At 39.9% G+C, this 288358-nt stretch overlaps 5 protein-coding genes and 3 long non-coding RNA genes across 20 annotated transcripts; 1 reads left to right on the top strand and 7 right to left on the bottom strand.

Annotated features, from left to right (window-relative positions):
• Positions 1-2247: 2247 nt before the first annotated feature.
• On the bottom strand, positions 2248-7994 carry INHBB (inhibin subunit beta B). Its single transcript, XM_066190247.1, has 2 exons — positions 7592-7994; positions 2248-4956 (listed from the first exon to the last, which is right to left on the bottom strand). Exons 1-2 carry the CDS (start codon positions 7992-7994, stop codon positions 4181-4183), a joined length of 1179 nt encoding a protein of 392 aa, XP_066046344.1. The 3' UTR covers positions 2248-4180.
• Positions 7995-9318: 1324 nt separating this feature from the next.
• On the bottom strand, positions 9319-11530 carry LOC136293450 (uncharacterized). The gene is made up of 3 exons (XR_010722155.1): positions 11338-11530; positions 10875-11200; positions 9319-9404 (listed from the first exon to the last, which is right to left on the bottom strand). It is a non-coding gene; the product is annotated as an uncharacterized lncRNA (long non-coding RNA).
• A 5981-nt stretch (positions 11531-17511) lies between these two features.
• Positions 17512-24273, bottom strand: LOC136293002 (uncharacterized). Its single transcript, XR_010722042.1, has 5 exons — positions 24237-24273; positions 22265-22455; positions 21392-21473; positions 18908-19110; positions 17512-17697 (listed from the first exon to the last, which is right to left on the bottom strand). It is a non-coding gene; the product is annotated as an uncharacterized lncRNA (long non-coding RNA).
• Positions 24274-27722: 3449 nt separating this feature from the next.
• Positions 27723-52569, bottom strand: RALB (RAS like proto-oncogene B). The gene is made up of 5 exons (XM_066190246.1): positions 52400-52569; positions 35888-36044; positions 34570-34778; positions 31703-31880; positions 27723-29608 (listed from the first exon to the last, which is right to left on the bottom strand). Exons 2-5 carry the CDS (start codon positions 35999-36001, stop codon positions 29489-29491), a joined length of 621 nt encoding a protein of 206 aa, XP_066046343.1. The 5' UTR covers positions 36002-36044; positions 52400-52569; the 3' UTR covers positions 27723-29488.
• Positions 52570-95454: 42885 nt separating this feature from the next.
• LOC136293447 (leucine-zipper-like transcriptional regulator 1) lies at positions 95455-103234 on the top strand. 3 transcript variants are annotated; one of them, XM_066190244.1, is made up of 8 exons: positions 95534-95623; positions 96134-96200; positions 96429-96508; positions 97287-97365; positions 98879-98925; positions 99693-99813; positions 100718-100904; positions 101243-103234. In XM_066190244.1, exons 2-8 carry the CDS (start codon positions 96170-96172, stop codon positions 101907-101909), a joined length of 1212 nt encoding a protein of 403 aa, XP_066046341.1. In that variant the 5' UTR covers positions 95534-95623; positions 96134-96169; the 3' UTR covers positions 101910-103234. The 3 variants fall into 3 exon arrangements, with proteins under 3 accessions (XP_066046340.1, XP_066046341.1, XP_066046342.1); XM_066190243.1 differs by lacking the exon at positions 96134-96200 and having other exon boundaries at positions 95455-95623; XM_066190245.1 differs by lacking the exon at positions 96429-96508 and having other exon boundaries at positions 95610-95623.
• Positions 103235-105312: 2078 nt separating this feature from the next.
• Positions 105313-159663, bottom strand: EPB41L5 (erythrocyte membrane protein band 4.1 like 5). Of its 8 annotated transcripts, none has more exons than XM_066190238.1 (26): positions 159513-159663; positions 158415-158599; positions 147975-148079; positions 143506-143548; positions 142316-142394; positions 139826-139870; positions 139462-139514; positions 136812-136932; positions 136314-136401; positions 135609-135697; positions 135363-135432; positions 134541-134710; positions 133954-134060; positions 133229-133256; positions 130918-130960; positions 130516-130631; positions 120900-121066; positions 120319-120413; positions 115207-115335; positions 114567-114628; positions 113781-113891; positions 113130-113223; positions 112124-112201; positions 111281-111322; positions 110760-110893; positions 105313-110108 (listed from the first exon to the last, which is right to left on the bottom strand). In XM_066190238.1, the coding sequence occupies exons 2-26, from the start codon at positions 158592-158594 to the stop codon at positions 110051-110053; spliced, it is 2307 nt and encodes a 768-aa protein (XP_066046335.1). In that variant the 5' UTR covers positions 158595-158599; positions 159513-159663; the 3' UTR covers positions 105313-110050. The 8 variants fall into 8 exon arrangements, with proteins under 8 accessions (XP_066046335.1, XP_066046331.1, XP_066046333.1 ...); XM_066190234.1 differs by lacking the exon at positions 159513-159663 and adding an exon at positions 159341-159425; XM_066190236.1 differs by lacking the exon at positions 159513-159663 and adding an exon at positions 159328-159407.
• Positions 159664-162098: 2435 nt separating this feature from the next.
• On the bottom strand, positions 162099-273585 carry PTPN4 (protein tyrosine phosphatase non-receptor type 4). 4 transcript variants are annotated; one of them, XM_066190229.1, is made up of 28 exons: positions 273493-273585; positions 232118-232272; positions 225610-225717; positions 222744-222786; positions 222569-222647; positions 219919-219963; positions 219620-219672; positions 217504-217624; positions 216343-216430; positions 215766-215807; positions 215325-215413; positions 210064-210127; positions 203690-203862; positions 199867-199935; positions 193089-193223; positions 191710-191868; positions 187084-187243; positions 184114-184197; positions 183972-184028; positions 182509-182665; positions 180850-181016; positions 179315-179405; positions 179168-179229; positions 178286-178432; positions 175861-175989; positions 174279-174427; positions 171070-171205; positions 162099-168664 (listed from the first exon to the last, which is right to left on the bottom strand). In XM_066190229.1, the coding sequence occupies exons 1-28, from the start codon at positions 273503-273505 to the stop codon at positions 168578-168580; spliced, it is 2862 nt and encodes a 953-aa protein (XP_066046326.1). In that variant the 5' UTR covers positions 273506-273585; the 3' UTR covers positions 162099-168577. The 4 variants fall into 4 exon arrangements, with proteins under 4 accessions (XP_066046326.1, XP_066046327.1, XP_066046328.1 ...); XM_066190230.1 differs by lacking the exon at positions 215766-215807; XM_066190233.1 differs by lacking the exons at positions 162099-168664; positions 171070-171205; positions 174279-174427; positions 175861-175989 and adding an exon at positions 176618-176716.
• A 1864-nt stretch (positions 273586-275449) lies between these two features.
• Positions 275450-278598, bottom strand: LOC136293444 (uncharacterized). The gene is made up of 3 exons (XR_010722154.1): positions 278093-278598; positions 277578-277760; positions 275450-275922 (listed from the first exon to the last, which is right to left on the bottom strand). It is a non-coding gene; the product is annotated as an uncharacterized lncRNA (long non-coding RNA).
• Between the last annotated feature and the right edge of the window lie 9760 nt (positions 278599-288358).

Genomic DNA, 288358 nt, shown 5'->3' with positions numbered 1-288358 from the left:
CACCAAGTCACCTTTGGGTGGGTGGGTATGGATGTGACCCAGCTGTCTTTTGAGGTAGAGTACCTAACCTGGCATAAAGCAATTAAATTGGATGCTCAGTTTTAAAAGGATGGGAATGAAAGATGGGAAAACCCCAAAATTTTTGAAAAGCAGCCATCACACTTGGGCATCTCATTTTTCATTTTGTCTGATTTTAAAAATGCAGGAGGTGGAAGCTGCGCAAAGCGGAATTCCTGCACTCCCCTGTAAAAAGCTGGCAAGAGCAGTAGCTTTGTCACATCTCTGAAAAATCAAGCTCAAACTGTCTCAGATTGGCCCTACAAAATTAAAGATGATTTTATTTCATTCTAGCCTTAGAAATCTGTGTGACAGGGTTGCTGTCAGCACCAGGATACAAGAACACCTCACTATGTGTAGAATGCCCAGAGCAGCAAGTGACTACATGCTGCAGAAAGCTCCAAGCATGTTCAGTTCACATTGATTTCTAGAGTGTCTTTCACAAAATAGAAGGACCTGGGAGCCTGGACTATGATCCAGCTCTTCCCACTCTCATATGATGCCCCTCACACTGTCCTGATATTCGTGCTCTTAAATTTCTGTTTCTGTCCCATAAACACCATGACTCTAAGCTACAAATCAGGGAGCAGAGAAGGCAGGGACAGGAGAAGAAAGCTGGGAAAGACTTTTACCAAGAAAAGGGGTGCTTTCTGATGGCCTCTGTCAAAGAGTTCAGGATCCTGAGCTTGTTTGTGGGTTTGCAGTGGGATGCAGAGCATTGCCTTCCTGCCCCTCACTCCTGGCCAGTCCAAGCTCAAAGCATCCTGCCTGCCAGCAATTCCCTGTTCCCTCAGCCTGCAGGTCCAAATCCCTCACCGAGACACCCTGGTCTTCTCCTGAGCACAGGAGTCCCAGTGTCCAGTGCAGGGTTTGGCTTTGACCCCAGGAACCAAACACTTTCAATTAAGAACGAAACCTAACTGGAGCCAGCCTCCAGGGCTTTGCATTTCAATGGGCAAGATTTCTTAATATATCCCATTTTTTAAAGGGCTGCGCAGGCTTATTTATAATTATGGTGTCATATTAGGGCAAATATGCCTTGAGAGTGAAGGGATGGGTATTGGCCACTGATTTCAAGGGGAATTTATTGAACTCATCAGTAGCACAGTTGACCCACAGAATGAAAATCAGAGAGAAGGCTGCTGAGAGGTGGAGCAGCAAGAGTGAGTGGTTAGTGGCTTTGACAATCAATGTGCAGCTCGAGGTGGTGAGAAAGCTGTGAGATATTAAAAAAATTTGATCTGGAGGACAAAGTTCTGAGAAGCAGACTGTTGACACAGTCACAGCAAATTACTCTTACAGGTCTCCCGTGTAACCCCAGTGCCTGGCTGTGAGGAGAGCTGGGCAGAGCTACACCTGAATGTGAATTGTAACTAGAACCCATCATTAGTTGCATGATCCTGCTTCTTGAACACTTTTCAGGTTTCAGGGTCAGATCTAACATTTGCTAAGTCAACAGAGGTCCTTCTGTCAGCTTCAGCTGGCATTTGCTCAGATCTCCAGGAGGAAGAATTTATCTGTGAAGATCAATTAAATCAATACCTGGATATATGTGCAGCTGAGTACCTGCTAGTTCTCAACATTTTTGAGAGCTTGTTAGTAAAAGGGAGATATTTTACTAAAAAGAAAATACAAAAGAAACCCTTTTCTTAGTGTCAGCTAGTTTTGGAGAAAAAAAAAATTAATCGAACTTGCTATTAGTCTTTTATTCCTGGAAGTGCTTTTCACATTTTTTTTTTTTTTTTTTTACTTTTTCTAAGCAGTCAGGGAGTGACCCAGAGAAGAAGTTACATTCTTACACAGCAGGTGAACCAGGAACTTGCTGTAAATGACCTGCAGGTATGCGGAACAGCGCTGTTCCTGCACCCAGAGCCCCTGCACTGCTGCAGAGAGAAAGCAGCAGATGCTTACATGTATAGACAGCAATAAAACTGGAGTGTAACATTTTTAGGATCGCAGCTGAGCTCTCAGACAAGGCTTTCTGCAATGACTAATACGACTACGGTCTAATGCGACAGTTCACCGTCTGCAGCCTATTGAGTCCTGAAAGTAAGCGAGTTCCTCCAGATGTTACACACTGAAAAAAAAAAAAAAAAAAAGAGAACATCCAGTTTTCAATCTTTTTTATTTATTTAAACTGTACACAAATGTAAAATACTTCAACAGCAAATCTAAGTGAAAATTGTTTGGTTTTAAATTATTATGGAACAGAACCTAAAAGGAACTTTATTAAATAAACATAAAAATTGGATTTAAAGGATGCACATATTGTAATGTATTCTACAATAGTCACTTTTTTTTTTCACTCTACATTCCATGTGCGTATGGTATAGAAAAGACACTGAATAGAACAAACAGAATCCATTTTGTACCCTGAAACAATTGGTAGGCCTCGTGAGGGATTGCTCAGTATGACTACATGATATATGATGGCTTTGCCATCTCATAAAAATTATAACTAATATGTTGGCCTCTTTGGTTCCAAAATTTATGTATAATACATTTAACTGTATTCATTTTTTGCTGCTATAAAAATAACATTTTTTTTCAAATGGCAGTTTTTTGACTAATCATGCAACTAAATCAGTGCAAACATTAAAAGCAATCATTCGCTTTAAAAAAGAAGCAAAAGATTTAATTTCAAGTATAAAAAAATATAAAAAAGTCATATCATAAGTCCAGTTTTGTCTAGTATGGGTCAACACTTTAAATTGCATAGCTCATGCGGCACCTGTTTACCTAGATAGTGAGCAAAGATAAGTGCACTATCAAGTACCACTTTTCAAGGCATTGAAATTTGCAAGTGCTATTATACGTGCATTCAAGCAGTTTGCAAGTGCTATGCTGTATCATTATTTTCTGATCTTTATGGCCATCCTTGACACCTCCTGGTAAGGAAATTGAAAGCACTCTCCTCTCTCCTCCTTTCCAAGACTTGTAAAAATGTTCCTCGCCTGTTATTAAACGCACTGCATTTCCCAGAACGTCTCCACTCTGTCGCTGTCACTCCTCTCTAGGGTTCATTGATTTAGCCGTGGTGGCCATTGCTTGTTTGCTCATCCCCCACGTGACGCAGCCTTGCTGAGTCCCCCATTGAAGAACACAGATTGCAACTTTTGACTTTTTGTTCCTTCGAACAGTGAGAGATGCCAACAGTCAACACAGTCCAGATATGGTATCGATTCCCTTTTCCAAGACACGGCGGGTGTTGCCAACCATGGGTTGCTAGTAGGCAGTGAAAGCATCGGATCACGCCAGCCCAGCTTGTGACTCCGCAAAGGCCAGGTGTTAGAAATACAGCAGCTTCTTACGTGTCTGTCCCCTTTTCTCTCTCTCTCCCTGATGGAACCACACGATTCCTTGTTGGAAGTGCTGTAGGAAGAAGCGGGTATCTGTGATGTTTATGTTTAGATAAATTTAAATTAAGAGGAAGTGATCGCCTCCCAAGGCAGGTGTCCTGCAGCTTCCTGTTAGACCTAAGAGGTGACAGTCAACTTTTTTTTTTCTTTTTTTTTTTTTTTTTAAATTTTCTAAGTTTGGTCATTTTGACACCTGCGTGCAAGAATACGTTGTGTTCTCACAGTCTGTGCTTTTGCCTGAGCAAAGGGAGCTCATTTCGGTCTGGCTTCGCCGGCAGGCGGGGAAACAGCTGCTCAGCCGTTCACTCGTACTGGCAGGCATTTAGGTCCGTCGTCACTGGTCACTGACTTTCTGTGCTCATGTCCCTTTTCCGAGCTGCCTCGTGTGTGTGTGTGTCTGTGTCTGTGTGTATGAGCGCGTGTTTGTGTGCGTGCCCACATTTTGTGTGTGTGTGACTCTGTGTGTGTGTGTGTGTGTGTGTCTTTAAGATATTTCATAGCATTAACTTATAAGTGATAGAATATATAAGTGTCCATGATCCACAAACTGCCACTGTCCTGACACCAAAGTGAAATGATTATTTTTTTCTTTTTTTTTTTTTTTTTTCTTTTTTTTTTCTTTTTTTTGTCAAACTTTTCCACAGTGACTTTCCAACACTGATGCCTGGATACACAGTGAAACTTCCTCCAACACCATCTTGTACGGGAATGTTTCTCTCTCTCTCTCCCTCTCTCTCTCTCCCCCCCCCCAAACACACCTTAAATCAAGCACAACCACATTCTTCCACAATCATATTGGGAACGTCCCTTTTCACAATGTTGTATTCATCATCAAAGTACAGCATTGACATTGTGCTAAGTTTGGTTGGAATGCAACAGGAGTTCACGGTGCCCGGGTTCAGCCCCCGCATTCGGTACTGATTCACGACAGCGGTGTGAAAGGAGGAAGCCGACCCCGGGACACCGGCCAAGTAGGCCGGGCAGCTCCCTTCACAGTAATTCCCATAGTAACCTGATGGTGCTATGATCCAGTCATTCCACCCAATGAGTCTAAAGTCAATGTAAAACTGTTGCCTGCAACATAGATTGGTCCTGCCATCGCACTCCAGGCCTCTTTTCCGGATCCTGTGTTTGTTATCGGCGAGGCGGGCTTGCACCACTAAAAAAGGCCGGTGGGATTCCTCCCCGGGGTCCACATAAATTGGCAGCACTGAATACTCTTCACAGCCCTCACATTGAACATCCAAGTTCAGTCTCCTTTCTCCTCTCTCAAACAGAGCCTGGATCGCCTCTGTCATGGGAAAAGTGTGCCAACCACTTCTTTTGAGATCAACTTTCTTTTCAACCACATTCCACTTGTTGCTAGTGTCCGGGTCTTGGAAATAGACTTTGACTCTTACTTTTCGCCTGCTGCCTTTCTCTAAGACATATGGAAGCAGCTTCAAGTAAAGCCACAGGCTGGCTTGAACGACAAACAAGTTCTGGTTCCCTTCATTCGAGATGAAGAAATAGAGGCGGACTCTAGATGAGGCCAGATCGTCTGCAAGATAAGGAGAGATCAGCAAGATTAAGTCAAAAAGGAAATGTTAGCTTGTGTGCCTTTCTGGATTCAGGGACAACGCTAGAGCACGGCAGATCGAGTGAACGGCGACGGGGCTGTGCCAGTCAGAAGGCATGCACTGCATCAGATAGCCCCAGTCTGCAATCAGAATTAATTGAAAAGGGGACTTCCCACAGCAACCTTCAACATGGGGCTGTAGTCGGATGTGTCAGATCTGCAGACATCAGCAAGAGCTTTCCAGAATATATGTTTTTTCCAGAAAGCCGAATTTAAAGATGTTACAGCAGCACCTTGAAAAAGACCGGCACTAGGACTAGGACTCTGCTATCTCATCAGTTAAAGAACAGTTTTAACTTTCAGGTACCTGCCAGTTCTCATGGGGAGAGCTCTCTCAATAACCACTAGAACGCCAATGCCAAACCAGGGATTTTGTTTCGATTTGCACATATTCTCGTCGCGGTTTAAAGGAGAGGATTCACGAGACAGAACGGAAAATATTTCAGTAATGTGCCTGCTTGTCCAACAGATCAAGCTAACCCCCACTTAGTCTGGTAGAATATCTGCTATTATTAATCATTTCAATCTCTGCCTTTTCTCCCTGAAATGATGAACTCCCATACGAGGCAAGGCAATGAAGCGGTTGTTCCCGCTGTAATGCCGTTATTGGCTGTTCTCAATACGCTTTTCAGCAACACCAGAATTAAAGGAGAGAAATTGTCACAGAAAACCAAATGTCACCAAATGTCTGACATAACCCCTTATTTGTAAACAGAAGAGGCTGCTGCATGAAATATTTCAGAAATATCAGCGGCCTTCCTGCAATTTTGTACTGTAAGTCCTAACTAAATTTGGCGTAGGTGATAAATGTGCCGGCCTTTATGGCGGAGATCGTAATTCTGGTCCCTGAATCAAAGCATCCCAATCGCTATTTAAAATTATTGCTGGAAAGGCATTTTATCATCTGCCCTTATCGGTTTCGCTTCCGTCTGTACAGAGCTAAATGTAGATATTTTCTGCCTTTTCCTTCCCTAGGAATCTTTAGCATTTTTGTCAGTGTCTGAATGGGATTTTTTGCGTAGTCGGTGTCTTCATTTGTTACCCTAGATGCCTTTCAAATGTGCCTCCAGAGCCCATTCAGTACCTTGTAATAGTTCAGTGACAAAAATTTTCACTGTTTGTCTACGTTTTACATAAAGTCAATTTTGGAAGTGTTACAAAAGACAGCGATTGACTGAATACCAAATGGAAGTACAAGCCCACCCCCAATCTCCCAACAACATCCTATTAAAAAATAATAACCCCCAAAATGTACACTAAGAAAGCCTTTTGCATGTTAGTAAATACACAACTTTTTTGTAAACTGTGGTGACAGTGACAGAAAAAGAACAGTATGGTGCTGCTGCACCGATCCACATCACTTGTGTTGTGTGAGATTGTGTGCACTCATAAATTTTGTATGTGAATATAACAAGCATATGTATAATGCAACAGATCCCATAGATACTGTAAATGTATATGCCTTCGGTAAGTGGGAGGGTAGATAAAGAAGATGAGTGGGCAGCATACAGGCTAGAAAGAGATTTATTTTGTGGACAAATGATATACAGATGCCACAAGAAGATAGAGAGAGAAAAATGAACCAAGCGATAGAGCGATGAAGGAAAGGAGAGATGGGCAGATAGACAGGAGAGAGGTAATTTGCGGAGTGATGGTGTTCCAGGCAGATGTGCAAAGTTCACAGGGACAGTGGTTAAACTACTGGAAAGCTGTGCTGAAGGGATTCGGTGACACATAACTGCAATGGCTGGACAGAACTGAGATGGCTGGTACCGTGGGGATGGAGGGCAGTTAGGAAACGGACTGACGGACAGAGAGGAGGCAGACACACTTGCTAGGACACTGCAAGCAGGCCAATACTGCAAATGAAAGCTAAATAAATGGGAAACAAACGGAAAGAGAGGATGGGCAAATGCAAGCCTCAACAGACAGATGCAGGCAGTGAACCAGACGAATGTGCAGGGCAGAAAGACAAGGCAAGGAACGCAAGAGATGGAGCGGGACAGGCAGAGGAGGGACGGTGGGACACGCAGGGACAGAGACAAGCCCCGGCGCAGCTGGAAGGACCGCCGGAGGGGAGCCAGGGGCACAGAGGCTGCGGAGGGACGGAGGGACAAGAGGGGAGTTGCAGGGCACAACCCGGGGAGAATCCCGGGCACAGGGGCACAAGCAAGGAGGACGGGAGGGCGCGAGCAGGGCCAGGGCGAGACGGTGCGGGGCAGACGGGAGAGCGAATGAGACGGGGGGCAAGAAGGTGAGCTGGGCGGCCAGGTGCCTGTACCAAGGCACAAGGACAGGCGGGGTGCGCACGGGGCCAGGCAAGGGCAGCCGGGGAACTGCCAGGGATCAGGCAGGCGGAAAGAGAAGGTGGGCAGGAGGACAGGCAAGGCGAGAGGGAAGACTGACAGAGGTCAAGCAGGGGGACTGACAGGGGTCGAGCAGGGGTGATGACAGACGGGGCGAGGCAGGACAGGCGGGGAGCGCGGCAGGGCAGGGGCCGCGGGGGGTCGGGCAGGGGGGCGCGGGCGGCGGGGGCGCGCGGCCGGGCGGCGCCCACCTGTCTCGGCGAAGCTGATGATCTCGGAGACCGGGTCGTGGGCCGGGGGCCCGGCGCTCGCCTGCCCGTCCAGGCTGGGGATCTCCACGCGGCCGTCCTCCCGCACCTTGCCGGCGTGCAGCTTGCGCAGCGCCGTGACCATGGCCGCCTTGGGCACGGCGTGCGTGATGTTGGGCCGGTCCCGCATCTGCAGCCGGCTCAGGATGTGCCTCTTCACCGCCTCCAGGAAATCCCCGTCCACCTTGCCCGGTTCCTCGGGCCGCCGGAAGCCGCAGGAGGTGCATGTGTCCTGCGGGGAGCCGCCGGCGGGGGCCGGCGGGGTCGGGGTGGCCGCGGCGCCCAGCAGGAGCAGCCCGCAGACCAGCAGCGCGGCCAGCACCCCCCGGCGAGCCGCCCCGTCCATGGCGGAGGAGCGGGGGGCCGAGCTGGGGGCCGCCCCGGAGCGCCGCAGGGAGCCCGTCTGCAGGCAGCGCCGCTCCGAGCGCTCCGCGGCGCGGAGGGGGCGGTGGCAGCCAAGCTGGGGGGCCGCAACCGCTCCGCGCAGGGGGGGAGCCGCGGCGGAGGGAGGGGGCGCCCGGGGAAGCGGCGTGTGCCGCCGGGGAGGCGGAGGGGGGAGGCTGCACGCGCAGGCACCGAGGGCGAAGTTGGCGGCGGGGGGGGAACAGGCTTGGCGTGCACGGAGAGAGCCCGGCTCCACGGGGGAGGGGGACGGCAGCAGGTGAGGGGGTGGCTGCGGAGCCCGGGGAGGAGGGAGGGGGAGCGGGGAGCGAGCCGGAGGTGCGAGGGGATCCGGGGAGCAGGGGAGAGGCGGCGCCGCTCTGCCCCGGTGCCCCGCGTCGCTTCAGAGGGGCATCCCCGGGCGCAGTCGCTCGTGGTCCATCGCTCGCTTCGGCAGGTCCGGGCGGGCCGCGGAGAGGAGCTCTCTAGTCCAGCGTCATTGAGGGGGGCCAGGGAGATAAACGAAGCAGATTTATATACAATCCAATTTATAGCCTGGAAGGAGGGGGGGGGTGGGGGGGAGAAATGCCACTTGTACCCCCCCGCCCACTCCGCCCCCGCAAGACAATCCGTGGGTGCAGGTCTCTGAGCAGGTCGGCTCCGCGCCGCTCGGTTGTCCCCCTTCAGCGCCCGCTGCTTCTCAGCGTGCCATCAAAGTTGACCCGGAGCATAGCTGGGGAGGGAGCCGGGGGCGGCGGGCAGGGGGTGCGCGGCTGGCAGCTCCACTGTTGCGAGTCTTCTCCCCCCACCGTCCCGCTTATTATTAGCGAGATGCTTTTATTTTCAAAGCAGCGCGGAGGGTCCGGAGTCCTGCGCGGATGCGGTGGCGGCGGCCGGGGACCCCCGCCGCGGGCAGGGCACCGCACGCGGCGCGGCGCGGAGCGGGGAAGCGGCGCGATCCCGGCGATCCCAGGAGAAGCTGCACGGATCCACTCGGTCAGACCAGCTCTTCGGCTCGCTCCCTCGGTTGCTCTTTTAAACAATATCTCCCTTGTTGGTGGTTTGGGTTTTATTATTATTATTGTTATTATTATTTTAAGTGTGATTTTTGTTGTTGCTGCTGCTGCCGCTGCTCCAGTTAATCTGTCTCTCTCTCTGCGTCTTTTTGATCTTTCGCTCGCCTTGTGCTGGCTTGAACGCTGTGTTTTGTTTGGGGTTTTTTGTTTTGTTTGGCTTTTTGGTTTTTGTTTTTGTTTTTTGTTTTTCTTTTTTTTACGCGTCTGATGTTCCCTCTCGGATCCGCAGTGAAAGGTCTCGGGGAAGCTGCTTGCTCCTCGCTTATCTTCTCTGATCTTCTCCTGTTAATTTTCCCCCCCTGCAAAATCACGACATTGTGGCACTTTCTACTGAAACTTTTATACAGGAGTTAAAACCACGTGGGAACTCCAACCTATAACAGAGACGCCATGGGTTCCTCACTATTTAGGAGATTAAGTTAAGTCTTTTGCCCCCTGGGCTATTACAGTAACTTCCTGATGTGGAAATATTAACTATGCTGTTTCTTTAACTCCCCCCGTCCCCTCCCTCCCTCTCGGTTCCTGCAAACACACCCACTGCACACCGGCTCGCGTCCCTGTCCCGTCGTCCGGCAGGACGGACAGACGGACGGACGGACTCCGAGCGCCTGCAGCTCTGGCCCCTCTCCCGCCCCGGCCGGGAGATGGATGCCCCCTTCTTCCCCTCCCCCGGTGCTCCTTGCCTTTTAAGCACTTGAAAGAAGAAGTCATTAGAAACTTCACCGTCGGTTGGCTTTGCGACGGGGCGGGTTTCTGTTTGTTTGTTTGAATGGGCCGGGTAGTCGGGGCGGGTGCCGGGGACGGTGTGTGTTTTCCGTGGGGCAGGAGGGACGCGGAGCCTGTCGGAGGCAGCGGGGGGAGGGGTACTGGGGCGGCGGCCGAGCGGAGCCGGGAGGGGAAATAACGGGACGGCCGCGCTCCTGCAGCCGTGGCGGGGAACCGGCAGCAGCGCCGGCCCTGCCCGCGCCCGGGGAACGGGTTTTCCTTCGCGGGGCAGCGCCGGGCTTCGGCGGGGGGGGGACGACACCGGGCAGCGAGGCAAAGGGGACGGCTGTGACACCCCTCGCAGGGGTCAGAAGGGATTCCCGCCCGGCTCCCACCAGAAGCCCTGCCCGGGGGCGAGCAACCAGGGACGGGGGGCGAGGAGGCGGGGGAGAGAAGCCGGGCGCACATCGGCGGCCGCGGCAGCGCCGAGGCGTCACCGCCGAGGCGTCACCGCGGCCGCTCCGCGTCCCCGCCGGGCCGGGCCGAGCCCCCCGCGGGGCCGCGCTCACCTGCGCGGGGCCCGTGCGCGCCGCCGCCACAGGGGAAGCCTGGGCCGAGGGCGCCCCCTCTGGGCCGCGCGGGGAAGCGGCGGCGGGGCCGGGCGGGGTCACCGGGGCAGCGACGCCGGGCAGCGGGACGGGGACAGCGGGACGGGGACAGCGGGACGGGGACAGCGGGACGGGGACTGCCGGCAGCCCGCGCGAACCCGCCGACGCACGGGAGGACCCGGCCGTGGGGGGCGCTGGGGAAGTTTCCGCGGGCCAGGCTGGGGTGCCAGGTCCCGCAGAGGCGAGGGGCTGGGGCTGGGCAAGCGGGCGGTGCGCTCTGCAGCCGGAGCTCTGCGCTGGGTGAAGGAGCACCTTGGGCTGAGGGCACCGGGGGGCTACCGGCCCTTCTAATCGCATCTACTTTTTTCTTTTTTTTTTTTTTTTTTTCTTTAAAAAAAACAAAAAAAAACAAAAAAAAAAAAAAAAAAAAAAAAACCCAAAAAGAGAAAAGTCTACCTTCAGGAATGAAGGCAACTCTCAAGACCTTCATCTTTTTCACCAAGCCGGATGGTACTTTTCAAGGGGCAGATGCAGGACACACAGATTTCGAGCATGACAGCAAAGAAGTCCCTTCTGCTTGCTTCATTTTGTAGAAGAAGAAAAGAATAAAACTTCTCGTAGGTTGCTGGACTGCACTCGTGCAAGCGCTGTTAGCTGTCACTAATGCAAGCAACTCAGGAGTGTGAAGACGGTCAAGTGGAGGATCAGCTCATTACTGTGATTTAAGAATGGAGGGGGATGAATGCTACTCTCGTCATAAATATTTTCTTTCTTGTTCTATACTGCAAAAGGAAAGACATTTAATGCTGTGCATCAAAGTCACATTGCAAACCCAACCTAATTTTTCATGTTGGGTTTAATGTAAACAAAGTCTAATTGCATATACAGCTTTGTAAATCCTCAGCATCACTGGACCTACCCTGATGAGAGATCAGAATTAGGTACAGTATTTCCTCCCTGCCAGTAACAGGTTTTGAATGGAAAGCCTGGAATGTAAAAAAAGAAATAATGCTAAAAATCCAATCACTCTGACATCCTGTGAGCTAATAAGAGCACGTGAATGCAACAAGCTTAGTACTTCACAGTAATTAATTTGACAGCAAAGAGCTAACAAGAAAACAACAGGCAGAGCAGTGATGACTGGTTCATAGAGGTCACTGTCAAACAAGAAATAGGTGCAAACACAGTCCATCTCCCTCTGGAAAAAAACATTTCATTGCCCCAGTGAAAATGAAATGCCAAAGAGGGAAAATATCATGGACTTGATGGAGATAACAAATCTAGGAAAGTATTTGTAGCAGTAAAACAAGGTAGAGGGTTTGTGTTTTTTTTTTTACGTATGGGGATTTTTAATCATCCCTGTTACTCACTGAAGTGGCATGTTTTGGCTTTTGCTTCCCACCCCACCCCCCCCCACCCCCCCACCCCTTCTCAGTTAGCCAAAGCAATTTTGCATATTCAAATATTGGGAAGACTTATCTTCTCTCACAATTACTAACAAACTAATACGCTAATAATCTCTATTGTTATTTAAAGTGTGTCCAACACAGCATTCTGGAGGCAGTGCTCACACAATAGACTTTCTGGCTTCCTCCTAGAGAAGAACTTAATCAAACCTCAGATGCTTTCAGGCAGAAGAGCCTTCAGGGAGAGCAAACAGGGTTAACAGAAAGAAATGTGCCATCTGATTTCTAATCTTGCTCAGGGAGCATGGCCTATTGATTGAGCCGTAAAACTCTGTTAATTTTGAGATTTCCTCAGCTTTCAGTTCTTTCCCTTGGGCATAAACTTGTTGCTTACACACAGTGGCTGAACCATCAGGGAAAGGGTAGCTTCACATTTCCCCCACTCGGCTCTCTTCCCCTCCTCCCCTCTATTCTATTTGTTCTGAGCTCATCTGCGTGAGGATACATTTTCACACACACCTTCTCAAACCGGCTGCTATTCATCTGATTCAGGGTCATGCTTTTCCATACATTAAATGCAGGGGAAAACTGGGAAGGAAATGGCTGGGATTTGTGCTTGACGGGCAAGCACACGGTTAGCCAGGGAGCCCTGCTGTGAGAAAGTACAGCGTCGGAGGGTATTTTCTGTGGAATCATCAAGTCTCATGACTGGAATCTGATGCCTATAAAAAGCTAGTAGTATAATGAAAACAGTATAAACTGAGATGCTCAGGCAGTGTAAATCGACATGTTCCCGAGACATCCAATTGCTACAGAATCATGGGAACAGGTCAGGTTGGAAGGGACCACCCATGGGGTCAATCTGATCCAACCTCCCTGCTCAAACAGGGTCTTCCTAGATACAACTCTTTCTCCCTTTATAACCTAGATATTTGCTTATGCACATTTTTCTCACGGGTAAGGATGCAGAAGTCGCTCTTGGAGAGGCCTGTCAGTGCAGCCCTGAGCTAGAAACTGAGCAGGCAGCAATGGCACAAGGGTGCTCCCTTAGTGCTCAGTGTTTCCACCATGCCCTCAGTGGGACCATGAACAATTTACAGTAGCAAAGGATCTAGCTCTTCTCCTTTAGCTGAAGTACCTTTTATGCTCTTAAACCATTAATAATATCTATTAGGTAACCTTAGCAATCCATTTGAGGTAGGATTTTCTCTACTGTACTGATGACTGAACTGAATAAAAGCTTCACATATGAGAGGCCTGGTTTGCACTAGAAATGCTTCTCTTTGATAACCAGAAAATACAAGTTTTACTAGCACAAGCATTTTTTTCTGCAAGCGTTTCCCAAATAAAATAGGCTATACTGGCAAAAGCACTTTTTTTTTGCTCATATAGCTGCATCTATATGGGGGATTTTTGCACGTAGTGAAACGCAATCTGTTTTAAATGGCACTTCAGAAGAGCATTGCTATCCCACAGAAGTTTCAAGGCTAGACCTTGAAGTATATACTTCTGCCTCATATCTGAAAGAGCTTTTTACAAGGTAGCCATTGTCATCTTGCAGGAAATACAGAGAAACTGAGACACACGGATACAGGGACAGGCTGGGAGTGCTGTGCCCTGACTGGAATTTGTATTCATTACATTCTTTAGCTTCAGATGAAATTATGTATCCGTAATCAGACTCATTCCCCACTACACAAAATTACTTCTTGAACAACTGTGACAAAGACAGTGGATGTTTCAAAAGCAGCATAATTCTGTATGAAAGATAAGTCCTATTGAAAATCAGGTAGGTAAATGCCATTCTGAAATGACCTAGACATTTTCTGAACTGTCAAAGATAGACCTAACTCATGAAAAAATAAAAACACTAAGAGGTTAATCTGGCTTCTTTGCTCCTGCCCATGCTTCTTTAATTGAAAACTGCTTGTTAACAGAGATTTGCTCTCCAGAAGAAAGGATCCTACTCTGAACAGCACTTGGAGAAAGAGGGATTTAGCACACAGAAACAATAGACCTGACCAAACTGGGAACTCTTCGTCTAAAAGCAGGTACAATGAGAATCTGAAAGATGAGTCACAGAGAAATACAGTAGAGCCCTCAACAGGTTCTGAAGAGCACCTATTGAATGCCAGCTTTCAGCACAGGTGTCAGGCAGGATGGGGGACATGAGGGAGACAGCAGGACAGGGTGGCAGGGATATACTCACAACCTCAGCCTCCTGCTCCCACTGCACCTGCTTCAGCGCGGTTGGAGTCCTGCTCCCCTCGCCTCAGCTACCTTGCTGTGCTTCATGGGCAATGTGTTGACTGATTGATCCTCTTCAGTGACCGCTCCATGCCCTGGGAAGGTTTGCAGCCGAGCCCCAGGTTCGCTGTGGGGAATGAAGTGTGGCTGAACCTTGTGCCCGTGGTGCAGTGCAAGTCAGGTCCCTGCCTCAGGCAGGTCTCTGCACACAGCAGTGTCCCCTTGCCAAAAGGGCTGACTTCAGGGATCTGCTCCAGTCTCCAGAGTAAAGGGACCAAACACCATTGGGTGGATATCCCATGTGATATTCAAGAGCTATCTGCTGCTCGTTGACGGCTTAGAGTGTTCTTGTTTTCCTCGCACAGTCTGTCCTCTGCAGTCCAAAGCTGTAGTCTCATAACCAGGCAGTGACTTCCTCTGAAGTTGCTTATATTGACCTAAATAGGTTGGGGCGGGTGAGGACACACAGAGAACATGAAAAAGCTGTGCTGGTTGCCCAACAAAGAAGTGTCTGCTTTGTGGTGAGCACTTTTAACATATAAGCACTTTTAACATACTGTAAAGAACATGATTTTCATGTTTGTTTAAGTTCACACCAAAAGGCTTGCAAAGTAGCAAAGTGGGTAAAAATAAAATATGCATTTAAGTGGTAAACAAAATAGTTAAAACTTGACCTTTTGTAATTTGAATGCTACTTACTGAGGCAGTGCATTTAAAAGTCCACGGGTGCTTTTCTTCTGTACATCCACACATAATTGATGTATCTGAGAGATTTAGAAAAGGAACCTTAGGATAGAGCAATGTTAAAATCAGCTGTCCTGAGAAAAGCAGTGATTATCGGGGAGTGCTGACAAGATGGAGATGTTTCCCTCCAATTTTAAATGAAGCTCGGAAGGAAAACATGGCTAGTAGCTTTACAATGTCGTAAGAGAAATGGAGTACTCGAGTCATGTCACAATGGACAATCAGTAGCACTCCATGAGTACCTGAATATAAGCTACTTCTTTTTTTTTTCACAAGCAAGTAGCACAGTATAGAGGAAATGTCTATGCCTGCTTCCTGTGGACAGGCTGCAGCCAGAAGTCCTGGGCTTAGGCCTGAATTTCTCTCTCTTTACCCCATTTTTACTAGCTGTACGTTAGGATGACACCATTCAGTCCTCTGTAAGTTGCTTCGAAATGAAGAAAAGAGGCATACAAGAATTCATCTTTTCCATGGAGCTTGACACAAACAGCATGGCCTTGGTGCTGTTTGTCAAAAGTAGTTTTCGATCTGTTCATAGTTAAATTGCACAGTTTTGTTTCCATGAATCTTATTATATTAAACCAAAACTGTTGTGCAGTTCAGCTGTTTGCTAAAGAATGTCAAAGTGAGATTTGAAAGATGATTATGATATGATTGACTCTGCTGGAGCCAGGATCAAGGCACCCCTATAAGAGCAAAAAAGTGCCCCAGTGCAAGCAAAGAGGCTCTTCCATTGGGGCAGAGCAGTAGCACTGTCACAGTTAGTGGAGCTCTATAGATTTATCCCAGCTGAGAGCTGCCCCACACGACTCACGCTCATCTGCCCAGTGCTATTTAGCCACTGCAGGCGTCTAGGCAGAATGTTCAGACTGCCTCAACCCACCACGTTTGCTGCATGGACATTGGCTCCAAGCAAGGTCCTGTGCTACCACGCAAATTCACAGGAGAAGGTTCTTAACAAAAATTTCTGAATCACCTTCTTCCCTGCTCAGTATCTATCAGTCATAAGTCAGTGCTTGAGTATGCTGTGGGATTAAAACAAAATGGGTTGTGAACGCTGTACAACTTGGGTGCTAACCTCTGCCATTTCTTCCAAAACACGTGAAAAAGCACTTACACTGCGACAGCTTTCTCACTCTCCAGGCTACAAGCAGGTCTTCTTGTTCTGTTATTTCCCTGCCATGGTCTTCTTAGAAGCGGGGGAGCTTATTAACAAAGAAAAACCCTAAAACTTCTCCACAGCCGTTTGCCATTTCTCAGTAATAATCTTGCCCCCTCAGTGTTTACAGCTGTGGTTGAGATACTTACCAAGAACATGATTAAGAATAAATTATAATATGTGGAAATATTACTGTGAAATATACTGATACTATTATACCAGGATAAGAAAACAAACCACCACTTCAGAGATGGCAAAAGCAGGAGCACACGGATCATGTTAAGCAGACATTGGGTCTAACAAACCTACACAGGTACTGAAGTGATAGCAGGGTGCAGAGCTGCAAGAGGAAAGTGTGTTGTTCTAGGGTTTTTTGCTTAAAAGATGATAGAGAGGGCCTAGGGGAGGGGAATGCATGGAAAAGAAAAGGATGAACTTTTTTTTTTTGGCTACTCCACATGGGGTTTTCCTCTGTTTAAATGCTGAAGGACAGAAAGATTTTAAATTAAAATCTTAATAAATATAGCCCTGAGGCTAGTAACATTATTACATCCAAGATGATTACAGCAACCAAGCCACAAAATACATATATATATTTATTTGAAGCATAATAAGCCTCAGTATTTAGTTAGAAGAAGGCTAGGCACCTAACTGACTACCAAACTACTGAATTTTCCATTCCACTCTACTAAAAGTATAAACCAACACGGCATCTGGTTTGCAGAGTTTGTTTCATTTCTGTACAAGATAACATTATTACTACTTATATTTTAGATATACATATATATTTTCCAGATCATATGCACGAGAGTTGGGATGAAGAAACCCAAGTTTGCTATAGGAGATATAGATAATAATTCAGCTTCACTCTGAAAGAGGGATCTAGGTCCCCCAGATTGCTTGAGTGAGGCATGTTTTCCTTGAGACATTTGCCTTTTTCAGTCGATCCTAGTCTCAATGTAAGATTCTGCACTCAACGTGTTTATGTAGAGCGTTGGGGGTTTTTTAATTATGGAAATTTTTTAATAAAGGATACAGGGAAAATATGGGATACAAAGAAAAGGATACAAGCTGATAAAGATGATTAAATCATAGAGCGACTGCGGAGTGGGTCATGAAGTGTTATAATCCCCAACTCCCCTCTGCTTTCTGCCTCAATGTGTTAATGCATCACACTTTAGTACAGTGACACTTTCAGCCCTAGGTGGAAATTCACACATGATGAAGAGGTGGAGGAGGATTTCCAGATGGTCAGACCTCAGGGAGTGCGAAAAGGTGGGGGGAGGAAGGGAGAAACTGCTGAAAGGAATCGGACTTTGGTCACATCAGTAATTTCCAGCTGAAAATGGAATATTAAAAAAACCACCCAAACCCCAAAAAACAATCACCAAGGATCCCATACCGCGGCCAGGTGCATTCAGGTTTGGACATTATGTGTGATAAATCCTCACCAATACTGGTTGTGAAAGATCCCTAGGAAATACTGGTTTATTTGTGTGCAGCAGAAAGGTGCGAGCTTCATTTCTTTGGCCAAATTTTATTGTTGGTACTAAAGCACCCTGACACAGACCCAATTAGTTTTATTCTCCACAATTCCACTTTTCTAGAGGTTATTGTAAACTGGTACTTGCTCTGAACTGTGCACAAATTTTCACTCCATGCGATGCTGCATCCTTTGGGACCCTCTTCTGCAGGGCCGCCTCTACAAGAACAGTGAAGGGCACTGAAAGAAAATGCAAGACCTGCATCCAGTTGGTCCCATCACACCCCAAAACAGGCCCCACTTTCCCTTTAGGGGAGCATAATGCAGCAGCTGCTATCACACAGCTGGACTTCTCTAAGACGACCTCATTTACTGTGGTCTTTCGGGGAGAATGGGAAGGTAGTCACGGGCCAGAGTTCAAGGGGTCTGGTCCTTCAGGGTGAGAGGTGCTAGAACTGTATAAAGAATTAGCAATAGATGGTATTTTGTAGAGCCACAGCTTTTTCTAGATGTCAGGGTTAGAGAAAATTCAAGATAACCAGTTATTTAGGCATCACTGTACCCCTATATTTTGCATATGCGTGTTAAAAGTAGTCTCTATAATGACATAAAAACTGAGCATTAGCTATGATGGCTCGGACTGCATTTCTAAGGGCTCTTGCTTCATTCAGCTTCAGGTGTTCCTCGGGTCATAGGCATTTCCCCTGCCACAAAATGTGCACTCAAGCTGCCAATGGTGTGCAGTCACACTGGAAAGGTGCTTTTATTTAATATCATCAGTATGATTGCATGCTATTTACCTATATTTCCTGGACAGCAACTAAGTAAATTGACCACAGCCTGGTGAACTGTTGGAACAAATATCATGAGAAATAAGGCTGTTGCACAGATTTCACTTTGGGGAAACGTTTGTTGGATGTCCAATCCCTGTCACTCCCAGTACAAATCATGTTGTGTGTGCAGGTCAGGACAAAGTTCAAGGAGACAGAAGACACTTATTCAACTTCTGCTGGAGCAACTTCAAATTTGTGAAATGTGTGGTTTTAACTGATGCTGAATTCCTACCCCCATTAATTGACTTTCTATGTTAAAATCGCTTGTGTCATAGCAAAATACAAAGAAACCTTGAGCATCTGATGTGGTAGTGGCTTCCATGATGATATATTTAAGACGCCCAGGTGCCTGTCGCTTGCTTTAGTGGCAAACCAAATGCCTCCAAGCCTTGTAAAGCCTGCAGCATCCATCTCGGACTACAGTCCCTTGCAATGACTGGATGAACATCTCCGACTTTCTTCCCTAAGGACTCAATGCAGCAGGTGTTTTCAGTCTGCCCACCTTCCAGATCAGGTGTCCAAAAATGCAGCAATAAATATATTTTTTTTTTCTTCCCTGTTTCTAAAAGAGCTCAAGGTGGGTGGAGGATATGGGTGTAGGCTATTTTTATTCATACCTTAATTTAGTCAGTAGTCCAATGGTTCATGAAGAAGAGCTGGGCTCAGTCTTTTTTTCTGCCTGACAGGAGTCCCAGGGAGCATGAGAGGCAGCTCAGGTCTTCTCAGAAGGAGCAGGCCATGGGGTGGTGCAGGGACAGGAGCACTCCCCAAGCCTCCAGTTGAGTCAGTACGTGACCAAAGGGAGCAGGAACCCACAACTCTGTAAATAGACAGTTCAGAGAGCCACAAGCCCAGGCCTCCCTTCTTCTCACCCTGCTAGCCAAAACATTTGGAATTAGCTAATTCACATGAGGCCAGCTTTAAGAGGATGGAGGCAGTCCCCTCCCTGGCACCAGGCATACCCTGGTAAGCGCACTGTGCTGGGAGAGGAGACATATACATTCCCCGGGGCAGAAGGGAATTGAGCCATGTGAAATTCCCCATGTTCGGCACTAGCCTTTTGAGCGCCGAGCACAGTGTATACAAAACACTGCTGTGCTGCCAACTACCCTGCCTTTCCCTTGCATGAACGGACCCACGCTGTGTTCCTGGAAAAAAGCCAAGAGAGAGCCTAAATTGTGAAGCCCAAGGGATTCTCAGCCCCCAAGCAAGGTTGATTTAAGAGGCTGTGTTGCCCATGGCTTGCTCAGGCAGAGGAGCAGCCTCTTGGTTTTGGTGGCTGCCATTTTGAGGTAAAGCATGGAAACATCACTTCAAAAGGCAAAGATTTGTGGTGGCTGCCAAGAACTGGGATTGCAACACTCCCCAGTGATGCCCAAGACCTTTTTCCAAGCCTGCTTCCCCCAAACTAAAACATCACTGTCATTGCCATGCTATCACTCAACAAAACAAATGCAGAGGCAGTTCCCCCAGAGTCCAAACCACTGCACAATAAATTCTATACAGACCCAGGTCTGCCCACAAAACAGGCACTACAGGAGAGCAGAGAGATTGTGAGGTAAATGGGCCAAGTGACTTTCTTCCCTCTCAAAGTGACAAGGCACAAACTTGCAGGATTAAGCCTGTAGGAAAATTAGTCCTGCTGGAATTTATTTTCTGTCTAGGTAGCAAGGCTGAGTTTTGTTAACAGTGATGGTTAAAGGACAATAAAAGAATGCAGGGGTAAGTTAAGGATGGATTTAGACAAGGCAAACCATTAACTGTCTGTATTAAGAAGTGAAAGTAACCAAGTGGTTGGTAGCTGTCAAGGAAGACAGTACTTCGAGCAGAAGAGCTGGATGAACGGAACAATAAATTGATAGAGTATTTGCCCATAACCTGGGACTCCTGATGTGAACAATTACAGGCATGAAACCAGGCAGGAGTAAACAGCTCCCCAGCCCCACGATTGGGATGTTTTGTTATTTAGCAGAGACCACCTGGTGCACATCAGAAAAAAACTTCATCTTCTCACTATGGACTTCCAGCCTTTAGAGGTTATACTCTGTTTTTGGGCTTCTGACACAAATACATGCAAAAGGCCTTCCCAGCAGGAAGTGCCCAACTCTTTTAACTGGGAAGCCAAATTTAACAGTCTTGCTAAGACACCTTTCCTACCCTCACCCCTTGGTTATTTCCCAAAACAAGAGGAACCGCAAAGGAGCCTGTGATGACTGAAAGGAAGACTCTGCCAGCAGCAGAGTTTCCTCTGTGCATGCGTCACTTGCTGCAGCCTGTCTGGGGTGATGGTGCTGTCAGCAGGAAGGGGTTACCAGGAGAGGTGGGGCTGCAGAGCTTTTCACCTTTCACTTCCCTAGCATTTCTGCAGCTAGAAACAGGCTACAAGTCCATTTCAATTTCTGCATTTAGGATATGTGTTCATCAATTTTTTAAAATTTGAAGTCCTGGGAAAGGATTTTAGGAAAAAAGAAAGAAAACAAAGTAAAGCACACATCCCTTTGTCATAGACCTGCACTTCAAAAACTCCAAACCTATTTAATACTTTTGACTTTACTCAATTTGTGTCTCACAGGGAAGACTATTTCCCTGGAATCTATATCCCCATTTCTTTCCAAAAAAGAAGAACAAAAGATAAGTTTTAACTTGGTGTTGATGCAATATTCACCCCACCCAGAACCAACTTTGAAAGCTCATGTAAAAAACATGAAGAGTAATTTTTACTTAGCTCTTGTTATGAACAATTCAGAGATAAGAAACAAGGCAAGACACGTCTCAGCTGCAAGTGTGAACATGATCTCAACACTGCAACATTTTCCTTGCCTGGCTAGAGATGGGTTGGCAGCATGAGGTATATGAAGGTAGGTTACAGGTGACAAGAATGTAAAAAGCCTGTTATTAAACTAGGTGTAAGCAGTCTTGGAACTTCATTAGGGCCAGGGAATTCAGCCCTGGACATTGCACCTGCTTGATTATTCACTATTAAACAAATGCTGTAAACTTAAGTTTCAAGTTGGAGAGGATTCAGACACAGCTCTTCTTGCCCTCTGACTGGGCAGCGGATGGAAAGCAGTTTGTGTCATGGACAAACTCCATGTGCTCACCTCTTTCAGAGAGAAGCAAAGTCTTCATCACAAGTTTTCACCAGGTGCAGAGTACAAGTCATTTGCTGTCCTCCAACTGCAACTATAGAAGGAGAGCAAACTGCAGTGTGTTAAAGGTACATTTGGGCACTGACCTATTTTTGTTCATCTGCCATGGGAGAGACATGTGGAAACATTGTGGTTTGATGGATTTGATTAAAAATATGCTAATGAATAAAGAAAATTAAGTGCATCCCTTGGGCTCCTGGCAAGCTGCCAAGACAGATACTGGGACCACCAACAGGGGATCCTTATGTTCCGGCTTTTGCAATCCTTCAGATTCCTACTGTAAAGGATGGTGACCCAGCAGAAATGGGGCTTAAAGTTGAGTGGTTTGCATGTTCTGCCTCCTCTTCTCTCCAAACACCACAATATTTTAAAATTTATGCCCCAGGTCCTGGAATCAGCAAGCATAAGAACATCTTAGCTTTCATTGAAAAAAGTACTTTTGCCATCATTGTTGAAGCAAGAAAGCTTGCAAACATGAAGCAAGGGTACTCAAAATGCTTGGAAACAAAAAGACTGTGAAAGAGAACTCCAAGTTCATTTTCTAAAGCATCTCATTATTTCTAAACCAAATGCAGTTTTGGAGGCCTGACTTATGGTTTTTCAAGCTCCTGAGGCAAAGCTGCAAATGTGGCCTTTATTCCCACGCAGGAGAAGCTCTGCCTGCCCTCCTCCCTCTGTACTGTTCAGGGAGGGAAAGGGGGGAAAAAAGGCAAACCAAAACAACTCAAGCAGGCACAGTGTTACCTTCTGCTCCACAAGTGTTTAGTGCACTACTGTCACCATTCAAGCAGATTTACTCAAGGTACCATATTAGAAAGCTCTAACCTGGCTGCAGAAGTAGGTGAATCATATTCTGCTGCTGTTCTTCAGGTAGGAAGCAGCTTTCATGAGCAAAATCTGAAGTGTCCAGCTCTCCTAGTGCTCATAATCCTTCTGTAAGTAGCTGTTCTTCCCATAGCATGATTCATTCTATTGTCCTGCAGTCTTCAGGGCTGGAATGAGGCAGCCAACCTAAGCTGGGGATGCAAGTACCTGTCACACAGTGGCACTGCTCAGCGCCTAATTGGGGCGCAGTCACCAGGAGGGAAAGGAAAAGAAGGGCTCATGTTTTATTAAGCTGCCTGAACCCAAGCAGACCTAGGAACTCCTAGAATGCTCAGTGAACTCCTCAAGCAGTCTATAGAGAAATGAAAACAGAGACCCCTCAGTGAAAGTAGTTCTTCCACACCCATGACCGGGGCACAAACTAGAAAATTAAAACCAAACATCTAGTCCATCCTGCAGGCATTTTTTCAGCAACTTAATAGGTTTGGGTTTTCATAGCACCAGCTTCCAAGCAAGAAACAGTTTTAGATCCTGATTTCTGAAGCCTGTCATCCTGAGAAAGGACACTTATGTCAGGGAGGTCTGTGTCTGACCAGGACCATCTCTCTCTGGTTCTCAGTAGCCTTTTTAAAACTGAAGAACCAAATTTCTAGGGGTAAAACTGCAGGGTATCATGGGCAATGTTGGTTTTCATTTAGAAGCAAAGAAGAATTTGGCTATTTTTTCAGATAATTACTCCTTCCCACAGTCCACAGTTGTTTTCCTTGTTTACTGGTATAGAATTGTAATGCCATCATTTTGTGGGGAGAGTAATCATGTTACAGAGCACTCTTATAGACCACAGGTTGAAACACTCATCCAAACAGCAGGTTCAGTTTGTTGTATGTGTTTTCCTTTTTAAAAATAAAAACAGAGCACTATTAAACTGTAGGGAGTAACTTTCCTTGACTTTCAATGCTACATGTGTGCACAAGTTTGTCCTTGAATTCTGTATTTGGTATTTGGCCTATGAAACCAACATGCATAAAGCCTCCGATACCCCAAACGCTAGGCTTTAAAAACAAACTCTATAAACTCTGATTATATCAAAAACATGATTCTGCCTCAAAGCCAAGTAACAAAGCTCATTGAAGAGAACTTACTGTAAACTCTGGAGATTAATCAGATCTATCAGGAAGGCAAGTGCAAAGCATGTGATCCCAGTCTCACTTCAGCTTTTCAGTTCCAACACCCTTTGGAGTTACAATGCTTAAGGGGCCATTTGCTGCTATATCCCTAATAGATCCTATTCCCATAACAGACCTTGAGTCGTTTGGGGGAGGAAAGACCAAGGGCCAGAAAAAAAAATTAAATCAGGATATTCTCTGCCCCACCCCCAAATTAAGGCTTTATATTTCAAAGAAAGCCCAGCATCTTTAGTTACCCTTAGAAACAAAACGTTTAGTGAAGTAGCGTACTCTCTCAGGGAACAATAAGTATTCTTTCAGGCATGCAAATCAGTGCTCAGCAAGCAGAACAAACTTACACTTGCAAGGCAAACTGGTTTAATGCCAGAGAAAACGTAAATCCACCATCCCCATGAGAAATTGGGTGTTCTGCTGCACAGAAGAATGTTTAGGCAAGATTTCACATTAGCATTTGCATGCAAAAGGAAAATTTAATTTTAGAACAAAGTCTCATACCACATGAGAGAATAATACAGCCAAACAACAAAACCAGAAGAATCTAACTAGTGTGGATTTCTACATGTAATTCAGGTGGCAGATTCGTCTGAGCATGCTGAACAGCCCCTCTCCAAGGCAGAGCTTCTAACTCCTAAATCCACAAGATGGAGCCAGCAGTTCTCAGGAAGAGGTGCCTGTACCATCCCAGGAATTGTCAGCACGTAGCTCACAGCACCACACTAAAATGTTCTGGTTGGGGCAGAATACAGGCAAACACAAAGGCAGAAGCCAAGCTATGTACGACTCACCAGCCTCCCGTTTCATCCTGCTGCAACCAAAGGCAAGCCTGTTCCTCACAAGCACCTGCAGACTATCTGAAGAAAAATGTGCCATTCTGAGCTTTGGGTACAGCTGTGTAACACAACTGCGCTCAGAACCCATTCCTGCCTCCTACATGACACTTTCCATGCTACCCTTTCTCTGCCACAGAAGATTTTAAAAGTTACTTCACTGGGAAGGAGAGCAACATAAACCACTGTGGCAATCAGAAACACAGGGCAAACACCAGGCAAGCACAATGTAAACAAGATTATGTAAATTGCTGTAGTCTTTAGCCAGAAAGTCATCAGCTAGAGAATGTTCCACTTCCAACTTGTACAGCAGCGGTAGCAGAAATTGCTTGAAAGTTTACTGTGAATCCCATTGCTCTGCCACTCCAAATTAAGTGGTATTAGAGAGCAGTGAGCCTGTCCTGAGCCATCCTGCCTCAGAAGCATCTCAGCTTCTCTCCTGCAGTTCATTCACCACAAACCTACAGAGAGAATGGAGTCTGGCACACTCAAAACACTAAGGACTAGTTTTTCCACAGTGTTGCTTATTCTGTTATTCAAAGGCACAAGACTGTCTGAAGAAAAGACAAACTCTGTACAACTCTGTCATTTATGTAGTTGATACAAGCTGTCTGATCCAATTAAGGTCTGGAAAATTAATTGTGAATGAACCAAACTACTATGTCAATTCAGTCCTGAAAAACATGCCCACCATTTCCAGAAAGCCAATGATGAGTGTCTCAGTCTCCTCTTCCTCCCCCCCCCCCCCGCCCCGAAGTGTGCAATATAATCTTGTTACATATTTGATAGAAAGGTTAATTACAGACACTTAAAATTAGTGGCTGGCTCATTTAAGAATTTGGGGATTAGGCATGCTTTTAGAATGCTGTAAAAATCAATAACAAACAAATATGAAGCTCATTTTTTCTTTTTATTATCAATAGTAATACAAATCAGTTGTATTAGCATGATAATGAAAAGTGACCAGTTTTACAGACATTAAAAATGTTTGTGCAAGTTAGAGACAAAGCTCTGAAGCTATGTAAGGAAAAAAATAAGAATTTACATTATATAGTATAGCATACATAGTTTAGAGGCAGTTTCATTAAGTCTTGCAATCACAATCACTTCCTCTACACTAAACCTCTCACTTGGTGTTAGAGATAACACCTTCCCCTCCCAAGAGGAACACCTGCCATTTCCATGAAGTGTGGAGATTACGGTGAAAATCATAGCTTTTTTTTTTTTTTTTGTTCCTCTTCCCTCCTTCTCCTAACTATAAAGTCAACAGGAGGTGAACACTGCAACATATGCTTATAGCAATTAAGGAAAGCTTCTGTCTACATAAGCTCTGAGCTGAACTGATAACAGTATTCTCTTTTTGAACAAGAATTGATAGACCTGTCAGGCCTAAGAACTGGGTTAATGCTTTGGAAAGCTTTAAAAAAAGATCTGGGTGAGCATTTAGTTAGATGCATTTCTCCCCTACATACCTCTCACTACATTCCAGATTGTAGTTTTGTACCTTAGACCTGAAGTATTCTTGAGCATTATACTTAAGCCAGACAGGACTCAACTGAATTTCAGATGGTTAACATCTTACTGAAGTTTAATGCCCAGTAAATGCATGCGTACATCTTCTCCACATCAAGCCAAGTGTTCCCCTAGAAATTGCAGTAGAGGTGTATCAGTCTGTATAAGAACACATATGGCACAAGTCATTGAAAACACACTTCATGCTGCATCTGTACTCCCACCTGGAGAGATGCTCCTCTACAAGAGTCAAGTCTGCCTTTGCAGTCATGGAGTTTAACCTGCTTTTCTTCATACAATGACTTAGCCCTTGTTACAACAGGGGCTTGTTTGCTCTGCTCAAACCAGAAGGAAAACTGGAGCACTTGAAGCTAAGCCACATATGGAAGATTGCACATAGCAGTAAACAGTTCCCTGACTTCATGTTAAGCCATTGCGCAAGAATAATACTTGAATGCTTAAGTGCAAGTGCATAGTCAAGTCTTGCATGACCTCCAGCTGCAAATACCCAGTTACCTGCCTACAGTCATGCTCCAGAATGATTTAAGAGCACATTATACCAACAAAGAAAAGTCTTGGTTTTTAATTATCCAACATGCAAAGGCTGATAGAATACGTCAGCTTCAATTCAGCCTTCAGTTTCCTCAGCTACACAGCAGGGCCAGCAGGCAGCCACACACCCCCTGCTGCCAAAGTCATCCCTTATCTGATGTACCTGATCCCCAGTTACTCAAAGCTCCATTCACACTGCTCACAGGATGCTGTGCCATGTTATATTCACTCCATTCAACCCACCTGATGCTGATGTCCATTGATATCCAGTGAAGTACACCTGGAAGCCATTCAAGAATCCCCAAATCATACTGCCCCTATTCAGAAGGGCATACATTCAGGCACGTCCACCATGAGGTGGAGGCAACAGGATTCCATTCCAGGAAACCAGTTTTATTGCCTTCCTGGTACAAGTCAAAAAGCTTGCTGCCCACTTTTCCAAAGTAGGCAAGGTAGCTGCTTTGTTGTGTTTCCAGCTGTAACTGGCAAGTTAGACTGAGTTTGTCTCAAGTACAGGAGAGGAACACTGAAAAGCTGCTTTATTTAGTCTCCAGGCCTAGTCTTTCTGGAGCAGGTGACAAGAACAGAACACTGAAGAGATGCAGCATCAAGCCATGAAGCAGCAAGCACCTTCCAAGTAGGTCCACCTCAGTGGCATAGCTTTATCAGTTGGAGAAAAAAAATAACCTGAGTGAAAACAGCACATGGACTGTAAGAACACCAGTGAGAGACTCGCAGTTCTGAGAAGAAATTCATCTGTCCTATCAAATACTGTCAGATACTTTAAGACTAGAGATCAAAGGTCAAGGCATGCAGGGCTCTTGAGCCAATATAGCTGAGCTGCTCATTGTGAGCTTTGCTGAATTCATTATTCATACAGCAAGAACAGTTTGTTCAGTTTTGTTAGACACATTTTACAACCCACCTTGGAGGGGCTTGACCTAGATAAGCTTGCAATGTGAACTCAACTGTTGTTTATACTTTAGGTTAATTAAGGATTTAACCTTTAAATCTCAAGTAAAACCAAACCTAACTGAGTTGCCTTCCTCCTGAAGAGGAAAATTCATTTGCTGTATGCACAATATACAGTCAGAAATGAACTTTATCCATGGAAGTTCAAGAGGAAACTTTGTTAGATCTATTATAGCTTCCAGTGTCCTATTAGGTGCTTAGGCTTTAGACACAGGTGACACAGATCAAGTGACAAGTTCTGTAAGCCAGCAGGCTTCCAGCTTCTGCTTCAAAACACTATTGGGTATAACAAAGCCAACTTCACAATTAATTACACTGTTCACAGAGAAGCAGTTCCAGAGCTGGTTAACTATTCTTTCTGCCCATACAAGATAATAGTAACAAAGAAGGACTTTAATTTGACAAGAATGAAGATTACAGCACCTTTTATTTAGTACAGTTTCCCCAGTCCAATGAGTTGCCTGACAAGATGAACTAGTTATGGAAGACAATGAGTTTGAGATAAGTCCCGGTGAAACCTCAGGTCAACAGAGGTTCTGATATAGATCACATCTTACTTTTTTCAATGTTCAGAGATGGAATGCACAAAAGCAATCTAGTACATGTGAAAAAAAATTTTTCAACCTCAAATTACAACACTAAGTACTGAACAGTATTCACTACTCCCATCTCAGGAAGACACACCATTAGTTAATTTAGTGCTGCAGTGAGCTTCATCGAACAACCATTTAGATTATGTCTACCAAGCAACTGTGTTTTAAGCATCCAGTTACCCTTCAAGTTTCTCTGCTCCTTGGAGGCAGAAGATAGCCATAATTCATTGACAAACTCCACAACCAGAAGACAGTTCTTTTCCACAGTGACAGAAGTGATTTTTGGCAACTGCACTTAATTTGAACTGCATCAGAAAGTTCATTTCATTTAGCTGACAACAGAATCTGCTAAATACTGGCTTTTCCATTTCTAGACTGTTTTTTTGAACAGACATGACCACCAATGCATAACTGACAGCAAAACTCATCATGTGCTAGGTTGCTGTGCATCAGAAATGGTACATATAAAATCATCAGTGAGTAAGAGATGTGGCAACTGCTTAACTTCATTTGCTTTTTGACACCATACAGCTCACTAGCCAGCTAATCACTGAGAGGTAGCATGTATGCCTCACCAATTCAGGTCATGATTGTGTGATGGGACCCATCCTTATTGAACATTTTCATCTTCAGCAAGACAGGAGACAGATGCAGATGTTCTCACTTTCCAACATTATCATCACAAGTGTTCCAATATAAACATAACTGATTAAATCAACACCTATTTCCACTATTCCAGTACAAGGGAAGAGAAGGATGATAGATGTAGAGTGTATTTGAGTTGAGACACAATACATGGAAGAAACCTGGGACAGCATTTCAGGGAGATGGTGATAATACTATTCCTTTTGAAGAAAGGCTTACAGTCATTTTCTCACCCCATACCACTAATTTAAGGATGAGAAGACAGACCCCAGCAGGGAATGCATCTATCCTGTACTTAAATATCAATTTTTGCATTTCCTAAATAAGTCTGAATTGAGTCCATAGGCTTGATTCATGAATGCTGTATTGACTAAACAGAACACAGAAGTTTGTTTTGACTTGACTCTCAACTGTCAGTTGCTATTTCTTACATGGAGTGTGATGAGGAAGTCAGCAGATTTCAGTGTAAGAAATATCAGTGACAACTAAGAGAAGATGGAGACTCAAACCCTTTACTAGGTGTCATCTAGCCTTTCTGCAGTTTGCACCATCAAGGAGGGCAGCAACAGCAGGAAAAAGTGTTTGAACCTGAACAGCTGTGCTTGTTAAGGCCAATAGAGGTTCAAGAGAAACATAGAGAAACATTAGAAGGAAGTTAATACAAAAGTACATTGTGTAACCAAGTAGAAGGATTGTAGTTCTGAAATTATTTCTAGTTTTGAAAGTCGGAAGATGGAGCCCATTTCAGTTTAAGGAGGCAAAGGTTTTGTTGGATACCAGAAATGGTTGCAAAGTTGTTTTCACATTTTGAAGGTGTGATATGCAAAGCAAAAGATAAGGGAGTCAATACAGACTTCCTTTCATGAATCCAGCCCTATATCCTTAGTGGTATTTTATCCATGCCACCTGTAGATAGATATTTACAGTTCCAAAGCATCACAGTAAGCAACATCTTTCTTTAAAGCTTTTCTTGTTCTTGCCGCTTTTCTTGCCATTCTTGTCTTTGTTTTCTGACATTTTCTTTGCTCTTATTTCTCTCATTAAATCAAAGAATACCTAGGAGGGAAAAATAAAGAAAGATTAAACAAGATCAGCCACCAGAAAGCAGATAAAAACTACTGTATTCAGCAGCCAATAAAGACATAGAACCACACTGTACTCAACACAGCAGAAGTCTAGACAAAGATTCCTGTGACAAATTCAAGACCAGAATTATGTTAGTGTCAAGCAGTGACAAAAAACTGCACAATCTTACCTATCAAAAAATTCAACAGCCCTGTTTTAAGAACTTTTTATTGAATACCATAAGTAGCACAAAAGTAGCATTCAGAGCTCATGAGAACATTTGTCTGTATGCAGCAAACACTTCCACTGCTGTTAACAATGGAAAGAAGCTGGTCCAGACCTTTCCATGTAGTTACTACTCTGCTTGGTCTATAATTAAAAAAGTGCAGCATTCAAGTGACAGGGCAGAAAAAATTCTCAAAACTATGTTACAAGAAAAATTCAGAGGAAGTCATGCTGCCGTTTTTTCATCTAAAATTTAGGCAATTTCACCCCTGTATTTCTGATATCAAGGTACATACCACTTCAGATGCAAAAGCTGTTTTGCTGTACAGTCATTGGGTACTTATTTTTAAATAATTTTATTACTTAAAATTATTCTTAGGATTACAGAACAAGAGTTTAGCATCACTCTATAGAACTAGACTGTGTTTTTTTCCAAATGGGGAACTCTCAAGCTTTTGATTCTTGGAAACAAGACCATGCTACTGATCAAAAGTAGATTAGTTTATAATTCAAAACCCTCTTTTTTTTAAATTCTGCCACAGTATTAACACACAGTCACCACAAAGAGAAATATCGTGTCGTACAATGCACCAAACAGTGCTTATACAGAGGATAAGCAGTATGCCACATAAGCTAGCCAGTGAAGACCTGTAACAGCAATTTTAGATCACCATGCTAGTACACTTGACACACAGCTCCACTGCTGTTAATCCCAACTGATCAGAAAATGAGTCCAAATATAGAACAGGCTAGCCATTCATTAGTAATATGAGATACTTACAGATTAAAGCAAGTCTAAATATTTATGTTACACTGTATCACCCAGTTTATACAACTGAGGGTGACTTTCTGGTAACATTCTGCACATCAGAATGGTTCTTCACCAAACTGAAATTATGCCACATCCTTTAAACCAAAAGGTGTCAGTTCAGGAGTTCCATATACTGCAATTTTAATGAGAAAAGGAGTTCTGCCAGCAACTTGTGCACCAACAGCATTTCCACTAGTGAACTAATACAGAAGAACAGGAAGCTGTCTAGAAGAACTTAAAGAGTACAGCTAGCTGCAAGTGCTCTTTATCCAAAGAGAAAGCTGCTTAAAATTTGTTATCTTTAAACAGATGTATATTAGCAAGACACATTTGGAGGCCTTAGGGTGCAAACAGTAATTTAAGATCATCTTCTGTGAACTGCTGAAGTAAAAAGGCACCCTTTACTTCAAGAAATCCTCAGTTCAAACAAAATAAAGGGGATGACTGAAATTGATTTTTCCTCTATACAGGACAAACACTCCAAAGTCCTAAATCATTTCTCTTCTAGAATATCCTACCACCACTGTTTATGCAAGAAAGCAGCAGCAGAATAACATGAAAATAACCGTCCTATACCACCAAGGACAAGTCAAAACAGGACAGGAACACAGCAAAAATTCTTCTCACAATTCAAAGTAGTCTTGGCAGAAAACAAGAATAAAAATTTTAAGATTAACCACACTATGTAGCTTTATAGGGAAGGGGGAACAATTTCTAAGTGTCCATAGCTTGTTACTTATTTGTGTTATAAGGACACACCCTACAAACAAATTAACATATTAGGGAATCCTTAGAACCATTTACCCAAAGTACTATTGAAAAACTATTGGTTCAGGTACAAACAGTTAAAACAAGACAATAGCATTAACTTGTTCCAGATCTCAGGTTCCCCAAGCTAGATAAGTGCTTAAGTGTACACGTTCCAGTAAGTTCATTGGGTTTTGGATTTTTTTTTTTTTTAAAAAACACTGGACTTGTTTTTGTCCCAGCAAGAGTCAGCTACTGAACAAGTAGTGATGATCTAATTGAGCAGCTATCATTTATCTTACCTTATCTACATTGGCTCTAGTTTTGGCAGAGGTTTCTACATACTGCACCCCCCATTCTTCTGCCTTACTTCGAGCCTCTTCTACAGGCACTTGTCTGCGCTCCTCCAGGTCAGATTTGTTTCCCACTACCAGTAAAGGGATTTTATCCTCTTCAGCCTTCACACGCAGGATCTGTTCCCTAATACATTAGGTATTCAAAATAAAAATATCTGTGTTAGTAGTAGCAACAAAACTCCCACACTTATGTGGAGTGGATCAAGTGGTCTGCACATTATTAGTGTTTACAGCTGGGTATTTCCCAACAGTTGGACACACACTTTAAAATTATTATTCCAAGATTAGCATAGTAGTGCTAAGGCTTTACACTACTGGAAGCCTCACACTTCCACGAAGGCAGTTTTACCATTTAGTTAGTGAGTAATCAGGCTCTAGGAAAGAAGAAGAGTAAGGCAGAAGAGTAACTGGCAGCAGGAGTTCACATTTGAATGAGGAAGAGTACAAGTGACATGTTTGCCAAGTTCCACCCTGGCATTCAGTCACCATCTTTAATTCACAGTCTGCATCACATCTCAATACAGGTCTGGGCAACATCAAGTCTTTGCCAAGGCAGTAGGTTGCAAACAGCCTGATTAGCTGGCAGAGATCATTCCTAATGGCAACCTAAACTTTACCCAAAGGAGAGTTACTACACAATTCTTAACTAAAATGCCAGCAACCTTCCTCCTTCAAAGACTCCAGGAAAATATTTCAACTGTCAGCATTAACCTGTCATGCTAAGAGGATGCACTAGCATCCAGGAAAGGAGATGGAGTGATGTTGCATGCTCTCAGTCTCTGCTGTCACTGGGGTAAAACACAAGTTTAAACAGTTTAAACCAGACTGACACATGCTGCTGTCCATCTAGGATGCTGGAAGAACTCTACCAGTCTAAACTATTTTCAGATTGCTTCATTTTTTTATGAAGAAGAACTAAATGAGGCATGAGCACAGTGCTACACCCTCTCATCTCACTAAATTACCACACTACTTCAGATGCCTGCATTTTCCATCTACAAAATAACAATGTATGGAGACTACATGAGACTCTAAAATAGCATTAACACTGAAGCAGACAATCTGCTGTTGCATTTAACTGCACCTTCACACATTTTCAGATTACAGAGGCACTGAAAGCAAACACTGAATGCATAGAATCAGCGGGATAGTTAGGGTTTAAAGACAAGCCTATAGTTTCTTCAGTATTCAACTTTTTCATAGCATTAGAATTCTGACACCTAAAGGATCAATAATACCAATCTGCAGTTTGGCCTGGGATGTCCGTGATTCATCCTACCCATTCCACACTCTTTCCTGGATCAAGGAGCTGGTTCTTGCACGTCAGTCTAAATATTCCATTTAACTAATTTCACTATTTGTTTTACTTCTGAACCATTGAAAAGTAGGAGATTCTGCATCACAAAACTCTTAGGCCTTTCTTGCCCATCTTCAGGGCTAGCATTGCTTTTTCATTGTTCTGCTGTGCTGGAATCTTGAACCAACACACCATTAACCTAGTTACGGAAGTCTGACAAAAAGACAAACTGCCAAGATAAATACTCCTACTCTTTTTCATTCAGAGCCTTGGGTTTAACATTATATTTCACTTAGGCACATAAGCCAAAACCAGGTGCTTCCACTTGTCATTTTCTTTGTGTTGAATGTTACCTGACCTTTTCCTCCATCTTACATTAAGAAAAGTCCTAGTACTCAGTTTTGCAGTCCTGTAACAGTTGAACTGTTGGTTCCTTTCAGAGCTCCACTTAGAGCAAACTGAGGCCTGCTTCTGTGTCCCATGACTGCCAGCCTTCTGAAGCAGAACACAGTCATATAAGTATTATGTGACGAAGGAACGGTATTTTTATTGTAAAAGATTTTGTGGTCTTCCACTACTGTTGAAACAGTATGGTATGTTAAGAACCTGGACCAAAGTTTTGGAGTGCAAGCTTTAAGAAAGACCTAGAAATAAGTGTCCCCACTACAGAACTTCCATTATCAGTTAGTATCTGTTAACCTTGTACCACTGAAGCAAAGGGAACATAAGGCAGACTGATAAACTTCCCCTACGCTTTGGGAAGTTTTCCTTCAAGTTATACAGCTATTCCAGGCAATCTCCAGTTTACCTTTTACTGAGGCAACAGGTATTCTCAAAAAGAGTTAGAACACTTGCCCTGAACAACGTGGCTACGTGGATCCTAAAACCAGAACAGTGGCTTAAATCCTTTTCTATTTACCCCCCCCCACACTACACAAGCAGTTTCTATGGTCAATCTGGTGCCAATTTTTACATCAGAACTGCTAATCCCAAGAAGAAAAATGGAAGTGCTTACTACTACTGTGTGTCTTTCTAGGAATACAATAGCAACGCTTGGCTGCCAACCCTTGTTTGGCACCAATCCATACCTGAGAGTGGAGGCTAATCCTTCCCTTCCTTAGAGCACCTGCTTCTAGCAGTAAGCAATACTGTGTCTGAAACCTGGCCAAAAGACAGACTTAATTCCAGAAGTACTGTTCTAAGATAATTAAACTTCACATCCATTAAGACTGAAAATTGGCTGGAATATGCCTGTTTTAAGAGTCCAAGAATCTGTTACTTGCCTGAAGTTGCTGCTGGCGTAATGCACTCATAAGTTGCAGGCATGAAGACAACTAAAGCCAGAGGCTGAATACTGTAGTTTAGGTTATCAGTTACTGAGAGCAAAATGGTCAGGCGTCACTTTTATTGACCAAATGGTAACAGACAAAGAATAAAGAGCTGCAGCTTTTAGGCAGAGTTGTCAGAGCAACACAGAACTGGATAACTTCCCCTGCCTAGGAGAGAAACTACTCACCGAAACTCTGCTGTTGCTGTGAAGGATTCATGCTCTGTTATGGAAAAGACCAGAAGAAACCCTTCCCCACTGCGGAAATAGTTATCTCTGATAGCAGCATAATCCTCCTGTCCTGCTGTGTCCAGAATGTCTATCTGAACCTCTTCACCATCCAGAACTACTTTCTTTCTGTAGCTGTCAGCCTTGGTAGGTTCATAGTCTTCTACAAACTGACAAGAAAGGGATTAGTGTTTAGAATTACTGTCAAACAGTCTCAGTATTTGTCCATCTTCCTTCTTTCACTTCAGTGACATTTAAATTCCCCCAAACCTTCTCATAATTCAATCAGCCACTAAGTTACACCACTTCTTCTTTTTTTTAGTTTTACTATTAAAAGCAAATTATTTAAGACCTTAATACATCAAAGAGCCAATTTGCCTAGTCAAGTTTTGCTACACAAAACACTGTTCAGCAACTTCAGTACAATTTCAGAGTTTCAGTATAAGTTACCAGCAATCTGCTGGCATTATCTAGATCTCTCACTTTCAGAAAATGCATTTGAATATACTTCAGGTATAGGTATCTGAACTATTAACAGGTGTAGATGAGAGCATGCAGCTGCTGAACAAGGAAACCTGCTCCATAGTTACACAGGTACATACTTTAGTTCATTCAGTATTGATCAGATCCACAAAGCCACTGCCAGTTCAACTTAGTTCAACAGCACACACCCGGAGAGAGGCGGAGGTAAAGAGCCTCCCAGCCTCAGAACACAACAATTACGGCCAGTTAAGCTGGCTGACTTTCATTAATGACTACATCACCTGTTCAGATACTTACACTACTATAGTATGTGTGGACACCCTATAGATAAACGCGAACTTTTGAACTACAGAATCGTGTATTCTTTCACATACTAGCGTGGGCTGCCTAATCTAGCTTCCTGTACACCAGTATGGAAGAGTTCATGCTATGAACATGCCCACTTCATCACCTGGCTCAGAACGAGCTAGAATGTTTACTTCTGACTTCAGCCTTATCTGACCTAAATGACAAAATTAAAGTTCAACTCCAAGTAGTAACAGCTTCTGTACACAACACCCATACATTATGAATGACTTCTGAAGACTGTTCTTTGCCAAATAAGCATTAATTTTGTTACCTTTAGCCAGAGATATTCCCAGAGGGCACATCTCCCAGCTTTCTACGTCCTGCTCCAGGCAGTTGGGTCATCAGGTCTTTTGCTCATCACATTTAGTTCCCATCCCACAAAAAAAAAAAAAAGCTTAGCAAGCCATATGAATTTGTGCTTTAGAGAAGCTGAACTGAAGTTACTTACCTCATCATACATAAACTGAAGTGTGAGTGCAGATTTGCCCACACCTCCACTGCCAACCATAATTACTTTATGGAGAGCCAAGGAACTCTGGTTCTTGCTTTTGCTGGCAGCCATTGTCCTGCTTGCCACACACCAAGTGCAAGGCAACCAATCAGATCTGCAGAGAGAAGCAGCACAGTCACCCATCCATGACATTTGTGACACGGTAGCATGCAGGTAAACTGTCTCACAAGTGCCAAAAGACCAGATTAAAATCCTGCCCCACAAGCCTAAAGAATGGGCCACTCCAATGCACTGGCATGCAAACCATGCCTAAAGTATGAGTAGGATAAGGTATTAAAACAAACACCTTCTATTTGTGACAACAGTACGATTAATAAAAGTGCCAAAGGTTTCTAACAAGCTACTCTTATTTGTAAACCCAGCCTACAAGACTACTGTCTAGAGCAGTTTCTAAAGAAAAACCCACTCTTTCTCAAATGACATGAAATTAAGTGGCTTTTATTGTTCTTGTTATAAAGCATTGCACCTTTCTAAAATATTTCTTTTATGTTGATACTAAGCTATACCTTAGATCTGCTCATAGGCAGAAATCTGGCTTTTGATCTTCTCTCCATGTAGGCTAAGAAAACAGCAGAGATACACAGTAAATTGGCAGGAACAAGTTGCAAAAGCTTCTAGCAGAAAGTCTTATGACATGGCATTAGCATTTATTTTACACTCTTCCTGCCTTTTGATGCTGTAAATCTAATTTGCTTAGAAAAAAAAATCCTGCTTTACTGCAAAAAAAATCTCAGTTCCTATTCTTCTCCTGATGTTGCTAAGCTATAAAGGAGTAAGCTTCAATAAACAAGCCCTAGCTAACAAGCCGCTGTTTGTGTGTTATGCAAGCCTAGTAATTAAATGCTGGAGGCTTCTTAAAAATAATACGGCTTCTTTTTTTGGTTGGTTGGGATTTTTTAAGAGTAGCTGGACACAGTAGTTGTACCAGAAGCACAAGCAGCAGCTGCCACACTGATGAGCACAGAGCAGCATCTCTAAGGACAGCACACTGAAGATAAAAGCAGAAATAAGTGAAACAAAGATTTGTCACCAGTCAGGATTCCCACACAGAAAAAACCCAAATATGAATATTTCAGACACATGATGTGTATATGAGAGATGGCAGGATAGAGACTCTTGTGCCCTCAGAGCACCACAAAGGACCCCAGCTGCCCATATCCTGGCAGAGAGCTGTAAGGAGACCAGCAGACCATTCAGGAAGTGGCTACAGGAAGTGGCTGCACCAGCCTTGATTTATAGCAGCACACTTTATTCTAGAAGCACAGAAGCAATGGACCCTTCCAGGAGCCTCAAATTTACCTGGACACAATTACTCTAGAAAAACACTGCGACTGCCACATCATCAAGTGCTACTGTATGGAAACACAAGGCCAACAGTAGAAGTTACTGAGTTGTATATTGGAAAAAGCTTCAGGACAACCAGCCGCCCTAAACAAAATTAACAAGAGACTAAGGGATCATCAGCCTACAAACACACCACAGGATTATTTATTGGAAAGAGACCTTTGGATACTGTCCAGTCCAAACCTTCCCCTGAAAGCTGTTTGTTCCAAGCAATACACTTTATGTGCCCTGGGTTCTGAGACTGACAATTCCATGACTAGTCTGGCCAACTGCCCTTGGAGTACACTGATAGTGACGATTTTTTTCCCCTTGTCATGACTTGATGTTCTGAAAAGCAACAAATCAAACTAAGTACTCATTGACTCATGCGTACAAGAACAAACATGCCAACAATCAAGAAGTGCCCTCAGGACAGCATTTTCAAACATCTGAGCAGCAGTATTTTTCCATGCAGAGTTTTTTTACTCACACCTGTTTGCTACATACATTTAGCACAGCAATGCAAATTAATCATCTTTAGTGCTCATTCTGGGATAAACATTAGTAAGTGAAGACAGATATTTTCCTCTGGTAATCTTCTCTATTATGTTATACATCAGCTCCCTCATCCTGGACACTCCTTAGTACAGAAACAGGGTGTGACAATTCCTACTTCTCCATAGGTTCTCCCTGTACAGCACAAACACACATTTGTTGGGGACAGTGAATTCAGTCATTGCCACAGACATTGATTTTTAACTCTTAGTCACCAGAGAGGCAAGAGAGGAAGAGAACATTTCCCTGCCAAGGAAATGTGAAGAAAAACACAACAGGTACCATCTGAACTCCAGAAGTTGTTGCTTTGCCTATTGTCCACATGGTAGACAGATGGTAAGCTAGAATTCAGCTTGCTTGGACGTAAACACCCAAGAAACAAGAGCTACAGACTGGCCACACAATGAGATAGTTCAGGGACTTCAAGTATTCTAGAAATAACACAGCTTGCTCTTAAATTGTAGAGAATGCTGTTTTGTCCTAGTTCAAGAGTAGTCTGGATTTCACAGTAGTGGATAAGCTGCTTTCTGGAGTGTGACCGTTAGCTACTTTTCAGTATAATTGTGACTGGTTTTAACCTGTGAGTATTCTTTTATCAGATATCCTACACAAAGTTTTCAAATTAGACATTTTTCTGCCACCACAAACATAGGAATACGTAATAGGCGGCAGCACTAAGTCCTATGTGCTGTGCTATGAACAGCAAAAAAGGCATAATTTACTAATAGCCAAGAGAAAAGACCTCTCTGCCCTGTCAATACAAACACCACATTTTTACATGGTCATGGTAAATGAATTGCTGTCTGTTAGGAAAAATACCAACAAGCTTGATTCAGTTCATCACAGAGGTAAGTGGAGAGAGCATTTAAATACTTCCTTCTCTATTCCACCCCAACAATGGCCTGTAGAAACTGCAAGGTCAGCCCAACACTATTACCTGATTGATAATCAAAGTATATTATTAAACAAAACCCACCCAATAGTATAAAAATTTACAATTTGATTGCATCTAAAGCTCTTCATGGCCAAGGTATTTGATCTTCTCTGCAGAGCTGCTCCAAGTGCCACTTGAATATTTCAGAGGATCAGGACTACATGAACCTTGTGAATGCAGCAGTATGCTCACAACACAGACCCTGTGCAGTGTGCACTCACTGAGGTCCCAGAAGCTTCACACAAAGCAGCTCTTCTTTGGTGGCACCAGAGGGAGCGTGGCCCCCTCCAGCCCAGAACAGCCAAGCAGTGCAGAGGCAAGAACAGAGGACAAGGCAAGGCTGAAGCAGCGTGACACAGGATTAACACTGTCAGTATCAGTGCAGAACTACCAGTGCTAACAGAACAACAGCTAACAGCACATCACTGGTCCAGAAAGGGGCACGGTGAGATTATAATAGTAATATTCTAATGAAACAACAAGAGAAGGCATTGGAGCCAACTGTTTGTTTATTTTTACCTCCACCTGTGCAGCCCAAGTAACAGTTTAAGCAACAAGGTTCAAAGCTCACATCTAACAGTTCCTTGAGGTTAAAAAAAAAAAAAATAATTATTAACACAAGTGGAAGCTCTCGCCTCTGTTTTCTCCGAGTAGGCAAGGATGAATCTTCCTCCTATTCTGTACATTAAGCATCCTTGTGGCAGTCAAGACACTGACATTAACGCATCTGTTCACAGAAAAACATGTCTTGGGAAATCCAACCACTTCTCAAAAAAAGAGCAGTGTCTAGAAGAACCTGTGACAGCTGCAGTTGCTTTAAAACATTACTCAAGCCCCTTCAGTTTATGGGGCATAGATTTAAGGCAAAGGGTCTTACTGCATCTGCTGAAGAGCTCACTGAGTAGGTGTTCAGAGAAGACACCTAATGCTGTGTACGATGCCTCCTCTCCCCTATTGTTCTTTACTTCTTGTTTGGGCACAGTTTACTTTCCAGCAAGATTCACCCTCCTCTGACAGGACAAGAAGCAATCCATTAAGCAGTCAGTCAATCCATTTAATTTCCATCTGTCATTTTGCCCTCAGGTTTAATGACACCATGTTGAACTTCATATGCTAAGTGTCATAAGATGTAAAAAACAAACAAACTAACAAAAACCCCAACAACAAACAAAAACCACACCCCAAACCTTCTGAAAGTTTATTTTGGAGAGTGAGGTAGGGCAGGTTGTTTCTTCTGGTTACCATTCATCCTGCTTTGAAATAAACTGCTAGATAGACCCCATGTCAGAGAATAAACTTTTTCTAGCAGTCTTTCTTCTTTAAGAAAATAGAATTACCTGTTTCATCTGTTTTAAAAGATAAGGATTAAGCCACTGACCTGATAATGCTGCATTTATCCTACAACAGGTAACACACAGCCTATGCACAACAGGAGCTTTGTGATGCTGGTGAAAGATGCTCTTCAGATCAAGAAAGAAAGGTTACACCAGCCACAGGCTGCCCACATGAAGCACAGAATCTACAATTCAAACTACAGGAGTTACTAATCAGCTGTTTTGATATAGACTTCTGAAGATCTCCTCTTGGCCACAGGACTACTCAAACCATATCACATTCAGTGTAAGACATCTAACCCTAAACTCACCAGCTATTTCAGCCTTCCCTTGTCTTGTCTGTATAGATTACAATTTCTGCATGTTAATAAAGCCCCCTGAACATTGTTGGGTCATCCTTGGCTGATCCCTTGAAACTGAGCACTTCAAGGCAATTGTTTATAAACAGCTTGGTAAACTGCTTTTTCTCCACCCTCTCCTCAACCTAAACAGCAAAACTGCTCAGAAGGCAGTTTACAAAGAGGACTGGTTTACCTAACACCAAGATTCAAAGACTGTGACTGAACAACTACACGGATTTCAAACCAGACCACACTTCAACATCCCTGGGTTTTTTTCACATGCATTAAGACACCACAGCTGCAGAACACTTAAAGGAAAAAGCTCTTGTCACTTCACAAGAAAGAAACTTTGCTACAGTCCATCCAAGTACATAGGGAGAAAAAAAAGAAAAAAAAAAAAGAAAAAAAGAAAGAAGCTTCACTAAGTCTACCTGTTTTCCAATAAATATTCTGCTGTTGTAATAAAAGAATCTGAGACCCTCCAAAGGCTTTAATTGGAATTGCTGCTAGTTCTTCCATTCAGTGTGAGATTTAAAACTGAAATAAAGCTCTAAGCTCAAAATTGCTGAGATCAGCCCTTGTTCTCTTGCTGTGCAGCTGATATCTTTGGACATTTCTTTTCATTGCTATCCTGCCACTGAAAGCAGCCATTCTTTGGATTTTAAAACAGGATTCTAGAAACCCTTAGCCCAATAGCTTGACAGAGGAGCTTTGTTAAACCCTTCAGATATCTACTTTTAAAGGAAAATCTGGGTATTCAACCTATTATAAAGACTTAAATATGATGTCATCAAAAACAAGCACAGAAAGAACAAAGTTTTGCAACAGTATTTTAGTGATCCTCATTTATCAGAATATGAATTAGAGGCTTTGAAGTGTTTGGTTCTGTGATATGCCCACAAGAATGCAGTCATAGAAATTCCCTGGATCACAAAACTAATTAACAATCTCACTGAGCTATGAACCGTAAGAGCTCCTCAGCCATTCTGAGGTTACTCAGAAAATATTGAAGTACTGAAATTCCATTAGCTTCCAATGGACTGTAAATGCTCCAACTGGTAATTCAACTAAAAAAACCCCACTGGAGACTAAGTGGCATATTTAATGCCACTGAAAATTTTAGGATATGCAGGCTGAAAAATTACAAATGCTACTCTGTCCTCTTTTGTTGTGCTAATATCTTACCTCTTGGCATATATCCAACTAATGGTTTTCAAGCTAAACAGAGATCATGATGGATTTGGTAAAAATTCCTGCTTGGGATATCCTCATATCCTTCCCCATGTAATGCTGGACATTTTCTACCTTCTCAGTTGTGCTTATAGATTTTTCTGGGCCATGTTTAATTGGATCAAGGAATTCATTCAGCCTGAGGTGTCTCACAGAGCACATTGGGGCAGCTTCACAGTCCCTATTTCTATCACTCAATGATGCCATCACCATCCCCTGTCCCCCAGTCCCCTCTTCTTGTCCCTGCCTGTTCCAGCCCATCTCCTCCTGCAGCAGAGCCATTCAGCACAGTCCACCGGGCCTGCCAGTCACATCTGCCAGGCCACACAGACCTCAGTGCTGATGTGAAGGGCGAAAAACAGTTTGTACAACTAAGGCCAAAGAAGGTGAAACTACAGCAGCCAAGCAGTCACATATATTGCTGCAGAAACAGGGCAATTTCCTGACCCTGCTCACAATTCACTCCTTAGATAAGGAGCAGCCACCACCCTGCTGCAGTGGCCAGGCTGAGCACTGGAGTGAAACTCAAGCCTCAGATTTGCTTTTGGTAATCAGGCATTTTCTCTCCATAGGAGCTACTAGTAGACTTGCAGTTGCCACGATAAGGGCACTGAACAGGGAACTCAAAAGAGATTTTGAAAACTTTAAGACTTTATAATATCGGGATGAAGAATAAAAATTTAAGGCAAGGAACTACTTTATTCTCTGCACATGAAGTGATCTAACCTCTTTATACAGGCTAGATTCTTGTTCAAAGTGGCACCAACCATATCCCTAAATGTTACAGGAAAAAACACAGTAAATACATTTACTTGATACACTGAAAGTTACATTACACCTGTTTCAGTCAATTATTATTAGTTACTAATCCTGCCTAAACCCCCCAGAATTGTGTGTACACTTACAGACATTGGCTGTTACAAATACGCTCTGGCAGGAGCCACATACACCCTGCTAACTAACAGACACATGAAGCAAGACCAGGACTAGCAAGTTCACTGTGCTACAGCAGCTAAAGGTTAAACCAGAACCTGAAGCCAGGTCATTATTCTTCTCCTACAAGGCTGGGAAAATGATAGGCACAGATTGAAGAACCATTTCAATTCAGAATTGTTTTTCATCAAATGAATTAGATTGGAGTATTAGCTTCCATAATAAGACAGACTGCAGATTGTGAGATGAACCTGTACCGCAGGAGAGTCACTAAGAATTGCTCATCTGGAAAATATCACAGGGAGTATAAAAACAGTATTTTTAATATAGTTGTGATCAGGAGTCCTCTCTGCATGCATGAAGAGGGCACAGATATCACACTAAAATATTCTAACCGTATCAATAGTATCAGACATCCAACCACTGGATACTAGCCAATTAGGATTAAGAATCCCTACTAGTGACCCTGGTCTCCATACCGTATCTTTTCACTATTCCACACATTTGCATGCAAAGCCATCTCCACCTCTTCACTTAGACTAAAAAAGTTTAATAAGATCAAGTGATTTAGAGTGGACTTAGTATAAAAATATTTTTGGCACCTACAGTTATGTAGAACAGGAAGAACGAGAGACTCCCATGTGCATTGTTCCTTTAACTGATCATTGTCCTACAAAGTCTAGCATGCTGCTCTTTACAACAAGTTACAGCTAGACTTGGATAATTCCATCTTTTAAGGCTCTGTTCAAATCTGGACTACCACAACAGTGATCTGTTTTAAGTACAAAATACTTGTACATACTCACAGTCTCCACAGTCCCCTCCATCCTTGCCAAGCACAGCCCCATTCTCCTTACAAGTTTTCAGAGATGCATCAGTGCAGCTTGGAAAGCAAATCTGATGACATTTAATTTACATTTACTTACTAGATGAAACTCTTAAATATATGCCCTCTCACATCATTCAGTGTAGGACCATTCTAGATTAGTCATTACAAATAGACAGACATTACCTTACACATCACCAGTAATCTCAAGCCAATAACCTTGCTAAGAATTATCTTGATGTCTAAGGAAAACTGGAACTAAATCTGGTCCAAGTCTGTAGCAAGGTTGCAACCTTCAAATTTAGTCACAGGAAAGAATCAGTCTGATCAGTTGCTCAGAAGTGCAACACTTTAAAGCAATCCTTTAAACCTCAGATTTTATGCTGTAGTGAAATATAAGCAAATATATATCCCTGTTCCTAGGGAACTCAAATATCTGAATTTGTTTGTTCGGGGATTTTTCGGGGATTTTTCGGGGATTTTTGTTGTTGCTGCTGTTTGCTTGGTTTCGGTTGGTTGTTTATTTTTACAATTACATCAGAGTGAAAGAAAAATAGCAAAGTAACTTGTTTCTGAGCAGTAGCTCAGAGAAGAAAAAGGACTTCCCTCAAAGAGTGCTTTCAAGGCACTGGAGCAAACTCTCCCCCTGCCCCCCTGAAAAAATCACATACATCTATATTTAAGTAAATAAGGTTTCAATGTCATGCTATGAAGCTAATGCTCCTAATAGCCAGGTATCTGCAGTATCAAGAGTTTGCCATTGCATGTTAGCAGTACAGTTATAAAATTGCCTCACTGTTGCACAGATAGCACTGCAAGCATCATAGTAACAGAGTTTTATGGGGGAAAAAGAAGCCACTCTCCACATTATTTTCCGTATTACTCAGTACAGAGCAACTAGTAGAGCCTATACAGCACCAGATAGAATATGCTCTTTATTTCACAAGATGGTGTTACCAAGAGTGAAAGTCAGAGGACAGTAGTGCCATTACAGCTAAAACCACTTCTTCTGTAGGGACATATCTAGCCAGACCTCTCCAAGTAGTTTCAGAAAGCCTCCAAGTCAAATATTAACACCCAGAAGGCATATTGCAGACAGACTACAGCAGAGAGGGATCTACCACATCGCTCTTACCCTGCAAGATCTTGCTAGAAAACCTGACAGAAATCTTCTACAAGCACAAAGACTGAGTTAATACCATTAATCAGTATTACTATGCTAAGAGTTTGTCGTTTTGGTGATAACAGTCTAGTTGTCTAATTACTTCGGGTGAATTATGACACCACAGTTCACACTAGTTAATCTGGCTCATACCAGAAAAGTGACACTCAGGCAACAGACTTGTTCAACAGCCTCACTCCCACACTGACTTGCAAAGTGTATTTCAACTATACTTCCTTTGAAAGCTCACCCAGGCAGAAGCATGTCCATCTTTGATACACAGCATACATGAAGTCCATCAAACCACTAAGAAACAGTGGTGACATGCTTCAGATAGTTAATCTCATACCAATTTTTAACTGGATCTCCATGAGCCTAACAAATACAACAGCCATGTCAAACATCTCAGATCACACAATCAGTGTCTTAAGTGGCACATTAGAGCTCAAAATTACCAAAATCTTACCCCACTACCAGGTTACAACATGGTTTCAGTGAAAAAGCTGCAACTACATAATCCATAAGAAAGTTAACAGTACCACTGATTTCACGAACTTCAACAAATGCCAATTCAACCAAGAAGTGTGCTACAGAGTTGCAGGAGCTCCACTGCTATTACCCTGTCCTGGGGCTGTCAGACCAAGCCCATTGGTCTCACAACCATGGCACCAAACACTGCAGACAGGCCACAAGCTGCTACTGTTGCTCCCCCAAAGCATGTATCTCACTAGATCATGCTACCCTAGTAAACTGGATGTCTGGGATAAATCACAAGTCAAAACATTAGGTAATACCAGCAGAAGCAACTGTCTCTGCCCATTAGAGACAATTGCATTCCTTGCTTGCAAACTGAAGTTCAGGTCTCATGCTCACTGTTCTAGGTTACAATGTAAGATGTGACCAAAGTATGTATTCCATCACCATCTTCATGAGCTGCTGAAGGCAGGTGGGGCAGTGTTTCCCTTGCCCTCTCCCTCCGGACTATCTTCTGTTAATGGCCCATCAATGCCCTGACACATGACTCCCAGGAAACTCCCTCCGAGAGCTCGGGAGCTTGCTCTGTTTAATGGGCCACCAAGGACCCACTGCATGACTCACAGAATGAGATCAGTCCATAGTGAGATGCTCTGCCCAGGGGGAGGAGCCAAGCACTCCCACCTGGATATAATCTGGGGTTTGGGACAGCACAGAGAGCCCTTATTCACTGGATTCCCAGAGGACAAGAGCTACCAGAACTTTCTATGGGATCACTGGTTCAACAAGACTACTTCATCTGGACTGCTACCACCATCCTAACTAACAGTGTGTCAGGCTGTATTCTGACTCTGTCAAGGGTCTTTTGTACTATTGTTTTTTATTAATTTTATTTTACTTCCCCCCCCCCCCCCCCTTCCTATTAAATTGTATTTCTGACTTGGAGTCTCTCACTGGTTTTGCTTTCAAACCAGTACACTCACATCTCCATTTGGGGAAATATAAGCCACTGTGGAGACCATATTTGATGCAGATAGGCAAGTAATAATTCCCCCATCCTGAGCTCACTCTTAACCAAAGAATCCCAGCTCCCTAGGAGCACTCAGGGATCATCTTCCTAGAGCCCATGAAAGTACTTCCACTATTATAAGCACTTCACTGAAGGGTTTACAGATGTGTACTATGAGTCACTAAGCTCCCTCAATCAGGCAACATCACACAAGTGCCAAGCACTGAACCTTTCCCTCCATCTTTCAATCAATGCATTTACATCACACAAAGCAACAATAGCCACATTTAGTACCCATAATTCATCTGTTGTGTTAAATCACCTTTAAATAGATTTCTTTTCTCCAGTTTCCCCAATCAGGTAGAATGAATACCATACCAAGGTATTCTGCACATGCAAGAAGCTGCCTTTCTATTGGACTAGGAACAGATGTTTTCAGTAACAGAGAGTCTTCCAGACTACTGTATTAATATACTTTACACCAAAACCAAAAGCAGTATTTCTATCTTCAAATGGGAACTGGATTATTACACCAGTACAGGGGTCTTACGCAATTTCGGCATCCCTGTAGTTAAGAAGACTAAAAGGCTGTGGAGAGCTTTACTTATGGGAGAAGTGCTATCCTTGGTCTCCCTCACAGAGTGCTGTGCCTACCACTATAAAAGCATTTACAGCCAAATGCGTGCTCTCCAACACAGCCTCCAGAGTGCTGTAGAATGAAGAGTGGCACAATGTAATGTGCTTGGTGGGTTTGGGTGGCAGACTATTAATTCAGAACCACTTGACTTCAACACAGAGAACTAGGACACATTTAGTTCAGGACACTTCCCTTTATGACCTAGCAAATGACAGGTCACATGAACATACAGAACTAGTGTAGAATATAAACTGTGCATTTATTCTTGTGTGCTCCTGGAGACATTTCCTATCTCTGCAGAGCACTTTACCAGAATAAAAAAACTACTATTCTGATACACAGCCAGCTCATCTCACAGCTTGTGCCTTTCCTGGGAAATCAGCACAACAGGGTGTTTCCATACAGTAATGAATGCAGTACAGGGAATGAGCTGGAGACACTGGGGGTCTGTGTGTAGCTGCAGGGGTTAGAACCTCACTGGGATCACAGAGAGGAGCTGGAATAACTCTCATGGTTACAGTGCTGCTGAGTGGATGGCCACAGGCTCTTTAGGACAGACCGGCAAGGCAGGAGAGTTGTCTATCTCATGAGAAAAGCTGGAGTGCACAAAGCTCTGCCTATAGATGATAACAAGGCAGTTTATGGGTCAGGAGTAGCACAGTCAGCAGGAGGACTGGACTAGGCAGTCTCCACCAATGTCTTCCAGCTTCAGCAACTTTAGGTCTGTGCCCAGCAATGCAGTTGCTACAAATCTTATCTGTGGGAAGGCCCATTTTTCAACTTGCACAAGTAGTACAGCAGAGCTAGAAAACTTAAAGCCAATCCATCATGACTAATACTTAATTAGAAGCCTTATCTAATACTTATTTACAAGAGTATAACAGGTTCATGCTCTGCTATGGCCCCTGTTATACTATTACACTAGATGATATTAAAAGATAGTTTTGAATACTTAAGGAAAGGAGTTGGACAAGAACACTGCTTAATCCTGTTTTACAAGCTAAATGAAGATAAAGATGCACAGTATCACCACCAATTGGTCTGCCTAATAATTTTTAATTAGTTTCCTTACATTAAAACTTCAGAACAGATTCAACAAATAAAGCCTACTTTGAATTTAGTTTGCCTTATAAGACTAACTTAAAAGTAAATTTCCAACACCTGCAGAATTGTTTAAAAAATTAAATTGATTCCTAAACTACGTTTTGAAACATGATAAAGTGCAAAGAGAGATAGGAACGTGTGATTGAAACTGGCGCTGTCTTTTGAAACACCATTTCCTTAAATTTCCTGGCTAGTCTATTTTATGACATGGCAGATAAAAGCAGAAAGCTGCCATAAAAGTCAGTCAGTGAGACTTCTTGGTGAGTACACTAATGAGAATTCCTTACCTACCCAAAATGAGATCTCACAGTAAGCCAAGAACACTAAATAGCAAAAGAGTAACATCATGGAGAGGAGTCACTAAACTGCAGCAGCAGTTTAGTGGAAAGGCTGTATCACAGATCATGACATACCTTACAATTAATTCATTTTAATCAGAGAACAGCTTCCCCAATTAGCAAAACCACCTCTTTTCTGGAAAGCTGAGGCAACTTGATCTAAAACTACTTTACTTGTTAAATGTCTGCTTTAGACTGGTGCCCAAGATAGCGTCCTTTGGAGCAGGGTAGCACTAACCTTATAAAACACCTACTTAAAAAAAAAGAAAAAAGCCACTTCAGTGTGTGTTCTGCAGGATGAAGTCCAGGGTTCAGGTACTTCCTACAAATAATCTTTTAAAGTGCTTAGTCACGTTAAGTATAATACTGTAATGCAGTACTCTATAACAATCTCGCCTGTGAAGTGGGATTCTTTTCTCTGTTAAACCTGTGATTCAAACCACCAGCTTGGAAAAAAAATAAAAAGTCATCAATATTAAATCCAAGTTAAAAACATTCTTTAATACGTCCATCTACCATGCCCAAAATAGGGGCTAAGTCTAGGTCGCCAGCATTCTTCTGAAAAATAATGTTTCACTACAGGTAAAAATATATACAGAAAGAGCTAGAAACCAGAGAAATCACAGCATCTGCTTAGCTCAGCATGTTCTCAGCTTCCCAGTTCTATGCTTTGACTTCAGATTAGTTTTGACACATTCCAAATTTAAGAAGAACATATTAATAACTCCAGCTTCGCTGCATTATTAGTGGCCTAAAACATTTCACACTAATCACTTCAACTGACAGCATCACTAATTCACAAAGTAACAGCTGACAGGATTAAGACTTTAACAAATGCTTATAATCCCAGAACTGATTTTTTCAGTCTTTGACTTGTGATCCAGCAAAGATTCCTAGTCAGGACTGCATTTCCTTTAAGTCTCATATTCATGTAATCAACCATTATTCCTTTGTCAACAGCTTCAGCAAGGAAGGCCATGGGCTCAAGGTTCCACAGAAAAGAGTTGAAGTTCTAAGCAAGCACTTTGTTACCATGAAGAATCAAGTAGCTACTTACACATCAGCCTAAATAACATTCTCACATTACACGACTCCATGACTTTCATTTTGACAGGTCTTGAAAAACACATTTGCACATCTCAAGCACAAGAGACAAAACAGATTCTCTAATATTAGTATTAAAGCAGTATTTGGAAGAACATGAAGAGATAAAGCATGAGTTATACAGACTTATCTTGCTTAAATGACAAGGCAACTTGATATTTCTGGGGCAGGCAAGGAGGAAAGTTGGTTAGTTCTGTCTAATGGGCTAAAAGAACTACCAACAAAATGATTGCTCCTTAGCAGCTATTAAGGACTTTTTAAATACATGTTCTTTAGCCTCTCACCAAGAGTCAACCTCCTCATACAACAAAAGCCACAAAACTGACTACTACCACTAGGAAAGTGAAAGAGTGCTGCCCTTGCTGCTCCAAGCAACAGCAGGAAACAAGCAATGGAACCTTATCACCACTCCTTGACAGTGATGCAGAACAGTTAGCAGAGATATGGGGCTCAAAGGTGGATGAAGAGAGAAAACCTAGAAACTGCAGGTTTTTATCAGCAGGATAGTATTTCCAGTTCAAGACAGAATGAGTTTGAGAATATAAATTGCTATATAACCTGGCTGATAAATAGGATCAGCCCCTCTCCTAAGTCTGTCATCCGAAGTTACTTGAAATCAGCCACACAGGAAGCGAAAAGCAGCAACCACCTACATTTATCTACTTCTGTGGCCTCCCCAGCCACTGCCCTTCACTCAAACCCTCAGACACCACTACTGCCATCCCGAGTTGCTTGCTACAGCAACAGGCACAAGACACCAACTGACCCCAGGCACTGTTTGTCTTGATAGCACTGTGCACTTGCACTCCCATGGGTGCCCAGTGCCTGCACAGCTGTCATGAGAAACAGGCTCCCACAGTGCTCCTGCTAAGAGAGGCTATTAATTCACATGAATTGGTTGTGTAATAGAAAGCAACTCATTTAATCAGTCACACGGAGCTTGAATCCAGTTAGTAAGAAATGACTGAGTTAACACACAATTATCCACTGCATGGAAAGTGAACAGGTTTACAGGGCAAGAACAAACTATGAACCAGATTCTGAAATCATGATGCCAGAGGTTGTTCTGCTGTTTCATGCAGCCACTTCTGCTCTGTTCACAGGACAATTTTGTTCCATGTGAAGCTTGGACCCCAACACTTCCTAGAGAAGCAAGTAATTTTATCCAGCATTTGGACAAATAACAGTAGGTGCAAAATCAATTAAGCAGCTGAAAAACCTTGAAGCTCAAATGAGGCATTAGAACACAGAAACTCTAAACCATCCAGGATTTCAGTGTACACATCCAAGTTGTCCAGGCAGTGTCCCATCACTACTGACTTGATTTGATCAAAATGCCTCAACTGCTCTTCTACCCAGATTTCCAGTACCACTGCACTGACAATTAGAGACAAGTTTGAGAGTTTTAAAGGGTGGCCAAGAAAGGATATTGTCTGGTCAAATTAAGCTTTCAGTTAAGAGCTTTTGTAAAGCAGTCCAGCTAAATCTTTAGACTAGAAATTCCTCTGCAGTATATACATAACACTAGCAAAAATAGGTCAGCTTCACTTTCTTCCAGGCATGCAAAACAGAATCAAGTTAGCTTACTCCAAAAGAAGTGAAAATAAACAATTTACTACTAAAAGTCTAACACAGAAAACTTGTTTACAGGACTAGTCTGAAAGCTATTCTGTTCCTAAATGAAGTATTTAATAGAGGAAATAAATGCAAAATATTCCACCATTTTAAGTTGGTATCATCTGATCATAAGCAAAAATCCATAGTTAAAATTATTCTAGCAAGTCCGCTACACGTGAGTACAAAGATGCATGTCAAGTAAGACTGAGCTGTTGCTACGATTCTCTATAATAAATTAATTTTCAGCCTTCATGCTAATCACTTCCAAGAACCACAAGTCTGGTTCCCAGTTGATAGTTCCTACTCTCACTCTGACAACTTTAATGGGGGGAAAAGGTGGAAGGGAGGGCAGGCAGGGAGTGTTTAAGACATTAAAAAAAAAAAAAAAAAAAAAAAAAACAAAAAAAAAAACACAGCTTTTCCTGAAAATCATGTACCTCTGAGGATGAGGACAGGCACCTCCCTGTCCCTCAGAAGAGAGACAAGGATCTTGGAACCAAGGAAGTAACATTAGAACAGTTTAAAAAAAAAAAAAAAAAGAAGGCAAACCCCCAAACTACTCAGACTGCACACATCAGCATCGAAAATGGCAAGACTGCTCCTTGTGCAGGTGCAGCCTCCTTGTTCCCTTCCACCATGAAAATACCCAGCCATAGCCAAGGGTAAGTCTCCTCAGAACAGAATCGATTCAACAGGGCTCCAGCAGAATGACCAAGTTAGGCCTCCACCAGGTGTTCAGGAAACCTGACTGGGCTGCTTTGTCTCACCTCACTCCCTGCCTTTCTCCAGGTAAGGTCACGCTCAGGCACCACCCTTCTCTTCCTACAAGATCTACACCGGCAAGGCTGGAGGGAGGATAAAGACGGGCACAGAGAGAATCTACCCAGATAAAACACGATCCCCCAGGAACTCCTGGCTCAGCTGAGACTGACAGCATCCCAAACCCTCTGTTTATCTCCCACAGACGGAACGTTATCACTTATCCGAGGGCACCAAGGGAAGGCAGGGCAGCCTGCACTAACGCTCAAGGCCAGCTCCTCCTCGCCCTTTCCCTCCCCCACGTCCCACTTGTAGACAGGAGCCACAGCGGTCCCCGGCTCCACCTCACCCAGCGCCGCCGGGAGCCGCAGGAGCGGCCGAATCCACGAGCGGGGCCTCTCGCCTCCCGCTGCGGCTCCCGCGCAGGCCCGACGGTCACCGGCTGCCCCCGCTCTCCCTTCGCCCACGCCCGGTGCACTCCCACGGCCGAGGAACCCCCTGGTAGAAGCCGTGGGGCTCTCCTCGCCCCACGCACCCGGGAGAGAGGGGCTGCCCCGCACCGCCGGTGACCATCGGGCACCCCCCACCTGTCTTCCGTCCCTCTCCGCAGGGCGCAGAGACCGGGGGCGGCTCAGCCACATCCCCGGGCTACGGCCAGCACCCGGCGACTCCCGCCCGCCTTCACCGAGGGCGCGGGCCCGGGACGCCTGAGGCCCCCACAAGCCCGGCGTTGGGGTGGGGGGATCCCGAGGTCGCTGCTCGCTCTCACCTGGGGGCTAAGGCCCGGCTCTGCGCGGCGGCTCCAGCCCGGCTCCAGCCCGGCTCCCGCCTCGGCTGCGCCCCGGCCCCGCTGCTCCCGCTGCCGCCGCGCCCCGGCTCTCATTGAGGGGACAGCGCCGCCGCCCGCGCGCCCCCGCCGCGCACTTCCGCCCTCGTCGGCGCCGCTCCCGCCGGGCCCGGCTCCCCGCGAGCGCGCGCCCGGCCCGCCCGCCGGTCACGAGGCGCTCGCGAACCAATCAGCTTTGGGGGCGGGCGAGAGGGCCGTGAGGGGCCGGGCCGGCGGGGTGCGGGGCGGGCGAGAGGGCCGTGAGGGGCCGGGCCGGCGGGGTGCGGGGCGGGCGAGAGGGCCGTGAGGGGCCGGGCCCGCGGGGTGAGGGGCGGGCGAGGGGGCCGTGAGGGGCCGGGCCCGCGGGGTGCGGGGCGGGCGAGGGGGCCGTGAGGGGCCGGGCCGGCGGGGTGCGGGGTGGGCGAGGGGGCCGTGAGGGGCCGGGCCCGCGCCCGCGGGGTGAGGGGCCGGTCCCGCCAACGCGGCAGCCCGGAGCTGCTGCAAAGGTGTGCGGGCTTCACGGCCGCCTTCGTCTGTGCCCCTGAGCTTTGTGTAGAGCCCCACCGGGAGGCTGAGCCTGTAAGCTCCGCAGGCTCGGTTTGACCCAAAAGAATCACTGAATCGTTTAGGTTAGAAAAGACCTCTGGGATTATCGAGCCCAATGTATGAATAAACACCACCATGTCAATTAGACCGTGGCACTGAGTATCACGTTCAGTTTTTTCCTTAAACACCTCCAGAGACGGTGAGTTCACCACCTCCCTGGGCAGCCCATTCCAATGTCTAATCACCCTTTCTGTGAAGAAATTCTTCCTGATATTTAACCTAAACCTCCCCTGGCGCGGGTTGAGGCTGTGTCTTCTCATCCTGTCCCTGACTGCCTGGGAGAAGAGCCCGAGCCCCACCTGGCTACAGCCTCCTGTCAGGGAGTTTTAGAGAGCAAGGTTCCCTCTGAGCCTCCTTTTCTCCAGGCTAAAAATCCCCAGCTCCCTTAGCCGCTCCTCATAGTACTTGTGCTCCAGACCCTTCACCAGCTTTGTAGCCCTTCTCTGGATTCACTCCAGCACCTCAATGTCCTCCCTGAACTGAGGGACACAACGGGACACAGGATTTGAGGTGTGGCCTCACCAGTGCTGAGTGCAGGGGGAAGGGAAGAAGTTCGGAAGGGCTCTGTCTTAAATACATCACATATTTTAGCGCAAATTCTACCACTGGTTGCAGAAATTAAGTCTAAAGTCAGAATGCAAAGGGATGAAAATGTCCCTCATTTGACTCATAAGGGCTGGGAGTGCTGAGTGCTTTATTAAGTCATTGAGCTTCAATACTGTCACGTGTGTGCAGCACGGAGCAGTTTTCACTGCTCAGGAAAAGAAAATAATGGCTGTTGCTGTATTTACTGTGATTATTTCTTCAAGTCTTGATCCGTTTCCAAATCCAAATTCTGTCAGGTTCTCTCTAATATTATTAATCACACGGTCAGGCACAGCTGTCTTGCCAGTTAGAAAAGAAAACATATCTTTTCTCTTTGCTTTAATTTGCTTAATTTTTCTAGGCTTGAATGTTGACCTATTTGAATGCCACTCACTAAATTTAAGAGTGAATATGTTGGGTAAAATTATTCCTTCTGGAAAAACATGCTTTGCATGATAACACCCACTTTGGGAAATGATGGAAATTATGATTACCAGTAATCTCCGAGGGTGCAGCTCCTCTGGGACAGAAGTAATATGTTAAGAAACTGTGTTAAGTTCTGCTTTCACACTGGACTTCTATGTGGCCTCCTGCAGAAAAGAAAGGGAAAGAATTAATTATGTTCTAGCTCTATCCACTGATGGCTAGGTGAAATTGCATTTTCAAGTTGGAGAGTATAAAAAAGGCCTGTCACTTAAAAGAAATGCAAAAAGAATTTCATTCTTAAAAAAGTGATAGGTGAAACAGTGGCCTATTGCCAAAGCTATATAACATGGAGGAGGAATTTGAAAGAGATTTACTAAAATCTGTAATTTCAGGGTTGGGAAAAAATGCCAGGAATTGGAAAAAAAAGTTGCAGAGGCAGAAAAAAAAAGTAGTTGCGTGGCTCTGAGAAACAGCTGAGTACTTCAGGACTGCATAAAAAGGAAGTGCCTTCTGAATTTTTCTTCTTTTCAAGGAAACACCATTTTCTATGCTGTTTGTAAGTAAACAGGATTTACATCATCCTTACATCATCATCAGTTTGTCTTCCTAACTCAAACTGGAAACCACCAGATTTTCATTAACTCCTTGTGTGGAAAAGTAAAATTATGAAATTAAGGTATTATGAAAGGTCCTGATAACTGCAATTCTTTCCCTCTGCCTTATAGATTTTATCAGAGCTGCATCAATATTCATCCTGCACTAGAAGCTGGCAGACTGAGAGCTATTTGCTATTTGATGCCATCCACTCAAAGAAAGAATAAGCAGAGAAAAAAATATTGCCAAATGTGAAGGAATTCTGTTTTACAGCTAACACTTAAATTAGCCAATCCGTGGTATTTCTAGGATTAAACAGAAATGGTTTTTAATATAGATTTTGTACACTTTTACGTGGTCCTAAAAACAAATGAACAAGAAGACCGAAGCAAAAATTAATTAGCCCTGTTTACTATTTATGCTGTAACTGTCTCCATGGCCATCTTTCATGCCATGTGGGCATTGTGGTGGATTTCAGCAAATTGTATCTATGATTAAAAACTGCCAAGAACCTGGGAAGCTGAGTCTTTTCAAACTGAATGCAATACAACTCTCCTGTACATACCACAGTGATGACACTTCCCCTTTCCCCTTAAAAAGAGGGTCAAGAAATGAACCACATCTACCCTGCTTCTGAAAATTGTTTAGGGGAGACCTACTTCTTTGTAGTAATCCACTCATGACAAAGAACATTTGTGTGATGCTACATTTCGAATTATTATGCATGTTGCCTGGTATAATCTCCATGGTTACAGATATATTTTTTGCTTCAGTACTTTAGGAAGAAAAATTCTATAGAACTATTTAGGGGAGAAAATTCCTTTTCATTGTCATTTATATTTCATTTATTTTATTCTATGTGCTTTCACTTTCTAAACAAGTAACATTTCAGTAGAGATGGAAAAATTTGTCTCTGGCTGTTACTTTATCCTGCTATAACATCTTTTAAACTGCAAATTCCTGGAGATGGGGACAGTATTTTTTATGCATATATTTAGTTTCTAACCCACTAAGAATGTAACAGGGCACTGTGTGTCACTGCCAGAGTCATAAACAACAGTAAGTGTGGTGGGATGACTGAACAGTAAATATTTTTTCTTTGCAAAGATTAGGATTCTTGCTTCCCTTCTGAGCAGTTCTAAATAGAAATTAGCTGAAGTTAGTTCCAGAAACTGGTGACAGGAAAAATGTAAATCCCAGATATTTAGCTCTTTTCCTACACAATTTGCACACCTGGTTATTCTTTGATAGTATTCATAGGGGAAACAGAGGAATGCCTGGGGAACAGAAACACCACCACCCCCCACCCCTACTGTATTATCTAGAATGCTGTGATGTCCCGTTTGTTCCCAAAATACACAGGTTTTTGTAGCAGAGTTGAGCTGCCAGAGTCAGTCTAGGCTCAGATAAGTTGTAAGAAGAGGTACATGTACATAGTGTACCCTCAAACAGAGTTTGTTCTAAATTAAAAATAATGTAGTCAAAAATAATTTTCTATTTGGGCACGGATAGCCTAACAAGAAGTACATTTTACAGATAATTTGTATACTTAAGAGAATGCAGCTGACCTCACCGTGATTTATGAACTTCAGCTTTCAAAAACCATAAAGCAATAAACTAAAATATATCTGAAACAAGCAATAGTAAATGAAATATGACTCTGGTTTTGGTCTTGTAGGAGATTATGGTGTTTTGACTGTACCATTCACTTTATTTTTGTTACAAACAGCCGGAAGTCACCACACTAAAATAAAGTTCACTGTCAAATAACCTTTCCATTTCAGATACAGCTGGGATTTGTCAGGATCATATCACAAGGTCATTTTTAAGGAGATTCTCACTGACATTTTGTGAGGTAAGGGATTTCACATTCCAGTTTTACAAGTGTTACACTTCTGATCGTCATGATTATCAACACCATGACAGATTTAGGGCCTGATCTTGGAACTTCTACAGAAGGAGCTAAGTTTATTTTAAATAACTTGATAGCCAAGAATCAAAAGAAAATAAAGGGTCTACAAAGAGCTAGAAGAGGTCATTCCATGGCCCAAAGCCAAGATCAGTTACACATATATAATTTTTGGCATGCAATTTTTTTAAAATGCAGATAAGATTATGGTATTATCATAGCAGTTTGTTTAAAGTACAGGACTACTTTATCATAAGAAAAAAAAAACCCAACAACATTTACCTTAACTGTAACTTTCTGCAGATTAAGCATATTAATTTGTTGCATACTGGACATAGCCGTGAGATTTTTTTCCCCTTTTTTTTGCAGGCGTATGATAAATATTCAAAAATCATTACTTTTTTTTCATACTTTATAGTTCTTCTCCTCTTGCAAACAACACCTGATTTTGCAGTTGTTTTTTGTAGGTCATGTTTCCTAATTGCCAGTCACTCTCCTTCCCCTTTGGACTCCCTCCAGCTGCCCCATGTTTCCTGAAATGTACTGCTGAAGCAGATACATTAAGTAAAGCTTTACCTGTGAAATGTAGAGTAGAAAGTGTGCCTTAGTGTCTTATAGATCACACTGAAGCCAGTTTGCTAAAAATATGAATTATTACAAAAACAGATAAGGCAGAAGAATTTTTTCAGATTAATAAGCAGCTAACATAGTTGAGGATTTACGTCCCTGAGTTGAATAGTGCTACCTTGTTGAACAGCTGCTGTTGGAAGGTGATGTGAGCATACTTGAAAAAAATTCACGCTAACAGATCTTGTCCCGCTTAATTTTTGAATCAAAATTTTCAGATTAAATTATTGACAAATATATTACATTAATAATGAAAATTACTGACTTTTATAGCAGCCAGCATTCTAGCAGTGTGGGAGCAATACTTCAGGAAGAAAAGGATGTTTCAATTAAAATTATATTATTTTTAAGTATTTACTTCTATCTACAATCTTTAATTAAGGTGATGTAGCTTAGAATGAGGTTAAAATATCCTTCTGAAAATTAAACCAGATAATTTTTTTTATGTAAACATATTCTGATCATGAAAGCCTTTAAATTTTAGTCTACTATCTTCATTATTATAAGTGCAGCTTTCCCTTTTCCATGTTTAATCACAACATCTTTTGCAAATGTTTGGAAGCTTTGATGCCCCTTCACTGTTCAAGTGGCAATAGATTTTTTTTTTCCTAAAGCACCTCACAACTTAGCAGAGAGATCTGGGCAACTGAATTTTGTAACAGTTTTTGTTATGACAGTATTTTACCTATTCAAGAATGGCACTCCTTCTAGAATAAAGTCTGACACAACTCGGGTAAAAAATATCAGACTTTTCTTGCACCTATAACATAACTTTGCACTATTGTGCTGGGGAATGTCTAATTAAAGAAGATCTAAATGGGAACTTGAATGGAAAATCTCTTCTGGAAGTTCTGTATGAAATGGTTTGGATGGTGAAACAAGTGGCTACAAATTTTGTCCACAAAAATTCCTCTTCAGCTGCACTTTGCTACAGATACTACTCCTTAAATTTACACCATATAACACTTCACTGTTTGTTAGTTCCTGTATTTAAATACAGAGTTGAAAACCTTAAAAAGGTGGGTAAACTGGGTAGTAAACCTGAACTTATTCCACCAGTGAAGTTTATGAGGAAGTATGTGTGCCTATGAATACATTAATGTAAGTATCATATTGTTCTGGCATGACATTGTTCTCAACTAGAGAACTTATTAAGCACATAATACAGTTATATGATAATATTGCTGCATATGAGAAATTTTCACTACTGAGCTGAGTATTCATGTGTTATACAGCATTCTTTTCTAGAAAAGACACGTTATATGTGGTTGATAAGTCTACAGTCTACAAAGAGCCTCTCCTTTTTTTCAGTGTTAAATTGATAAGGGTACAATATATGCTTTACATTAGAGGATTAAGGAAAGCAATTTCAAAATAAGCATGCATTGTAACCTGTAACATTTGGGCTTTTGAATTGTTTTTTATCGTTTCAGTGAACAGTTACACACACTTAGAATCTGTCAGAAGAGTCAGAGATTAACTTTTTTAGAAAAACTATTTGCTAGAAGATAATTATGTCACTAGTTGCAAATTGTGATTCAATATATTAATAGGTTTAATCAATATTCAATCTGCTAACTCATTTAAAAAAAACACATTGTAATTAAAAAAAGCCATTGTAACTAAAAAAAACCCCACTCCATTCTGTCTTCTGATGCCACTTACAGTAAATCTCCTAGTCCTTTGGAAAAGCTTGGGAGGAGCTGTGCTGGTTTGTGGGGTCCTCAGTCTAGAAAAGTAATGTACCTTGGCCAAAACATAAGTACGGGACTCTCTCAGTTCACATCCATGGCATAAACTTCTCTTCAATCCTCAAGTTTTGTTATTTCATTATGATGTATTTCTGGAATACTATAAAAAATAAAACAGGAGCACTGCAGTAAAATGAAGACTAAAAAATTTGCCAAGAGCCAGGAAGTTCTGAGTTGAGACTTCTGATACTGCGGGTAATGTGAGCAAGCAAAGGGGAAATATAAGGAGAAAGGAACCTGTGAGGGGAGAGGTGCATATCTATGTGGGTATATATAAATTTCTAATTTAAAAGTTGAAACTGTTGTGATTTTGCATAACTAAAATAGTGTTTAAGTGAGAAATACTGCTTGTGCCCAAAATTCATTGACGCTACACTGGATTTGTAGCACAAGAGAACTGTATTATGTAGTTACAAGCAAATCCACCCACTCTTCTACCTAGGCTACTCTCCTCAAAATAAATAACTGAAATCCCAAATTCATCTCACATTTGCAGCCTAAAAGAAGCTGTTCCCTGGGAAAGAATGAATATTTCCTTTAATTTACTCTGTCTTTTTCCTTCCCTTGCAGGCCCATGTTTTAAGATCTCACAAGTTGTATTGGAGATTTGCCTAGAGCAGAATGGACAAAGATTGGCTTCTTTGGACATTCTTTTGATAAACAACAGTTTATTGAATAGTATAATCTCTTGGCTTTCTCAAATCTTGTTTTCTTGTTTTGACATTTTAATAGATGAGAGCAGAATCTGAGTGTATCATTTACTGCAAATCTGCACCTGTACTACTGCTGAATCAGTGTGTCTGTAATGCAAATGCTGAACAAATTAATGCAAGAAGTTCCATCTATTCAGAATGAAAACATAAAATTTACAGTAAAAAATAAACCTATGTTTGCATCTTCTAAAAGTCCTTGAGAACTATGATTGCCTTTAATCATACAAACCACCTTTGTGCAACTCTGAGATCTTTAGTAAGAAGCTTTACACAACCTTTCAGAGAACAATAAATCAAACTTTGACTTTTCAAAATTGCTTTGCTGCACTCAGGCATGAATTTCATCTTAAAGCTGGATTTCTGAAGGGCAACAACAGACCTTTAGCCTATTTTTCCTGATCAGATTTTCAGTAGCAGAAAATGAATTGATCTGGCTCACATAACTACAGCTATTCCCTTTATAACTCTTGCCATTTTTTTAGGCTTTCCATTTTCTGTGCAATAGTTCACTAACATTTTAAATGGAATTATAATCAGGTCATAAGACATAAAAGCCCTGCTTTTCCCCAGCCTTTTTTCTCCTATACCAATTCCTGTCCGTGAAAACATCTGCAAAATCCTAAATGTCATTTGATACAGATTTAATCATTAGAAAAATGGTCACAATGTGGAGAGGTGGTCCATAATCACCATAAGCAGTGCACAATGCATCAAAATTAATGTGGAATCTTCCTTCAGTCCTTTCCAAAAAAAAGCAGTCCTTCATGCAGTTTGGAAAGCAAGAGTGCTGTGGATTTGGCCATTGTGGCTGCATATATCCATCATGTCAGATGCAAAATGCAACAGTCATGTCACGTCCATGCTAGATTCAGCTTGATGTAGTTCTGCCTTTTCAGTTTCCTTTCACAGAGCCTAAGCAATGTGACCACCTGCTGAATCTCTCTCTTTAGCATGTAAAGAATCCTTTGTTTGGATCAGCTGGGCTTCTTTGACTTCTTAGCTCAGAAACGGTTTCCTTGTGGCTTTTCTTATACCTCTCCAAGGGTTTTCTTGGGGTAACTTGGGAAACTTTCAATTCAGGAAAGGATGGTAAAACTCAATTCCTTTTTCACTGAATTGGGTATTTTTATGAATTATTTGGTCTGCTTCTCAGAAATGGGTATAAATCAAAAATAATCTTTCCTGTCAGTTCCCAAAAGCCATAGGTGTAAAAAAAAAGGTGTGATTGCCATGATTTGTCCTTGGTTGCCGCATCTACAGCATCAATTTCACCAGCAACTTTCACCTCCCTTCTAAAAGCTTTTCATAAAAAGGCTGCCCTCTTACCATGTTGGTTGTAACAAATGCAGCTGTCATAAAGGAGGATACTGCCTGATTTTACAGATCTCAAGGTCACAAATCAACAATGAAAAAGGCTGTAAAATTTATTTCTCTAAAAAGATGGTTTCCATCTCCCTCAAGCTAAATATAAGTTTCTTTTGGCTACAGAAGAAAAAAGAAATAAGAAATAAGACTTTTTGTGCTTTTCCAGACAGCTAATGGAGGACCATGCTCACCTATCCCTGTAGAGACTTCTTTCAGTATATAGCCATAATTAACAGCCTTTAAAGCTGACCAATAAAACATTTATAATCTCTTTAAGATGCACACTCCTTCTCCATCTAGCAAATTTCAAAAATGTGTTACAGGTTTCAGTCATGGAGAGATTCTAAAGTTGCCGCCAGAAGAGGTATGAAAACATGCTAGTCCAGATTAGAAAGTGCTGAACAGCAGACAGAGCTATGATACATTAGAAGGCACCACACTTGTGGCTACTCCTGATCTTATTTTAGATCCACACCACAGAGCTATTTCTTATTTGTATTTTGGTCCATGTGCACTTTTAGCTCTCTGAGAAGCATACTTTGTGTTCCAGCAGATTTTGAGTCAGTTTTTATTCTTATTGACCAATATTAATTCTAACTCTGTTTTTGTTAATTCCAAACTATTGACTATTCATTTTTCGGGAGAGTGTCAATGGCTCCTTGCTCCAGGACATAACTCATTTGTATTCTCAACTCACTAAAGTAGACTTTTCCAGCCTGCCAGAGATACAGCTCTAGTCATTTAGGCAGCCAGAGCTCTCATTCAAACCCTAGGTTTTGAGCTGAACCTTTTTCTCATATGCTCCTGATGTTTTCCAAATCTACCAAACCAGTCTGCTGGCAGCCTTGTTTCAGTTATATAAAAAATGTTTTAGTTCCAGCTCTTACTCTGTTCCATGTACAACTATTTCATTATAATTCTGCCAAAACTTTGCCACTCTTGTTCTAATTCCTGTTAATAAAATGCAGTGTTTCCTGGTCTGCATCCTGTTAGTGCTGACACAGTCTTCTCATATCCAGTGTGGGTTCGTCCCACCAAGGACAGGAAATGTGCTGCTTTGCTGATTCAAATCCTACCAGAAATTATGTGGACAAAGAAACTTTTAAGAGGGATAGTTTAGGTGAGAACACAACAGTTGAGAATGTAACAGTCAAAGTTACAAACACAAAGGGACAAAATATCAGAGCTGGCTTGAAAGTCCTTGATAAATGGTAACAGTAATAGTAATGAAACAGTCTGAGAATTTAGCCTAATATCACCTTTCTTCTTTGAGTGTTTTTCCTAAGGTTTTTGTTGTGGCTTTTTTTTTGTTGTTGTTTGTTTTGGTTTTATGTTAGTTTTTTTTAAAATGTATTCTTGTCTGTATAACTTGTTATTTACATGGTTTGAGCACATACCAATTTAAATTTATATTTTTTAACAAATGTTTTATGAGGATTTTTGGAATTTATTATTGCCAATTCTAACTTTGTGTCGAATCACCTCATGAGCTTTAAATCTGCCATTTAAGCTGCCATTTGTGACCAATTGCCTAAAAAGACAACCAAATCCACTTCTAAACAGTTACAGCAATAAACTGTGATTAACTGTGGTGGGTTCTTGAAACATTGATATTACAAAAACTGTCTGTGGAACTGGCAATTACTAGACAAGAAGTGAAGGACTATTAGGGCACAAGAGGCTGAACTTTGAGGACTCACCTTGGCTTAGGGGATATGGAAGTTCTGTGCATAAAGACAAAACATTGTTACTCAAACTCTGCTACTTAGTCACACTAAATATATTTGATAAATTATCAAATGGTGTGCAGTAGTTGTGCTGCTGAAAGAATGGAAGTTCTCAGATGAGAATTTAAATGGGATGTGGCATAAATATTTAAGCCATGGCATAGCACAAAAAGGTGAAAACTGACCAAGTGTGCTTGATAAAGGGAGACAAAACAAAGGCAGGTAAGACCTCAGGTTCTTCATTTCACAGCTTCCTTGAGCAAATTAGAAAGTCACATTGTAGGAGAGTAAAATTTAATGGGTACTTTGCACAGTCAAATCCAAAATCATGGCTTCTTTTTCCTAGCCAAATCTGAATATCTTTCTGCTTCAACAAGGATGGGTAAGGGATTTACTGTGTTAGTAGAGACCCTTTAGCTGATTTAGCATGACTAGGCAGGATGCTCTCCTTCCTCTGAGATTGCTAACGAGTGTCAGGAAGTATTGCCTTCCTTCCTGGCTCCAAGCTTGCTACCTCTACAACATCCTATGCCTCTTCTGGCAGGGCTTCCTTGCCAGAATACAGAGCAGACAGATGCACAGTTTAAAAATAGAGGGTCCAGACTTCTCTGGTGGATGCAGTAATCTTATTTCTTTCTTCTCCTCTGTTGTATAAATAACCATCATGTTTTATCTAGTAGTGAGTATTTTGGTTGTAAAGGACCAATCTGTAATTAACTTTGTTATGATAATTATTATAGCAATGTAAAATTTTGGACATGTAGATTAATTACAATTTTGTAAAGCAATAGTTTTGACACCTTTGGATTTCAAATATGCTGTATCAACAGATTTGGGTGTGTTCAATATACCCACAAAAATTTGAGTATGTTCAAAATACCTACAGTTGTAGTTATTTTCTTTCAATTCTAACTGTCACAATTACATGTTCCACCTCTGTAATAATAGATTTTTCCCAGTAATGACTCAGAGGAAATAGTCTCTCCATGCAATTTTTCACAGAGTAAATCACAGAAATTTCCCAAAGTTTTCACTGAAAAAAAAAATGGTGCTGTAGAGCAAGAATTTAATGCAACCCCAAATAAATACTAGCCTAAATTTATGACCAAATGTAACTTCCTGAAGTTGTGACCTCACTAGAATAGTGCCTGGTTTGGGAACCTTTTTCCACTGTTACATAGCAGATGTGCACTTCTGAGCTATATTAGCAGCCTATAACACAAGGCAGCACAGAGTCAGCTTTGTCTTGCAGACTAAGCCTTATTTAATGTTTGCATAGTCTAAGATACTGGGAATGAATTCTATTAGCTGCAGTATTCCTGGCCTCCTCTCCCCTTCAGTCCTGTCTGTTTCAAGAGCTATGACCATATTCCATTCCAGTGACTTTAGCACCAAATCTGTATATCCATTGAGATGGCAGAGTAGAATTTGACAGCTATTTGAGATGGAGCTAATTTGTCCTGTAAAATTACTTCTTGTTTCCTTCTTGATCTTCGCTATTATCTCAGCTGGTCTGAGTATGGGGCTAATAACAAGGTCGTTGTTTGATTCCCATATGGGCCATTCACTTAACAGTTGGACTCAGTGACCCTTATGGGTCCCTTCTAACTCAGAATATTCTGTGATTCTGTGGTTCAGAAAGTTACAGACATAAATGATGCCTTAAAAGGCATAAATGATGCTTAAAGACAAATGCCCCTTCCTTGTGAAGATTATAACCAACAATAAATAATAAAACGACAATATAAAGAACTACTGCCAGGAGGCAATAGATTCTTTCCAGAGACTATGCTTTCCTATGGGACATGCATGCACTTAGTCATTCTTAATCTACAATCAGTCCAGATAAAGTACTCTGTTTCTTTTAAAGATGTAAATAGCAACGCCTAGTGGATTAGCATAGAAACACCTTATGGAAGAAGTGCATCTTAGGAAGGATTTGAATGAAGATAGTTTTGGATGTGAGTTCGTCCAGAAATCTTATCAGAAAAGATTTTACATTCAGAGAAGAATAGTTGCTGCCTTTTCATCGCAGTTATTTTCTGAAAAACAAGCACTGAAGAGAGATAAGGAAACTTTCTTGTAGACTATTCGTATTATCAAACAGCAACTTCACCCTTCCCTTGTATTTGGCTTCTCACAGAGTGCCTGGAGCTGCCATTTTGTTCCAAAATTACCTTCAGAAAAATCCCCTGCCACTATCAGACTTGCTAACAAAAGAAAGAAGTGTATAGTACTTCCAAAGAGGAAAAATGTAATTGACTGCCACTGGTCAAAATCTGGAGAGATCACCCCCCCCCCCCCCCCCACTATCCCACTAGCTTCACTGAGATGACAATCAATAGCAGTTCAGGACTGTGACTTCATACCTCCTCCCATTCACACTGTCATACTTGGGCAGAGAATCAAGCTTGAGGGGAAGGCTGGGTGGAGCAACAAGGCTGCAGGGGAAAATTACTGTCCCTTGCTCCCTACTCTGTGTCCTATTCCTTGTCCCCGCCCTTCAAATGAGAACAGCAGTGGTAGAGAGGTGCTGCTATTCTTACCTGCTCAGCAAAGAGATGAGGCAGCAGGCTGTCTAGGAGTGTTTCTTTTGCATGGGCAAGCACTCAAAATCATTCAGACAGAAGCACAGCAACAACTTCTCTGTATCAGGGTCCTATCCTTGCCCATTTCCTTCTCTTTGGGATGAGGCAGCAGCTCATCCAGAGAATAACCATCAATCCTTTCCTTCTCTTTGGGAGGAGGCAGCAGCTTGCTAGTTGGGATTTCCATAGAAGAGGTGTTTCAGACAAGACGGAAGATCCTGCACACCAGATTGGGCCAGAGAGCTGCATTTTGAACCATGCTGGTCTAGAATCTCCAAAATTCATCTGTGTCAGTCTGACTGCATCCACTGACTGAGTTAAGGCAGTGTTAAGAGCTTTTGGTTATCACTGTTTATATCTGGACATAAACACTCGTATTCCATCCTCAGTCTTTGTGCAAACCTCTTTGCAATAGGACACTGCTCACAGCAGGGCTACACAACCCTATCAGGATAGTCTTAGACACTGGGCAACATTACAAAGGAAATTGTCATCATCCAAGAACTTCACAAACAGTTTGTGGCTTTTGGAGTCATCAGTCCTTACTAGAAACAAACAGAGACCAGTATGAACAGGCTGAAGAATTATATTGAACTCATAATCCTGACAGTTGTAGCCAGTTTGATTTTTCCTTGGTTACCCCATTTGTTGTCACAACACTTCATTCTGGAACAGAAACCCAGTGGACAAATTATGGGATTAGTAAATTAGTAATTTAACTGCACCCTTAGCACTAGTCCTTATGTACTGTGACAATGGAGATTTTTGCACAGTATTATGAGGGAAAGAGTTGTGTCACAGTGCTGAGGTGGGAAAAGTATTGTTTATGATTGTGATTCATACTGTGTTGCTGCAGCATAGTTTTAGTAAGAATAATGCTGCAACATAAATGTTTCTTTCAGATGGGAATATATTTTGTTTGTTAGACTACAGGAGTAGAAGGAATTTCCAACATTCAAGCTCATAAGATGCCTTCTAAGTGAAAACAGAGACTTGTCTGACTAAGACGACCCAGACTGAAGAAGTTTGGCGTTTAGACCACTAGTAGTAGCAAAACCAGATGACAAAGCAGAGCTTTAAAAAGCCTCTCAGATGGAAAGGTTTGGGATGGAAAGGAAGTGAGAGGAATGGAGGGTGTAGCTTGTTAAGGGGAGGAGATAGGAAACAATGATGCTATTGTGGCAGCAGAGCTGAGGAAGGTCAGAGATAAGCTCTGATTTGCATTATTTCAAAACACTCATACAAAGTTGGTGATTTTTTAGTGAAAGATTAGGGACACTGTGGCCAGGGAGTTTGCTGTGCTTGTATGATTGTAATCTACAGTGCTTTAGTTTTTCAAACAAAAAACAGTGTCTTCAGCAATTTCGTGCAAAGGACACCTGCTTTGCATTAGACTTCCCATAACCTTCTGAAGAATTAGCTATAAACCTTACGATCTGCACTTTACAGGAAGCTCTGGGAAGGGTCAGTCCAAGCTCTGGTGTCTGGAGAAGTCACTGGAGGACATGGAACAAGCAATGAGGCTGTCAGGTCTAACTCCATCCAAGAGATACTAAGCAGAATATTTCCACTTTAAATACATGCTTTTGTGACAACCTATTGAAGAACTGTGCCAGACACAAGAGACAAGTATCCCAAGGGCATGGGACCATAGCTGGATCTGTGAAATTAAGGGGTAGTGATGAGGTAGTCATGAGGGGTAGTCCTACAGGGGTATACATGTTAAATTTCTTTTACAGAAATTGCTTATATGTATCTATCTCCTAGGCAACAGTATTTATCTACATTAACATTCTTTATCTAGTACTAGATATATAGAATATGCCTAAATTCAGTGCAATTTAGATTTCCCTTCTTTAGATTTCCTACAGCTTGCCAGAATGTCTGCTTCTGCAGAAACAAAGGTTAATTAAACACATCCGCCCATTAGATCAAGGAGTGAACATTATTACAATCTGGCCCCAAGCTACCTTCTTCATCTGTCAGCACTGAAAGACACTTGGAACTACAAATTAGTCCTCAAGCAAAACTAGTTTCAGCAGAAACCACTTGTTTTATTGAACAGAGGTCTTCCCCATATTTACAGTTTTGGCTTGTACTTGTCTCACTGTACCTAGTTCCAGCAAGAAACATTCTAGGGGTATTTTGCAAGTTGTGTGATCCAAGGTTCTTGGACCTTTATGGTGCCATGTTAACACATAATAGGGAATGTTAGAAAAAAAAATCTATCTTGTCTGCGTTGCTAACGCCATATTTTATGATTAACAGAGTTTAAGGTAACTCGTATTGGATTTTTTTTACTTGTATTGTTTAGCTTTGCCCCTTTCACTGTGCTTGGGCCAGTGCAAGAGCTTGGGAAATAAACTGGCCAACTCACTTTTTATGCATTTCTTTTCCCTTTCATTTTCTGGGTCTTATGTATAAGCACTATATTACCACAAATGCTTTCTCAATTCTATGAATCAAATCTAAAGAATAACACATTAACTATATGAACTCTTCAGAGTAGCACTGTGGCTGTACCTCAGTTTCCCTCCTGCCGTCACAGGGAATAAAGTCTGGCAGCATATACCTTTCATCCACATGTACTGTTACCATGCCTATAATGCCCACTACTTGAAGAACTGACATTCTTAAAATGTTTTCTTTCTGTGCTGAATCAACAGAAAAAGGCTGCAATAGACCTGCCAGAGAGCAGTGACCAATAATCCGATTCCTAGAGGTAGGCAGAACACATTGAGGTCTTCTCTGAAAGTAGGATCTTAAATAATGTTAATTATGTAAAAAAAGTACAACATCTACTTAATCGTGGTAGCTGGCTTGTATCTACTCTGTTCAATGATAAATGAAGCAAGTATAACTCTTTACATCCAAAATTCAAGGCCCCTATTTTGTCAGAACTCTTCTCATATGTGATAGTGTATTATGCATCCCCCATTCTCATTCAGATTATCCACAAGTGATTTCTGCTTGTCTCAGGCTGACTCATTCTTCATACTTATTAGCTGAATTGTTAATGAAAAGGAATCTCTACCCATGAACTGAATGTTCATGTATGTGATTTCTACTAGTTTGGCTAGTTTTGATCAGACACACTGACCACCAGATTTTTTTTCCTATTCCCAATCTGGAATAGAATGCATGGGCATCTTATTTTGAAGCCTGTTTTTCACAAATATTATCTAATGTTTGGTTAAAATTTTCAGCTTCTCAGACACTATTACCATTACACTTAACGGGTTAATAGTAGGAACTACAGATAAAAGGAGACATAAATGAAGAGCTACAAAAAAAAATCAGTTACATCAATACAATCAGATAGCGATACGCAGAGACACTGCTGTCTTGCAAACTGCTCATCACTCTGCATCAGGATATTTTCTGATGTCTCTAATAAAAACCTCTTACTCTCTAGCAAAAACAGAAAGCAAAGTTGGAGTGGCACTCTGATCGGTCTTGGACAGCTGATCACTGATGGCATAGCCCAAGTGGCAAAGTGCAAAATATGCTCACATAGCTAATATTTTACTAAGAAGATAAACCCCAAAGGAAAACTACATGGTAGACTAGAAGTATTGACCCCAAAGAGGAAGCAAAATGTCCTTTTTGGAACATCTCTTCTTGGCATCTTACCTGAAACATTCTGTCTAGCCTATAATTCAGTAGGCAAGATGTGACAATCTTCTTTACAAGTACAACATGTTAAATTACTTTAGAGTTGTTTCTATAAATGTAGCATGCCAATGCTTACTGACTGATTGTGCCACCTAAGAGCTTTATTTGCAGTCAGCAATGAAGCAGTTGAATTTTTAAGGTATTCTGTTGCTGAATTTCAATTAAATTGTAAGGCTGCCTACACCACAATGTCCTATTCATTACATGTGGCAAAAGTCTTTATAAAAATCTTGAAGCCAACCACAGCCTTTGCTACTTGTCTCACCCACACTAAAAATACTGTATGATACAAAGTATTGTATAAGGCTGTGTAACAGACAACTGTGTCTGTACTCAGGTTTAATAGGGAGTGAGCCATGGTGATGTTATTTCTTCATTCCTCTTTCCTGAGCCTCTTTTAGTCTTATGCAACGCACGTATTTTCTGGGCCTTTTTTTTCTATCCTATGCTAAAAACCAGGTAACATGGCAAGGATTGGAAAAATCTATATATGTCCTATCAGCATAAACAAATCTGTGGACTGTGCTCAGGAAAGCTCTAAAGCTGCTGGAGCATTTCATTAGCCTGAACACGGGTATTGTTCATTTAAACAGGTCTTCCAGGATCACATCTCTTCCTCTACCAGTTTATTCAGAGATGACCAAGCATGTAGTTCAGTACTGCACTTCTAAGCACATATTTCTTAACACGCTCTTGCTCTTTTGTGCTTCAGGATACATTTTCATTTAATCATGACAGCATAACCAACAGTCTATCTTTTGCTTTCTATGGGCCGATAACTTTAGTGTACTTCATTAATTAAAGCTATGGGTATTATTAAGTGGAACAGCCCTATACTCATGAGAGTAGGAAGAAAAGTTGCATTGACTGAAGGAGATGCTGTGAGTTTTAAGGGCATTTTTAAAGTGCACTCTTTTTTTTTCTTTTTTTTTTTTTTTGGTGGAGATCTGCTGGATTATATTTTTCAAGTTCAGGATCACTGTAAACAAAACATATTGAGCTGATAACCTGACACAATATCTGAACAAGAAAGACAAAACGGTCCTAAGCAAGGAAAACTTTTGTAAATATTTCAGTATTGTTTAGGTGATTAAACATAATATTCCAACATGAAATTGAGAACAATTATTTTAATAGATTAAGGAATCCATTCAACTTTAGAGTTAATTCTACTTTGATGATTAAAATACAGGGAAAAGAACCAGAAGACATAAAGTCTATTTTCAGCATTAGCACTGACTCACCGTGTGATATTAAGCAAGTCACTTAATTTACTGCCTCACGCTCTGTCTCACCTGTAAAATGAGGGAGCCTGCCTCACAAGTGCTGTGTGGGATTACTTAATTAAGCATTTGCTGTGCATGTAATATTTCTTGAATGCAAGGTGCTAGAAAATTTATTTTTCAAGACATATATAAAAAGGATACAAGAGCAGAATCAGGTAGTTTCTATAAAGGAAAATACACATCTTTTTCATTTGACTCATTCTTTTCTTTGGATTTTCTAAAGCATGACAACAAAATAATTAACTACAGGAACTGCTGGTCAGCAACATAAGTGAGCTAATTGTTGACATCAATATTGGCAGCAGCCTGGGCTGCTGTGATCACACACTGGTGGAGTTTGCAGTCCTCAGAGACATGGGTTAGGTGAAGAGTAAAGTCAGGCCCCTGAATTCTAGTAAAGCAAAATTCCAGCTCTCCAAGGAGTTATCAAAAGGAGCCCCCAGTAAACTGCCCTCAGAGGAAAAGGAGCAGAACGGAGCTGGCAGACCTGGACATTTTCCACAGACTGCAAGAACTCTCAATACCCAGGTGTGAGAAATGAGGAAAGAACATGTGGGACAGGGAGATTTGAGATATTCAGCGTGGCTTCATGAAGGGCAAGTGGCCAACCTAGTGGCCTGACTACATCGCATATTCTAAAATTTTAAAACTCTGACTGAACCCCTTGAAATAAGTTTATAAGTTGAAAAAAACAATGCCACAAACTAGACAGACCAAACAATAAGTAGGAATAAAAATATATCATTATTCTTCCGTAGATCACACAATTTAAATACTCAGATGAATTTTTCCATGATGTATAAGTAAGTTTACATCTAATGGAAGAGAATAGCAGCAATTTAAATCCAGAGAAAGGAAATAATACTTTTTTAACCACAATTTTTACTGAACTCATGGCCACACAACTTTGTTGGAACCAAGGTCTCAGTGAATTCAAGAAACCAACATTTCTATGGAAACGTGAACATCTGCTGTGATATTCTATGAAATGAAAGAGTTACAAATCCCTCATGTTGCACAGTACAAGCCAATTATTAACTGGAAGACATGTAAAAGTGCTAATTGGTAGGTATGTAAAAATATCACCTGTGAAGCCTATTTGACATCTGATCTCTCTGGACTGCAGCTGGGTCAGAAGCACCTGGTACAGGTCACTGTGGAAGGCAGAACCCTGGAGGTGTTCTCATGGTCACCTCTGGTACAGCAATCTCCATGCTACTGAGGCTGGGCAGCACACAGCACATCTTTAGCATCCTGTTACTCTTATCGTAGCCATGTTATAGAAAATGTCAGGTTTGTTCTGTCATAAAACTAACTACATCAGCAATTTTTTAACCAAAGAGGAGTTTTTACCTCACAGTACAGTTTAGCAGACAACAAAAAGCAATGCTTTTTACTAACACTGTGCTGTGACCCCATGAAGGAGCTGATCAAAACCACAGTGTACAAATTAAAAACACCAAGTTTTGTGATCAATGACATATGCAAAGGTTATGCATTTCCTGTATAGTTGCTCACATCACCAAGGACTTTTTTGAAGACAGTTATTGTTATTTTAAGTATTCACAAAAATATCACAGCTGCTTTCTGTTGGTTCCATCTAATCCTAGATTGAGGCCTTTATGTAAAGCATGGTCATTAGTCCTTTACAGCCTTGGAATGAAATTAGTGTTTGGTATTCTATGAGGAAAACAGACACAGGAAAATTCAGGTGCTCTATCCTTTTAAAAGTAACTTTCTAGGTTAAATAAGTTCTACAAGTTTATTTGGTAGGTATAAATGCATGTCATTTATTTACTTTCATTATAACTTTTTTATGCTGTGAAACATGGATCATACTACCTTACTCATACATATATTAAATATAATCGTAAATCATATTCATAACTATATTATTGATATATTTACCTAGTTTCTACTAAATTAGCATGTCAGAGACATCTAGACAAAACCTTAGGCCCTCCACCAATGGTAGCAGAGCCTTTAGCTCTGCATTTCAGAGCTACAGACCAAGATGGAAAAATGCAGCAGTAACGCCACCACAGGTTATAGTTATACTGAAAAGAGTCAATGACTCACTGTGAATGTTTACTTGGCCTGCTTGCTTTAGGGACGACTGAAGATTATTGAAGACAATTATTTCTTTTATTCTCCTTTTATTTTGCTTATTACTAGCTAGTACTACTACATTCCTTACAAGAAACCAGATTAAGAATAAACAAGAGGTGCTTGTCATCCAGCATTAATCTAATACCATGTGCTTGGGCACAGCTGCTTGTATACACATTTTAGCAGCTGTTTTTTTCCTGTCTGTCCATCCACAGCAAATAGGTATGTTGCCTGGCACAATACAAGTACCTTTTCTACACCTAGCCCACACCTTTAATCCGATCTCTGCACCCTGAGAGCCTCTCATGTCGCTGCTGTTTCTTTTCTCATCCCAGCTGGGCCAGGGAACTGCCTTCTCTACTTCATTTCAGTGTCAAATACCAACAGCAAATTCTCCTTTTACTTTTGTGTCCCAAATTGCACATAAATGTAAATACTGGGAGCAGTGATCATTCTCTGATACAACTTTACAAGCTGGATAATTGGTTGCTTTTTCAGCTGATACTCACTGTGCTTAAAGGGTCGTTTGTCGTAGAGCACCAGTTTCTTAGGGAGTATGAATTAGGCAGGCAGGAGGTGGCAGAAGGAGCTCCACTACAGTTTCACAGGCCAATCCACATGATGACTGTAGCTGGACTCCTCCTAGCGCCTCAGAAAGTTACAAGAAAAGGGAAGGGCTCAGGATATGATATCATGCACTCATTCTAAAACAAGGAAACTGTTGTAGATAATTTTAAAAGTAACAACTTAAAAATCCTGAATGGGCAGAAGGAGAAAATTACTTTTCTAATTCATCTTTCCTACCCTTTCTAGTGAAACATGTCAATAAATAAAAATTACGAACTTAGAAAACTATGTTTGCATCGTTAGTAGGACTAGCCTAAGAGACCGGTTACAACTGAGCCACCTCAGAGCAATGCTTGCTGCTGCCTGTGTCAGAGCTCAACTTCAAGCTTGTTACCAGTTCTTTTGAGGCAAATGTACCCAGCCCCAACACAGATGGCTCTGCAGCCACAGCTGGAGCTGTGTAAGCAACAGGGACCCACGTGTATCCACTCCTTGGCAGTATCCTGACTTGTGTATTGCGTTTCTCAGCAAATGTAAAATCTTCTAAAGCATCTAAGTGATTCAGGAATCCAATTAATATTTTCTAAAGCAATATAAGCAAACAGGTTTTTAAATCTCATGGAAAGTCGATGTGATTGTGTGCAGATTTGCAGGGTTAAGTTTTACTCCTTAGATCCTTTTCTAATTTGCTTCAGAAATAATAATCCATTTGCATGGATATATTACTATAAATTTATTTTCCAAGTCATTGTCTACAGCTTTTAAAAAAGAAATTAATAAACATTTGAAGCAAAGCAGATACCCTAACTTAGCGCAATTGTTCTTTACCTGGATTTAGCTTTGAAGTTTTCTGTTTTTATTTCAGATCTGAAGGAGCATTTGCACACCTGGAAGCTTCTCTGTTCTTTCCAGCTTTATCAATTCGTCTACTAAGCAACTCATTTTTCTTTCAAGTTGCCAGAATCATTTTGTTTCTGAAATAGTCCCATAAAACACATTCGTAGGAAAATTATTTAGCCCAGATTTCAAGCAAGCAACATTTTAATGCTGTGTTAGGAATTGCTACATTCTCTGTTATGGTGGTCATCGTGCTTACCTTTCAAATTTCATCTTTTTGTATTAAAAATTTCCAGTGATTTTGTTCTCATCCAGAACTCAAGTTCCCAGACTCAACATTAAGGCCACCCATGAGTGATAGATTATTGTTTATCATAATTTTCAACCTCCTGTATTGGCTTTTAGTTTAATGGCTGGGATTTGGAGGACCCTTATCATATTAAATCAGTTTAGAGATCAGACATATTATGCTACAGTATTTGTCACTACCCTTCTACTGAGCTGCACAACAGGGTGTTGCTCTTGCAGCTCTATTGTTAAAGAAGAAATATTTTGCTGCCAGATTTCTTGTTCTATTTGTGCCTCCTGTTAATGGACTTTCAATTTCAGAAACTTGTTCTATGTAAGAGGATAGGGGAAGAACAATACTTTATAATTTATTATTTATTAAGCAGAAGCTGGTATTATCAATGCTTGTTTATCTGGTGGTGATGCATCTCCCAAATAAACCAGCAGCAGTAGTAAAATAAACCAGAGCACAGAATCATTTTCGTCATAAAGATTCTGGGGACTTTTTAACTACTTGTACTCTGGAATGAAGGATGTGGGGGCAATGATTTCTCAAATAGTTTATGAGTTGGAGGAGTGTGATTTAAGATCATTATTACATTAATTTCTGTAGAATTTGGGAAGTCCTTCTAAAAAAACTGTGATAAGAGTTTACATGTATATTTTTGTTTCTCTGCTCTCACCTTGATTTTCAGTAGTACTATAAAACTTGTATAGATGATCACCTGGATTTGAGAAGATTTCCTAAATGACTTTCCTAAAATACTTGTCACAGCTCTGGATTTGATTATGACATTTCATGTATTCACACACTGGACTGCAAACGATACTTTTTAAGTGTTCATAAAATGAGGGTGCTGGAACTGCCCCCATGAAGGGGGCAGGGGCACCTCTGGTGTTCTCCTACTCCTCTGTGGCCTCAAGAGGGTTAATCTCCAGTGAACATCTGGCTGCAGCTCCTGGGTCATTGCTCAGCCCAAGCTCTGAGCAGGTGGGTACTGCCTGCATCATGTTCCTAATCTGAATCTGCAGCAACTAAAACAGATGGTGCCTTGGAATATTCCAGAGAATATTCCGAAGACAACACACACATTTCTAACCAAGCTTTGAGGTCAAACAGATGAAATAAGCCTTGGTTAACCACAGACACTTTGGTGTTCATTCTCTTCTTGGTTCTCTGCAGACTTTAACATCTCTCTGCATCCTGCGTTATTTCAGTGTGAGCATGAAAAGCAGAATAACTGTGCACAGCTCTGTTTTGTTTCGTTGTATTCTATTTGCTTCTTGCCAGAAAATCATATTTTTCTTGAATTCTTGTGTGTTCTCCCTCTTCCTCTTTTTCTTCAAGATTTAATTAGAATGATGAAATAATTTTGATTAAAAGGAATCACTGGAGATAACCTCATCCTTTACCCACTCAAAACAGAGCTTCAAAGTCAGGTCAGGTTGCTCAGCACTTTGCCTGGTCCAGGTGTGAATATCTCCAAGGGTGGACATTCCAGTCTCCCTGGGCATCCTGTTTAAGTACCCTCACTGTGAAGTCCACATGAAGTGTAACTCATGTTCCTATCTACATATATAGGGCTGGAAGGTTTCCTTACACTAACATACAGCATCTGGTAGAAAACCTGGATAGGGAAGTAGTTTTGAGCTTGGGAATGAGGTGGAAGGGATTTATAGCATGGGGAAATGAGAAAAATCCAAGATTTTACATTTACAGTAGGAGAGACAGTGATGAGCAGGAGTAAAAGGAATCATGGCAGTGAGGGAGAAAAGCAAGGACTGCTTCACAGGTCAGGCAAGGTCATGTGTGGGAGGAGAACTTGGATGATGACAAGGCAGGACCATAACTGAAGTGGTCACCACCCCCAGATTTGGGTACCTTTTGCAACCCTAAATAAATCTTCAAGAGTGTGTCATAGCTAAAAATATCTTGCCAGTTCTGGCATGAAGTGGATTGCAGAAGCTTCCAGAGTATTTTGCTCTCTTGGCTCCCTGTGCAATTCCAGTTGGATAGTACACTTCACATTTAAAGCAGTGCTGATCTTTTGGTCTGTTGCTGTTCTGTTCCAGAGAAAGTTGCCTTTTTGAAGAAAGAGCTACAGGTCCTGCAGCATACAAACATAGGCAACACATAATATTTATACAGGGCACTGTTTATAGATAACTCCAGTTTCAATCACAGTTAATTCTCTAGAAGACTGCTAGACTAAAAATGCTTTATAAATATATGCAGATATTCTTCTTCATAACAATACCAAGAAGTTGGAGCAGTGATGAGAAATTTTAGTAGTCAGCAATATGAGGTAGAAAACATTTTCCAATACTGATAAAAAGGAGAACAGAAATTGAAAAATTATTTTCTTTTGTTGATAATTTAGTTGTTCAGGAAAATACAGTGTGATTGTTAAAACTGCTCTCAGGTGTATAAAAGCAATGCTAGCAGCAATTGCACTTTGCAATAGCAGAATGCAAAGAAGAATATAGATATGTGAAAAGAGGGAGAAGATCTCTGAGAAGGGTGAGATGAGTTTGTGTTCGGAAGAACCGAAGCCTAGGTGATTTATAATAGGAAATCACTTTTAGTGATGTAAACATGTTAACTGATGATTCCTCCCAAGACTGTTGTGAGGCAGGGAAGGATTATGCCTTGTTTTGACAGATGGAGAAAAGGCTAAGTTCTTACCAGGAACTTTGCCAGCTCCTTTCAAAGTAGTTTCCAAGGAAGATCTTTCCCTTCAGAAATCTTGAAACTACAGTCATCTCTCAAAGCTTCCCTCCAGTTACCGTGGGAGAGCAGAGATGGTCATAGGTGTTGACTGGATTCAATCTGAACAAAGAACAAGCAGAAACAACCTTTCCCATATGATGACTCACCCTGCCAGAGGAAGATTAGTCAATGGAAATTTGTGTGTGCGTGTGTTAGTCAGTAAATATGTACCCATCCCTGCACAGGCCCAGGGGCAAAGCACCAGGGCTGCAGGAGTGGAAGCCTGAGTGAAGGAGTCACAGCTTTTTTGCTGTTGGCACTCCAGCATCAACAGAAGTAAGAGCAGAGGAGTCCTAGGCTGATTTCCAGCATTGTAACAGATCTAACATGTGAAGGATGTCAGGTGCTGAGTCTCAGCTCTCCCATTTACCCTTTCTGCTCACAATCTGTCCAAGGCATAGTCCCACCTTTGCCCGACACATGCTCTTTTCACCTCATCTGAGGTCAGTACAGGACTGTTAATTTTCCTAGCTCTTTTCACAAGGAAAATTATTCACTCTACAACTCATGCAACTCTAGGTTCATTTTGTACTGCCCTAATAATCAGTAAAATGGTAATGTGGTAACCAGAATCTCACAGTGGTAAAGGTAAGTAGGGATTTAAGAAGTTCTCATTTAATAAATACTCGTTTAAAAGCCAGTCTGCTTCTTTTTCTTTCTGGTCATTGACCACACTTGCATCAGGATAGTTCATATGTATGGTCAGGTGTACCTTGGTGTTGCTATTCTTTCCCAGAAGTTTCTGAAATAGAAAGAATTATTTGCCAGCCAAACCAACTTCAGCACACTTTTTCCTAATACTAGTTGAAATGTTGCCAGTGACATGGTATATCCATGTTCACATCCTAAATGTAGCCTTCACTAGAGATCCAAACAGAAACCTTTCAAAGCTCTCTTCATGGCAACTTGTCTCTAAAATGAACTATTGTTAAAACAAATCTGGAGATCAATGGGACCTCAACATTACTTTGTGCCTTTTGGTTCACCTAAAACTTCAGGAGTTTAAAACCTGCAGATTCAATCACATAAATAAAGGCTGCTAATACCTTACTGTAAAATATTTTCATTAATCTTAATGATTATAAGATCATTCTGCTGCCATTTTCTCTCCACTACTCATGAATTGTAGGACACTAATAAAGTTCCTGCTTTCACTGTCTCTTGATGAAACAATAACCCCCAACAACACCAGCCCGAACCACTGGACCCAATTTCCAAGCTCATAACGCGATCTGAGAAACTTTAAAATAACTGTTCCTGTATTGGCACACACATAGACTGAGGATCCCTTCCTGACCCCTAGCAGAGGGTCTTCAGAGGGGCTCCACATGGAGCTGGGCTGGGAGAGCCCTTTGCTTACTTATTCATGACTTCCTTAGCCTAACTACTAATGCCTACAAGCTTCTAGTTTAGTCTGTTTAGAGGGGAAAGGGAAGACAAAATCCTCTTGGTTAGCAAAGGATTTTTTTTATCATCAGTCCTTACTCTTAAAAAAAAGTTCCCAAGTTACACATCTTTGCAAAATGACAAGTCATTTGTCTTTTCTCAGTCTACTCTCACTCCCATGGCTTCCAGGTTTTATCAGCATTTCAGGTGAGACAGAATGCCTCCTGTTGCTCTCTGCAGATTATCTGTCTTAATATTTGGCAACAATTTCCTCTCGTTTGCAGAGAAGCCTCCTTCTTTATATGTAGGCTGCCTTCCTTAGTTATATGCCCCAGCCAAAATACTCCAGCTCTGTCTGCATCAATGGAATTTGGGGTTTTTTTGTGGGGTTAGGATGGGAACAAGACACATTCAGAGATTACACTCCTGACTGCCTGACATTGATCTCTCAGTTTTAGTTATTGCAGGTTGAGAGGTCAAACACTGCCCTGGTCTGAGCATCACGATGGACTTCATCCAGATTTTTAGTACAGACTAGAAAAAGACAGAATGGCAAACCTAGCACAAATGGGCTCACAATACAAAACCACTGTATAATTCAATGCAGATATTTTTGCTTCTCTTAAGTGCCCTCCATGTCTGATAATAAAAGCTATTGGGATGACATGCAGTTACTGGTTAGGATAAGAACAAAAGGGAAAGAGGAAAACATGACTCAGAGTGGGTTACTTGTTAAAGAAACTCATTATTTCAATATTAAAATAGGAAACACATTGTAGAGAAAGAACAGGTTCCATTTAACTGCTCTTCATGTTTATTTCTTGTAACTGAAAGCTATCAGGTATCACCTAATCTAATTAATCACATCCTGAATTGCCATGCATAAAATAAATTTGTTCATTTGGGGGATCAAAAAAATATATAAGGGTGTGTTATATGATTTCCTTCTCCTTCTTATCCACATATCCTGTATCTCAGCTTCTCCTAATGCAAAAGGATGTTCTGTCCTCCTGAAAATAGGTACCAAACACATTTAACCTGTGTAAGTTTCAAAGCCAGCCCACCTTTTCAAAGAAAATAGAAACACAAAAGTAAAATTCATCACAGATAATTTGACTCTTAGCTAAAGCAAATACATGTATTAAAATTAAAATTTCAACCACTGAGACAGTCTTTAGCTTAATTTTCACTGAACTGTCTACTTTGCACAACAATGAACCTTTTGGGGCAGAAGATCTTCCTTGGCTATGTTCTGTTGAACCACTAGATGTCCCTCGTTCCTACGTAAAGCTCCAGGTAGGAGACAATCCATGAGGAAAAGCGGGACTCGGGTGGAACTCAAGCAGTGCAGAAGCACGTTTGTGCTCACATCATGCAGGAGTTTTCTGTAACAGGTGCTGGTCATTTGAATCACGCCACTGAGTATGATTCTGTAAGTCCCAGCAGTTCCAGATATTGGCGTTCCAAACAGACAATAGCAGGAACTGTGTTCAGACAAATTACAAAATCAAGAATCATCAAGGTTTGGAAAAGGCCTCCAAGATCATCAACTGCAGCCTTCCAACAAGGATGACCATGCCCACTAAACCACATCAAAAAGTGCCATGCCTACTTGTTTTTCAAACACTCCCAAGGATGGTGACTCCACCACTTCCCCGGAAAGACTGCTCCAACTTAAAAACTCACTCAGCAAAGAAATTCCTAATATTCAATCTGAACCTCCGTTGCACAAGGAAGTGCATACATGGCAAATGCAAAAATCAAATGAGACTGAAGAAAGCAGATGAAGATAGCATTGAGGAAAATAGACTAGAAACCCAGACATCACAGTCAGTAAAATGCATCATTCCATTCCAAACTATACATTGACAACAGCATTTTCCGTATACAATTTTTTTTTTTCCATTCATGAAGTAAAATGGCATAGTCTCTCTTGGCAGTCAGACTAGATCTTATTTAATGAAAGCATACATTTGTCTGTAGTCTAGCTGGGGTTTGGAGGGTTCATATCACCATGTAGATTTAGATAACTCCAGTCTAGCCAGGGAATGGTCACGTCAGTATCAGACTATGAATGCTGGGCAATGTAAGCCAGACATGGCAGAGATAACAGCATTTGACTTACACTGGCAATAATGAAAGCAGAGTCAAACACTGCTCTGGAGGAAACAAAATGTTTCACCAAGTAAATAGCATCAGGAAGCTGCTTGCAACTGCCCATGAGTTGTACAACTCCCTTTTCCCTTCCTGCACCCTATCTGCCTTTTGCAAGTTTCCTGACCCCCATCAGTCAATTTATACCATCAGCACTTTGCAAGACCCTGCCACAGAAAGTGCTGCATCTCCAATTCTGTTTTGGAAACTCTTCCTCAGATTAGGACTCACTTCCTCAGTATTTTAAATTCACAAAGTGGAAGGGAAAGGTCACATCTAAGGAAATAAAAAAAAGAAATCCTTTCTCTGGATTAGTTTTGCTTTTTAAGTCATGTGAGTGATGCCAAAGTATATCCATATAAGAAACAGGACTCCAATGGCCTGTTGGCTTTTTTATGTCACCAAAATGTTCATGACAGAAGGTCACAACGTGTCCTTTTCCAGTCGTTTTCAAAACAGAGGTGCTGTCATTTTTCAGTAAGGATACATACAGAGGGTTCTGCCAACTCGGTGTACTTGTTACCTAATTTTAATGCCACTGACTCCATGATACAGATTTTCATTGCTAATTAAATATCAGATCATGGTGCACGATCTCAATGTTATTCATACTTTTAACACCTGATTATTTCAGGGGAAGCATAAGCAGCTAAATGCCTTTATGAGTTGATCCTATTCTTAAAAGATGAAGGGGAAGAAATACGCAGTTCTCAACAACGTACTTGTTTGTCCAAGGCATTGTCAAAGTACGGAGAGCTGAGAATGTAAGAACTTAAACCTACACAATACACTTCTGGTCTTCTCTACAGGAGGCCTTTGAAATCTTCTTCTGATTCTCCCTCTCAGCTCTTCTCAGACTGACTCCACTGGAGTGAGTGATGGTTGAAAAGATGGTTATATACAACCATTGCTGGCCCTCTGATTGCTGCATCCACTCTGGAGCTGTTCAGATCAGAGTTATTAACAGTTGCAACCAATACATTGTGTACTGGTGATCAGTTTCCACCAGGCCATCTATCAGCAATACCAGAGAGGGTCAAATCCAGAACCCAGTGGCCATCAATGTGAAATGTTGTTTTGTTTTCAGTGGGATTTGTATCAGATTGTTATTTCCACTGATGAAAGATAAGCTATTTGGAGGCTAATAAATCTTACAGGACCACATAACCCCTGGTGTTCTTTCCAATGCTTAATAGCTCTGCTTTCACCAGTTATCTAACTCAGTCTGAAGCTAAAAAAGGATTTTTTTCACAGGCCAATCCACACATTACACAGAATCTCCTTTCCCATCCTGCTTACTCATGTTGTAGGCCATCTTTTTAATAGGAAACTGAGAACTAAGAAATTGAGAGAACAGAATGACCTGTTGAACCAATTTTGCTCCACAGCAGAGCTGACAGGAAAACGGCTGCCTCAGCTCAGAGTTCCAGGAATGGAAAAACAGATGTTTCTTAACTGCATTTAACAGATGCTATTCCAGCCTGAAACAACATTTTAAAATGCAGATCTCAAGAGTTTATGTGTTTCCAAAGTATTCAAAGAATGGGAAAGTAGAAATTTCTTGCAAAGTCTTCAAGTAGTGCCAAGCATGCCTTTTATTCTTTTTTTCTTCCCCTTTATTTTCCCAAACTAACTTCTCCAGTTTAGCATTCCTGTGGCTGATACATTCACCTAAATATGCATTGGTGCCTACATGCCTTAGATAATCAGATCCAGGTAGATTAACACTGCCACAAAACTTGCATGTGACCTTGGGCAAATCACTTGATTTCCCTGGATCTCAGTACTGGACTTGTACTACCTAGAGCTTGTAACTTTTCCTTGAGAGCATCTCTCTCAACTACCAATATCTACAATAGCTAGTACATACAAACCACAAACAAGAACATAGCCCTGGGGAAATGCCATAAAATAGATTTTAAAAATTAAATTAACTATCAGCTATTCAGTGAATGGCAAGGGTACATAAATCAAAGTGGGTGAGACACAGGTTCTTAATAGGGGAACCTGTCAACTAGGAATGCTCTAAGTCCCAGCATCAAATGTAAAGATGGAAGGGCAGAAATGTAAGAAGACAATAGTTTCCAGCCTATTCTCTGAATAGATTCAAGTTGTTGTGTTATTCAGCCATTACAGTCAATTCTTAATTCAGAATTAAAAACCAGGGAGGGAAGGAAAGGCCACCTGAAACATTCTTACCCTGAGCCCATCAGGTTTGCCTTGGAGCACGTTTACCCCATGGAAAGAACTCTTCTGTCAAGCATCACAGAATTTGTGGGTTATTATTCTCATATGACAAATAGAGAACAGAAATGATAGCAAGGAATAACCAAAAATATACATTAAAGATCCCAAGTCCATGGAACTGTGCATTTCCCAAGAACGAGCTTTAGCCCATATTTACATAGTTTCCTTCTTCCAGTTATGCCAAGTAAATCACAAGAGCTGGCTGTGATAAAACACTCTTGAGCATTTCCTTCTCTGGCTGAAACCAGAGATATGCTACCAGCCCTGAAATGTTTTGGCTTTTGTGATAAAACACTCTCGAGCACTTCCTTCTCTGGCTGAAACCAGAGATATGCTACTAAGCCCTGAAATAGAAAACACCTCAGCTTAAATTGGTTAAAATTGGTTACCAGCTCTCATGATAGTTTTGGTGAAAGTGAAGGTAGAGGAGATGACTTTACTGAAGGAGTTCTTGAACTTGTCAGATATTCCTAATGTTTAGAGTACTGTGCAGTCTGGGTTGGGGAACTGAAGCTCTTAATGGGAGAGAGGTGTCACCATCTGTACTGACAGAAAAGGATCAGAAGCATAAATTTAAGGAAGATATTTCCCTGACATTCAAATTGCAGAAATTTCCCGGTGTTCTCCCATACACCCCATTGATACACAACAAGTATAGAGAACATTAAACTAAATGGGCTATCTTTGCTAAAGAGTTACTGTGAACAGGATTCTATTCCACTAGAGAGCTGAAAAAATCGCCACTTTTTAACAATGCAGATTTAGTCCAAAACTGATTCCTTTTCAAAAAACCTGAATACTTTCTGTAAAAAATGTTGACTTTTAAAGAATGATTATTCTGTGTGAAAAAAATGAGCCATTTTTCAAATATTTCAAAATAAAAGCATAATATTTGGGATTAGAAATAACTGAAACACTCTCTAAACATTTTAAATACATAGACTGGAAACCTTAAAACAAAGACTTCAAATGTTGACTTTCAGAACTAAGATAACTTGTTTTAAGCCAGCCATAGTAGAACTTTTTTGTACCTTTAAAGAATACTGTGTATAATACAGCAGTCTTAAGGGTAAAGCCACTGGTTTGTAACAAGGCATTAACTGTCAGTGATTAGAATTTAGAGTAGATTGTAACAACACAGAAGAACTGATGCTGGATGCTCTTGGTCTTTCATGGCCAGAGCCTTTATTCTTGCTTCTTGTATTTATGTCTCATAAATTGTTCAAAACTTTATCGATAGAATTAACAGTCGAAATACCACTTCTCAACATCATCTGGTTCATGTTCTTGTCCCAGCTATGCTGGTGCAACTCTAAACTAAGTGAAATACCTTACATGGAGTAATTCTAAATTTATGATGGTATTTGGAAGAAATGGACTTGGTTCCTAGTCTTTAAAAAAAGTCTATGTTTGCAGCCAAATAAAATCACACGTGGTTACAGCCTCTATGGCACAAGATTGCCATCCAGTGGTAATTCCCAAACCTGTATTCGCTGAAGGCATTCGTGGAGAGTTGACCAGCAGCCAGTGCTGCTTATACCTACCAACCTGCTAGTTGCAAATTCAAACTCCTGAGTAGCTGTTGCTAGGCTGAGAGGAACATTGCTGTTAAATATTGATAACTTATCTCTTTTTAAAAAAAATAGCTTTCCATATTGAAATAGTTTAGACAATAAACGTAGATTTTTGCTTTCTTAAGAGCAGGATCATGCTGAAGGGGGAGGCCCCTGGTATAGTTGTGTTCAGAGGTACTACCACCATCCTAATGCTGCATCTCAGCTACTTTTCAGTCCCCTCGTTGGCATGGCATTAGTCAGATTTGAGAGGAACACATCAGTGCTCATTTAAACATCCTTGTACAGAGCTTCACCACCTGCTCTGGAGTGCCCCATGCAGGGGATGGAGTTGAGACTGTGAGTGATCAAGCTTTGAGGCTGGTTTCATGTCAATACTTATGCACCTAGACATCAATATGGCTTCTGGTATGTCTGATCTGCAAAGAACAGGCCCTGAACTCAGACCTTCCACTTCCTAGATAAATGCTTTACCTGCTCTAGAAGATCACAGAAATGTCTTTTAAAGGGAACAGGTACAGCTGCAGTTGTGAAGACTCGGCCTGACAGGCATCTGTTAGAAGGGTTTGAGGACTACCTCTTGAACTGAGCCTCTCTGGGGAACTGAATAAAGCAACACAAAGCTTTTAGTTCCTGATTGAGCTGAGATATGAAAGAGTGCCAAGCTGCTTAGCCCTGTTGAACTGGTGCAGATCTAGGTACACAGAGAGGCCCTAAACAGCAGAATATAACTTCTGTATAAACAGGAAATGTGGTTTGGGAATCTAGGCATGATGCAGGGTCAGACACAGCTCACTGGGGTTTTTCCACCATCTCTGTTTTAGACTTAGGAGCTCAAATTCTGCTCCAAACACTTATTTTTTGGACTTGGCCTCTAGCCAATAGAATAAATTCTGGTTAAAACCCCCATGTATTTCATGCCAATTGTACTGATCTACCTTATTCTGTTTCACCCTTCCCCCACTTGCAATGTTTTCCTTTGTACTTAACTATCTCTTGCAATGCAGATGTGTAGAAATGATTATGAATGATTCATGGATCTGTTTGGCCTGATTGCCCACAGATTAAATAATTTCATACAATGTTCCCATTAGCATTACAGGCATCTTACTTCTAAACAGGAATTAAGTTATCTGGGGTTGTGGAGGCACCATTGCTGTTAATACTTGTATGGCAGAGCTCATCCCAATGAGCAGCTCTTTCTGCTAGGTCTCATTAGGAGATGCAGAAACAGGAAATACTTTTCTTTCTAGGTAAAATTCTATTTTGATACATCTTTTGTAGTAGCATGTGAAATTAGATGCTGAAGGTTCAGGCTGCTCCTAAGAGCAAAAGAACAGTGGAGTTTCTCCCTCTAAGTTCTGAAAGAGAACATTGGGGCGCACATAAAACGGAGAATTTCACATTGTTTTTATGATCATTTACTTCTACTTCGCATTTCACTCTGTAAAAGAATGACAAAGTATACACTAAGTTGGTATAAATACACTATTTTACCTAGAATTCGTCTAGTTGAAGCAGTCATATTGAAAATTATATGAAATATTAACAAGTGTGGAAAATATGCACATTTTGCATTGAAGAATAAAGACTCAAATGCTGAAAATGAGACTCATTCTCCAGGACTAAAATTAATGTGATTTGACTTAAGAATTTAGTGTGGTACAACTACTTTGAGATGAGGAAAGTGAGAGGCTGGTAAATAAGCTCTTTGTGTGCTTTGTAGCAATCATCATATAGATTTGTGGTGGAATGAAACAAAGAGTAACTTATGTATCTTAATTCCACAGCAGATAAGTCAGGAACAACAAGAAAAAGTACCCTCAAGCATTTTCAAAGCAGTTTGATTTATTTTCTACTTATGAAACCCATGCTGCAATCCACAATTCATTCAAATTTTTTTTTTTAAAAATCAGAAAAAAGTAAGAAAAAAAATCAGAAAAAATAAGACCTCCCTTCAAAACAAAGCAGAACCCAAATGCTTATTATCAGAAACATAGATATTACTTTGTGTCTATGGGATTGATACAGTCTCCTCACATTTGTCCAACAAAATGGCACAAATATTTTGCCAGTCTTTTCTTAGGTAAGCTGTTTTCTCCTAGATAAAATTTTGCTGCTGGCTACTGTACACAGGGAAAAGAAATTATCTTCTTGGAAAGCAAGTGCTCTGTCAGTGCAAAAGGCTGCAGTGGGCAGTTGCAGCAACAGGATTAATGACTTGCTGGCAAGAGCAGCTTTTGAGCAAAGGTGGGATACAGACACAATCACAATTTACATTTTCTGACACCTTTTCTTGGGTTTTCTACTCAGGAAAAAAAAATTGATTGGGGGGTGTCTAAATTTAGTGAAACCTTCATACTGTTCTCATTTGATCAGACTACAAATCAAAAGACAACTGGCAAAATCTCACCCTTCCAGGGTGCAGACCTCAAAAGAAGAGCCAAAGACAAGTGCAGATCTGCCACCTCCTGTTTCTAGTGTGGACAATACAACGACGGAAATAATTAGCTAATCTTTCATTTAAATAAAGCATTTTGGGGGAAAGGCTAAAAATAAACACTGATTCATTCCTTGTCAGGGAAGTTTCTTCTGTCAATTATCACATTGTTACTGCTGTTTTTAATCTAGTCAGATGGTGAGATTGGCAATCCTTTCTGCAGGGGCTTCTGGGTGTTATTTTGTGGAGAATCTTACTTGAAGGACTGATTACTGCTTTTATGGGAGCCAGTGGGAGTTTGGCCACAGTCCTTCACGCATGTTAATTTGAGGGACTTCCAAATGTTAGCTAATGATCTCAGAGTTCTTTTTATGAAGTATGTGTGGGTTTGTTTTGGGGTTTGGGTTTTGTTGTTGGGTTGTTGGTGTTTTTTTTTTTTTAAATTCCTAGGAGAACACAATTAAGGCTGGAGAAAGTGCTGTACTGTAGCTCTGGACTGGCTTCTCAATAACAACTGAGTTCTAGAATAAAAAAATTCAGAAGCACACATCACTACCACAGTCTGATATATTACACACAATATATTAAAATCAAATGTATTCGTATATTTATAAAGCCCAGACCATATGCTTTGCATTGCTATGGACTGGGTCTATCTGTTGGCCTTCACTCGCAGCTACCTAAAAAGTAATTACGCTCTTTCTCTTTTTTTACGAACAATACTAAGGGGAAAGCAGTAGCCTCCGCCTCAAAGCAGGGAAATATGTCAGCATGGAAAATAGATGCACGTGTGGGTGGGGGAGTTTCATTCCTGTTTTCTGAAGCCTTATGTAGCTGTAAACGAGAAACAGGCGAAAAAGAGAGCCGGTGGCAGCTGAACAGAAAGCCAAGGACACAAGTCCAAGCAAGCGCTGGGGCTGCGGCTCAGTGAAAAGCGTGCAAAGCGATCTTAGGGCGAAACGCCGACTTGAAAGGGCTTGGAACGGAGCACAGCAACAAACACCGCTCTTCGTTCTCCCCCTTCCCTCCGCCGCTACCACAGAAAAAAGCCCCAAAAGTTATAGAGATGTTTGTTTCTGGCTGCGTTCAGGCCAGAAACGAGATTTTGCACTTTCCCCGTGACTAACAGGGCAGTTAATGACTACGAGACGTTCCTCCCTCAAGGAACACAGCCCGCAGCACTCCGCGCATCCTCGGCTCAGCCCCCGCGCCGGTCCGGCCGTGCCCCGGGCGCAGGGACACGGACACGCCGCGGAGCCCGCCCGCCCGGCCCCGAGCGCGTCCCCACCCGCGGGGCGACGGCCCCGGCGGCGCCGCGCAGGCTCCGGGCGGCGGCCGCGCCTCCGCCCGCGGCAGGGGACGGGAGGGTAAGGCCGGGGGAGGGCGGGGGAGCCCGGCCGATGCCTCAGGGAGGGGGGATCGCTGCCGCCGGCTCCCGGGACGGGGCTGCGGTCGGGGATCTCCCTCCCGCCCCGCTGGGCTGAGTGCCTGGGGCGGGGGTGCCGAGGGGCGGCAGCGGGCGCGGCCGGGCTGGGCGCGCCCCTGGCACATGCCGGATCGCCACACCGTCTTTCCTGCTTTTCCTTGCCCCCGTCCCTGTGGGGACGAGCCGGGCCGTGGTGGGGCTCGGAGGGCGCTGAGGCCTGCCCGCGAGCGGGGGCACCTGCGGCAGGCAGAGGCAGCCCGGGGCCCGCCGAGGAGCAGCGCCCGAGCCCGAGCCCGGGCGGAGAAGGGGCGCGGAGGGAGGGCGGTGAGGGCGCTGAGCAGCGCCCATGCACACCCGGCAGCCCGGGCAGCACCGGCACAGCCGGGCCCTGCGCGCCGCGCTGCTGCCGGACAGCGGGGATGTGGAGCAGCTGTGTGCAGCTGTGCACGAAGTAGCTTTCACTCAAAGGCACGAAAAGAAACAAAGCGCGTGAAAGGAAGGAAGCGCCGTCAGCGCTCAGCAGCCAGGAGACCGCTGGGGACAGGGACCTGCCGCTTCCGCGATGCTGCGCAGGAGGTCCGTGGTAGGAATTGCCAGAGCTCTTGCTGCCTGCTTCCAGTTTGGGAGATTCACGACCCTCCTTTTGCTCATTCCCTTTTCCACAGTCAAAGAGCATAAAGCACAAAATGCCTTCTATCGAGCAAAAGACAAACAAAGAAATGCAACCATCCAAAACCCAAGCCAAAGTGCATCTGGCTTGGGATGAATACTGGACCATGTCAGCTGGGAGTGAGAATTTTTCAGAAGGCTGGACTCCACTCCAAAACGGACCCTGTTATTTGGAGTCTGAATATGAAAACAGCTTGCAAAACATTTTTTCAGGCTTCTGACAAAAGAGTTGGTCCTTCTTTTGCTCTGGTATCTAGGCTACATTGTGCAGGCTCATGCATATCACCGGTTTTATTCACATGAGTAATTCCATTTGAATTTGGAGCAACAATGCGTATGTGTAAAGTTACTCATATGCTTTCTGTCTCTTTTATATATTGAAATGATGTGGGTTTGGTTTTTTCCATTTGATGGTGCAGCCCAGTAACTATTGGCATCAAGGTTACAGTGAACCATCACAGTTATTATTACTGTTTGTCAGCTGACACCTTTGTTTTCCTTGCCAGGCTAAAATGGAGCTATTCCTCTCTATGCAGTCTATTCCAGCTATGCAATTATATCATGTTTTTACGCAAACATCTTTCACCTGATGGTGTAAATTCATCTATGAAAGATCTTTTTGTACTCAGCTCTTCCTCCAGTCATGAGTGACATTCATTCCAGTTGTGCCATCTGAGTCTTTTTCACACAAGTCTCTCATGACTTCTCCCATACAGAATAATCTAAATTCATACTGATTCTAACAGGATATCTGGATGTTTTAGTATCTGCCAGCTGGAACTTTTTATTATTCTCATTGCCAAATGCCCTCTCTTTCCTCCTTGATACTTCTTCAAGCTACAGTTTCTGCTATTCTCATAACCCTGTATGTCTTCTCTATCTCATTGCTGCATGTTTGTCTAAGGGCAAAATGTCATGGGGACAAGAAAAACACAATGTCTATCTTCCATGAAGTGTGGCATTAAGTTTTAAGTGTGAGTGAGTGTTTTATTAGGTGTTTCTTTTCCTCAGTCAGGGGATATAAAGAACAACCAAGTAAAATTCAATGCAGGCTTTTTGTTTTTAATGGAAGATAATAGCTTTTCACTGATATACTCTCAGCTGTCAGGTATATACTCTAGTACCTTAATTTGTGCCTGAGGAGAGCAGTCAGGCTGAGCAGTCACTGACTCCTTTGTCAGCCAGAGTCTTTCTTCCTAACCTAGAAAATTTTGTGAATTCGTGTGAGTAGAGTCTCCCTTAGGAAATAAAGTATTTTGAAGTTACTTCAGCAGCAGGTCACAAGCTGTCAAGAAGATGCATTCAGTCACACCTAAGGACAGATTTATTACATTCAATCTCCAGGGCACCTGCCTACTCTATCTTGAAAGAATCCAGCTAGTTAGTTTTTGTGAAATCCCCAAATGATGCCTTCTAGGAACACTGAGAACTGCTATTTCTGGGGGAAGGGTGATGACCCATGCATCAAAATGACCTGCTCCAGCTGTGACAGTACAAATTACTTCCAAGGAAAGGGTAAAAGGCCAAATACATCTTAAGATTGCCCTGCAAACATAGTGGGAATTTCTCATTTCTTTTATCATAAAGTCTGAGGACCAGGAACTGTATTTCCTCCCTCTGTCATATCTAGAAGATGCAAAATCACCTGTTTGTCTCTAGTAATTTCTGACGAGCTGCCTTGCTGCAGCAACACTTCACAGTCACAGGGTGTCCATTCCATTCAGGTGCTGAGCCCGCAACAAAGACTGCGTTCTCCCTATGGGTGAAGTCACCAACAGCACCCTAAATAAGATTTGAAAAGCAGGTTAGGTTCCTGAAGTAAATATCCTGTTAAGGACCATAAATAAATAAAACCCATACACACATTGATTTTGAGCATAAACTTTTGATCAGACATGGCTGCTGCTGCCCTGAATTTATATATCCATAACGGGCTATATTTGTGCCACCCATGGATGTGCATTTATGGAAGATCTTTCTCAGAAACTTCATTCAAAATTGACATGCAGTTAAATGATTAATTGCAAATGTAGATTGTAATTAACAGATTACTTCGGGAGATCTACTAATCAGAAGTATATATGCTAATTTTTAGTTTATAAAAAAGCCCCATTCTTTAAAAAAAAAACCTTATCAAACAACTAACAAACAAAAACCAAACAAAAAAATCCCCAGCAAATTAAATTTTAATTTACTAAGGAAAACTAAGGTGGCAAAATTGTACTAACTTTCATCTGTACCATAAAACACACTTAAATACAGTGGAAAAGGCAATTTCCTGATGCATATGCTAGAAGTGTATATAAAAATATAACAACCCCAGAAATATTTTAAATACTGAATTTCTTTTTTCCAGATACTTCCCCCTCCACCATATTTGGGAAATAGATGAAATATTTACTGTATTATTCTAAACCAAGTAATTTTGTATTTTTTTTACTTAAAAAAAGAAATATACCTAGCATATAGAAAATAAAGCTGCATATATTTATATTTATTTCATAAGTTAATTTATTACTACTTAAGGCTTCACTTTGTAACAGATGAAATAGTGCTACAAAACACTAATGACTAAAGGATTTTCATTTCTGGGTGAAAGCTTCTAGAAAAAGCAAAAGACAATACATTAATAATGTCAATCTGCAAATTTTAATTTTGGAATGATACGCAAACATAAATTTATTATGAACTTCTAAAATTAAAGCTTTAATATTAATGTGATCTGAATTAAAGAAAAGCAATATCTTGCCTGCAGAGCTCCAGAAACAGGCAGTGAGCTTTTCTCTGGGAGAGAACAGTGAGGTTCTCGTCTGCTGTGCAGTGAAGGTGCCAATGCCCCCGCTGCTGTGGCACTGCTCTCTCCGGAAGGAGCAGTTAACATTCAGAGCCTTACAGAGTATAGAAACTGTAACTATATGTGGCTGTTTCAGAAGAGTTGCCCCCTTTAAAATACCTGTTTGTGTCAAAAAGCAATTTGAAGCACTGAGATATAGCAGTGATAATATTTACAAATACTGCTCTAAACTTGTTAAAATTCAGCTAAGAGTTCCTCAAATAAAAACCTCTCAGTTTTTCTGTCAGTTTTTAGTATGTCTGCTCTAAGCTTTATTTAGAAAACAGGGTTCTTATTGTTTTACTTCAAAGTACCTGTCTTTCTTCTGAACCCTGAAATCAGGATGGAGCCATGTCTTCTGCTATGATTTGTCATTTTACAAACCCCCTTTCTGTCCTTCAGCTTCTCCCTGTAAGAAGCAATACCTCTTTCTGTTCCCTTCCTTTTGTCTTGACTCCTGCACTTGTAAACTCAGTCATGTGGTAATTGCATGTTTTACAACACGTGGCAAAGCCAGGCCCTTATTTCAGTTCAGAATGCTAATAATACAGAACTGTCACAGACACCCTATGGTCCTAGAGCCATTCACACTTTCCGGTTGAAACTCTGAAGCTGAGCATCTCTGAAAATTACTTCCTGTATTTTGGAAAAAAAAAAAAAAAGGCAAACCAAAAAACCCCACAAAGCACCAAAAAAAAACCAAAAAAAAAAAACCAAAAAAAAAAAAACCACCAAAAAACCCACCACAGAAATAGTTCAGGTTATCTTGAGTACAGGAAAAAAAATAAAATCACAAACCAGAGGATACTAAATTTATCGTGCACAGTGAAGCATTGCAAGTAAACATGATATACTGAAAAAAGTGCCTTTTTCTCTATTCTAAATAAGTTGGGTTTGTTTCTAAAACTTTGTAAGGGCCTTGCAAGTCTCCAGAGTTTCCTCATTCATGCAGGCAGTCCCATTAAAACAAGACTTACAATAAAACCACCTCTAGAGCCAAGGTTTCTAGGATAAGTACAAATGGGAAGATCTGTTATTATTTTTGAAAAGCAGTAAAACATCAAGTTGCCTAGTGAGAAAATGCAGTGTTCTGCCTGGAAAGGTTCAAGGCTTGAGTTCAGAAAACTGGGTCATTAACAAAAAGCCTCAAAACAGAACATGATTTCCTACTTGGGCCCCTCCCCATAGGAGTGGTTTCATATCTCATTATATTCCAAAAAGCTTGATCATTTTAAAAATGAAACTTTTCCGAATTTATTGAAAACAGATGGAAATGAATCAGGGGGCTGAGATAGAAAAAAAAAAAGCTTTAATGAAGATCTATTTAAGCAATACTTTAAATAAATAAATCATTTGTCTGAGAAACCACATCTATCAGAAATATAAATAATTATATAATGAACATATAAGCTACATTTCCTGAAGTAATTCCTGTCTTGCTACATTTCCTGAATTATTTGTATTATGAAACAGTAGTGGGGCGCCATTAATTGATATACACTCAGTGCTATAGTTACTGCAATAATTGCAGCTCTCCAGGCCCTCGACTCAGCTCCTCCAGCCCTTAAACAATTGGGATTGATTGCACAGGAGCTATTTTTAGAATGGAAGAAGACTTTGGAGAGCAGCAGACATTTTTGTGTGTGCTACAGCTGTTTTGGGGGGGAAAAAAAAAAAGAAAAAAAAAGTTGAATAAAAGTGTTCAGAGTTGTCTTTGGATTTTTTTTCTGAAGGCAGAGCTTCCTATTGGATAACTGATATTGTATCAAGTTGAAACTGAGGTCAGTGGTGCAGACACAGAGGACAAGGCTCGGTGACATTGTTCTCAGAAGAGGAGCAGCTTTTCTTTGGAAATGGGATTGCTAAGGTTGATAGTAGATGAACTCTGGTGGGTTGGGTTCTATAGACAGGCAATCCGGGAGTCAAGTTTACAGTTTAAAATACAATTATGAACGGCAAGATTCCTGATTAATTTGGTGGGGTTATTTCCCCAGCTCTGGAGTGGAGCAGTTAACTGATTGTTAGGGAATGTAGGTCTCATGCTTTAGCTGAGAGCAAATGGCCGAGATTCACAAGGGTCAGCCGATGCTCAAAAGGTGTGACTGGGAGGAGACACCCTTTCAAGCTTGGCCTCCTGTTATCCCATCCCGCTCGCCTGCCTTGCAAGAGTTCAGTTGGGCTGGATAAACATCGTCATCGCCTCTGAATGTTTGTACAACAGGAGGTAAGGCTTGGAGGAAGAAAAACAGGCAGAAATATGTAGGAGGAAGGATAACCAGCTTTATAACTGAGGAACAAAAAACCCCAAACCGCAAGGGGACAAGCCTGTTTTACCTTTGTAAAGTATTAGTAACCTATCAGCCTTTTCAGAGTAAATGATACCAATAGCAGTAATACCTTGGCACTGTCACACTGCACTGCATCAGCAAATTTGAAGTGTTGTACTAAGGAAGAGACTGTCCCCATTTAGCTGTGGAAGTGAATGATTTGGCTGTGGTTGCTCAGAAGCTTGGCAGAGTTAGGGAGATAATCCCTGTTTCATGCCTTCAGCTGCTTTTCCCTTTTCAATGGGATGCCAGAAAGCATTATGGACTTACACACCTATAATGTATCATTACTTCATATCTGTTAATTCCCCTGGACGTGAGAAATGTACCCTTAGTAAGTGCCACCCACCTTTGTATTCCTTCAGAGAAAACATACAAAGAATATACTTCAGTTTCTACAGTAATAGCTTACAATACTGGTTTGCATTAAAAAAAAAAAATAAGTAATTAATCTTGCCTGAATATGCTGCAAGAGATTCTCTAGCATCTTTTTGTCACTGAATATATTCCAGTCTTAAAAGGTAAATTTTAGAGATTATTGGATGATAAATTAAGTTAGGTACAATGATTTCATATTAATATGAAATATAACTACTTTTTGTATCTAGCTTGCTTTACTGTAATCTTTGTTCTTCCTCAAGGTAAGTTTCACTTGCCCTGTACTTACACATTACCATTAGGTAAATGACTCTTCCCTATTTATTTCCATCCTGGCTTCTCAATGCAGCTGGAATCTGGCTTCTACTGAAAAGTCTTGGAATTGGGAGATTTTGTCACCTCATTTGGTGATGTGCCACCTCAGACACATCAACACAAATTCCAAAATTTGGTCTAATGCTTGGGGTGGGGTTGGGGTGTGCTTTGTAAAATAATTTATGTTAAAAGAAGCCACTGTTTTGAAGAGGATTAATAGAAGAATGTTTTCCTGGTGCTTATGTCTTCACAGAACACAGTGACATCTTGTGGCATGGAAAGGGCCAGTGTAATTTTTTTCCAGATGCATCCTCATTTCAGCAGGTTTATGGATAAAAGTCTAAACAAATTCTGAACAACTGCTAATGCATTACTTCCATCTGTAATATTCACTTTTTGCAATTTTTTTTTTTTAAGTACAGGTTTGTCTAAAGTACTCTTTTAGTTGTGAAAAAACACCAAGCCCTGGTATTGTGTAAATATAGTGTGTTGGAGCTTCATTTCAGTTCGCTGATATTCCTTGGAAAACTTTCAGCTCCAGGAATGTTCCTGTCCCAACCACACTGATACAAGAATCTGAGTCAGAATTTCGGGTGCTTTACTCAAGTTAGTGTATTATCTCAGATGGACAAAGTTGTCCAATGCTGCTTTTGATGGGATTGAAAAGAAAACACAGCAACATTTTATCATAAGCTGGAGACTTTTCTTTTTTCCTTTTTTGTCTTTTTGCACCCCAAACAGGGTTTAGGCCTTGTCCCTGATATTTTGGGACCCTCCTGTGACATGGCTGCCCTTTGCACGTTGATCCTTGGATAAGAGCCTGGTTATCAGCATGAAAGGAAGAGCTGCCCGAGGTGCGTGGGGAGCGGCGGGCGCGCAGCAGCCGTGCCCGTGTGACCGCTACAAACACGCCTGTGCTGTCTGCAGAGGCTTTGTTTATCTCTACGGAGGGCGCGGCAGCACCACGCTGGGGGACTTCTGGAGGTACCACACAGGTGAGCTGGCCCCTTCTCATGTACGTCAGGGTTAAAGCCATTCTGCATCCAGCCATCATTATATTGAGGATGCTCTGTACTTAGCAGATTAGCCTCTTAAAGTCTTTCAGTCACAGGGATGGATAAACTGCTTTTTGTTCATTGGGCAGATGGGGGGTATTTGCTCCTCTTGCAGTGTCCCACAAAGTTTTGATTTCAGTTCAGTTCCTTTGTGGTTTGTTTGTGGTTTTTTTGTTTTGGGTTTTTTTGGGGTTTTTTTCTGTTGTTGTTTTTTTTCGTTTGGTTTTTTTTTTTCTCTCCACCAGAAATACTGAGTCATTTAAAATATCCTGGTTCTAGCAAGGGATATCAGTGAGCTTTCCTGACTCTCCAACACAGCAATAGTTACGCATAAAAAAGTGCACAAAGGGAACATCTGAATATAAATACCTTGTAGGTTTGTTGTGTCAATGCACTATAAGATACAAGCCTTTGTATTTCTTGACTTGATGTATAATTTTCCCTGTTCAGTTGTTGCAGGAATAAACCAGAATTGTGCTGGGGTTCATGCTCATGGAATTGTCGAGTTTTGACCTAGGTAACAATTAAAATACAAGCAGTGACAATTATTATAATTAAATGTAACTATTACTGTTTAAATTTGCTAAATAGAAAAATATATATAGTTAATTTTTGGGAGAGCAGAGGAAAGATGACAAAACACTTCATTTTAAGCAACACAGCCACATTCAAAGCCCACCTTTTCACCTTTTCCCTACTGTTTACGTGTTGAGTGCACCGTGTTAACTTCAGCTTTGGTTTATAGTGAAAAATGAGTGGGAAATGTTGGACTGCTCAAGAGATGGTCCAGAAGAACTGGAAGAACATTCAATGGTGGCTTATAAGGTAGTAGACCAAGATTATATTGTCCATATCCTGACATTTTATTTCCCACTTTACAGTGCAATAAAATGCCATAGGTTATTATGTAGCGAAATACTATGCCCAGAAAGCGTTTTTGTGTTGGTGAAGTTCTGGATGTAGCTGTTCCAATGTTTGGGAATCTTTCTGAACAGAGTGACAGTAATTCAGCTCTGCAGCAGCCCCCTGGTTTCCTCAGTAAGCAGCAGTAATACCAGATAAAGACCCTGGCAGCACATTCCCTGACTTATCTGTGCAGTTGTAACAGTTGCTCTGAATTCATTTGCATGATCAGCTACGGCATAAAAACATTCACTACAGAACTGGCGTAGAAGAGGGACGGGGGAGTGAAGGAAAGTAAGAATTCCAGCCCTGCCTGTGAGGGGAAGGCAGAATTTAGGATATCAGGAGCTACGTCACAATGAAATATTTCTATAAACATGCATAATCCAATATTACCTGAGCAATGCCTCAAGAGAGCTCCAGATTCCCAGCCCTGAAGCCGCCCCAGGCTGACAAGGAATGAGCGGCTCTGAAATGCCGTCCCTGTTAAACAGCAGAATGTTCTTCAGGGATTCCCACTGGGAGAGAATAAAGAGAGAATAATTAAAAGTTGGTGGCTTTTTTGGATTAGTTGTTAAAAGATCATCATATTGTTAACTATATTTTGCTGATAGCAACCTTTGTTTTTAAGAATTGTTTTTAAAATTATTTTCATGCTATGTGCTTTCCTGTAAGTGACAAATATTTGTGCATTTTGCAGGGCAGCCTGTATATTTTTGGTGGGATGGTGGATTCTGCTTTCACGCAAGCAAAAACTCCTCTCTGGATATATGACATCGGTATGATACACATTAGCCAGTCTTTTCCATGGGACATTCCAAGTCCCTAGGCAGTAATAAATAGTAAGAACCAAACTGTTTTCTGCTGCTTGTAATAGAGCCTTCCCTAAGCTTTACAACAAGTAATGTGTGTTAAACTGTGCGCATATTTTCTCCCTCAAAATTAGGCTGTTAAGCTATCAGAGACACAGGTCTCACTTCAATTAGAGAATATTTTATGGGAAAATTTTATGTATTTTAAGGTCTCAGAATTTCCATTCCTCCCTCTCTCCGTCTGAAGTTTACTATTTGATCATAAGTCCTGATAATTCATATATTATTTAATTTTTATTTTTTATGCTACATATATTTTAAAAACCAAGCTCTTATGGAAGAAATTAGATCAGTAAAGTATATCTAATTTTGTACTTTTACTGAAGAAACATAAGCTAGAGCAAGAGAAATCAAATATAATTAAATCATAAGGTGGGAAATTAACATCAACAATTTATAACACTTTTTTTTTTTTCTCCTAAGAACAAATATTTGGGATCTCATGAGTGTGTATTCTAATAAAAACAGTGCAGCATTTGAATTTAATAGCAATGTCATACACCATGGATTCTCCCTTTGGAAATCCTGTGTACAGTAATGGCTGTTATTTTGATGTCAGGTTGGGAGGGGAGAGAGAGAGGCTCAGTTCTTTTTGAGCCAGTAAATCTTGTGTCCAGACCAAGATTTAAGTTTCCTGGCTTCTTTTGCTACTTCACTCTGTAACTTTAAGTCAATGGGGTTTTTTCAGTCCTTCCTTTGTGTTTTCCACCAGTTGTCTGAGATAACCTGCTGGAAGAAAGAAAACCCTCAGAACATATTTTAAAGGAGAAAGCATCTTACTACTCACAGAACCTTCCAGCAGAAATTGGAAACGAGTTATTCAGCATTGGTTTTGTGTCTAGCTGCTTCATAGTTATTATTTAAAATCTTTTGGCAAGAATAGCTTTAAGTAATGGAAGCCTGCATTGATTTCTCCTTGTACCTCTGGTGCTGGGTTATCTGCTATTTCCTCTCCTTCACGGTGATCCCAGATCTGTGATTGCTGGCTGTTATTTGAGGGCTATTTAACGGACCTATGAAAAGGAACAAGAAAGAATAAGTCTGCCATAAAAAGGTGTATGTGGTAAGCAGAAGGAAGGAGTCATACATCCATAGGGAAATCTGGAATTCCTGCAAGTTCAGAGAATAATGAAAATCACAGGTTACTTCTGCATTATGAAATTCAGCTTTAGGAAACAGGAACACAGGGTGGTACCTGTCTGATTCTGCATCAGATAAGGATAGAGGAAAACTGTTCAAACCGTCTCCTGCAAGTCTCTCAGTGCTGCTGTCTTAGCGGGATTTCTTCAGCCTTGTCAGTAGAAAACACCAGGACGAGACTTCCTTGAAAATGAGCTGTGCAATTTGAACAATTGCTGTGGGAGGAGTGTCCTCTTGTGGTGCGGGATCTAAACTGCGCTTTGTTAACTCAATCCCCCAGATTCCGCAAGATGGACAGAGAGCTGCAACGAACCAGCAGAGACGGAGGTAAGGAGCCAGGAAGTGGGGAATGTGTGAATCAAATGCCTGTTGCTTTGTTGATTAAACAGATTGCTTTGAAATATGTTCCCCCAAACAGTTCCAATCTCATCTCTTCAGAGACATGTGGCTATACTTTATTTCTTTGCACTTTCAATAACTTAAGGCTTTTTCCTTCTTCAAAACAGTGTTTAAAAATACTGCTCTTAAATTTTAAGTCCTATATAAGAAGTTAAGTCCTCTCCTCTGCTGCTGCTTCTGTTTTTCTGAAATCCTTATCAAGAAAACTAATTTTAAATGGAATATTGCAACCATACGTGAAGCCTGTGCTTTTAAAAGTAGGGTTGTGAAAACAGATTGGCAGCCACGCTAATACGTTTTGGAACGTGAAGTGCTGCAGCATTTTTCATTTCTTCAGTGTGAACACGTGGACTCACCAAGTTACTGCCACTTCTAATTGAAACCTGAGTGGAAGCATTTATGGCTTGGTCTTTCGAGATTGGTTTTGTATCACTACACATTAAGAATCACTCATTTTTTGCTATTGAAACTTCACCATCAGAATGCTTCTATACCTTGAAATTACACCCAAAATTTTTTTTAAGATGTGACACAGTTACCACTTTGCTTACCTGTGCCTGATGGAGGAGTCAAGAGAAAGTTTGGGACTGCAGGATCATTTGGGGGGGGGGGGGGGGGGGGAAGTGTATTTCCAAGACAGACATTGCTGCTGATATGACTTTATAGGTTTTTGTCTCATTTTTGAACTATTCTAGAGCTCTGCACCAGCTAACAGAAAAGGTCACAGTGCAGTCGTGTACCATTCCAGCATGTACGTCTATGGGGGATACTTTGGCATCAAAGGCATTTCTCAGGAGTTTTGGGAATTCCATTTTGGTATGTTAAAAAAACCAGATAAGGTTTTGATCCAGTGTAAAACAATGACTGCAGCAGGAGAGCATGGCTTGCTCTGCTAAGAAAATTCCTACCAGTAGAAATGCTCTAAGTTAGTTTTGGCTTCTCTTCTACAACATTTAGTAATGAATTTTGTCAATTTGATTAATTGCTGGCTGAAATTAATTAGACTATTACACTGAAGTAAGTTTTGCAATATTTGCCAGTTTTACAGCTGAAAATCAAGGAGACTGTTTACTGTTTACTAAAATTCTTCAAGGATTACTAAAAACTTTCAGATACAGCAGAGGCCCTGATTTCAGCCTGTTAATGCCATCTTTTGATCCCAAATCTCCAGCTGACCACGGGGAGCCAAACCTGACAGGAGATACTTTATTAGCATGTTCATTACCAGTCTGATTATTGCAGACCAGATGATTCCCAGAGATTTCCTAAATGCGTAACTTGTTATCTGATGGCCATTCTGTCACTATTTTGAAACGAATGATGGGTTTATCTCATCCTTCCTTCCCTCACGGGGAGAATAAGCGTAAACATTAATGAATTAATGTTTTTGTTGACTGATTTTTCCCCTCTAACAGGCAGGAAAGAATCTTTCTGTGTCAGAGTCAATGAACTGACAAAGCTGTAGGAAAAACTGCTCTGTAAATAAAATTTCCATGGCATCTGTCACACAGCATCTGACATTTTCATTAAAAGTTTATTTCAAAACTGATTTTCTTAAATGCACTTGTTCAGTGTCAGAATTTAAGCTGTTAACTCATAATAAGCTTAAAGCAGAAACCCTTATTCTCCAACTGAATAGTTACCTCCTCCAGGAAGTAAATCCTTTCTCAAAAAGTCAGGATAAATTTGATCCATCTATAAATCAGTATTTTTGTTTCAGATACAAGGAAGTGGTTGTGTGTCTCCAGCCCCTGTGACAGCAGCGGCCCCGGAGCTCGGCACGGCCACTCGGCAGCGGTTTATCACACAGCCATGTACCTCTTTGGGGGGCTGATGGGGCTCACAGAACAGAGGGACTTGTGGAGGTGGGACTTTGGAAGCAGCAGCTGGTCCAGCATCAGAACAAGGTAAACTGTTCTATTTGCTACACTAAAAGAGCAGAGAAAGAGAATTGATCTTACTCTTTGATACTGTGTGTAGGTGGAGAGGGAGACGATGCCCTCTTGGTAATTGTAGGGATTGTTCAGATCAGGATGCAGTGCTGCTGCCATCCCTGGGGCTCCAGTTGGCTTTGCTCAGGAGAGCTGTTGGCAAGGCGTTGATGCAGCTGTCAGCAGTGTAATTTTGATGTCCCAATGCAGCTGTTCAGCAGTCATCCTTCTGAGTCAAAAGGAAAACAGAAGCTAAAATCAGCACTAAGTTTCTTGTTGGTCTCCCCTTAACTGCTGGTTTCTCTTACCTTCAGCCAAGGACCTCCTCCGGTCGTAGGTCATGCTTCAATAGTCTGCAAAGACTCTATGCTGATTTTTGGTGGAGGGATTTCAAATTCCAGCCCTAATGATGACCTCTGGAAGTATCATTTCCATACGCAGACATGGAAGAAGCTTACTAGTACTACAAAGGGAAACTTTTCTCCTAAAATGTATCACTGCATCTTGGGAATTGGTGTGGATTTCCAAACTACCTCAGATTTCACTGATACGTTCCCCAGCCACTGCAGGAGTGAGCAGAAGGACCATCCCAGGCTGGTGCCCATCCTGAGGCACTCTGGCTTTTGCAGCTACTTTTGCCCACAGCCCACGGAGCGGAGCAACACCATAGAAATGAAAACCTTCAGCCTGCCCCTGGAGCCAGCAGAATTCCCTGCCTTCCAGACCGCTTCAGAGACAGGACTAGGCCCAAACAGAGACAGGAGGTGTTTGCCCCAGGATAAGTCTCTCCATCTGTTGGCCTGTTCGGGAGAGGCTTTTGCTGCTGCTCAGGCTGTGGGTGAAGAGGAGAGAACCGACTGTGGGTGTGCAGCCACGGGGGGTGAGATCAGCAGTACCAACACACTGCTGCTTATCGGGGGCAAACCTTTGTCCAGCTTCTCTGAGATCTCCCTCAGGCAAATGGAGTTTGACTGCTTGTGATTGCTTTGCTTGCAAAGTGAAGGAATAAATTTCCACCACCGTGGCAGTAGGTGGAAAACCAACTGCTTGCAACTGTCTTCAGCTTCCTATCAGCACGCTGGGGAAAAAAATAATTAAACCTTCTCATGCTTGCTGCGAACAGATTTTTTACAATGTTAACAAAACCCAACATATATTTAAGTCACAACTTGCATGTAAGTTGTGATTTCTGAGAGGAGCTTGTTGGAATGCTGCTCTTTTTGTTACTTTTCTCCTGGTCACTTCATACTCTTTCAAATTGCAATGGCCGATGCTGCCTTGAAAATTAGAACTGCAGTAACCCATAGTGGCTCCACAAGATGCCATTTCAGGGGCAAAGCTTGCTCATTTGGCACTGGCATAAGAAAGAAATACAGTCACATTGGAGGGACTCAATTAGTCTTAATGGGAATGTCTCTCTAAGATTTAAAAGATTTTATATTCTTGAGTGTTCTTTGCACAATATATTTGCAACATGAGATGGCCTGTGACAAAGGACCCCAACAGACAAATCAGCAACTGAATTCTAGAAGATCCTCAAGGATTGCATGTAACCTTGAGGAAGTGAAAAAATGACTGCCTCCTGAAAATCATCAGCAAGGACCAGAGAAAGGGCATTGTATCTGTAAGAACAAAGGATGTGCCGAGTGAGTGTTGGCTTTAATGACTGAACACGGAATCGAAAGGGTTTGATTTTCTACAGCAGGGTGGGGAGAGAACAGAAAGAGGAGGGCCTGACACAGTGGCACAAAGCATGGGCTGTTTTGACTGGTAACTCATGTTTTAGCCACCAAGGGACTTCTGCTTTTCCAACTCCATCTCTCTTTTATCACCCTACATAGTATTTGTTACACATCTCCCCTCTGTATTTGTAAGTTCTGAGTTCATATTTGGTTTTTCTTTGCTGAAAAGAAAAAGTGCTTGTTTTGCAAGGTAGTATTGTCCAGCGTTCAAAGCATTTATTTCCATAGAAGTTACTAAATACTGGCCTTCTGACAGAACATCAGCTGTCTGTAAGAGCTGCTGGTATCTGAAATTCCCTGAAAGTGTAAGTTGATACTTACATATATTTGAGAAGTTCACTTTTGAAAAGTTTCATAGGAATAATGACTTTCAAGTCATTTATGGATTTCAAGAATGTTTACAGGTACTTTCATCATCTCCTCACAAGTAACTGTCACATGAATTGAACAGGAAAATTAAAGATGGATTTGCAAAAAGCAACTTAAGAATTATTTGGGCCATCCATGACCCTTACCTGGAAACAGAGAGGATTGTACGCTGTCATGTGAATAAAGCCTGCTCCATTTCCTATCACTGTGTGTTCATTTTCACCTTTATGAGTCTAAAATACGTGTATTTTCAAACTGAACAAAGAACTTACCTTTCTGACCAAGGAACACGATTCTGCAAGCCCCAGTCATTTCCTTGCACTTCAGCCAGCTTTGAGGACTGCCCAGGCTTTGAATTTCTACTCCAAGAACAAGAATTTCCCAGTTTCAGGAGGTTTGTTTGGAAGGGACATGAGTACAGCAACTGAGCTGAGCATGTTCTCAGCACTGCAATCTTAAATCAGCGGCTTGTTTTCCTTGTGCTGACTGACATGTCTGTTTTGGCATTATCCTGAGAGCTGCTGAAGCATACAGCCTTTTATCTAGGATTGACAAGGGAAGGAAATTTAACTGGAAAGGGCAACAATAAACCAGTGATTTTTCCAAGTCACGCGAAGCCCTCCTGGCAGGTAGCGGTATCCTGGGGATGTGCAAGAGCCCCAGGAAAATGCCATCCAGCCTCTGCCATTCCTTTCTTCCTGCCCCCTCAAACTCTCTTCCCTTTGGCAGCCCCACGAAGGGTTTAACATTTACTCGGAGCCAACGCAGACGGGACAGGAGCCAGCCCAAAGGCAATGGCTTGGCACGGGCAGGAAAAAGCAGCTTGGAGTGTGCCCATCTCCCCTGTTCCCTCCCCTGGGCTCTGCCCGTGTGCCAGGTCAGGTGGGGGCAGCAGCATGGTCAGCACCACACCCACTCCCTCACCTAAAAGATGCCAAACCCCTCGGGCTAGCCCTAAGGGCCCCGCAGTTCCCTGCCCCTGTCCAGGACACAGGAGAGCAGGGGCTCGGGAAAGGCCTGGCTGGAGCTACACCTAAAGGGTTCTCAGAGCACCTCGTTCCTCTTTTCCTACTGCAGTCACCTTTTCAGAGAGGGAGAAAAGAGCCTTTGTGGATGTGCTTATGATATTTCTCTGTAACTGTAGCAGTTAATGAGAATTCATCCCAGGCCCAGGCGAGTGACTAAAAGCTGCTGCCATCTGAAAGCTCGGCAGTGGCCTGCATGAAATAATGAATGGAATTACTCCAGCTAGTGGCAAATATTTAGAAACAGAACAAAACACACCATTTTTGGCTGGGACTGAAGGGGCTGCCACTGAAGTTGGCTGTTTGGAATGCCTCTGAAAAGCAGGGAACCTTGCATGTATCTGATATGCTCAGAGGAATTCAATCCATAGAACAAAAGGCAAAGGATGCAGCATTCTTGGCAATCTCATCTGAGACACAAGATGTGCTGGTGTATCATAAATTGTATATAAGGGAACAAACTGATCAGTGTTAAACATCTTAACAAACTCATTGTCTTTAACTGACATTTGGTTTCTGAACATAGTATGAAATGTATGAATGGCAGAAATATTTTCTTCTAAAATGCAGATATTCAAAGAAGGGTTTTTTTCAGTTAATAACAGAAAAACCTAGAAGTTTCATTGTTTTGAGTTGTAAGTGGATTTGAAGAACAATTCAGGGATGTATCAGTGGGATCACAGTTTGACCTACACAACAAGTTAAGCCGCAAGAGAAATTATTTCCTATGAGCTTAGTCATTAGGATGGAATAATTTCTCTTCCTTTTGATACATTCCAAATAGTTTTTGAGAAGCAAAGACGATCAAAGGGTTTAGTTACCCTTTGCTGCCTTCTTAAGCATTTAGCCGAGGTCAGGGCTTGGGAGTAAAGTTTCCTTTAAACAATCATTAGTGCTGCTGTACTTGAAAACACAGCCCAGTCCCTTGCTGGAGACAGGAGTGAGGGTGCTCAGTTAACTGGCCTGCACTGGAACCACACTGGGCAGCTCGGGCTCCCTGCACATGCTCGAAACTGGTTTTCAAAGGCACTGGACAGCTGACAGTCCTCCTGGCCAATCTCAGTTCTGTTGGAGAAAAGGCATTTCATTCTTTAGCATCTCCCTGCAAGCTTAGGTGCTGTCCTGAGTTATGCTTTAACTGACAACAGGCTAAGTTTAGAGCAGCAACCCGGTGTCCCAAGCCCCAGCTGACCCACCCCTTTATGCTGTGCCGGTGTAACACGGGGCTTAAAGATGACTCTGCAAGACTTTTGCACTGACATGGTGTATTTAAGACAAAACTATAGCATAAACATTCCAAGACTGGGTTGAGTGGACTACAGATCTACTTGTTCCCATGTACAGTTTCAATACAGATCTCAGTGCAGTGCCTAACACAGTTCATATGTCACCAGTGTTGTGAAACAGAAGCAAGAGGGTGCACTTTGTTTTATAAAAAACCCAACAAATAAATTATACATTGAGAGCTATTGCCAAGCTTTACATATAAAATGTAAAAATACAGTAGTTAGTGCAGCTTTAACAAAACAAATCTAGCTAAAAAAATATTCTTATATACTTTAAAAATAAGTTTGTCCAGTTACATAGGTAGGGGGTGTGTGTGTGTGTATGGAGCAGAGTGCTCAAGCCAAGCAGTCAAAAGGTGGTGAATTCTGCAGAAGGATCCTGTGGCTCCCAGCTCTGTGGGTGTGGCAGCGCAGCTGGCAGTGCTGCTCCTCAGGCCAGCACCAACACGGGGCCGGGCCCTGGCTGAGCACCTGCATCTCCCCAGAGCACTGCCGGGAGGAGCCACTGCAGCTCCGCCTCTGCCCCGGCACGGTGAGGAGGGAGGGCGCTGCACGCCTGTCTGTGCTGCCAACACCTGGGGGAAACACACCCAGATCACACCTGTGTCACTGAAAGGCCATCAGCATATATTGGTCTATTTTTTGGTTGAAAAGTTATGATTGTCCAGCTGCATTTGAAAGCTGTGACATTACAGTGAGTAACAGCTACATATATATATATAGGTATGTAGATACTAAAACTTCCTAAACTCAGAAACACTATGTGCCCAGACAGAGCTTTAAATGCTAGCTGGCTGTGGAACAGAGCTGCTATCACTTCACCAGTAGATTTGGATTGTACTAGAATATGTTCACAATGTGAAAAATATATCCAGTGCTGTTTGTGAAGGACACGCTCATCCCAACAGTACGTCTGTGCTTCATGAAACGAGAAGGAAGGAGCAGGGTGCAGACAAAGGGAGAGCAGGCAAGGACTGCAAGCAGTTTGTACAGAGATCCGCATGTAGCAGCGCTGTTCACCTGAGCTGCTCCAACAGGGCTGCAAATTTTCTTGCTGAAGTTGTATCCAAAAAATTGTCCAAAATTGTCTTAAATAGCTGTCTTCAACAAAGTAGGAGTAAAATTTAAGTTTAAAATCAAATACATTCAAGCGAATGCATTAACCATGACTGATTAACAGGTAAGTAGGTAATTTATGTCATATAACTTATATGAAACTCTATTACCACTGAACTAAAGAAGAGATTCCCTTAATTCTGGTGCAAGAAAGCCTCAACTCCCGTATTTTAATGCCCATTTCCTAAGCCTGTAAATGCACCCAGCACACGCAGACTCTGATGATCTTAAATGGGTGAGACTGAAATGCATCTCTCTCAGGTTAATCAGTTTGAGATAAGGGCTGGGATGTGGTTATTACAAACACCAAGATTTCTATAAAACCTTTTACTCCACAGAATGTGACTGGAGTAAAATCACTTTTAGATCAAACCACTTAGTATTCATTCATTTATTCCTGTCAACTCTTACCGCTTTTAAGTGGGGGGCAGACCTGCCAACATCCTGACACCAGATTTACACAAAAATTTTATTTATAAATCTCTTTAAACAAATAACGAAAAATAGACTTTAAGAAAATATTTGGACCCTACAGCCAATCAATCAATAGTATAGCAGTGGCAGGAAAATCCTTTTCTACTCAGTAGCACACAGGCATTAACTGATATTTTATAACACTAACTGTAGGAACTATTATCCCAATTGGTGCCTGATAAAATGCAGGTGATGAGTAATGCTATGTTACCAGTTAGTCAGTCATGTTGTAACACAGTACCTCTAGCTGCAAAGCAGAACAGTGATGCCAAACTGCAGGATGTTCAGATCACAAACCTCTGTCACCTCGGTCTCACCAGGCTCCCTATATAAGCAATGATTTGGTTAGCTAAGCAAGCTACAACAAGATAAATTGAGTGAATATTTGCTCCAAGTATCAGATATTGCTGGGAAGAGTTGGGTTTGTAGCCCCAAATCTATTAGATATTGCAGGTTCCAAATTTACTAGTTGAAATGTTTGCATTTCTTGGTGAAATTTCAAATATTAGTCCTCTGAAAATTGAGGAAAGCCTCACCCCTTTGAAGTTTCTCTGTGTGTACATGTGTGTAATTACAACATTCCCCTCCAACCACTGCTATCTTGACCATGGTGAAATAACAGTTGGTTATTTGGAACCATTTAGATTTTAGGGGACACACTCACCACATGCTATTTACTTGTTATTTGCTGGCTTGGGAAGAATCTAAGGATGGTATTCAACACGCAGTGCTGGGAAACTGTAAACTTGTGTTATTCTAGTTTTGGGAGGGATTCAAGCTGACAGTTCACAGAGCTCCTGAACCCAATGGGAAGAGCCAAATATCAAACATGCCTAAGAAAATGCTACTGCATTCTGTCTATTTACAAACCCAACACATGTAGCTGGCGAATGCCAGCTCAGCTGCTGAGCAAACAGATGAATAGCAAGTGCCAAGTTTCCACACACAGTCCTGGCTTTGTGCAGGAAGCAGACTGTTGCAGCCATTGCTTCCCTTTTCCTGCAGGAACTTTGCTGGCAACTGCATTATTAATCCAGACTAAGACATTTAATATTCAAATCAGGAATCATCTACATTTTAATAAGCAGTAAGGCTCAGATTTAAAAGTATAAAAGAAGCCAATACTCAACTGGAAGTAGCAATGAGAGAGCTGAAGGGCTGGGAGCAGGAGCCCTGCGCCTGGTCCGGGGCAGCGGCTCTGCTCTTCCGGCAGTACGGGACGGGCCCATGTCCTGGCTGGAGGGGCACCTGCAGAGCCTGCCACCAATCCTGAAATCCTGGTTCTTGAGGCAGTGTCTGCAAATCTCTGCCTGCAGTCACTCTGGAATGTCAGTCCTAGGAGCTTTCTCTGGTCCCTACATTCCTCTATTAAGGCCTCAGGGGTTTTGAGAAGTGGCAGCAGGCCATCTAAAATCCCTTAACTCGCATTCAGCATCTTACAAAGAGCAGGAGAGCAGCAGCAGCATGTACACCTTGGTCTGAATGCAGCAGCCTTGCTGGGCCCAGCTTACTTGCATAACCCACAGTGGTTTGGTCCAAACCTTTGTTTACACTGAGACACGTGCATGCAGCCAATGGGCAGCAATGAAGTTGTGCATAGAGGTTCCAGAACCAATTTTCACATTTAAGTTTGTTTCTAAGAACCACATGCATGTAAGTATCTACAAACAGCAGCACTATGCAGAGAACACTCTCCAACCTCAGCCATATGTACAAACCTCTCCCTCAGAAAGAAAGACCACAGTTTCATCTGTGCTTCCCCTGTTAGATGTGGGATTCACCATCTTTGTTTCTCCTCCCTCTGACTCTGCATTACTTTTTTCACAGGCTATATCCCCAGGGTCCATGTGATGATACTGCTGCCCAGAGCTCAAATGATCTCTGAACTGTACACACTGTATCCCGAACTTCACCTGGGCACCCAAAGACCTTCACCTGCTCTGTGGAGTGTGTGTTCTTACATTCCTTCTACAGAGAAGTGAATTGCTTACAGGAATTTTTCACCTTTTTCTTCCATCTTTCACCCTAGTCTTTCTATTGTTTGTTCCACATACAACTATTAGGTAACACTTGGAACAGGATCCAAAGTGGTGTTAAGAACTGATTTAGTTGTATGCTCATGCTGTAAAAATACCTGGTAAGTATTCCCAAAGCACAGCAAATGGAAAAAACACCCAGAAACAGCATGAAGAGAAACAAGAAAATTCTTTTCCTTTCTAGTCCTAGAAGACAACAATACTAATCAATAAGCAGTTCCTGAAGTAAGCTGCACTCACACCTTCACTGCTTTGGCTTTTAAAACATACAAATCTCTAGTCTAAAATGCATGTATTTGAATCATGCAGGAAATGAAACGATCAGTGTCAAATGTGGAACCTCTGCTGTATTCTGCTAGTGCTACAAGCTGTTTGGCAGGTGATTTGCATTTTCCTGGTTGCAATGAGCAGCAGCTCAAATCCAGTCTACATAGGTGGTCACTGATGGACTAGATTCTCATGCTTTCCAGGTACTGTAATAGGGTGTGCAAAGATTATTTAGGGGGTTAAGGCCAAAAAGGAGAGTATGTGTTGGTAAAATGAAGGAAAACCAGAGGGAATAATCACACAGAAGAAAATGTCCTTGGCTGTACGGGACAGTGACCACCACGGAGAGTCCTGTGCAGGGCACGGCCACGAGGTGGCCCTGCGAGTTCTCCTCATGCCTGCGATGTTCATTATTCCGCAGCCATCAGGGCCCCGTGCTCACACCCCACAGCTCTGCCACACCTTCCAGCAGCACCGGAGCCAGCTCAGGGTAAGGAACAATTAACCCAGCAGGAGCAGAACACAACTGTTTTCTTTTCCTCAGCTCAGAACTAGCTCCAGTGTGACATTTCGCTTCTCCCAAGGGAGATCAAATGTGCATGTGATTATACATCCCAGTTCAGGCTGCAATTCCAGTTAGATTGTGATAAAAGTAGAAGTCTCTTCCTGGATCCTGGCAAACCAGCCAGCTGGCTGACTCCTGTTCAGCACAAGTTTGATCCCAATCAAGTTTTTTGGAAGGATCCCTTGGAGATATGTTAGAAGATCTGAGTTTTTACAAGGTGAGAGTTTCAGAGACTCCTTCTTCTAGAGCTCAGTGGTGAGTAAACATTTCGTTCTTACTGTAGCATCCTCAGTAACTGGGCTAAAAGGGAGGGAAAAAATAAGGCTCTGTAAATACACTCCTCCATAAAGGTCTGCCATGATGGATTACAAGACAGTATTGCTTCAAAGCGCATTCAAGGCTGCTCCCCTTGTATCACAATGAGACCAAGGGACAAACCTTTCTAATGGACAACTGCACAAGAGCAAACGAAATGAAATTTAAACAAAGTAGCACCACTGCCATTCTTTAAAGCGGGTCACTGCAAGGCCGGATCATCACTGCCATCATTCTGCCTCACCAGCATGGCAGAATGGAACAGCAGGGGAAAAGGCTTCTACCAATTTGTTTTTTTGACACCCTTATAGCTTGGAAATAACTGGGGGGCATCCCTCCCCCACCAATCCTCTGGTACTGAAACACTGTAAAGAGATTTCTCAGAAATTTTTTCTGTACCACAACTTTAGTCTAGCATTAGAACATGTGAGCAGATAAGTAGAGAAACTGAAGTGAAATTATAATATACACACATCAGTTTATCTATAGTATTTCAGATGCTATAAACTGAGACAGAACTACAGTTTATTAGCACAGCAAAACGAGGCACTGTGTCCAAATGGCCACTCTGACTATGTCAGTGGAAGCAGTAAGAGTGCCCACACAGACTTGTGGAATGAGCTGAGGAGACCTCACCTTGCAAGGACTTCGGGTGTCTGCTGGGATGGTGTCAATCCAGCTGAGGACATCAGGGTCTCCGTGCTGCCTTTCACCGCCTTCAAAGATAAGGCAACATTATTTCCCAGAGGCCCGTTGGAAATCAGTCCCGTCTGAATGGGGAAGAATGAAACAAGAAACTCAAACACCAGCCAGAACAAAACAAGCTAACTTCTCAATATGATTTACTTATAAATGGCAAAACCAGGATTCATTAAACACCAGCCTGGCCTTTACTGTATACAAATTCTTTAAGAAGTTTTATGGCATTTATCTGCAGTACAATACAGCAAAAATGAAGTTTAACTATTAATAGCGTACGTTGTCTGATTTACTCCAGCTGAATTAGTTGGCTTTATTTTTGGTCTGGAAGACCTTACTTTATAGACTTTTAAACTATTAAAAATTATTGTATATTATTATTTAATTGAACTCCCATTTCTTAATCACGACAAAAGCTTTCGTTTTTTTTTCTGTTAAGAAATGGTCAAGTAACTCACTGGCACTAACCACCTCGGTGTTACAATGGGCTGAGAAGACACCTACAAAAAGCAAACAAAAGCTCAGTTAAAAGGTTGAAGGTAGCTGAGTTGTCAAAATAGCATTGCCTCCCAGAACAACACCTCCCCCAAAACAATCTCAGATATTTGCCCCTCGTTAGCCTTTGAATCGCGCTAGTGATTAGGTGGAGATGTGGCACCCACTGAGTACAGAGACAGACACTCACGGGGAGCAGTTTCAACTCAGTGCTCCCTTCCAAAGGAAAGAATTCATCATCTTTTAGTGTTCTGTTGACAACCTAATCCAGAGCACACTACTGAGTGAAGAGTTTAAACGTCCTCCTTCTTCCCCCTTTCTCTTGGTGCATACAGTCTAACTCCACTTTGCCAGCACAGATTATAAGAGATTTCTTCTTATCTATATAAAAGGCTTGATTATATTACAAGTTTACTTTTCAAGTATTTGTGTATCTATATTTATACAGACATGTACATACATCTTCCCATATAATTGCTGAATAATGTATTAATGTATCCCCAAAAGTGTGAGAAGCAGGCTGGCACTTGCAGCTCTGCTAAAACAGAACTAGAGGACCCTGTGGCACTCATACAGGTTCACTCTTCAGGCTCCTTCATTTCCCCTGCAAAGCTGTACAGTCTACATCCCCACAGCAGCCACCCCGCAGCTCGGGGCCATGTGAACAGTGATCCCTGTCCATCATTTCTTTCCACTGCCGCAGATCCAAGCCTGGCAGACAGACACTAAAGCCAGAGAAGAGTTCATGAGTAAAAAAAATCACTGTTATGCGCAAAGGAAGAATTTTGGGTTTGAAATACATTTACCCGAGGTGTGGCTTCTGTAAAGTCAATTAGATTCTCTGTCAGTGATGTTAAGGAAACGTCCTGGTCATCTGGAGTGCTCTATGGAATAAATCAGTTTTGAATTGAATTCCCAGTAGTAACCACATGGGTCTACTGAATACTAGTGTCTTCCTGAGTTATAGACCAGTATCTTTAATGAACACCACTTTTTATCAGGCCTATTTTTTCAAGTTTTTCCATTTGATCTTTTTAAATAGCCTTTTAATTTCCCTTATTCTCACTAAAGTAATGGAAACAACATCATTGCCCGGTAAGCAAGCAGTGAAACTGTCCCTTCCCCTCTGCAAAGGTGGGGTACTGCACCATTCGAAAGGTCAGCAAGGTCTGGAGTGGGGTGTTTGAACTCGGTGAAATTTATGACTATTCAGTGGAATCAACTACATAATACTGGTCTAGAGGCCCAACAGCTACAGGGCAGGGTGTTTTAGTCATCCAGAACAACCTGTCAGTCTGCTCAAGTAAAGGCAGCACAGGTCCAATGCTATTGGACTCTGCTTTTCTTTTGGAGAGGGACAAAAGAATGTTAATCCCCAAATTTGTGCTCTTCATGGAGTCCAGTTAAAAATTACCTTAAGGTAACCAGAATAACAAATGAGCATCTATACTTCCACTTTTTGTTCTGTGGTTCTTTTGATGGGAACTGCCTATGTCAGAATTTCATCCCTACTCTCTCCTTACTGGAGCATAAAATCATTGGGATATTAGGGGCTCCCCGCCAGTTTGAGAAAAACAATCAGTTTAGAAAAATTAGAGTTATGCCACGAACTGGAAAGGACACGAAGAAATGGCCTTTGGAAGGATCTGTGCAGTGTCCCTGCCTGCTTCAGAAAGCACTCTCTGGCATTCCCCAGCGCCTGGCATTCACAGAGTTATGAGAGGCATGCAGCAAGGTCTGCTGGGCTTGCCTGGAGGCATCGGGAGCTCAGAATGTGACACAGAAACCTTCCAGGCTGGCAGGTGGTGATACCTTTGAAACAGCAGCCTCCTCAGTTGGAGCCAGATTAGCTGGAATTAGCAGGTCCTCGTGGTTAGAGTCAGCATTGTCCTCATTCAACGTATTACTGAAAGGGGAAAACATTCTCATTAGCACCCTGCCTGGATAGCATGGAACAGCGCTGCTTCCCAGATAGCTCAAAACTTTGACACCAGTTCCACGGAGGCAGACAAAAGACTGATGTTTGTATCTTAATGCCTTCCAACTACCTCCACAGATTCCTGCTCTCTCTCTCACAGTTCCAGCTACAGTTGTGTATAGACCCAGCAGTATCACATCCTCTATCTCAAAGGAGTTTCCTCAGCCCTTGTTGTCTAATTTGCCGGAAGCCTTTCCTGTCATCCTCTTATCTTCCGCTTTAGAGCCAGGGGCAGCAGGATGTCAGGAATCTCAGTCCTTTCAGAAGATGAGAGAGATTCACTTACTGCTTGCAAGGATACTCACCCCGAGGCCTGGCCTACACTGATTAACTGCTGCAACAGTAATTAAAAATGCATCCATAAACCTCCTTAGTTAGATGTAGCCTAAATGCTCAGCAACTGTTCCTCATCTTTTCAGGCCTTTTCATTATAATATCCATGTGATCCCCTTACCCCAAAAACACGTTTCTCCACAATCACTTACGGAACAAAGGCATTTGAAGCAGGGATTGCTCTCAGCAGCTCTCTTGGATCTTGAAATACCGGACTGGTTGCTGGGGGACTGCTCTGTGATTTGCCTGACAGGATAATGTTCCTGGCACAGACCAACAAAAACCAAACAAACAGAAAACAGGTACAATCTTCCATGGAAAGCCCTTTATGAATCACTTGCTACAACACAGTTTGGGGACTGCTAATGTACGTCTTATTTGTACATTTTACTTGCAGTATCACCTTCTGCTCTTTGAGGTCTGCCACATGTGCATCTTCACAAATGGTCAAGAAGTTAGACGTTGTAACCTTTTAAACTTTTTCAATGCCTGCAATTTTTTCACATTTAGTAATTCTCAGGAAATTGTCATTGTCAGGGGTTTATATACAATTTTTTTCTCCACTAGTAAACACCTACTGTGAACAGACCCGTCTCCACACCTACTGTGAACAGACCCGTCCCCTCTCCCCACACTGCAGCTGTTCACATTTCAGAATAATTAGTGATTGAAACTGCTGTTGTAACAATGGTCATAAAGTATGGGAGAATAAAGAGCATCTCTATTATCTTGTATATAATAAAACTTAGCAGTTATAACCCTGGTTTTCATCTCAAAACCACTTAACACTCATGGGTTTAAGGTACGATATGCAAGATAAAACGTGAAGACAACTGAGCCGCTGGCAGACCACACTGAACTTCATTCAGACCAAGGCAGGTTCTTAGTTCTGTAGTGGGGTAACTACACCACATGTTTCTTACAAATCTATTCACTACCTGGCAGCAGCCTCCTGAATATTGGAATTCTTGACACCTGTCATGCTGTCATCTTTCCCAACCTGAGAGGAAGGAATGAACAGAGACATAAATTTCTGATACCTGTTTCCATCTTGTGTCAGCTCTGAGATTCACAGCAGAGCTGAGTGTCTCTATCCCAGCAAAAAACGTGCTGCTCATCTACAGCTCAGGGACTTAGAACATTAATTCCATGTGACAATTTCAGTGCAGAAATAAAAATAATTCACCAACAAAGCCAAATAAAATACCATTATTTGCTAGGGAATTTACTACAAACATGCAGGAAATCCAGTCTTAGTGACAGAATAATTGCCTGATTAGAAGGCAACCTTTGGAGGTTACTTGTGTCAACCTCTCAAACTAGGGTGTGCACAGGGTCTTGTCCTGTTACCTGTTGAGTACCATCAAGGACAGAAATTCCTCCTAGGGCAACCATTCTAGTACAGGACTATTATCACTGTGAAGAAAGACTGAAAAGCCTTTTGACTCTGCCTTGGACAAGGCTCTTGGAACACCCTTATCTGCAAGGGCAGCAGACCCTTACCTTCCCCAACATCAGGCAATTGAAGAGAAATGAAACATTAGAGAGCGTCACAGCTCCGTTCAGTTAAGTATTTACCTTGTGCACTGCTTCTGCCTGGGCCTTCAGGATATTGCTTTTGAGATCTGCTGGAAGCCACTTTGCTGCTATGACTGGGCTCTCGATTGCATTGTTAAGACATTTATCTGTCAACTTCACCACTTCATCCTAGACATGAAAACATCTTTATCAGAAGCAGTTTCCACATGGACAAGTCTGGGCTGAAGTTTATCAACATCTCTAAATAACAAGGCTCTGAAGACAGAGGAAAGTCAGCAGATTTATTCTGAAATGGAAAAGCAGGTTTTTTTCCTTTATTTTGGAACGCAGCTGTAATGTCACAGCAACACATAAACTAAAAAACCCCAGTGCTTAAATGTGGATATGCAAACTGCTGTGCTAAAAATACAGCATGCAAGAAATGAAGTGCATCCTAAAACTGCAGCCTACTTTACTGATAGGAGATCAATACAACAGCCATTATATCATGTCAGTGCAGCCTAAGTAAAAGTTGGTAATTTACTCTCGAATGCAAGTTGGGAAGATTTTTAATTTAAAATCCACTTATAAGTTAGACGAAGAGTTTAATTAATGTGCTACTAACAACCTCTCTCACCACTGATTATATCAGAGCAAACTGGCAGCCAAATACATAATGAAGAGAACTAAGAATGAGATACCTTTCACTACAGTATATTTCATTATGAGAATTGCATTTCTTAATTATAAAATGTTAATTAAGCATTCAATCTACTAATTGCTATTTGATTAGTGGCAGAAGTTAATTAGCTGAGTGAAAACTAAACCCTGTGACCTTCCTTCTCAGGGTATGACTCAGCAGGGGGAGACAGAGTCCTGCTTTCCTCACCATATGCCACGGTCTAGGGCAGGCTCTTCCCGGGCGGCAAGTGCTGCAGGACTGCCTGGAGCAGGGACAATCCTGCAGCACTTCTACCTGCACCAACTGCAGCGTGCCCAGAAGGAATGAAGCCCATTGCAGAGAGAGAGATCAGAGCAGAGGAGTTAAAAAGAGGTGAACACCTGACCCCTCACAGCTCTCCATTCTCTTTCAGCTTTTTACATTTCCTGGAGACCCTGGTGAGAAGTTGTAGATATTTGGTCTTTAGAGAGGGGAAAAACATTGCCTTTTTTTGTCTCCCTATTAATCACCTTTTGAGATATCCATATAGTATCTTAGGAGACTATCTAAAGGAGAATACATTTTCAAATTTTGACCCCGTCAGCAATGAACTTCACAAAATATCCAAGGGTCACTGTCAACATAAAAAGCTACGAGGACCAACAACCAAGTGCTGCTAATGACTATTGCCAGCAGATATTAGGAGCTGCACCTTCACATAATTCATTGAGATTAACAATTATTATACATTTAAATACTTTAATTTTAGAGAAGTTGCTGGAATTGCCAAAAGGATTAATTACAACTGAATTACCGTTATTTGTACAGCAGCCAACTGTGATAATCTTTAAGTCTTTACACTGGACCTCACTGAAGCAGACGCCATGTATGTCAATACCTGCACAGCATTTTGAATGCATTATTCCACTAATACAGTAAATCTGATCATTTTAACTGAGCACAGCAGTACACTGGTGCTTGAAGTACCATTTTATTATTTAACTTCCTCTCAGCTTCCTCCACCTGAACAATCAATTTAATTAGGTCACTCTAGTCTATTAACGATTAGACTCCCTACTTTTGAAAAGCTTAGCACTGTCACAGAATATTTTAGTTTAATGGAGTATAAATTTCATACTGCCAAGGAAATATTTCCCTCAATATTAATGACCCATTTTTTTCAACCCTATTTTGCACTTGAAAAAAGCATAGGTGTCATTCCGGTTTTTTAAATGAAAAAAACATGCAGCTAGAGGGAAAAGCATCCAGCACCTGCTAACGCCTCAAGATGTCTAATTTACAAGACATTTCAGTTATTCACACAAAATGGTAAAGCTGCTGGGGTTTGTCATTATTCTAGCTCATTAGGAATATGTGTTGTTTCCATGGAATAGACAAACTACAATTGTACTGTGTTCTTCAATCAAAACATGGAACTAGCGATGCAAAAAGGCAAGGAAAGATCAAAGGCAGTAACAAGGCATGTGATCCCAATCCTTTGTGCTTTTGAGTTGTGTTCCTGGTGCCACTAAAAATCACTTTGTGCAGGAAGATGGAGCCTAATACAGGCACATTTTTGAGCCTCTTCCACGTATTTACAGATCACAACAAATTCAGAAAAAGTAAACCCTCATGTCCTTGCATTTCTGACTCGGGAACAGACTTTGAACACGGGCAAACAGGGGTAACCTTTTTTGTTCATCTCCCTTCAGAAGCTGATGAAAGCAGAGCATTGGTGTATTTAAAGCTATTTGCTCTCTTTGTCAGATCTGGTCACTGCACTGGTGAAAGCTGGGAAAGGACAAAGTCGCATTCTTCCATCCCAACAGATTTTGGCAGTGAGCAGCAGAGAAGAATGAAGCCATTCATTCCCTCCCTTCCTCTTTTTCTCCAGAAGAACAGGGGTAGCTAGATAAATATTTCCCTATCAAAGAAATCAATCACGATTGATTGATTGCAAGTATAGAATTTCATAAAGATGACTGTCAGGCCATCTCTGTACCCTGATGGAAAACAGTTAAAGATTTTTAATTAACAAAGCTGAAGTGAGTTGGCATGTAACAGTGTCATGAAGTTCAGGATGCAGCTCTGCCTTCATAAGTAGAAAGATAACACTTTCCCCCAATGCATTTTACCAAACCTCTGTAACAGTTTCTACATATGCTGAAATTTGTAATCTCACACCTTCAGAGAGAATGCTGCAACACTGCATTCCCTCTGAAACAGCAGCAAGCTCCACGACCTAAACTTACTGCAAGGTTTTAGTGGATATATTGCAGTCCCATGCAATTCTGCCAGAACACTTCTTTTACTAATAGATACAACATAAATGAAAGCTTCTATGTTTTCTAAAGTAGCCTTCAAAGGCAGGAAAGAAAGTATTTTTAACAGTGACTTTTAGGTCACTCTTCAGGACTGGTTTCCAAACCATTAAACTTCCTCTCTGAAGGGTGTGCTCATTCGGTGCTACTGTAACCTACATGTCTTTGCAATCTGAAGCACTGGGAATTTCAAGTATGCAGAGAGTCTCTAATCTATGTCTATCTTTTTTAAACAAATGTTCTCAAGTGACTACTTGGTAAGCTACATCACAGGCAGAAAAGTTTTATTCTATCTCTTCTACCCTAAAAAAAACAACTTCCAATGGTCTATATTTTCCTAATAAAATTTGCACTACCTTCTTGAAAGCTGAACTGTGTTTTACCCACCTATATTGGCACACTGTTGATCCATAATTCTCTGTTATGCAAATGTTCTTACTCTCTAACCAGGTTCCTGTCCCCCCTCAGTATCTCCAACCTCTAAAGTTACTCGGCACCTCATGTGACAGCAGCTGGATGACTGTGACTGTTCTGCACTGGGAGCTGTTTGTTAGATTAGCTCATTACAGGAATCTCAGCTTGCTTATTATAAATCAGCCACGATTTAAAAACCACTGAAACAGTTTCGGTCCATTCTCTTCAGTGAACCAATTAAACGTTTTTCCCCTCTCTGAACTAAAGTGGAGCTCAACAGGCTGAAATACTCTTAAACAAACTGCATTCATTTGCTTTAGCTTATGTAGAAGCAGTGTTTCAGCATAACAGGACCTACAGTCTACTGACTAATCTCCTTAGAGACCCGGTAATCTTTGTAATGCACTCACCAAGCAGCGAGGTGCAGCAGGCAGCCCTGACAGCAGCCCTTAAAGGGGACATGAGCCAAGCAGCCTGCAGCACCACCCACAGCAGCAGCCTTCTCTCACATGGAGGGCGAAAACAAACGCTTAGGAGTGGGCCCAGGTCAAACACACACTGCTACACACCTCTCCTGGCACCTGGTTCTGTTACTATTGAGGGAGCAAGAAAAATCATAGCTGCTTCACTCAAAGTTAGATAAATCCTCGGGCCTCCCTGCAAGGGAGGGTAGCCTAAACCGAGATAACACTGCCAGGTGTTTCACTCTCTCTGCTTGCCCAAAACACAAAAATCTCCCAAAGCTTTTGCATCAGAGAAAGCAGAGTAATGGAAAACTAAATTTCATTTTTTAAAGCTCATTAAAAAAACCCAGAAGAATATCCTGTCTGGGGGCAGTTGTCTGATAACCAGTGAATCCATCAAAGTTCGCAGCTGTTGTAAGGGAGGATCCAGGCCCCTCTATCCCTTCTAGCAACACTACTTATTTTCACCATGGCCCTGGCATTTCTTTGACCCTTTCCATGAACCTTTTTAACTCACTGTTTACCAACTTAAAGAGCAAACCAAAAACCTAAAGAAATCCATCACCTCAACAAAAGGTCCAAAACAAAGGCAGGAAAAAAAACGTTTGCCAGCTTGTAGATACATTTGCTCACTGAAACCTTCTATGATTCCTGGCGGGGAGAGAGGAGAGAGGGAAGCTGGGGAAGAAAGAGTGAAGAGGAAGGAGGGAGAAGAGAGCCCTCACCCTGTTCAGGGCACTCAGGCTTGTCCTTTGGCTCAGCTGCCCGTGAAGTGCAGCCTGACTTGCTCAGAGGATTTGAGAGCAGTAAATCAAACCATATCACTGCTCTTTGTGTAAACACAGAGCACTAACACCTACATCAGAGAGCAGGTACAAACTGGTTACTTAACAGGAGGGATGGATCATCAGCAAACTTGACTCAAAACAAAACGTCAGAACAACCTTCTCAGAACTGAAAAATGCCAGGAAAGCAGCTCAGCCCTTCCAAAAAGAGGGTGAACCATCCAACACCACACAGGTAGTAACCTACAGATAAAAACAACTGAGACACATTTCAAGCATTTATGCCCTTTACTCCCACTGATTTTAGAAAATCAGGCTGCAGTCTGCACATGCACCTCTGCCCCCATCTTTATCTCCCTGCCTTGTCACACACAGGTTTATGTATCATAAAGCTTTTGTATTTCCCTGTATTACTCACTCATAGTCTTAGAAGTCTTGCAAACAGACCAAGGCAAGGGGAAGGCTTTTCAGAAGGATCTGAAAGAAATTCAGGATCGTAGCAGGGGGAATGAAGGCCAATTAATTACCTGTACGTTTATGTTCACATTGGGACGCTCAATCGGCACAGGGCTGCTGCGCTCTGCCTCCAGCTGTTTCAGTTTTAGGAATGTGTCTTCAAATGCTGAAAAAGACAAAAAAGATAAAATCTTCCTAATCTTACTGTGGAGTTACTTGACTTGTAACTTGCACTATCCCGAAATACCAATTACATAATTTTGAAGTAGTGCAAAAAAGCACAGGGGTGGGGGAATCTACTTGCTTAAGCCCTGATGCAAATTTCAAGCCTGCAGACTGTGTGCATCAAATCACAGCACTGCACTCCTGGGAACTCATTTGCCCAGCCATCCTCACAGGGAGCGAGAGAACAGTTAATTGCTTAGATGGTGGCACTTTACTGCATTTGTGGACAAAGTCACATCTAATGGATTACTGACTTGTCCCTTGCATCTCTGTCCTTGTTGTTCTAGTAATGGGTAAGATTGCCCTTATGCATATAATCTAAGGGAGCTTCCTAAAACAGTTCTTAAGGAACCAATCTCATATCAACCTAATTATTTAATCTTGGTCTCACACGTCATAATAGGGAAAAATCTGTCAGTTTGCTTACGATCTGAGTCTGTTTTTTCTGCAGCAGTTTCCTTCGTGCCAGGAGGTGGGCAATTAACAGCCTCTTCTGAATCTCCTGTTGCCAAGCCAACAACTGGACGGCCCACAGCATCATCCACACAAGCTTCTGGCAACTCTGTGCTGTCTAGCAAATCAACAAGAGGTGTGCTGCAAAGGCAGAAAGATGGGCAGAGAGATGCACAATCACATTACCACTCTTCCTGTAACAGGAAAAGGCTTTAAGACATGCAACCTCTTTTTTCAAGCTGTCTTCTGCTTACCAGCCACAATCTAGAAAAACTGCTTCAGGTAACTAACAGACATTGGCTTCCAGCAAGCTTAAGAAACATGCAAAACGGAACATTTCATGTCTATTTAAGTGACTTCATAACAGAACAGGTCCATGTTGCCTGCTGTGGCATCACAAATAGCACAATAGCAGTGGAAAAAGTGAAGAGAGAAGGAGGGAAGTTTTTATCCATGAAATACACTTTCTGGAACAAACATCTGAAGTTCTTCTAGGTACCCTTTAGGATTTTTATAAGGGAAGAAGAAAATTTGGGGGGAGGGAAGTTGGTATCACACAAAGCTGTTTGTACAGCACTTCACCCAACACAGGCAATAAGCAGAACAGAGGGCAGGAGGGTGCACTGCACAGGACTGCACTGACACTTATGGTCAGGCATACCGAGAACCAGTTTCAGTTTTGTTAACTTAGGCAGAGCCATGAATGGAACCATAGCAGTCACAGTGTTTTAAGAGAACCACAGCATGTACTCTGTACCCTGTCAGGATCACTTGTTTCACCTCCTTTCGTTTCTGGTGGAATTTTCTCCTTTTAATTTTGCCCTAAGAGCTGTATTTTCAATGAACAAGGAAAAACAATTATAAAACCAAAAAAATTAAGATGCTTATGTTGTCCAAGCAGTCAGGAATCTCATATATTTCCCGAGAGCATGGGAAAAGCTAAAGCTATCCTAACAGCAAACTAACAAACACAGAAACCACTGCTGCACAATGCAATGGTTAATCAGACAGCCTGTGCACACAACTTCAGCTTTACTGCTGCCCAGTTCAATCAACAATCACTCTCACAGTTTGGCTGCGATATTGATTTAAGAAGAAAAATCTATCAAACCCCTTTGTAAATCCTGTCCCAAATAGCAGAACGATGATATCAAGCCCATACCCACCACAACAGAACCTACCCTTAAGAACAGACAAGGGAACTTTTCTCCTTGACAGTTTAGACCAGCTTCTCCCTTACCACTACCAGGTTAGAGCCTCATGCCTCTCTCCAGCCCCTGGAACCTGGAAGCAGTGGCACGTTGTCACTATAGAGGCTACAGGAAAAACTCCTTCCCCTCCAGCTCAAGCACACAAAGAATCCTTTAAACATTAAATATATACCTCTGAAACAGATTACAGGATATCACTGTTCTAGTGCTAATAGTGTATGAATCATTGTAAGTCAATTAATTGCTGTAAGGCGAATTGTGGTCACTGGCTTGATTCTCTTAAAGCAGTGGAGTAAGAAGCTACCAGCTAAGCAAGTAATAGGAAAAATTTTCAACCTCCTGTGCAGTCTCTCCCTGCACCACTAATGGGAAAAGGCAAACAGCACAGTCTTGCAGAGCGGGAATGATGGATACAGAGATTTAATTGTCAGAACTAACAAACAGGAAGAGATGCTCTTCCAATTAAGGCAACAAGGAAAGTGAGACTGAATCCCATATACCTGCATTTACCCACACACAAAGGGATATTTTGAACTTTGCACAGTAATAAGTGCTGGGCTTTATGTCTTCAAATCAACTTCTACCATCGTATTTAAAGAAATACGCTCTGGGAAATGCTGACAAAATATACCAGGAGTTCCAACCATATAAATAATTATGAATACAGGAATAATGAAGGGTTGTAGCGCATGTAAAAGTTGGTCAACCCATTAATAAGTCATTACATGCTCAGGGAGCTCACACAGTTAAGGGAGTAGCTACTGCATTACCCCTTCTTTTTGCCTGACCCATATATTGGTATAAATATGTACCACACAGCATCCAGCGTATAACATAACTGAGAAAGCTCCCTGTTAAAAGTGGTGTGGGTTTTAACTTCCTAGTTTAAAAGCAAAGCAATACCTCATGCTAGTTTTACAATCTTCAAAATACAGTGGCCAAGTCTTACAAAAGAGGTTTTGCTCCTGGAAACAATCTGATTTCCAATAGCATGGAGTACCATGCAAGCTCATTTGTTTTTTCAGACTGGTAGTTACACAGAATAGTCTCTCACATAGACTCTGCAAGGCAGGACAATAGCACAAAATCCTTTGCTAATTTTCTTGGCTTTGGGGGAACCGATGTTGCACAAGAAGGTAAGAAGAGTAGTGAATTTGAGCCTTTTCAAATTGTTTTTGCCTAAACAAAAATGCACAATATTAAAAAAACCCCAACAACAACAAAAAACCACACACACAAAAAAGTGCTCCCTTTTAAAAGAGAGGAAAGCAAAAGGAAAAGTCCTGGGAATGCAAGATCCTAGAAATGGAGACAGCTCACACACACTGAGTTTGTAATCAAGTCCCATATTCCAAGAATTCTGCTGTCTCCCATTTGTTTGAAGATAATTCCAAATACTGACACAGCATGATATATACGAGCCAACAACTACAGGAAAGGAAAGGAAAGGAAAGAAAACATGCTTTGGAAAATGTGCTGGCTGCAGAACCTTTGGGCATATTAAGCAAAGATCTGTCACCAGAGAAAAACAACCACGTGCTTCCTCATTGCAATTCATAGAGGACATGACCTGTCCCTGTAAAAATGCAGCTTGGTGGTGCAGGTACCAGTGTGATACAATTTCTCTGCTGTTGAGAGCTGTCACTCACCCTAACAGACACTAGCATAATAATTCTCCCCAAGTCATGAAGTCTTACCAAAATAATCCCAGCACAGAAGAAAAGGGATCCTCAGGATGTATGCAAGAGTCAAAGCCACGTGGCAAAAGCATGCAACACAGATCTTACTGAAATAAACCAGTTCTAAAGGCAGATGGGTTTCAGGCTGCTACCCCATCCTGAATCTGTCATGGAAAAAATCTGCTACAAAAAACCTGAGCCACAGTTCTGATAACCAAACTCCCTGCAAATTCCAGGACAGTCCATGACCATCAGCAGGGTCACCAGCCCTCTGCTCAGCACTGGTGAGACACCCTGGAGTGCTGTGCCCAGCTCTGGCCCTCCCAGGACAAGAGACACATGGATATACTGGAAGCCGTGCAGTAAAAGGCCACAAGAACAACCAAGGGTCTGGAGCACCTGAGCTAGGAGGTGAGCCTGAGAGCTGGCACTGCTCAGCCTGGAGAGGAGGACAAAGCTCGGGAGGATCTCACCAATGTGTATAAAAACCTGATGGAGGGAGTAAAGACAACAGTCAAACTCTTCTCAAGGGGGCCCAGAGAAAGAACAAGAGGCAATGGCCACAAACTGAAATTCAGAAAATTCCACTCTAAACCATAACCCTAACCACAAGAAAAAAACCCTGACTTTTCTTCCTGCAAGTGTGGTGAAACAGTTCTGTGGAGCGTGTGAAGTCACCATCCTTGGAGATACTCAAAACCTGGCTGGCATGGTCCCAAACAACCTGCTCCTCCCATGGGGGTAGACTGCTTGATCTCCACAGCCATCCTCCAGCCTCAGCTACTCTTTAACTCTGCGACAGCTACACAAAACTTCCCTGACACCCAAGGACTCAGTCACTACTAGCAGTGGCCTGACCTCGGCAAAAGCACATCTGAACTTAAAACTCTGCAATAAAACTGTGATTTGATATTGCAGCTGTGTCCTTGCATTTTAAATACAAGACTATCCCAAATTCCTCCATTCAAATTAGTGGCATCTTTTTTCTCAACTACATAGACATTATATGATATTGTAAAGTTAAACAACTTATTTTTGTTTGCATATTCTCATGCAACTTTATACATAAGAAAGAAACAAATGGGTTTGCTTCACTCCAGAAGTTTACAAAATCCAGCATTCAAAACCTAAAACTAAAAAAAGCACAAGAGAGTGTTCAAATCAGCTTGGGAGGTGTCACAGATCTCTAGTTTACAGTTTCCTCATACTTTCTTTTTCAGCAGAGTTGTAAAACAGATTCCTATTTCATTACCAAACTCTTTCCCCCATGAGATGCAGGGGTGAGGAGATGAAAATATCTCAGGCAATATTAAGTTATGTCCTGGCTGACACCTACTTCTTGGTTCTTCAGGTCAGGATATCTGAAAATGTTTATTTATTTCTGGGTTCTGTGGCAATTTGAAACATAATGAAATAATTTGAAAATCATTCAAACAACTTCTTTATCCTAAAAGCTTAATAAAAATTAACTTTAAAGCCCTCAGTTACAACATTTCCTACTTTTTTAAATAGGAAAAGATTATTGCAATTTAAAAGCAACAAACTTCAGAAAACACAGTGTGTTCAAGGGTAAAGGTTTGTTCTTCCTGTTGTTAAAGGCCCCCAAGAACACCAGTGAGCCATGAAGCTGGAGTCTTAACCTCGGACTTAACAATTAACCTCGTGGATCATATGGTAGGACTGGTGTTTGTCAGGAAATCTTTGTTTCTTTTCAACTGGACCAGAGAAGCAAATAAAGAAAGAAAAATTTGTAAAAAGCAAAACTTCACAATAATAAAAAATTACTCTTTGCCTTTTTGACAGTTCTGATAAATTTATTCTTTAAAAATTGAAAATAATTCTATACCATTTCCAAACAATAATTCTCAGAAGAGGTCTTATTGAGGAAAAAAAAAAAGGTTAGTTTTCAGATCAACCATGTATCTTAGATATTTTTACATGATCATGGTTCAAAAGGAGGGGCAGTTACATCCTCTATTTCTCTGAGGTTTTTGAAACCGCATTATAACCCACTAGTTGCATATGAAGTTTTATAACAAACGTGACTTCCTGAATGGCTCTCAAACCCAGCTAAAAAAAAAAATAAATCTTTCGGCCATAAAGAAAAAATTTAACAGAATTTAAAAAAATATATCTATCTATATGCACACATAGATAGATATACACTGTTTTTAAAGTAAGGCTGATGTGTGGCTTCTGGTCTATACGTTGTTTTCCTTTAAAGACCCAATACCAACAGCACAATCCGCAGGGCCTTTGTATCAAAAGCTTTTCCCCCCTCTATAGCCAGCTCCGGGTCCGTTGTCCTCGTGCCAGGGGGAGCTCCGGAGGCGGTTTCCCAGCCTGTGCCGGGGCGCAGAGTCAGAGGCTGGTGCCGGCGGGCGGCACGGCGCAGGCGGCGGCCCCGCCGTGCCGCGCCGCGTTCCTGGCGTGGCGCTCGTGGACGAAGGCGGGGCGCGGTCCGTCCGCGGCGCGGCCCCTCGGCGGCACCCGCGCCTCCCACGCGGCTCCACCACGGTCACAGCGGCCGGCGGCGTCGGGGGGCCTGGAGCGGTGGGGAGCGGGAGGGGGAGAATTAGTCAGCGGGCACGGAGGAGGAACAGGGCGGAGAAGCAAAGCAAAGGAGAGGACAAGAAGACTGATGCGAAAAGGCGAGGAAAAGGGGCGTTCTTGGAAGGCGAAGAGGCATGCGGGTATGACGCTGCCAAATAAACCCCTTTCTGCGCGGCATCGTGCACGTTTTTGTACGAGTCCGAATCGACAAGTCAAACTCTCTCATGTATATGGTGCTTACGCTTCCCAAATGTAACGCACTTAATATTTCAAAGCGCTTCACAGAACTAAGCAAGAATCACGTGCATTTTACACATGGGAGAAAATAATGTGATGGAGGACAAGCCCTCAAGTATACAGCGCATTTTATCTGCAGAAAACAAGTTTAAGAGGCAGCTCTAAATGTGCACCTGAAACAAACATCTATAAGCAATATCAGTTTTCAAGGTGACTGGAAAGTGCAGATTCTAAAGCAAATTAGAAAAGAAAATAGAAGGAGAAGAAAACAGAAACTCAGGAAAAATGAACATTACTGTGCAGGAGCAAACAGTAGAGAACCGAATCATCCACAATTTAGGTGACTAAGGGATTAATACTACTGAAGAAGTTGCCTGCAGCTTTTACTTGCATTAACATAATTTAGCTGGAAAAGAACCATTTTATAAAAGGTCACAACACAAACCAAGACCTCACTTTCTAATTTTGCATATGAAGGCATAATTGTAAATTATGTAAAAAATTTAAATGTTAAAATTTTTAATTTTAAATTTTGAATTCCTAAAATCAAACCTACAGAAATGCCGTGCATAGTTATGGCCAGTCTTTGCCACAGTTGGTATAAAGTCCTCCAAAAGCTAGAAAGAGGAACAAGGGAAAACACATATCACTTTAGACAGTGTTTTGAAAAATACTATTATGCAGGAGCCCCTAGCTAGGAAACTGGATGGCTTTAGGCACAAACATCTCCAAAGCAGCAGGGATAAGCAGTTAACTGAAAACAGCCAAATTTTAAAATACTTTAGAAATGGACAACAATCTGTTGTCTGTGTAGCACTAGGGTCCTTCACTGGTATGTTTTAGGAGAGGCTGATAAAAGGTATAGTCACATACCAAAAAAAATGCTTGGAAATAAGCACTTGATAAACTACTGAGGTAAGGAAGTTCCTAAAACAAAGCTATTTCTTCAGTTTAATGTAAAGGATTCGACTTAATGAGCCAAATCTAAACAAAGTGGAAGGATTGTTGCTGTTCACACAGAGGGGTCAGCCGGCCTTCAGCTCAAATTCCACCTTCTCATGTTCCAGAACAGCCAAGCAGACAGCTGAGCTGGAAGATCACACGTGTTAAGGCAGGCAAGCAGAAAAGCATGCAGAATTCACAACAACGGTAAATGATTAACATTTGGGGATAGTCCTCCTTTAGAAAAGAGACAGGATTTATACAAAGGTCACCCACGTGTAAATTCAGAATTTTGGTTTTTTTGAAATACACCGAAGAAGTGACCCGTGAATACTGAGGGCTTCAATCCCCAACAGTTCATTCCTTTATTTTACTATTTCTCTCATGTCTATGGTTAAGGGAAAGCTACATCCACTAGCAAAACCCTTCAAAAACCTCCTTACTTATCACACACTGAGGAAGTAAATACTAAATCTTTGTCTGCTGTCCTAATTTAGCAAAAAAAAAAAAAAAAAAAAAAAGAGCTTCTTGGGGAAAGACTAAACTTAGAAAGACACTGATCACATTTTAGGTTTCCCACACTTGCAACTAATATTCCAGATCATTTTCTGATCCTGCAGACCAGTACAGCTTTCCTGTACTGAAAAGTTTACAGGAATTAAAGTTAAAAAAAAAAAAAAACAACAAAACAAAAAAAACTCCACCCCAAAACCCCCCCCCAGAAATACTAAAATCCTTTGTATCTGGCAAAGTGCTTTCTACAATCTGGCAAAATTGCTGTTGGCAGCTGCAGCATTAACATTTTAAATTAAAGGAAACACTGACATTAGGAAGGGATCTAAGCTGCAAGGTAGCCAATACAGGCATCTGCCAAGCAGAGTACAGAAACCCAGGAGGTCGGGACCTTACTTCTAAACCCCTTCAATCTAACTATCTACAAAATCTACAGTCCAGAAGATTTTTGGTGTTCTCGACAATCTTTGGCAAGCTCTCTCTAAAAGAAGACTATTTTTTTGACAGAAAGCAAAGATAATTCATGCAGAAACAGGCCAATTAAAGACAGTAGCAGTTGAAAGGAGATCTTGTTAGCGGCACCGAGACACCCTTGCAGGCACAATAGCCAAGTCACAGCTCCCAGCAATAAATATGTATGTTCTGGCAAGTACATTAACCTAACCCCACTTCCCATCTAGGAAGCCAGAATGTAGCTCAACTCCTGACTCAGCTCCAAACTGCTGTCTTTTTCTTACAGCTGGATTTGCCCTTTATTACAGGCAGTAGTTTCCAGTGAACACAGTAAAACCAGAAGACAGCTACTTTCAGTAACAATGGCTCAAAGAAACATAACACAGACACAGTAGGAGCACTGCACTCTCAATTAAAATTCATCAGTTGCCAAGAAGCTTGTTTTCTTTCGGACACGCTGTTTTGGGATACATGCAGGTGTATTTTGCACTCACTCCCACTCTCCTATACGAACACTACATCCTGCAGCAGCTGGCATGTAAGCTGAGATTCCTGGACAATGTCAAAACAGACAAGCTCAAGTTCTCAATCCTGAAAACAGGCATAACAAACCCCAAACTGAGTGGCTATAGAGCCCTCTCTGCTTCAGAACCAAAACAGCGGGATTTCAGTAAGCAGCAGCAGCCTTGCAAACATGAGCAGGAACATTAGCACAAATCAGGTACCCAAGAAGAGTTGATCTGGAGCCAAGTCAAACATTTCCACCAAAGGAAATACAGGTGTCTAGCAATCATCTTGCAATTAGGCCAAAAGAATAAAAATAAAACCATATTGAGAATGCTGAAGAATAAAGATGCCACCACCTTTCACCCACCACCACGGAAGGAATCGAGCGATCAACAGGATCCCACCACAGACAAGCACAGATTTCAGATACTAGATAAATTAAGGGCAAAAGAAAGAAAAACAGCATTGATCATATGTTCTGATTGAAAGGTCAATAAAATGCAACTCAAAACAGAATTACCATCCCCTTTATCATTCAAAATTGATAGCATTGAAAGTCTTCAAATGAATACAATTTACAAAATTAAAGTACATTTGTCACAGCATCATTAGCAACACATATCATCTACTTGTAAGAGACACTGAAGCAAAGCAGATTCAAATGCCTGACAATGAGAGAAAGACTCTTTTTCTCTTGAGGGCTGAAACTGCTTAGGATAAGAGCTTTGGTATCACTCCATTCCACCACAAGTGCTCTTGATGAGTCTGGCAAAGCCAGAATTTCCCTTCTTGAGTAAGCCATAGGTACCAAGAAGCCAAAGAAATTAAGATGACCTGTGCACAAGTACTGGGTTGATGTATGCCAGTTTTGGTTTGAAAATAGCTTTGCAATATAGAATTAGTTCAAGAAAAGATAAATGACATGTACATTTGTCTATTTTCAAACAAATCCCACTCATTTTGAGATGCATCTAATCCATAAAACAAATACTCTGATTACATGAAATCAAAGCTCTTATCTTCAGCTTAGGTCATTTTCCTCAAGCTCCCATTCTATACCCAAGCTCATGAGAAAAGTCAGCTTGCCTATTTCAGAAGGTTCAAAAGACAATTTACAAGAATACCAGTTTACAAGGTTCTGTATTATCCTAAGGATCGAGGTAAGTCCTTGGGCCCCACGATACCAAGCAAAGGGTTACTAGCTTCTGGCAAACAAGAAGGACCCAACTCTCTCCAAGACTTGAAAATGCTACTCCTTCTCAATTCCTTTATAGCCCCTGAAAAAATTTTCTTTTGGTTGGCAGTGACTAAGCCTGATGTCCGCACCTCTCCACACACAATTCACAGGAAGAAATCAGCTGCATCATCCCTAACTTGATTGTCAACTTACATTAGAGATACAAGGATGGCAGCTTATTTAAGTATAGATAAAGGAAATGCTACTTGAATCATACATAAGTAAGCAGAATTCATTTCCCAGCAGAGCTGAACATACCACTTCTTATCTTGCTGGCTGGCTCCTGGGCTCCTTGGGAGGTTTTCTATTTCCACTAAGACTGGCGCAGAAGGAAGTGCTGTTAGGACAGGTAGGTTTGGCTTGGCATTCCAGCTCTTTGGAGACAGAATATAAACAAGTTATTATACACGTATTAATGAAGTGATGACACATTGAAGTGAACATATCAATACTTCTTAAGCACAAAGCTAAAGCAAGGCCATTTTCCTCCCTTACTTCCTTAGCACTTGGGTATCTATGCCCAGTCTTTTCCAGCACTATACACAGTTAACTGTAATATTGAATTACAGGTCAATCACTGGATTTCAAGAGCAAGTAACAAAAGCTTCAAATCTGTTGAGACACATGAAAATTGGCTTTAGAAAGAATGAGCGTCCTTACTTGTGATCCATTAGTGTGGCTGATAATAGCATTGTTTGCAGCACTGAAAGACAAGAAGAATTTAAAACTGAATCAGATCAACAAACTGCTTTTGCAGGCTGGTAGAACTGTAAGGACTTTCAGAAAGAAACAGAGTCTAAGATACTTCCAAAGTATTAATCTCTTTTCCCAAAATCCTTAAAAACTTCTGCTTTAGGTCAGTTGTCTCATTCTAGGTAACTAAGGGTATCCAGTTTTTTTCCTTTTTTCAAGCTGTAGTATATCTGTAACTCATCTGTTTTTAACTATTCCCTTCCTAAACCAGTTTGGTTTAAAAAGTCTTTGTGATTCAGCAGTAAGATGTGGCACTTCTAAAGCAGAAGTTATATATTGTAGTTAAAACACCCAGCAAAATGTGAAATTGTCAAAAGCTCACCTACATGCTGTAGATACTGTGTTTGTTCCCTTACTAGAACCCTCCTGATTTGATGTTTCACATCACAAAAGTTTATCAGAAAAATTCAAGAGTTTCTTCTGCATACAACCTCTAATGCGTTTAAAAGCAACTATTCAAATTTACATGCACAGCAAATCAGCACAGCATTAATAATAATTTTATGTTATTAAATATTTACTATATTTGATGAATTAAATAAGACCCATATCCCTATTTTTAATGGTTTCTGAACCTGCAAGAGACATTTCACATTTCTGAGAGACTTAAAAGCAGTAATTATGCATTATAGATTTCATGCAAAGCAAACATTTTCCCCAGACTTCTACCCTTTTAAAAAAGGTTCCCATCTCCTACAACCCATTACTTTTCTGATCTGTGGTCTGGACAACAGCTATCCAACCTGGCAAGCTGACAATGCAAACAGATTTCTATATTTACTTCAGTGACTCTTTAGAATTATTTTACTTAAAACACCATGATGTCAACACTGTATAAGCTGTTCCTTGCCTGTTTCCCTCTTCACCCTTTCTCTATTGAGAGAATCTGGAGGCTACCCCAGAATTAACAGAAGTATTAAGGAATGCTTTCTGACTAGCACATTCCCCTGTGCTGGGTTAACACAGAAGAAGGGAACAACATACATCTTTCATGATGCATTTCAATGAGCAACACTGGAGTGTAGAGTTTCAGAAGTGACATAGCTTGCTGTGGAGACACAACAGTGCCACACCTAACTGCAGATAGGCGACCTCAGTCTTATCAGGAGGAGAAACTGCACATGAAGTTTCTCTTCCCACTCTCAGAATGACCTAAGCAACCTGAAACTCAGAAAAGGCCATGACAACACAGCATGACAAGAACACTAATTAATCAAACAGTCACATTTTGCATGCAGAGGATCTTAATGACACCCAGTTTTGAAGATACTTTCCCATTATATAGAAAGAAAAAACAATACAGGAAGTCACACTGCAGTCTTGTCCCCACACTTCTAGACTTCTCCTGCTCTCATGCAAGAATCACCCCTGCTACTATAGACAGAAAATCTGGGCTGTATTAAACCTGTTGTTTTGAAATGTTATTTTGGCATTCCTTACCCACCCACCATGGTTCTTAATATCTATTAAGATCTATGAATATCTATTTTTAAAAAAAGTTGGTTGCAACTGATCATTGCAGTGTTCACAAGTTATTACGGCAAAGGACAGAAACTAGAACTGAGTGACCTAAGTTTCTTCACTACCAGGCAGTTCCTTTTAACATGGTTTCCTCTCTTCCTTTAAGGAAGGGTATGAAAATTATATGATTCAGATACATGAGTAATTTACATTGCAACAGCAACTATGAACCTACACATCCAGGAAGACTTTTGGTAGATGGAACCAAAAGGCTTCCCCTTCAGTGTTGATCATGTATAAAAACAAATGCAAGTGTAATAAAGAATATAAACCCATCACCTTACTTCAGAAATATTCATTTTACTGTCTTCTCCCTGTCTTTGACCTTCACTGAACAAGGTATTTCAGTCACACAGCTGGAGCAGGCAGACTTCACGTAAAAGACCTCCTCACACACTTCTACTTGACCTCTTTACAAGGCAGCACATGAACTACAGCTCATATCCAGCAAGAATCAGAGCTAGTAATAAACAAACTCCTTTGCCACCTAGTAAGCAAGTCTGGCAAAACTGTCTGTGCGACAGCAACACAGAAGCTTTGCTTTGGCCACTAACTTTTACATAAAGCAAACAAACACACTACCCATGGCAAAACCACAGGTAAGAGGGCAACACTGTATCCTCCTTCTGCAGACACGAGCTCAAGTACAGGTGCCAAACATCAAAGACAGAAATTCAAATACTGGAATCCCTCTTACCTTGTTTCTTCCAGTTTAGCAGTGTATGCTGGAAAATTATAAAGCATTAATTAAAATTTAATTTATAATTAGGTTATCAGTTAAATATTAATTATATGATTAAGAAAAATAGCCTAGCACTGCCTAAAAGTAGGCAACCAAAAGAGTGAAAGCTGAACCGAAAGATCAAAGTTGTACACATCATGTATAATGAGTGAAAAACAAATCTAAATCAGAAAAAAACCCCAAAAAATCTGAAGAGCAAACCAAAGCCAGATTTAAAAAAGTATCTGAAGGTAAATATGGCTGTCACACTTGACCTATGCAAGAGTCAGAAACAAGGTATCACAAGTATCACATGCTGTCAGATCATGACAGTGAAGTGCAGATCCTAACAACAATGAAAAAATCTCAATGACAAAAATTTTTCACTCCATTCATAAATTTAAAATACTATCATTAATATATTACTGTTTCCTGGGCCCAAATTTTCCATCTTCATACCAAGACCTACTGTGTAATTTTCATGGGTGTTCTACCCGCCAGGCAAGCTGGTTTGGACATGCTTTGGACATAAGCTTCTCCTGATAAATACATGAGATCTCTTAAATAAGTCAACGAAAACCTAATTGTGAAAATTCAAGAGAAGGGCAAACAAAGACAGAATTCCTACCCAGAATTTTTAAAGGAGATTATTACCTGATTCTCACATTGGATTATACTTCTCAGAATGAAAGTTCTTTTACCTTTCATTTGCAGTGTTCGTCTTGAGTATCTCTTGCTGGGCCTTCTTTCAAAAGATGCTGATCTCCTGGCTTTGTTGGTCTTTGTGGTTTGATATTCTGTTTTCCCACTAAAAATGCCACGTAAAAGTGCAAAGTATTAAAATAAATCACTTATTTTTAATGATGGAATAGAGATAATGCTCATAAAAACCACCACATTTCTATTTTAAATTCATACCTGTCTCAGGTTAGTTCTAGTAAAACATCCCAAACTTCACACCTCAAAAGACCTTTCATAAAAGAGGGTAGGAGTTTCAGAAACATTCTCTTCTTCACCCCGTTTCCTCAAGACAAATGGCAGAAGAAATGTTTATCATCAACTTAATGTTTTTAAACATTAAGCTGATGATAAAAGCATGCTTGCCCTTTGCATATTTCTGTGGTCCCAGTGCACGAGTTTTGGGAGAAGCTGAAAATTCTGGGCGAGGAGAAAGCTTAAGTAATATTGCCAAAAGTCACAGAGAAAGCTGATAACAGGACTAAACCCCGGCATCCAGGAACAGCAAGGAATGACAGGAGGTGTGTGCCAAATGAGAGATGACACTGACCTGTATCGGAAGCGAGATCCCAAGCGAATGAAGCCAGAGCGACTGGAGCTTTTCTGGACAGGCCCTCGGAGCCGGAAGAAGGCGTGGTGCTCCACTGCACATTTCCACAAGTGTTTGCAGGCTTTGGGATGATCCAGTCTAAAGACAAAAGTGTGCTCCTGCTCCTTTCCCTTAAAGCACACAAAGCATACTGATGACTTACAAGGGGCTTGAATAAGTCAAAGCTAAAATTCCATGCAAGCCAAATAAAATTTGGGTTTTATGATTCCTAATATATATATTTTAAAAAATGTTTTAGGCAGAAAAATCAAGCTTTTCAGAAGCTATAATGAACAACTGCTCTATTGTCTAAAGTTGAAAAGGGCTGGAGTCCCCTCTGAATAACTATACAACAGAAAGGTACTTGTCGATGAGGCTAACAGGGTTTCACTTCCAAATCTAATCTTCTCGAATTACCAATGCTCACTTTTTAATTGTTTCAGGTGTATGCAATTTCTTCCCCATAGGAATAATTCTGAAACCTGCTTAAGTAATTCATTCTACTAAATGTGGTATGTGGGTTTTTCTTTTCAGACTTTCTTGCGCAATGCACACTGTTTCCAAAGTACCTGCTCTAGTTTCACCAGGCATTCTCTTTTTAAAAAATGGATGACAAAAAAGTTTATCTTTTACCTAAGTCTCTTCATTTCCCTCCTCCCCCCACAAGTCACAATCAAAAATTTTTCAGGCATCCATATTAATTCTCAAAACTTAAGGAAAGGAGTATGTAAATTAGTACTGTATAATCAAGACCGATCTTTAACTAAACAGATATTTATCTACCTGTTCATCATCTTCAACAACAACCAGAGTGAGTTTGTTCTTCTTGAAGTCAAGCCTTGTTATCTTTGGCCTGCCAGATGAACAGAAAGTGCAGGTTACACCTAACTTTTAGTAACTTACTGAGAAAGTATCTCATATTCATGGTGTTCTCACAACCCAAACAATTTTTTTTTTTTTTTGCTATCAAAGAAGAAACAAAAGAACCAAAACCAAACCCAGATTTTAGTGTACAATCACGAAGCTTACCAGAAAAACAAACCAATCTTTGTGTCTCCTTCAAAGACAAGAACTCCTGTAGGTGTTAGTCCCAGGCTGTAATCATTGCCATCTCTTGCCTAATTGGCACAAAATAAAAATGATATTCATTTTGGTGTTTGACCCTCTATCCAAATTACTAGAGCGATTAATGTAGTTTGTTTGCCCAGTGTTATAATTACACACATATCTGCTATCTTACACAACAAAACTCTCGTATTTTGATGACCTTATGCAATGGATTTTTTCTTGTTTGCAACCCTTCAAAAAGGCTAACTAAAGAGGAAAATTAAAGTTTCTTGATTTGTCTGTGTAATAAAGATATGCATTTGCTGCACTTGTGTCTCCACAGGAGATCTATACTTATTTGTAGTTCTTCAGCTGAGAGCTGACTACATCCCAGCAAATTTGAATTACTATGATTTTTCACAAAACTCCTAAATACAAGCTGTAGTACATAACTTCCACATCCATCATACATTTAACATGCAGCAGATATGCTTGGACTCAAGTTATACCTTGTAGAAATCTTCTACCGAAGAGAGGAATGTTGACACAAAGCCAGATCACTTACTACATAGATTACATGAGAACAATATTCCTTTTCTTCCCCCCTTAAAGCAGAACCAGTGTTGAAATGCAACAAAAAACTAACATTATCATTTCCAAAGGTCACCCTGCTGTGGTTAAACATACCTTGACTATATGCATGTCTACACCATACATTTCCAGCCACTTAGCTTTGTTTAAGTAGTTAGTTTCAGCCTGTGCTGGTGTTTGTCCCCTGAAATAAAATTTTTGCTGTTAGGCAGATGCCTGAAAAAGCGCAGAAAGGAAAAACTGGTATATAAGGAAAGAGGAAAAGAACTGCCTGAAAGTCTGTGAAAAATGTAAACACTGGTGACAGTTGTTTACTTCAATGAAGATCAAGGTCACTTTTTAACGTTTTAATCTGAAAATGCCACTGCAAAAATTATTGTGTTTCAAGATTTTGTACCTCATCATTTTACTCAGACCTTTAAAAAGCTTCATTTTTCACATTATATTCTTTTACAAAGTAAGTCGGGACTGTATTAAAATTCTATTTCTGAACAAGGCCACAGAAGAAGTAGTCAGCACTATCTTTTTAATAGATTCTCTCCACAGAAAAATCAGTGCAAACAGCTGGGTAGCATTCACTGGAAGATCAAGTACCTGCATTCCTTCCACTTCTCAAAAACAGCTAATTCCATCTCTTCAGTCTGAGTGGGAACAAACCTGAACTCAGACACCAGCTCAGGGACATGTTCAGCAGGATCGTAGTCTCCAAGTTCAGCTACAAAAGAACAACACTGTTAGGCACTGTCCTCAATATACACAGTGGATATGTTTGCCTACAGAGGAATTTCTGCACACTTTTCTAGTTAGTCTAAAATACTACATTTCTTTTTGTGTTCCTTCTTCTCCTCCAGGTCTCCTTTCACCGTTTTTGACAGGGAAATTATGGACACGGAACAAATGGTTGTGCTGTCTGCACAAAAGCTTTGTATTAATGTTTACAAAGTGTTACTGACATATTCCTTAAAAAATTTCCTATACAGGGAATTTATCACCATCCTTGAAACTCACCTTTTTTCTTTCTTGCAGAGAGTTTTCAACATTTTTATCACAGAAATATCTACTGAGATGACAGCTGGCTAAAATTATAATGGAATTTTGCCTTAAAGAATTAGAACAGTATCTCTTGAGATTTATAAAAAGCAAAACCAGTTCTGACGCTTTCAATGAAACCATTTGTCCATTCTACAAGTCAGTTTCTCATTTTATTACTCTATATAGCCCTGTCCTGCTAAAATTACTCTGTGTCAGGGTACAATCATGCAGCTATTTATTATTTGTTGCTTTCCTTTTCAGGTAAGGACGTATTAAATGCCCTCCTGGGTCGGTCAAATGGCTCAAGTCCACTGCTGCATGCTCAGAGGGGCACTAAGAGATGCTATGTAGAAAACATACCAGCCAAGGGGTGTGACACATCAAAAACACAACTCCATCTCCCACAGATGCTAACAGGTCCAGTTGTAAAGACAGATAAATATCTAAAATGCTGAAACTGACAATTAGAAACCTTTACAAAAATGCACTGATTTTCAGAGTCACTAAGCACTGGCTCCTCCTACTTATTTCAAGTTGCTTCTTAATGTTCAGCTCACAGTCAAAAAAACAGGAATAATTCTGTAACTTGGACTTTGGAAGTCTGATGCAGGCCAATAATTGCTCTGTCTGAAAAATGAAACTACAGATGTTTACGTAGAGAAAGATAGAGACATCACTGGGAAGACCTGGAGAATCCAAATAAATCCCAGTATTCTACAGGTATTGAAATGCCCCATGATATAAAACCTCGTTTCTTGGATTCTGAATGCTGCAAGCATAATAACAGTCTTCTCACCCCCTCTTTTTTCTTTTTTTTAAATGCTGACTGAGGAAGTCTGCAGTTCTACAATAATTTACTCCCACTAAAATGCCTGCCTCTGTTGAAAGGAATGCTGTCAAAGCCAGCTTAGGTTCCAGCTGATTTAAATAAAAGTACACAGCTGTCAGACAGTAAGATTAAAGCCCTGCTACAGGCCTCACTGTAGAGAAAGGAAAGAAAGGACCACCACAAAAAGCAGTGGATATATGGCCTAATTAGATCACTTTGTTCTTCCAAAATCTTATTTACTGCACCTGTATCTTAAGGCTGTAACAATGCTATTATTTTTAACTGTGGAATGTATTCTAACTGCTTTCCTCCCACACAAAAGCGCAGGTTAAAAAGGCAGGTGTCTTCACATTTTAATCCTAACTCATACCTACACACGATTTAGGACCTTTAGCACTTCCTGCATAAAAAGAAGAAAGTGTTTTGAAAAATACTTGTAAGAGAACAAATTTCAGTGACTTAGTCCTACCTCATGCAGAGTAAGTACAACAGATTCATAAGATGAATGTTGTGTGGAGAATTTGTGCGGTTCAAACACATGGCACATCAATTGGGTTGAACAAGGCTATATATCCATATATCTATATCCTCCAATAAGGACCCAAAAGCCTACTCCAGCAGGCATTTTTAAAACTTCAAGCCTCCCCTCTTTCTTTTGTGAGCTCCTCTGCTTGAAACCATGGGAAACGTCACATTTGTTAACATCACACCCTCATCCAAACAACACATTCTCATCTGGAATCAAAAGTTAAAAACAACTGGTAAATAAAACCTCAGATGACTCAAGCACAGTGCTATATGGCTGAGAAAAAAAAAGGGTACGTCACACCTTGTGGCTGAAGAAGGATCTGAAATATCAACAAGTGCAGTTCAACCAGGAATGCTCAAGTACAAGCATGAGACATGGAGCATTAAGATGTTCCTACAAGTAAGATGAAGTCAAAAGCTGGTATTTTAAACACAGTGCAAACAAAACCAATTTTGTACCTGATTTGGACAACAAAAACAACACTTGACAGAAACTATATGACAAAAAAGAAGTGAGCTGTGTTACTACATCAAAGTGATTCAGGAAGGTTGCAGACCTTGTATCTTCTCTGAAAGTGGACAGATTTGCACATAAGCACCTGAGAAAAGAACTTTAGGGCAAAGCTGTTTATGTTCAGAACCTCCTTGTCCTGCTTCCTGAGGAATTGAGTAATTTTCTGTACATACTCTCAGCACAAGTACAATCAAAAAGATCTGCATTCCACACTGGATCACTGATGTCTGGGCTGAGTCTATTTTATGGACATAACAAGGACAGACTTTTTAGAATAGTTAATAAGAGTCTACACAAAACTGTTTGTGCAACTTCACCCTTCCCTTCTTGCACCTACTCACCTTGCATGTTATAAGCTGCCAACTGGACGGCTGTGTCAAAAGGACATTCCAATCTGCCAAAAGAGAAATGCAATTGTTAAAACCTGAACTGACACCATTAGCAGACAACTTATGTAACTGACAGTTAAAAACTGCAAATGTCTAGAATAAGAAAATTAAAAAGTATTGGTAGATTTTCAGAAAAACATCAAGAGATAAGCACTACATTATTTTAGCATTCCTCTCCTGATATTCATGCATAGAAAAGTAGTATTTTAGAGAAAAAAAGATAACATTACATTACTAAGCAAAACTTATTGATTATCCAAATATAAATGCAATAAACTCTCCTAAACACACTGTAATAGTTTAAACAGCTGCTTACTTTCCACTAAGAATATCCAGTTTCAGCTGCAGAACAAATAAATACCTGTAGGATTAAATAAGAAATAAGTCATTGAGTAATAGTGCTACTGTGTCAACAGGAGTAAGTTAGAGCTTGACAAATAGAAATGCTTTCTACATTAACATGGGTTTTCAAGACAAAAGAAACTGCACTGTGGCCTTTCAAGGCTTTATCAGTTGGGTTTGTGTGTTCTGCAGGCATTTCAAATGAAGCAAACCCAAGAGTACAAGTTGTCAAAAGCTGAACTACTGTTGCATGAAAAAATAAACAGGATGCCCAAGTAAATATATTTTTTATTCTCTTCTGATTCTACTTGAGCAAAGAACAACTTGCATCTTCTGCACTTCCTTCATTATTCATACACATACCAATCTCATAAAAGAATGGTTATTTTTAAGTCTTGCCAAAAAAAAAAAAAAAAAAGTTTCTACTATGGATTGCTTAGTTAAAATCTAACCTGGAATGCTGACTGCAAAGTGACTAAAAATAAACAGCAGGCTGAAGCCTTTTCAACCTGTTTACTCTTCAGAGCCAGCCCTCCTTCACTGCCTTGCATATTCTCTACTCTTTTTGCTTAGAAACGGGGCAAATATTGAATATAAATCCCTCTGGTGTGCAATACCAATTCTTCTGATCCAATATCCTGAAGAGCAATCCCTTTGCTCCATCACGGTACACAGCAAGAGAAAAGGCTTCATCAAGTATAAAATACTGGCATCAGTCTGAATTCTAGCACAGATTCCCAGATGCCTTACACACAACTTCTGCTTCAACATGTGCCTGTGTCTCTTCACACTTTCATACACAAAGACAAAACAGGTGCAGGTGTTTTTCCTACAGGTTCCACAGAAATCCACAAATACTTTGCCAACCATTTATTATCCAAAACATTCTGAACACTAGCCTCTGCATGGGGAATAAATTTGGTTGGTACTGACCCCAGATAAGCAAATGAACACAGGCCTTCAGTGTGTAAGTGGGTGTGACCAGTCTGTGCTTATCAGCTACATAAAGCTTCCAAACAATTCAGGTACTTCCCGTGCTGTGTTGCATTGGCTGAGAACATGAGCAAGCTGCACCTGTGGAAGCTGAAAAGTAGCTCCAGCTGGGTGTCCTGCTGTTTAAAGGTGGAACCCTGGGGATGCCCCTGCTAGTGACACCTATAACCAACAGCAAAGCTCTGGTTCCCACTGCTTCTGGTACTTTGAGGTGTCACACTGTCTCAAGACAGAAGGACTATTTGCTGCTCTCCCGTTCTGGGGGATTAGCTAGCAGGCGGACTGTTTAAAAGCCCTCAGGTTTCAGGTGCTAAAACCCGCACAGCAAGGTCTGACTGGCAGAACTCAAGTCAAAATGGATGAAAATGTTCCATAGTAGATATAGATCTGAATTTTGTATACAGTTGCTGGTTTTAAAGGTAGTTAAGTGTTTATTCAGGAACATGAATGGGGAGGTAAAACATTCTTCCCAGATCAGCAGGAAACCATTAAAAAGCAGCAGTTACCACATTATGTTACCACATGTAAATATGAAGCTGCATAGGGTACATATGGCTGGAAGGGGTAATGCTACTATAATCTTCCTGGTAGCACTCCAAGGGATTTGGCTAAAGTGCAGATTGAAGATCCACACAGACATAAACCTGAACAACAAACAAATGCACTTCACACCCTTACAAATGGCTGAGGTATGAAATGTCTACAGCTATCATGAAAAGATAACTTTGTTTACTCTCCAAAAGGGCTCAGCAGCAGCAGTAACAACGCAAGGAAATGTTGCCTTTTACAACAGATTTATACTCCTGACAGATGGTACGTCCTGCTCTTTTTCAAAGCACCCCGAGTAGTCTCATCCCAATTGGAAATGCAGTTCTGTGAATGGATTTGTGAAATGCTTCAATCAAGAGGAACCACTGCTCACCTGATACTAAAAACCCACACCTATAGTAGTGTCAACTCAGCTCAACGTGGCAGTAAAATACTATTTTGCCTTTCCATAAGCTTTGTGAAGACCACACATGCAATGAAATGCTAACTGAACTTCCTTTTTCCAAAGAGAGCCTCTAATTTGTAATTCAGTGCTTTTCTGCCTGGAGATAGGATAATTGCATGCAGTTGAAACTAACAGCTTAAGAAAAATAAAGACAGAGGAATGATGTCTGCTCTCTTCACTGAAAACTGTCCATCTGTCCATCGTGTATAAGCTACTCAGATCAGTTGCCAAAACTGCCTAATGAAAAATGCTGCATTAAGTAATACATAACTATTTAGATCTCTCTGTGTCACAGCACATTTATCTCCACACACAAAATAGCCACTTAAGAAAACCAAAACTGCATTTACAAACAGCCAGGTAAGGAAGCAGTTCTAAAGAATTCTCCAAGACATCAGAATTGTTTAAATAAATACCATAGGAAAGATTTCCCTAGCCTTATTTGGGTCCCCCTCTCACACACAGAATCCCCCTTACCTTGTTAGCTCTTCGCGTAGATTGTTGGGCTCTGATGAGTAAAACTTTACACGAAAATGCAGACAATATGGAGGGCCAACTGCAAAGCAGAATTCATTCAAAACAGCAGTAACAGTTACGGGATGAGAAAGGTTATTTATTTATTACACAGAATCACATCACAAAACTTGACTGAAATCAGCTGGCGATGTTCTACACAATGTCTTAAGGCAGGAATTCCTTTATGCCAGGGAAATCCGGGAAGAACATCAGGGTGAAAGGACACTTAAATATGCACACAAAATAGTTTTATGTGTTACAAGTCAACCCAATGGTCATATCACATTAGCTTGATTCTTCCTGCCAAGAGCACATGAATCTGGGTTAATCCCTATATTTAAGGGCTCTGTCCATCACCAAGAAAGCTGTGCATCTTGGCTCTGCAGTTGACTAAACCTTCAAGCATCCTCTTGGTCTCTGCAACACCTTCCCAGGGCTCTGGGAAATACTGCTGAAAACTCAGGCCCTTCTATTCCTCAGAAGTTTAGACATACTTTATGGGAATTTAAGAGACCCTTCTATGGAAGAATCATCTCTTCTGGAAACCAAAGAGTTAATTCAGCAGAAGGGTGGATTAACAGTTCTTTAAAAATGTGCATCGCTCTGCTGATTCTTGCATTTGACAGCAGGAATTTTCTCCCTCTGACTGCTTCCAAAAATTCTCTTGTATTAAAACAACACCACAAATCCCTGAAGACTTCCCACAGTGCAGAGCAAGGAAGCTGCTAAACAACATCTTACCCAAGCACACATCACTGCAACAACCAGGCCACACCTTGCACAGCAGGTGAGGACTTGGTGGACTGGACACAGATTCAAGCATGCAGAACTGCCCCATGCATGAGGCTCCAAGACAAGTTCTGCTATAGCCAGGATAATGTTCTATAACACTAGAACATCTTCAGCTGCCTTGACTCCACTTTAACTATAATTAATGAGCCCAGAACATGTTTATTTAAGAACATTAGAATAAAGTAATAAGAGCTACCGAGGGAAGATGCCATTAAATAATCAGAAGCACCACGCAGGACTTTTGTCACTTGCCACCCTCACCCCCTCACAGGACACTGCCCTCCACCACCCATTTCAACTGGCTGCGCTTCCTGTATGTCAAATACAATGTCTCAACAGAAAATGGAAAGAACACTTACTTTTAACTTGCTTTTTAATGCTTTTTGTGTTGTCCAGCCAATGCTGAAAAATAAATTAATTTCACTGAATCAATACAGAAATCTCCCAGGAAGAACAAAAAAGCTATTGTTAGTAAAGACCATCTTGGAATAACAAGTAGTTTGTTAAAACAATCTAATTCAAAACTTTCACAATTCATAGCTCTTTCTGTGCTCGCTGAAGATCCTTTTGCTCCAAGTTTGTAATGCAAAATGACAGTTTTGAACAACAGAAACATCCTGTAGTACCTTATTTAAACCAAATCTTCAAGACAGCACTGTCTACTTAAAAGAAAAAAAACATACTAACAAACCACTTTACTAGATTTTCATCCTGTCCAGACAAACACTTAATTCACACATTAGTAGGTCAGCCAGTGACAATGTGCCAGAGAAGCATAAATCGTAGCTGAAGACTCTGGAATTCAGCCGTGTGTGATGTTTACTTGGGGCAGGAAGGGGAGAGACAAAATAAATATTGTTGGCTTTCAGGCATTTGCTTCAGATGACTCAAGTGCAATAACAGCAGAGCTGTCTGTGTCCCAACATCAGAGTCAGCTCTACCTAATTCTCAAAAATCTATTCACAGGTGACATTTTAGCAACTGTCACATGGGAGGACAAGTTACTGCCTCACCTACTTATGCTAATTATAAGCTATATACTGGACAAGAAGCCAAAATAATGGCTTGACTTATACTGTGTACAACAGCATGTGAAAAAAATTATACTTGGCAGATTGAAACACCTATACATAAACACTTATGCTCCCTAAAACAATTGCACATAATTGCACTGCTGAAGAGTTTATACCAGAAGTTAAAGCACACATCTAGCGGGACAGATCTCCTTCCCAGTGCTGTGTGTGGCAAACAGCTCCCCCCGCCAAAGGAGGTGACACTCAAACAGGAAACACAGCACCCTGACCAACATAATTGCCTTGACTCAACAGCCAGAGCCAACTACCTGACACACCACGTCATGCATGGTTCACCATGCCCACGGAACAACACCTCATCAGATCAATCCCAAATGTCACCTTGCAACTAATACAGATGAATTATATACTTAGCAACACTCCTTTTGTTAAACTGTGTGACATGAAGTTCATGGTGAGCCCCAGGGAGACAGAAAAGCAACAAGGGTATGAAAAAGAACCAGTATTTTCAGGTTGCACTGCCAAGTGCAAACACGTTCCTGCCTCTAGAGCAGCCCTGCTTCTGCAGAGAGCTGAAGTCAGCCTGCAACACAGCCGGGCTGTGCCTGATTGCTGTATTAGCTGCAGATGAGAATGCTTAAACCATCTGCTGCTGCTGTGCATACAGCTGAGAATGCTCTCATTGCCTATTCAAACTAAGTAGCTACAGAGAGCTACCTGAAATGTATCTAATACATTTTTTTAAATAAAGCAGGAAGCTTAAAAAGGAATGAAGCAAATATTTACATAAATTTTGCTTACACTACCAGTGAAATGGGAGTCGAGCAATTTTTTTTTTCTTCAAGGAAATAATATAATCTTTTTTCCTATTCTATAAACTCACTTGCTGTAAGAGAGAGTTTACTTACTCCTTCCTCCACCAAAAAAAAAAAAAAATATAGAAACTACCCAGCTGGAGGCTTGCAGGTGATTTAGATACAGGAATGGCAAGGAGAGCCCCTTCTAGGCTCCAGGGCTGGCTGTGCCCCCCTGTTTCATCTCCCTCCTGTTTTCTCTCATCTCCTCCACATTCCATGGGAAGGCAACAGAGAGGCAGGCCCATGACAGGCACGGATAGCGTTTCACTCTGCTGGGCTCTGGTTGCTGCTGCCCACCGGAGCTCTGCTCAGTGGTGAGGGTGTGCAAAGAAGAAGGGAAACAGAACTGCTTTTAAGTGGGGGTGAGAACGAAACAAAAAAAAAACCAGCCCCAAAACCAACACATGAATGGACAGACACAGACGTCAAGAAACTTGAGATTTATTCCAAGTGATTAAAATGGAATTCAAGTGGACCTGGTAAAGAAGTTTACTTTTTATGAGGGTTTGCACAGCACAATCTATTGCTGAAAATCAGAGATTAAGTTTGCTAAACAGAAGACAATACAAACAACAGATTGTACTGGAAGTCCTTACTAAAACAGTTTGCTGCTACAGAAATTAAAAACAAAACACATACAAAATCCCCCCAAATCCTGACCCAGCAATATTTCAAGAAGTTTGGGCAAATGAGGTTTGTTAAATAAGATTTTGAGGCTAAAACTGTTCTCTTCCTGAACAGCAGACTAGAGTGAACACAGAAATCACATGAAAGCAACTATTCTTTCATTTCACTAATTGTTTCAAGAACATCTTTAAAGAAGCTATTACTCAAATACTAAAATCCAAAATGCCAGGAAGACTTTCCATTATCTGGGTTTCCCCCACTCCCGAGAAAATCTTTAACACACAACTAATGATCACTTCAGCAGCAGGAAAGAATGAAAAAAAACCCAAATCCTTCAGTCCTTCACAACAATCTACTGAAAACTTACTAGTAGTTAAAGCAAGTGTGGGATTTCTAAAACTTTTGTATAACTACGTGTCACTAGTTTGTATCAGTAAAAGTAACTAGCAAGTATGGCAATATTCTTAGATTTAAATTTGGTAGCAGAAAGATTATCTCCTTCATAGCCAGTGGACAATTCTGTGTACAGAAAAGAACTGTTTATTTAACAGGCCTCCTGAATAATCTTGGACAAGTCACTTGATTAGTCTCTGTTCTTTGTTTCCAGCTGCAGATTGGGTTTCTGCTAGAACTTGCCAGCTCCTTTTGCAGGAATGGCTGCTATCGCAACAGTCCTTCATTTCTTAAAGCAATTAATTATCTCTGGCTGCTGCATTCAGGTCTTCTGGCAAAATGCAACCTTTTCTGCTTCATTATACATAGTTCATCATTAAGGTCCAGTTTAAACTGTTATCTCTACTCTGCTGCTTTTCACTCACACATAGTTAAGAAAAGGAAGCAAACCAAGTTTGAAATCCCCTGTACCTGGTAGATTGTGCAGTATCAAAGATTCAATCATGCTCTCCGGACTGGCAGTAATAATTTGCTAGACAAAAGCAAGGCATGAGCCACTGCTGTGGCAGAAAAGATTAACTCTTATTAACACATTTCAAGATGAAATGGCTTTATTTGTTAGCTGAGCAGGAAGAGAAAAAAAATCATATAGATAATTCTGCTAGTTAAAACTAACCCCCTGTGAACTCTTATGAGATCCTAGGGACAGTGAAATACATCAGAAGCCACATGCCAGAAACTGAGTTAGGATACCTTAACCACACAGACTATTGTTTTTCTGAAGCAAAAAGATAAATGCAATAGAGTCCTTCACTATCAGTACTCAACATCCTGGACTGCAAATACGGAGCACAGCCACCATGATTTTGAGAAATATAAAACAATATGCAATAGGCTGTTTTCTCATTTCTGTTGGTATGCATGGTTCTGAATGCCATCCATCTGTTAGTGTAATGGTCTTTTTCTCCTTAGTGTTAAATGTCCTCTTCTGCAAGGGGTTTAAGACCACTTTCACTACTGGGAACGACAGACCAGCAGCAGCTAATCCCACTGGCCATGAAGTTTGCTTCAGATGCTGAAAACCAACAATTTTCTCTGAGGAGTGTGTTCTCTACAATAACACGCTAAACATAAAATTGGATCACAATAATTTTGGAAAGAAGCTATGAGGTCACAAGTGCTTTGGGGTGAAGCACTGTGTCCAAAGCTAGCAGCTTCTTTCAAAGGTTCAAGTTCATGGATTTTTTTTTTTGCCTCTGTACAAAGCTGCAACACTTAGGAGATCACTTTCAAATTGTTCTGAACACAAACCTTCACAGAAATAAAGGAATATAAGTCACTGCCTCCATGTTTGTATGCTGACCTTGAACTATTCAGATATTTAGCTCAACTGTCTGTGCTTCCCCTCTGCCATCCTAAGCACGAAATAATTCTGAAGTGGCCTTGAAACACAAAAACAATAAGGTTATACATCTAACAAGTAAGACTGACATATGCAGCAGGAAAACACAGATCTCATTTTACTGGGGATGCTGGGTTAAGTGAATACAAGTTTAAGTTCCAGGGATGCAGGACAAAGAAAAAAAAACATTCCTTGCCTAAAGACTCTCTTAACTTGCAGCTACTCTCCGTGGCAGGATTAAATACTTTTATATAGATACTTGAAGTATCTATATAAAAGTGCATGGTCGACAAGGGAAAGAACTGTGGTTACATCTGACAGTGCTCTGCTTCTGATTTGAAAACCTGTTACATTTTTAAAAACACACAGTAAAACACCAACAAACTTGGGCTTGGAAGAACCATCTACTCAAACTGATACATACAATAATCCACAAAAGGCAACTTTCTTACAGCATTTCTGTCAATATTAGTATTTAACTTTTAGACTGTTGCTTAAAAAAGAGCATTACTCACTGCCACTTGCGCTGAATCCATGAACCTTAATCCAAAGTAGTCGCTTTCTATAAGGTCCAGATGATACATGATTTGTTCAAACAGGAGCTGGCCTTTGGCTTTTTTCTGAAAAGATAACAGGATTTAGTACACAGCAGGTAGATTTATTGTAGCATCTACCTTTCTATCTGCACACATTACATTCTAATTCCAAAAATTTAGTTTCTGAAAATAAAATGTGGACAGCTTTCTTTCCCCCCCTCATATTTTTTGATGGCTGTTTTTCTCAAAGGCAAATGTATACCCCACAAGAAACACACAGAATATCCATAAAGAACTTGCATAACACCTTTTTTGGAAAATGTCAACACTGACTTGCCCAACAGAGTGTTAAAATGTCATTTTATCATTTTTCCTTTTAGGCTTTCCTTACTCACTGACATTCAACAGAACTGGAAACGCAGCCAGTACAACTGCAATAACCAGTGCACTGGAAAACTTTAGGAGCCAAGTACAGCAAATTACTTACGAATTTACTACTGTTTGGTATCTAGGCCAGTTTAAAAGCAGGTAGCAAAGCCTACTGAATTAGGAGATAGCATTCCATTAACAAGTGCTTTTAACAACTGCTAGGAAACAGTCTGGGGCAAGCAAGTTGAATAAATAGCACTTAGATATCACATCTACAAAACTAAGTTTATAAAACTAACTTCTAGGTGCAAAAAGCCAGCTCATATGCTCATACGTAATTTATGAAAAAAACAGCTCTGACCCCAAGGAAACATCGTTTTTACAGTGATGATCTGAAAAATTAAACAGTTGTTTTTAAAGAGAAGGCACATAAATAGCACTGAGCAGTTTCTACGCAACATATTTTTCAAGCTAAGAGCACCTTTATAACAATAAATGGAAATAATAGCTTAAGAGTTATTATACCTAAGATGCTTAAATGTAATAAAATAAAAATAAAGTTATCAATACATTAATAAATTATTGCATGAGAATAAAGGTCAAAGTGTTAAAAAAATTAAATGCAAAGAAATGCAGACATTATGCTTACTCTGCCTGAAGCTTAAGGGTTTCTCTATTTCTATAAAGCCACCATCTTGCAATCTTTTACCTCAATATTTATACATTCACAACAAAGAAATGGGATAAATTTCTAACCACATATTTAGGAAGCTAGTAATTAGCAGATTTAGTACACCTCTCAAAATTCTGCGCCAGACAAATTTTTATTTTCAGAAATAATCTGGTTTAATCAGTAAGTAATATCTAAGTAAGTAATGTTTGCCACCTTCCTCTACCCTGATCTTCAAGTATTTCATATTCAACTTTGCAATCACCATCATTGGTTTACTTGATGTATCAGTTAAATCAAACACAACATATCACAGCTCAAAGAAAAAAATCTCAGAAAAAGTTTGTAAACTGAGCCTGTCTAAGCAAATTCTCAGAGTTACTTCTTTTCAGGTTCTGGGGAGAATAGCAGGAATGGAAGTCATCTGGGCCAGCAGGCAACTTCAGAAATACACAGCATCTCTGAAACGTTGTATAATGCAAATACCAAATGTCAACCTCATCAAATTCATTCAAAGTGTTTTTTGTTGGTCTCAGGAAAACAATTATTTCTCAGGCAATAACAGATTTATTAAACATCAGCTCAAACAGAAACCTTAAGGTTAACCATCTATACATGCAAACCCACACTTTTCTTTCATTAATCGAGTCTGTAACCCCAGTCTTGAAAGACCAAGGCATTGAACTGTTGATTTATTTTCTCAACACATGATAACTTCTACTTAAACTTTAATATAATAATACAAGTGAAATCAATTCAGCACCTGCAACAGCAAATCTAGAAAAACACTCTATGTTGCACGAAGCTTTCAGTAGCTTGTCTAAAACTAGTGGAAAATCTCCCCTTACTGAGCAGAACATTTGAGATCCTTCTCAATTCCTCTGTAGGTCATCTTTAAAAAGTGCAATTAACCAGTTATCTCAGCCAAATTCCCTGCCGGTGACAGAAGCACTTTGACTCCAGCCTGGAGTACTACACATACTACCTCAGACTACCCACGAGCAAACCTTCAGTTTCTGCTGGGTCAAACTAGTTTCACAGTGTGTTCGCCATTTCGGAAACCTCAGCAGAGGACTCGAAGATTAACTGGACCCAGAATGACTAATGTGGGATAAAGTCCCTGAAGAAGTAGTGCAGCAGCTGTGGGAAGATCTGCAGGACTTCTGGTTGTTTTCTGACTTAAATCACCAGGGCTGTCAACACGGAATTAATTGTGTACTACTTTGCATATGATTTGAATCATCAGCAGCTGTATTTGGCGCAAGTCAGCAGAAGTGTAACAAATGTTTCACTTACTAAAGTCCTTCCTCCTTAAACAAACGGCAACCAAAAATATTAATGCTTTGTAACCAGTCAACTTTTATGAAACAAAATTAATTTCTTTGTATTCAATAAAACCGCAATCTCAAGAGTTTTCAAAGAGCAAAGATACATTTTTATTACATTTTCTTGTGAAAAATTTCACTAACTTTCTAATGGCAACATCGGTGCTAATAGCATCAAGATTGTGGGTTCAGTCCCTGTATGGGCCATTGAGAGTTAGACTCGATGATATTTGTGGGTTCCTTTCAACTCAGAATAGTCTGTCATTCTGTGAAAGTGACATTTTTATCCTGTGCTGTCCCACGCTTTTTCCCCCCCTTCTACTTTCTTTCCCTCCCTTCTACTTTCTTTCCCTTACAGCAGAGCTCATGTTACACTCAAAGAACAAATATTTTCAAACTGTTTAATGGTTACTGATAACTATTAACAACTCCACTCACAGGCAGTCCAGTGAGTGCCTGGTCCTCCCTGCAGGGTACAAATTAAACTTCTCATGGGTTTGGAGTTCAGTAAAACCCGACTACTCGATTTATAGAGTTTGCTATTCTCTCTAGGAAACAACAGCAAACATCTCACAGCAGGAGACTCAACAACAGAAAAACGTTAACAAAATATAGCATATATATAAATATATATGGCAGGACCTCTCCCGGTTTTGCCACACTGGATAAAAGCATCTTCTGATGGCTCCGGCATGAATCACACGGCCCCCGCCCCCTTCCCCCCCTTTCCCCAATGAAAGGGATGCTCCCAGCTAATGACATCTCCGGCTGCTCTTAATAACTGCAATTGCTGCCCGAGTAGGTGTTACAAAGGCTGGGCTTAGCCCCGGTAGCTCAGCAACAAGGTTGGGTGTTCACCTCGGCGTGCTGGTTTGTCCCTTCGCTGCCGCGGTAAGGTGATCCCGAGACATTCTCCTCGGCTCAGGCATCTCACTCACTGCCTAAAACCTGAAAGGCAGCATTTATACCCTTTTCTCATGGTCTCAGAGCATCGGCTATTTCATGGACACGCATCCGTGAGGATAAGTCAGCCAGGTGCTCCAAACCTGCCTGATGTCAAAGCCACCTTCGGTACTGGCGCAGCCAGTACAGAGCAGCACTGGAGAAGCAACACAAGCCCACAATTACTGGAGAAGAGCTTGTGCTGGGTGAGCACCACCTGAATGGCTCACTGAAAGTTTTTTATCACAGCTCCTATTTTTTTCCAAAACTTGAAAAAAAAACCCAAGACCAAAACATCCACGTAATAAATTTTCTAATTAAAATACTGATCAGAAAATAATTTCTTCTGTTTATTTCTTTCTTTATGAAGACATGAGGGCCCCATACAAGATGAACTTTGAAAAAAATAGATGAATAATCATTACCTTCATGGGACTTACTATTCCTTGCATCTTTGCAGCTATACTTTTTGTTCAGACTTCAAATGATCATGATAATACTTTTTATTAACAATAACTAACAGTAGCTATTGTCTTCAATAACTACCAAGTGGCAAAAACGTCCCTTCCTGGTTTTTGTCAACTCCTCAGGAGGGTTACCGTTCATATGCACACGAGCTTCCTTAGAAATACACCATTTACACACACCCAGAGAAGGAATGGATCCCTATTCAGGATTTACAGCTACGCAGTTGCTAGGATGTCACCTACGCATGTTTGCAGACCACAGCAGCACGGAGGCAGCAGATGAGCCTGTCCGTTTTTTTAATGAAGTAAATTTCTCCAAAACCATAGGTTTCAAATAACTAAGCCATGAGAAAGCTCCAACTGTGAGCTTTAAAGGAAGAAGATTTCATCTCAATATCATGCAAACGGTGTCTATAGTTAACACCATTCAGGTTTGCTAGAGAATTGGAGGGTTAAACCCCCCTATCTTTACAAAGGCAGTGTTAGAAATACACATCATTTGTATCACCCTGATCTTCTTAGGGCTTTAAGTAGTGACCTACAAATGGAGCTGCTACTCTCCTCAAGCTCCAAGCATCCCTCCTACCAATAACTTTTCCAAACTCTCCAGTCAATTTTCTCGCTCATCTAAAGATGCCACTAGCAGCAAAACACTAGTTCTGCTTCTCTCTGGTTTATCCTCAGTTTTTGACAACACTGCCATACACAGTTGTGAATATAAAACCCTTCAGGCTGGAAGGCTGGGGAGAATTTCTACCTCCAGAGACACAGCTTATCAATTCTTCTATTTATTCAGTGTCTCACAAATACAGGAAGGTACGCATTTGGGATTAAATATTTTGTTCTTTTATTCTCAGGAGAAAGAAGGCATTTCCCAATAATCTTCATAACAAAGAAATTATTTCAATGCCCATCCTAACTGTACATTCATTAGAGTGCTATGTAGAAGGATTTTAATATACTGTGCACAGGCTTATTGATACTATTACATAAGAAAAAGACTCAAAACATTCATACTGCCAAGTTTGTTTTGTGGAAGTCTCTGTTTCAACTTCTTGAAGGTTTTTATCTTCCAACTACTGATTTGATTTAATCAATTTTTAAATTCTTTTTGATACAGAATATATCGGTAAGAATTAAATTGCTTGTTCAGCATTAAGGTTTACAGATTAAATTTCTCCCCCCATTATATTGTCAAACATGTTGGTTTTATTTGGTGTTCCACCTGCAGGTTTCTCATGAGCACTGTGATTAAGAGCACCAGAAAGCCCAAAGCCTTTGAGCTCTTTGCAGAGGCAGCTCAGCGGGAAAGCAGGACTTCAAATAAAATTCGCTGTGAGTTAAGAATGCTAAACTTTCAGACAACTAAACCAGCCTGCAGCACCAGCCCCAGAAACTCTGGTAGCACACTGCAGGCCAAACAATTTACTCTGCAAACGGCACAGATTGCTGCCAGCTGCTCCCTTCCTTCCTCTCTCCTTTCCAACAGTGCCAGGGCATGGAGCATTGCACCGAGACTGAAATGCTCGCCTGCCGTGGCCCTGAAGCGGCTGCTCTGCTCGCAGCCCTCGGGGCAGGCACTCCGCTGCTCCCACGGGCACAGCGGCTCAGCCTCCCTTGCCTTGTGTTCCACCTCACCACCAATTCCAGGCTGACACCCCAGGAAGCACTGGCACACCCCCCCCACACACACAGACAGCGCCTCTGCTTTGGAACACACAACTGATTTTGTCCAGCTGCGGTCCCCTAAAGCTCTTTCAGAAGTTTAAGCAAACACTCATGTCAATACTTTCAGACAGAAGATCACGTGGGAAAAAGTTTTTATCCAAAACTTTATAGCCTTAACACACACAAAAAGGGGCATGCTCAAATATTTATATTATTACTACCCTTGTCAGCTGAGCTTTATTTTGGAACTTGAACACTCGGAGCACTCATTTTATTTGATGACTGATTTTCTAACATTTTTAGCAGCATTTTCTTCTTAATCTCCTTAATCAGCACCATGCCAGGAACAGCATTATGTATTTAATATTTACATCCACAAATATTCAGCAAGTGGCCATCAATATTCTACAAGTCTTTTAATAAACCAGAGTGGATTACTGAGTAACATCAACTATCACAATGCATCTCTGATGTTGTAGTTGGATCAACACAAATAATCTCTCTCCAAAGTCACTGGTACTCCTTAATGATTTTTGCATTCTAGATAGATTTCTTAATTTTATTTCAAATAATCACTACAGATACAGCCCTTTTTTATCTTATTTTATACTCCAAAAGTCTAAACAGCTTAGTTCAATTCCACTATTACACACAGCCCTTGGACTGGTTTATACAAGACCTTGTTTTCTTCATTATAATAAGGACAAAACCATTTCATTTTGCAACCTCCATATCAAATTTCATGCATGCGTAAGTAAGGAGTATTCCGAGATAAAAAACTACTCAGAGAGCATCCATTCTCATAATTTCTGTCTTTCATCTTAAACCACCAGGAAGCTTTTACCTAAAACTTTGCACATACAGAAACTGGAATACAATTAACAGTCCATTAGCCATGAGAAGATTATGTAAATAGTGGGTTAGGCAGGGTCAGGTTTTTTTACTGAAACACCGCTGGCTTCCACGAAGTACAGTTCTGCTTCCATAAGACCCTGTACTTACTATCTATCTGTCTTGTAAGGCTGACCTTGCTACCCCATAGAAAGCAATCCAGAAATTTTAAAAAAGGTGCATATTCCAAATGCCTGTATTTACATTATTTATGTTATCATTTCTCCTCCATCTACATTATCTTTTCCCTCTCCCAGTTAGTACTATGGATAGCACAGAACTTACACAACAAATACTCAATTTTAAAATATTTAGATTTTTAAATCCTCTGGAGCTCTCCGTTACTCAAAACACCACTTTATTTCAAATTCTTGACCAACATTTTTGTTCCCAATTATTTCATAGTTGTTGGTGACCCCAGATAAAAACAGCTTTCAAGTTCCCCCCAACCAACTTGTCTTTCCTCACAAACCACGAGTACCAGGAGAGCCAGTATTCCAGCTGTTGAGGGGTGCCCTTGACAGACCAGACTGGTATGACTGAGCTGATGGAATCTTCAGGTAATAAACCAGGGCTGTTCCTGGCTTTTGAGCTCTGGGAATTCCAGAGGTGCAGTGGGGGAAGATGTAGTTCAGTTTTGCATGGGAACAGGACGAAAAGTAAGATAAGGGATGCCAGCAAAACAGAATTCTTGTCCTCTCACCACTCGTACTACTCAGTGAACATTCCACCCACGGATCTTAAACAATTGGAAGAAAAAGCATAACCTAACTTTTGTCCAAGCTGAACTCAAGTTAACAGAAAAGCAGAACGTATAATAAACAACATCAACAGCAGCATTTACAGACAACATCTATTTTACAAAAACTTCTAAAAGATAAACAAAGTAACAAGCTTCTTAGTGTTTCACTAAGCAAGTAAGTCTGTAAAAATGGCTGAATGCATTTGGAGAAACATAAAGCTTCAAAAGAGTGGTAAGAGATGAGGAAAACTACCAGGTCAATACACAACTTTAAACCTGAGATGAAGCTGGGGGAAAAAACCTCACACCTTTTGATCTGCCCCAAAAGAACACGGATAACTCGCACTGAGTTCATGCCTCCCATTTGGAACATACCACGGTGTCAGTAAACAGTATACATGACACTGACATTCTTCAGTCACTGACATAGCTACAAAAGCAGTAGATTCTTGAAAAGAATCCAGTCTATGTACTGTGTGTGACTGCAGTTTGGTGAAAAGTTCAAGTCAGGCATTTTTCTAATTAAAAACAGAAGACATAAAAAAGCAGAAAGATTAAGTGGCTTGACAGACACCTAAGATAAGATCAGTGGACAAAAAGCAGAGTTACTGCTCAAATTCTGACTTTGTGACTAGTAAGTTAAATCTCAACTGCATCATTTACAACCTCATCCCTCTGTCTCATTGTCAATATTCATAAGATATCAGTCTTTGCTACTTAATGACTCTGATACATTTTTGGCTTACATGGCAACATCCCTTGTGGTTGCTTCTTGTTGTTTTTGCCTTTCCTTTTTTCCTTGATTAACGAGAAATTCAGCAATCTCAGGTTTAACTATATCAATGATTGCAAATCCAGAATACTTTTCTCAGTAAAAAATTCACTGTAAGGATGCATACAGTGAATAGGATACATGCTCAACAGCATTTTGAGCAAACTTAAGCCTGGTATCACCTCTAAATGCTTCTTCACCACATTTGGGGAGGCACATGGGGAACCAGATTGGAGAATCGCTCCAGCTGGAAACTACATAACGAAATTATACTGATTATTTTCAGCCACAGCATTTTCTTGACTTAGCTTACTGCCTGGCTGCTAAAAAACTGTTTCTTCTGCCAAGGGGTATGAGAAAACAAGGACAAACGCAATAACGAAAGCAACATCTTTTCTTCCTGTGGCAGCAACAACTTATGCCACTGTAAAGCATTTGTGGAGCCATGGATTTAAAAAGGTATGGCATCCATTCCTGCCAAGACAACCCTTTCTCTGGCTGTGAACTAACCTGTTTGCTAAATGATTCATTCTAAAGAAAAGCTTTGTTATTTATTTTTTCAATAAAACAATTTCACAGTGCTTAGGAAGACTATATGACTGTGCACAAATGAACTGGCAGACCAGGGGCACCTCTTTGAGAGAAGGAGCTCATTTTAAAACAAATTTACTGCCAATGAAGTAACAGTACCAGTCTTGGAAAAGATCTTAGCTCAAAAAGCACAAAGATTCTCAAAGAAAGGTTTTATAAAAGAAAAAAATATATACACATGTAGTTTTAATTTGAGCTTTACATTTAGTTTTGCCAAGATTTTGTAACCCCCCCACTTCATCCCCTGTCCCTTCCACCCTTTTTTCTTTCCTTTTTAAGAGTCAACCCCAAAATATGAATGATGCAAGTGAAGAAACAAGAATAAACGCTCTAGGAAGTTTGAAATGAAACATTTAATTTACTTTTAATTCATTATATTTCTACCACTGAAGAAACTGCTACATGTCAGCACTGATGATGCACTGTAATTACCACATCTGGCTACACTGATTTAGCATATTTGGTAACTGTTACTCATAACTTAGAGGTTCATAGTCAAGGATCTATATTAGCTTTTAAAGAAAAAAGTCTGGAGTGAAAAGAGTTTCTTGTAGAAGAAAGTAGTCACAACTGCGCCCTGGTCTGAGATTTATAGGCCAGCTGGCAGGTCGTGACACCTCTTCAGGTTCAATTTATGCCCCTCCAAGCCCTAGAAATGTTGTTAGAGCTGCCAGGAATTTGCCTACAGAGCCAACTCCAGCTCCAAAGATTACTGCCCTGGTTATGCAGAGACACCAATTTAAACTTGAGTACTTTTTAAGTGTTAACTCTTGCTATAAAGTGTTTGTGGGCATTCCTGGCTTCAAATCAAACATCCTAGGCACTAAGCAGCAGTGGATATATTCATTATGTCGCTTCAGAGATTTACAAATTAATTTTACCACCCTCTATAAACACCTATCTGTACAGTCATTTTGCAAATAAAGATGCCAAAGGGTTTCTCTGACTCTAGATTATTTGGGGTTTGGGATATCACAAGAGTTATTTCTGCTCACTACATAAACAACACTGCTCAGTCAGGCTGACTTATTTGCACTACCTAAAAACTCCATAATTTAAAGAAAAGGGAAGAAAGCTGTGTGGAACAGCCAGTCCTGAAATGGTTTTTCTTTCTAGTCAGTAGTTCCAACACCAGCACAACTGTGATTGCAGCCAAAATCCTCTGGAACTAGTCAGGTCTCAAAGATCCACACCTTCCCAACCTCCTAATGCTCAGCTCTGTGAGCTTAAAACAAGTCACTAACAACTATAACACATGGTAATGGAAAAACAGGGCACATCACTTCTGGTGCTACTGCTCGTCCTGTTGGCCAAAAACAGGTATATATTAATTAGGCAAGCAGAACAGGCACGTGCATATTAAGGAAGCTTTAGAAATGTAAATCAGTGGCTAACACCTCACTCCGAATAAAGCACCATGTTATGAGACAGTCCCTACTGTATAATCTGCCCTGAGGAGGGGAAGGAAGTAGATTTTTCCTCTTCCCCTCCCCTCTCAAGTTAGCATTAAAAACTGCATCTATCTCTGACACAAAACCAGACCAAACCCAACCCACACAGAAATTCCTGCTAGTACTTCTGCTCATCCCTCCTCTTCAACAAGTTACACCAAGAGATTCACCTTCTTTGTCAAGATAGATAGCCAAAAATAAAAAAAAGAAAAAAGAAAAAGAAAACCCAATTCACCCAACAGGTTACTCTCTCTAAGTTAAGCCTTGGCACAAAAATGACATTAAAACATTAGAAAGCGTCCAGTGCTTAAGACACGCTGACATCTAGCAAAACGCTCTCAAATTTCAGTGAATGCTGAAGTTAACTGTTCTTTCAGAATCTTTTTATGAGCAGTAACTCAGTGGACATCAAGTCACAGGGTCGACTGCCAGCAGCACAGAGCAATGCCTTTACCTAACCTGCAAACAGCCCTCCACATCAGAATAACACAAAGCAAGTGTACTTCAGAGACACACTTGGATCACTCATACCGGTAAGTCCACGCTGACATCTGTCCCGTCCAGCAGCGCCACTCGGCAGGTAATGATGGATTTGGCGTCCCCAGCTGCAGGGATGTGGGTCGCAGCCCTTTGGGCTTCTCTCAGCCTTTCCTTCTCCGCATGCTTACGCATGGACCGGCGTCCCAGCGTGCGGCGGAAAAAGCTCAGCATCTTTGCTACAAAATCCAAGAGAGAAGATGAACAGGGTTAAGGTTTTTTTTACAGAAGAAAACCCCCCAAAACAAAACAAACAAGCCTACCAAAAAAAAAAAAAAAAAAAAAAAAAAAAAAGCCGGCAATAAAGTTCTTAGAAAATCCCTGACTTTGATAAAGAAAGAGTCAAACAGGTTTTCACTTTGATTTAAACACCCACAGTCTTCGGCTGTGAAAGTCTTTGGGAAAAAACCCAGCTCAGAACTCTGGCGACGGCTGGGTGACTTTTTGGGACTACACAAAAGTACGTTTAAGGAAAAAAACAGCGATCGTGCAGATCACCTACTGTTGCTCTGCAATCTCTCATAAATACAAACGCCGCCCCGCGTTTCACCGAGACGGTGATCTTCCACAGCTGGGAAGCAACTAAGCACTTCATGCCACCGGCTCCTTTCCTGGCTCACACACTCCACCTCTCCCATCGAAAAACAAGCGATAAGCGACCCTTCCCGCCCCAGAGCCGCGCTCACAGCTTTCCGTGCAGGAACGGCTCCGGCAGGACCGCCGAGCGCCCCCCGGGCACGGCGCTGCCCGGCCCACCCCGGAGCTGCGCGGGGACTCAGCCCCGAGCCCGAGGGTCGGGACCCGGCCCCACCCGGCGCCTTCCCCGCCCGCCGTGCCCCTGCCCTTACATAACGCCCCGGGCCCGCGGCCTCGCTCCAGCCCCGCCGGGGGGCCGCGGCGGCCTCACCTGCCGGGCTCACCTGCGGGGCTCCGGGAGCGTCCCCGCGGCGGCTCCTCCAGGCCCCGGGGGCGGGCGGGGGGCGGTGTGGGAGCCCCGGGAAGGGCCGGGCCGCCGGACATGGCGGAGCGACGTGGGAGGCCCTTAAACGGGCAGCGACGCGCCGGCCCTTTCCTCCCCCCGCGCTCACTCACCTGGCGGCTCCCCCGGCCGCGCTCTCCTGCTCGGTGGCGGCGCGGAGATGGAGGCGGAGGGCGGCGGGAAGGGAGGGCGGCAGCCGGACGGGAGAAGGAACGCTCTGCTTCCCGCCGCGCCGGGAGCCCATCGCCCCTTTAATGGGGCGGGGCCCGGTGGAGAAGGGGCGCCCCCCCCGCCCGTGCCAGGTGGTTTCGCCCGGCGGAGGGGCCGCCGCGGGGGGTGGGGGGCGCGGCGCGGACCACGTGCTGCCCGGGGGGGGCGGCAGCGTGGAGCCCGGAGCGGCCCGGGAGCCGTGGGGCTGTCCTGGGGACCCCGGCTCCGCTGGGAATTGAGCCTTCGGGACGCGCGTCTCCGATGATTTCCCAAAAGTTCTGGAGTTTTTGCTAATGCGGCGTGAAGGTTTCCTCTCAGTGGTTTGGCCAGGACCGTGAGCAGCCCTTGGCTTCGCAGCGGGAACTGGAACTTTTAGGCAAACGCGCGCTTCAACTACAAAATTTGTAAGGAAAGCGTATCTTTAAACAGTGCCTGAAAGGGCAGCGGTAGCAGTGTATTAAATAAAGCAGAGCCGTCTACAAACGAGCACTGTTACTATTTATATCCTGAATAAGGCTGCGCCTACAAAATGCAGTTTGTATTTTAAAGTCCTTCAAACCCAGGCGCACAGCCTGTGCTCCGCGCTCCCATCGCTCTTACGTGTTACTCCAGCCCCGGGGGACAAGCCCCGCTCCCCGGCAGCAATTACAGAGCGCTGCACTTTACTGTGTTTTTTTAATTACATAAATATTTGTGTTCAAGCCAGTGTTTGTGGAAACCTCAGGAAAGGCAATATAAACTCTCCGTGCGTAATGCCAGCTAAGAGTGACAAAGCTCGGAGTAAGGGAGCTCCAGCCACCTTCAAAATCCCAGGACAACAGGGAGTCCAGTACCCGATAGTCTGGGCAAGCAGATACTTGGGCTAAAGATAACACAGCATTTTTTATGCTCAGCTCTGACTCGCGGGCTGACCCGGTCAGTCCCTGCCAGGCAGAGGAACTGGCATAATGAAACCCACATTAATACCTCAGCTCCAGTGCCTGAATCGAGTTCCTTCGATGTCATTTACTGAAATGGAGGGAGAAATTTAAAAAGCTGCCAGGTAATTGCCCACCATTTGCTGACGAAGCAAAAGGCTGATTTTACTAAATGTGTGTTGACAACAGATCACTGTCCTGCCGCTGGGAGGAGCAGGGTGAGCTTTGAGGAAAGGTGAGATTCACGTTCATGTGCCTGTTTATTTATTCAGAAAGGTGAATCACAAAACAGAAGGGGGTGGGGGTGTGTGTGTGTAATTTAGATATCTACTTTTTATCAGAGGAGCAGGGATTATGCTTGCTGTCAATAGCCTGTCATGAAATAGCTGTGGGAGCTTGCAATAAAGAAACCATACAAACCAGCTTCCCCAAAGAAACCACAAAAAATCTTACTATATTTAACGTGGAAAAATAATTTATCTTGAGGGTTTGCAGATATCTGCTGAATTCTCAGTGCAGATCAAATAACCAATGGTTTGTATATTGAAGATACTTCGTTTGTAGTGGAGATGTGTCAGGTAAATGGCTGGCTATTAAGTCTACACCAATTCACATTCTCCCATATGACAAAGAATTCTGGGGAATTCCATGATTCTTAGAGGCTGTCCTGAAATTTTCTAACCATCTTCAACTATTCCTCAAATTGAGCTTCTTTCCACTCAGTCATTCACAAGCTCCCATGCTGGCACCAGGATTATTTTCTTCCTGTAGCTTCAGTGACACAAAAACTTAGTTGCTCATTTTTGCAATTTCTATTTCACACCACCCTCTTGCTACTCTTCCTGTAATTACAGTTTACTCCTTCCTCGCTATTTGCTACTCAGATACAGCCCAAGTATGTACAGTACACATTCAACTGTGTTATCTGTCACTTGTCTTATATCCAGTCTTCCTACTCCAGCTTAAACAAACCTCCTATTGGAATGCCTCTTCTTAGGTCTGTTCCTCTCCTTAAAGTGCTCTCCCACTAGTTTATACTTTTGTACTTAAAATCCAAACACCCTGACTTCACTTTTAAGTCCTGTATTTATCAGTGGAATTAAGAACATACTGGGGTCTCAGACACTCATCCCTCCTGAGATTTTTGTCTTCCCTCTTAAGTCCTTTCATTATCTTTACCTGCTTTTGTTTTGAACATCCCCTCACTTTTTGGCAGCAAATATTTCATCACAAGCTTTCTGCTGGAATTTTTGTTCCTCATGCCCTCAGCTTTTTGATCAGATTATCATCTCTATTGAACACCATCTCCAATACACTCACTGTATAAATGGTAATTTAAAAGTTATTATTCCATTAGAGCAAATCTTGCAGTACTTATATTTTTTGAGCCAAGCAACTTAATTCCTGATAATTTGCATCCTCTTCTAATGCACAGTCCATAGGGGTGTATTTATGTCATACAATGTCAAGAAGGAAAATACAAGGAGAACATTACCTGGCATCGGACACATATAAATGTAGCACAGCAAAACCGTGCATACAGTAGCAAAAACATCACAAAAAAATTTAAACTTTAAATTACTAAAGCACATCTTTATTTTGCAATTAAACAATTAAGATCCACAAGTAAACTATATATATATTTTCAAGTCTGTACCTAGACAACTATTTGTCAACTGAAATTAAATATATCCACAAAATATGCATAACAGCATTTTTTCACATAGTAGAATGAAATTTTACTTAAGACTAAAACAAGACTTGTTAAATGTTAATTAGCATATTTATCCTGGGAACTGCTGGTTTTCGGTAGAAGTTAGTGTATAATTTTAATGGCAAGAAATTTCATTTTATCAAAATGAGGACAAATACATAAGGCCCTTTAAAGCATACAGTAGCTGCAGTGACAAAAGCTGAATTTATTTTCATATTGTCCAGTGTTGACCAATTTCAAGTTTCCATCGTTTTCCATCAACCGCCCTGGCTACTTAGCCGAGATGGAGCATTTAGGTTGTTGGTTTGTTTTTTTCCCTCCCCCTCATGTGCTTTTAAACAAATTTATAGGCAGAAGTCTACTTATGGGAAGAGCCTTTGCTTCCCCCCAAAATTAATAAAGATACACAGGAGTTAGTCTAAACAACAAAAGAGCTGTTCAACTCTGAGATGATTTACTCCACACTTGCAGTCCATCATTCAGCAGTATGAAACTGAGATGAAATTTGACAACTGAAAGCCACAGCTGGAAATGCAAATTAATTATCAGAAGTAACTGGCAAAAATATTGCCACCGCCTGATTGTTAATAATGATCTAAATAATACTCTTCCCTTTGTATTTACACATAGAATAGCACCTGCTACAAAAAAAAAAAAAAAAACAAAACAAAACAAGACACCCCAAACCTTACACAAACAGCCCTGCCAAATTGACTGGTTAAAATGGGATCACTGGTAAATGAAGCAAACCAAATGGAAAACAAATCTGGATACACTGGATAAAACCTTCACCCTCTTACCTTAATTTTCCAGTAAAATTATTATAGGCTGTTACTGTGGTGCCCCAATGAACTGAGATAATTGCACTGGATCATTCGTAGTCTAGTCCTTGTGGATATATTATAGTTAAAGAATAAAACAGCTTAACGTAAAATGTTTAACCCTTTCACTCATGTCTCAGGCCCCCGGCCCAGGTGCAAAAGGGTGACAACTTCCTTAAACTTTGTTGTGCATTATCTTAGTTATCAAAATTCAAATAAGTTAAGTTAAAAAAAAAAAAAAAAGAAAGAATACTGATTTCCAGGTAATTGATCTAATGTTAAAAAATGCTTAGCAGAAACATTTACAGTAAACATAGCTAATTTGCAGCTAGCTGAGAGAGATCACAGAGGTAAATTTACAAGTACCCTGTAAGTTTCTATTTGCACCTTTTTTTTTTTCCCCCAAATGCAGGCTTCATATTTGTATTAAGACAGGAAATTTGAGATGGTAGAATTATCTTATTAATATCTATTTTCTGAAAATCCCTCAGAAACACATGAACAATCAACAAGAAATGGTTGGAACAACAGAAAGCATTCATACCAGGGTGTAATCCGAATCATCTCTGTACAGAAACCCATTAGTATCTCTCTCCAAACCCAATTTATTTTGTCCAATAGTTCAGTCAGTAGTAAGCATGAGATAAAGTGCTACTATTCAAACATCAAAACACTTTGAAAAAAATTATCCTTTAAAATGTGTAAGCTTGTTAAATATGAAATACCACAACCAACAAGCTGCCAGCCAGTCCGTGAACTACCGTTCTTGCTACAGCAGAGTAGAATCAGATATTTTAGTGGCTTTTTAAAATGAAGCTACTAATCAAAATGTCTATATTTTTACAACTGAATATTTCAGCATTTTTTAAAAGAAAGTCGTTTATATCTCCTTTATACCATTGAGATCTCAATGAGCAAAACATGCCAAAGCCAATAGCCAGAACTTACAGCTCTTGCACTAGATCTTGTACTTGTAGTGGGAGAAGCCCTATGAAAAGGCAGACACACCTGTGAGAGTAACAAGCACAGAGGTAAAATTCAGTGATAAGGAACTAGCCACCTTTGCAGACTTAAACAAGTGACTAGGTGCAGTGGGATAACAGAGACTGGACAGAATAGTTACACTGAAACAAACCAACCATTTCCTCCTTCCAACAGCTTCCCAGTCACCACTCGTTATAAATACCTGCATATTCATGCAAGATCCACAGTTAACCAATGAGTATGTTCTTACCAGATCTTAATACTGGATCCTAGCACTAGAAGTAGCAATGGGAAAGAACCTTTTCAGTCTCAAGACAAAAGAAGAATACTAAAATTGGCAAATACACTCAACTCAGCCAACTGGGGACTTGAGATGTGAGCTACAAAAAGACTTCAGCTGACATTAGAGGACACCATTCCTCTACTTGGTGGAAGTCCAAATATGTAAAATTTTTATATGGACCATAACCAAATTACTCCTTTTTTCCTCAGGGCTGAGGGGCCTGCTGACTGCCTGCACAGTGGCTCTACAGTCAAAACTACAGCATTTGTACGGGACAACCTTCTTTTGCTTGGAAATTGATGGATCTGTAGAGCTTCTCATGCTCATGCTAATTCCCTGAGCCATCAAACATCGCCCACACACCTGCACACACACTGCATAAGCATAAAAATATCACATAATTCAGCTCTGCAGCATACCTGGAGCTCCAACGTCTCTATGCCAGACCTTCCCTTCTGGCCGTTTCCCTGGGCAGCACAACTGCAGCACATCTGCTGCATTTTGGCCCTTCCACAGGTACCATGAAACCTTTTGGAAGGTCTCCACGGAAAGTTGCCAGCTACACAAGTTCCATAACAAACTCCTCATGTTTCTTAATGTCCCAACTGCTTTCTCACCCTTTCTTTACTAGATGGTGTGCCAGACTGTAATCAGATATTACAGAAGAAGTGTTATTGCTTTAGCTATATGGCATATAAGCTTTTGAGATTTAACAGAGAAACATGAAAGTAATGTCAGCTAGCATTAAATCTACTGAGAAAAAAAAATCCCAGGCATTCTCTTTTTCATAAATGGGAGAGAACAGATAAAAATGAAATACATAAAAGCAGTATTTTACTGCTTAAGACCTATAAGTGATAGAAAATACCAAATGCTTCCAAATTCAGGATAAATGAATTTTTCATCTCTCATTTATCTGGGATATCTAATGCAGTATTTCTCAAAGTGGACTGGCTGACAATTTGTAGGTGATTTATTAAACAATACCTGTATTTTATTTCATATTTAGCATAAATAAAAAATGCTCCCAAAAAACACTCAAAGCCCCCACTAGAGCCCCATGTCTTTCCACTAAAAAACCTCCCCTTCAAATCCATTTTAAACAAGAGGTGGTAGTGGTAGTTTTCAATCTGAACCTAAAAGTAAAACCAAAAATCTTAACATTTTACATTGGCACAAAATTGTCATAATATTGCTCTTATTTACAATGAAAACTACTTTTTTTTTTCTTTAACTGGATTTGTATCATGGAAGTGTTACAAACATACTCTTTCCCACACCCACCCAACATTTTTCCTAATCAAATGGTATGAAAATAATTATTCATAAAATCCAACAGTCATAACACCAATCACATATAGGTCTATAAGTCATTATGTCTGAAAGATACATTCATGTTTTGTACAGCATGAAACATACAAAAACTTCTTTAAAAAACTCTTAAGGATGATACAGATCTTCATAACCCAAAGTAAAATATTAATCAGTTTTGCTTTTTTTTGGCCATATAAAAATATGTTAAAGGCCATTTATACCACAACAGGTAGAAAAATTTAAATTACTGATTTATGGTGCAGAAAGGCTTCAGTGCTATTCCCTTTCCCAAGCAGTTTTTTGGTTACCTTTATCCTGGCTTTGGAGAAGCCAAAAGCCACTGAGTTGCTGATGCCCAATTAATTAAGAATAGGTACTTTGTTCCAACTTTTTCCCCAGTGCAGCTAGTTAATAAACTACAAGTCAGTGCAGAGGAAAATTTTGAGGAGACCTATTATTCTTGCCTGTGTTTGTAATCAAAACAGTAATGACAAATACATATCCCACACTTAATTGTGGTATAAATGGGACTTTTAAACTCGAACTGCTATGGCAATTTTACATAAGACTATTTAAATACGTAACATACCAATGCTATATAATGCTGCTATAGCCTCTGTTTCTGATTTCCCTCAGAGTAACAGGGCAAATGCTATTTTTTGTTTACAACTTAACTATGAAATAAATTTCTTTAAGTATAATGGATGAATTATTTTACTTTTTGGACATTAAGTGCTGAGTTCAATATAACCTTCTAACTAGCCAGCAACTCAGCTAATAACCTCATCACATGGAAGTTAAAGAATTAAAAAGAATTTTTATTTGTCGCAAATGGCTTAAAATATAACTGAGATTAAAGCTACCATATTACTCTCTTTCAGTTCAGTTCAGATACAGAGATTCTTGTAAAATTTATTTTTCACTGAGGGATAACTTTGACTTAAGCATCAAATCTAGAAATATAAGTTACAGAGCCACAGCCCTCCTAATATTATTTTGTTTTCTAAAAATATTTAAAACTCTCTCTTCCATTTGGCATTGTGGTTCTTGCTCATTACTAAGTCATAAGCCAGGATTTCACTTTGCCTGAATCCCTTTTCATTTAATAGTTCATAGCTGATCTGTTTCAAATGTCTATAGAACATAGTATATTATACAATATAATTCTTCAATAGTTAAAAATTATTTAGCGTAGAACTTTCCATTTTCATTCTATGCTATATATATAGCTTACAACAAAATTTAATGGATAAACATTTTCAGGAAACCAGTACAATAAATTAAAACTTTTAAATAGAGGGCACAAAGTTATGCTGTCAGAGGGCAGTCAAGTAAGTGACTGTTTTTTTCTTACAATATATTACACTGGGTACCTTGCTTCTGACTTGGTTTCTCCTATATTAGAAAAATATTTTAAAATGGGGACACTTATGCATCTTTAGAATGAGCTCAGATACTGTATCAGACAGACATTTCTTACAAATCTTCTACCTACTTAAATAAGAAGCAACCCATACTGACTGGAACAATTTTGCACAAGCATAACAGAAGGTGACTGGGGTCATTATGAAATTAAAATTAAATTCTGGGCTAACTTCATAGTGTTCTCCTCCCTTCTCCCCTCCAAACAAAGAAAAGAAAAGGCAGACCTGTACGAACATGGCTTGAAATCAACTATGAGGACTTAACAAGTTAGTTAGAAAGTAATGGAATTAAATCACATCTGACTGTAAGTTCAACTTAATTATCAGTGCTATTAGTTATGTCTAATCGAATAAAACAGCTATTCTCAATAAAAGGATAAAACAAGGTATCAGCTTCTAATGACCTACCAGCATTTTGCAGTAAGATGCTAGTAAGTTACTAGTTGGAAGGAATGTGTCAGATTTTTCTTATAATTACAACACAGCAGCATACAATGCTCATTCGTTAAGTTGGCAGAGGTGCTTTTGCTACAGAGAGTAGCACACAGGTACTTGTATAAGGAAAGAGGGAATGGTATTTCCGTGACCCCTTGTGGTAACACATTCCAAGCACCAAGGGCCATTTTGAAAATCTGAACCCATTAAGATAAATATGACAGGACAATACCACCCCCATGGAATCATGAGTGCCTTTCACTGGATGTACACTGTAAGTCTCAAGGCACTTAAGGGGTTAAGACATAATGCATGCACTAGTTCCCATCGCATAATCTGAAGTCACATGAATCAGAATACACCAGTGTATGACACACAAGCTGTGCCAAAGAAATGCTGTTTATTTATATGTTGTTTTTTTAAAATTTTTATTGTTATTATTTTGTACAAGATGCTGGTAAGTGGGCATTATGCAGCTACTGCTGGGTTAACAGACACCAGCTCTCCTCTAACAACCAGCTGGTCTCTAGTAAGGGTGTAGGACAAAGTGTGCTGCATCAGTAGGCAGTGTGTATCTATCTAGTATTGGCAATATTGCTAATGTTGTAAAAAATAAAACTGTGAGAGTCTGTACATAGTAAATAAACCTAGCACTGGAAAAAAAGACCATGGCTTAGTGTATTTTTTCATTTGTTTTTCATTTTAAGAGACATGGGTGTAAAACAGAGTGAAATAATTCCAAGCCTTGTTTGTAGCAATTCAACCAGAAGCGCAGTATATGGCACTACAATGAAATATCGTAGATTACCCTGAACACAATTAGTTCTTTCAGTTTATGGTTTGTTCGGAGCAAATCACGAAAATAAAGTCTTCAAACAGATGAAAGTTAGAAGAGTTTCAGAGACTGATTTTGTTTCAACGTAAAGTGCAACAGTGCTGAAGTTTTCAAAGTCCTTTGTCAATTCTTTGCTGTACTTCACTATCATTTCCTGCAAGCAGTATTATGGCACAAAGAACGTTGCCAGTTCATTATAGAGGACAGGATTCCTCAATTGATATCATAGGTTTTTTGCTCTTTACTTATGCAGTGATGCTTGTAAAGGTTTAATAAATCCTTCTTCATACACCTTCAAAATAGCTTCACATACAAATCTGTACTGACTCTGAAAAGAAAAATAGATTCAGTAAATTGAAAACAAATGTAATTGAAAAATGTCATATGGAAACAGAAAAGGCCTCTAAGATTTCCCCACCCCATTCTCTTGACAGGCCAGGAACTGTGCTTCAAAGCTAAGTTTAGAAATCACAATACGAAAGGAACTTTAGATGAAAGCATTTTGTTTCTCAACAGAAGAAGAGGATGAATTGCACTTTGAAATATATACTGAAAGTCATACCTAAAGTCCCAGTACTATTATCACAACATCACCTATTTAGTAATTTTCTGCTCTTTATTTCCTCGGTAAAATTTCACCCACTTGAGGTTTCCATGCCCTTGGATTTAGAAGCCATAGTTTCACAGCACTTTTTCATACTTACATTAATTCAGGCATGTTACCGCCACCTCCCTGTCAGAATTTGATTTAAAAGAAAACTGTTTCATGTTTTAAAAACCCAGACTTCCTGTTTCTTAACATTTTATAATGTCTAACTCTTCAATGCATCCCAGTCTAGCACCTGCATACACATAGGTGACTAAGTTTGTTTTATACAAATAACAGTTAAAAACCCTGACAGTAATCAAATTAGAATATAATGAAACCAAACCGAAATAAATGCAAAGCACCACAACTCACGTTGCATCCTGCACCAATGTGTCTATGCTGGTTAGAACTCCTGCACTGTCTGCTGTGGAACAGCCCTCTCTATGCAGCAGTCCGTAATGTCAGATCTTAAAGGGAACATTAACATATCTAGCACTAGAACCATTATTTGCTATCCTGGCGCATGTTTATGGAATAGTTAATTTCTCTCCGTTTGTGTAAAATTGCGTTTGTCCCCAGCGCCCCCCTGCGGACAGCGAGCGAATCCAGCTCCAGGCTGCCGGGGAGGAACGGGAACGGCTCATGTTCATGAAACCTTAAAAAACCCCGTTCCTTTATTAGACCTTCTCCCTCTGATGCACTAAACACCTGCGTTTCAACTGAACCTTGAAATCTTTTGTTTTCTAAGAAAAATGGGGAGACCAGACGATATTGAGCACACACTGAAAAAATGCAGTTAAAACCCTCACCACTGCAACTCCTATCTTTACTAATTACACTTTCTTCCCCTCTACATATGGTAGAGAGACAGCTATCCATCCTGGAGAACTGTCACAAACACCAAGAGCCATCCTTTGCTCTTTTTCATGTATCATCATCTTTCTCATCCTTCCTGTGCTACCTGAACACAACTTTTTAGTGAAACACGAGTACTGGAACATGAATTCAACAGCACTGAATGACTCATGACCTAGAATTGAAGAGACATAGTTTTTGTCCGCCTTAATACTCTCTGAAGAACAAAACATTTTTATTCAAATTTTATTAGAGGAACAGCAGCAGGGACATGAAAATTACTACAGTGAGTAACTACCTTCAAGTAATTGTGACTTGATACTGGATCTAGTGCCTTTTCTTCTTCAAGATGCTTTCTCTCTAAATGCTGTGTACTATGTACAACTACATCAATTACTCATGATTACTCTTTCAAAAAAATAAAAAATCCTAGAACTATCCAAAGTTTGGAACAACTGAAAATCCAAGTCTTTTTTTTTTCTTCCTGAAAGACCTTTTCACCCATTTCAGGTGCTTTTGAAAAATGTAAACACAAACTGCTCTTAGAAATAAGCAATACCTGACTGATACAATAACAAGCTTCCAAATCTGTTCTAAAACTCTTACAAATCTGAAATATAATACATGAATTATCTCACAAAACCCAAACATGAAAAATTCTGGTATCTTAAGGTATATCAAATGCCATGAAAGCCCCAAAATAATCCTTTTGTAAATTACTTTTCTTAGACTAAATGTACTTACGATTGCGTTGATGCATCCTGTGTAGATTTAATTACACTGATTTTTACAAATATTATTTCTCTGATAATTTCCTTTTAAGTCATTACAGGGTGTAGTTAAGGCTTATTTCCACTACAGCTAAGGCAACATAAAATCACTGAATTTCATCAGTGAAGTTTTTTTCTTGGATGTCTTGGTTCTTTCTGTGTTTATCTTTTATACTACTCCCACTCTTAACACCTGGAATTGGGTTCCTGCTTTTTTCTCTGAGCAATTTTTACACTGCTGAAAATTAACCCTTTTTGTCATTATTTGCCAGGTATCCCTGAAACAGCTGCTGGTTTTGGGTTTTTTCCCCCCAAGTTTTTTTTTCTGTAGAAATTTAAAGAATTGCTTCTTTCCAAAAGCCTTAGGAATTTATTTTTGCAGGGAACCAAGGCTACAGCTACACGAGGTGAAGGTGATCTCCGCAATATGATCAACAAGTACATTAAAAATCCATCCAATATGACTGGATCTTAGGAAATTAGTGTTCTGCAACACAGAATAGCAGGGATGATACTCACAGGTGTTTGGATCATCATGGCTCTTTGATCTCTCATGGTTCTAACAATATCTAGAGGATAAACAGGCTGATTGCACTCAATGAGACACATCGCTGTCTCCATCGTGATCAGAACCCCTGTCCGTCCAATCCCAGCACTGGAAAAGCAACAACAAAACAAAGTGGAAAATGAAATCGAGTGTCTGGAGTACAGTTCACACTTGAAGACCCTTCTTCTCCTGGATTCTCTGGGTTGATCATTAGGATTCCCATACTGCTGGGGCAGGGGATTGGACTGGTTGTGTCTGTGTCTGGAAGCAGCCCCTGTCCCACCTGAACAGAGCAAAACCCATCAGCACAGAACTGCTGCTCCTTGGAAGAGGAACTGCCTCACCCAGCCACTCCCCTGAGTGGAATTACAAAGCTGTTTGTTAAGATCCTATTATAAACCACACTAACACCTAGAGGGTAACAAAACACCAGCATATGCTGGACACATTGTGTCAGTTTGACCATTACTGAAATGATGATTTCTGGAATGTTGGGCCAATACAATCATATTCCCGTCCTTCAAGTGATAAATTCCTTCCTATTTCCAAGTAAGGAAAAGAACAATTACTAGAAACCTCTGGAGGGTGACAATAAGGATTGTTTTCTTGTTATTAAAAAGTACAATTTAGATCTAGATTGTATAGATTGAAAAGGAATACATAATAGCAATCCCTTTCAAGACAAGGAAGTACCATAACATACACATCTCAGAATGGGAAAATTATCAAGAGAGCTTAAAGACAAACTTTTTTCCCTTAGAAATAAAACAAATCTGAAGATTCATCTACCTTGTTTTATATACACATATGCCTTTCCAGAAGTAGCAAACCTTAAAGGCTGAATATTTAACCTTAAATTCAATGAACAGTTTCAAAATTTTCAATTAATGTTGCACTTTTGAAATAGAAAACAAATGTTTCCCCACACTGGAATATAGGGCCAAATACATATTTTGAAATGCCAGCATTATCCCAGCTCATACAATAAATTGAAGTATGTGGATCTAAAGTGATTAATATAAACATTTCAAACTCTGAAAGTTACTTGTTTTGATTTTAAAGAGTTACTTCAAATTAAGTCTGGCTAAACTACTATTTAAATCTTTGTCCAGGAGGTGGCATTAAAGCTACTCTATATTTCAGTGATGTCATAAGAATTTTAAGACAAGATGTAAATGTGCTGGTTATATAAAATGATTCAGTATTATTTCGTATTTCTAGAATTTATGCATATAGAACTTAAATGCAGAATGCTTTATTAGATCCAAGCAGGAACAAACAGTAACTGGCAAAGAACCTAATGACTCATTTAACAATTTCAAAAGATTCAGAGGACAACAACAATGAAAAATGTGATAATTTTCCTATGACAAACATAAGGTAGGATAGGACTCTCCAGCTTAGAAAAAGAAATCACTGACTGATGGAGTAGAACACTGAGACAGGGCATGAAAATCACGAAGGGCATGGACAGGATGGGTGGTTCCCCGTGTCATCTAGAACAAGAATTAGAAACTGTTCAACAAAACTAGTAAGCCCTTGTAAAGATAAAAATAACCACATGACACATCAGAAACGAGGGGTCTATGTGGCTCAATATAACAAAAAGCTTTCCAACTCTTTAAGGTCTTCGTTGTCTTACAATCTCTGTGGGTTTGAACCATTTTGTTTTAAAATCATTATTGTACAAAATAAAATAATTTTCTATTAGCTACTCGGATTCCTCACACTAAAGCTGGTGGCTTAGTCCTGAAAACAAATTTTGTTGCACTAATGCCCTGTCCTATTATATTGAAGAAATGTTAAAAATAGAATGCATGCACCATATGGAGGAACACCTGGGCTCCTTCTGCTTGACTCCCTGCTGGAATTTGGGTATACTTCCCAACAGCCACCAAGTTCGGCCAATTAAGTAAATTATGTTCAACTGTGATAGTCCATCTCTTTTCTTCTGTGAAATACAAATTTTTCATACAAGCTTCAATTAGACATTGAAGTTTATCAGTTTGGAGCTGAACTGGGGCCTCCTTGAGATGAATGAAACTGTTCCTACTCTCCAATGTTGTTTTTCCAGTGTTTCTACAGACTTGCACACTTTATATCATAGGGGGTGTATTTGGCTGCCATTTTCACCATCTTTTCACAACCATATTAACCAAAAATATATCAATAATGGAAGCTGAGAAGCAATATCAGTTAGGACACTGGTATTCTGGTACTCATTTCCATAGTCAGTAAGATTCACCCTGACCTGTATAAAACAGAACTAGAAAGCAGAACTAATGAAATACAATTTCTGATACACAAGGTGTATTTTTCTTTTTCTTTCATCGCCTTCAATAAATGTCTAGTTTACTTGTAGTCTTTAAATTTATTTTATCCCTTATACTTCTCAGCTTCTCTCTGAAAAGAATGATATATGCCTGACTCAGGAACACTGACTCTCTGGGGAGTACTCAGAATTGAGAAGTCAAATATTATTAACAGAACTGTTCCCCAAGAATCGTGATAGCACATGTTCATTTGAAAACAACTGGCATTATTCTAGTTTGCTAATTAGGTATTTTAAAATTACTAAGATCTTGAAATTTACTACAGGAATGGAGAATGCTATTAAAAAGCATTCCACAAGAAAAAGAGAAGTCGCATTTCACGTGTATGTAAAGATCTAAACAACAGTTATTTTAATTCATGACAAAGGTAAATTGTTGAGAAAAATGTCTCATCTTAATGTATGTATCAAAATACCACAGAGCATAGGACTGCAGACTTGAGAGAAAATGTCTTTTAATTGATCTTTTAATAAACCACCCACATTTTCCACTACAGATCATTTACACAGGTATGCTAGAGCTTTGTAGAACAGGAACCTATTCCTCATGGTTACCAAGTATCTTTTGCCAATTCTCTGAATTACGTAGATTGTTACCACAAGCATTTAAATTGCAAACAAAACATCCCAGCAAAATGTAGAGATCAACACATGTTTCTATTTAAAATTTTTCTTATTGAAATGTGATTACCATGTTAAATAATTGTTTTATTTCAATGTTGAGTTTTCCTGTCATCCCCAAAGCAGATACTCTTAAATATTTATTTCAAGAACAAAGCACAGAACAGCTATTTGATGATAAAAAGTTCATTTTGATGATTTAATAAAACTGGGAAAAAAAATTGATACCTGCAGTGAACAACAACAGGCTCTTCTCTGCCAGCCCTCTTCTTTCGCACAAGACACACAAAATCTAGGAAGTCACTGGAATCATCAGGAACCCCATGATCAGGCCATGCTATGTACTGGATTTGGGTCAGTTGGCGGCTTTCCTCTTTCTAATCAGAAACATGAAATTTAATCAAGGGTAATTCAAGTCCCATTAAAAAAAATGCCAAAAATAATAAAAAAAATCAATAGTACAATTGTAGCAACTTGTACCCATAATCAAAGTGGTTTCAGGCAACTAGCAGTGCTTTATTAGTGTTAGCCATTGGTCATCCTGGATTTTGTAATTACTTTTTTTTTTTTTCTTAAAAGGAAAAAAGGAAATCCACAAATGCTTACATCTTCAACAGGTGAAAAAAATTACAGAGCATGTAATTGCAAAGCACTTCAAGGATACCAGCAATCTATACTGAACACTATATGTACAAAAAGGTGGTCATATTCTTACCAAACCAATTTTAACAGAATGAGATAGCATCTTAAGAGATCAAATGACAGAAGTGGGGTAGGGAGGGGAGATCAGACATAAAAACTTTCCATCAGACCCTGTGTGAACAGCACCAGTGTTTTGGCTTGATCAGCAGCTCCTACACCTAACCAGGCACAATGACTTTGTTTTCTACTCCCTGGGGCCCTTGTTTTGGTATCACAAATATAATCAATCGGCCTCTGGTTAGGGGAGGGGACAGCTCGGGCAACCAGAGTCGAATTTCAAAAGAAGAGGAGCTACTGCATTTGAAATAGCCTTTAGGCACTGAATCATTTACAGAGATTCCACGGCTGATAGCAGATGAGCAATTGTCTCAACGGGACACAGGGCAGGAATTTTAACTGCAAATTGACTGAAAGGCAGCTCTATAAAACCGGCTTCTCAACTGGTATATCAAGCAATGAGAAATAAGTATGTGAACTAAATTCCAGATACTCATTTCCTAACATTTCTGAAATTGAAATGCTGTTTGGGGAGGCTCTGAAAACTACACGTGCTCTGAAAATCATGCAATATATGTTCAAAAAGGTCCTTGTTTACATGTAGTCACCACTCCAGATTCATCTTTGTCTCAGCAGGATTTATATTCCATCTTCTTGCACATACTGTTCAGGATGGAATTATTAAGAACTGTTTGCCTCTACAAAGACTTTCTGTTGTGATGATGAAACACCTCTAATATCTTATGTTCTGAAAACATTCAAGGGAACAACAAGTTTCTCAACTTCTTTTATTAGTCTTTTTCTTTGGCCAGGTTATGAAAGGCACCAGTAAAAACTTCTAGGATAAATAATATATCATTCATGTGATCCAATTAGTACATTTATGAAAAATCAATCTCTGTGATATTTTTGCTTACGAAAGGTTATCATTCTGTGGACAGAATCTCTTCTAGGAAAGTGCATGACAATGAGTATTTTTCTAGAGGGTTCTAGAAATAAACAATTCTTTTTACATGGATATGCCACCAAGTTGAAAAGAAAGTCTACATATATTTTAGGTAGTGTCCAAGTATTCTGCAGATTGATACATGAAAATAAATTAAGATTTTACCTCCAGATTAGTCAATGTCATTTCTCGAAAGACATAAGCAGGATTTCCTTCTTCTGAATGGCAGGTAATCTGAAAATTCCCATATGATGAGCTTCCTGATGGCTCTGGCCAGTACTGATGGCATTTAACCTAAGGTCAACACATTTTTAAAGATGCCTGTGTTTAAATTCAGAGTATTATTTTCATTTTCTCTAGTTTCTATACCTTTCTTTGTTACAGATTATTTTGATCCCTTTGTAATCACTATTTATTTACTTACCAAATAGACTTCATTACCTAATTACTGTTTATAAAAGAAGGTATCACAGAGATTTCCTGTTTCTCTTTCCAAGAGGACACACGCACCAGCTTTTGCAGTTAGTTTAACTGAAGATGGATGCCTTTAACTTCCATTACAAATTTTTAAAGAGTTTATCTATAAATATTCCATCTTAACGCTTGAGTGATAAAGATGCTGCTTTATAAACATTTCTGACCTCCAAAATCCTAATCTGATCTTCCCAAAGTACATTTATATGGGAGAAGGACAAGCAAAAAAAAAAAAAAAGGAAATATGCAACAAAAAAGTTGCTAAGCTAATGCAGAAAATAGGGGGATGAGGTAGACTCCAAAGACTCCCAATCAAGTCCTAAAATATGAATGAAAACTTCAAACACTACGATTTTCTGATATATGGTTTAAATGCCTAATTACAGAGGTCATTTCAGCTCAAGTGTACTTTTGCATTTCCAACCCACCTGGCGAATCTTTAAGAGCAGCCAGATTTGCAGACTTCCTGCTCCACTGAGACATCCCGGCATGCAGTGGGATAGTGATGTCAGAAGCCTCATGATCAGCTTTAGAGCAGGGAGTCTGCCTATGGGTATAAGACAAATAAGTCCTTTTATTTCATTATTAAGCAGCTCTCCAAAGAATTCCACAAATATCATTATGGAAGGGGTGGGGGAACCTCAGAGAACTGCTATTGCAAGTCTGTTCTTAGCAGAACTGCAAAGAAAACTCAAAGTAAAAGGGCACTTGTACTGAAATTCCCTCTAATCCTGTTTATTTGGGAGCAGGCAGCATCATGCAAACACTGAGTCACTAAAAAACGGTTTAAAAACACTGCAACTTCCCTTCAATTCTTTTAACTTTATTTAGAGTCCTGACCTCACAGCAAATATATGGTTATTAAAATGTCAGAATATATACAGACAGTTGAACTACAGTCCAAGTTGATCAGAACAGCCACAACCCACTGTAAATCCATCTTCAAAAGAAATCCAGATATGGAGGAATTCCACTACACTATTATTCCAGACAGTCATTTCTGTCCACACACTTAACCAGCCAGTGCTACTGTGAATGCTCCAAACAAAACCAAGTAACTCTGGAATTACACTGTGTATATGACCACACTTGATTGTTTTGCCTATCTCCAAAGGATAAAACTGCATAAAATCCAAAGCTATTAAGAAGGAACTAGAGCTTAAACCAAAACCAAACAAGCCACAAAACACACCTGAGGCCTTTTACAGCACCATACACAATTGTTTTTACTAATTTGAACTCTAATTACTCTATTACTAGCATTCTATTTTAACACATTTTATATACAAATTAAAGGGCAATGATTATGTCACATGATTAAACAAATCTTTACAGCCACAGAATAACATTTTACAGAAAATTTTAGAGTTCAAGTTTTAAGAAAATCCTTGATAAGACAGCCATCCTGGCATGGGATATTAACACTACAAAGCTATGTTAGGCTGCCTTAAAAACTATTCTCACTCCGTATCAAAGAAGTACTCTATGAAAACTGATGCAACTTCTTGGAGTTCCTTCATTTGAAGTTTAGAGAAAAAAAATCTGTGAAGGTAAATTCTAGATGCTTTTTTACTTTACAACAAAGCAGACTGAAAGTATTTTAGGAAATACATGAAGAGTTAAGTGCATTTCAGGACTGAACAAAGTTTAAATACTAGCTGCATTAACAACACCAGAAGGTTTAAAATCTAAGACTCTTCATTACAAAAAAACTAGGAATGCACTGCTCTTATGAAAAACAGTTACAGAATGATAGAACAGTTCTGGCTGGAAGGGACCTTTAAAGGCCATCCAGTCCAACCCCCTGCAATGAGCAGGGACATCTCCAACTAGATTGAGTTGCTCTGAGCCCCATCCAACGTGATCTTCAGTGTTTCCAGAGATGGACACTCACTACCTCTCTGGGAAACTTGCGCCAGTATTTCACCAGCCACACTGTAAAAATTTCTTTCTTATATCTACTCTACTTACAGTCTTCTAGTTTAAAACTACTTCCTCCTATCCCATCGTCATATTATATGCCATCACAATATATTGCTCTAATATTTTAAAGGCTAATCACTAACAGTTTTTTAGAAGATTATGGAAGTGGTATTTAAGGAAATGTTTTACTTACTCTGCCCCGTTCTACTTGAGTTGTTAACATTACAACCATAGAAGAGCCCTGCTCCCAAGTCATCTGCCAAAAATCAGGACAAGTGTTCGGTAATGGACCTTGACAAGCAATGTACTGGTTTATTATTGTGGAAGAAGGGATTTCCATCTAAGAGAAGACAAAGTCATTATTTCAATTCCGACAGCAAATGGAAGTCAGGCATCAGACATTTACCGTTTAGTAACTAATTTTTAAAAAAGCATCCATGACATTATTTCTATTTCTTAAAGGCTAGCAAATATGAATTGGCACAGATAAAAACTCTTTAAGTGTTTCACATACAAAGATTCAAATACACTTTACATATGAACTGACAGTCATGTACTTGCCATAATGAAGATTAATGGTTGAAAAAACAAAGTACGGAGCAGTTGGCAAATAATTCAGGTGCAAATATTTCTTGCTCTGTGGATTTTTGACACTAGCTTTTAAAACACAGATCTCAGAATTTAATATCTAGGTTTTTTTCGTTGAAGTAAGTAGCTGTAATTTTGCTGTTACTAACAATGAAGAAAACAAGATGCAAAAGAAACTGATGTCAAATTAAACCTTACTATTGTTGAACACAACTGTCAGAAAAGTAATCAGAAAAGAAGAATTAATTGCATTGGAGAGCATTTTTTCACACTAAATGTGGGGCTAGACTTTACATTTATAAAAAGACATGCCACAAGACATTAGGAAGTAAATATATCTACAGGAAATTTCAAATCACCTGACTAGAGGTTTTGTAGCCATTCTAGCCTGAAGATTTATAAAAAAATAGATTTTTTAAAATCAATTTTTTTATAAAAACCTGTGGAAATAATTAATGTCAGAAACACTTCTAAAAATACTACTCACATTTATATAATTTGCATTGATGTAATCTTCATTACTTTTTAAAATAACCCGTGTAGCATCATCTGAAAAAAAATTTAGGAAGATGTTACTTACTTACTAACCACGGTAAAATACTTTTCGAGTACATATACACATAGCAATACTTACAAGGCGAAATGTCTCTGTATCTATTTTTGGAAATGTTTTGAGGTAATCTGGCACAAGACATTGTCATTCCAGGCTTTTTCCTATACAATTGCTAAAAGACAAAGCTGATGGTCAGAACATAATAGATGCAATAGACTCATTATCATATTATTTCTCTAAAAAGATTTTGTTCTAAAAAGGTGCTTTTTAGAACATATGGATCAACAGTAGCTTCAACAAACATGAAAATACTTTTAAAAATAAAGCACTATAAATTTAGTTATGCTCTGGGATCACTGAAAATGACCAAGATGTAACCAAAATTTGTTTAAAGACAAAGTGAACACTAAATTTCAAGCTTCCATTAGAACACTGATCCAGAGAAAAAGTAGTATAGTGGTAAGTGAATTCACTGCTATTTGCATCCCACTTGGTCATCTGGGGCAAGCAGAATATGTTGTGTATAGGCATCTACCTACATTGCACTTATTTCAGTTAAGAGTTTTTGTATTTTTTCCCCCAAATGTCCTTCTGTATTCCAATAACCCTAATGCAAATCCTGGTTACCTTGCTCTTTTCCTGCACAAAATTGCCTTTGAGAGGTTCCTGCCCTTTCATGCCTTAGTCATGCATTGCCACAACCTTTGTGCTACAAAAAATATCAGTGAAGCGATCCAGGTTTAAAAAAAGCAGTTTAAAAATATTTCATGCATTGAACCTGCTAGGGAGAATGAAAACTTATATGAAAGCAGAATTTTAAATAACTTAGAAAAATCTGCTCTTTCTAAATATAAAAGGAAATTTTACCAAAATTCTTAAAGAATAGTGTATAAAGTATATTTTATAAACATATGTTGCAAACTATAATGCTAGGTCTCCATTTGGTGAGGAATTCACAGAATTTGCACTGCTGTGTTTTATAAAGCTACTGTTTCCTGCTTTAAGCCACTTGATCTCATGCATTTAAGATGGGTATCACCAAAGCACAAGTCAGTGCTGAATAAAGACCATAGCTATCAACAGCTTAATGCCCTACAGAAAATGCACTATTGTTCTGAAATATGTCAAAAAAAATCAACTACTTATAAAATACACAGTTAGTTTACCCTTTAACATTAGGGCAGTATTTTCCATTGGTTATTTTACCTTCCCTCATTGAGAATGCCCATAGAATGTCAACAGCTCAGTGTCATTCAGTTTCCACAACAACTTAGGTATGGAATGAAGGCCTGAGTACAGAACACATATTTTAGTAGACACTCTTCAGCCTTCATCTTTATGAAAGTATTTTATTAGCATGTCCCTGATAACCACAAAAAGTGTAAGTAATCAACAAAGCTATTTATAAAACTAAAACCTAGGATTAGGTATTCTTAAGTTTGCACATACAACATAGGATTGATTTTTTTCCTTGGCTATTTTTCTGTTGAAAGTGTAAGACAATTGTTTTGCTAAAGGATGCTGACTGTACTGAAATTTAACTGAAATCTGCTCTGTTTAAAATAACCCCAAAAGACTTGGAACTTGCACCCAGCTCCAGGCGATACGGTACTTACATCAAACTGAGCCAAGACAGTTCCAGTGATAAGCCCCTCTGCTAACTGAATCATGGATTCCCTCAGAGCATTATCATCTTGATGGACACCATCAAGTGGAGATTTCTCAGGGATGTACTGAAAATCAGGCTCACTCTCCAGCTTCTCTTCCACAACATCATAGACAGCTAGAACAAGCAAAGGTATGAATGCTCTGACTGAAGATGCTGTTACTAAAGTTAGCTGTAAGTCACTTACTTAAAATAGAAAAAAACACCACGTTTCTCCTGTAGAAAAATCCACATCTATTAGCACATTGATTTTGGTCCCCATCAGCGAGGACAGGTAGCCTTTACTGATCATTATAATCCACGAAAAAACTATTTTTTTCTTTGGTGTAATAGTAATTTTAGGTGAAAGCCCATCACTGACAGCTAAAATTTTGATCAAAACTCATGTTATACCCTGCCTTGTCTGATATAATTCTCTAATCTCAGATTCTCACATCATGCCTCTGGTATCATTATAGCTTCATTTACATTTTACTTACAATTCACTTAGAACTCATTTTAGGCTTCAGTAATTGGGGCAAGATGTGCAGACCACCTGAGAAAATGGCATTATAGACATGGCATTATAGAGCTATCAATGCTCTGTGTGTGCCTTGCCTATAAGCTCAGAAATAATATCCATCTTCTGCTATACGTAAGAGGCATATGCTGCTCAAAAGCCTGTTTTTAAATTATATTACATCATTACAAAGAAGGAAACTGGCAACTCCGCACTTCTACAACTCACATGTTCTTTATCCAGAATACGAAGATAATCAACACGCAAGGGGAAAGATAGTTTGCTTTAGAAAATTTGACAACAAAGCTCATAATTTTGTCTGGAAAAAAAGGTAAGCACACAAAAGCTGCAAGAGAACTAACATAGAGAATGACAGCACATGTAAGTGGGGAGTGCAGATTAGTGAAGAAGGGAAAAATTTTTATGAGGTGGATGAGGTACTCTGCAAAAGTATTTTCAATTTTCCAGTTAAGCATCAATATTTTTCATTTTGCTTTTGCCTCTCCAGTTCTACTACAGTTAGACGGTGCAGCAGAATTTAATCCAGTGCCCATCTGCTGGCTATGATCCAACAGTGTATTTTGTGAATACACTGCATAAGTTTTTATTTAGACTGCATTTTAGCACTTCTACTGAGATTCCTCAAGTAGAAATGTTTCCAGTGATTTTGGATTGTTTCAAAAATGTATGGAAGGATTTTGTATATATTGTATATACCTCCAAAATCACCCAAACACTGAATATTTGGTGAGGTTTTTTTGTTTGTGTTTGGCTTAAATTTTCCTTAAGTGAATAACAACAACCTTATGAAATACATTCAATATCCATATAGCTTTCTGGACATTTTTATCAATGAGAGTGAGAACAAAATTTCAATTAGCTCTCTGTTAAAAATATTTGATGTCTGACTTTTTTATTCATTTTCAACACTTAGTTATACACAGCTCCTTACATTATGGGATCAATACACTGTGTTGTCGCAATTCCCTTTCAGGGAAGGGAGTTATGTCTCACAGGTTAAACATTCCACGCCAGGACACGAAATGGAAGTTAGAAAATGAGAGCAGGGTGTGGATTTTTATTTTTAATGATGATGTAGAAGGCACTCACCATTGGGTCGCACTAGGAGCACAAGTTCCCCTGAGTGTCTCTCACAGCTCGCTTTAATAAACATCACAACCTGGTCGTGGGTATGCTCTGCTATATCCCTGCCGTTAATCAGCACAACCTGGTCCCCTTCATTCAAACGAGGGACACACAGATCAGCCTGCAAGGTTGGAGGAAAAAAACAGAACCATCTGTAGCACAAGCCATTACCAATTTCTTACTTTAAAATAACAACTTAAAGCAGCTATACTTGGGCTCTCCAGTCCTAACAGCCCTGTTGCTATGGTTGCTGCACTGTGTTCAAATGATAAATCCAAGTGTTACACAATACACAGGCAGTGCCATTCCCATTTGCAGCTGGGAGGTGACTGGCACTGTAACATGTCTTTCAGCAGCTGTTACTCTACCCCCCAGCTGATGCAGAGAGTTCCCCTGTTTGAATATCCCTTTGTATATTGAAAATTAAAAAGCAGGATGTTTTTATCTTTGAAGGGAGGGGAGAAACATGGCAAAACCACGTCCAAATCAATTTCACAGTCTTAAATGCTTCAGATCTGAAATGCTGCAGTGGTAATGACTAAAGACAATGCACAACTCCCAGTAATGTCAGAGAGAGGAATCAGGTGTTAAAAATTGTTATTATCATCACAGTCTAAACATTGTTGCAGAAAAGAAAGAGCACAAGACATCACCAACTATCCTGTTTCTACAGAACGAATGTTTAAAGCCAAAATTATTCACATTATTAAATATTTCAGGGATAATAACTAACAAGATACACGAATAATGATTTTGGCAAACATTTCAATACTTTCAAAGAGTGGGGGGGAAAAAAAGAGCAAATAAATCGTTAACTCCACTCTAACACTTATGGACAGAACTGACCTCAGTCAGCTGAATACCGGGTCAGTATTTCTGCCAATAAGTTGACAAATATTGTGTCTAGTTTGAAGACACTCTTATAGTCATTAAACATCAGTAACAACACACAATCAGACCTGATGAATGATTCATAATGTCTGGTTTTAATCTACATCTTGGCTTTACTTGGCTACATCTGTCACTAAAGTAAGACATTTGCTATTTCAGTTATTTTTAACACTCTTTCAATATGTAATTTATGTGAAATTACTGAATGTCTATATCTAAAAAAAGCAATAAAGTAAAAGTATTTTTAGGATGGCACAGCTCAAGTACCAGTGCATACTGAGCATCTGTAATGCCCTGTAATTTTCAGAAATTAAACTTAGTTTCAGTAGGAAAAAAAAAACTTTTGAGGATTGAAGAACTTTAAAAAATATGTCATACAGCCCCATCAAATTCTCACTGCACGTAATTTGCTTTGTTCTGAGAATGTTATAGCGAAATCTAATTTTCATAGGCAGCTATGAACTAATTTATCATTTTCAGTACATCCTTCAAGAAACACAGATATTGCTACCAAGTCTGCTTTTTTGATAACTTACAGGCGTTCCTGGAGCTACCCTGGACACTATTACCGGCATCTTCTGATCATATCCACCCTTTAAAAACAAATTAAATTAGTAAGGAATCCCAAATATCAGAAAATAACCTTAATAAATGGAAAAGGAATAGATGCACTGTTACCTTTACATTGAAGCCAAACCTTCCATTTTCATCTGGTTTCATTCTGATCATAACAAGATTGTCATGGGGGACGCCACCATTGGGCTAATAGACAAAAGTGATATTATATTAGTACATATTTTGTTCATAGTTAGATTTTGAGGATATTGTATCTAATAATTCTGCAATTTCCTTATCAAATAGTTGCTCCTGGACACTTGAGAAATTATCAAGCAAGAACACAAACATCTTGGGTTTGCATAAAAGGGAAAAATTACACATTTAAGAGTCTTGGACATAACTAAGTTATAGTTCTGTTCTGTCAAAGCAAGCTCAAAATAAGAAAGAACATTAGAAAAGAGTAACTGGCCTCAAAACTCCAATAAAAACAGCTTACTAAATGGAAATTTCTGAAATTCATTTTAATTAAGACCACTGTGAAGAGCTGCAATGAGAACGTAATACAATGAAAAGGAAGATACTTGAAGGCATCCTTTTGTTCCTATTAACAGCAATATGCCAGCAGTAAGCAAGGAAATCCTGGTCCCCTATCCCTTACTCCATTTCCAGACTAGAGAAGTATGAAGTGTGACATATGCTCTGCACTGATTCAACTCTGAAAATTTTAGCTGCTTTCTTCTTGGTTTTATTTGGATGACAATAACACTGCTAAAGGAAATGCCAATAAACTGAGGAATACTAGCAACCTTTTTAATCTGAAAAATACCAACTTAGTGCCATTGAAGTGATTTTTGGTTGGTTCCCATCTATATTTATTTCACAGACTGAGCATTAGCTAGTACTTCTATAGTTCCCACAGTGAGAATACAAAGGAATAAAGAAACAGGTTTCAATGAAGTTTTCAACGTTACCAGTTACAGCAAAGCAGAAGACTCATACTCAGAAAAGTAAAAAACAAACTTAGAAAAGCAAATATTTTTAGATGTAAGAAAGTCCAGAACCTGGAGTTTCACTAGGTTAAAAAAGTCTGTATAACTTGACTCATTAGAAGTTAACTCAGTTGCAGGTGTCTTCTGTTCTTGGTTAAAACAAAACGAAATTCACGAATGCATTCACAGTAATGAAAAAGTGAAAAATTTGGGAAAGTAATGGCACAAGAAATCTTAGTGAAAAGGAAGGGTCTTAGGAAGCCTGATCATATGCCAATCATTTCCCACTGGCATGGGAGTTCAGACAGAATGAACACCAACCAAGTGCTCACCAGCAGTGTTTGGCAGCTTTTGTGCCACTGCATTCCCTAGTCAGAAAGGAAATGCTAATTTCCTGCTTTAAGATGTTATTTTAAGCAGAAGTTTATAATGCAAAATGTGCAGAGAATACTGTATGCCATCATTAATGTGTTTGACTGAAGGGACTGACCACACCTATTTTCAAATACTTCTGATGTTCTCAAACTGGATACTTAGGGATTGCAGATGGAGTAAAAAGCTGCCATTCCCATATGTGTCCTACTACCTTTCTACACACACGCAACAGACAAAGGAAATTCAATAGCTTATATAAAGTCAAAATGGTGAGGGGTTTTCTTTAAAATATTTGAGATGGAACAGCAGAAGACTTTAGTGGTGCAGGAACCTGAATTCTGAGCAGAAAAGCAATTTTGAAACAAACAACATTCCAAAAATTTCAGTCATGCTACGTTCCTTCTTCTGCAATCCCCAAAATAAAAAGTCATCAGCAGACCAAATTAGATGTTCAATTACAACAGTGCACTGCCTTCAGCGAGATGGCATAAATGTGTCCCACTGGAGCACAGCAAACAATCACACTGACAATGCACAGAGAAAAAAATAATCTCATTCATGCAGCTGTGTTGGTTTTGCAGAACTAAAAGGAGTTAAAAAAAACATGTGAAAGTTATTTTTGTGGATTTGGTAAAGATAACTGAATACAGGGCAGAAAAACTTGATGACTAAAGTAGTGTTATCTTCCGAAACAGAACAGTACTTTAATGTGACTCAGGTAAGCACTGGCTGAAGACAAAGCTGTTACAAATTCTACTTCATCGTTTAATTAAAACAAAAATTTTTACAACATTCCCAAAACTTAAAACTTTCATTTTTGAATCTTTTGTTAAAACCCCAGCTGTGAAATTAAACAGTGGTTTTTGGGGAATCTTAACTTTGTTTTAAGGCCCAAGAGAACATCCTGGGTGTTTACAGTTTACCTAGATTTAGAGTTCAGGATGCAAAAAAATCAACAAAGGCATTTCCAAACATCATTTTGGGGAGTTGACTCATAATTTTGAATGCTTGAGGTTGACAAAACTGTTTACACAGTATTTGCTACATCTGGATGTTTTCCCACCCTGCAACATGCTCCTTGTCCCATTTACTGCTCACATCAGTATAAAATCTAGAACCACTGGAAAACTTTTGGAAGGACAAAAATCACAAAAAATATCAGGGAGATTTCTCCTCGGTCAGACAATCAACTGACTATCTTACTCATCTCACACATGCTTGATTATGGAAGAAAACCTTTTGCTCATATTTCTGTATTTGCTGTCACAGGCCTCCTGATAGTCTCTTTCTTGGAAATTCTGATGAGAAATGCAACCACAGACCCAAGAGGCTTCTCCTGATAAAATCACTCTAGAAGCTGGTAGGCATTTTCAGGTTTACCTTTTTAGCTAAAGCTGGATTAAACACCTGCAACATCTTCTTTAAAACTGATGGCAAATGACTTCTCAGAGAGGAGGTTAGGTAGAAATTTCTGCATGTGCTGAAAAGCTAATGCTCAAAATGTTTGCATAACCATCCCAATGTAGCGATTTGACTGACAAAGCACTACTCCAGCAGCTAGAGTAAAACCAGCAGGAGACAGTGAAGGGACAGTATGGATAACAGAAATGCTGCAAGGTAATGCACAAACACAGCAGCTCCTCAATGCTTCAGAACCAAGCTCATGTAAAATAGGACCACTGTTCTGATAAAAAGCAGAATGGTTCAACTGGATCAAAGAACTTACGGTGGATTTTTCAGGTGATGAAGGAACATCAAATGTTTCATTAATATGGTTATCCAGTTCTTGCTGTGAGTGTGAATGATGAATTTGGTTCCAACTGTTCTTTTTAAATTGTTTGGGTGGTAACGCCGGAGGCTGCCCATCTACAGGAGTCTCTTGAGATCTAAATAGCAAAATAGAAGTACGAAGTGGAACAATCATGAGATATTGACAGTTCATTCAGGGTTGCAAATAAACTGAAAACATTAGAAGAAACTCAAGAGTTTGAGAGATGACTATCTGTATTTTTAGAACCTCAAAAATGTAGTGCAATAGAATATATTGTCAGCCTTTGTTTGCACCTATAGCAACATTTTTCTTGACAAGTAACTGTACACAGAACCAGCAAGTTCATCTTTTACCTATGACCTTTATAAAAAACAGTTTTAGCATGCATAACCCACTACTTCTTATCTGCAAGCACTCCAGTCTCGATTAATAATAATGTCCTCTGTGTTTTTGTGTAATATGAAGAATTTGCTTTTGTTAGTCCTCTTGGAATAAAAGCTTAACTGTGTAATTTGTATTACATAAATATATGATTCATCTTTCATTAGATGAATTTATATTTAAGAATCAAGAAGAACATTTGGAAAGGCTCAAAAGGGCAGCAAGCTCACAGTTCCCATAACTTGGTTTGAATGCCAGTTTCTAAATACCAGCAGGATATATCATCCTCCACAGGCTCCCCATTAAAAGGTGCTATTAAGTCATTTAACGATTTCAGACAACAGCCCACCAATACCAGATTCATAAACCATCAAGAATGAACTTGCAGGTTACATCTAAAGAGAATGCTACCACCAAAAATAGGGGTGTCTGTTCTTTCACCCACATCCCTGGCTGCCTCCTTGAAGAGCTGGTCCTCCTCCCTTGCCTAAGGCAGCTTACACCAAGCAACCAAAAATACTCTTTTGGACAAGCCTGGGTCCTCTGATTTATCTAAGGGTTGACTACCATACAGAGAGGAAAGGACACTCCCAGAGGCAAAAACAGGACACCGCTCCTTTGGTTACCAGCAAGCAGTAGTGATAACTCATCACATAACTCCCTCCAAAACACACAGGTAGCCATGTGAGCAGCTCTTCTGTATTTAGTAGTTTCGCCTCAGTAAACTGTTAGCAGGGCAAGACTCTCAGTATGAGACTGCACTAGTTTTCAAGTTGCTGCAAATTTGAAAACCTAAGGCACATTAAACTCCACACCATATAATTTGGCTCCAGGCAATTCAAGAAAGGCAGTTCCCAGATACATATTTGAAAAAAAAAACCCAAAAACTGAGCAAAACTGAGTATACTGATTTAAAAAAAAAAACAAAACGATGAACCTCTTTCAAGAAGCATGAAAACTGGGAAATAGAACACTTCACTTTGAAATGCCAAATATTTTCTGCTTCAGTTTAAAAAAAATTAGTCAATATTCTTAGAAAACAAAACTGGTAACATTTTTGTCAGTGTATGAAAGAAAACAGCACATTCGAAAAGATCTCAACAATATTTTTCTCTATTTTTCTGCTTTATTTCAACTTTCAGAAAATATTTTTTTCATGAAGTGTTAAGAGAAAAAAAATGTACTAATTATTCAGTCTGATGTCTGAAGAACCTCATGTTCAAAACACAGTTGGGAAGAAAAATAGTATTTCTTAACACTTTTCAGTGCAAGTAACAAAAAAGAGCACATTTCATTTTTCAAGATAAGCAGCTTTTCTAAATTCATTTTTGTGGAGAGAAAAATATGATGATTGTCAACATTTGCAAAACAAATCTGCAAGGCAGCTATACACTATTTACACTTACAAAGGTCACCCAGAGATTTTTAGCTGCCTATGCATTCATTCAAGTCTGGCCAGCACAGATTACTCAGTCTTCTAAGTTATGTATTTTCCTGAAAACAATTACTCCTGAGAGTTTTAAACCAAAGAAAAAAAGGAACAGAAAACATGAACAGAAACACAAAAGAAATTATTCTGATAAAAGCAGAAGATGGATCTTATGTTTGACTAGATGTCTGTACATACACATCAACAAATACAAATAAATTCCAACCGAACACACAAACTTATAGAAAAGATTTGAAAAGTTACTTAAATGAGCATTTTACAAGCAGCAATGCAAGTACTGTAATATATTAGCATAATGAATTGTGAGAACTAACAATCAAGCCTTGGGCATAAACTTCACTGCTTTATATTTGCCCAGTCAGCTTTGAATTTCCTTATGAATGCTCAGACAATGGCAGTGAAAGCAGCCTATTTTGCAGGCAAAGCAGCTCTCTCTTACTGAATTCAGCAATTTACATAATAATAAAATAACACACAAACCCTGGCACTGGCAAGCTTTGGGTATTTTTGTTACAGATATCCGGTCTGATCTTTTTAATATATTTAGCAAAAGTTCCATACACACCCCCATAAATTTATTAAACTAAAGACTTATCACGTGCTTTTGGATTTTGAGGTTATAATTACCTCAGAGAACTACAAGCACTATCTCTCAATTTAGTGTTGAATAGGACATGCAGATGGAGAAAAGATGTGCAATTAAAGGGCATATTAGCTAAGCTATAATATCCTTCTGAACTGCATGGAAACTGTTGATCTCTTTTGCTATGTTGATTCCAAACACAAAAAGATCACTAAACTATTGTCAGTCAGGTTAGCCCCTCTTTTTCACACATATAAATTTGATCAATAAATAAAAGCTTCTGACAAATTAGCACATGGATTACTAAAACCTTTTCAGCTAGAAAGGTGAAATTGGTTAAGAAATATCTTTTTGGACTATAGAACAGTATAATTTAAAATTATATAGCTAATATGAACTTCTTGTCTACTATTTTACTTCATAAATGGCAAATCTTGAATCAATAACATCACCTCAAAGCTTCAAAAGACCTTGATGGGGTTCATATATTTTTGAAAGTCAACATCCTCATTCTTTAAAGTATCTTATACTAGAGATCTATACTAGGATATTAAATTTTAGTTTTAATCTTCCAACAAGAGGAAAAAAAACCCCAAACCTGAGCCCCTTACACTTAGTGATGGAAGAGCAATACTTTTTCTGCAGAAAAAGTGCAAAAACATGAAAAAGAACAGCCAGAGTTGTACAAAACCACTTCCTCTCTTTCTAAGACTCATTTCTATGGTGACTTACTCTAGAAATCAAGTACTAAATAAACAAATCCTAAGAACACTCAGGAAGATCTTGTCCAACTTCAACTAAAGGCATATGAATAAAAGTGTATTTAAAAGTTGTGCTTTCTTCACTGTATCACTCATTCAGTAAGGGTTTCTCATAACTGACTTCAGTTGGAAGCATTAGAATAGAAGCAACCTGACCCTGTGTGGCCTTTGGACAACAAAACTCTAAAATGAGGAAAGATTCACGACTGTTCCAGTTCTGAGAGTCCTTTGACATGTGAATATGTTAACAAGTCCACCAAAAAAAGGAGAATTTACATGATTAGGTCAAATTAATATTACATAACCCCCTGAAAGTTAAGTAACTAGCTGAGGGTCGATTTGTAACTATTGTAGCCTATTGTAAAAAGCATTATGTGCTATTTTACAGTACTTTGTAAGTTTTGTACTCTATTTCCCTCCTAACAATTACACATGGTTGTGAAAACGGAAAGTACACACAGTCTAAGCAAGGTTTTAAAACTGTGTTTAAATGGCTTCCCAGAGTAATTTTTCCTGAGACATACCATTTGTTCATAAATATGTAATTAGGTACGTGCTGTTTTACAGTTCTCTATTGGTTTTGAAACTGTGAGCACAATTTCCCTGCTAACAGAGATTATTATTCCAAATTATGAGGGCATATCTGACATTACACATAAAGCTATACTAAGAGGGTACAGTGGCAGTGATAAAATGGTATATATTGCAATATTTTTCCCAATTATTCTGTACTCAACACACTTTATTGCGTATTTCAGTATCTTTGAATAAGTCAATGGGTTTTTTGTATGTCTTTCTTCTGGACCCAATACACAATAATAGTTCTTATTTTGCCCATTTTATCTTACAGCAAGTAAGCTTACAATATAAAGAATATTCAGCATAATTGGGGGGGAAAAAAAGAAAAAAAGGCCTGACAGCATAAGCTTAAAAAAATAAACACTGTAACAATATACCAAATACACTAGCAATGTCCAAATGCTGGGTGCCAAAAAGGTATTCTGGCTACCTAGTTTGGAAAGCTCACTTTTGTGTTTTGACAAAAAGCATCATTTCCAAACTTGTGGGAATTAAAACTTTTCTTCAATTCTATCAAAAATCCACCTTTTGGTTCCACATCCAGAACTGATGGTCACATTACAGCAAACCCACAGCTTGGGCTGGTGGGGACGGTATTGTAATCCTGAACCTGGAATATGCCAGACACTGCTCTTCAGTCCTGTACCATCCAGCTCTTTCTCACAGTAAGACCTATACTAATACTCCCTCAATAACAGCCACCTTTTTATTAGATTGTCTGGCTCTCCCTGACCCCACATTTAACAATAAGTTCTTCAAGGCCAAGATTTCTGACTTCTCTTCAGAAGCCCTGCATGCTACAGTGGCCTGGTAAGAGCACAACTTACGGAGATGATTCCAGTATGATGCTGTTGGCCTGGGTGGAGGATGGAGACCTGTGATTTACAAATACTTCACTGGGGGAGGTGTGAACCACATGATCCACTAAATGTCCAACTGATGAGGGTCGTAACCGGGCTCCTTCTTGAGTGAAGGCAGAGTTGCGACTAAGAGGGAAAGCAGAGCATTTCAATGTGACAAGAATATTATTGTTAAATTACATTTCTGACACACCCACTAAAATGGGATGCTAAAAAAAATTATTTCCTCTCAATGCAAGCACATGTTCATACACTTAGTTCTATTAAAATTTCAAAAATCACTGAAAAAATTATGTTGTCAGATCAGCATGTACTGAATTTTTTTAAAGTGTTCAAAAATTATTTTAATAAACATTAAGGGCTGTTTAAAAAAAAATACTTACTTTTAATTAAAGAAGCCTGAAACTATTATGGTCCAATGAACAAGCTGACAGCCCAGTCAACAAGAAGAAAAATGGATTCCTAAGAAGACAAGTCCTGACTTTGTTTGTGGCAGAACTTAACCTGAATTCATTAAAATGAACAATTTATCCCCTGCATCTTCTCCTAGAAGAATCACAGGCTTTGCACTGAGAGTCTTATCATTTCTGGAATCCAGTATTTTCCCATTTGAAAACTAGCATGAAAATATTAAAATTCTTTTAAACATGCATGATTAAGTTTGTTATGCTTTAAGCGTCACTATTACACAATTTTTCAGTAAGTTTTAAATGCTGCAGGTATTTACAACATTAATCTTGTGAATAATATGCTGCACAATCTAAAAATCTTGTCATTTATGTAATACAAAATTGAGTAATACTGACTCTTTAGCAAGTTTCAGCACACTGAGAAAATTGGTCACCTTCCAAAAGAAATCAGGAATGTTTTTTCACTAACTTAAAACAGACGGCTCTATCATGTGAAAAGAGTGAACATTGAAAGGAAAGGCAGATAAATTGAGGGGAATAAACCTGCAAGGATTTCCAATTAAGTAATTTTCCCCAATGTTTCAAAAAGTGGTATTTAAATAAATTATTTTTAAAATATCACATAGATTTTATCATCAGGGTCTTTTTATAACCAAATTAATACCTTAGTTTTAACTGTTTGAGAAAACTCAAACTCTCAAATTTAGGGTAGTGTGACACATCCTACACTTTTTATAGGTCAAGTGGGAAACACCTAAAACTCACCCCTAAAAACTCTTTTTGAATCTGAAGCTAAGTGTTGCAGAGAATCATTTGGCACAGATTTTTTGAAGCTATTTGTCTACATAAAACATTAATCTTTCTACTACACAAGTAGGTCACTCATATTAGAGGTATAGAGTCACTTATAGGGAGAAAAAATTTGATGCTACTCACTGATTTGGAGTTCCAGGTGGAGACCGTGACGGGAGGCTCTGGGTTTCCAACCTATCATCAGACAGTGAGTTCCTACTCACTACTTCCCAATCCATCCCACTCATTACTTTCCGTGCCAAGGGTTTACTGGGGGATCTAGAAGAAGAAAGTAAAATGACTAACCAAAAAGTGTATGGTGTAAGAACAAAATGATTTAAAACTCACCACAATGAAACTGATGTTCTATCATAGGAAACCAAATGATACGTAAGAACGGAAATGTAATAATGCGAAGCTGTATTTACATGGGCAGTTTGTATTCTCCCCATCTACTGTACTTCATTTACTGTACTTCGAAAAAAATGCCATTGAAATACTAATAAACTACTGTCAGCTGTGAGGGAGACAGGCGAGACAGAACCAGAACTCACTAAACTGCTAATGCCTCAAAGACAACGTGACTCAAACAGCATAATCATTGAGAGACCTGAACTTAGAAAATGTAGAGCAAAACCAAGCAAAAATACCCCAACCCTCCAAGTAACACAACTGCTTAGCCACCTCAGGAAAAATAAAGCAGTGAAAACATCAGGCCAAAAAACTCCCTAAGACTTTGAAGAACAGAAAGTGAGGGAATCAACAATGTAGCAACAGAGTTACAAAGCTTTGTTTAGACATCAGGGATTTCCATCATGACATGCTTTCTCCCAGAATGTGCCCTGTCACTTATCAGGCAGATGCAATAACATTATTTAACTATTTAAACTCCTTTGTGGGTAACAGATCTTCATTTGGTTTTGTGCCAGAAATGTCCTTCAGGTTAAAGGTCATTCTTGCAGTGCTTTTATACAACAGGAATTATATTTTCTACTTGTTGCCCTTTCTTAATATTAACAAAACTTTTTCTTCCCATTCTCCAGTCATTCCAGGATGCCTGCAATCTCCTGCTGTTTCTTTCATCTATTTTTTAAGCACAAATGAAACCATACTTGTAATTGCTCATGAAATACAACAATTCCCTTTTATACTGCAAAACATCAAATTAATCATCTGTGGTGTTTTTTTTCTTAGCATTGCATTGGATGGTTCAGTCATCCTGCAACTAAACATACCCAGACTTTCGTGGTCTGTTGTTTTCAACTGAAAATTCTTTTGCTAACAACAAAAATACTTTTAAACAATCCATACACGTCCTATATAATTTGTGTTACTGGGTTTTTACTTCTACTGCTTTGATGATGCTACATAGTTCAGATTTCTCCTCTGTCATTGCCCAACCCTCTCTAGTTCAGTGATACTTCAATCTTTTGACATGGTAATTTCATTTCCATTTGCCTCCATATTCTATCACTAAATTCTCCACCTTTGCACGATGAGGTGACAACATATTACTGTATGAGCAGTACAGCTCCATACACCCATATCAAAAAAAAATTTCTGCCTTCACTGTCCTTGTGACACACGGTAACTTTTCTTTATTGTCATCATTGTTACTGCTTTACTGAAAGAGCAACTCCAGAAAGGAACTTTGAGAAATTAGGGAATTACCTGCACACTAACGACATCCTCTGAAAACGAGAAGCTTGGTTACAAATCTATTTTTGCTTCTCAGAGAACTTAAAACTCAATGCAAGTTACCACACTAATATTAACAAAAAAGCCTACAACAAAAGCCAACCAAACACTACATTGAACAAGCTTCACATACAGAAATAAGTAAGATGTCAAACTGTTTGATACTAATAGAGTGTTGGTGTGCTTGTGGAGGGTTTATCATTATTTTTACCCCACCAAGCAGTCCTAAACACATATTGCATTCTGCTCCGCTGCTCTAAAGTCTTACAGAGTAAGCTGACAAATTTCAGACAGTTAAGCAAGATGGGCTATTCTAAATAATACTATTTTAGGTGTTATTCCACCTGGGGGAAAGAAATCTAATACTATATTGATATTTGAAAAGAGAAAAAATATCAATTAATTCCTCAGGAGAAGTACATCCAATTTCTCAGCATGCTTCACTATATTTAAGGAGTATTAATTTGATTTGAAAAATAATGTGCTTGGTATCAGATCAATTAAACCAAAATTCCAATTTCTGCAATTTCCTTCAAATGTAAGCAACTCAAACCACTTAGGTATCTTTCTTCACAAACATGTAAATGTGAGCAGTTCTGAACAGGTAAAATAACATGAAACTGAAATAGCAGAACTGAAACGCATGTCTAATTCTAGCCTTTCGTTATTCTTTTATTGATCAGGGCTCTGATTAGCTGGACCCTGCTGACACTCAATTATCTGCCTGCAGCCAGCAGATGAGCACCAAGAGCCAGCTCTGCTGGAGGTGGATTCTACTACCAACCAAAGAACAGTCTGAGGGAAAAATACAGAAGAACATAATATAACCAATGCTGAATTAGGTACATACGGGACTGCAGATTCAGTATTTGCTGACAGACATGTAAAGGAAACTACTGAACCTCGTTTACCTTCAGTGAAAAAGCAACAAATGGAATGTAGGAGACACACAGGAGCATATAGGGTGGGGAAAAAAACTTCAAGTTTTTTCCAAAAATTATATTTTTGACTGCTTCAAAAACCCCCACTGCTTTGTACTTTAAGTCACAGTCTGTAACTATGTTTATGTAAACTTCCTCAATCTATAAAACAAATGAACACAACTCCAAAATGAGCAAAGCATCACCTTCTTCCCTGTGAAAACATCCAATGTCAAAAACACACTCACCTTTTACTGTGGATAGGGTCTGATCTTTCTGAAGTAATACCTTACACCACCATGATAAACAGCTGCAGCGTTTATCACCAAAGCTTCGTTTCAATTATTTTATTAACAGCTCTAACCTCAGAGTCCCCACCCACTCATGTTTGTTGCCCCAATTTCCTGTCTTTGCAGAAATTTCAAAGAAAAAATTACCACACTGCAGAACTGAACGTCTTAGTGCTGTGGCTTTTTGATTTTAGTTCTCCTGTCAAGGCTTCTAAATCTAACAAAAAGTTGTTTCATTTAATTAACATTTAAGATTTGTTGTGTAATTTGTCCTGTATCTCTGACTTCTAACAATACTGAAATAATTTTCTCATGCCAGAGTGCAGCTGAGGAGATGGGAGAAGGGAACTAAGATGTATAAAACTTTGACATTTTGAAATTCTAAATTCCACCTCTATCTGCTCAGCCTGGATGCTTCTATTGCACCCAGCACAGGGTACTGATACTTAACAGAACAAGCAATTCTCTGATTTAATTTTGGTGTACCTGCAGAAACGTTCCTAAGAAAGTTGGAAGCACTTCCATCTATTTGAATAGCAACAGAACTGAAAACTTTACCTGCCCCCAAGTCTTATGAGGTGCAATGTTACAGCAAATACAAAAAAAACCCCAAAACCAAAAACAAAACAAAAAAACCCACAAAAAAACCACACACAAAAAACCCCACAAAAAACAAACAAACAAAAAAAATCAACAACAACAACAACAAAAAACAACACTCAAACACCCAAAATAGAGTAGCAGGGATGAAATTACATAATGCAACCAAAAAAACCCAGGACATTATATTAGCTCAGCTACAGTACAGAAAAGCCTTCAAAGACAGAGTTTATCTGGCATCCCACAGCTGAAGGGCTAAATCTTGCAGTAGCTGGGAGAGAACAAAGGTGTTGTTTGGGAATACAGGTGGGAATTAAAAAAATAACTTCTGCCACAAAAAGAAACATAACCTGAAGCCACAGCCTTGCTTTGTGTTTTGACAAGGAGTACAGGGAATGCATTTCTCAGCAAAACTGACAAATACTGCTGCAGACCAAGAGACTGAAACTATACACAAATCTGCAATGTACATCACGTAAATGACATATGCAATTCAAAACACCTGAGAAAATATTTAATTGACCTGAAAAAGTGCATAGTTGAAGCAAGATTGAATTTTTGGAAACAGAGACTGCATTTTAATGATAGGGAGTTTGCAGACACAAATGACTGACACCCATTCACTCAAACTCCCTTCTCTCAGCCCCCTTGCACACCAGAACGTAACAGCCCTAGAATATTTTGCAAGGACTCTAAGAGAAAGCACTGCCCTTTAAGCATTCTCTTAATTCATGACTTGATTGAACAATTTTTACTCATATTATCTACTGTTATTAAGTTTCTGGGAATTCTTATGGGGTTTCATGGATTGTGAATATCCTACAATAAGTGAGGCCAAGAGAACAGCTGCTATGAAAATTATTTAAAAAAAACCAAACAAACACATCCCCCCCCCAAAACCTAAACAACTGCAGCAATAGTCTTCAGAATGCTGAACTTAATGCTGCATGAAGATTGAGAAAACAGCACCTACATAATGTATGCAATTTATTACAGAACATTTCCTTCACAGTAATAATTCCATTTTTAAAGATTAAATGTAAATGTTTCTATGATTTGGAAAAAAAAAATCCTTCTAATTTTAAAGTAAAATCCTGAGAACAAACAGCTAAGCCTGTTTCCTGTAGGTTGGAATTGCTTGTTTTATTTAAATGGCTGTTAAAAAAAATTATTTCCCTATCTCGTGTTCTGCACCCCTGTTCCACTTAGTGAGTAAAGGCCAGATGGGCTGGTCATTACTTGTGGCAATCACCATTTCCTAACTTAGAACAAACAGATCACTCAAGTAACAACTCAGTGTAATTCTCTGTGTTCATTTTCTTACCACAAAATGATTCAAAGGTTTGCTTAGACAGCATTAATTCAAATAAAGTAGTTTCTAATTAGATATTGTTAAGAAATACAAGAGTAAATCTGGATAACTCTACAAAAAAACCACCAAAAACATTTTTAACTGATCTTGAATAAATCTTCCTATGTAATAATAATAAAGGCAACAGTAATTATTTAAATTTATGTGCCCACCTAATTCTCAAGAAAGACCTTGAAAAGCAACTGAAAGAAGCCCACTGCCTGAGAGCTTAAAAAACTGCTCAACACCACCATGACTTTGTCTGATAAAGACACACCATAAAAGAGAAAGGCAGGTTCCAGGAATAAAACCCACATTATACCTGGAAAAAATCTTAGAAAACAAAATTCATCCTCTGTGTGAACACAAAAGGGCTGACATCTGCTCAGTATGTCAATTTGAAAGCTAAATGTTTAGAAGACAAAGAATTAATGTTCTTAGATTAAGTTTCTCAAACAACACTGTGTTCTAGAAATGTCTTCTGTTTCCAGCCTTTTTCACTCTTGAAAATATTAAAGGTCTTTAAAACTGAAAACACATTAATTGCACAGTGTCATGAGGAAGACAGAAGAAGCAGCCGATTCATTAAAAGCCTTTTGAGATGTATTTGTTACAATACACCATTATTTCATTTCACGGATATAAACATATTATGCCTCACACATCAGGCATCAATATTTCTTAGAAATTCAAAATATGTGGATAAATGTTCTATTTCCTAATAAAAAGCAACAGTGGAAAATAAAATTCCTGAGGATGGAAGAGCCAAGCATTTCATTAACTAACAAAACCCCAAGATTTATGAAAATAAGAGCAGTTCCAGCCATGGTTTTTAATTTTACCAACTTCATTGATTTTATCCAACTATATATTGAAAACTAGAAGTGACCCCCAGCAGCACTTGCTGGGTTTTGCTGCAAAGGCAAGAGTGCCATCTACTGCATAAGAGTTTCTGAAACAATAAAAAATATTCCTCAAAACAAAGTATCAGCTCTCCTCCACTCTCTTGACTTGTGGGGAATTGCTAAGTTCAGAGTGCAACAAGAAGAATAGTTTTTAACTGATTCACAGCTGTCATTTGGTGAGTAAAGCTCTCCTGACACAGTGTTGAGTCTCCTGAGTACTAAAAAAAGTTGCTCCAAGTACAAATCTAAACTCACTGACATTCCCAAATTAAATTAAGTAAAACATAATTTTACACAGAAAAAAAAGGTTTTATAAAATCCACTTGTTGAACCAGCATGTTACAGAATTTCTGCCCCCCAAACCTAGTATGGAGCTATCTATCTATGGTGGGCTGAGGTAAAATCCAAATTACATTCTAATGCACAGGGAGAAAGAAGGGGTGGAGACAGGGAACAAAATCAAGGCAGAATTCAGCAGTGCTCTTGAAAACATTGTCTGCAGGCACCTGGAAAGGTTGCTGGACTTACTGCTAGAAGTCTGCAAGCATAACTTTGAACTCTGGAGTTCCTTAAGGGGCAAAAAGGCACCTTGGATCCCAGTAAAAGTAGAAGCATAAAAAAAGGACAGAGCTGCCCCCTCCCTGCAAGGATTCTATTAATGATCAGAGCTAACTGCCAGGTGGATGTAGCAGTTGTTTTACTTTGGAAAACAGCATCATAATTTCTGAAGAAATAATGAAATTTATGTCTTGACTCTTTTATTGTAATCACTAAACTCCCCAGGAGCCTGGAATAAAATTAAGTAATATATTCTTGATGAGCCAACTACTCTGTGACCACATGCCTTCAGAAGCAGCTCACCTTTCATAGCAAAATGCCTCACGGAGACTATAGTGATAAAGCTGTTCTCACAAGTAAGACTCACTGCACTTATTCTAAAGGAAATACATGTATACAGTTGCAGGTTATTATCACAGACAAAAATACCCATTAACTCAGTATTTTAATGGAGTATTTTAACAGCAGGAGACCATCCTTTGTAATAAAAACAGTACAAAGAAGACTAAGATATGTAACAACAAACCACACAGACAGAAGGCTATTCTGGGCTTTGAAAATATATAAAGGGGGAAATATTAAAGAATGGAAATTACTTACCTTGCAAATACCCTGTCTTTATTTGCTCTTTCTTTACCATACTGCACAGACTGGACCTCTGTTCTCCCACTGGAAAGCAAAACAAAACCAAACTGCTAAATCCAACATGGTTAAGTAACAATTTTTGTTTAAAACTGAACCATCTCAATAAAATGCCTGAATTCTGTTTTCAGTCATGCTCAAGCAATTGCCCCAGCCTCAGTACAGCATAACCTTAGAAAGCATTTGGTAGAAATGTAGGTCTTCTTTCCAAATAATTTTAAATGTAACAAAACCTTTCCCTTCTGTTTGCTTTTTTATCCAAAGCAATAAGAAATCTCTGCTTGGATCTTTAAGTAACACTTAACACTTAGTAATATTTCCTGTTATAACCACTGTCAAAAACTTAGTGTCTCTTCCATACTCTTCCCAAACTATTCCCTGAATTGCTAATAACTTAGTTGGTACTTAGTTTAACAAAATACCACAAAAAAAAAAAAAAAAAAAAAAAAAAAAAAAAAAAAATCACATGATAAGCACATCAGGATTGTATTCTTGTATGCAACTTGTCAAAACTAAGTTTAGATCTTGAAACTTGCTGACTTTTCATATAAAACCAGATGTCTTGTGTCAAATCAAAGATTCTTTATAATATTTCGTAATTTCTCTTCTAGAAAACAATATACAATTTTTGAGTATCTATCAGCACTTAAGAATTGGTGACAAGATACCACCAAGATTCGCTCTTGTAGCCACTTCCCCATTATTAACTTCAGAACAAGCAAAGAGTCTCCTACAGGGATATTTACATTATGAAACCAAAGAATCAGCTATTTCCACATTCATATTACAGAATTACTGGATGTGTGAGCACCTGAGAAATGGGTCAGCTGGAATCTCATGAAATTCAGTGAAGGAAAATGCAAAGACTTGCAACAGAGGAGGAATAACCCCGTGCAGAAGCTGAGTGGCAACTGGCTGGAGACCAGGTTTGCCCAGCACAGGTGAGAGCACATCTGGAATGCTTGGTGGAGTCCCAGACTCTGCAAGTCAAGCAAAGGGCCACAAAGACAAGGGTCTGCAGCATCTGATGGATGGAAAAAGGCTGAGAGAGCTGGGACTGTTCAGCCTCAGGATGAAAAGGCTCAGGAGGATCAAATGACAGAAAGGGAAAGTAAAAAATACAGCCAGACATTCCTGAAGGGAGCCCAGAAACAGGACAAGAGGCAATCACCACAAACAGAAATACGGATCTCTTAGGGCAGGCAGCAAGGACAGGGCTACAAAGCAACAGCCTCATCACCCACCAAAACAACACAAAGTTTTTCTTTGAATACAGTTTAACACTGGACCAGGTTGCTCAGAGATGGTGCAATTTTCCTCCTTGGAGACATTCAAAACCTGCCTGGATACTCTTCTAAGCAACATGCTACAGTGGACGCTTTAGAACAGGGCATTGGACTCAACACTGCCCAGAGCTGCCCTCCAACCTCTGCCCCATGCTGTGATTCCAGGGAATTTTTCTTTCCAAACCTGCTGCCAGCTAAATTGCTGGGGTTACACATTTTAACTCCAAGAAGCAGTAAGTTAGCTGTATTGGCCTCTATTCCTTTCTATTAACTCTATCATTGTATTGGTCCTTCTATAACTGCTACTAATAACTGATTTAAAGTTTTCAGAGAATTGATGTTCCTGCTCTTTTCTCTCTCTGTGTAATTTATTTTGCATTTTTGAGCACTGAACTTGATCTAGTATTTTATTGCCTACTCACCATTTACTATGAAATACCACCAAAACCTTCTACTGTCGACTTCAGATTTTACTGTAAAACTCTGTATCACTGTACCACAACAGTGGTAACTTCCCTCTGTTGTGAAGAAGGAACCTACTTGTTTCCCATCTGGTTAAAATAGATGCTAATACACAGTAAAACTCTTCATGTTTTTTCATCAGTATTTGGTGAGGAATACTGTAAGAACCACTTTGGAACAAAAAAAAAAAACAAAAAAAAAACAACAAAACACCAAAAACAAACAAAAAAAACAACACCCAAAAATTTGCTTAAACATTTGATGCACAGAAACATTTCAGACCAATGGAAAGAGCTTATGTAACAATTTAATAGTTCAACAATTTCATATCCCTGATTCTTTCAGAAGTGGAGATAATTCTACCTAGACCTGTCAGTTCTGTATTTTATTGACTCCTTTCGATCATACAAATGTTGGCTACAAGTCTCTAGTTCAATCTCCTGCTAACACTAGGTCACCTCTGGCCATGGCTTTGTATAGTTGACTTTTGAAAGCCTCCACAAAGAGAGATCCCACAGCCAGCCTAAGTAACTTGTTCTGGCAACACAGCACTGAAAAAACCCAACACTTTCCCCCATGTCCACCCGGAATCTTCGAGGTGAAATCTCACCTGCCTGTTACCAGCACCTTTGGGTCCATCAGTACTGACATTATCCTCAAAGTAGCTTTAGGATTGCTACTGAATTCCCCCTTAGCTTCCTCTTCACCAGATTAAACTAGCCTAGTGCCCTTAACCTCTCATTGTGTGCCATGTTACACCTGCGACTGCCTCTCAACAAGCTCTCAAACTGCTTGCAGAAATTCCAGCCTTTTGGCTGTTTCAGCAACTTTAATGACCTCCTTCATTTTTATGCAGTTTCCCTTTTCATCTTACGTTAAGTTGAATGTCATCATCAAAGAGCTATTCTGTAATAGTAACCACAATGATTCAGATTCAAAATCCTTACAGAAATGGAAAAGCTCCCTGAAATTTTCTACAGCAACACTGAGTCAAGTCTCAAACACTGTTCAGGATCATAAAATGCTGTTTCTCAAACGGGTACTGTGAATGCTGGTCAAAAAACAGATGCTATAAACAGTTAGCCACTGAATTACTTTCCTCTTTTTACATTTATGCAATTCACAAGTGTGACAGAAATAGCCTGTTATTGTGTTTTCTAGCTTTTCATCATGTCCCTTTGTACGTCACAGACACTACTGCCATTCTAGATGGATGATTAGTAGTAGCTCTGTTATTCTCTGTTTCAGGCATGATTTAAACCACTGGCATTATGCATTACTTGCAGAGACAGTTAATTCAGTCCCTGAACAGAGAGGGGTTTTTTTTTTATAAAAAGTATAAACCAGCAGAACGCAACACCACCCACTCCAGCATTACAGGGATTATAGTTATTGCACAAACAGTTTGTGCACCTCCAAGCTTTTTTCCTATTATTTTAAGTTCATCCTTAAAGGTTATGGATTTAATTTCTTCCTTTTTTTCTAAAGTCCTGGTTTTGATACAGAACATGTATGTCCTTTGCTTTCACCTAATTCCTATTGTATGCATGTAAATCAGTGGGCTTTACTTGTACAAGCTTCTTTTCAGTGATTTGTATTTGGTATTTATTTAGGTCTGTTTTCTTGCTGTTGCTGCACTCAGTATCCGAGACTCGACAGATTTCAAAAACACCAGGTCAAAGACTTCGAAGTTTTGAAACAACATTTTTAAGATAAAACATAACCCAACTGGACAACAGGCCAAGAAATGCAGCTTGGGAGATAATCTCAGAGCACCAGTGCAATAATGAACACTAATAACACAATAATTGTATTTTCAAGCTAACTTAAAAAATAAGATAGCTTGAAAAATAAGATAACTTGACATTATTAGTGACATTTGAAACTTAGGCCAACAGAGAAGGGGAAAGGTTGCAAGATTCAAAACCTACTTGAACTACATTTTAATACAGATTCTAGGTAATTCCCCGCGTTTATTGATGAGCTGCCTACTCAACCATATTCTTACCCATATATTTCACATCAGCACTTACCAGTAGCGGAACTTGGAACCCAAAGTGAAATAATGTGCAAAGAAGTTCTTCTGAGGCGGGAGTGGTCTGTCCAAACGGAAGAATGTGTGATGCTCAACACAAGCTTTCCATAAATTCTTACATGCTCGGTAGTTCACCATATTGAATCCCAGTAATGTTTCTCTAGATTCATGCTAAAAAATGAGAAAAATGTATTTCAGGGAAGAATTATTCCAAGTTATTTTTGAAAATAAGATAAATATAGTTGGCTTTGGGGTATTTTTTTTTAAATCATGCTTTTTTTTAATGGTACTCTAATTTTCTATTAACTTTATATACAACAACAAACCCTTCAAAAATACTGCTACAATTTCTTTAAAGAATTTTTTTGTTCCCTGAGTTGTTTTTTCTTTTAAAGAGCCTGCGCAAAGTTTAAGTCTGTTTACTTATATAGAAACAAGTCAAAAAGGTATGACCCAAATGACATGAAAAGAATTTCATGATTTGGGAGCTCAAAGACAATGTGCCTCTCTGTTCAAAACTACAGTTTTTGTAAATGTCAGTAATTGTCAGTAATTGTCATGCACACCTGGCAGTTGGAGATTAGGAACGGGTATCAATCTCAAGAGCAACTGACAGTTCCTACTTCTAAATGATTCATTAGACTCCTGGGAAATGCAGGAAGCAAAATGGCAAAGCAAGCTAAGCTATTCTGCCTGTTGAGAGAGCTTGATAACAACCTCTGTTGGTCCAGAAGTATCAGCAGCATTCTTCTTTCTCTTCACAGTACTAAGTTCTCCCCAACATTTTGCACACCTTAACTGATTTCACTTAGTAGTAAAGTCCTTTCCCAAGTTAAGCTCTTGTTGGTCTGCACATCTTCAGATATGCTGAGAAACCAAGGTAGAGAGACCTGCAATTCTTCCTCCAGTATTGTATTCGGGAACAATAATGACACTATTTTCAGCCACAGGACAAATTTACAGCAAAATAAAATGGATTTAAAACAAACAGCAAATTCTAAGCATTTACTGATGTAATTTAAGAAATTACATTCAAGAAACTAAATCCTGATATTCAATTACAAAGATTACTTATATCTCTGTTTTTAATTTCCAAGTATTGCCAGCTGTTCTCTGTATCTTCTAGACATGTGAACAGAACCATTTAAAGAATAGAAATCAGAAACAAGATAACAGAAATTAAGTTCACTACCTACGCAGTTATAAAAGGCTTTATCAACAATATAAAAGTCAAACAATATAAACAAGGTAGATTACTATTCTGCAAGAGAGCAACTATGTACAATTATGGACTGCTTTCATTTGGATCCAGTAAAGAATGAAACAGCCAAGATTTTAGATTTCAACAACAAGTAATCATGATGTAGCAAATTTTCATGTTCTGTCAGCCTTTTAAACAGTTGGAAAAGAAAATTTGACAAGTTATATGAGCTGGTGATCATGCATTTTAATGTCATTCAAAGTATTATAATTATGGGTTGGGGAAAAAATATAACCTGCTGTTTCCCCTAGTTTGTATTCCAGAAAAGGAGCTGATCTGAATCTCATGCCACCATCTGATCAGTAGATCAGACATGAAGCATGAAGGAGGAGCTGGTATGGCAGGATGAGAAGGAGCTGCAGCAAGATCAACTTAATTGTAATGCGAGACAGCACTTTCACAGGAACTTGGTGTGCTAGAGCTTTAAAGGTACCTTAACAATAGTTCTATTCATAGCTTTTAAAGCTTTCATTGCCGTGCAGGGAGAACTGATTTTCAAACCCTACCCTTCATCTCAATTACAGCTAGAAAACATTGTTTAAGGTACAGAATCATGTATTATATTGGCTCCTAAGTGCACTCATCCCTCCCCTATAAATCCTTGAAGGTTTTGTAATATTCAAATGTAACTTGGGCACTTGAAATTCATCTTAGCTGATGGTTCTGGGGTGGAAGATCTGGTTCTACTGCTGGATTTAGAATAAAGTTGCCTCTATATTCCTTGGAAAGAGCAGGTTTGAACCAATGTGGGCTCAGCACAAGACCCCAAGGTGACATTTGTAATATCCATGGTACCTCAGCCGAAAGCACATAAAGTAACAGGACAGTTATACTGCAGCCCATGGAATGCTTTTACAGCACAAGGCTCCAGCAAGATGCAGAATGCTCTGTGGTCTGATAATGACATGCAGGCAGTTCAGGGGATTATGTCTGTTGAGATCAGTGTTAGAAGACTACCTCAGAGAGGCCCAGCAGGATTCTGCTCCAAAATTATTATCTTACTAATTTTGTCTGTGGTTTTTATTAAAGAGAGGAAAGCAGTTTGCTTGCTATGCAGAGGAAGAGTGAAGCAGCTGGGATGCAATACTGGTAATGAAGCTCTGAGCCCCAGCACAAAACTCCAGTAAGACAAATAGAGGTAGGGTATAGTGAAGTCCAAGTCATCTTTGTGGTTCCTATTATTAAAACCGCAAACCCAACAAAAAAGCAGACTGCCCAAGTACATGCTTAGATATTGGTGCTCCTCTCACACAGAACAGCACAGTACTTGAATAAGCACCTTGAGTGGGACCATTCATTCAAACCCATCTTTGCCTGCCTTGAAACAGTGACTCCAGAGGAGATCTCTTGCTGCTCAGGAAAGAAACTGGGCTGAAAAACTTAACTCTCTAATGAAACCCTTTAATTTTGGCTAAACAAGGGAAAATCCCAGAAAAAAAGTGCACAAATTCCCTACCTCATCTTAGAGAGACAAAAAGACTTATGCTTTATAATGGCAGATGCTCCCCATACTCAACATCTTCCAGAAATAGTGGACAGAAGTCCTGTGAAAGCTTAAAACCAGCACAGATATTTCTGCCAGCAGTATTTGCTCTTCCAAAAAAAAAAAAAAAGCAACACACAAACTTTGATAGGATTAGGTAGCAATCAAGTAGGCATCTAATGACTGCCAGGGCTACTTAAGATCAAGTATGTACTTGGGCAGATAAAGCCCATGCATCACCTTGTGATTTCAGACCAAGTTCTTTCTAAAAGTCAGTCAAAAAAAGTCAGACTAAATTCAAAGCACAAACTTCAGATACATAATCTATAATTAAAATAATAAAATCACTTATCTTGGCCACTCACTGAAACCAGGTTTCAGTTATGGCCAGAAACAGATCATATCATTTAGTTCCAGACTCAAGTAATTTTTTCAATGGACATCTGGCCTTCAAAAGAGCAAAAGAAAATCTTGAACAACTTCTTTGGCTGTCAAAGAATCAAGTTCACAAAAACATTTTGGATGGCATTAAGAGCTTGATGCGGGCTACTGATATTACTACAGCCAAGGGTGCAACTAAATAGAATCAGAGAAGTTATGGGTAACATCTAGAAAAACTAAACTACTGAATTATTCTCAAACAGCTTCAAAGCACGTAAGGGAAGCAGCATACAGAGCAGGCTGAACAGGGTAAGATATGGTGGAAAAACCTGCTATTGAAGTGATGGCTCAGGGGGCTTCTAATGTTGGATGAAGAAGTCCTACATATAACACACTTTTCCCCATGAAGAAACAAAGGCAAAAAAAATCTACTCCAGTGGATATATGCTCCAGCCATATTATTGTCAGAATACTCCACCAGCTTCCACTCAAGATGGTATTACACTACCACATGAAAATGACTGTGACATTCAACTGCTTCATCTCACTTCATTTAAGTGATTTATTTAAACACAGATATAATCTAATCAAAATAGGCAAATAATTCTTTACTTATGTTGATGCCTTTAAGCTATGCCAAGTCAGCAAATAAATGTAATAGGCGATTACGAGATAAGGCACTTGCACTTTTGAGGACAGTTGCAATTAAAAGCTCTCAACACGCATTAGCAGTATTTGAAAAAGTATCTTTTTAGGATTATATAAATGTCTATGTAGCTCAGTTGGGAAAAAATAAAACCAGTGGAAAATTCCTTTCCCAAGTCCACTAACTTAATATTCTACAGCATCTCAGCTTTGCATCCAAATAAATGCGGTTTCTCAGATGTACAATTTTTTATATATTTACACACCAGTTTGAAACACATCATCAGCATACCATGAATGTATTTCCCCTGCCATATTGTAAATAGGTGATTTAAAACATGCACTCAAAGCACTAGACCAGAGATATTTTACATACCAAATGTGCAATCACTGAGTCACTTCACCTAGTTTCTGCTGCCTAAAGAGAGTAATTTAGGCTCCCTTTATTGTTAATGGGAGCGAAAACAAAAGCAAAAGGAATATACCAGCAGAGAGCAACTTCATCCATCCTAGAACATACTTCCAGCTCATTCAAGATGCTTCAGTGTTTGCACCTTCATATGTGATTATTACAGAGGACGTCTAATGATGAGCCAAGTAAAACACAACAGAAAATATGTTCTTTTAACCCAACTTAAGCTGAATATAGGTGAGATTTATCTTATCCTATGAATCTAGACAGGGAAAGTAACTCTGGAAATAATAATTTTAATATTAGTTGTGATTAAAAAATTAGTTTAAGTATGACTTCTTTGGAAGCCAAATTTGAGCTTTGATCTTAAGATATTCATGACTTGGAATGAATGAAAATTAAGTTCTTGCCACCACTTTTCATCTGATACACAGGGTTTAAAGAAAAACACTACAAGGCTTTTTAATTTGTTGGCTTGGAGAAGATGTCTCAGAAGAGAAATTACATTAATTATATAAACTACATTCGCATGCAAGTAACAATATGTAGAGTATTAAAAAGCAACAGAGAAAGAAGATGAGAAAGCTATCTTTGTATTACCTTCTATTATAAGGAGGTTTCTTTTCTGCAGAAAATAGAGGAAACACCCAAGTACACAGTACCCAATCCTATTTTATATCTAGGTATCTTAACCTTCAAGGTCCTGAACTCTGCTACCACAGCATTTTCATCAAGTTCTGATTTAGAAAACAACTGCAGTTCATAACTTCTGAATTCCAAAAAAACCCCAAATTCTCATCTCACATGCAAACATAACTTTCCTGCAACTGTAACGGAAGTTACACACTGGTATCGAGACAAAATTTGACTTCAGCCTGCCTTTGAGAACAAGCCTGTAGCTCCAGCGGGGTTTTACAAAAATGCTGTGTCACCCCCATACAACAATCCCCCTCCACCTTTTTTTATATCACCACTTTTCTGCTTATGTTACATGATTTCTGATTTTTCTCACATTGACAGACACTCCCGTTCACTTCATGATTTTAAAGGATCTGCTTTTAGGATACCCCTGTTGTACACCTGTATGACTCCTGTTTTCAGCACTAGTACCAGTCACCAGACATTGGCCTGAGCTGACAGAACAGATGTTTCTCTTGTTTAACCATATTGTCTCGAAACCTGAAACAGCCCTGTAGTACTCAAGATGCATTTCTGCCTAGAGTCACCTTTTCTATCTAGTCTGTAACTCTGCATTTCAGGTCTTCAAATCATAGAATCATAGAACATTAAGGGTTGGAAGAGACCTTAAAGATCATGTAACCCCAACCCACCTGCCATGGGCAGGGACATCTCCCACCAGGACCAGGTCATTCAGCCTGGCTGTGAACACCGCCAAGGCTGGAACATCCACAACCTGTTCCAGTGTCACACCACCCTCAAAGTAAATCCTTTTAGATGTAAGAATTGCACAAAACCTCTTAATTCATCTGACAAGTTAATCATGTAGTCATATTTTTAATAAATTCTTCCATCTTTCCCCAGTGCTATGTCTGTGATGGAAGCTCAGAACAATCCATTTCTTGCTGAATTAAATGCACAGTGGTCCTGTGGTGCTTCATGGGGTAGCAAACACACACCTCAAGCACTGAAGCATTCAGCTCCAACCTTTTCCACAAGAAATTCAGAAGTAGGCATAAAAATTTACCATATGTAATTTACAGCTACAAAGGAATTCTTATCTCTTCTGTTTAAATAAAAGTAATAAAGTCATCACATATTACCAAATCTGAATAATACAAATCAACATGTTTATCAAACATTAATTTACAAGCATATATACAACTGAAGCAACATTAAGCGCTACCTTTAGTTTTTTATATACCTGTTTTTAAATGAAATTTAAATTTAATATTTACTTTCAACCTTTTCCACATTTATCTTATAGAAACAAGTTATATTTCCTGCATAAAAATAGAAAACTAAAAGTATCTAAAATACAAGGTAGATCAAATTAAAAAGTATAAAGCATTGTAATGGTCTATTTGAAACACTAAATAGCCAGAATGTTGGTGAAACTGCACTTTTAATTGCAGACAAAACCAAGAAACAACATAGTATCGGTCAGTATAATGCAGACATGCAGTAGAAAAAATTTCATTGCTTTCAGATCAAATTTAAGACAGTACTCACCAATTCTTTCCTAAGCTGAATAAAAAACTGCTTGCACTTGAAAGAAATTTTTACGATCTTCAACCTAATTGAAAAATAAAACCACAATATTAAAACATTTCATATGCTGAATCATGGTTTAAGGCTTAAATACACCTACTGAAAATATACTTTCTAAAAAGAACAGATTTCATTTCCATGCACAAAAAATAAGATATCAAAGATTATATAAGATAGTTTGTATAATGTGAAATTTATGAGTTGTATATTTATGCTATCCATCAAATTCATTTGTTTACATCCTAAACCCAAGGCAGTTGCTAATTTTGGTATCTTTTCCCCATTGCAAAGCCCAAAGAGCTCTTCTACCCCCAGGCCATTCCAGGCAGATGTTCTCTTTTCTGAGGCCGTTTTCATTATCCCTTAGAATATGAAAAAATCCTTTGAACTTCACCTGATCCCTGAAAGACATTCTTTCTCTATGTTCTTACATGTCTTTAAATATAACCAGAACTTGTTTTAGTAAAGAATCTCAGATAAGATGTGAGCACAGAGATAGGACTCACAACCTTAAAAAAAGAATGATCACACTGTTAGGAGGAAAAAACCATTTACAATATCACATGACATGGAAAAATCTGTGTACAGAAGTGTTCACCCTTCAGGTTATCTATAAACATATGAAAAACTGACAGTAATGCCAGACTCTTTTGGATGGTCACTCTAATAGCAGTTACACAAAATGGGAAAAGACAAGCTGTATTTTCATCACAACCTAACGATACACCTTCTCAAAGAAATGCAATATTAGGATAGTCCACATATTTTAATAAATATACAGGAGTATCACTTCAGTCAAGAAAAAAGTGAGGTTCAAGTTGTAAAAGCATTTTAAGTTTTGTTACCTGAAAAACAAACAGCTGACACAACACTGCAAATTGACTGGAATTTCTACTTGCATATTTACCACTTGCTGAACAAAAAACCCTTTAGACCAGGATGGATGAGAAGCAAAAACATTAACAGACACCTAAGTTGGATATCTATATATAGAAATTATCTTCTTAACTAAATCAAATAAAGGCATTTTTCTCCAGGGCATTATTCAGAGCAGGAACTTAAGTGGGATGTATTAATTTATTGCAAGAGCCTTTATCTGCAGTAACATAAAGACTCTGTGAACATTAATGTTTAAATTATGCTTATTTACATCTTTTCCCATTTCCTTTTTCTTTCCCAGCCTTGACATTAGTTTAACAGTAAAAAATTAAAAAAAAAAAAAGCAGCAGCAATAACTGTCCTATTTATTAGCTGGCTTTTTTTTTTTTTAATTCTTAAAAAATTCCCTGCTATCAGAGTTAGTTTCTTAAGGATTTGAAAGTTAAAGGGGAGTTAGATCTTATCTACTGAAATCAAATTATTCCCCTGGCAATGCATCAATCTTCTTAGAACCTCCCATGACAAAACCTGCTTAAGGGTATTGTAGGATGGGTCTTATATTTGCTGGATAGACCATACACTAATGATTACTAACAGCCCAACTGTGGGAAAAACGGAAAAAAGAAAATTAGACTATTAAGGCTGCAGTTAATCAACAAGCATGTTATTACTAATTTTCTAATATTTTGGTGTACAGTGCAATTAAAAGAACATTCTAATAGATACCTTTTCTAAAACTGGAGCTCTATACTTTTTGCAACATATCAGATTTACTTAGCAATTATTCCATTTATAAAAATATTTACTATCTTTCACTCTTTAGGGTTTCCTCTTCTGCTAAAGAAATTACTGCCCTTGGTAATTTACAAACTCAAAGAGAATAAGAATAATACATACATGGTTTTAATCTCATCTCATCTCATAATTTAGGCTCACAGAGTGAGGTCAGCTGACTTTTAAGCCTGAAACCATTTGGAACAGACACAAAGCTGTAACATTAGTCAATAAGGTCTAACTCAACTCAAAAGAGCCACCATTTAAGTACAAAGAAATGACTCAGAAAAGCTGATTTCCCAGCTATTTCAAAAAAGTACAGCAGATAAGAGAGTTCCTATCCACTGCTAATACCCTGCTAGGCACTGAATGAGCATATCCATACTCAGCCCAAGGAAAAGGCATCTCCGCCTACGCTTCCTTTCTCTGACTGTTGGCAATGCTGCATATCCAAAGGAAAGCGTAAGAACAGGCAGGCATAAACATCATTTTCCTGGTATGATTTTCCCATCTACAGTCACCTCAGACATCCTAAATAATAAAATATATATTTTTAAATGAAGAGATATTTGAAATCCTAGTCTAGAATGCAGATTGTACTCAAAGACGTGGAAGGAGTCTCATGATACCAAGCCCTGGTTCTCACCAGGGCTTTGCCACTCTGACCCTTGGGAGGGTGATAAGGCAATGAGTAATCCAGCAAATTTCTGCAGCAAGACCTCTTTGACACAGGTTCTGGACCAGTCACCCAGGGAAGATGCTCCTGGTAGCCCAACTCCCAAGAAAGGATTGTCCTGATTTAGAAGCCAAAAACAAACTCAGCTCCAGCAGCTGTGAGATGGCAAAGCTAAAGATCTTAAAGGAAGTGGAGGCATGCAGCAGACTAGACGATGGGCTCAGTAGAGGGAACTCCAGCTTGTTCAGAGTTCTGGTGGGCAAAATCCTACAGTAGCTGCCTTTGGGTCACAGGAACAGAGGACAGGTAGTGAGTCTTAAAGGTCAACCTTCTCAATCCAGAACAATCCTGATGTGCTGGAAAACATGCAAGCATGAAGAAGAGGCCAGCTAAAATGCACTCAGAACTGCTCACTGGGCTCAAACACAGAAGCAAGTGTACCTGATATGTAAACAGGATCAGATGACCAAGGAGGAACACAGTACCACCTAATCATTGAGGGATAAACTAGGAAATCCACAGCACAGCTGCAGTTGCAACTGGCACTGGATGCAAAAGTCAACAAAGCTTCCTAGAGATACATCAACCACAAACAACAGGCTACAGAAAGTTTCCAACTGCTGAACAGGTGGTCTAGTAACAAAGGAAAGGCTGATGTACTCCATGATCTTCTCCTTTAGTCTTCAATTTCCTTGGATTCCCAGGTCTCTATGCCTGGTAGGAAAGTCTAGGGAAAGGAAGATTATATACAATACAGGAAGATCAAGTTAGAACACATGGGATAAAAGGCAGTGTCCTTTGTTTTCCCCTGTTCCTCACATGTCTTTCTCCTGTTTCATATCTCCCCATGATCAAAAGGTTCATAATGAGCAATTCAGACATTAGATCAAATTAAGAGTGAGAGGGCAAAGACATTTTACTTGATTCTTCTCTAAGCAATACAGTTAAATCTTTATTTCCTCCCACATACATGCATTTCTGTCCTCTCACTTGTCTCAAAACTCATGAGTACTGAAAAGCAGGTATCCAAATATCTACTAAACCCATAAAGCACTGAGAAGACATTACACAGCTACAGTTACATAGGAGCAAGAATAAGTGGAAGCAAAAAGAAGTATCAGTACTAGTGGAACAAGAGCAGCAGCATGATTATGGATAGGAAGAAAGGGTAATAAGTCTATTATCGAGCTATATTGTGGAAACTGCATTTCAGATTATTTCTCATAGCAAAAGAAAGCTTTAGAGTGAAATGGGGAAGGGTGGGTTTTTTTGTTTTTGGTTTTTTTTTAAGACCAATTATGTTGGTAACTATAGTCTTCACAGCAAGAAATTAATATCCCTGGTGTCAGCTGATATGGTTGAATACAAAGAAGAACTGTTTAGGTAATTACACACACACACAAAAAAAACACACTAAGAATTTAGATCAGCATCCCTGGCATGCAAACAATATGAAGCAGAACTCACAGAAACCTCCAGCTTCCATTAGGAACGTGTAGCTTAATTATGACTTAGATTGTACGTACTCAGTAATTTACTAGTGTGCTTTATAGAACCTATTTCTACTATTGCTGTTTTCCCAAAAATAAAAGCAGTAAGATCAGACTGAAATAAAACATCCTGCTTATTACAGCATTCCATTTATAAAGCAGACTTAGCCCAGAAATGGCTCCAACATCTCAAAACTCTCACCACATGAAGGATACCTTTCCTGGAATGTGTCACTATTATAAGGGCAGGTCTGACTGACTGGTACAGTAGTTTCAGGTTTATCATTGCAAGATCCGGTTTTAATTTACCCAATAACCTTGAAGACTGGAAATTTACATGCTTTGTAATTGTGTCAGACTTACTTTTCTTCAAATGAATACAGGTAAAATAATCACCATGTTCAGTTGTACCGGCTGCAGATAACACTTTGATATAGCTTTGTTTTTTTCTTTCTCTATAAAAATCGACTAAAATTTGACCAATGACACTGTTTCTCAGCTTGGTAAACCACAAAATATGTAACATCCTACAATGAACCTTGAGATTAAGCTTAGCACAGAAAACCAGAATATCTCAGAAATTCACTGGGTTGCAGAAAAGATCAAGCACACATCAGCAGCAAACAAAAATGCAAAATCAGTAACAAACGAACAGTTCTGATAATTTCTCTAGAAGAAGCTTTTGTGCTGGTGAACTACTGTCTGTTATGATAATCTTATATCACTGACTTCACCCACTCAGAATGCAGCTATAGCAACTCAGTGACACAAGTAATAAGGCTGTCAAAGTGGATTCCAAACTGGCAAAGGAAACCAAGGGAAGGTTCCTTCTGTGGAACTACAAAAGGCATTTCCAGAAAGGTGACATAACTTCTATAGAGCACCACAGAGGTTATAGAGCACTCTATAAAATGCATTACAGAAGTCACTTTTTTGATCATACCATGAAGATTATTATTTACAGATGAAGAGATGACAACATCCTGAACGATCCCCCTCAGTTATTCACAAGTACCATAACTACATTAAATTTCAAACAATTAATTTATAGGTCACAAAACAGGTAAGAGCAGTCAATCTCCAGGTTACTATTTTCCCATTCAACTGTCTCTTTAAAGACTGTAAGCTAGACCATCACACTGACCCTGGCTATATAGTGAATTAAATGTCAAGTATGCTTACAATCTCCTGAAGAAAAACAGTATTGAAATTCACTACAGTTTCATTAGAGTTTCAAAGCTGTTTAACAGCATGCAGACCAGGACAAAACCCCACCACAGAATTCCCCATAGCACATAAGATAAATAATTTCAACATGATACGATACAACTTAAGTTAGTCTTTTTAAGGGTGGTAAAAATATTTTGAAATAGCAAATAAAAACATCAAACAGCTGTCCTTACCACTGAAAGGTGTTTATTCGTACTCTGTTCTTAAAAATTAGTATTCCACCTGACATCACTCCAATCATTATTTCATTGTTACTCTGATCCTTTAAAAGAAAAGAGAAAAACACTTCAAGAACAGTAAAAATATCTCTTGAAACTTCATATATACTTATTCTCATCTCTCCCTAAATACACAAATTAATGTGGAAGGAAATGCGTTTTAATAAGACAAATAAAAAATTAAATTATTCCCTCCTATTTAGGACAAACCCGAATGTTTGCTCTGAGTTCCTTGTAAGCTACCACAAAATTTTAATTTCTCAAGTTAGATCTTCTGTCTTTCACCAACTTTGAAGAAATAAATATGAGAGCATTCCGGTTTATTACGAACTGCAGCACTAACAGACAGGCTTGGCATTTGCTACACTAAAAGCAACCAGCAACTTCAATTCCTACCTGAAAGGAAATTGCAATCTCAGAACACAGAGGGGAGAGATTCTAAAACAAACAATATTGTAAGCATATTTAAATAGCACATTCTTCTTGAAATATCTTTGCACTCTAATCAAGTACCTGCTACAGAACTATCAATATGTGTGCAACAGCAGTAGATGCAGTCAGCAGTTAAGGTGGGGTCCATTTCAAATTCTACTCTATTCCAACTTTCTAGTTGGAACCAAATTAAATATTTTCAAAGCTGATAGATCCTTAAATATCAAATGCACACTTAAAAAGCACATTTTTCTTATTTACCAGTAGCCAACTGAACGGGCATTCAAGGCAACATAGCTCAACCTGATGAACACACTGATAACTAAGCACAAATTTAAGCAATATCCTCACTAGAGTGAAACAGTGGATATTCAATCAATAAATCCCACTTAGGCACCTAATAAGTTAATATTTTTTTCTTTTCTTTTCTTTTCTCTTGCAAGCAAAAGTCAGGAAGGCTCATTAAAAAGAAAACTGTATTTTTCCATAAATCTCAGAGGAATATATTTTTACATTTTAACACTAGTTCACCCAAACTTACCCTTGCATAGTGCAATTCAACTCCATAAAGTTCTAAGGTACGCGCTGTATTGAGATAATTGAACTCTGCTTCTGCAGGAGACAACCCTCTGAAAGAAAGCAGCTAAATCAGAAATGCTCTAACATGACATCCCACATCAGGCTCCCCAGGTGAGTGCAGACAGAAAATCTGCATTCATTTTACTACTTTTATCCCCACCCTGAAATTTGAATTTCCTTTCTCATGATAAACAGACTGTATCCCAAAAATTTTAACAGAAAAGAACTTATGTTTTCAAAAGAACAGAAGTCTTGACAAGAGCCCACAACACATTTTATTTTAATGCACTTTATCATTTAAATGTTTGTGGAGCCCTAGAATCTGGAACTTAGTTTTACAATCCTGTATTTGGCATTGGTAATTTAAACTTAAATTACCATCAACTCACTCAAATGTCTTTACACCAGCTAAGAGAATTTTCTAAGCCTTTATCTGAAATTTAACTTAACATTCTGCAGTTTCGAAAGCAAACAACATGACCCAATCAAGCAACTGTTTTATACATGCTGCTTACATTTTGTTAAATTTAACTGACAAAAGGCACTTAAATTCTAAAATAGGAAGGAATCATCACTGGAAAGTACTACAATGTTACACACTGAAAAAAATATATTTTCCATTGCTTCATTGCCTTTTCCTCTTTCTGAAAGGTCACAGATTCACACAGAGAAAAGAGCAAATATTAAAGAAAAGGACTTTGTTACTTCTAAAGTAACTCTTTTACTGGTGAGAACATCATGAAAACAAAGCCCTTATGCTCAGAACATGCCCAACAACTGAAAAAAAAAACTTGAAGAAAATACATCCGGCTAAGTTAATATCCTACCTAATACACAAATACTGTTTTCAGAATACCTTTAACATAACACGTTCATTATTTCACTAATTTAGATATAGATATTCTTACAGACCATCAATGGTATGTATTATACAGGTATTTAATCTACAAAAAAAAGAAATCACATTATCTTAAAAGAACAACCAAAACCAACCAACCAAGAAACCCAACACCCCGCCCCACCCCAAAACCTTTAAGAAAAAATACTATTTTGTTTTATATAATAGCATAGCATCAGCAGTCAGGATTTGACAAAGTCAGTATCTTCTGATGTAAATCCTTACATGTGCTGCTGATGTAATTTTGCTATTTCTTTTTCAAAGTCTTGAGGCTGGCTAGGGATGAAAGAATATTCTGAGAGGTAGCCTGGCAAGTTTTCTGAATGGTTGTAGTCTCCCAGCTCGGCTAAAATATTAAAAAGAGAGGTTATTGTTTATCACTGATGTGCTTGGCACTGTGCAATGCCCCCAAATTCACACGAGTCTTCTCCCACATAATTTATGATGCACAGGAAAGAAAAACAGAGAAGACATTTCAACTCCCGTTTTCCCTTTTGAATAAACAGTCACATTCTCAGCGAATATCATGGAGATTATTTAGCGACAGCTTTGATTATGAAGGAAGTTTGTAAAGTGTTTAATTTTTAACAGACAAATTAATCCATAAATGCTGTCATTACAGCTAGCACTAAGTAGGATATATATCAGATAGTATTCAATTTTTCTCTTACTATTTTACCTTTATTTGTTTTCATGTGATTACACAATTTTATTTTTTTAACACTACAACTGCTATTTTGTCATGAAGATCTGCAAAATGCAGCCACTCATTCTGCACCAAGATACATTCAGAAGCATTAGAAAAATATTTTTTGCACGTTCAACTGTATGTATGGAAAAAAGTACACATACATACACCTACATTGAAACTACTCTGCTTGAAACTACTCAAAAGTGCGTTTACATAATTTGTAACACTTTCCTAAAGATTACAATCACATTTGTCAGAAAACAACATATAAACAGCATTTGCTAAAATTCTTTGAGACTTTCTAACTACATTAAAAAAAAAGCAGCTTTAAATATCTGCAATCCATGTAACAGATCTACAGTGATAGCTAGGAAACATAAAATGAAAAGTGGATAGATAACAGTAATATATTGTGATATGGGGTCCTGGACAGGCCTAGTGGCACTGACAAGGCAGATGAAGGCACTTATGGAGCAGGAGGATGAGGAAAGGAAGAGAAGGTAGGAAAGAACTCTAGGTCACTTGCATCACCACAAACAAATCCTACTTTAAATAATTCAAAAACTAGAAAATTGAACCCGGTTTTATAACAAAATGCATTCCTTGCTGAAATCCAAGAGTACAGAACTGAGATCTGCTATTTACATGTATTCATAAAGAATCCAGGAATTTTATTATTAGGTAGGTACAGGAATCATTAGATAGAGCTCCGCACACTGAAGAACTTCATGGCAGCAGGATCTCAGGGATAAATGTAAATACAATGCACTGTGCATACCCACAACTTCTACAATATTTAAAAAAAACCCCATATTGCATTATTAGTACCGAAAAATGTTATCAAGTTCTCATAGTACCTGTTACCAAATACTTCATCTCTTCTAAGATAAATCCCTATGGCACGACAGCATTTGCAGTACATTTTTTAGGCAGCTGAAGTGTGGGAGTTTTGTTTAAGAGAAACTGTTCTATTGATTGACCTAGAAAAAGGTGACCACTGAGCAAAACCATCATAAAGCATGACACTAACATTACTATATACTTTTTATGAAAATATCAACATGGACACTATTTCTCTGATATGTACAAAGCATACAAAGTACTAATGCAGATGTAAGTATCTTTAACAGTAGAAAAACACGTGAATGTGAATGAATATATCAGAATTGCTTAATTTAGGCTTACGAAGCAAAACTGAGTGAGGAAGAAAACTAAATCTCAGTTTCTGGATGGCTTAAAATTGCCAAGACAGGTATTGAAGTTTTTGGTCAGATAGGACCAGAACTCCCTTTTCCACACCTATTTGGAGGTTCACTGTATAATATGTTATAAATGTTTTAGTGTCTTAAGAAAATACTTTTTGGTATCACTTTCAAGGCAAAAGCCACAACTGCATGCCTCAGAAGAATAAAAGAGTATTGATTTTGGGTTTTCTAACAGCATGGTTTTAAAGTATTTTTTCCATATCCAATTCAGCAAAATGTTCTGGGGGAGGGCAACCAATCAATTTCCCTAATCACGAGAAAATTAGCACCATGCCCGCAAACACCACAATATAATGCTATACAATGTACATTCTTTAGAAACTAATCAATAAGACTTTTTATATATTTCAGGACTAAGAAGTACATGAAAACTAATTATACTCACATTGAACAGCATAGGAAGCCAGAAGAGCAGCAGTATTATAAGGACAGGGCAATCTGTTTTGTTTTTAAAATGATAAATAAATAAAATTACATATTTCATATGACATTTAGCTGTTTTGAAAACCCTAGTCTTTTATAGTCTATGGACAAATTTGACAGGTAGTTATTATAAACACTTCCACTTGCATACACAGTGATTTATTCTTAGTATGTTTTTATTTTTGCAGACAAAATCTCTCATTATTAACTTTTTATTGACCCAATTTGCATTTAATGTTTAACACAAGAAAAATGTCTTACCTTCCAGTAAGAATGTCCTGCTTAATTTGCAAAAAGTACTGGTACCTTATTTAGAAAAGCAAACAAAAAAACACTATAATTAAAAATAAAATTATTAAATATTTTTTCATCAGTTTAATGTAATTTGCTTTCAGTTAGTGTAAAACTAACACTTGACATTTTGCATGCTATTTCCTAATCTTTAACAGAAAAGAAATGAAACTCTGCTTAGTAAAATAATAATACAACTTTCAAATTAAATGACTTACAGGCTATGAAGTTATACATTATATATCACTAAAAGGCTACAAATTTCACTTTCTTCCTGTTTTAGACAGCAACCACAAGTTGAAGTTTGCATCTGTGTATGGAGGTACCCTCATCAGAATGATTTGTACTCCAGGTAGACAGAACTAATTTATTCTGAGTATTTGATACTGCTGTATCAAATAAATTAATATTTTAATTATTCTAAGTATTTTGGAATTACATTGTTATTAGAAAAGTTGTGGACTCTGTTATGTCAAACACCTCTCAATTAACTTCACTTGAGCTTCTAAAGTTTTCTTTGAATTATGATGTGAAAAAAGTTTGTTTTAGAAATTCATCTAGTTTTCTGATGCCCACTCTTTCAAGTCAGGAAGGAGATGGATATAATGAAATGAATGGCCAAACATTTTTAAAACAAAAATGATTTCCCACCAAACAGGGGCAGCAGAAACACCATGACTTAAAAACGCCAACAAGCTGAAAACTACAAACAAATTTCCCTCTAAATTACTTCCTTTGTTTCTCCAACAAAACCCAAATATTTTGTTAACGTCTCAGATTTAATCTTTTGTTCATTCAATTTAGTTCCTTCGTATTTCACTCAGAGGTTTTATCTGCCTTTTTTGGTATAAAGCTTTATTAGAAATATTTCACGGCACTTAAAGGACATCTTGATTAAGGGACACCAAGCAGAGTTCATCTTCTGCCCACTGTTTTCAGTGAACAGTGAGGTTAATGGCTTGTTAACCAACCAGCCCAGTCTGAACACTGAAGCCTCACATACTATTGAGCAAAATGGGAAATCAATAGAAGCTTTAGCAAAGCAGATCTCCAAAAGCCTGGACAACAGACTCCACCAAAACAACAAAGGCAGCACTGCATTACCATGTTTTCATCTTGCTTATAGAGCTATAGCTAGAAAAGGGCAGGACAGAATTACTGCTAGTGGAGTCAACGTTAATAAGCAATTCTTCCTGCCATGAGGAGCACTAATGAAGCTTCATTCCCTCCCCAGACAAGTTCCTGAAGCGAAGCTCTCCGGCACACACTGAGCTCCTGCTGACCTCTCCTGACCTGGGGCATTCAAACCTGCCTTGCTCCCATGAAAGCACAGAGGTCTAAGAGCATACGAGCTCGCACTGAACCTTTCCCTGACATCTCTTCATACTGCTTCACGTGTCAAGCCATTCCTCTGTTCTCACAGAATTTGCAAAAACTGAGCATTTTGGAACAGTCTCAGCTTCAACTGGAATTGTCAGAAGTTTGTACTTTCTTTTCTTTCCCTTTTTTGAGGTGGGAACACTGATTACGTGAAAGGAGTTGCATTTGTGATATGGTATCCTAACTTCACTCCAAAAAAGCCCATGGATAATATCGCTCTCTTTATAATAATTCCAAATACAAATGTGTTTTATCAGGGGCAATTAAGCCTGTTAGCAAAAAAGGCAGAGCTGACCTAGATACAGAAACCATACATTATTTCTCATTTAAAAGAGAGCTGTGTTTATAGCTTTGTATTTAGAGAATAGAACTTGTCCAGTTTTCTCCTTCTTTATGATTTACTTCACACCAATCAACATTTATCCTTTTTTGCATCTCCTCAGGAATATTACATATTTTCCTTTAATTCAAAAAACATATTCATTATTTTGATAGAGTAAATTGCCAAATTTTCCTAGAGTAAATATTTCTGTAAAACAAAGTCTCATCCAGGATCTTTGGGGCTCACTTTAGTGAATTCTGTCTGCATAGATATGTGCAAAATTTTGTCTAAAATATGACAAATCAAAGGAAATGATAAACAAATGTGGACTCAAATTGTCACAGTTTTGGTACTTCGGTTTCAAAAGCTATCCTCAATATTTTTTTTGAATGGGGCTGACCTGTTTTCCGAATGGCCGACATCCAAAAATTCCAATCTGTCAATTTATGCCATTTCGGTAGAGGGCCAGAAGTAATTAAAAATATGGAAAATTTGAGGCATTTCTTCAGGGTCTAATTGCAATTCACAAGCCTCTGATTTTTGATTCACACTGAGCATTTTCTTCAACAGATTTCAACACACTGCTATCAAAATAAGCTTACATGATTCAAACTAAACTACAACCACTGACAGATTCATTTTATTAGTACGGAGATAATTTCCTTTTCTGTTTCTACTTGGTAGCATTTGCTCCATGTAGTTACTGCACTTCGCATATAAATTCGTCAGTTTATTCAAAGAAGCTTTTTGTTGTATTGATTTGATACAATGCATAGTTCATATCTGCAATTATTAGAAAAAACTTAGAAGCTTGTACATTCAACAAGAATGAGTTAAAAGAAAATTTCCATGTTATACTTTAAAGAAATTAATGACTGTTCTAGAGAAGTATGTTATTAACAAAGCAACCAGACCTACCTTGTATATTCTTCTTGGAGCTTGTTTGGGTCACTTACAAAAAACTTAACTCTGAAGTTCAGACTGTGAGGAGATCCTCCTATGGTCAAGAAAAGTTATTTCTAATTAATCAGGGCACCCTGGAAAAATAGCATAATAACAATAGATGAATTGACGAAATACATACATTACTCACTTTTTAATTGTTTCCTGATAGGTTTGTTTGGATCCAACCACCTCTGGAAAGAGACAAATTGTAACACCAACTTCAGAGAAACAGCCAAACAGAAAGTACAAATCACAGCCTTATAAATCAAGAAACCAGAGTTTTTCTACTACTTTTTACTTCGTCTTTTACAAAAAAAACAGTGATTGTCCAGAATCAGTAGTAAGCCTGTGTATGCCTCACTGGCATACACAGGCTTACTACTGATTCTAGAGACATCACCAGTATCATCAACAACTGCTACTGCTCTTCTTCCCCCAAGATTAGCCTATCTTGTCCAGTTATCTGTTTTACAGCAGTAATTCTACTTTGAGTTGCTTCTATGATTGCCACAGAAGCTGAAAGAGGTCAGAACCCAACTATGCTGTGTTTAAGAACTTTCAGCTGCTCTTTAAGAAGAGCTACCTATGGTAATGAAGAGCTGTAAGCAGGCTCATTTACCCAAGTCAGAAGTTAATTTGTTTAACTACTTTCAGTACTTCTGACTCTGGATTTTGTGTGTCTGGCACATCCAGGGAGTGATCCCACTGGCTCAAACTGCCAGCCTGAGTGTCATCACTGGTACATCACCAACTGGATCTTGGAAGCCAGAGACTCAGCACTCAGCCTCCTGGATTAAGCACTACAGAATAATTTTACTGAACAGTGCCAAATCTTGATAGTTTCTACAGGAGAACACTGTTGTGTACAGGCAAAGCTTTATAAAAAATCTATGTGGCAAATTTCAGAGAAAAGTATGGCTGCCTGTTAAGTTCTGCAAGTTGTTCAAACCACTGCCCATCAGCAACCCAGCAGTCTCTACACACCAACATAGCCCAGGTAACTCTTAAGTCTATTAAGTCTATAAACACTGTTCAATTCCTTGTGCTGCCTTGCAAGGCAAGTCCACAAGCCTCAGAAAATTGTTACATGGGCACACTTCCTATAGAGTGACAGACACCTAACCCAGCAGACAACTCCCTCACACTTATCACAGGGCTTTCTGTTTTTTTCAGGTGAGGGAGGAGGAAGCAAACACACAGGTACCTGAGCTACCTGATACACACTATGGATCTGAAGTTAGTTCTGTGTCATTTTGTTCATGAGGAACAACAAATAATGATGACTAGATCCACATTCTGTATCCTTGTAGTAGTTAACTCAAGAGGAAGTAAAGAGACAGTTTGACACAGCCTCAAAAGCATGGTTATCTAAAAAATAAAGCCTCATACAGGATCAATTAACTTTTATGACTAAATGTAAAAGGTTAAAGATCACTCTAGCCAGGGATATATATGAACTTCACATAAGAATCTTTAAAAACATGCTGAAAGATACTTGATTTTTACTTTGATAGTAGTATTATAAAAAACCACAAGCGTTCTGCAATTCATGAGATCCATGTTTAAACACAATGCTAGAGGTTTCACACTTAATTAGAAAAATCCCCTTTTCCTCATCATCTTTATCTGCTGCTGCATTAATTATATCTGAGCAATATTCTGCTGTGTTATTTCACAAGTAACCAGAATATTTGTCAACCCATTATTGTTTCCTTGTCTGAATGAACCAAGTATAAAAGTAAATGTGTATCAAAACCTGAAATTAGTCAAATCCATCAATTCTCCAAGCTTGCATGACTAATATTGGTAATATTTCTTTTTAGCTCTGACACATTGTTTTCATGGCAGCTAGATAAGTGCTGAAGAGGCAAAATGGTAAGAAATGAAAAAAAAATCTTTAAATTATGTGCCTGTATCAAATAAATTCTAAAAATAAAGTCATTATTTCAGACTAACCCTTAATCAGATGTGTAGTGTTCATCTGCGCCCAGACAGATAAACTAAAAGAAAGAGAGTTTAGAAGTCTACCCTTTGGAAGGCCAGATAAATTTCTGAATGTTGAGTGAAATATTGAGCAGTGTTCAATTAAATACTTCTTAAATAAAGCTGAAAAATATTCCAGCCTTTTCTTCTGCTTGCCTTTGTTTTTTCAGCCTGAAACAAAGTTTAGAATAAGAATACTACAGAGGCAGTCCACCAACGTCTTAACAGAACTGTCAACAAGTGAATGTAGCTGACTTTGATGCAGAAGTTGGGAGGTAAGTTTTGACCCCGTCACTGTGCTGCACATCTAGTAAGAACTAGGTAAAGAACTGTCTTTTAAGAAATAATACTTAGCGAAATCGCATTTTTTAAAACAAGTACTGACCATTTGATACTTAGAAAAGAAAATATCCAAAAAGTGTTCTTTAGGCAATCAAGATCCCAATAGGACACTGTAACTAGTGCAGTGAATGTTACATTTGCATCTCTTGGTTTCTACTTGTGATTTACAAAGTTTCAGTTGTGTAGAATTTCCTTTCAGTTAAGGCCATGAACTACTGTAAATGATGAGGTGACTGCCTGTGTCAGACACTGGACTGTACAAAGCGCTACTGAAAGATCACCAGATATCTGGGCTAGAAACAGAAATTCCATACATGACAATCTAAAACGCCCTTGTTATTCTCTAAGTCCTAGCGACAAAAACAACCACAAAACAAATTTCAAACATATCTACTATTTTTGACAATGATAATGCAATCTAGTAAATAGATACAATAAAACAAGCAATATTCTGTTACGATATTATTTCATAAGCACAGAATTCAATATTTTTTTACTCCAAACCATTGACTACTAACCTGTAATTTTATCATAACTACAGGACGATACAGACCCTCACAAATGACAGTTGGGGAAGATGGCACGAATTTTCAATGGTTTCTATTCACCTCTCATTAAGCAACACAAAGTGCAGTGATGAACATGATTATAAGTTTTAGAACTGTACCTATAAAAGAGAGTTAACTTACAGGGTTATCAGTAGATTCATCAGCCAACTGTAAACCAAAGTAATCTCTCTCTGTCAAATCGAGATGCTTGAAGACTACGTCCAACAGAACTTGGCCCTGATCATGTTTCTGCAGAGAACAAATACAGACCTTTTCTTTAATCAATAAACATCTATAACAGGACACGCAGATTTCAGGCAGGTAGAGCACATATAAATCCTTTCAGATGTGCCCTGGCAGCACTATTTTAAATATCACAAAGTGTATCCCAGCAGCACTATTTTTAAACGAGCTTCATCTCTTTTTGAAACATATGTAAGGAAATAATTTTTCTTCTCAGTCATTTTCTGACAGTAAGAACTTCTCACTTCTCAGCTAGCTACATGATTATTTCTGAAAGCCTTTCATTAGCCAAATTTGATATTTAAAAGGAGCACAGAAAAGGAAAAAAAAAGTTCAGGAATTAATAAAGAACTCGATGCAAACAAGAATCTTGTTTGGGTCACTGAATTCAAATATACAAGTCTATACAAATTATCCTTCCTTATCTGAAGATCTATCCTGACTTTAAATGAACCAGCATATTGAAAATGTTTCCAAAGTTTAATGGCAGAGACAGCTGAAACAGCCAAATATCTAACCAACAAGTATTATTTACAAACCTTCTAAGATAGCACTTCACTCTAAATGAATTAATTCAAACTGACTGAGTAACATTAACACTTCTTTTCAGAGTCAAGTGAACAAACTTGATTTCTACAACAGGGACAAATGTTACCCACAAACTGATATAAAAAGAATCTGTAGTTGTTAGTACCTCACAATTTTTTGCCTAACCTGAAAATACTGCCAACATAGTAATTGAAACTCTGAGGGTGTCATTATGACAGGACTCAATAAATACATTTGGTGAAATCTGAAGGGAGTTCCCCAAAGAAGTTAGAAGTGTCACAGCATCTTGAAATACAAAAGACAAGCAAAATTCTGCAAGAACTGTCAAACAAGAAGAAATATGAAAGAGATGATTGATACATTTTCCACCCAGATTTTCTACTTTTCTGTCACCAAGCAGAGAAGCTTCTAAATAATCTTCTAGGTGCCAAGTATTATTGCAGCTACAGTGGATTTGATACATCTTGCCGTGTTTACTGTGGGCAGTAAGATATTTTAGGGTATTAAAACAACACCCCCCCCCCCCCCCCCCCGCTGTTCTTCTCCCAAAGGACCTGTTTCACACAGAGATTACATAACAGTTTACCTTTACAGCTCTTAAAATGGAAGTATGTAACTAAAAGATCAGATAAGGTTGCAAGAATATCCATACAAGAGAAAAATCTACAAATCTACCTTCAGACATCTACTAACATCTAAGAGCATCCTATCAAAACTAACTTTTTTATTCAGATGAAATTACACTGAATTGGAATAAACTGTCAGAGGCAGTTCTTTGAGCCTAAAAATGCCAAGAAGCACGGTAATTTATTTCATAATAATAAAAAAGGAGAGAACAGTTATCCACAAATTATGCTTGAAATAATTGTCCCAGGAGGACAATCATACCCATAACTCTGCGCATATCTTTAAATTGAAATTACATAAGGGATATCTTTCAGGTGCCATTCAAATTTGGCTAAACTGAAGTGACCTAAGAATTCCTGTATTTATTCTGCAAAAGACCTTATTTTTTTTTAAATTATATAGAGAAAATTTCTTATGAAACGTTTGAGGACTAGTTAAAAAGTCCACCACTGAACAATTTACTTTACAAATTACTAAAAACAAGCAAAGAAAAAACCACATGTTAACACAGTAAATGTACAACAGCATAAATGCATAAGGCATTTTTTAATATACAATCCAAATATAGTCACTTTTATTTTTACTAAATTAGGATTTTCTGTTATATTTTGAAATAAACCAATAATCAGTACAGTTTTTACAGCAAATAAAGCTAATTTTAAAATTGCACAGCAACACTAATTGCCTCTTGGCATTTTTCCCACGTAGATTTAAATAAGAACACAAACTAAGAACTTGTAACAGTAACTACCAGAAAATGGAAGATGCCTGGAATCTAAGTTTAGCCTTGCAATTACCACAGCTGACATTTTACTTCCTCTAACAACATGCAGATACCATCTCTGCAGCTTTCTTCCAATCCAATCCTGCCAATGTATACTGTTTCTTAAATATCTGAATAGATGTTTCCTAATGAAAAAGCTTAGAATTTCCTGATAAGTTGGAATTAAGAAATATAGTACACCATTCCATGACTGCAAGGAAGGTATTTTTCCTGCAATTGAGCAGCAAATTTGATAAGAGAAGACAGGTTTCAACATGAAGCATTTGTTTGGATCACAGTGTTTTACTTTTTATGTGTAAAATAAAGATAAGCATCAAGCAAAACCAGACCTTAGCTTAACCCATCTCTGATATTTATGTAACGATGTTGCAGCTTGCCAAAGCAGGTGAAGGTCACAATTCTGCTTGTTGAGAAAGATCCAAAATATTTGTAATACTACCTTAACATTGAATAGCTGCTCAAAAGTATAAAAAGTATGATAGCAAGTTTAAATATCTGATTTTTTAAATAAAAAACCAAACCCAATACATGTAGATGAGCATAAAAAGAAACTTGCTTTGTTGCTACAGATCCAAGTTAAACATTATTTCCTCATAAAACAAGAAATAATGAAAACATGTATGAAAAATGGGAACTACCTAAGACAAAACTGCAGGAGTAAGACATAAAAAGGTCCATTTTTTCTCTAAATTGAAGAAGGAGAGGGTTACATGTACTTACTAGTTATTGCTGGAGGCAGAATGTCTCACAAATTTTGGCCTTTTAGGACAAATTTGATATAAACACCAGACATCAATTCATCAAATACTGCATTTGATGAACTATTTATAATCTAGTACCATTAGATATATACAGATTCATTTTTAATTGCAAAATGATTGTCACTTATTCGCAAACACCATGTGTGAAAATTTAGGCAGACACCTGCAATTGCACAGGTTTGATGCCTGCTCACCAACTACCACCCTCTTCTCAGGCTGCATTACCGACATTCTGGTTTTGCTGCTGCCAACAGAACTGGCTGCACCCACAGTAAGCACCACCTGACACTGCTGCCCTGTCAGCCCAAAAAAATTTGGACTTCTGATGACAGAGGAAGGGGCTGACAGGTTCTGGGCTTTCCTGGAGCAAGTCACAGCTCTGCTGCTCACACATTTGTGGGAGGCTGTGCTGCTCCTTCACCACTGACAACACAGAAACCCTTCCCTTCACAGCTCACCACAGTGCCTGGGTAGCTGCTACAGGAGGTGCATTCCCCAACAGTGCACAACTGTCTCCTTTCCTTCTACAGCTGATGGTATTCTTTTATTATTTTATTTTTTGTTAAAGAAAAAAGGGCAAGTATCTAGGTACTGCTGAAGATTAAATTACTAAAAATTTTAACCTCTAAAATTACAAGGAGATGGTTTGGGTTTTTTTGTTTGGTTTGTTCTTTTCTTGTTTGAGTTATTTTACAGGTTTTTAGATTTTCACTTCCATTAGAGTGTAAATTCATTAAGTTCTGGGATAGTAAAGGCTCCAAATGGAAACATTTGTCCATGACCATTAACCTTGCTCACAGAACAACTCACCCCATCTATCTTGACTTAGTTTTTCCTCAAATTTAGTGTTATCCCCATATCTATCTATTGGCTTTCAGGGAACAGAAGTATGCCAGTCTGCAAGGAAAATATATAATTTTAGGTATTCAAACAAGTAATTAAAACAAAGTAATTTGATCTCAAAAAAACAGTTTTACGGTAATGCAAATCATCCTGATCACGTCACTAACATCAACCTCTTTTCTTCCTTCTACATATCCTACTGAAGTCTGCTTTTCAGGATTGAAGGAGGATGGCTTCATTTGGTAAGCAGAGCGTTTTAGAGAAAGGGTCTGTACTGCTCAAACACATGCACAGGTTAATTCCAACTGATTCTTCTGCCTGGAACCAGTGCAGCCTTTCTCTGGCTACAATCCACAGGGATTATCTGGTTTGATTCGCTCCGCTCTCTGCAAGACAAGGCTTAGCACAAAGATGCCTTTTTTGCAGATCAATGGAAAGGGCTGGTTGAAATGTGAACTTAGAACATCACATAAACTATCAAGAGACACTGTCTGTGATCAGCACTTTGCTGTTGGAGAAGAAATAGCATTTGAGTATATTTTTATTAACACACCACTGCATCCTCCAGATAATTAAGTTTTACAATCATTAGCATACAGAATACCTATAGCAATCACCAGGAGAAAAAAAAAGGTGCTAATTTATCTGATGTTATCTTTGTTCTTCCTATTTTGAAAACATGTCCATAAATATTTATGGCTAAGTATAGTGTCAACCACAATAAAGTAAAACAAAGCTATAAAACCTGAGAACCTGTATAGCATGTAGGTTACATTTGCTAAGAACGAATACGTTATTACTCCCTATTTGTGAAGAAACAGATTGAGGCTAAGACATGAGATCAAGATGTTCAGCACCAAGAAACTTTTTATTCCCTAGACTCAGTTTTAATAGACAAACTTGCAGGCTGATCTGTATAAGCAGTAAAGCATGATCCATACAACTAAAATATTTAGTACACTAGGGAGGTGGTAAGAACTTATTACATATGTTTCTCGTGGAAGAGACAGAACAGACATTTGAGGATTTAGAGCTGTTTTTTTGAGAGGCACTAGTATCCTCTAAAAACATACAGCTTTTGAACACACAGATCCCACACCTACTGGCCTACTACTCCTTATTTTTCCCAATTCTTACTTTCTTCATAAGAAAAAAATGCAAGACAGATACTTTAATGGAAAACTCATGCACCTGAAAGAAAAGATGACAGTATTTACAATTTCTTATGCACTTCTAATGCTTTATCACCAGCTACATTTTGCACATGTTGCTTTTCGGCAGGCAGCATAGACTGGGAAACTGATAGAAAGGATGAGAAGTTAAGTGAAACAGAAAAGGGGAAAAAATATAGAAAAAATTATCCTAGAAGGGAAAGGAGGCTTGATGTTAATAAATTAAAGTCTTTAAAAATCTGTCCCTCAGCTCCATCATCCAAAAGAAGTCCAGAAAAATTAAGTGTTTTTGAATGAACTACAAAAATGCCTCAAGAGAATATCCTAAACCCTTCTGTCTTGACTGACAGAGCTAAAACAAATAACCACCGATCTGCCTCTGAACCTTAAGCCTCTGGAAGTTGGACCCTTGCAAGTTTTTGCCAGATAACAGATTTCACTTTTGATCAGCAGCTGCAGCCTCTAACCACTGATTACAGAACAGAAAAAAGCAATCCCTCTCACAAATCTGCCCTGAAACATTCAATACCTTTGCTGAACACTGCATATGAGAATTCAATATAATTACTGAGCATTACAACTTTTTCAAATGATCTGAATTAGATTTGTCCACATAGATTTGACAATTACTTCACTTTCTCCCTCACTTCCCATCTGAAGTCCCAAAGCCTTATTTGATATTCCTGCACTCAATTTGCTGAAGTTCAATTTCCTTTTGAAAAATTTTAATTATTACACCACCTGTTAACTTTCACCAACACATTATTCAACCTTTCTCCATCTAAGTCATCAATTCTATAGCTTTGAAAGTAAAAGCAGAGTTCTACTTCCACAGGATAATCTACAGCTTCTTTCCTGTTGAGTTCTGATTCTTCTCACAGAGAGATGACTTTAAATGCTTCAATATTTTCTTGTGAGGGCCTTGCCTATTTTTCCCCTCAGGAAGCTGAAAAAAAGGGTTGCACTTGTGTAACATAAACACAAAACCGTGCACATTTTCATTAGAAAATGGAATTAATAACCTATTTTAAATTCCAGGTTCATATTTAAAGGTGTTGATCTTTCTCCATTAACAGTTCTCAGTATTCAGCAACCAGCTTTCCATTTTCCTTCCTGTCTTCTCATTAATGTAATAGACGATGGTGAGCTTAAGTGAGAGAAATCACAGAAGAAGATTATCTGAGAAAAGCAAAGAGTAGGGAGATTCTCTGAGACGGCAGTTATGACCAAGTATAACCATCCAGGTGATTAAACACAGTCAGCTACACAGCTACGGGAGGAGTTCCCACTCCACCTTACTTGTGTGCAAAGTACAAAAAGCAGAATGCAGCAGAACAAAAGCTTCATTCAACTCAATAGCAAAACTATCCTCCATTTCCACTGGACAACTTTAATCCATGAAGAGAATTACTAGAAATAAATTATGCTTTGTACATTGGATTTTGAAATGAAGATGTTAGCACCACAGAGGATGCCAGAATGACTAAGTTCCAAATAACACTGTGCACGTGCACAAGCATGCCTGCCTGAACACAACTTCCCCTTTTATTCTCTACTTAACCCTGTTTGTAAGTCAAACTCCAGCCATACAAATGCAGCAAAGGAAAGTGAGCTCGGGATATTGATCTGCAATAAGCCAGATATCGATTTGCAATAAGCCCATTACTTACATTAACTCTGAAAGCTTGTACAGTGTTATCCAGGAGAAGAATGTTGCAGACCACCTCTGTATGCTGCCTGTCTCGTGCCAGCTCAGATGCTCGTACATTGTAGGTTCTGCCAGCAGGCAATCGGAAACGTGCGGTCATTACTGTCCACACAGGGTCTGCAGGCAAAACAAACAGAAAATTTAAAAAGAGCCAAAAAATGCAAATGCAAGAATTTCTCACTTCAAAGAAAGGTGAAAGCACAGCAAGTTGATTATTTAAAAACTCCATTACAGACAAAAGAAAAATGAATACTAAATTCACAGTAGCCAATAACAAAGCAATATCTTACACGTTACAACACAACCTTATACCAAAATACTCAGTCCTTTACTTTCTGCCCATTGTCCACACCCTGCCTATTTTAAGGTTGTTTTGTGGGTTTGCTGTTTTCTCATTGGGTTTTCGGTTTGTTTTTAAAGATTCACAACATTTTCAATTCAAAAGGCATTGTAATTGCTAGGCATCATGGCTACCAGCTTCCTGATATTAAATGCAATTAAGTAACTAATTTCAGTGCAAAACAGCAAAAAAAGATTACACAAAAAGGTTTATAGAGAAAAAAAAGAGCAAACACAGAAGATTTTGATGCATTACTCTGCAGGAAGACCTGTGCATTCACTGTAAAATCATAAAACATGAGAATGCACAGTGGTAACAAAAATATTAGCATTGTTTATTTCTCCTTTTTTTTTTTTTTAATTACAGTTTAATGTTTGTCAAACTACTGAATCCTCTGTCCATGTCAATTTGATTGGATTTACACACTTAGTTTGGGAGCACACACAATTCTCATCCTCTCAGTAAGCAACCATGACCACCACAAGTCTACGCCCTAAGATGAGAGCCGATAAATAATATGCAAGAATTGACTTTCACTCTTCAGATCTAAGATCTGATGATTATCATCCAGCCCCAATCCAGCCCACCTTATGTGCCCACCTGAAGCTATCAGCTCTATCCAACGATACCAGCACTTTCTCAAGTGCCTCACAGGATCAGGGCCTGTGATTCACTTAATTACACACTCAGCAAACTATTTCTACATCCTTTGACAAGGGCGTAAGCAAACAGAGAGTTTCATAACTTAAGTACAGAATATATTGAGACATAAAATTGAAATACCCTAAGAGTGGCAAAAGAACACAGGTATATTCAAAACCAAATATAAAATTACTGATTTTCCTTATTTTGCATAAGATTATGAAGCCTTCAAACACATCTACACATTAGTTTCACATTTGAGGAGAGGGATGGAAGCATATGATGATTAAAAAAAAAAAAAAAAGGAGAATTTAGCAGAGGACAGCAAACATCCTAGCAGTGATTAGAGAGCTTGCATGGATCATAAGAGGTATCCGTGCTCCAATATACATAAACGAAGAGGGAGGAGTAAGAAATTAAAGATCAATCTCTTCTAAATAGCTGGTAACTTAGATACATAGGCTCTCATGGGAAAGTGGAAGACCAAGAACCAAGCTGGGACTTTGCGGTTCAACCATCTTTCCACTGCCAGCAGACAACCTCCTGAGCAACTGCCCTTGAAACCCCTGAGGTATTTTGCTTTTCTAGATCATATCTTCAGCTCCTAAAGTATGACCACAAACCTGAGACATTAAAAAATGTGCCTGATGATCATCCATCCTTTCAAAATGATTCAGTTTTGACTTATCCAGCATTTTCAGATTAACAAGTACTTGCTTCCTCACCAGACAGCTTTTTTATTTTGGCTAGTCAGTCACAGGCTTCAGAACTAAAACGCTGTATTCATGTAGAACTACAGCAAGTTTATTTTTGTTTTGCTAAACCAACGCAACAAACAGAACGATACAGAAACCAGATAAAGCCACCAGCTGCTAAATTTATGACTGTCTTAATGACAAATTTATGAAAAATCGTGTCACAAACATTAAAACTCTCAAGTAAAGCCTAGAAACAAAGTCCATCTGACAACTCCTCATGGAGAGGCTGCTTCTGCTACACCTTCTACACATAACAAAAATAAAAAGCAGGAGAAGACCTTTAAACATTGAAGAGGAATTGAACCTCCATACCAGTGATCCAAGCCAACCATGTAACATTTCACAGTGTTTTGCCACACAGACACAATCTAAAAGCCTTAGTAGTCACAATGGCATAAAGGTTGGCATTATCAGTGCAGCTACACAACTGATAACTACAGCCAAAATTTCAGGATGGTATTTTCCGCTGAGCTGAAACTAAGAAGGTTTCAGAAAAGCACACAATTTGATTAAAACCAGTTTCTCCATACCACAGAAACAACCCCTTGACAGGTGTATTATACAAGGATTTGAAAAAATAACAACCAAGAAAGAGTGAGTGTAATCTTCATCACATATACAATCACTAGTGCACAAATGACTGTTCAGCTTTCAAATAAGTAGTGCAGTCCTCACAAATCCATTTGGTAGTGAGCTAGGAGAGTCTAACTCAACAATACACAGTTCTGCAGCAGAGGGGGGGGGGAAACACTTGTTAAAAGCTAGAAATCATCATGTCTTAAGAGAAGAAAAGGTAAGTCTCACCTTTTCTCCTGTTCTTTCCTCTATTTGTGTCTTATTTGCTGGTCAAGACAAGACCAGCAATACTTTTTCCTTCCTCATCACTGCCTTAAACTAGACAGAAAAACTAGGTTTCAGACACAGCAATAAATCTGTAAGAGTGAGCAAGGAGACAATCATCCCTTAGTGTCCTGGGTTGAAGTATATTCTATCACCATCTTCATGAACTGTTGAAACCAGGTGAGGCAGTGCTTCCTGCCTCCCCCACTCTGGTTTATCTTCTGTTAATGGGCCCATCAGCATCTTTGCCACATGATTCACCATCCCATTGTGAGATGCTCCGCCCAGAGGGAGGAACCAAGCATTCCAGCCTGGATATAAGCTGAGACTCTGAACACCAGAGCAGTGCATACCTACTGGACTCCCAGAGGACAAGAGCTACTGCTGGATCTTCAGACCCATTATTTCTACAGGATCACCGCTACAACAGAACCACTCTGCTTGGACTGCTACCACCATAGGGTTTCAGGTTGTATTCTGTCTTTGTCAGTGTTCTTGTACTACTGCATTTATTTATTTAATTTTTTTTCCCCATAAAATTATAATTCTGACTTACGATCTCCCACTGGTTTGATTTCAAACTAGTACACTTAGCGACCCTCAAAATACCTTAACATCATGAAACCATTCACTATGTCCCTTCAACCGACCCAACCTGCAGATCTATCAAGGGTCTTGCTGTAACACAGATCACCTTTGCTCCAGCCAAACAAAAAATATTGCATAGTTACAGACAACGCCTGGATTTTTCTCCGTGTACATAAATGAAATGATCAAATTCAAGAAAGAAGGTACTGTATTATGAGTTTGCTATGGAAACAGGAGCAGCTATATTGGGCCAGAACAACAGTTCACGTTGCTTGCAGACTGGAAGGGCAACGCCTTCTCCGCTCTAAGGAAGAAACAAACAAATAGGACACACACACTTCTCACGCTGTTCCACAGTCTGGAGTTTAGCATCTTCCTGGTGTGAAGCTCACAGTCCCACCATGCTGAACATCAGTCGTTCATGAATGTTTTCTTCAAGGACTTAAGAAACTGTTTTGTACTTTTAGATCATGCAATGAAACATTATATTCCATGTCCCACATAAAATACACAGTAGTTGGAACCACCATCTCATAGCAGACAAGTTTCTTGCATGAAACTAAGAGGGTTTTGCAACTATAGAAAACAGTTTTACAAGTATAATGACTGAAATCCTGAAATGCATCTACAAAATCGAAATAAAACAGCCATGAAAGTAAGAGAGAGAAAGGTGACAAAAGACTGACTGTCTCCTGCAACCCACATTCAGAGTTACTCTTTCCCTATATGTCAGCGAAGAAACTATGGAGGTATGTAAAGAAGATGTTAAAACATCTTCATCATATGCACTATCAAGAATACTCCCCCTTCTAAGATCTGCCAGGGTTATTACACAGAACTGTTTGTGGCCAATCGTGTGCACACAACCCATATTTAAACCTCTATCAGCACATGTACACTTAACAAAAAGGATGCAGTTGTTAAGCACAGATAGACCCTGCAATTACTGGTTTTACCGACACACTTGTTGTACAATATAATTGGCCCCAAACTGTACCCATATCATTTTTGTTACTTCTTTCTTTCAGAAATACATGCATCAAGAACACATAGTCTCCCAAACACATATTGCCATTCTTGCTGTAATTTTGAAAACTTATTAATAGTGAGATAGCTAGCTAGCTATTGCTTATAAGGTTACAAATTACAGCTGATTTCTTAACAAATATTGATATATAAAATGAGAAAATCTGATAGAAATTCAGCTACACTCATTGCATACTTCTGCAATAAAAATATTATAGCTAATGTTAGTACGGAACAGAGGACTGCTTTAATCTCCAAAGTAAAATCTGCATTCCCCCAAAAAATAGGAATAAAAACAAAAGCTGAGACTTAACCAAAAAACCAGTTTGAGAACAACTGGCTTAAACAGCAGGTTAACTTAAGCAAGGTACTACTGTGTGTGCATATCCATGTCATGGGCAGTGCCATGGCAACTTAACGCTTAAGTGTTTTTATATATGCAAGAGGTTTATTTAAACTGGACTTAATCTTCACATATAATCAAGGTTTTCTGCTTAAAATTTTTCAGTGTCCTCAGCTAAGCATGTAATACTTAGGTATGTGAGTTAACAACCTGAAGGACATGCAGCTACAGCAACTGGAGAAGGACAGAACTCATGCAAAGTAACTCCACTTACCTCTCAGGTCTGTGGAAGGAGTAAGTTGTACATTACCTGCCTGAGCTCAGGTTTCAAGTGGTGAAGCAATTCCAGGGAGTGTTCCCTATCAAAGGGCAGAACATTCCTGCAATACTGGCTTAGTTAGGGCACTAAAGAGCATAGAGAAGCTTCACTAGTGAATTTTCAGCATCCTTTATTCTTTTATGTAAATGTATACAGTATAACGACAATTTGCTTGGGCTTACAGTAAACTAACTGATTTTAAGCAGCTTAATAAATAAGCAGTTGGTTAAGCAGGTAATTAACTGAAATTTAATTTATCCAAGTGTGCAGCCAATTTGCTGACTTGATGCAAACTTTCTTTTGGAGAACTCTTGATGTAATGTACAGAAAAACAAGCACCTTAACGCATTACTGTATGCACATGTGCATGCAAGGACATGAGAAATTTCATTTTTCGTGGCTCATCTAAATCAGCTAAAGAAGCTCACGCATTGCCAGATTTCCATTTGTTTAGGAGCTCGTATTTTAACAACCCAGAAGGCACAGATTTGCACTGCAGCCCACCTGCTTGTTTCGGCCCAACACAGTACATGAATTTCCTACAAGAAGTAGAAAAGTAGGTCACAGACTCACAGAAGACCCCCGTCCTCATAGCATGATGCAGCTTGAATATATTAAGTAAAATGCAGACCCCATTGTTACAAAAATTATCCAGATAACTTAAATACATATATATAAAACAAAAAAAAAAACTTTTTAGAAGTACAAAGACAATTTGAAGGTTTAAACAGAATAATACAACATATTGCTATTCCGACAGACACTGAGATACACCTAGAGCCCATGTTCATAGGTTTATTTGAAAATACATTAGTGACACTACATTAAATGTAAATTAAACTAGTTTGAAAATACTAAACATTAGCTGGTCATGCACTTTTCTGAGGGAATTCTGCATTAAGTCTAAAGAAAAGGTTCAAATTTTTTATCTTTCAAAAATTTGTTCTGAAAGCTTTCAGCAATTCTGATGCAGTACACAGCTTCAGGACATTGCTTATAAATAAAAGCAGAGCAGAAATGCATTTTCATTTAAGTGAATCGACCCATGCACTACAATCCTGAAATTGTTCCAACGAGAGTTGGACTCGATGATCCTTGTGTGTCCCTCCCAACTCAGGATATTCTATGATTCTGTGATTCCTTCCTGCTTTATGCTGACCAAATAATGGAAAGTATCTATCATTCATTCAAGTTGATATGTAAACACTGACTTATTTCACTTTGCAGTCACCAGGTGCAAGGCTTCCAGCAAGACTTCTAGCCAGGCAACAGCATCATTAATGATTCCAAGCTCTATCAAACTCTCTTGATTTATTTATAAGTTTATTTCATATCAGTTATACAGAAATTGACCACATTCATTCTACTTAAGGAAGACAGTATACTCCTGAGAAGTTATCATATGGCCACTTACTAAACTTTTCTTAAAACTTCGCTGAAGAAGAAGGATATCACATCTTTACTGCTGACCAGTTGGGACAGTTACTGTGACTGTACAATGTAACTGACTACAGCCACTGGTTCTTCAGGACTACTAGGTTCCCAGACAGTCCTGGAAAGAGAGCACTGGATAAAAGGAAGTACTGGCTTTAGAAAGCAGGTAGCTGAAGTTCCCTAAACCTCTGCAACTTCTCTCCACTGGTGGGCAACCAGACTGTGCTCTCTTTAGCCGGGTACCTGCATGGGGCTGGCAGCTCCCAGGCTCTGAACTCTCCTGTTCCTGGGTCAGGGATTCCTGTATCCTTCTTTACAGCCTAGCCCTGAGCAGTCTCCGTCCTTTCTGTGTGAAAACAGAACACAAGTTTAACTGATCTGCAGCTGCTTCTATACATTCCTCCAAGATCTCTACTATCTGCAGACACTCAGCTGCTTGAGCAAATCCCTCATGGATGCCAGAAGTATAGAACAGTAAAGGGAAATCCTATTTCACTTCTGAAAGCCACAAAGGGAAACATAGTCATGTTCTCCTCAAAACATCATCTCACCTGCATTTCAATGAATAAGCTACTCTTACATCCTCCTTTCCCACATTCTCAATCCTCAATCATAGGAAGAGCCACATCTAACAAAAAAAGCATTTGTTCTTAACATACACATGACGCTTTCCGAAAATTTTGGGCCCAAAGTTCAATAGCTGAGAGAAAAGAAGTTGAATTAAGCCCCTCTCCTCCACCATCAGCTTCTCCTATACATGAACCAGTAGCAGAGAACTAATTTAATATTCTAGCCACTTATTCAGATAAATTTTGAAGACTCTTAATGCATCTCAGGAACAGGAAGATTTCATGGGGTTGGTTGTGGATTTCAGTGTAGTCTTGAGGCCTAAATTAATAAGCATTCTCAGTTAAAAAATTACTCGAGGATTTTTTTTTAACTAAGATCTCCTTGAATAGTGCTTTTTATCTATTTCTCTGAAAAGGGGTTTCAAATTCGAACAACTGCTGTGTGACATCAAGCAAGATTTTCACTGTTACAATCACATAATTACTGATAGAGACAAAGGTTAAAGATGAAACAACCTTGCTCTGTCACTCCCAGATTTTCATATCATAAAAATTTTCATAACATAGAATCATTTCTAACATAAAAATAATAATTAATGAGTGTTCAGTCACCCTGCATAGGATGTCTTAGAGACAGGTGGAGGCTGTACACCTGAACACAGCAAACTAGTGAGATAGTACTGTAGCATGCTACTGTTTTCTCTGAAAAATAAACCAGTTGGACAATTGGAACTAGTTGGAATTTGACAATTCCATCCCTTGCTCCTCCCTGCCCCCAAGAAGAAAAGCACAGATAACAGGGAAGCCTATTATAAATGACACTCACAAAAAAGCCTCTCAAATTGAACTGATCCCTTTCTCTGTTCTGAGTATGAAGTAGGACAGTACAGGAAGACTGGTATCTACTTTGCTTCACTCCTGTATGCAACATTTCAGGAAACACATAACAGCAAGATAAAATTCATTAGTTTGAGATTACAACACCTACTGGCAGTTTAGGAGCAATATTAATAAAAAAAGAGAGTTCTTACAAACCATGCCATCAACACTGACAATTATTTTGAACCTAAAGCCTTTATGTCCTCAGTCATGTTTTACATGCAGACAATAACCTTTCCATCTTCACTATCCAGGACTCTAGCTGAGATAATAGCCTGCGAAGATATTAAAATTTCTTCAGCAAGGAAAAAAAGAAGTCGGGGGGGGGGGAAAAAAAAAAGGCAAATGGACTTATAAATTCCAAACAGCTCAATATGGTTCATCTTAAACCCATTTTTAAGCTTCAAATTTAGTCTTAGTGAACACCTGTCCAAAACACATTACAGTATCAGAGTGTCAGAGAGGCTGAAGAAACTCAACCAATATACTAAAAGTCTGCAGCCAAGAAAGAGTTAGAATGAAAACAGTCAGACCCTTCCCCCTGTCCCCCATCCTACCTCATCAGGGCCCCCATTTCCCTTCTCACTGCATCAGTCTTACAGGTCAGAGTGTGAACAAACACAAAGACAACAGAAAGCCTCCTTCCAGCTGTTCCTGCCAGCTCATGGCTCAGTACCCACTGAGCTGATGATAACAACACTGCAGAGGAGACAGGACCTTTCCGTCACGTTCACATGACACAAGAAAAACGTCCAGGGCGCACGTGCCTTTCAGCCAAGCTTCACACGAGCACATACAGTTATTCACAATCAACACACCCAACTGTCCTGCAGGTGACACACTGAAGCCACAATCAGAGTGGCAACACCACATGAATTTGTGCAGCCATTTTGTTTCTGACCTGGAGACTTTTCATTTCTGGGTGGTACTCAGGGGGTTAGGAAAGTTTTATGGAACAAGTCACATACACATTTGAACAAGATGCGTGAAGAATCTCCCATGAGCTTTCAGACATTACTTTGAGCAAAACTGTAGAAAATTTCTCAGTAATATGCAATACAGCCAATACACCTTGAGGACCAGAAAAGACAGCACACCTATCCCCCCAATAAGCAATGGACTATAGTTGATCTTCAGGAACCAGCTGATCACAGTGTGACTGCTTTACAGAATGGGAAGCCATACCTTGGTGTGAAGAAACAGAGAGAGGGCAGCTGAGGCTAGAAATGCCTTTAAATAACAATATTGGTATCACGAACATGATTGGTATAATGAAATGTCTTCAAATAACAACATTGGTATCACAGCCTGTTATATGAAAACACAAGTTGATGGCAAGCACCAGCTAGAGCAGTGCCAGCTTGTGAGGCAGCAAGGCCACAGAGAGGGAAGCGGCCCCAGGGGCACAGCTGTGGCCACGGTCCCGCTTACAGCACTTCGCACGCACAGGCACCGTGGCAGCAGCAGCCCACACTCCTGCAATGAGCCACTGAGGATGGAAACGGCAAAGCTAGCAGGGAAAAAAATTAAATCTAACTTTATTTTTTAAAAAGTCAACCAATCCCAGTGGAAGAGCAGATAGCTGAAGCAGTCAGTAAAGGATGTCTGCCAGGAAAAACAAGAACAGGAAGAAGAACACTGTTTAAATATCACTAAATGGTGACTTCAACTATCCTCCTATATTCAAAAAATATTATAAACTAAACAAATATTCAAATGCATTTATAAGAAATAAAACCTACTTGTTTCCTGGTATGCAGCTGTCAGTTCATGACATTTGGAGGTGTTTATCATGTGTAAAGATTACTAGCAATAAATAGAAAAGTTTTCCAAGTGAGTTCCACCTCCATTATTTTAAACTCGATACTATCCATAACCTGCCCTTGTTTGAAAATAGCATTAAAAATGGTAATCCATGACCTTCACACAGATGATTACTACATCTATCTCTTCCCATTCTTGGAGCTGGATCTCTTATTCTTGCTTTTATGACTCAATGCTATAATAAGATGTAATAAATGAAGACTATAACGAAACATTATTAAAATACCTTGATAGAGACTTCTCAAAATAAATCTGCAGTACATTTTAAAATGTGTTCTTCAACTAGGTTAAACAGATTTAAATGAATTGTTCATTAAAGGGAAATCTGGCTCTGATACAACTCTAAGATCAGGGAGCCTAAATATTTACCTACCAAAAGAAAAAAAGGGCTGAAATCAGTGCAAGTTCAGACAAAGTACAGAAGTACCAGGTGATAACTTAATATTTAATATCTTTCTTAAGGGGAGTGGGGGAGGGAAGAACATACAACCTCCCACCTCAAAACCCCCCAAATCTGAATTTCTTCCTACAATTTTCCTCAAAGGTATCAAGGCATAACTAAATTTGATTCCCTTTTGCAATATGACTTAAAAAAAAAAACAAAACACATTTCTTCACGTATTAAAGAAAGACTTCACAGTTCTTTACAGCCTCAATAGAAAACAAAAGCTCCTCAGTATATAAAAGGGGTCTTTTAAATTTTTGAGCTTTTTAATGACAATGCACAACTGCCTGTAGCTACAATACCCAAGTACATGACTTGGTTTCATGAGTTCTATGAGCTTCACGACACTCATTATTAACAGCTCTAAACTTGAGCAACAACCCAACTACACACGCTGAATCGAAGAAATGTAGCAAGTGAAAATTAGGTTTTGATTTCCGCTTTTTCATTAACAAAATAAGAGGGTTTTAAAACACAATTTAAGACATCAAAAAGTAAAAAGTTACATGCAAATAACAACTGAGGGTCCTCAACAGTTGTACACAATTAAGCAGATAAAACAGGTAAAACACCAAATGATGCAAAGTTACATATTCTAATTTGGTGTCACTGTAAATGAACACAAGTCCCACATCCTCTATGTTGTACAAGCCTCAACCACAATTATCTGAAAACAACAGTGACAGAAAACATATGACGGAGAAAATCTGTCACTTGAGCACCCACGGATCAATACTGCTGCACGTTGAAGGACCCCCAAGCCCAGAGCAACCAGTGGTACTGGCAGCTGTAGCTCCAGCCATGGCATCTGTGTTGTGAAGCCTCTGAAGTGAAAGGCAGTCTGAACTGAAAACAAACTGGTCAATTCAGAAAAAGCTTTTGTTCTACTCATAACTAACCAACTTCAAGTTGAATTCTGGCTGGCGCTAAAGCTGAGGTATTAGACAGGGGGAGGAAAAGTTGTCTGTACATATTTTGTTCAGAGTTGCTAAACCTAAGCCAAATTATCTTCAATTTAAACACAACAGATGCTAATTATATGGCTCAGTGTAACCAACTGGACACTTTCCATCAAAATTAGTTTTTAATCAGAAACACCATTTTCAGAAAATAGAAATTTTCACGTGGAAAATTTCAGTTTTGCCAAAACCCACTGATTTTCCACAGGAAACACTGAAAAAATGCCTATCTGGCTACCTGCCTGGAAAAGGCTTGTCAACTCCGCTTCTTCCTCCAGCAGAAAACAAACCAAGGGATGTCTTCTGGCAGTGCTGCCCAGAAAAGTGACCTCACTCCATCCGTGCCCCTGGCTTTCAGCCACCCTGCCTTGCACTCCAGGCACTCAGCCTCTCCACAGCGCTGTGGCTGGGGGCTGTGGAAGGCAGCAGGTCACCTTTTGGTCGGTCACGGGATGTGCACTTGAGAGACCCCAAAGTGCACCAGGAAACTGGAACAAGGAGTTCCCTGCAAGAGGCAAGATCAGTTTTGCTGGTGTACCTGCCCAGTTGCAAAAGAACCATCCTATTTTACATCATCCCGAATTTTAAGGCCTCCTTTTAGTCATTTCTCCATTTACTATATTTTACAACTTCACCTCAACTTAAGTATTCTTCTGACATACCTCTCAAAGACTTTCTTTATAGAAAGCAATTTCCATTTTCAAGCCAGTTCAAGATTAGAAATTCAAAATTATCTAAGTGAATGAAAATATCACGCATGTTCAAACAATCACATTTTGAAATTCCATTGCATGTGAATGATTATAAACAGGAAATAGAAAATCACAATTTTGTGGGTTTACTTTCTTTAGCAAAAGTATCTTAAAAGATATCTATACAGATTTGTAAATTGTAAAACCCACTTTGTAACAATTGTATCTGGACTTCAGATCAAAAATCAAAAGTTTTCCAAAATTGTGGCATACTGACCTCAACAGTCACACCCTGTCAGGGGTTATGACATGCTTAAACATTAAGGGCAGACTGCAGCCCCCTGCACTCATCTTTGTGCATTCAGAGTTTTGAAAATTGTTAAACTACACTCAAGTTCAGACATAAACAAGTTAGAAGATAAATGATCTTCATGCACATTGCTAAGAGCATCTAAAAATACTCTTCCTTTTGGGGTGTATTTCCTTCTCTAGAAAATAAACGGACAAATTTACAGAAGCATCTGTAAAAAAAACTTGGGAAGAAAACATAATGCAAGAGGAAAGACAGCATCCAAAATTACATAAAAGTTTATAATTCTTACCAGGATTCATCAAACCAAACTTCCAAAAAATCCTTTGAGTTTTTATTTTTTTGTTTCTGAATATGACTGTTTCCTTCCTTTTAGCTTTTGTTCTTTAGAGAATTACACAGTAATACTTGACAGTTTCCACAAAATTAACTTAACAAAAATAGCAGACACTATTAATGGTGTGAAAAGCAACATAACACTGTCAAGGCTAACTATGAATATACTGTGGGGGGAGGTGGGGAGCAGAAATCTCTACATTCCTAAATCCAAAAAGTAAAGGCACAAAGTTGAAGGTATACGACTGGAAAAAGTGAAAGAGCCAAAAAGACAGAGTTTATAATGCACTACAGCTCCAAGAATGAAGACACCATATTACCCAAGTGAAACTAAAATTCATTGACAAACTGTACTTCTGTATTATACATCTTATCTATTCAACTTTGAACCTTCTATTAGAAGTTAAATTTCTTTTACTAACATACTAGCAAATCACTTGCCAGGTATCAGATATACATTTTCTATAAAGAAACAGCCATCTAGTGTATTCGTATTTAATAAAGTACCAACTGAGAAAAATTACCTGACCATTTTGCTTGGAGCTGGAAACTTCTATAATCAGCTGCCATTCAGAACCAGCAAGAAACTTTCAGTTCAGTTGGTCTGAGATTAATTAAATTATTCTATTATTTACTTATTTAAATAAGTTTATTTTTAGAAGGAAAACAACTTCTACCATATCCTCTAATGCTTTCATGTTCAGGAAGACACAGAGGCTTTATTGCTTGTTTATCATATTGGCTCAGTTCAGTATCAAGTTTCACATCCGCTGAAAAAACAGGAGCATAACCATGGTACAAAACAGTTATTCAACTAAAAACAAAGCAATAAAAGAAACATCATAACTCCAGTGAAATAAAACATTACCAAGAAGGGCAAATGAACCCACATGTGCAGAGTTTTTGTGTGCTGAAGTTAAAGAGCAAAAGGCTATTAAAAGGAGAAAGTACTACAAAATTATAAACGGCTATTTATAGGCTCCATGTCATGCTACTATTTAACCACACGGCTATTTATGCTTTCTCTCATGCATTTACCACCTCTAAGCAAGAACAAAACCTTAAATGCGGTTTAACCACCTGCATGTCACAGGGTTCAATTGCATTTACTTTGTTCTCTGCTGCTCCCAAGAACTTTCTTTCATCCGGCCAAACTGATTCCCTGCTAGGACACAAGCACACACTCCTGCCACAAACCAGTGCGGGAAGGGCCCATCGGACAATCATCAGATGATTCCTTATTCTTCCTTGAAAGACAACCAGAGGTCTGGAAGGACCATGTAAAAATATATTCTCTGTCACTATAACTGCAGTGTGGTTTAAATCCCCACCCTGAGCCTCTTCACTGCAGCTACAGCTGAGAGCACACAGCTATGTCTCAGCTGACAGGCTGGGGGCAAGCTCAGGTTTTGACTTTTTCCTCTAGCACAACTCTAAATGCCAACTTGATTATAACCACAGCACAATACTGAAGTCCACACATCATCACTGCAAATCTTCTCCAATTTCTGGTATGAAAGACTGGACCTTTTTTTTTTTTTTTAGTTTCCCAAAAAAGCCTAATCCTAAGAAAACCATGCTGCCAGGGATGATTATATATCTAGTCACTAAACTCTGAGTAAGTATAACACAAATGAACTTTTCTATTGTATTGCCTATAGCTGACATCTACTTCTTCACAATAAAATAATCCAACCACAATAGTTGCTCTCAGAAGTTGTTTTAATCCAGTGATTAATTTAGCTTCCTATGCCAGAGAAAGTCTGCATACTACTTGCACAGAAAATTACTGTTAAAAATGAACTTATGCTACTTTACTGTTCAACTGTATACAGGAAAGACCTCCACATTCTAGCCTTTAACAATCTTTTCCCACCATAATAAAACTAAGGACATAGCATTCTTTTTCTCTTTGAAGTCAAAGGACTAAAGCTGTAGACTTGATTTAAGAGTCTTGTACGCAAACTAATTCACCTTTCAACACACAGCAGCTTTACAAAATGCTTAGTAAAAATCCCATTTGGATAGTCTCTTCCACTATATTGCAGTTAACAGAGATGATTGTAAGGGAACAGAAGCAGCTGTAGCCCCTGGGCTGTTAGAAACCAGAAGTTTGCAGGGCTGTCCCATTTTCCCTGCAGTGAGTTCTCAGCTGCCCCAGGCAAGCGCTCAACTCCCAGCCCTACCTCTGCTGAGCCAGGGGCTATGCAAGGCAGCAGCTCGCAATGGCAGATCGAACCAATTCCCTCAGTGCTCTCAGTTCTCCTTTCATTCTACTGAAAAAGTACTTTACGTGATAATGTGTGATTATGTTGGATGTGTCTCTGTTTCACATTCGTAACAAACATTGGAAGCCTGTGATAGCCTATGCAAACCTGACAGCAGAGACCCAACTAAAGGCTTAGTGAGCCTGTCTGCAGGGAAATTGGCACGCTATAAATACCAGAAAGGAACTTCATAGTCAAAAAGGTAATGTAAATCTGCAAGAAAAAACAAACATCTCACGATTTCCAAAAGCACGTAAGAAACACAAACTTCAAGCAGCCCATCTGCAACGACAGTGTAAGAAAATCACAGTGTAAACCTCACCCTGGTATCATATTTGTTATTTTTATACAAGGGCAACATTCTGACTCCAAAGCTACTGGAGAAGCATCTCAGTTAGAGAAGTCAATGTACTTTTATGATAGTAGACCTTCAACATTTGGAAATTCATACAAGTTTTATGCAGCCATGGTGATGTTAAACCGCTATGAAAGATGGCAATAACTCCTCGGTCAGAACTAAGCACAGAAACTGTGCTGCAGCCCTTAAATCTAGGACAAAACTGACAAAACTACGTCCTCAGGTGCAATTACAGCTCAAGCCAAACACAGCAGAGGACTTGTCAGTAAACAAGTTTCTGCCCAGCATTTCAGTTCTCAAGGATGTCTATGACCCATACACGCAGTGTGAACTGCTTTGTGGAGATGCAAATCTCTGACAACCAACTCTGAAATTCCTCCAAGCCTGGAGAGCCAAAAATCTTCAAGTCTTTTGACAGAAATCATAAATATAAGTGCCCCTGCACAGAAAATGATTTGCAGAATGCACCCAAGTTTCCCAGCTTCTTATCCTTTTAGTAAAGGTGAGAATAAAGATTTTTGGCTGTTGTCTATAAAAGCAGCGGAAGGGAAGCTGCCAGCAAGTACAATCACCACTTCCTTAAATACCTTTCCTTTAAATCCATCATTAAACACTTTTTTTCGGCTCAACTGCCAAGCAGTCAACATTCTGGGACAGATTCATTTCTCTTTTCTAAAAGGGAACAGAAGCTATTGTGGGAGAAAAAGGGGAAAAAAAGCCACAACCTCTCAAAAAGTACAGAGCACAAATGACTAAGTGTCCAGTGTTGCCCTCTGAATAATGCCACGTGCAGAGGCTGTTGATGGTCAAAGGAAGGAACATCTTGAATTCAGCCTGGGGCCAGCCTGGGCCAGCCCCAAATTACCAGCAGAAGAAATGGTAATTCTACTCCTTTAGAAGAAATGTCACCATTAGATCAGGTGTGATTATTCACCACTAGTACTACCTTGAACAAATGAGAAATCTTACCTGCAAGAACAATTCAGTAAGCAAACATCAAAAATAATGAATGAAGCAAGTTTGGAGAAAATTCTGGCTCAGTTTTTCAAAAGTTCTAAAAGAGCCTTCTCAATACATTTTTGTTCTATATAAAAGAAAACACAGTTCCAAAATTTCCCATTACAATTCTTGCTTATGTTCAGAGTTCATTAAGTCACAATCTAAAGCTCAAAGGTATCAACACAGATTTGCACAGAAATGAAAATAGGACTCAAATAATGAATAGTTATTTTTATGAATACTGTTACAGTCAAAAACCAGCCCATTACGTTGATAATATAAAAAATACCATTTTTTTAATATACTTTCTTGTTTTATAAAGACACATGGTCTCACTCGGGAGAATCATTCTTTTAGAAATATTTGACATAAAAAGCAAGATTTTTTTGTCTTTAAAAATATTGCGATTCCTGACAGAAATAACAGATAACAATGGACAGTGGAGATAGCACTCTGTTTAGTTAATATAAAACATAAAGCTGTTAAGTTTATACTTTTGGACATTTAAATGGAGACCTTTAAAAGTCATTAGGCATCATTAAGTAATCTTAAAATAGCCTGGCTCTTGGTCCTGTTGTTTTCCCTGGAAAGGCAGGTACAGACATGGGTCAGATTCACAGGCTGCTGGTTACTGATTCACAAGTTGATGAGGCAGGTAAACGACAAAGGTTATAATTCATTACTGAAACCATCAGTTCAGTACCATTCACTTCCTGCAAATACACCAGATCTCTTCCATGTATGCTCTTCCCTTCTCAAGGCTCTAACAGTCGCCTTTCTAACTGCTCCATTTCCTTCATTAGTTAAACCCTTCCCTTCATTTTGTCCATTTCTCTAATCACATTTCAACTATCCTCCGACTTACTCGATGCCCTACACCCTTGGGGTGGGTACAGAAGATGGAACAGCAACAGAAATCACACGAATGTCCCCAAAATGCACAGAAAATCAAACAGGTTCCACCTGGAGGCAAGAAGAAAAACTGTAGCCAAGAGACAAGACCCATGCCCAAGTCTGCTCCCAAAGTTAATACAGAGATGCCAGGTAACAGCACAGGTGTCTGATGCATTCTGCTGAAATGCTTTCCATGTGGTTATGAATGGAAGGGATGGATGGCGACATAATCACCTACGCAGCATTACCAAAAATCATGAAAAGGCTTTCAACAGAAAGATTTCCCCGCCATTACAGAAATCTGTGAAGAACCTGCAGAGTCAAATTATTTCACCCTAAGAGTCTCCTATATACATACATTTTTACTTAAATCTGTGTTTTATTTATCATCTTCACTAACAAAATGAATTCAAGCTTGTAATGCTTAGGGACAACCTCCTAAAAAAAAAAAAAAAAAAAAAAAAAAAAAAAAAAAAAAAGACTTTCAGAACAGAACACCCATCAGGAAAACTGATTAAATACAAGTTTATCCACAACATGTACTAACACGTTGACAGTGACACCAATAAGTCCAGTAGCTAAGTTTTCTGATAGATAAAAAGAGAAGAAAGCTTTTTATCTATCAAGCTGGATTTGGATATCTAACTGTTGGACTTGATGATCTTTAGAGATCTTCCCAACCTAAACAATTCCAAGATTCTAAGTGTGAAGAGACACTCAGATGATAAAAGACTACACTCATCTTTTCTCTACAGTGAAAATATTGTACAAAGTGCACTGAGAAGCAACAGTCTACCAACATACAAATGAAGATTGCATTAAAAGGCAACAGACTCTCTGAGTCAGCACATCTGCACTGCTCCTCTTGGGCACTGTGTTTAAAAGCTCTGTTCATTCATGTGCCCCTGCAGTCAGGCCCAAATGGCTTTCTCACACCTGCTTCTTTAGGCACTCTTTTGTAAGTAAACTCAGCTTCCCCAAACTCTTTACATCTACAGCATCCCAGAATTAAAAGGCTACAGAAGAGGGACATATGGCAGGATATGGAATGTGCACATTAACAAAGAAAAGCGAGCAACTGGCTTCTGCTATTTTCCAAGTCTATTCACACACGCTTTTCCCTGCTGGCAGCTCTGCAGCACAGCCCAGGTCCCCTAGAAGCAGCTGCAGGAGCCACAGGTGGAAGCAACAGGAGTGTTGGTCTGCAGGGAAGGTCTCTCTGAACAGTGGTACTGTGCTTATCTGAGGACACAAAGCTCTTCCCATGCTCCCGGAAATGCTCAGAAGAGGTATTTCCCAAAACTGAAGATGCTAGTATCATACAAGCAATAGCCACCACACTCACCAGTGAGACACAGTCACTTTCTCCCTCCACAGCAAGCCAGGTTCACCAGAGTATCACAGGTCAGACTCAGCTCTTCTGGGGACCCAGGTCTTCCACTACAAAAAGTACTTTAAATTGGGACTTTAGGAAATTCAGTACTTTCAAAACTGCATTGGTAGACCCAGTTAGCAACAAGCTTCTTCTCAACAAAGATGTACAGGACAGCTGAGAACAGCACCAAGTGCAGAGCACCAAACCAAAACCACCGGCTCCTTAATTCAGTTTTCCCGGTTATGTCTTTTCTGAAACAATCGGTGGATAAGTGACAGAGATGAACAAGCTTACCGTATTATGAAGAAGCAAAAAACTTCAACCCACAAAAAGGAAACTATTCTTTTCCCATTACAGGTTAAACCCGGGAAGAGACATAGAAACTACATTTTTTAACAGAATAAAAAATGAGATCTGAAACCACTACATTTGCATTATGATTGTGCAGAGCACTCTGTTGACAAAGTCCAGATTCAACTGAACCTTCTGAACTCCAACCACTATGCCAGCAGCACTAGCAATACTGACTTCAGAACAAGTACACTTGAGCAAGTGTCTGTTGCCATGGACAGACACATATGGAGTAGTCACCGAGGTACAACCATGCAGTTGTTGAAATGAGATGACAAGAAAAGAATTCAAGAGTCTCAGAACTGTCAGCACACTAACACCAATGATGACGTACCATGAAATTGTTAATACCTTCTGTGCAAGGATGTGACAACAACATACAATTTGTTGCCTAGATCACAGGAAGCAGATCCTGGTGATCCATGACTGGAAATGTTTCGGTAGCTCCAGGAAGTTGCAAAGAGAGTAAAAACAAACAGATGAATGAGCTCTTCTACAGTCCAGTAAAGGTTTGCCAAGTTTTGGCTTTGTCCTGTGCTGTAAGAGGCCCTCTCCTCAGAAGTCAGTCTTCATGGGTCCAAAGCTGGAGTCTGAAACCAGAGAAAAAGTGATGCAGCTCCAGAAGGATCCCACAATTACTGAACTGAGGCTGCCAGGAATATGCTCTGCCCATGGAACAGCTGGTGGCCAGTGCCATGCACCATGACTCCCTCAGTGTTAGTCAATGGCAGGGCATCTCAAGCTGAAGACTATCTGAAGGGTTCCTCAGTTCTGACTATTCAGAGGAAAGAAATGTATCAAGGCTTGTCCTTTTCAGATGCAGAAACTGGTGTCAGGATGTTCTGGCAACCTCTTAAGAGTAAGGAGCATGATGCTACGAACATCACAGAGAGAGGCAATGGTAAAGAGCTTAATATGACCACCACATTATCCTTACGAAAAGTAGCTCCCACTCTCCAAGATCCAGCACAGCACGTTTATTTACCAGGTCACCCAAAAACCTCCGAGGGAGCTTCTCGGCAGCTAAGAGTATGAAGAATCTACAATGCCCATCTGAGAATTAGCTGTTCTCAAATTCTTAAAGCTAGAGCCCAGAGAGCAGAAATCCCTGTTATTTAACACAAAATCAGCAAGAAGCTTGTGTCTGCTACTGACAGGCAGGCAGACTGCTACGAGCTATTCTGATTCTTCATGAAGGATGCAACATGAGCATTATTAAATAACAGACGTGTCCATCTGTCCTCTGGAAGTATATAAGGAGAAACACAAATTAGAATTTCTTCACAGTCTTAGATCATCCGCCTTTCTGTAAGAAAATCTGCTGAAAAAAACAGAGAGAAATGAAAAGGTGCCAACTAGACTGAACAAGTGCTGACAGAGCTCATGAAAGTGCAGAAAAATCTCATCTAGCTCTCAAGAAATCCAAAATAAGTAACTCAAGAGCACATACACCCAAACCTATAGCTTATGCATACTTTGTGGTAGGCTGTTGTTTAACAGATATATAGGCTACACTACACGTACATCTCTGTCATGTGGTGGTCACTGTGGCAAAATAACTCAAAAAATCTATGATGGACCACTAATATTTTTGCCACTGTATATTCTATTAAGCCATTTTGTAAGATTACTGTAATATTCCTCTGAAACATGATATGGGAAGATGTTGGTAGCTGGAGTAGGAGTAGCCATGCCACCATTACATAGCAAGTTTTAATACCACTACAAATCTGGTTCTTACATCTCATCTTGCAGTTCCATGGACTGATGAATTTTTAGTCTCAGCCACAAGGCATGAGAAAGGTGTTAAAACTGTAGGTGTTTGAACATTTATCTAAAAATCAGTTTTGTAGTTAGCTTGTTTTCCTGTTTTGTTGGTTTCACTAAGAAGTTTCTTTCAATTTTCTATTGAATACTGTTGAGAGTTTAAGAGAATAAAAAATTGCTTTCCAGAATAACTATATCGGAGTCAAAGATGATCAGAGAGCTATTACTTAAATGACTGTTTTCAGAACATTTACAGATAAAAAAATATCATCTATGGAAAGTATACGAAATATAGACAAGGCAGCAGGAGACAAACAGCTGAAAATTTGTCAGCAACATTAAGGTAAAGAGAACACAACTGTTGTCTCCACTGGCAGCAATTCCAGAAAAGTATTACCAGAGAAATCCGAGAGCAACTCCTAAATGAAGATGATGCCTTCCTTTCAGTCAGGAAAAAAGAACAGTGTTCAAGGGCTTATAGAAAAGAGCAGGAAGGAGAATCCACGTTATCAGCAGGCACCAGCAATACAGAACTGATACGGGCTAAAAGGACATTACACAACTATTGAGTCCAGGAAGAAGATGATGGAAAGAGCTCCCAGAGGAGTGCTGCCAGCCTGATGACATGGGCATCAGAACCCCAAGTGTACACACAATAAGGCCATAGGATATTTCGGGAGAAGATCTAGAGAAGAACCCATAAAATGTCATATTTATTTACACCTTATGTGCCACAGACAGTTTGCTTTCCATTTCCAATTTGGGATTATACTTCAAGACATTGCAATCTGGTGATTCACTTTCATCAGGGCAGTGCATCAATTCCTGGTATTAAACTTTGGAAAATGACCTATTTACTGGAAAAACCCAATACTGAATGAGCATGTGTAGCCTGAGTGAGCTCCTGTCTGTTTCAGTGCATTAAGCTCAGGCTCTTGTTTTACTTCATAGCTCAATGTGTGAAAGAACCAAACACCGATTTTTTTGTGCTAGAAACAAATGGAAATTTGGAAAGCAATAATTGGGATTACGATAACCAGAAAGAAGGCATGGACAAGACAATGAACTAAGCTCATACGACTGACCAGAGGTAAACTAGCATCATTCCTTTCTGAAAGGTTCTACACACCAAGCTGCAGGAACTGTCTCCACAGTGTGCATCACATTGTTAAACAATGCCACTTTTTCTCTTATTTTTTTCTGAAAAGGTACAGGAGTAGAGGGAACATAATATACATCAATTTTTAAGAACAACAAAAAGATACTCTTACATTAGCTGAGATGTTTTGAGACTTCAACACATGCAGATACACCATTACATACAGGCGTGGAACAAGTCTACTTATATGGGAGCAGGCAGAATTGGATTTAGAAGGGAATTAATATTTTTGTGCACCATAACCTAAGTTCAGGTTTGAAAACTACTGTATTAGCAGGTAACTTAAATTCAGATACATATTTCAGCATTTCAGTATCAGTTTAATATCTGTAGAATAAAGCTCATACGCCCCAACAAACATAGAAACAAGAAAAAACCACCAAACACATTCATGCTGCTTGTTAATAACTTGACTGCAAAGTAATGAAGTGCATCTTTGCAGACTTAGGAAAAGGAAGGGATTATTTAGTGCATTTGTTTGACAAGAGCATCTTGAGATTGATTTCAGGGACATGAAATATCTTCTCGTCAAGATATCCAGTTACTGCTGGAAAGACATTATGAAAGCACGTTAGTTTTCCTACATTTTTTTTGTTACCAACGATTCTACCAAAATGGTTTAAGTTTTTCAAATTTCACAATAAGCAGGTAGCATATTGTATTGCTTTGGACAACTACTGATTTAAACAATATTTTTTAAACTTATACGTATTTAACCCAAACAGCTTATCAGTCTAAACCTCACCATAGTTATTTTATGGGTATGTACAAATGACAGTACAGGTTTAACCAATGATGCCCACACAAATGATTCAGAAAGGAGGTTTTCAACCTATCCTGAGGGCAATAGGCTCCACCTCCTGTGTACCCTGAGAAATGGAGGCTTTCTGTTGATGTTGTTATTGATCACTTATTCTAAGAAAGAGATAAACAAGGAGCTTGGGAAAATATGTTTAACAGTAAGGGGGAGAGGTAGAGAGGTTAAGGAAAAAAGCAGCAGATATCAGTATTTCCAGAAGTAGGATGTGACAATATCACAGACAACTAGACTTTACTCTGACACTCTTTTTATTTTGACATAACCTGGCAGTGTTAGCTAACACAGTATCCCTGACCCACTCCTGAGTCTGGCCTCTTGCTTCCAGCCTTGCATCATCCTCTCCCTACTGCTGACATAGCCATTTGTACAGCCATATGGTAAACCAGAGTGGGGAAATAAGAAGCAACACAATTTTGGCAAAGTTATTCTTCAGTCAGACCAATTCCCCACTCTGACTCACTGTGCAGCAGCAAAAGCACTACAGCAGCATGAGGAGGGCAGCAGGTGGCCGTAAGGGGAGGAAGGCTTTCTGCATGGGCAAAACAAGGAAAAGAGTAAAGGTATTAGCACCCAGCCAAGTGAATATCGTTCACTCATTCATTTTGATAAAAGCCATTTCAAGAAAAGAACAAAAGTGTGGAAAACGGTGAAAAGGTGAGGAAAATGTGAAGATAAATTCAAAACTGAAGCTTTCGACTGTGTATTTACTGAATCTGGGGCAGAACACAACCAGATAAAATGGGGTGATAACTAGAATCCTCGATGGGATATTTTCTTCTAAATGATGAAGCTAAAGCAAGCATTTCATGTGATGAAAAAATCTAAAAAAAGTGAGCAATTTAAAAAGGGACTAAGAACGATGACAAATAGAATGGAAGGAGATGAAGGTGAAAAAACAGAGGGGCAATCACAGAAAGAGACAACAGCACTTTCTTCCTTGAAGCACTGGAGACCAGAAATCTCATGTATTCCCATATCTACTTATGGAGTATCACAATAAAAGTATGACTTTATTAAAAAAAAAAAACAAAGCACACATCAAACCTGTTAACTTCCATACATCAAAATGCCATTGAAATGGTATAATGCCTCTCTTTTTATGTTTATCCAAATCATCTTATATACACACCTGAAACTGTTGCACCATTTCCCTAATTATCTGCTACAGACCTCCCTTAAGATTTCCTGCATTATTTAGGTCCCTTTCACCACAGAACACACAAGGATTTGCATACAATACAGCAAACAATGACAATGAAGAATCATTGGGAAGACACAAGTGGCATGTGATTTATTTTGGGGTGTCTGAATCATTAATTTGTATTTTGTTTCAGGAGGTGCCAGGGGAAACATTAATTAACATTAAGACATTATAGTGTTAACACAGACAATTCTGAAAAGGTCAAGTTCCCCAAAACATTATGAAAATTCAGTGATAAAATGCAGCCAAAGACATAACGCAACAGAGGTGATGGAGATTGACAGAAAACTACTCTAAAGGGCTCCCTGTACTGTTCCATCTGAAGGCGGTGCAGCGTCTGGCGTATCAAACAAAATGGAATGGCAGTTACCAATGCAGACACCAGAGAAGTTTTATTGAAGCTGTTCTTAACTACAAAAAGAAACTGAACAGAATAAGCCCTGAAGTGCTAAATCTGACCTAAACGCCTATTTTTGTTTGCGCATTAAGAGGTCTTCAAAAGTACAACGTGGCTTAATACAATCCATAATGAGCAGCAAGACTCATCCTACTGTGTCTGTGCTGGTAAAAGACTTGCACAAAACATGGTATTTGCTGCACTTTCTATCTTCAAATTTATATACTCAGTAGGCGTACAAAAAAAAAAATCTCCTTTTATCCAATGATCTCAGAGTTTTACTGGGAAACTATTTCTCATTTATAAAGGAATAGAACAAGATGCAGAAAACCAAGTAATTTGCCTGTCATTACACAGTGAGTCAGTGGCAGCAGCCCACACTGGTCATACATCTCTTGCTGTTCTTATCAGGTACTGGCATTAGAATTAGGTCTTTTATAATAGTTACATCCATATGTATCAACAACATGATCCTCACAATTTCAAATTTATGCTCGTTCTTTCTTTTGCTCAGAAAATGAACAGTAAGCTTATACAATGCACTCTGCTGAAAAGATTACACATTAGTGCCTTCCTTTTCCAGCCCAGTATTTCTTCGACTAAAAGATACCAGAAATGCTTTTGTGTTTGGGTGTACCACGAACATTTAAAAATAGTTAAATATTCTACAGAATAAAAGTAATAGCTATCAGTACCTACATGTTAAAAGCACACAAACCTAGGAATGGATTCATAATCAGTTGTATGTGACTCCATTAAGGAAGGTTGACTGTATACAGGACACGAATCTTACAGGTCTCCATGTTACTCATCGCTGTCGGGGTTACGGAGTTCCGGATCGTTTATCTGATCCAGGAGTGCACTCCCATTCTTATCTGCAGCACATGCTGTGCCAGCCCTTCGGATGCAAAATTTTTCTCCCTGTGGTATGAAAAGTGACTAGTGCATGAGGGGTGGGGGGAGAATGAGGATGACAGTACAAATGAACAAGGAACAGTAACACATAAACAAGAGATGAATTGTTAGGAAAAAGGTTAATTTATGCAACTCAAAGGAAAAAATCTCCTCTAGTTAACAAGCAATTCTTAAAAACTACAGAACTTGGCATAAATTCTATGATCCCTTTAGCATATCATCTTCGGCACACAACCACAGGAAAGATCGGACTTAATCTTCATCAATGACTTTGGCAGACCCTTCCAGAAAGAATGACTGTTGTAATTGGTGCTAATACATTTTCCTACAACTAGTCTCTGCAGCAGAACTTTCACTCAAGTTTCTTACAGTGCACTCAGTTTTACCACTTGCCAGAAAATTGATGGAATCTAGACTTTTAATTCACAATTACTTGTCTTATCCTGCACACGTCCAAGTCCAGATAGATAAACTTATATTGGAAATAATGATTGCCACTTTTGCCAATGAAAGACAGAGAATGCTATCCTGATGTATGGAAATACAGAGATTGTGCTGTGAAGAGTTTCATACCAGTGTGTCCAACATAACTGGCTTAAAGTTTTCAGCTCAGGCAGCATGGGTGGGTAGGCAAGGCCAAGTTAATTACGAAGATGCTTGATACATCTTCTCCCACCTGAAAATGCCATGTACCTGTAAGGACAGACTCCAAAGACCTGTTGTGGGTAAAGCAGAAAAGCATCAGCAGCTGAAGGAAGAGATGAGACAGGATCTGCTCCATTCTTTCCAAACATCTGTCATGACTGGCTCTTTCAAACAGCTATTTAAATGTAGCATCCTGGATCTTGAGCCCCTGTGTGATTTTTTCTGCTGTACCATGCCAATCAAAAACCTATCAATCCACCCCAACAATGAGCACACGCCCGGTGACAGAAGATCATGACATGTATGAGATGGTGGCACTGGACTTCAAAAGGCAAAGGTAGTTGGATGAAAGGATCTCCCTCCAGGAACGCTGCAGGCTCCCACAGGGGTGGGGAGCAGCCTCACCTGTACACATGCTCTTCAGCTTCTGGTGTATGAATACAACTCTAAAGTTGCCAGTGAATGTATACATTGCCTTGAAAAGCCAAAGTATGTATAACATTTAGAAAAATTATATTTTTAAAATGTACTTTGGAATTTGATAGCCATAGACAATCCTGTTTCACAGGGTCTGCCGTGCTCATGGGATGTATTACTGCTATAGTCAGTATCAGTCAATACAGCAGTGAGAAGAGCTGAGGGGATATGGGCTTCACTATGCATGACTAAGCTAACATCTTCTGGGAAGTGACTACCAGGCATCAGTGTAGGTCTTGGAACAGTAATTGCTACAGAAGAAAAATATTTATACACAGTAGCCTAAGCTTAACTGGCCATAGAGAAAGGAGAAGGTATATCCCTATATGTTTTTAGCTGTACTTGTCTATTAGACAGCTTAGTTAGCTTTAGGATACAAAAGACTTTCAGAGAATAAATTAACTCATCGGAAACAATTAAACTGATTTAGAAACCAATGTTTTCTTTCTAAAACAGAGACTCACACTGAAATAATACTTTTAATTTAGTTTTCACAACATAAGTTGTAAGTCCAAGCCCTGTATAAATTTTTAAATATCACATGATATGTATTCATCTCTTACCTGTTCAAATCTTATGTCCCATACATATTGGTATTTTCTGCTTCCCTCTATTTTGATACAGGAGATATTTAAGATGCATAAAATGACTCCACAAAATCTTTTTCCTCAACAAATAAAAATAAAAAGGCCTCCTCCAAAAGATCAAGGCAAATGGCTTCAGATGACCAGTTTTCAATCCAGATTAATAAAAGATAACACAACAACTTCTTGCTCTCTCTTTTCTTCTTTCCTCCTCTGACAACATCCAAAACAACACCCCCTTTTTCAACTGTAAGGCTGCTTCTATTTCATTTCAGAAGAGAATTCAACCAGAAGTCACACCGAATTGTCTTTCCTTCAGAATCTGTTTCTTCTTGTGTTTAGACTCACATGAGCTTACTCAGATCAAATCTATTACAAATCAAAAACAAACAAACAACAAAAATCGACCCCCAAACAAACCATGATTTGCCTACATAGACATTTCTTGCAAAATAAAATTCTGCTGACAAGCAAAATCATCATGGTGTAACACTCTTCTCTGGCTGTAATTACTTCTGTGCTATGACTTCTCCTTAAATGTTCTCACAGAGGCGTTACCACCATCTCTGATGGGCCCAGCCCTGGCCAGCAGCACATCCCGCAAGGAGCTGCCAGGGTTGGGCTCTGCTGGACACGCCGGGAGCTCCCAGCAGCTGCTCCTGCCACCAAAACCCAGCCATATAAACCCAATATATCAACCCACCCTGGCACATCGTAGGGCACTGAAAAAAATGCTTCACAGTCAGACCAGTCCATAGAGTAGATGTATTAAAGTCTCTAAAGCACATTATCTACACCTCACAATTAATAAATTACATCAGTTGCTCAGAAAAAAAGGGTTTCCCCCAGTCTTAAGTATAATATAAATATATAGAGCTTAACAGACTGATAATCTTATTGTAAATGCTGTAAATCTGAAAATGGACACAAATGTTAAGAGTGAGCTGTAATTAGTGGTATTGCCACATTAGCTCATTTGGCAGTCAGATCCAGATGTTCCTGTTGATCAGCCTTTTGTCTGTCCTAATAGGACACCAGTAGCAGCATTCTTTTCCAGAGAAACCAACCTCAGCTGGTTTCAGCACAAACCTCTTCAAGCAAGAGGTCATTATTTCAGTTTGTTGTCATATGGTCAATAAATCAAGATACCAGTATATTAAGATATAATATAGACTACTGTTAAAACAGTTTCTAACACTGACACTAAAACTGCAAATGTGTCTTATCAGTTGAAACCCAATTCATGCAATTCCTTTTTAAAATTAAGACCTTTCAAGGCTCCCATAGAATGCTTTTTCTTTTCAGTTGTATTCTCATACAAAAAAAAGTCAGGAAAGAATTGCACAAGAGAAACTGTCTTAAAAGACTGAAGTATTTCTCAGAAAATAACTTTATAAATATATTTTGTAAAACATAATCAATGTTCTATAGACAGTAATGAATTTGACTCTACCTTGACACGTTTACCAAACAAAAAAAATTTAAATTCTGCACTGGAACTTTTCTTCCCCAGTATAGTCGCAGTCACCCCTAATTTGTGCTGTGGGTGAGACTTTCAGAGCTGCTACCCTCAGTTCTCCTCTGTTATCCAGGCCAGCAATAGAGATCATCAGCCAAGGCATGACTGGGTGCAGAAACTGCTCTTGTTCTACACTTGTCTCTAACAGTGACCACAGGTAACTTTTAGGTGGGTTATCCTTGCTTGTGCTTTCCATTGGGAGCTATTACTTACATCCCTATAAAGATTCCCAAATTGCTTTCCTACTTGCCAATTCATGACTCGTAAATTCAGGAAGTTCTTATGCCTAAAATACTTGATTTTTTATTATCAAATTGTATTAATTTTTTGAGTACTCAAATCTTGAGTTTATCTTATTTTCCCTACAGAGTAATCCAGTCCTCTGAGATACTAAAATTTTTCTGAACTGTGTTATCTATAGCTCTTAATAAGAAGAGACAAAAATGAGATAGGATTAATTTCAAGACTCATTTTTGAAGAGCATGACTAATAATGCTTTTAGAGTATAACAGTTTGCAGGGCTCTCTTTGGTCAGCTTCTGATCCAATTTATGGCTTTCTCTATTGATCCCAGTAGTTTTCACAACCCCTTATGGACACTGCATCCAGTCATTTCTGGAAATTTGCATTAGACCTACTTCATTCCCAGTAACACATGCTTAAATTTAGCAAAAAATCCCACATTTCTAAAGTACCATCCGTGTCTTCAGAACATAATAACAACATTTATTCTTAAAAATTAAGGTGGAAAACTATTTTCTGAAAACATAGATTTCCTTCATAAGTTTTGGACAATTCCTTTACTCTATCAAGCAGGCACAATTCACAGCAAAATACCAAAATCACATACAAGGTGGTTACACACCAATTCTGTTGAAAAGGATCTTAGAAGGTAAGTGGGAAGGAAAGAGAATATTTTTAGTAGGTCATAAGATACAAACATAAACCAACTATGTCATGCTGTTGTAGAGAGGGAATTCCTCAGATGAGGATCCTGAGTCAGGCGCCCAGCCCACGGGACAGATGAAGGTCCTCTCTCATCATTCTCAGTATTGCAAAACCTCAAATGGAGTCGGTTTTAAGCTTCCTAAACCAGATGCAGGTCAAATAAGAACAGTCAAGAGACTGTTCCAATACCAAGCACTACCAAAAGAAAACACATGAAAAGGCACAATAATAAACCAGAAAGAATTCAGGTTACTTCATACAATACTGCAGGAATTGAATGTATTACAGCTTTCAAGCACTTTGAGACACAATTTTTATCCCTATATAGCTGATGGAATGCTTATTAAGACTCTCAGTGTTACACCTACTAGATATTAGATTCGGGTTTTTTATAATGGTATGGAGGAGTGCAACATACACACATCTTTCTGAAGAAAGCACTTCTGTAAAAGGGATGACAAGTACAAAACACAGTAAAGTGGTCAGGGACAGCTTTAGCTCAAATTCAGGACTATATTTTTGTCCCTGAGATAAATTTTTAATGACCTGTTCCAGAAATAAGGTATATACTTATACATAATTAGAAATAACTTTCAATAGAAGGGATTACCTGGGAGTAGGGAGCTATGGAACACTATGCTGCATCAAGCAGTAACTTCTTTCTTGCTTCATCTCAATCCTATATTTTATTATATCCATGTTTCAGGTTTTCTGGCACCTACTTGCATGAGCTGGATAGATTGCTGCTTTCCCAGTCTTGCCCATCTCCTACCCCTTTTGGTATTTTCTGGGGGGTTTTCCAGTTTCTATTTCTTCTTCTTGCATTCAAAACAAATTACAAACATTTGATGCAAAATGTATCAAAATGTTTCTGATATATTTGAGGTTGGCCCTCTATGACAAGCAGTGCCAAAGAGGATTGATAATACCCACAAACATTTGACCCATGTCAAATAAAACATGAGGTATTGGGTTTGCCTTGCTTACTGTCATAAACTTTTTCATAAAGAAGCAGAAGACAGATAAACCTAAAAATACAGAGGAATCCTCACTTTTAGACAGATCTAAATTTTTTTCTGCCCTTTAGCAGAACCAAGTTTCCCTAACTAAACTATTTTTAGGTGTCCATTATTATTTCTTCCAGCTTATAGATTTGTTACATTCAAAGCACCTACAAGAACAGACGAAGGGCAAGAACGTGTTTTAGGAAAAAAGAAAAAGTCGTGTTTAATAAACTTGAAACATTAGGCTTACAAATTGTGGCAGCAACGTTCCATTATCTTGTTTCCATAAATGCTGAACAGCCTGGGAAATTAAAAGAAGCTTCATGTTGCAGTGACAAAATTAAGATAGGTTTTGGTGTACCTATCAGTCAGTTGAAATGCAGACATTAACATTCTAACTCTGTGGATCCTTGAATGACATAAGTGTCAAGATGAAAGCAGCTGACTCAAATGCAATCTGAATTAGACAGAAGTGGAAAAGGAAATGGGGAAGAACTTGTAGGAACCAACAGAAATTCTAACTTCACTTTCTTGTTGTTTTTTTTTTTCAAGGTAACACAACAGGATTTAAATCCTAAAAGCATTTAATTCCAAATGGCAACACTGAACACCAATGGCCCTGCAGCTGTGATATTGTCTGTGTTACCAACCTTGCTCCTTACCATATTCCACCTCGCCTCTCCTTCCCCTCATCACCAGCAAAACACTTCTCAAGGTGCAGTGTTAGTTTCACCTGAAGAGTCTCTTCACTCCAAGCGTTAGGACGGAAGGAGCAGAGACAGGCCATGCTCCATCCCCACTGAGCTGAAAGGTTTCTCAAGGGCCAAAGCATGCACCTGCTCATGCAGCCAAAGCAGGTGAGGAAGGGAATGTGGGTCTGCATCTCAATGTGACTGGATTGCTGGCAGCAAGACTCAGCATCAGTTGGTTCTCAAGACGAAATTCCACAAATAAGCTCTTAACACCTCCTTCTCCTCACACAGAACCAGACTGTCTGGTGAGCGGGAATTAGGAGATTGGGAGGATGGGAAAAGGCAACTGTCATCTAACAGGCCCTGCTGGCAGCTTGACTTGGTTTTCTGAATTATCAGCAACACTGAACAGTAAAGCAGGAATAGAGAAAAATCCATTATTCTGAGCACCCTGCTGACAAGAACAAAACTCTTCCCTTCTAGATGTGCCCTCCACCACAGGTGGTAACACTGTACCATTACCTGAGGGAAACTGCATGAGCTGCCCAAAAGCAACACCACTCTTAAGGGTTCATTTATGCGGCAGTAAAGCATTACTGAACAGAGGGCTGCATTTCACATCACATCATATTTGGACTACTTCAAAAGAAAAACATCAATTTTCTAAAGCTTCTGGTGTGCTCAAACCATGTCCTTGGTTCTCACTTCCTAGAACCCACCTAAAAACTTCAGGATCAAAAGGACTGTTCCAGATGAAACGGCCTGAGGTGGAATATGAACACTAAAGGCTGAAAGTACTTCCAGCATAACCCCACATGATCACAAGTTGGTCACTTCTGTGGTTGTTAGCATCAGAAAATTGAGTGTTTTGGAGGAGAGGATATGCTTTACACTGCATGAGTTGAACAGATGAAAATTAACCAAACAACTCCATTCTTTGAAGACTATTTTTATATTTTTATCACAATATCAGAATAGGAGATTATGCTTAACATCTGGTTGACCTCTGAGGAAAAAATCCACCAGTGAATATTTCACTAACAACCTTTGCACAAAGCACAACATGCAAAATAACATGAATAGAGCTTGAGAGAAAAGATAAAAATTACACTGTTTTGGAGAGCTGAATGTAAATACATCATTTTCAAATGAAACCGTCAAACATCTTGTTATGGTGGTAAAAACCAAATCACTATGCAAAATGATAATACAAGAAAAGTCAATTGTATGTTTCTAATAATAAATGCTCTTGTGGCTTTTGAAGTCACAAAAAAACCTCTTGGCTGAATTGAAGCATTGATTTCTGTAGTTATTTATGTGCAGTTCCTATTAGAATTCTATTGAATTCCTTGAATGGTGAATGGAAGTGCTTTTGAAAACACACACAAAAACTGTTAAACAAGGGACAAAATAAATGGAGAGCATCGTGTTGCCAAAAAGTTTCAAAAAGTCAACAGAACATTTCAACATTTTTTGAAGTGCAAACATGTATGACATGGTTTGACAGAAAATAAGTCTAACACAAAAACAATATTCGAAATACATTTCCCCATCACTCCTGAAGAAGAAGCATAAAGACTGATATTTGCTCCTCAGACATTATTTCTAAATAACTTGCAGTACTCTTCAACTGTAATCTATAGTAAAACATAGTTTTATTTTACAGAATTTTAAAATGCTGTCACTTCATCTTTTTGCCCCCTGTATACCCAGTATGATGATATTTTACTTACTATGCATACAGATATATCTAAAGTGTACAATATATGTTAATCATGCTAAGAAAATAAGGATATTTATACACTGCCAAAAGAAAAGGTTTCACTGTGGGTTTTTCTTAGTTCCAACAAGAGACATTTAAGTCTGGAAAACAGATTTTTAGAATGTAGCTTTCTGTTTACAGCAGAAAAATAATAACATTAAGAAGTTTATCTTCAGAACTTCTGTATCAGTCTATTTTTATTTTAACAGAACACATTTGTTTTCTCATGGAAATGAACACTTTAAAAATAATCTTACCAGAGTGCTCTTCAACAATTTAAGTAGTATCTTATTTTGAAGCACCTTAAAATTATTATTACTGTAGCACAACTCAATACCTATATTAATTTTTCCAATTTTTCCTAATTATTCGTGGCACACCCATTCTGCTGAACTCTGGCAACTCCTCTGAACCTGCAGTTCCCCATCTTTGTCCCTAACATGATGATGATATGACTTGCTATCACACTCTGCTCTCCAGGGATGGATCTCTGGTCATACAACACACCCCAGCTTATTGCACACAACTGCTGGAGCACACACACTTATCATGGCACACCACAACACAGAATATATTCACATGAATATGAAAGACTTCAGCGGAAAATGCCTTTTGCAGATACCAGAGCAGCTACAATCAGTTAGAATTAATCTGTTTGTGCGGAAGACAAAGAAACAAAAATACTGTAATGAGGTGGATTGGAAATGTTTCCATCAATGTAACTCAGCAAACAGAGATTTGACACAGTAGCTTCACTGGCAACATAAGTTCCATGGAAAGGTGGCTGAACACCAGCTGAAGTTTCAGATGTTAATCAGATTTCACTTTCAAGCCACTCTCTCACATACATTTCATTAGTATAATTTCTACAAAGCACTTTTATTTCTGTTTTCTCAGGACTGTGTATGTGCTTCCAATGCCAAAGAAGTTATTATCTACATGACCCTTATTCAGAGAAGGATGCTTTTTATGAAAATCCTGCAGAAAGCATCCAGCATTAATGAGCTCCCATATAGCTCTCCTGTAAAAGGAGGGAGAACATATGGAACTGGGGAGGGGACAGCAGCAGCATCATTAAAAGGAGGCAAAGCTTCTGCCAGTAACTACAACCCAGCCTTTTAATTGCTTACTTCAGTTTCATTAAATAGCTTACAGCTATCTAGAGAATTTCTAATCTTTCATTTAATTAATCTCAAGAATGAAGTTCTCCTGCAGGAATTTCCTCTTGGAGGACTTTCTGTCAGATGTTCATTTTCAATCTATTTTCTAGTCCTCTACTGAGGAATTCTGTTCTAACTGTAACTGTGTATACACATCCTTGGTGGTTACTCATACCTCATTTCCCTTCTGTGTGTCTCTCAATCTTTCAAGTGGCATGTTTTTGAAAGCAGTGATATTTTAATTAATATCTTTATTATGTCTGTTATTCAATTTTATAAAATTTACTTAACTATTGCAAAGCTTGAAAATAATAGTTTCTGAAAGCATCAGAGTTGTGGAAAGGGAAAACCAGCTTTACCAAAAGAACCCAGGGAGCATCCAGCACATTGCACCTCCCCAGGCACACAGCACACAGTCACTTCCCCAGGCAGATCCAGAACTGTAGAACTAAAAACTCAAATCTATACTATGAAAAAAAGGAAGAGAAAGTATCACCAACACCTTAAGTCTTTTAAGTAACAGCACACCTATTATGTGAAGGTGCCAAAAAATTTTAGGCACGAGACCACCCAGCAAAGCAAAAATAACGTTTTCCCAACATCAAACTCCAAAATTATTTCCTTAGCCCAAACTTGAATATCTGAAGGTTTACAAAATTCAAGCTACTTCCAGCCTGAGTAGTTTATAAATCCGACTTACACAGTATATTTTAATATATCATACAATGAAAGGAGAAGCAAAACATTAATTAGTGAAGGGTTAAGAAAGGTAAGAAACTTTTGTCACCATTAATATTCTGTCCCTCCTCACCTAGCCGCAGGTAGAGCAAACTTGAGAAGAGATGACAGGACCACAACCAGCTGCAAATGTATCGGCCCTTTGTACAGAAGAATCTAAATCAGTAGTCTCATTTAAACTCACAGGAAACAAGTAAGCCAAATAAATATTCAAATCATTTGGAGGTAAGACCCCATAATAAAACCATCTGGTGTGTTTGTTCCAGTGTAACACCACTTCTGCATTTCAGTTTCTCCCTCCTGTGGTTGTGGGGACCAGATTTATTTCAGCACAAACTCCCCAACAGACCATGAAATTTGTTGACATTAAAAAAAAAAAAATTACTTTTCCTTTTTCATTATGTTTACCAAACCCCTACACATTCTAAAATCGTTGCAGGGCAGGTCTCCTTTTCCTCTTTCCCCTCTTCTCTACCCTGACTTAGACAAAGGTGATACACCCCTTCAGTTGTAGAAGCAAACACATTTCAGTCTTTCAAAACCTTCTTTTCATAAACATTACATCCTTCCAAATATTAAAGAGATCTGCTCCATGGAAAGCAGGTGCACTTGGATGAGCTAAGAGGATGCACTGTCTTCTTACAGAGTCAACACACAAGCTTAAAACAGAGTAACTGGGGAATTATTTGTAGATCAGGATTCCCAAGACTCATCCATAGCCTCATTTGCACTTCAGTACTAAAAACAGACTGTGGCATCAATCCTAACTGCAGCCTGCCTCCCAAAAAACAGGCGAGAGCCTCTTCCAAGGTATGTCTCAATAACAGCTCACAGTTTGAAGGTTACAGGCCACAGATTTAAAACTCAAATGCCAAGTTCCATAAAATTTTATTTTTAAGTCAAACAAAGTGATACACATCCCATCTCCAAAAGTAAAGCTTTCCTAAATAGGGGGACTCCATAAACTCAGGAAAACATTTAAACTGAGGCTATAGGCAGTTTAGAGACATAATAAAAAACTGGCATATACAAATCACATGGGAAAAAACAACTTACAATGCAACACATCACTGGACATCAGCACTGGTCATCTCTGACCTTATTTACACATCAAAAGACAAAAATGTCTCACTTTTTCAGATGACACTAAAAGCTTGTTGCATGTATCAAGACAGACAAATGCAATGTGACATAGCTAATTTTAACTCTCTCCAAAGCCAATTTTCCATTAGAAGACTGCAGGTTTTTCCTACAAAACATCTCTGAATTCACTGACAAGGTTAATAGAAACAAAACAAACCCAGTTTTATTGTGATCTTCCTCCTAAATTGTCACGTTTTAAACCAAAAGCACTGAATCATAGCTCTAAAACCTGAGAAGCATTTTTTTTTTCTGTACCAAGAGAAATATATTACATTTTGGATAATTTTTGTTCAAATCAGTTATAAGAGCTTTAACTACAATTAACATGTTTTGCAACTTCCTGGCTTAGAAAAATATAAGTGAAAGCACCATCAAGAAATTATCTCTTGGCCCAGATAAAAAACGGTGCTAAGTTGGAAGTTCAGAGAGCATGAAGAGCAGTAACTGTTCTCCCACTGACCGGTGTATTCTCCGTGTGCTCTTACTGACCATGTGGTAATTTCTCTACCTGAAGGACAGGAATAAACAACATTTCTAGTTCTAGTCGAGCCTGAATTAAGCCTGAAGTTACTCCAGCGCTGTATCTCTGTTGGCACATAGGAGAGAGCACAAGTTCTGGTGTGCCACACTAAGCACACGGCTCTGCAGTGCTTTCAGATCCACTTGCTGCACTCTTCTGCAAGCACCACCTTGCACTGTGAGCAGCAAATAGGAATCCCGCCTGTTAGCCTCCTGCAAGACAAAGTTTGCCAGCACATCTCCGAGACAAAGGAGCCACAGCAGCTCTTTCACCAGCTGCTGCTCTGGTTTACACGGACAGGGATCTGCTGCAGATACACTTTCAATTGCTGGTTTTAAATCTGACCGATGCCATAAAAAAAAGCAAACGACTTCACCAAGAACTGTTTTTTCATCTGAAGAAAACATTACTTATGTAACTTTCATTGCACTCAACTGACACAAGTTTCAGAGTAGTACTAATGTAATTTGTTTCTCGTTTCTGTCTTTTGCAGTAGACACGAAACATTATTTTGGAGGCTCGGTTGGTTGGGTTTTTGGGTGGGTGGTTTGTAGGTCAGAGAGATGTTGGTACACAAATGCAAAAGTCTGGCCAAAGGACTCAGGAAAAGCTAAAGTACACCCAACTGTCTTAAAAATAACTACCCTTTTGGAGACAAAATGAGGATCATTTGCTTAACCCAAGCACAGTTAACAGCACAAAACCAAATCAGTTAAAATTGTTACTCCTAGCAAACACCAGAAAAGAGCTTACATTTAATTTTTTTTTTGTTTTCAATTAGCTTATTAAAACTTATCAAACAAAATAGCAGTACCACATGGAACACAACACGTTCATACTTTAACTGATGCTTCCCAAGAAAAAGCACCAGTCAGAACAAGGTTTTGACTAGCAAATATTTAGCAATTCTTAATTTTAAGTCCAAAACCCAGGTTAATAAGAGAACTGGATATATCCTCCTTAAATCTAATCTACAACATTCTAATTAAAAAAAAAAAAAATCCAAGTATGAAAATGTTCATCTCTAGCAGCACTACATTTGATTGTCATTTGAAGATCTGGGCTTTTGGTCATGCAGAATAATTCAGTTATTATTCTCTAATCTAGTTACCTAATCTAGTTTCTTCTAGAAAAGAAAAGAAATACCCAGAAAGGCAATGTAAGAATGCACATGCCATAAGAACTGGAATGTCTGTTTCTTCCTCATCAATCTTAGGGTGGGACTGAAAACTGTGAAGTGGCAATGAAGAGCTCACTTCACACCCCAATCAGTGAAAATATTTCCCAGAGCATTCTTCCTTACAAATCATAAATACTCATAATTAAAAGCCTGTTTATTTTTAAACGGCTATTAGCCATTTCCCCCTTCCTCAGGTAACTGTAGAGATGGCAGTGTCTCATAAACCACACAAATGGAATTGCATTTATCATCCAACAGTCACAGTAAACTTGTCCAAGTAATTGCAGTGTGAGACAAAGCAGTGTGCCAAGAGAGGTCTCATTGCATCTCCCTACCAAGTCTTTTTCTGAAGGTGCATAAGCTGAGAAAGTTCAAACTGGTTCAATTCTCACATTTCAAAGATAAATTCATTGTTATGTTTGTCTGATCTACTGAGAATCTCTGTGACCACCAGCTGTAACATTCTGTGGCACGTACTGGGACATTGCACACAACCAGCACAGACTTTAGTGTGCTGTTAACCAGATTATTTTAACCCACACATCTGGCCATTGAATTCTGGTGTGTCAGCACATCAATAAAACTTCCCTGAACCCTTTCACTGCTATAAACTTGAAGTAATTGATTTTGTAAGTGGTGAACAGCAACAATTTTCTAATTCTGAAATTCTCCAAAATAAAGATGGAGATTTTTAATAAGTACCTGTATATATAACACTATAATAATTATATATATAATTATAAACTTAAAAGGAACACCAAAATTTTAGAAATTAAAGGTTTTCAAAAGCCTAGAGAAAATTGTTTTTGTGCTACTTCAATGGATCACAAGTCCTGAAGGAAAACCAGCCTCTGTTCCCAAACAAGCCCATATGAACAGCTGGTCCAGCCAGCAAAGACCTGCTGTTGTATTGCCAGCCCACTGCTGAGCTCTGGGGTTTTGTCTCCTTCTCGGGCCATTCTCCCCTCCCTTTGCTCTTCCACCTTCACACTTCCTTCTTTCCCCCATGAATAATTCCATATTATACACACACACAAATAATTTTTAGTTCTTTAGGTTGGAGGACATTAATACCCAGGAGAATTTTGTCTGGCCATTTTATGAAAAATGACAGCACCAGAGTGAAAGTGTGGTATTAAAAAAAAAAAAAAAAAACAAACAAACAAACAAAAAAACCCCAACAAACAAAAGCTCAGTCAACCATCTGCAAAAAGATTCTCTTGTTTGACCATTTTATAATTGGTGAGAATGGAAGTGAGGTGACACAGAAACAGGATGTGAAGGCATGGGATTCATGTGATCCTGCGCCAAATTTAAATCCAAACCGGGGGAGGGGAGGAGCAAGGCACAACCATGATGAATCAGAGGATCAAACTACTGGTAGTAAGAAGACCCAAGAAGACAAACCGCACAAATGTGCCATTTATCAGTTTAAGGAAAATAGTCTAACATTCATTCCAACACCAAAAAAAACCCCCAAACCACGCATATGTCTACCATTTGCTTTAATTAAAGTTTAGACCAGTTGAAAAGTTAAAACAGAATATTCAATCCACTGTAATTTTCAGAAGACCCAACCCACTGACTACATCCGAAGTTCAAACTGTCCCGAGCAAGCTGCTCTTTTTCCCACATCCAGGTGAGCTCACAGCTGACCCATCCTGGCTACTTTCCCCTCAGTTCTCCAGAACACACTTGCAGAGTGTGCATCCCACTTTCTATATGCACACACAAACAATGCACAAAACTCCCGTGCACTCAACAAAATCCTTATGAAGTAACAACCATAAATAATGACCCAGCGAACTGAAACCCCCCGATGCTGCTCAGGGCCTTTCAGCTGTGCTGTTACAATATGAAAGCAATCCTGTAGAAGGGCCTTTATCCCCGAGTGACCATGTCACACAGTATTGTATCGGGCTCGGCATGCCCACAAGCCCCGTGACATCACACAGACACAAGCGAACATTCACACACAGTAAACGCCCAGACATAAATGACAAACGTGGGCCTGGTGTCGACTGAACAGATGTTTGAGCTCAGGTTCCTGCAGCAACTTTTGTGCAGGTGGATCCATCTGCCCAAAGAGGGTCACCGCAGGATCTGAGCCAAAATTATGTACCCTGAGTATTAAAGTACCAGAGATTTCAAATATGCTAATGGCAGTGACATGGAAATAGCACTACACGAACTCTGCTCATTAACAGAGAGCTGTCATCCACTCCACAGAGCCATCAGCATTACCTCTAACATTACAGGACTTCGGTTTTTATTCATGCTTTACAAATATAGCTGCTAATAATTCATTAATTCTAGTCACAGAAAAAACAGTATTGGCTGAACTCTCCTGCTGCTATAGTAGTGTAAGTGTACCCAACCCTGAGAGTATTTTTAGCAAGGGTGTTCAATCAATACTGTTCTGTACAACCTAAATTAGACATAACAGGACATGAGAATTGTAAAGCATGGCAACAAACAACACATCACACAGACAATTTTGCTGAACAAGAAGTAACTATCAAAGTAAACTCTAAACAGATAAATCTGATTCCAAACAAATTCAACTGCAAATATGAGGAAAACATACTGAAAGGTAAAATCATTTATGTTTCTGCTTGTGAGGAAAACGCATTTGTATTTCAATGTTTAATCTGACTTTAAAAAACTAAAATTAAAAACACACACATCAGCTAAAAATACAAAGAAAGTGTAATGAAAACAAAATTATAGCCAAAAAATCAGACCAACTGTACATTTCTGAGTTTATTAAGTATAAACTTGCCTGGGAAACATACTGACACAAGTGTACATATTTGTAAGCTTATCACCCAGAATCATATTTTATCAACATGGTGCAAGCCAGAGTCACGCCAATATGTAAAAACAACTTTTTAGGTCAGTGAAGCAAGAAATCCATTGTCAAGAAAATGGCATCCGTAAGATTACAATACTGAATATATTATGTTTGAGCACTGGTCTGGAAAACTTTCCTACAATCTACCTATCTAATAAAAAATGGGTTTACCAATTCTAATGTAAGTCATTCCTGTATTCCTGCAGCACACATTTCCAATGTGACGAGCACACAATGTCTGCACGCGTGTGAACACGTCGGTGGCTCCCAACAGTGCAGAGCACTTATTTGCCAAAACAAGCAGGCAAACAAACGTGCGCTCACAAAACCCCCTTAACACGGAACTCGGAGTTTAGCTCAGGGCAAGAGAAATGCCCCGTGGGCGAGCAAATGTATGTGCACACCGCAGTCCAACAATTATTTTTCAGCTGTGATCCATTAGCACTTCTGTAATACACAAATCATACAAATGTTTGCTATCTCACACTTTAAAAAATTATAACAGCTTAGTCTGAACGCTGAAGTCCTGGATGGGCGTAAATAGCAGCATAAAGTTCATTCACGTGTATTTTACATCTGAACGATGTATATCCTTCGAACACACCACAGGTGGGAACATTTCACGCACACTGGCAGCTATCTAGTTTTAGCCACTAGCTCGCGGAGATTTTTGAAAGGAAAAAGACGTTATGTCTCTTCCAGCCGGTGCTGCGACAGCATGCACGAGTTAACCCATCACCAGGTACACGGAGAGCCTCTGTCGCATACAGACACAGCGATTATACAAGCCTGCTGCTCGAGGGAGACACTAAAAATGTACCAGAGGAATGCAACGACAGCATTCAAACCTATTTTCCCTGCCCATAACCAGGGCAACGCGCACATGTGCCTAGAAAGCACAGGATCGCAAAGTTTTTTATTAAACACGCTAAAATAAAAATCCATTTCAGGCGTTCGGCAGAGTTCACCGCATTTTAGAGACCCCGACCTTCCCCCGCAGCTCGTTCCCCTCGAGGCTGTTTACGCGCCCCCCTCCTCACTCCCCCAGCTCACACAGCCCCCACGCCAGAGGGGAGCCGGCTCTCCTGCTTCTTCGGAAGGGGGAACCGGAGGGAGAGCGCACACACACGCCACCCCCCACCCAAAAAGGCTCAGGGCAGAGTCGCTCTCCGCCCGCGGCGACCTGAGCGCGAAGTTGCAGGAGGGGGAGCGGCGCGAGGGGGGGTCACAGCACAGAGACGCGGCTCGCAGCACCCCCCGTCCCCCCCAGCCCGGAGCCCGGAGCGCGCCGGCGGCCGCGTTTACCTTCATGTACCATCCACGTCCTGGTTCCAGATGGAGCGGGGAGCGCGGAGGGAAGAGGCGCGGGGGCTGCGCGCTCGCGCCGCTGCCGCCCCGCGCGACCCCCAACCCGCCTCCGCGGGCGCGCGCGCAGCAGACGCTCGGGCACGCGCAGCGCCCGCACCCCCCGCGGGATCGGGATCGAGAGCGGAGGCGCCGCTTGCCGCCCCCCCTCAGTCTTCCCGCAGCGCCCGCCCGAGCCGCAGCCTCGGGAGCAGCGACAGCAGCCGCCCCGCGCCCCGCCGCAGCGGCGAGCGCCGCATCGTACTGCAGCGGCTGGGCCGAGGGAGCGGGGGGAGGAGGGGGAAAAAGAGCTGGGGGAGAAGAAGGACGGAGGAGCCCCGGGGGGAAGGCGGAGGACACCCCCACCCTCCGGCCTCTCCTTCCCCCCTCTCCTCACAGCGACCGGCCGGAGGGGCCGCACGGGTCGGGGCTCTCCCTCACGGGGCGCGGCACTGCCTCGCACGGACCGGCGGCTGCCCCGCACGCAGCCCCGGCCGGGAGGCAAAGGGGACCAGGGGGAAGGTGGAGCGGCGGGGCGCTGCGGAGGCGCCTTCCCTGCCGGCGAGCAAGCGAGAGCCCGTGGGGGAGGAGGGGGAGGACCTGCAGCCTCCTCCCCTCATCGCCGCCCTCCCGCCCGCCTCACGCGGGCAGCATAGCAACCAACATGGCGGCTGCGCAGTCACCCAGCGGCGGGCGGGAGGTGGCCCCCGAGAGCTCGCGAGAGCCGAAGGGGGGTGGGGCACTGCGCTCTCCTTTCTATTGGTCCGTCGTGTCGATAAAAGGGAGGGGGCAGGTGCAGTGAGAGTGAACCTGGCGGTCTGATTGGCTGAGCTTACTATTGCTGAGTGCGGCGGTGAGCACGGATTGGTCAGCTGAGCCGTCACTCACGCCTGTAGCGCTGCGCTGAGGCGGGCGGCCCTCATAGGCCGTCGCTGCCTCTGCTTGGTTCCCGGCGCTGTCCCGCCGCCTTCACCTCGCCCGTGGGACGGGGTCTGCCTGACGGAGGTTGTGCCCGTGGCAGCCGCAGGCTGCTCTTCTGACCCTTTCCGTTCGGAGGGAAAAATGAGCCACAGCGGAGCAATGGTGGTGTCTTAATGTCGTAACCCTCCGTCTTGGTCACATGGCCACCCAGCCTCACCCTGCAAATCTCCCAGAGGGTCATTACCGCCTGTAGGTCTTTGCTGAAGCTTTCCAGAGTGTGAGATGTATTGTGCCTGTTGGCCACATAAAAATTTTCATATGCGGCCTATGGGAAGCTTTGCGTTCAAAGACGTGGTTTAAACAGAACCCGGCCCTTTGATGTACTTACTCTGTGTATGAAAGGGTTTGGTTAAAAATGTCTTTAACGTCCACTTATTAAAATAAACCTCTCACAACAAGCTCTTTACCTAATAGCAGACACATAGAATATATAGAATCATTTAGGCTGCGAAAGACCCTTAAGATTACTGAGTCCAATGTTTGGGAATGAGTTCTTGGATTTCACAAATTCCTAACCATAGCAAGATGTGGAGTAATACTGAAGGAGTTTGCATGTTCTTTTCTAGTTAGGAAGGTTTCTAAAATCTCATTCGTTTGATGTTTGCAAACCTTATATACATTTCCAGTCTAAATGGTTCTTGTGCCAATTTTGTACTTTTGCTTAAATAGTCCTTCCCTCTTAGCAGAGTTTTCCCCCAATTACTTTTAATAAAGCAATTGTACCCCCTCCAAACCTCCCGCTACCATTTCCTGAGTGAGTATTAGGATACACAGGATACTCCACACAACTTCTTTCAGGAACAAGTTTGAAGCAGGGGTGAGAAGACTGAATTTGGGGAAAGCAATCAAGCAGTAATTTCAGATCACAATCTCTGGAGCACTTCTAAGTAATAGACTTCTTAATGATAATGAATGGAAATCAGTTATAAATTGCTGAGATACACATTTTATTAACAAAAGTCTAAAAGATAACAAAGCTTGAAATGTGAATGATTCCCCTGGATTGAACAATTCCTAGACTGATGATTTCATAAAGCCCCAAAATAATACACAAAGCAGCAGTAATGCCATTCCTTGTTGCATTCCTGTTTCTCCAGCTCTTCCTCAACATCTCTGTAGTTACATTGACAGACTGATTGTGGTGCAAGTAGCGACATCCAGCAACTGCATCCTGCATTTGTGAGCTGCTGCCAGCCTCTCGAGCAGGGCATATGTTCTCCTGTGCATTAAAGGCATCCTTGGCTGCAGAGTTGTCTTGGTTTCCTGATAATTCTCTTTCAGATCATGTCAAATTTAATCACAAATGGCACACATACATTTCAATCCATTTGCACTTAAGATTCCAATTCTGCCTCTCACATATTCATATCCTTGTGCGTGGTTTGTGTTAAACATACAGTTATGTTCAATCTGAGAAGAGCAATAATTAATACATTACTTTCAACAGAGTGTGTGATGGAGGAGCAACTCAAACCACTGTGGTGACCCTAGAACTACACAAGATCACTTTGGCAAATTAAACCTTGCAGTGTTACAAAGGGATTTGTTTTGCTGATCTAACACAAAATTGGTGACACATACAGATATTACATATACATTCTGAAGTTAATTCCTTGCAATACATTGTCGTTTTTGAATTTTGTTGTTTACAGAAGACTTGATTCAAAGCCCTAAATCAAGGCAGTGGAAGATTCCCACCATGTGCTGAGTACTTCAGGTCAGGCCTACATTACAAGAGCACTAAACAGATACTGAGAACAAGCAAAATTGCACTGCAGAATGTTTGAGTGCACATATTGCTCAGACCTCACAATGCAGAATTCAGCAAAAAAACTTACTTTGCAGAATTCTGAGTGACATGTTATATACCCTGAGCAATCACTTCTCAAAATTATGAATGAAAGAGAGGAAACAAACTGAAATGTCACTTTGTCATTATTTACTCGAAAGAGCACATTCCTTTCTCATGTAAAAAGTGCATTCAGCTCAATTCTCTTTCAGGAGCATAGCTCTTCCACAAAACAGCAAGTTTCTGGCTGTTGTTGGCCTGTGCAAGTAAGCAATGAAAGCTGCGTTTTGTGAAGATACTTTGCATAGGAAGAGTTTAATTTTCAAACCAGTGTATGGGGATTTATCTGTACTCTGTTGATGCATTTTGGGGAGGATATATTATCTCATGGCTTGTTGTGTCCTGCTAGTAAAACACCAGTATCTTAAACTGTTTTGCACAAGTTAAACCTCTTGTGTAAATATAGAAGCAAACAAAAGCTTCTCCTTTACCTAACAGATCTGTGGTATGTGTTTGTGCCAACAACCTTATTACTCATGCAAGGCCTGCCAACCAAGCTGTGATAATTTATGTGAGAAAAATGTATATTAAAAATGTGAATGGGATTTTAAGCCTCTCACTGAAATACATGCAAACTGCTCTGTGGCCAAGAAGATGTACTTAAACACTGCATTAAAGCAATTCAAGATAAATTGCTCTCACCACAGGTGGAGTTTAGCTGTGAAAAGAGGAGGCAAGGCACTTAATCTTAACGCCAAGCTCGATCAAACATAATGTATGTTTATTAGCAGACACATTTTCTATAAAGTAAGGTTAATTCCTTATTCAGCAAAGCCCTTAGAACATGCACATGTTACTCAGGAAACAACCTTAAAGTTGGCCAAATCCCATGTGGGAAGTGCCACTGCTCAGCATAAATGGCAGAGAAGTTTGTGCTGGAACATGGCTTTGGGATCACTGTTAGTATATCCATGGTGCATAGTACGGACATAAATACTGAATGTGAGTGTTCAGCAGTGTCCTAAGCTACGGGACAGAAAAATTTTGCTGCTCAGGACAGGGACTCACTTTCTCTTAAAGTCTGTGCAATACCTGGTGCCATAGGGCTCCACAGTACTAATTTTTAGAATACTGCAGAATAGTAATTTGTGATAATAAGCTTGTTGCAGCTACCATGCAGTCTGGAGGCTGGCTGTATTTCTTTTTTAAATATATGTAATAGATAATGCTCAGAAATGCACTGAAACTGAAAGATAATGGAAACATCTGTACTTACAGTTTCTGGACCATATTTCACTAAGTCCTTTTTTTCTCCAGCCAGCCTTTGACAAACTTCTTTCCCTTTAATGCACTTCAAAGTACCACAAGGTTGAACTTCTTGATACCCACTGCAAACAGCCAAGTGATTTTGTGACATCCACTTGTGCATTCACTTGTGGAATACTGTTATTTTCTGCTTCTGTCCAAAAGAAGAAGCATTAACTCTGACAAGTAGCATAAACTGGCAAAAAAAACCCATAATAAACCAGGTAAAAAAATATTTTGAAGCATAATTTTTTCTCCCAAACACATCAAGAACAGAGAATGTGAGGAACTAGCAGGCAACAGAGATGTAACAGAAGCATTCAGGGAAAACAGAAAATGAAGTACTTTTTTTCCATTACTGTTCTTTATGGCAGATTTTGAGGTGATTGCCACAACAAAACCTTTTTTAGGAGCATGTACAGAAAAAACATATTTGCAGAACTGGGTACCTGTGGTTCTGGAGCCAGTCAGTAAACTGTACGGTACCTGATTGCCAGGACAATGTATTTTTCACCCCAGGGTTCAAAAGGAGCTTGGATCTGAAATCGCCAAACTATTAACTGTGCTTTGTAATTTATGGTTTGGAGTGAACTCAGTTCTGGAGGAATAGAAATTTTTAGACAAGACTTCAGAGAAAACAGAAATGACAGCCCAGTCAGTCTAACATGTGGCTTATCACCATGTAATGAGAAGAAGCAGAAACTGCAAACCTGGTAGTGCTTTAAAAATGTCAGTGAAGTCAGCAAATATTGATAAAGAGGAGCTGGCTTATGTAGACTTTGTATAAACACTGGGACACTGTGAGTCTTCAGCCATAATCAACTCCCTGTTGGAAGAAGACCAAGTTTGTACCATCTTCTGCTATCTTCTTCCTCCTCTCCTCCTCCCAGCTTGCTTTTACTCTCAGTCCAATTTCCACAGAAGGGAAATCCAAATGTGTGGGACTCAGGGAGACAGAGAATGTTCAGGGTGTCTTCCCAGTCTGACTGATAAAGGAGCTGTGGACATGATGTGAAGAACATTTAACATGCAGCCTGGATGAAGCAATCACCTATAAAGATTTCCCAAAACAGTTTCACAAAGCCCAGGAAGGGAGCTCTCTTTGTGATTGGTAACTGCTTCGAAGGGAAGATGGATGGGTAAATGATCACAAAGGAAGTAACCAGTGAGATTCCAAATGCACCTGAGCTTTACAACCTGTTCACAAGTGGTAAGTGAAACAGGATTGGACAGTGTTTTCTTGGGATTCACAATTATTCAGGAAAATCAAAACCAAAACTGCTGACACAAAGTAGCCAAAAGAAAAAAACATCATGACAAAGATGGAGTAGGTGATAAAATAGCACCTAAAATGCAACGATCTCATGCCAATGAAAGGAAAACAAAAAAATATCTACTTGTGCAAAATAGCAGGCTCTAATTAGTTCATATCAGTCAGCAAAGATATTTTTGAAGTCACTGTGGATAGTTTTCTGAAATTGTTATCTCAGTGCTCAAAGAGGCAGTTAGGACTGATAAGGACAGAAGTGAATGAAAAAGCAACAATAAAATAAAATGCTACTGTATAAATCTTCAGAAATCATTTTCTTTCCTTAAATACAAGACAAAATTCTGCTTATAGCATCTTGACATATGGTAGCATCTTAAGCATTGGAAAAACTCGAAAACACAGGAAAAAGAGTGACCAGATTGATCAGAAGGATGGACTACTGTCTAAGACAAATCAATTACTCTGGAACTACTTAGAAAATAGATGAGAAATGGGAGATGTAATACAGGTATCAAATATCAAGTCTGACATGGGAAAGGTGAACAGGAAACAATTACTCATTTCTTATGGGAACAACATTGAATCTAATATTTTTTTTCACATGGAAGTGTAAAACAAGCAAAAGGAAGTACTATTTAAACAACATCTGCTTAATTTGGATAATTCATCATCATGAGATCTTTTTAGATGCCAAAAATACTTAGGGCTGCAAGAAGTTCCTAGACAAATTTACAGAAAAACAGGCTGCTTTGCAGAGAAATGGGGAGAGGCTCCAATTCTGTCTTTAGACAGTAAGAGATTGAACTGGTAAATAGGAGGAGAAATTAAGCTGCTGCTGCCATTGTAGGGAACTGCAGGGCACCAGGTTACATGGACCTTTGGTATGACTTGGGTCAGCCATTCTTATGTTACAGCTGCAGCAGAAAGACATCCCCACCTCAGACCTCTTGCTTCCTGTCATATCCTGTGGGGACTGAACCTGAGAAATCCCAGTAAAACCTTTAAATCAACAAAACATCTAATGAACCTTTTTAGAACCTTAAAAGGGATTTAATCAACATTTTGAGATGAGATCCAGTGATCTTAATTTAGCAAACCAGTTGCATAGATACAAAGCCAAAAATGACAGTTTAGTTAGACCTTCATTTTGACTTAGCCCAAAGAACCTCACCCAGTAATTTCTGCAACAGGCCTATAACTTTGGTTTGAGCTGTGCTGCATGTTTTAAAATAGGTTTTTTTTTTTCCTTTTTCTAAGTCCATCATTAAGCAACCCAGCACTAGAAACTGCCACTAAAGGCTTCTGGATTTGGAACTTTCCAGAAAATTTCTGGAGTATCTGGGAGGAAAGAAAGATACATGCAAAAAGCAAAGAGAGTATAAGTGGGCTCCATTTGTGAGGAATTCGTTCAATTCTACTATTGATTTTTTTTTACAGTGATAACAAGATTCAAGTAATACTTGAAATGAGTGGCTCAGACATACAGGTTTCAGCTCCACAGGCTTTATTTTATTTGCCCCTAACTTTACCTTGACCTGGATTAATTTGACTGGATTGTTGGTAACTATCAGGAAAGCAGACAGTTTTCTTTCAAAGCTGAAAGTCAGATAGCACCGGTTCTAATAAGAATGATGTAAGTGCACAGGTTGCAGTGTTTTGTACTCAATGCTATTTACATTACTGTTGCTAAGATCCCTGAGTGAAGGCCACAGCACTCTATTCTCTTAAGGTGACACAGCAGCTTGTGTAGATAAGCAGTACATACTGAACATTGGTAAAGAAGTTGCTTGAGTTGGTTTTGCTTCCTTGATCTACAAGGCAAACAACACTGGAATGAGCTCACGCTTTCAGATGGGCAGTTTCATATTTCAGGCTTGTTTCCAGTAGAACATCGGGAAACCTTTTGAAAAATATCAATACATATAGAAGAAGAGAGGAGAAAATGGCCTCTCTGTCATCCCTTCCCATTTTTTTTTTTTTCCTGCAGATTTAAAAAAAAAATAATACTATAATGCTTGGTTACTTCAGCCTTTCCCAGGTTTCTTTATGAAAGTTTGCACAGAACTCCTCACTCGTGTGAGACAGAGCGGAGACCGTGTGTCACCTCTCTCTGTGCTGCAGTTTCACAGTTGCGGTTTTGAGGTCGGCATTGTCTGCCAACAGCCAGCAGCATGCAGGGCCTTTCCCCCGCTGGTAAAACATAGCAGGAATTGCAACCCCCGTCCTGAAAATGTCTTTCTCCATTGCAGTATAACATGACATGTTTCCAAAGTAAGTGTTCCTTACAAATACCTCTGAAGAGAAAAATAAAAGAGTGTTTATTGACTGTTGTGGTTTGCTCGGACCTTGAATTAGAGTGCGGTACAAAAAAGTGCCTAATTTGGCCTGTCCTAAGAAAAATACGAAGATGGCACAGCAGCAACACAGCTAAACAAAACATGCACAAAATACTTCTGGTACACACACATTCTGGCCTCCCTGCAAAAAAATTGCCAAGGTAGATTTTTTGACTGGTTAAGTTCTTCCAGGAACTGTACAACCTGTTTTACATTTTTGATTCATAGAATGTTCACTTTCTGGCTTCCTGAAGTGGTTCCAAAGTTCATGTCATAACTAGAAAATATTTTAGAGAGCTTGGGTTGATCATGTACAAATTAGCCAGACTAATCATAATTAGAAGCATCAACATTTACAGAAAAGTCAGCTCACTGCATTTTCTAATAGGGCAGAAAAGTATTTTCAGATCAAGAGTGCAAAATGTCGTATGTGTTCCTTCTTATTTAAAAATATCTGTGTACTAAAAATTGTATGGATGGAGCGTACCAGATGACATCTGAAACTTTCAGCGCAGAGAAGAGGACCAAGAGACCCAGCAGAAGTTTTCAAACTATTTGCCACTTGGTGAATAAAGCCCTGGAAAGATGCTTTCACAGACATGAAATTGGCTTCTGGGTTACCAGGGAATAGAAGAAAAGAGATGCCAGTAAAGGGTCAGTTGGCAGCCCTATGGACAGACAACATTGAAACCATCAAAGCACAGTATTGCTCTTACACCACTGCTCTACCTGCACCTTCCTTACTCAGCCCCAAAGGGACCACACACAGAGGACAGGATCTCTCAGTGCTTCATGGCTCTGGTGACACCACCACCAAGGCTAGCATTTAGTTGCATATTTAATGTGGCTTTTATCTGATCGATAGCAGGTCTGTAGTGTTACCCACAGCTCATAAAATTTGCTCGTTATCTAAGAATCTTAGCTTTCATGTACTAGTGTTACAAACAGCCATGGTACTGATTATAAGAGTGATAATGATTATGTTTCCAGTCATAATAGTTGTGGGGACTTGGAAACATGAAAGTTGAAACAGTCAGAAAAAAACTCCAAGAACAACAGAATGAAAATTAAAATGCATCTGTATTATTTCACAGTCTTGGAAACAAACTCTTTTTCGAATGGTTGGCTTTACCAGTAATGCTGTTAGTGATACTCCCAAGTCACCTTTAGGACAGTAGAAAGTGTGCATGAATTTCTCTCTGTGTAAAAAGGTAAAAACCTGGAGCTCTTTCTCTCCAGCTCTAGGCTCAGCCACTGGGCTGCAGTGAGAGGGTTTTTTTGGTGATGTCTGCTGCCCTTTCTTAAGTTCTCAAAAAAAAGGACAGTTACATCATCGCAGTGAACTTGTTCTGGGATCACCGGACAGGATCCCCAGCAGTTTAGGGGAGTAGGAAAACATCAAGTAATGAGGGGTTGGGCTGAGATTAGGACAGAGCCAAAAGGCACTTTAGGAGATGACTTGGGAGGCATTTTGGAAGAAAACTGGGCAGTCCCACTGCTTGCAAGCAGCACGATCAACTCTTCTCTTTGCACCAAGGTAGGGAAACAGGAATCCCCCCTACTTTACACCTTCCAATGTGCTAATGGGGATGCAGGAGTGATGAGATCTGATCTATCTTACTTCCAAGATTTAGCAAGGACAAATACAGAATGGGGAAGCCTTGAATCTGCTGCCTATCGGTTAGTGCCACAAGGCTAATGCAGATTCTTTTGTAATGGCTTGCTACACATGCGTGGCAACATACAGAGGCCTCATGAATTGCAAAGAAAATGTGTCTCAGATAATTTTGGATTAATCACAGTTTTCTCTAGAGGTACTGTTAATGAGGGACATACCCTCTACTTTGTATTCCTGCCCAAGGCAGCACATTTCCATGCCATATCATGAGGAACTGGCTCTACAAACCCATCATTAATTTCATAGCTGTCTCCCCCCTCTAACAGTGGAGGACTCTCCACTATGAACTATGCCTAGAGGCAGACTCTGGTGTATGGATTTGTGCTTCTTTGTTCACCTCCCCATAAAATACTAAAGACATTATGCACTTGAAAAGTCACAATAAAGTTTAAAGAAAATAATTATAAAACAAGCCTTCTGTTCTTTACTCTGTTAAGGTCACAGTTATTGAAAATTAAGCTTTCTTCTCTTTTACCTCGATATGCTACTCTAATTTGTTTATAAACAGGATGTAATAATAACATTCAGAAAAAAATATATTAAAAATGTTACACTAAGCTTTTTTTCCCTGCTATTAAATAATTGCACAGAGGACCCCATTTTTCAGAACCTGCTGAGATTTGGTATGTCTCAAAAGCTAAGCCCTTGAAACCCAGATTAAATATGCAAAGGCAGCGGGAACAATTCCTGCTTTGCTTTTGCATTCACAACTTCCCTGAGCCCTGCAAGGTCTGGCTGCACCACGGGTCCTGGACTAGTCCCGAGCCAAGTCCCCTATGAGCTAGATCTGGCTGTGGTGTTTCCAGTGTGACCAGCTGCTGCAGCAACACTGACATCGTTTGGGTTGTGCAAAGGCTAAGTCAGGACAAAATCTGGGAACAGCAGCTCTGGCTCTGTAGTTAAGTTGGAGACAATATTAGCATGAACTCCAAAAACACAAAACCGACTAAGCCAGGACAGAAACATTATTGCTGCAGCAAAAGCAAATTTAAACTAAGTAGGGAAGTTTCTAAAGGACAATTTGCCTTCGTAGCAATTGTGTACCTCAGACACAGAGACTCTCCTGAGCTGAATTCAGGCCAGTGGTATCATACTGCTCTGCCAGGATTGTAAACCCAGCACTGTACCCAGTTAACTGCAGCCACTTTGCAGAAACACTCCAAGTGCTCCACTGAATGATTTGAGGGAGTATTCCCAGTATTCCCCCTCCCCAACGGGGCACACTTCCTTCCCCACTGTGCACCAGGGTTAATGGCACTGTTCTGCTTTGCATTTTTTTCTGTTATTTACCCTTTCTCCACTAGATGCTACACTGAGACCATCAAACATTTATTGAGTCAAATAACATAAATTTGAAGACTCATCGCAGAACAGTGTGTTTAAAACAAAACAGTGGCAGCATTGCTCTGTGTGGTGTGAGGGTGAGACTCGTGCATTTCACATTGGAATAGCTGCTCTGACTTAATCAGAGCTTCTTACTTGGCACTGCGTGAAAGAGGGATAAAGCAAGTTTGTGTTTCCTGGCATTATTGATCATTTGCAATTGTATCAAGAAATTACCTAAATGTGTGAAATGGTTTACCCAGAGTGCTGCAAAATCTAAAATTAACCAAACAATATATGTCAATACAATGAGCTAGTCCTTTTCTTCTCTTTATATCTTAGAAATTCGAAATCGCATGCTGAGCTGGAAAATTACACTAGATTACATTTTTTATGAAGCTTCTTCAAATAATATCACAGATACACATTACTTTTCTTGATGTTATGCAAGCCTTTGACCCAGGCAGCTGGGGAAGTGCTATGCAGTGTGGCTCCCACAGAGCCTGCCAGCCTGGTTTTAACTTGTGCGTTGTGCAACACCTTCTGGTAAACAACCTGAGATCCTCTTACCTCTCAGTGCAGGCAGGCCCAACCAAGCGCTGCTGCACAGCCCTTCTCATGTGACAAGTTTATTGGATAAATGTGTCACAGCCTGTCTTGGAGGCTCTACTTGGACAAAGCGAAGCAAAGGTCGGAGACTGTTCCAGCTAATTTAGGTCTTCATGGCTGTGTGTCTATCAGGTCTTTGGTTACCCCCCGTTCATAGAGATCTACTTATTGTGTACCACACTATTCAGAAATGTGCTGTGTGCTATGACCCAATTAGCAGCACCTTTATTGTTTTACAAAAGTGGTAAATATAATCTGGGGAAACTGCAATATGGCCTCGTTAAGGTACAGCATCAGTGGTATACTTCCTTTCCAGCAAAAATCAAAACACAGCTTCAAAACCCTGCTATGTTGGCCTATCTTGCCGTGACAGGCTTTAATTTACTTATCTGGACTTAATCTGGGAAAATAACAAGAATAGAAAAGAATGGTTTGTTGAAGCTCAATAGGGCCTCATAGCAGTCAATATTTACTGTTCAGAAACATAATCTGCTAGCTGGTGTGATGAGGTTCAAAATATAAATTACATACATCAGCTGAGGATCTAGGCCAGATGCTCAGCAAACTGGGCCCTGGCCTCCTGATTTACCATTCACAAGCTCATCTTCAGATTAGTATAGAGAAAGGTGGATTAAGAACATGGGGACAGGGAATCTCTTTTTTTGTTTTTCCTTTCTTCCTGTAGACATGGTTAGGCTTAGATCAGTTTAGCCAGCAGCAAGATGCAGCATTATTCTAAGCCATGGACTCTTTACAGTGTTTCAGGCCAGAGGTTTAACTGTGGCAGGATTTCATGTAGTACTCTGCAGTGAGGTATAAAACACTTCATCAAGGCTAGGAGTAAAAGCAACAGTATTACAAAGAAGAGCCCGTAATACTTTTACATGACACTGGTTAGAGTGAGAAGCTATTAAATTAAAAATAAATAATTAAAAGTATTTTAAAAATGCTTATCCTCTGGTAATTAACTTCCTATTTACTCCATCTGAAGAGTTAAAAACAAGCACAAAGCCCAGCCACAAAGAAGGTCATAATTATCTGAAAAATCAGACATAAGGTCATGACCTAAACGAAATAGAGTTTGCTTCGTAATGATCCTGGGAAAGAAGGGATCATCGGCCAGTGGTAGGGAATCGGCATGTCAAAGGGAATTGTAAATGGGAGCCTTGCAGAGCTTCTCATCTCTTGCAGATGGGTTCATCTCCAGCTCAGGTCAGTATTGATTGAAAACTGTTACTCTGCACAGTCTGTTCAGTGCCCAGTGACTCTGGGAATTGAATACTGTTCCCAGCAGACAAGCAGTTGCATCATGTAAAACCACTGCCAGACCTGAAATTAATTTCTAATTTTGCTGGCAGCCTTCCAACAGAGAGGTCAGGCCAAGGAGTAGCCGTAACGATGAGAATTCCTCCTGGCAAAGCTGGAGGCATCCGGGGGGCACAGACCACAGGGAAAGGTAGATGCGGCAGGGCAGCAGCAGGTTTGCATGTCTGCTGTTCAGGCAGGGGCTTCAGAGTGCTGGTGGAACAGCAAGTTCAAGGGCTGCTCCCAGGCCTCCCCTGTGAGAGGTGATTCATGACAAGACAACAGGCTGAAGGGACACCAGCACAGCCCGACGTGAGAACCAGCAGGGCCGGGTAGTCTCTCCCGGGGCTCTGCCGAGCGCCTCCGCGGAGCTGCCGGTGACTCCTGGCAGGACCACGGAGGTGACTCCAGGGAGTCACACCAACAGAGGCAGCGCGACAAGGGGTGACTTAGAGAACTCATTCTCTGGCACGTTATTGCCAGCGGGGGAGCTAGGAGGAATACAAATTTGATAGGGTACTACAAACATTTAAATGATCTCATGTGTGCAGATAAATATTGCTCTTTATCTGCATGTACTAGGAAAGAAAGTAAAAATATCCCCGTGTTTCTTTTCCACTTCTGCTGGCTTCTGTGTTTGGACAGTGTCAGACTATTTTTGGGTGGAGAAATTTTGCTTGCTGAGGAATACCAAGGAGGAAGTATTTAGTTCTCAAAGTCCCTGGGTTGGAGCTTATTCTTGCCATTTGTAGGGAGAAACCCAAACACTATGTGGATCTTTTTTGCTCCAGTTAACCATACAAGAAACAGCAACAAAGCCAGGAAGTGTTGCAGTTTGCAATATTGGAAAGCTTGCTGAAAAAGAAATAGTAATAGGAATTACTGAAAGCAAGAAGTAATTTTTGGAGCAAAATTTCTTCACCACATTTATATTTCTATAATTAATATTCTTGGAGGAGATTCTTGCATGTGATGAATCACACTGCCCCAAGCCATGGAGAACGATGCACTGCTGATACTGAATAAATTTAACTTACCTTCAAATCACAATGGAGTGCCTCACTTTCATTTTATGGTAGAACTACTCCCAGAAAGTCTGGATGAGTGATACCACTTTCAGGTATCAGGCACAAGAAAATGCACGCACAGAATAAACTGACCCTACAATATAAAATCTCAGCAGGCTACCACTTTTCTATTTAGCACATTCAAGAAATACTGCACTGCTTTTGCACTGTGCTGGCTTGGGCTGGGGTAGAGCTCTGTTTCTTCACGGTAGTTACTATGGGACTGTGGTTTGGATTTGTGCTGCAAGCAGTGCTCGTGGTTCATGGTGTTTTCATTATTGCTGAGCAGTGCATGCACAGCCAAGGCCTTTTCTGCACCACCCACCAGTGAGCAGGCAGGGGGTGCACAAGGAGCTGGGAGGGGACAGAGGCAGGACAGCTGACCCCAAGCGACCACAGGGGTATCCCATCCCATCTGGCATCATGCTCAGCACATAGAGCTGGGGGAAGGTTGGTGAGAGGCTGCTGCTCAGGAACAGGTTGAGCATTGGCCTGTTGGTGGTGAGCAGCTGGGGTTTTTTTGCATCACCTGTCTTTCTGGGGTTCTGTTTCTCTCTCTTTCATAATTTTCTTTTCATTACAAATTCTTATCAATATTATTTTATTTTGGTTATTAAACTGTACTTATCTCAAGCCAAGAGTTTTCTCACCTTTCTAGTTCTCTTCCCCATTCCACCAGGGGCAGTGAGTGAGCAGCTGATTCATTAGCTGGGTTAAACCACAATGTACAACAACTTATCCCCTCATTGTCCCCTCTCACTCTCCCAATCCTCCCTGCTTCTCTCAGTTCTACTCTGTCTTTTGCTAACTATCTTCTTGCCTGTAACCTCTTGAACTGGAGCTAGTTTTTTATGTGTTAAAGTGATTGTTTCTCACACCGCTGAAATACTCCATGGCAGGGCACAGCACGGGTTTTGAGGCTCCTAGAGGGCAGGTACTGAGGCAGCTGTAACAAGTGACAGATTTTTATATCCACCTACTGAAACACTGTTAATGGATCATACATGGAGTTTGATGCTGTAATGGAAAAAATCAATGCTAGGATCACACTTCCACCACAAGTAAAATGGCTTGTTGTGCACATCAGTAATTACACTTCTTGGCGTTTTACACCAGGCTCACAGTATTTTTTGTGGAGGTTTTTATCACTGTATATTAGCGATT

This window comes from Chamaea fasciata, unplaced genomic scaffold (assembly GCF_029207755.1).
Source record: "Chamaea fasciata isolate MVZ Bird 193981 ecotype frontalis unplaced genomic scaffold, bChaFas1.0.hap1 SCAF_8, whole genome shotgun sequence".
NCBI classification, from domain to species: domain Eukaryota; kingdom Metazoa; phylum Chordata; class Aves; order Passeriformes; family Sylviidae; genus Chamaea; species Chamaea fasciata.
Note: the sequence above shows the minus strand (reverse complement) of the source record. Positions and strands in the feature narration are given on the sequence as shown.

What these genes read in the sequence shown, in the direction of transcription:
- INHBB (XM_066190247.1), bottom strand. Translation starts at nt 7,994, where the DNA reads ATGGACGGGGCGGCTCGCCGGGGGGTGCTGGCCGCGCTGCTGGTCTGC. An exon ending in CATCAGCTTCGCCGAGACAG is followed by an intron (nt 4,957 to 7,591) that starts GTGGGCGCCGCC and finishes CTTATCTTGCAG; the next exon opens with ACGATCTGGCCTCATCTAGA.
- RALB (XM_066190246.1), bottom strand. Translation starts at nt 36,001, where the DNA reads ATGGCTGCCAGCAAAAGCAAGAACCAGAGTTCCTTGGCTCTCCATAAA. An exon ending in TTCAGTTTATGTATGATGAG is followed by an intron (nt 34,779 to 35,887) that starts GTAAGTAACTTC and finishes CTTTCTTGTCAG; the next exon opens with TTTGTAGAAGACTATGAACC. An exon ending in ACAGCAACAGCAGAGTTTCG is followed by an intron (nt 31,881 to 34,569) that starts GTGAGTAGTTTC and finishes CTAATGTATTAG; the next exon opens with GGAACAGATCCTGCGTGTGA.
- LOC136293447 (XM_066190243.1), top strand. Translation starts at nt 95,461, where the DNA reads ATGAAAGGAAGAGCTGCCCGAGGTGCGTGGGGAGCGGCGGGCGCGCAG. An exon ending in TCTCTGGATATATGACATCG is followed by an intron (nt 97,366 to 98,878) that starts GTATGATACACA and finishes TCAATCCCCCAG; the next exon opens with ATTCCGCAAGATGGACAGAG. An exon ending in GTTTTGGGAATTCCATTTTG is followed by an intron (nt 99,814 to 100,717) that starts GTATGTTAAAAA and finishes TTTTTGTTTCAG; the next exon opens with ATACAAGGAAGTGGTTGTGT.
- EPB41L5 (XM_066190238.1), bottom strand. Translation starts at nt 158,594, where the DNA reads ATGCTGAGCTTTTTCCGCCGCACGCTGGGACGCCGGTCCATGCGTAAG. An exon ending in GGCAGCTTATAACATGCAAG is followed by an intron (nt 136,933 to 139,461) that starts GTGAGTAGGTGC and finishes GTTCTTTTGTAG; the next exon opens with CTGAACTTGGAGACTACGAT. An exon ending in GCTAAACTGGAAGAAACAAG is followed by an intron (nt 130,961 to 133,228) that starts GTAAGAGGGATT and finishes CTTGTCTTTCAG; the next exon opens with TGCTGCAAACAATGCTATTA.
- PTPN4 (XM_066190229.1), bottom strand. An exon ending in CCACCTGGAACTCCAAATCA is followed by an intron (nt 191,869 to 193,088) that starts GTGAGTAGCATC and finishes TTTCCCTCTTAG; the next exon opens with TCGCAACTCTGCCTTCACTC. An exon ending in CTCAAGTAGAACGGGGCAGA is followed by an intron (nt 175,990 to 178,285) that starts GTAAGTAAAACA and finishes TGTTGACCTTAG; the next exon opens with GTTAAATGCCATCAGTACTG.